The 256,526-nt window shown below is 44.4% G+C and overlaps 2 protein-coding genes and 2 long non-coding RNA genes across 9 annotated transcripts; 2 read left to right on the top strand and 2 right to left on the bottom strand.

The window, feature by feature from the left end:
- The first annotated feature begins 38,037 nt into the window (after nucleotides 1–38,037).
- LOC127912345 (regulator of G-protein signaling 20-like) lies at nucleotides 38,038–171,093 on the top strand. Of its 3 annotated transcripts, none has more exons than XM_052481271.1 (6): nucleotides 38,038–38,231; nucleotides 66,873–66,986; nucleotides 121,927–122,066; nucleotides 133,225–133,293; nucleotides 134,949–135,183; nucleotides 170,701–171,093. In XM_052481271.1, exons 2-6 carry the CDS (start codon nucleotides 66,972–66,974, stop codon nucleotides 170,887–170,889), a joined length of 648 nt encoding a protein of 215 aa, XP_052337231.1. In that variant the 5' UTR covers nucleotides 38,038–38,231; nucleotides 66,873–66,971; the 3' UTR covers nucleotides 170,890–171,093. The 3 variants fall into 3 exon arrangements, with proteins under 3 accessions (XP_052337231.1, XP_052337229.1, XP_052337230.1); XM_052481269.1 differs by having other exon boundaries at nucleotides 133,213–133,293; nucleotides 170,701–170,900; XM_052481270.1 differs by lacking the exon at nucleotides 38,038–38,231 and adding an exon at nucleotides 38,408–38,549 and having other exon boundaries at nucleotides 133,213–133,293; nucleotides 170,701–170,900.
- Nucleotides 171,094–171,586: 493 nt separating this feature from the next.
- LOC127912348 (uncharacterized) lies at nucleotides 171,587–172,504 on the bottom strand. 3 transcript variants are annotated; one of them, XR_008081972.1, is made up of 4 exons: nucleotides 172,334–172,504; nucleotides 172,190–172,243; nucleotides 171,803–171,950; nucleotides 171,587–171,683 (listed from the first exon to the last, which is right to left on the bottom strand). It is a non-coding gene; the product is annotated as an uncharacterized LOC127912348 (long non-coding RNA). The 3 variants fall into 3 exon arrangements; XR_008081970.1 differs by having other exon boundaries at nucleotides 171,634–171,683; nucleotides 171,826–171,950; XR_008081971.1 differs by having other exon boundaries at nucleotides 171,634–171,683; nucleotides 171,826–171,950; nucleotides 172,190–172,218.
- Nucleotides 172,505–185,117: 12,613 nt separating this feature from the next.
- On the bottom strand, nucleotides 185,118–203,684 carry LOC118377519 (transcription elongation factor A protein 2-like). Of its 2 annotated transcripts, none has more exons than XM_052481265.1 (10): nucleotides 203,218–203,684; nucleotides 202,377–202,439; nucleotides 198,444–198,549; nucleotides 197,475–197,571; nucleotides 192,115–192,263; nucleotides 191,805–191,861; nucleotides 191,465–191,658; nucleotides 190,427–190,573; nucleotides 187,690–187,761; nucleotides 185,118–186,493 (listed from the first exon to the last, which is right to left on the bottom strand). In XM_052481265.1, exons 1-10 carry the CDS (start codon nucleotides 203,284–203,286, stop codon nucleotides 186,485–186,487), a joined length of 963 nt encoding a protein of 320 aa, XP_052337225.1. In that variant the 5' UTR covers nucleotides 203,287–203,684; the 3' UTR covers nucleotides 185,118–186,484. The 2 variants fall into 2 exon arrangements, with proteins under 2 accessions (XP_052337225.1, XP_052337226.1); XM_052481266.1 differs by having other exon boundaries at nucleotides 191,504–191,658; nucleotides 203,218–203,680.
- LOC127912349 (uncharacterized) lies at nucleotides 188,239–189,725 on the top strand. Its single transcript, XR_008081973.1, has 3 exons — nucleotides 188,239–188,302; nucleotides 188,367–188,430; nucleotides 189,637–189,725. It is a non-coding gene; the product is annotated as an uncharacterized LOC127912349 (long non-coding RNA).
- Nucleotides 203,685–256,526: the final 52,842 nt, after the last annotated feature.

The raw sequence follows: 256,526 nt of genomic DNA, 5'->3' as shown, positions 1-256,526 counted from the left end.
CTCAATGCTGTTGGTCCAGACTGAAGGACAGGTTCAATATCTCCTCAATGCTGTTGGTCCAGACTGAAGGACAGGTTCAATATCTCCTCAATGCTGTTGGTCCAGACTGAAGGACAGGTTCAATATCTCCTCAATGCTGTTGGTCCAGACTGAAGGACAGGTTCAATATCTCCTCAATGCTGTTGGTCCAGACTGAAGGACAGGTTCAATATCTCCTCAATGCTGTTAGTCCAGACTGAAGGACAGGTTCAATATCTCCTCAATGCTGTTGGTCCAGACTGAAGGACAGGTTCAATATCTCCTCAATGCTGTTGGTCCAGACTGAAGGACAGGTTCAATATCTCCTCAATGCTGTTGGTCCAGACTGAAGGACAGGTTCAATATCTCCTCAATGCTGTTGGTCCAGACTGAAGGACAGGTTCAATATCTCCTCAATGCTGTTGGTCCAGACTGAAGGACAGGTTCAATATCTCCTCAATGCTGTTAGTCCAGACTGAAGGACAGGTTCAATATCTCCTCAATGCTGTTGGTCCAGACTGAAGGACAGGTTCAATATCTCCTCAATGCTGTTGGTCCAGACTGAAGGACAGGTTCAATATATCCTCAATGCTGTTGGTCCAGACTGAAGGACAGGTTCAATATCTCCTCAATGCTGTTGGTCCGGAATGAAGGACAGGTTCAATATCTCCTCAATGCTGTTGGTCCAGACTGAAGGACAGGTTCAATATCTCCTCAATGCTGTTGGTCCAGACTGAAGGACAGGTTCAATATCTCCTCAATGCTGTTGGTCAAGACTGAAGGACAAGTTCAATATCTCCTCAATGCTGTTGGTCCAGACTGAAGGACAGGTTCAATATCTCCTCAATGCTGTTGGTCCAGACTGAAGGACAGGTTCAATATCTCCTCAATGCTGTTGGTCCAGACTGAAGGACAGGTTCAATATCTCCTCAATGCTGTTGGTCCAGACTGAAGGACAGGTTCAATATCTCCTCAATGCTGTTGGTTCAGACTGAAGGACATGTTCAATATCTCCTCAATGCTGTTGGTTCAGACTGAAGGACATGTTCAATATCTCCTCAATGCTGTTGGTTCAGACTGAAGAACAGGTTCAATATCTCCTCAATGCTGTTGGTCCAGACTGAAGGACAAGTTCAATATCTCCTCAATGCTGTTGGTCCAGACTGAAGGACAAGTTCAATATCTCCTCAATGCTGTTGGTCCAGACTGAAGGACAAGTTCAATATCTCCTCAATGCTGTTGGTCCAGACTGAAGGACAGGTTCAATATCTCCTCAATGCTGTTGGTCCAGACTGAAGGACAAGTTCAATATCTCCTCAATGCTGTTGGTCCAGACTGAAGGACAAGTTCAATATCTCCTCAATGCTGTTGGTCCAGACTGAAGGACAGGTTCAATATCTCCTCAATGCTGTTGGTCCCTTTCAGAACTTCTCTATATTTGCATATTTTTGCCTCCGATTGTTGTCAGACCTTCAACCAAAACCTAATTTTAGATAAAGGGAACCTGAGTGAACAAATAACATGAAAATGTAATACGTATTTAATTTAATTAACAAAGTTATTCAACACCCAATGCCCCTGTGTGACGAGTATTTGCCCCTTACACTCAATAAATGGTTGTGCCACCTTTAGCTGGAATGACTCCAACCAACCACTTCCTGTAGTTGTTAATCAGTCCACCTTTAGCTGGAATGACTCCAACCAACCACTTCCTGTAGTTGTTAATCAGTCCACCTTTAGCTGGAATGACTCCAACCAACCACTTCCTGTAGTTGTTAATCAGTCCACCTTTAGCTGGAATGACTCCAACCAACCACTTCCTGTAGTTGTTAATCAGTCCACCTTTAGCTGAAATGACTCCAACCAACCACTTCCTGTAGTTGTTAATCAGTCCACCTTTAGCTGAAATGACTCCAACCAACCACTTCCTGTAGTTGTTGATCAGTCCACCTTTAGCTGCAATGACTCCAACCAACCACTTCCTGTAGTTGTTGATATCTGTGGAGGAATTGTGTTCCACTCTTCCACGCTTAACTACTTTAACTCAGTGACATTAGTAGGTTTTCCACCGTGAATTACTCATTTTAGGTCCTGCCACAACATCGCAATCGGGTTCAGGTCTGGACTTTGAACGGGATTCCGAAACGTAAAATGCGTAGCTTTTTTCAGCCATTCTAATGAAGACTTCCTCGTGTTTTGTCTGTCTGCATGACCCAGCTGTGCTTCAGCTCACAGACGGTTGGCCTGACATTCTCCTGTAGAATTATCTGACACAGAGCAGAATTCATGATTCCTTACTATTAAGGCAAGTTGTCCAGGTCCTGAGGCATCCCCAAACCATCATCCCCAAACCATCATCCCCAAACCATCATCCCCAAACCATCACACTACCACCACCATGCTGACCCCAACCATCACACTACCACCACCATGCTGACCCCAACCATCCCACTACCACCACCACCATGCTGACCCCAACCATCACACTACCACCACCATGCTGACCCCAACCATCACACTACCACCACCATGCTGACCCCAACCATCACACTACCACCACCATGCTGGACCACAAACCATCACACTACCACCACCATGCTGGACCCCAAACCATCACACTACCACCACCATGCTGACCCCAACCATCACACTACCACCACCATGCTGACCCCAACCATCACACTACCACCACCATGCTGACCCCAACCATCACACTACCACCACCATGCTGGACCACAAACCATCACACTACCAACACCATGCTGGACCCCAACCATCACACTACCACCACCATGCTGACCCCAACCATCACACTACCACCACCATGCTGACCCCAACCATCACACTACCACCACCATGCTGACCCCAACCATCACACTACCACCACCATGCTGGACCACAAACCATCACACTACCACCACCATGCTGGACCACAAACCATCACACTACCACCACCATGCTGGACCCCAAACCATCACACTACCACCACCATGCTGGACCCCAAACCATCACACTACCACCACCATGCTGACCCTAAACCATCACACTACTACAACCATGATGACCCCAAACCATCACACTACCACCACCATGCTGACCCCAACCATCACACTACCACCACCATGCTGACCCCAACCATCACACTACCACCACCATGCTGGACCCCAAACCATCACACTACCAACACCACGTTGGACCCCAAACCATCACACTACCACCACCATGCTGACCCCAACCATCACACTACCACCACCACGTTGGACCCCAAACCATCACACTACCACCACCATGCTGACCCCAACCATCACACTACCACCACCATGCTGACCCCAAAACCATCACACTACCACCACCATGCTGACCCCAACCATCACACTACCACCACCATGCTGACCCCAACCATCACACTACCACCACCATGCTGACCCCAACCATCACACTACCACCACCATGCTGACCCCAACCATCACACTACCACCACCATGCTGACCCCAACCATCACACTACCACCACCATGCTGGACCCAACCATCACACTACCACCACCATGCTGGACCCCAAACCATCACACTACCACCACCATGCTGGACCCCAAACCATCACACTACCACCACCACGTTGGACCCCAAACCATCACACTACCACCACCACGTGCTGGACCCCAAACCATCACACTACCACAACCATGATGACCCCAAACCATCACACTACCACCACCATGCTGGACCCCAAACCATCACACTACCACCACCATGCTGACCCCAACCATCACACTACAACAACCATGATGACCCCAACCATCACACTACCACCACCATGCTGGACCCCAAACCAACACACTACCACCACCATGCTGACCCCAAACCATCACACCATACCACCACCATGCTGGACCCCAAAACCATCACAAACCATACCACCACCACCATGCTGGACCCCAAACCATCACACTACCACCACCATGCTGGACCCCAAACCATCACACTACCACCACCATGCTGACCCCAAACCATCACACTACCACCACCATGCTGGACCCCAAACCATCACACTACCACCACCATGCTGGACCCCAAACCATCACACTACCACCACCATGCTGGACCCCAAACCATCACACTACCACCACCATGCTGGACCCCAAACCATCACACTACCAACACCATGCTGGACCCCAAAACCATCACACAACCAACACCATGCTGGAACCCAAACCATCACACTACTACAACCATGATGACCCCAACCATCACACTACCACCACCATGCTGGACCCCAAACCATCACACTACCACCACCATGCTGGACCCCAAACCATCACACTACCAACACCATGCTGGACCCCAAAACCATCACACAACCAACACCATGCTGGACCCCAAACCATCACACTACCACCACCATGCTGACCCCAAACCATCACACTACCACCACCACCATGCTGGACCCCAAACCATCACACTACCACCACCATGCTGGACCCCAAACCATCACACTACCACCACCACGCTGAACCCAAAACCATCACACTACCACCACCATGCTGGACCCCAAACCATCACACTACCACCACCATGCTGACCCCCAAACTCCCACTACCACCACCATGCTGGACCCCAAACCATCACACTACCACCACCATGCTGACCCCAAACCATCACCCTTATACCTCTCTTTTCTTGTTTTATCGGCTGGGAAATGAATCTCCCTCCCTTCACACACACCCTGCCCTCCTGCCTTCCTGCCCGCCTGCCTTCCTGCCCACCTGCCTTTCTGCCTGCCCTCCTGCCTTCCTGCCTGCCCGCCTGCCCTCCTGCCTGCCTGCCCTCCTGCCTTCCTGCCGGCCCGCCTGCCCTCCTGCCTTCCTGCCCACCTGCCTTTCTGCCTGCCCTCCTGCCTCCCACTACCCTGCCTGCCCGCCTGCCCTCCCGCCTTCCTGCCCACCTGCCCGCCTGCCTGCCCGCCTGCCCTCCTGCCTGCCCGCCTGCCCTCCTGCCTCACACTACCACCACCATGCCCACCACCATGCTGGACCCCAAACCATCACACTACCACCACCATGCTGGACCCCAAAACCATCACACTACCCATCACACTACCACCACCATGCCCCTGCCTTCCTGCCCCCCCCATCCTGCCTTCCATGCCTGCCCGCCTGCCCTGCCCCCTCCCACCTGCCTTCCCCTGCCCCCTCCTACCTGCCCCCACCCACCTGCCTGCCTGCCTGCCCTCCTGCCTTCCTGCTCACCTGCCCGCCTGCCCTCCTACCTTCTTGTCCACCCGCCCGCCTGCCTGCCTGCCTGCCCTGCCCTCCTGCCCTCCTGCCCTCCTGCCCACCTGCCCGCCTGCCCTCCTACCTTCTTGCCCACCCACCCGCCTGCCTGCCTGCCCGCCTGCCCTCCTGCCCTCCTGCCCTCCTGCCCACCTGCCCACCTGCCCGCCTGCCCTCCTACCTTCTTGCCCACCCGCCCGCCTGCCTGCCCGCCTGCCCTCCTGCCCTCCTTCCTGCCTGTGTAAATCTCTGTCCGTGGTGGTTGCTGGGTGGTACAGCCAGATGGCTGTGTAAATCTCTGTCCGTGGTGGTTGCTGGGTGGTACAGCCAGATGGCTGTGTAAATCTCTGTCCGTGGTGGTTGCTGGGTGGTACAGCCAGATGGCTGTGTAAATCTCTGTCCGTGGTGGTTGCTGGGTGGTACAGCCAGATGGCTGTGTAAATCTCCGTCCGTGGTGGTTGCTGGGTGGTACAGCCAGATGGCTGTGTAAATCTCTGTCCGTGGTGGTTGCTGGGTGGTACAGCCAGATGGCTGTGTAAATCTCTGTCCGTGGTGGTTGCCGGGTGGTACAGCCAGATGGCTGTGTAAATCTCTGTCCGTGGTGGTTGCCGGGTGTTACAGCCAGATGGCTGTGTAAATCTCTGTCCGTGGTGGTTGCCGGGTGGTACAGCCAGATGGCTGTGTAAATCTCTGTCCGTGGTGGTTGCCGGGTGGTACAGCCAGATGGCTGTGTAAATCTCTGTCCGTGGTGGTTGCTGGTACAGCCAGATGGCTGTGTAAATCTCTGTCCGTGGTGGTTGCCGGGTGGTACAGCCAGATGGCTGTGTAAATCTCTGTCCGTGGTGGTTGCCGGGTGGTACAGCCAGATGGCTGTGTAAATCTCTGTCCGTGGTGGTTGCGTGGTGGTGGGGTGGTACAGCCAGATGGCTGTGTAAATCTCTGTCCGTGGTGGTTGCCGGGTGGTACAGCCAGATGGCTGTGTAAATCTCTGTCCGTGGTGGTTGCCGGGTGGTACAGCCAGATGGCTGTGTAAATCTCTGTCCGTGGTGGTTGCCGGGTGGTACAGCCAGATGGCTGTGTAAATCTCTGTCCGTGGTGGTTGCCGGGTGGTACAGCCAGATGGCTGTGTAAATCTCTGTCCGTGGTGGTTGCCGGGTGGTACAGCCAGATGGCTGTGTAAATCTGTCCGTGGTGGTTGCCGGGTGGTAAAGATGGCTGTGTAAATCTCTGTCCGTGGTGGTTGCCGGGTGGTACAGCCAGATGGCTGTGTAAATCTCTGTCCGTGGTGGTTGCCGGGTGGTACAGCCAGATGGCTGTGTAAATCTCTGTCCGTGGTGGTTGCCGGGTGGTACAGCCAGATGGCTGTGTAAATCTCTGTCCGTGGTGGTTGCCGGGTGGTACAGCCAGATGGCTGTGTAAATCTCTGTCCGTGGTGGTTGCCGGGTGGTACAGCCAGATGGCTGTGTAAATCTCTGTCCGTGGTGGTTGCCGGGTGGTACAGCCAGATGGCTGTGTAAATCTCTGTCCGTGGTGGTTGCCGGGTGGTACAGCCAGATGGCTGTGTAAATCTCTGTCCGTGGTGGTTGCCGGGTGGTACAGCCAGATGGCTGTGTAAATCTCTGTCCGTGGTGCCAGATGGCTGTGTAAATCTCTGTCCGTGGTGGTTGCCGGGTGGTACAGCCAGATGGCTGTGTAAATCTCTGTCCGTGGTGGTTGCAGCCAGGGTGGTACAGCCAGATGGCTGTGTAAATCTCTGTCCGCCAGGTACAGCCAGATGGCTGTGTAAATCTCTGTCTGTGGTGGTTGCCGGGGTGGTACAGCCAGATGGCTGTGTAAATCTCTGTCCGTGGTGGTTGCCGGGTAAATCTCTGTCCGTGGTGGTTGCCGGGTGGTACAGCCAGATGGCTGTGTAAATCTCTGTCCGTGGTGGTTGCCGGGTGGTACAGCCAGATGGCTGTGTACAAATCTCTGTCCGTGGTGGTTGCCGGGTGGTACAGCCAGATGGCTGTGTAAATCTCTGTCCGTGGTGGTTGCCAGGGCTGGTAAATATCTGTCCGTGGTGGTTGCCGGGTGCCAGATGGCTGTGTAAATCTCTGTCCGTGGTGGTTGCCGGGTGGTACAGCCAGATGGCTGTGTAAATCTCTGTCCGTGGTGATTGCCGGGTGGTACAGCCAGATGGCTGTGTAAATCTCTGTCCGTGGTGGTTGCCGGGTGGTACAGCCAGATGGCTGTGTAAATCTCTGTCCGTGGTGGTTGCCGGGTGGTACAGCCAGATGGCTGTGTAAATCTCTGTCCGTGGTGGTTGCCGGGTGGTACAGCCAGATGGCTGTGTAAATCTCTGTCCGTGGTGGTTGCTGGGTGGTACAGCCAGATGGCTGTGTAAATCTCTGTCCGTGGTGGTTGCTGGGTGGTACAGCCAGATGGCTGTGTAAATCTCTGTCCGTGGTGGTTGCTGGGTGGTACAGCCAAATGGCTGTGTAAATCTCTGTCCGTGGTGGTTGCCGGGTGGTACAGCCAGATGGCTGTGTAAATCTCTGTCCGTGGTGGTTGCTGGGTGGTACAGCCAGATGGCTGTGTAAATCTCTGTCCGTGGTGGTTGTCTAAGGCTGTGTGTGTGTGTGTGTGTGTGTGTGTGTGTGTGTGTGTGTGTGTGTGTGTGTGTGTGTGTGTGTGTGTGTGTGTGTGTGTGTGTGTGTGTGTGTGTGTGTGTGTGTGTGTGTGTGTGTGCGCGTGTGGGTGCGTGCCTTGCACCGGGTCCTAGACAGCAGCCGCCATCACTCACAGGTCACCGGGGACAGTGTGGTTGTTCGGTGACATGGCAGCACTAAATATAAGATACATCTCACTCTGGGGATGAGAAAGCAGAGAGGATTGGGGGAGGAGAAGGAGGGAGAGTTAGGAGCCGGGTGAGGAGAGGAGGAGGAGTGGCCGAGAGGTAGAAGAGGGGGAGGAGGAAGAGGAGGAGGAGGAGGAGAAGGGTAGAGGGTGAAAAGAGGAGGAAGAAGGAGGAGGAGGAGGAGAAGGGTAGAGGGAGAAAAGAGGAGGAAGAAGTAAGAGGAGGAGGAGGAGGAGGAGGAGAAGGGTAGAGGGAGAAAAGAGGATGAAGAAGGAAGAGGAGGAGGAGGAGAAGGGTAGAGGGTGAAAAGAGGAGGAAGAAGGAGGAGGAGGAGAAGGGTAGAGGGTGAAAAGAGGAGGAAGAAGGAGGAGGAGGAGAAGGGTAGAGGGAGAAAAGAGGAGGAAGAAGGAAGAGGAGGAGGAGAAGTGTAGAGGGTCAAAAGAGGAGGAAGAAGGAGGAGGAGGAGGAGGAGGAGAAGGGTAGAGGGTGAAAAGAGGAGGAAGAAGGAAGAGGAGGAGGAGGGTAGAGAGTGAAAAGAGGCGGAAGAAGGAGGAGGAGGAGAAGGGTAGAAGGTGAGAAGTGGGTGAGGAAGAGGAGAGGAGGAAGAGGAGAAGCGTAGATGGTGAGAAGAGGAGGAGGAAGGAGGAGGAGGAGAGGGGGAGGAGGAGGAAGGGCGAAGGGTAGAGGGTGAGAAGAGGAGGAGGAAAGAGGAGGAGGAGAGTTAGGAGAGGGAGAGGAGAGTTAGGAGAGGGGGTGGGGAGAGTTAGGAGAGGGGTGAGGAGAGTTAGGAGAGAGGAGGGGTGAAGAGAGTTTGGAGAGGGAGAGAGGAGGGGTGAGGAGAGTTAGGAGAGGGAGAGGAGAGGGGTGAGGAGAGTTAGGAGAGGGGGAGATGAGAGGGGATGAGGAGAGTTAGGAGAGGGAGAGGGGTGAGGAGAGTTAGGAGAGGGAGAGGAGAGGTGTGAGGAGAGTTAGGAGAGGGAGAGGGGTGAGGAGAGATAGGAGGGGGAGATGAGAGGGGGTGAGGAGAGTTAGGTGAGGGGGTGAGGAGAGTTAGGAGAGGCGGGTGAGGAGAGTTAGGAAAGGGGGTGAGGAGAGTTAGGAGAGGGGGAGAGGAGTGAGGAGAGTTAGGAGTGGGAGGGGAGAGTCATTCCTCTTTCTTATTGGTTCCACTGTCTGTGTGTGTGTGTGTGTGTGTGTGTGTGTGTGTGTGTGTGTGTGTGTGTGTGTGTGTGTGTGTGTGTGTGTGTGTGTGTGTGTGTGTGTGTGTGTGTGTGTGTGTGTGTGTGTGTGTGTGTGTGTGTGTGTGTGAATATGTGCCACATGTCAAAGTCACTCTTGACACTGATTGAAACAGGCACGTTTCTGATGGCTACATAGCTTTAGCTCTAGTTAGCTTTAGCACTAGTTAGCGTTAACGCTAGTTAGCTATTGCGCTAGTTAGCGACTACCCTCAAACTGAACACAAAGCTTAAAATGTTTTATCCACGGGTTCATCTGACTCTGTGAAAGTAGATACAATGCCTCAATACCAAAAATCATAAAACATTTATACTTCTTCATCCGAGGAATTAATGACAATTTACCATAGACACTACTCTACTATCATGATTAACTTGATTTCTACCATTTAGTGTTAGCTAGTCATGTTATCCACTACTAGCTAATAATAATAAAAGCTAGTGTTAAACTTTCTAACACTAATAGCTACCAAGGGATGAAAGCCGTTAGCTAGTTATCACAAGGTGTTATAATACACTAGCCAGTTAGCTACAGTAGCTAGCTAGTAAGTTATTCTTAAAAATTGAAAATCAGTCATTTTGTAGTGAAACGCAAAATGGATCTCCCTCCTGCCCCCCTCCCATTGCCACTATCCTACGTACCACCAGTACAGTTAGACATGAGCAGGTCTGATGAGCTACCAGAGTGGGCACAGTCACCAGGAGAGGGCGCCAGTCAACCATCCACCTCAACAACATGGTACCAGGAAGAACCGCCTCCACCATCTGACGAAGCTGCAGAGAGAAGAGGGAGAAACTGCTTGAAGCACTGCTAATAGAGTAAAAGGCGGAAGACCATATATGTATTGTCTTGCTGCGGTTAGAGGATAGGAGGCCTATGAACTAAGAGGCACAGTAGTGCTGCTGTGCTCTTTGAAATAACAAGGTGCAGAAACCACAAGTGGGACTTGAGAGGTGATCAGAAGGACGAGAAAACGGCATCACTTTGACGCTGACTTCTTGAATCTCGAATTCATTTAGACAACCATTTGACATCGGGCTATTTTGAGCCCGAGGTCAAATTACTTTAAAGATTCTAACTTGCTGGATACTAGGGTAAGAGTCCGTTTACCTATCGAACAGTGGACCCTGTGTGCAGTATACGTTTGGACCGAGTGTACCGTTGTGACAAAGTCTTAATTGACAGAGGAACACTGTATCACCGGCCGGGTTGCTTGCCCCAGACACTGCGGTAGATCAACGGCAGAATTACCACTTGCTGAGAACGGTTGGTAAATTGTTTCGATTCGACTCTGTCTCCGACCGACCGACCCAGTGACACGTGTACTGCTGTAAGAATATCTTACCTGATTGAACACAGTACCTTGCCCTGGAATGGCGGTTTCAGGTTATTTGACAATACTATCCAACCTGAGGGCAGGTTAGAGTACTCAGTCTAACTTGAATCTCAAAATTTAGTTGAACCAACGATTCCTCATAGGAGAAGATCGATACATAAACTAAATTCTCAGAACTCTTTGAAACACCGCTCCTGATCTCGTGGGTCTCCCTGTCATCTTTTAAAGGTAGTGAAACGTTGAAATATTATATTTTATTAGAGATAAGTGTTATCATTGTACCAGGCATTTTATAGAGCATTAAGGCATTTGCATGTTTTTGATTAACGCTGTGTGTGACCAAGTAACAAATTGTGTATTTTGAAGTGTGTTTGACTGTAAAAGACAAAAAAAACAGAGTGTTTCCAAAATAAACGGTCGTCTTGTTTTGTCTCGAGTAAAACGCCCTCCCAAGACAGTTAACGGCACGGGAGATAACAACTCTGCCCGCTACCGGGACACTGGAAACGGAGATCAGTACTCCATGACAAAGTGAGTTACCATTAAAAGACAAGGAGGAAGGTGTGTCCAGTAGTGATTCATTAGTAGTGATTCATGGGGCGGCAGCGTAGCCTAGTGGTTAGAGCGTTGGACTAGTAACCGGAAGGTTGTGAGTTCAAACCCCCGAGCTGACAAGGTACAAATCTGTCGTTCTGTCAAATCTGTCGTTCTGCCCCTGAACAGGCAGTTAACCCACTGTTCCCATATGTTCTTAACTGACTTGCCTGGTTAAATAAAGGTAATAAAAATAAATAAAACAATTCAATTGTCTTATCGATCTATCTAAGTTTTATTTTCCAAGCGATACATAGCTGACGGGCAGAGTAGTGAGACTAAGTTGACTAAAGGTCTTCACACTTTAAACTAGATACATCACAGAGGGGAAATACTCAACCTGAGGGAAATCATATAGAGACTGGTAGGAAGAAGGCTTAATAACAACTCAGGCATCCATTAGTGGTGTAAAAGGAGTCTAGAGGATCAACGTGGGGTTCACACATCCCAGCTAGAGCTGGACCGTTGAGAGTGACAAGGCAAAAGACCTCTCTTGGGGTTCACACATCCCAGCTAGAGCTGGACCGTTGAGAGTGACAAGGCAAAAGACCTCTCTTGGGGTTCACACATCCCAGCTAGAGCTGGACCGTTGAGAGTGACAAGGCAAAAGACCTCTCTTGGGGTTCACACATCCCAGCTAGAGCAAGACCGTTGAGAGTGACAAGGCAAAAGACCTCTCTTGGGGTTCACACATCCTAGCTAGAGCTGGACCGTTGAGAGTGACAAGGCAAAAGACCTCTCTTGGGGTTCACACATCCCAGCTAGAGCTGGACCGTTGAGAGTGACAAGGCAAAAGACCTCTCTTGGGGTTCACACATCCCAGCTAGAGCTGGACCGTTGAGAGTGACAAGGCAAAAGACCTCTCTTGGGGTTCACACATCCCAGCTAGAGCTGGAACGTTGAGAGTGACAAGGCAAAAGACCTCTCTTGGGGTTCACACATCCCAGCTAGAGCTGGACCGTTGAGAGTGACAAGGCAAAAGACCTCTCTTGGGGTTCACACATCCCAGCTAGAGCTAGAACGTTGAGAGTGACAAGGCAAAAGACCTCTCTTGGGGTTCACACATCCCAGCTAGAGCAAGACCGTTGAGAGTGACAAGGCAAAAGACCTCTCTTGGGGTTCACACATCCCAGCTAGAGCTGGACCGTTGAGAGTGACAAGGCAAAAGACCTCTCTTGGGGTTCACACATCCCAGCTAGAGCTGGACCGTTGAGAGTGACAAGGCAAAAGATCTCTCTTGGGGTTCACACATCCCAGCTAGAGCTGGACCGTTGAGAGTGACAAGGCAAAAGACCTCTCTTGGGGTTCACACATCCCAGCTAGAGCTGGACCGTTGAGAGCAAGGCAAAAGACCTCTCTGGGGTTCACACATCCCAGCTAGAGCTGGACCGTTGAAGTGACAAAAAAGACCTCTCTTGGGGTTCACACATCCCAGCTAGAGCAAGACCGTTGAGAGTGACAAGGCAAAAGACCTCTCTTGGGGTTCACACATCCCAGCTAGAGCTAGACCGTTGAGAGTGACAAGGCAAAAGACCTCTCTTGGGGTTCACACATCCCAGCTAGAGCAAGACCGTTGAGAGTGACAAGGCAAAAGACCTCTCTTGGGGTTCACACATCCCAGCTAGAGCTGGACCGTTGAGAGTGACAAGGCAAAAGACCTCTCTTGGGGTTCACACATCCCAGCTAGAGCTAGACCGTTGAGAGTGACAAGGCAAAAGACCTCTCTTGGGGTTCACACATCCCAGCTAGAGCTGGACCGTTGAGAGTGACAAGGCAAAAGACCTCTCTTGGGGTTCACACATCCCAGCTAGAGCAAGACCGTTGAGAGTGACAAGGCAAAAGACCTCTCTTGGGGTTGACACATCCCAGCTAGAGCAAGACCGTTGAGAGTGACAAGGCAAAAGACCTCTCTACGTACGCGGACAACGTGTCGATAAAGAAAGAGAGGCAGGGCTACGCGAGCGGTCCTGGTTATACCGAGATAGCCTGAATTATCTATAGTGCCCTGTCCAATCCAGGGAACGGGACGCTAACCACCTCTAGCACCCCGCTGCCGGCTGAAGGTTTCATATCGCAACACTTTTAGTATTCTGACAAAGGATGCCATCTAGCTAGTGTAACAGTATAACTTTAGACCGTCCCCTCGCCCATACCCGGGCGCGAACCAGGGACTCTCTGCACACATCAACAACAGCCACCCACGAAGCATCGTTACCCATCGCTCCACAAAAGCCGCGGCCCTTGCAGAGCAAGGGGAACTACTGCTTCAAGGTCTCAGAGCAAGTGACGTAACCGATTGAAATGCTATTTAGCGCGCACCGCTAACTAAGCTAGCCGTTTCACATCCGTTACACTAGCTAACTTACCAGCTACCTAGCTAGGGTCTGTACCTGAGTTCAAAGGTTAGATACCTAGCAAGCTAGCGTGCTAATCAAAAAATTAGCTATTTTAACAAATTGTTAACTCTTTTTTATTTTTTATTTTTTTATTTCACCTTTATTTAACCAGGTAGGCTAGTTGAGAACAAGTTCTCATTTGCAACTGCGACCTGGCCAAGATAAAGCATAGCAGTGTGAACAGACAACACAGAGTTACACATGGAGTAAACAATTAGCAAGTCAATAACACAGTAGAAAAAAATGGGCAGTCTATATACAATGTGTGCAAAAGGCATGAGGAGGTAGGCGAATAATACAATTTTGCAGATTAACACTGGAGTGATAAATGATCAGATGGGCATGTACAGGTAGAGATATTGGTGTGCAAAAGAGCAGAAAAGTAAATAAATAAAAACAGTATAAAAACAGTATGGGAATGAGGTAGGTGAAAAAGGGTGAGCTATTTACCTATAGACTATGTACAGCTGCAGCGATCGGTTAGCTGCTCGGATAGCTGATGTTTGAAGTTGGAGAGGGAGATAAAAGTCTCCAACTTCAGCGATTTTTGCAATTCGTTCCAGTCACAGGCAGCAGAGTACTGGAACGAAAGGCGGCCAAATGAGGTGTTGGCTTTAGGGATGATCAGTGAGATACACCTGCTGGAGCGCGTGCTACGGATGGGTGTTGCCATCGTGACCAGTGAACTGAGATAAGGCGGAGCTTTACCTAGCATGGACTTGTAGATGACCTGGAGCCAGTGGGTCTGGCGACGAATATGTAGTGAGGGCCAGCCGACTAGAGCATACAAGTCGCAGTGGTGGGTGGTATAAGGTGCTTTAGTGACAAAACGGATGGCACTGTGATAGACTGCATCCAGTTTGCTGAGTAGAGTGTTGGAAGCCATTTTGTAGATGACATCGCCGAAGTCGAGGATCGGTAGGATAGTCAGTTTTACTAGGGTAAGCTTGGCAGCGTGAGTGAAGGAGGCTTTGTTGCGGAATAGAAAGCCGACTCTGGATTTGATTTTTGATTGGAGATGTTTGATGTGAGTCTGGAAGGAGAGTTTGCAGTCTAGCCAGACACCTAGGTACTTATAGATGTCCACATATTCAAGGTTGGAACCATCCAGGGTGGTGATGCTAGTCGGGCATGCGGGTGCAGGCAGCGATCGGTTGAAAAGCATGCATTTGGTTTTACTCGCGTTTAAGAGCAGTTGGAGGCCACGGAAGGAGTGCTGTATGGCATTGAAGCTCGTTTGGAGGTTGGATAGCACAGTGTCCAATGACGGGCCGAAAGTATATAGAATGGTGTCGTCTGCGTAGAGGTGGATCAGGGAATCGCCCGCAGCAAGAGCAACATCATTGATATATACAGAGAAAAGAGTCGGCCCGAGAATTGAACCCTGTGGCACCCCCATAGAGACTGCCAGAGGACCGGACAGCATGCCCTCTGATTTGACACACTGAACTCTGTCTGCAAAGTAATTGGTGAACCAGGCAAGGCAGTCATCCGAAAAACCGAGGCTGTTGAGTCTGCCGATAAGAATTTGGTGATTGACAGAGTCGAAAGCCTTGGCGAGGTCGATGAAGACGGCTGCACAGTACTGTCTTTTATCGATGGCGGTTATGATATCATTTAGTACCTTGAGTGTGGCTGAGGTGCACCCGTGACCGGCTCGGAAACCAGATTGCACAGCGGAGAAGGTACCGTGGGATTCGAGATGGTCAGTGACCTGTTTGTTGACTTGGCTTTCGAAGACCTTAGATAGGCAGGGCAGGATGGATATAGGTCTATAGCAGTTTGGGTCCAGGGTGTCTCCCCCTTTGAAGAGGGGGATGACTGCGGCAGCTTTCCAATCCTTGGGGATCTCAGACGATATGAAAGAGAGGTTGAACAGGCTGGTAATAGGGGTTGCGACAATGGCGGCAGATAGTTTCAGAAATAGCGTGTCCAGATTGTCAAGCCCAGCTGATTTGTACGGGTCCAGGTTTTGCAGCTCTTTCAGAACATCTGCTATCTGGATTTGGGTAAAGGAGAACCTGGAGAGGCTTGGGTGAGGAACTACGGGGGGCGGAGCTGTTGGCCGAGGTTGGAGTAGCCAGGCGGAAGGCATGGCCAGCCGTTGAGAAGTGCTTATTGAAGTTTTCGATAATCATGGATTTATCGGTGGAGACCGTGTTTCCTAGCCTCAGTGCAGTGGGCAGCTGGGAGGAGGTGCTCTTGTTCTCCATGGACTTCACAGTGTCCCAGAACTTTTGGAGTTGGAGCTACAGGATGCAAACTTCTGCCTGAAGAAGCTGGCCTTAGCTTTCCTGACTGACTGCGTGTATTGGTTCCTGACTTCCCTGAACAGTTGCATATCACGGGGGCTATTCGATGCTATTGCAGTCCGCCACAGGATGTTTTTGTGCTGGTCGAGGGCAGTCAGGTCTGGAGTGAACCAAGGGCTGTATCTGTTCTTGGTTCTGCATTTTTTGAACGGAGCATGCTTATCTAAAATGGTGAGGAAGTTACTTTTAAAGAATGACCAGGCATCCTCAACTGACGGGATGAGGTCAATGTCCTTCCAGGATACACGGGCCAGGTCGATTAGAAAGGCCTGCTCACAGAAGTGTTTTAGGGAGCGTTTGACAGTGATGAGGGGTGGTCGTTTGACTGCGGCTCCGTGGCGGATACAGGCGATGAGGCAGTGATCGCTGAGATCCTGGTTGAAGACAGCGGAGGTATATTTGGAGGGCCAGTTGGTCAGGATGACGTCTATGAGGGTGCCCTTGTTTACAGAGTTAGGGTTGTACCTGGTGGGTTTCTTGATGATTTGTGTGAGATTGAGGGCATCTAGCTTAGATTGTAGGACTGCCGGGGTGTTAAGCATATCCCAGTTTAGGTCACCTACAGAACAAACTCTGAAGCTAGATGGGGGGCAATCAATTCACAAATGGTGTCCAGGGCACAGCTGGGAGCTGAGGGGGGTCGGTAGCAGGCGGCAACAGTGATAGACTTATTTCTGGAGAGAGTAATTTTCAAAATTTGTAGTTCAAACTGTTTGGGTATGGACCTGGAAAGTATGACATTACTTTGCAGGCTATCTCTGCAGTAGACTGCGACTCCGCCCCTTTGGCAGTTCTATCTTGACGGAAGATGTTATAGTTGGGTATGGAAATCTCTGAATTTTTGGTGGCCTTCCTGAGCCAGGATTCAGACACGGCAAGGACATCAGGGTTAGCAGAGTGTGCTAAAGCAGTGAGTAAAACAAACTTAGGGAGGAGGCTTCTGATGTTGACATGCATAAAACCAAGACTTTTTCGATCACAGAAGTCAACAAATGAGGGTACCTGGGGGCATGCAGGGCCTGGGTTTACCTCCACATCACCCGCGGAACAGAGAAGGAGTAGTATGAGGGTGCGGCTAAAGGCTATCAAAACTGGTCGCCTAGAGCGTTGGGGGCAGAGGATAAGAGGAGCAGGTTTCTGGGCATGGTAGAATATATTCAGGGCATAATGCGCAGACAGGGGTATGGTGGGGTGCAGGTACAGCGGAGGTAAGCCCAGGCACTGGGTGATGATGAGAGAGGTTGTATCTCTGGACATGCTGGTTGTAATGGGTGAGGTCACCGCATGTGTGGGGGGTGGGACAAAGGAGGTAACAGGGGTATGCAGAGTGGATCTAGGGGCTCCATTGTGAACTAAAACAATGATAACTAACCTGAACAACAGTATACAAGGCATATTGACATTTGGGAGAGACATACAGCGAGGCATACAGTAATCACAGGTGTTGAATTGGGAAAGCTAGCTAAAAACAGTAGGCGAGGCTAATCAGCTAGCACAACAAACAGCAGGTAAAATGGCGTTGACTAGGCAACTGGGCCGACAGATAAACAAACAAGCAGAATGGGGTACCGTGATTAATGGACAGTCCAGCGTGCGTCAGCTATGTAGCCAAGAGATCAGTGTCCAGGGGGCAGCGGTGGATGGGCAGGGAAGCTGGGCTGGCGAGTGTTATCCAGGTTTTTTTTTTTTTAAACTAACAATGACTAAATAGCTTGTAGCTAGTTAGCTGGTTAGCGTCTGGAGGTTCTTGAGTGTGTCATAAAAATAAATAAAAATTAAAAGTGATAGCGAATCCGTATCACAGTGGGTGAGGCAGGTTTCCGGAAGGTATAAACAAATAAAAATCAAAGAGAGATAGAAAGTAAATGGGTTCAGAAGTGTTTGGGATGAGGTGAGTCAGATGGTTAGCAGGCCTGTGCTAACAAGCTAACAGTTCGTAGGCCCGGGCTAGACAAGCTAGCCGTTAGCAGGCCGAATAGCAAGTAGGGAGATAGCGAGGGCTAGAGAGCTAACCTTTGGGGGACGTCGCGATGGGGTGAGTCTGTTTATTCCTCTTCTTGCGGTGACATCGACAGACCGGTCGTGGGCCCGGGTAATTGTAGCCCAGGATTATGCTACAGGAGCTCTAGTGCGCTGGGTGAGCTGGAGACACAGCGTTTCAGAAAGCTCGCGGGCCTTGGCCAGCAGATGGATCTTTGGCGATGTCGCAACGAAAAAGCCTGTTGAAACCACCTCGGACGATTATGTCGGCGGACCAGTCGTGATGGATCGGCGGCGCTCCGTGTCGGCAGTAAAGGGTCCAGGCCAATTGGCAAAAGAGGTATCGTTGGGCCTCTTCGGCTAGTCGGGAGGTGGGCTTAGCTCAAGGCTAACTGTAGCTTGTTTTGGGCCAGAGACGTTGGCCAGGAGTAGCCACTGGAATTGCAGCTAGCTAGTTGCGATGATCCGGTGTAAAGGTTCAGAGCTTGCGGTAGGAATCCGGAGATGTGGTAGAGAAAGAGCAGTCTGATATGCTCTGGGTTGATGTCGCGCTGGTGTTCTAGTTAGCTTAGAAGACCGCTAGCAATGGCTAACTGAGTACGAGCTAGTAGCTAGTTAGCTGGCTAGCTTCTGATGGTGGCTCCGGTTCTAAAGTAAAGTATAGAAAAGGCGGATCCGTACCACATTGGGTGATGCGGGTTGCAGGAGAGTATATTCAGCTCTAGTTTGAAAGTGAGATTAAAATATGTACGAAATATATACAGAAAAAAAACGAAGAAAACTATATTTACACTAGACAGGACGGGACAAGACAAAACATACGTCCGACTGCTACGCCATCTTGGATTTGTCATGTCAATGTTAGCTAGCTAACACTTGCTAGCTAGCGAAGCCAAACACAATCTACTTAGCTAGTTAGCTATATCATGCCAAAGATTACCTCGTCTTAAATCGTTTAGCAGAATGTCTATATATTTAATTACAGACGTGCTAGCTAAGCTAGCTACTCAGCTAGCTGAACAGCGTGCTAAATCATCTAGCAGAACTTCTGTATTCAACATTTCATAGAGAATTTACCATCTCTCCTCTGTCAACATTTTGATATTGTGAACATTTATTTCGCGTTTTTGCACACTTCTCATAGCCATGTCGACACAACATTCCGGGCGCGTTCCAGGTTATTTCTTGTGCATTTCACAGATCTCATAAAGTCGGGGTAAATTTTTCCAAAATCCAAAGAACCAATAATATGGTTTGAGATGAATCTTTAATTCCTGGAATAAATAAATGATTCAATTTTACCATTATTTAACTAGGCAAGTCAGTTAAGAACAAATTCTTACTTTTTTTTTACTCAGCCTAGGAACAGTGGGTTAACCGATTGTTCAGGGGCAGAATGACAGATTTGTATCTTGTCAGCTCGGGGGTTTGAACTTGCAACATTTCGGTTACTAGTCCAACACTCTAACCACTAGGCTATGCTGCCACCCCTGCATTGTCAGGGTTTTAAACGTGGGGCATGATGCAATCATGGGAATTTACCTTTGGTCTGAGAACCAACCATTTCTGTTCCTGGGACAGAGCAACATTGCATCACTCCCAAAAGTGAGAGAAATAACTATTGTTTAACTGAAAATAAGAATGCATGATGATAAATAAAGGGTTTCAATATCATACGCATGTGTAAATGCATTTAGACATTTAACATTTACATTTAAGTCATTTAGCGGACGCTCTTATCCAGAGCGACTTACAAATTGGTCCATTCACCTTATGACATCCAGTGGAACAGTCACTTTACAATAGTGCATCTAAATCTTAAAGGGGGGGTGAGAAGGATTACTTATCCTATCCTAGGTATTCCTTGAAGAGGCGAAACTATTAATAGCTGGAGGTAAATAGTGGCTCACTATTCGACAAGCACTGACTGGCTATCGCACTATTTATGTTTTGTTTTAACCCATTAATGGTTTATAACGCATTAAACAATAATTATAATTATAATTAACCCTTTATAACCCCTTTATAACCCCCTTTATAACCCCTTTATAACCCCCTTTATAACCCCTTTATTAACCCCTTTATAACCCCTTTATAACCCCTTTATAACCCCCTTTATTAACCCCTTTATAACCCCTTTATAACCCCTTTATAACCCCTTTATTAACCCCTTTATAACCCCTTTATAACCCCTTTATAACCCCCTTTATAACCCCCTTTATTAACCCCTTTATAACCCCCTTTATAACCCCCTTTATTAACCCCTTTATAACCCCCTTTATTAACCCATTTATTAACCCCTTTATAACCCCTTTATAACCCCTTTATAACCCCCTTTATAACCCCCTTTATTAACCCCTTTATAACCCCACCACAAGGAGTCGCTAGAGCTCGATAAGTCAAGTAAAGCACCACCTTATGGGACTCTCAATCACAGCTGGATGTGATTCAGCCTGGATTCAAACCGGGGACTGTAGTGATGCCTCTTGCACTGAAATGCAGTGCCTTAGACCGCTGTGATACAGCCTGGAATCAAACCGGGGACTGTAGTGATGCCTCTTGCACTGACATGCAGTGCCTTAGACCGCTGTGATACAGCCTGGAATCAAACCGGGGACTGTAGTGATGCCTCTTGCACTGAAATGCAGTGCCTAAGACCGCTGTAATACAGCCTGGAATCAAACCGGGGACTGTAGTGATGCCTCTTGCACTGAAATGCTGTGCCACTCCGGGAGAGTCCTATGTCTAATTATTTTACATTCCAAAAATATAACATAAACACATAGAACAAAAAAAAGTGCTATCTAGAACCTAAATGGTTCTTCGCCTGTCCCCGTAGGAGAACCCTTTAAAGAACCCTATGGGCGCTGGTCAAAAGTAGTGAACTATATATAGGAAATAAAGTGCCCTGCATTGATTGGCATTAAACCGGGTCTTAACGTCTCTGTGTTCTTGGAGACTGAGTTGAGTTTCTTCTTCTTGTCATTTTTATCTGAGCTGCTGCTAACACATCACCTGATTGGGACAGGGAGGCTGCCAACACATCACCTGATTGGACAGGGAGGCTGCCAACACATCACCTGATTGGACAGGGAGGCTGCCAAGACATCACCTGATTGGACAGGGAGGCTGCCAAGACATCACCTGATTGGGACAGGGAGGCTGCCAAGACATCACCTGATTGGGACAGGGAGGCTGCCAACACATCACCTGATTGGACAGGGAGGCTGCCAACACATCACCTGATTGGGACAGGGAGGCTGCCAACACATCACCTGATTGGACAGGGAGGCTGCCAACATATCACCTGATTGGGACAGGGAGGCTGCCAACACATCACCTGATTGGACAGGGAGGCTGCCAACACATCACCGGATTGGGACAGGGAGGCTGCCAAGACATCACCGGAACAGGGAGGCTGCCAACACATCACCTGATTGGACAGGGAGGCTGCCAACATATCACCTGATTGGGACAGGGAGGCTGCCAACACATCACCTGATTGGACAGGAGGCTGCCAACACATCACCTGAACAGGAGGCTGCCAACACATCACCAGAACCCTATGCCAACACATCACCGGATTGGGACAGGAGGCTGCCAACACATCACCTGATTGGGACAGGGAGGCTGCCAACACATCACCTGATTGGGACAGGGAGGCTGCAAACACATCACCTGATTGGACAGGGAGGCTGCCAACACATCACCTGATTGGGACAGGGAGGCTGCCAACACATCACCAGATTGGGACAGGGAGGCTGCCAACACATCACCTGATTGGGACAGGGAGGCTGCCAACACATCACCAGATTGGGACAGGGAGGCTGCCAACACATCACCTGATTGGGACAGGGAGGCTGCCAACACATCACCAGATTGGGACAGGGAGGCTGCCAACACATCACCAGATTGGGACAGGGAGGCTGCCAACACATCACCTGATTGGGACAGGGAGGCTGCCAACACATCACCTGATTGGGACAGGGAGGCTGCCAACACATCACCTGATTGGACAGGGAGGCTGCCAAGACATCACCGGATTGGACAGGGAGGCTGCCAACACATCACTGGATTGGACAGGGAGGCTGCCAACACATCACCTGATTGGACAGGGAGGCTGCCAACACATCACCTGATTGGACAGGGAGGCTGCCAACACATCACCTGATTGGACAGGGAGGCTGCCAACACATCACCTGATTGGACAGGGAGGCTGCCAACACATCACCGGATTGGGACAGGGAGGCTGCCAACACATCACCTGATTGGGACAGGGAGGCTGCCAACACATCACCTGATTGGACAGGGAGGCTGCCAACACATCACCTGATTGGGACAGGGAGGCTGCCAACACATCACCTGATTGGGACAGGGAGGCTGCCAACACATCACCTGATTGGACAGGGAGGCTGCCAACACATCACCTGATTGGGACAGGGAGGCTGCCAACACATCACCTGATTGGACAGGGAGGCTGCCAACACATCACCAGATTGGGACAGGGAGGCTGCCAACACATCACCTGATTGGGACAGGGAGGCTGCCAACACATCACCGGATTGGGACAGGGAGGCGGCAAACACATCACCTGATTGGGACAGGGAGGCGGCAAACACATCACCTGATTGGGACAGGGAGGCTGCCAACACATCACCTGATTGGGACAGGGAGGCTGCTAACACATCACTGGATTGGGACAGGGAGGCGGCAAACACATCACCTGATTGGGACAGGGAGGCGGCAAACACATCACCTGATTGGGACAGGGAGGCTGCCAACACATCACCGGATTGGGACAGGGAGGCGGCAAACACACGTTGCACTTTAGATGATCCATATTGGATGACCTGGACAGCGCCAGATAAAATTGACCTTTTGGGGAAGGAAGATACAGTATCGAGGAAGACCATCAATCATTATCTGTGCTTCTCCTCTGTGTGTGTGTGTGTGCGTGTGTGCATGTGTGTGTGTGTGCGTGCGCGCGTGTGTGTGTGCGTGCGCGTGTGTGTGTGTGTGTGTGTGTGTGTGTGTGTGTGTGTGTGTGTGTGTGTGTGTGTGTGTGTGTGTGTGTGTGTGTGTGTGGCATTCTCATGAATCATTCCTTTGCTGCAGCAAGCCAGCTGAGGCTTCATTATGGCTTGGCCAATCAATGGAGCCCAACCACACTATAATTGGTAGTTATTGGATTTAATTTGGACCAATTGAGAGCTTGTTAAACTCTGGATTAACAGACAGACAGTCGGTAACGATCCAACAGACCACAGTCTAATACAGGGACCTGGTGAACACAACACAGCCAAAAGCAGAAACGGACTCGCTATAGGGTACTTTAGGCAAATGCCAAATGGGTCGGTCCATCTTCAGCCCCGTGGGCTGGGTTTGCGCAGAATTATCAGTATTTGGATTGAGGCCTTGAGTTAAAATGTGGGTGTTTAGGCGCCCTCAATTAAAAATATGGGCCGGTATGTTAAAAATGCCTGGGTCAATATCTAGTCTCAATCCCTCCCTGGCTGGAAGAGTGAAGGACCAACAGGCACTCTGGTCTGTCTCCCTTTGTCCTAAACAGACTTCACATCGCTGTGCTGTGTTTCCCTGCTTCCTATTGCAACTTGAAGAACCTTATGCATGACTGCAGGCCCAGTGTTGCCCTTCTCCTTAATGCCATCACTTAAAACAGTTGTATTCTCGTACACAGTACAGTAATAACATTAGTATAGTACAGTAATAACATCAGTATAGTATAGTAATAACATTAGTATAGTACAGTAATAACATTAGTATAGTACAGTAATAACATTAGTATAGTACAGTAATAACATTAGTATAGTATAGTAGTAACATTAGTACAGTAATAACATTAGTATAGTACAGTAGTAACATTAGTATAGTAATAACATTAGTATAGTACAGTAGTAACATTAGTATAGTAATAACATTAGTGTAGTAATAACATTAGTATAGTACAGTAGTAGCATTAGTATAGTAATAACATTAGTATAGTACAGTAGTAACATTAGTATAGTAATAACATTAGTATAGTACAGTAATAACATTAGTATAGTACATTAATAACATTAGTATAGTACAGTAGTAACATTAGTATAGTACAGTAATAACATTAGTATAGTACAGTAATAACATTAGTATAGTACAGTAATAACATTAGTATAGTATAGTAATAACATTAGTATAGTATAGTAGTAATATTAGTATAGTAATAACATTAGTATAGTACAGTAATAACATAAGTATAGTACAGTAATATCATTAGTATAGTATAGTAATATCATTAGTATAGTACGGTAGTAACATTAGTATAGTAATAACATTAGTATAGTAATAACATTCGTATGGTAATAACATAAGTATAGTAGAGTAATGACATTAGTATAGTATAGTAATAACATTAGTATAGTACAGTAATAACATTAGTATAGTACAGTAATAACATTAGTATAGTATAGTAATAACATTAGTATAGTACAGTAATAACATTAGTATAGTAATAACATTAGTATAGTAGAGTAATGACATTAGTATAGTATAGTAATAACATTAGTATAGTACAGTAATAACATTAGTATAGTACATTAATAACATTAGTATAGTATAGTAATAACATTAGTATAGTAGAATAACACCATTAGTATAGTAATAACATTAGTATAGTATAGTCATAACATTAGTATAGTAATAACATGAGTATGGTACAGTAATAACATTAGTATAGTATAGTAATAACATTAGTATAGTACAGTAATAACATTAGTATAGTAGAGTAATAACATTAGTATAGTAGAGTAATGACATTAGTATAGTATAGTAATAACATTAGTATAGTACAGTAATAACATTAGTATAGTATAGTAATAACATTAGTATAGTACAGTAATAACATTAGTATAGTAATAACATTAGTATAGTAGAGTAATGACATTAGTATAGTATAGTAATGACATTAGTATAGTACAGTAATAACATTAGTATAGTACAGTAATAACATTAGTATAGTAAAGTAGTAATATTAGTATAGTAATAACATTAGTATAGTACAGTAATAACATAAGTATAGTACAGTAATATCATTAGTATAGTACGGTAGTAACATTAGTATAGTAATAACATTAGTATAGTAATAACATTCGTATGGTAATAACATAAGTATAGTAATAACATTAGTATAGTACAGTAATAACATTAGTATAGTACAGTAATATCATTAGTATAGTACGGTAGTAACATTAGTATAGTAATAACATTAGTATAGTAATAACATTCGTATGGTAATAACATAAGTATAGTAGAGTAATGACATTAGTATAGTATAGTAATAACATTAGTATAGTACAGTAATAACATTAGTATAGTACAGTAATAACATTAGTATAGTATAGTAATAACATTAGTATAGTACAGTAATAACATTAGTATAGTAATAACATTAGTATAGTAGAGTAATGACATTAGTATAGTATAGTAATAACATTAGTATAGTACAGTAATAACATTAGTATAGTACAGTAATAACATTAGTATAGTACAGTAATAACATTAGTATAGTACAGTAATAACATTAGTATAGTATAGTAATAACATTAGTATAGTAATAACATTCGTATGGTAATAACATTAGTATAGTAGAGTAATGACATTAGTATAGTATAGTAATAACATTAGTATAGTACAGTAATAACATTAGTATAGTAATAACATTAGTATAGTAGAGTAATGACATTAGTATAGTATAGTAATAACATTAGTATAGTACAGTAATAACATTAGTATAGTACATTAATAACATTAGTATAGTATAGTAATAACATTAGTATAGTAGAATAACACCATTAGTATAGTAATAACATTAGTATAGTATAGTCGTAACATTAGTATAGTAATAACATGAGTATGGTACAGTAATAACATTAGTATAGTATAGTAATAACATTAGTATAGTACAGTAATAACATTAGTATAGTAGAGTAATAACATTAGTATAGTAGAGTAATGACATTAGTATAGTATAGTAATAACATTAGTATAGTACAGTAATAACATTAGTATAGTATAGTAATAGCATTAGTATAGTACAGTAATAACATTAGTATAGTAATAACATTAGTATAGTAGAGTAATGACATTAGTATAGTATAGTAATAACATTAGTATAGTACAGTAATAACATTAGTATAGTACATTAATAACATTAGTATAGTATAGTAATAACATTAGTATAGTAGAATAACACCATTAGTATAGTAATAACATTAGTATAGTATAGTCGTAACATTAGTATAGTAATAACATGAGTATGGTACAGTTATAACATTAGTATAGTATATAAATAACATTAGTGTAGTATAGTAATAACATTAGTATAGTACAGTAATAAAATTAGTATAGTACAGTAATAACATTAGTATAGTAATAACATTAGTATAGTATAGTAATAACATTAGTATAGTACAGTAATAACATAAGTATAGTATAGTAATAACATTAGTATAGTACAGTAATAAAATTAGTATAGTTCAGTAATAACATTAGTATAGTAGAGTAATAACATTAGTATAGTACAGTAATAACATTAGTATAGTACAGTAGTAACATTAGTATGGTACAGTAATAACATTACTATAGTACAGTAATAACATTAGTACAGTAATAACATTAGTATAGTACTGTAATAACATTAGTATAGTACAGTAATACCATTAGTATAGTATAGTAATAACATTAGCAGTATATTAGTAACATTAGTATAGTATAGTAATAACATTAGTATAGTACAGTAATAACATTAGTATAGTAGAGTAATAACACCAGTATAGTATAGTAACAACATCAGCAGTATAGTAGTAACACCAATATAGTATAGTAATAGCATTGGTATAGTACAGTAATAACATTAGTATAGTAATAGCATTAGTATAGTACAGTAATAACATTAGTATAGTATAGTAGTAACATTAGTATAGTATAGTAATAGCATTGGTATAGTATAGTAATAGCATTGGTATAGTACAGTAATGACATTAGTATAGTACAGTAATAACATTAGTATAGTATAGTAATAGCATTAGTATAGTATAGTAATAGCATTAGTATAGTATAGTAGTAACATTAGTAGTATAGTAATAACATTAGTATAGTACAGTAATAACATTAGCATAGTATAGTAATAACATCAGCAGTATAGTATAGTAATAACATTAGTAGTATAGTAGTAACATCAGCATAGTATAGTAATAACATCAGCAGTATAGTAGTAACGTCAGTATAGTATATTAGCATCATTAGTATAGTATAGTAGTAACATTAGTATAGTATATTAGTACCATTAGTATAGTACAGTAATAACATCAGTATAGTACAGTAATAACATTAGTATAGTAATAACATTGCTATAGTAGAGTAATAACAATAGTATAGTACAGTAATAACATTAGTATAGTACAGGAATAACAATAGTATAGTACAGTAATAACACCAGTATAGTATAGTAACAACATCAGCAGTATAGTAGTAACGTCAATATAGTATAGTAATAACATTAGTATAGTACAGTAATAGCATTAGTATAGTACAGTAATAACATTAGTATAGTACAGTAATAACATTACTATAGTAGAATAATAACAATAGTATAGTACATTAATAACAATAGTATAGTATAGTAATAACATTAGTATAGTACAGTAATAACATTAGTATAGTACATTAATAACAATAGTATAGTATAGTAATAACATTAGTATAGTACCGTAATAACATTAGTAGTATAGTGATAACATCAGTATAGTATAGTAATAACATCAGCAGTATAGTAGTAACATCAGTATAGTATAGTAATAACATTAGTATAGTATAGTAATAACATTAGTAGTATAGTGATGACATTAGTATAGTACAGTAATAACATCAGCAGTATAGTAGTAACATCAGTATAGTATAGTAATACCATTAGTAGTATAGTAGTAACATCAGTATAGTATAGTAATACCATTAGTAGTATAGTAGTAACATCAGTATAGTATAGTAATAACATCAGCAGTATAGTAGTAACGTCAGTATAGTATATTAGCATCATTAGTATAGTATAGTAGTAACATTAGTATAGTATATTAGTACCATTAGTATAGTCCAGTGGTAACACCAGTATAATACAGTAAAAACATTAGTAGTATAGTAGTAACATTAGTGTAGTACAGTACCAAGATTCGTAGTATAGTAGTAACATTAGTAGTATAGTAGTAACATCAGTATAGTATCGCGATAACATTAGTAGTATAGTAGTAACATTAGTATAGTACAGTAGTAACATTCGTAGTATATTAGTACCATTAGTATAGTATCGTAATAACATTAGTATGGCAGAGTAGTAACATTAACAGTATAGTAGTAACATTGGTGGTATAGTAGTACCATTAGTACCATTAATATAGGATAGTAGTAACATTAGTAGTATAGTAGTAACATTAGTAGTATAGTAGTAACATTAGCATAGTATATTAGTACCATTGGTATAGTATAGCAGTAACATAAATAGTCTAGTCTAGTGGTAACATTAGTATCGTACAGTAGTAACATTAGTAGTATAGTGTATGGAGACAGAAGGAGGCGTGTGTGTGTGTGTGTGTGTGTGTGTGTGTGTGTGTGTGTGTGTGTGTGCGTGTGTGCGTATGTGCGTGTGTGTGTGTGTGTATGTGTGTGTGTGCGTATGTGTGTATGTGTGTGTATGTGTATGTGTGTGTGTGTGTGTGTGTGTGTGTGTGTGTGTGTGTGTGTGTGTGTGTGTGTGTGTGTGTGTGTGTGTGTGTGTGTGTGTGTGTGTGTGTGTGTGTGTGTGTGTGTGTGTGTGTGTGTGTGTGTGTGTGTGTGTGTGTGTGTGTGTGCGTGTGTGTGTGTGTGTATAGGCAGGCAGAGGAAAAAGGTTGGCTGCCGGGGGAGAGAACGGAGGTGTTTAAATATGAATGCTCACTTCAGAGGGCCCAGCAGTAGAGCGAAACTGAGGAGTTGAGGCTGGCCACATTGATGGTATGAGTTAGCACCTCTGCTGCTCATGCTAATGCTACACAGTACTCTAGAGACTCTTCCATCCCCCCAGCTTTACACCTTCCCCAGCCTCCCTGCCTCCTCCCAGCCTCCTCCCTGCACCCTTCCTGCCTCCTCCCACCCTCCTCCCAGCCTCCTCCCTGCACCCTTCCTGCCTCCTCCCAGCCTCCTCCCTGCACCCTTCCTGCCTCCTCCCACCCTCCTCCCTGCCATCTCCCTGCTTCCTTCCTGCTTTTCCCTGCCTCCTCCCAGTCTTTTCCCAGCCTCCTCCCAGCCTCCATTCTGCCTCCTCCCTGAACCCTTCCTGCCTCCTCCCACCCTCCTCCCTGCCTCCTTCCTGCCATCTCCCAGCTTGCTCCCAGCCTCCATTCTGCCTCCTCCCTGAACCCTTCCTGCCTCCTCCCACCCTGCTCCCTGCCTCCTCCCTGCCTCCTCCTTGCCTCCTCCCACCCTTCTCCCACCCTCCTCCCTGCCATCGCCCTGCACCCTTCCTGCCTCCTCCCTGCCTCCTCCCTGCCTCCTTCCAGCCTCCTCCCTGCCTCCTCTCAGCCTCCTCCCTGCCTCCTCTCAGCCTCCTCCCTGCCTCCTCTCAGCCTCCTCTAAGCCTCCACCCTGCCTCCTCCCACCCTCCTCCCTGCCTCCTCCTTGCCTCCTCATTGCCTCCTCTCAGCCTCCTTCCTGCCTCCTCCCTGCCTCCTTCCAGCCTCCTCCCTGCCTCCTCTCAGCCTCCTTCCTGCCTTCTCCCACCCTCCTCCCACCCTCCTACCTGCCTCCTCTCAGCCTCCTGCCAGCCTCCTCCCAGCCTCCCAGTCTCCTCGGCTCTAAGGCCCTTGGATCCTACCACAACCAGGTGTTCTCAGGTGTGCATGTGTGTGCGCGTGTGTGTGCGTGCTTGCGTGTGTGTGTGTGTGCACGCGCGTGTGCGTGTGCATGCGTATGTGTGTATTTGTGTGTGAGTGTCCCAGAACAGTAAAAACATTAGTATAGTGTAGTAATACCATTAGTAGTATAGTAATAACATTAGTAGTATAGTAATAACATTAGTAGTATAGTAATAACATTACCAGTATAGTAATAACATTAGTATAGTATAATAATAACATTAGTATAGTATAGTAATAACATTAGTATAGTACAGTAATAACATTAGTATAGCACAGTAATAACATTAGTATAGTATAGTAATAACATTAGTATAGTACAGTAATAACATTAGTATAGCACAGTAATAACATTAGTATAGTATAGTAGTAACATTAGTATGGTACAGTAATAACATTAGTATAGTACAGTAATAACATTAGTATAGTACAGTAATAACATTAGTAGTACAGTAATAACATTAGTATAGTATAGTAATAACATTAGTATAGTAATAACATTAGCATAGTACAGTAATAACATTAGTATAGTACAGTAATAACATTAGTATGGTACAGTAATAACATTAGTATAGTACAGTAATAACATTAGTATAGTATAGTAATAGCATTAGTATGGTACAGTAATAACATTAGTATAGTACAGTAATAACATTAGTATAGCACAGTAATAACATTAGTATAGCACAGTAATAACATTAGTATAGTATAGTAATAACATTAGTATGGTACAGTAATAACATTAGTATAGCACAGTAATAACATTAGTATAGCACAGTAATAACATTAGTATAGTATAGTAATAACATTAGTATGGTACAGTAATAACATTAGTATAGTACAGTAATAACATTAGTATAGTACAGTAATAACATTAGTATAGTACAGTAATAACATTAGTAGTATTAGGGGTAACGCTCAATGCCCAATTAGGGGTAACGCTCCTTGCCCAATTAGGGGTAACGCTCCTTGCCCAATTAGGGGTAACGCTCCTTGCCCAATTAGGGGTAACGCTCCTTGCCCAATTAAGGGTAACGCTCCTTTCCCAATTGGGGGTAACGCTCCTTGCCCCCTCCAGCTACGGGTGCACCTCTCTAACCGCCGACCACTTGAGTACTAATCAAATCAAATCAAATTGTATTAGTCACAACACATGTTTAGCAGATGCTAAATGTTTAGCAGATGCTAGCAGATGCTACTGCGGTGTAGAGACATGCTGGTGTTCCTGCTGGTGTATCTGCTGGTGTTCCTGCTGGTGTTCCTGCTGGTGTTCCTGCTGGTGTTCCTGCTGGTGTTCCTGCTGGTGTATCTGCTGGTGTATCTGCTGGTGTTCCTGCTGGTGTATCTGCTGGTGTTCCTGCTGGTGTTCCTGCTGGTGTATCTGCTGGTGTTCCTGCTGGTGTTCCTGCTGGTGTATCTGCTGGTGTATCTGCTGGTGTTCCTGCTGGTGTTCCTGCTGGTGTTCTGCTGGTGTTCCTGCTGGTGTTCTGCTGGTGTTCCTGCTGGTGTATCTGCTGGTGTTCCTGCTGGTGTTCCTGCTGGTGTTCCTGCTGGTGTTCCTGCTGGTGTTCCTGCTGGTGTTTCTGCTGGTGTATCTGCTGGTGTTCCTGCTGGTGTTCCTGCTGGTGTTCCTGCTGGTGTTCCTGCTGGTGTATCTGCTGGTGTTTCTGCTGGTGTATCTGCTGGTGTGTTCCTGCTGGTGTTCCTGCTGGTGTTCCTGCTGGTGTTTCTGCTGGTGTATCTGCTGGTGTTTCTGCTGGTGTATCTGCTGGTGTATCTGCTGGTGTTCCTGCTGGTGTTCCTGCTGGTGTTTCTGCTGGTGTTCCTGCTGGTATATCTGCTGGTGTTCCTGCTGGTGTTTCTGCTGGTGTATCTGCTGGTGTTTCTGCTGGTGTATCTGCTGGTGTTCCTGCTGGTGTTTCTGCTGGTGTTTCTGCTGGTGTTCCTGCTGGTGTTCCTGCTGGTGTATCTGCTGGTGTTCCTGCTGGTGTTCCTGCTGGTGTTCCTGCTGGTGTTTCTGCTGGTGTATCTGCTGGTGTTTCTGCTGGTGTTCCTGCTGGTGTTCCTGCTGGTGTTTCTGCTGGTGTTCCTGCTGATGTATCTGCTGGTGTTTCTGCTGGTGTTTCTGCTGGTGTATCTGCTGGTGTTTCTGCTGGTGTTCCTGCTGGTGTCCCTGCTGGTGTATCTGCTGGTGTTCCTGCTGGTATATCTGCTGGTGTTCCTGCTGGTGTTTCTGCTGGTGTATCTGCTGGTGTTTCTGCTGGTGTTCCTGCTGGTGTTCCTGCTGGTGTATCTGCTGGTGTTCCTGCTGGTGTTCCTGCTGGTGTTCCTACTGGTGTATCTGCTGGTGTTCCTGCTGGTATATCTGCTGGTGTTCCTGCTGGTGTTTCTGCTGGTGTATCTGCTGGTGTTTCTGCTGGTGTATCTGCTGGTGTTCCTGCTGGTGTATCTGCTGGTGTTCCTGCTGGTGTATCTGCTGGTGTTCCTGCTGGTGTATCTGCTGGTGTTCTGCTGGTGTTCCTGCTGGTGTATCTGCTGGTGTTCCTGCTGGTGTATCTGCTGGTGTTCCTGCTGGTGTTCCTGTGGTGTTCCTGCTGGTGTATCTGCTGGTGTTCCTGCTGGTGTTCCTGCTGGTGTTCTGCTGGTGTATCTGCTGGTGTTCCTGCTGGTGTTCCTGCTGGTGTTCCTGCTGGTGTATCTGCTGGTGTTCCTGCTGGTGTTCCTGTTGGTGTTCCTGCTGGTGTATCTGCTGGTGTTCCTGCTGGTGTTCCTGCTGGTGTTCATGCTGGTGTATCTGCTGGGGTTTCGAGCTCCGACTAGTAAATACTCCTCCTTTACACACAGACACACAGAAAGACAGACACACACACAGACACACAGGCACACACACACACACAGACTCACAGACACACAGACACACAGAGAGACAGACACACAGAGAGACACACAAACAGACACACAGAAAGACAGACACACACACAGACACACAGGCGCACACACACACACAGACTCACAGACACACAGACACACAGGCACACACACAGACACACAAACAGACACACACACACACACAGACACACACACACACACAGACACACACAGACACACAGACACAGACACAGACACACATACTAAGTCCTGCAATTGCATCGTGAGTGAATTGAGGTGAATTGATTAACCCTGGGACTGTTTGCCTGGTTACTCTGACATGTGTATCTATCTACCGGACACCTGTGTCTGACACGGTGACACATTGGCTGGTGTGTTTGTGCGTATTTGTGTGTGATTGTGTGTGATTGTGTGTTTGTGTGTGTTTGCATGTGTGTGTGACTGTTTGGTTATCTCGGGGGGAGGCCAGAATCAACAGGAAGTCATTGATCTCCGGGCGGATGTACACGGGTGATGAAAGGTTCTGATTGGATCGCTCCGCGTGTGTGTGCGTGCGTGTGTGTGTGTGTGTGTGTGTGTGTGTGTGTGTGTGCGTGCGTGTGTGTGTGTGTGTGTGTGTGTGTGTGTGTGTGTGAAGTGCATGTGTGATGGAGACATCATATAGCTCGGAGGTAGTGTGAATATGTGGCTCTGATGGAGACATCAATCTCTGGAAGCTCTGGAAGCTCTGGAATCTCTGGTCTCTGGAAGCTAATCTCTGGAATCTCTGGAAGCTCTGGAAGCTCTGGAAGCTCTGGAATCTCTGGAATCTCTGGAAGCTCTGGAAGCTCTGGAAGTTCTGGAATCTCAGGAAGCTCTGGAAGTTCTGCAAGCACTGGAATCTCTGGAAGCTCTGGAAGCTCTGGAAGTTCTGGAATCTCTGGAAGCTCTGGAAGTTCTGCAAGCACTGGAATCTCTGGAAGCTCTGGAAGCTCTAGAAGTTCTGGAAGTTCTGCAAGCTCTGGAAGCTCTGGAGGTTCTGGAAGCTCTGGAGGTTCTGGAAGCTCTGGAGGTTCTGGAAGCTCTGGAAGCTCTGGAAGCTCTGGTAGCTCTGGAAGCTCTGGAAGCTCTGGAGCTTCTGGAAGCTCTGGTAGCTCTAGAAGCTCTGGAAGCTCTGGAAGCAGACCCAGGAGTCTTAATAACACAGCCTTACATTTCTAAAATCAAATCAAATCAACGTTTATTGGTCACATATTTGCAGATGTTATCGCAGATGTTGCTAAATGCTTATGTTTCTAGCTCCAACATTGCAGTAATGCGGGGGGGGAACAGCGGGGGAAACAGGCCGTGGCTCAGGTGGCTGAGGTCCTTGATGATCTTCTTGGCCTTCCTGTGTCTGTACTGTAGGGTACAGGAAATGTTTCCCCGGTGATGCGTTGGGCAGCCACACCACCCTCTGGAGAGCCCTGAAGTTACGGGCGGTGCAGTTGCTATACCAGGCAATACAGGTGATACACCCTGTCTAAATCTGTACGACAGGATGCTCTCAATGGTGTATCTCCAGGAGTTCATGAGGGTTTTAGGTGCCAAGCAAAATGTACTCAGCCTACTTAGGTTGAAGAGGTGCTGTTTGTGTGAATGGACCATTTCAGCTGTTGACCATCTCCACTTTGACCCCGGTCAAAGATGGGGGCATTCTCTCTCTGCTGTCTCCTGTAGTCCACGATCAGCTCCTTAATTTTGTTGATGTTGAGGGAGAGGTTATTTTCCCGGCACCACTCCACCAGGGATCTCACCTCCTCCCTGCAGGCTGTGTCATCGTTGTTAGTAATCAGGTCTATCTCTATGGGGTCTTCAGCCAACTTGATGGTTGAGTTGGAGACATGTGTGGCTTCGCAGTCATGGGTGAACAGGGAATATATAAGGGGACTAAACACGCACGCCTGAGGGAACCCTGTGTTGAAGATCAGTGAGGCGTAGGTGTTGCTGCCTACCATCACCACATGAGGTCCACAGTGATGTGCTTTGGCACTATGGTGTTGAAGGCTGTACTGTAGTCAATGGGTAGCATTCTTACATAGGTATTTTTTTCCCAGGTGGGATAATGCAATTACGTCATCCATGGATCTGTTGAGGCGATTTGTGAATTGGGTCAAGGTAGAGGTTACGTGACCCTTAACCAGCCTCTCAAAGCACTTCATAGTCATTTAGTTTTTTATAACTTGAAATAAAATATTAAAAAATGTGTTGTGTGTCAAATCAAAATCAAACATTGTATTTGTCACATGCGCCGAATACAACAGGTATACTGTGAAATGCTGACTTACAAGCCCTTAACCAACAATGCCGTTTTAAGAAAAATAAGAGTTAAGAAAATATTTATGAAATAAACTAAAGTTTAAAAAGACCCATTGACTTTCTCCACATGCTGTTAAATTAATTATTTTTTTTATTTAAAATGTCCTCATCAATCTACACACAATGCCACATAATGACAGAGCAAAAACACATTATTAGAAATGTTAGTATCAGGAATCAAGGTGAGACCCCGATGCAGACTGTCGCAGTAACATTGTTTATTGTAGCAACCGGGGCAGGCAACGACAGGTCAAGGCAGACAGGGGTCGATAATCCAGGGTGAGGCAAAGGTACAGGACGGCAGGCGGACTCAGGGTCAGGGACAGGCAGAGAGGTCAGGCAAGTGGGTACAGGGTCAGGACGGGCAAAGGTCAAGAACCAGGAGGACGAGGAAAGAGAGGTTGGGAAACGATAGGAGCAGGAAAAACACTGGTTAGCTTGAACGAACCAGACGAACTGGCAACAAACAGACAGAGAACAGGTATAAATACATAATATAAATATATCATAATATATATTCCTATAATATAAAACCCATGAAAACCCAGTCAACTGTTATCCATCTCGTCGTTCAGCCACGACTGTGAAACATTAGATATTACCGTTTTTTTATGTTACGTTGGTAGGATGGTCTCAGTCGGAGCTTATCCAGTTTATTATCCAATGATTTCACGTTTGACAAATAGAACAGATGGTAGAGGAGGGTCATCTCACATAAAAAAAAAAAAAAAAATATGCCATTCAGCTGACGCTTTTATCCAAAGCGACTTACAGTCAGTCATGTGTGCATACATTCTACGTATGGGTGGTCCCGGGAATCGAACCCACTACCCTGGCGTTACAAGCGCCATGCTCTACCAACTGAGCCACAGAAGGACCACGTGGCAGCCGGATCTGCGTTCGTTGTATCGCCGTCTCTTCTTCATGCTAATGACGGGGATTTGGGCCTGGTCCGGTATCAGCAGTAAATACTTTGTGTCCGACTCGTTAAAGAAAAAAAATCTTGGTCCAGTTCGAGGTGAGTAATCGCTGTTCTGATGTCAAGAAGCTCTTTTCGGTTAACAGAGACAGTGGCAGAAACATTATCTACGAAATAAGTTACAAATAATAAACACTGAAAATAGCACAATTGGTTAGAAGCCTGTAAAACATCAGGCATCCCCTGTGTGTGTGTGTATGTGTGTGTGTGTGTGTGTGTGTGTGTGTGTGTGTGTGTGTGTGTGTGTGTGTGTGTGTGTGTGTGTGTGTGTGTGCGTGCGTGCGTGCGCGTGTGTGCATGGCTGTGTCTGAATTCAGTCAGAAATAAATAAATAAATATCTATTTTCCCATGCCATTCCAGAGAACTTAAAATGAGTTTCGGTCAGATAAATTCCAACATATGTTATCCCAACATGTTCCCATCCTTTCAAACAACACATAATAGGTTATCTACAGCGTACGAGACAGGACGGTGAAATAAGCATTATGGAATGAGGTTGTCACTTTGAGTTCTTTATGGATTCATCAAAGGATGCCCATGTAGGGACTGGTATCTGGTTGCAGCATGAATGAGCAGACAATGGTTAGGTGACACTTCCCGATCTCAGAGAGCTTTACTGACACCATGTGGACAAACAGCAGATCTCACGATATTAAAAACGTGACTGATTTTTTTTTTTTTTTTTAAGAGGAAACGTTCGTTTTGAATATGATAGAACTACTATTCGAATCCCAGCAACTATTTAAGCGTCATTCAGTGCGCCAAATCCTTATCAATAAATACTGTTCCACTGGATGTCATAAGGTGAATGCACCAATTTGTAAGTCGCTCTGGATAAGAGCGTCTGCTAAATGACTTAAATGTACATTTGTAATTCGCTCTGGATAAGAGCGTCTGCTAAATGACTTAAATGTCAAATGTAAATGTAAATGTAATTAATCTATTTTCTAATTCCACATGCCCACAGGCCTAGTGTTTGGGCCACGTAGTCTGAAAATGATCAAGATAATTTTTGTTAGTTTATTTACATTTTATTGGTATGCAAATGTTCTCCGACAAAAAAAACAGACCAAATATAATGGGCATAAAGAGATATTTTGACATCGCCAGCGGTCGTAACCATATGTTCATTTAGGCTATTGTTGGTGTCTGGCGCCGCTCGCTGGACAGGAACCACGGCAGTAACACAGGCAGATATGGAAGAGAATTACAGCCATTGACAACACGGTTCTTTACGTAATTTAACGTTTATCAGCAGTGACTCGGGGGAAGGAGCCTACCGCGACTGGAAGTATGGAACAGGAAGTGACTTATATGAATTGTATTGTGTGTAGAGAGATAACTTGTTGTTAAAGTTGTGTGAGTGTGAAAACAACAGTTTCTTTTGAATTAAGTAGTTTTTTAAACAATTCATCAATGAGGTTAAGTGGGCTCATTAGGAATAAATAATCAAATCATAGCAGGTCATTTAAAAACTAAGGCAAAGTTACCGTCACTGTTATAGTCTCTAGGTTATAAGAGCTACTCCTGTGGTTACCTTAAGTAAACAAACAATATCATGATGACAATAATGAGTATTATTAGTAGTAGTAGTATTATGTCATTACAATGTTATTTTTGTTGCAATTTTAGTTTACATGTTGATGAAGATGAGGAGGGAAAAAAGAGGATGATAATGGGTGACGTTGACGAAGATGATGATTTACTCAATCAAACGCTACAATATGTTAGTTGACCTCAGTCAATTATCTTCCTGTATGCTTTAATTGTTATGACTTAATAGTGGCACATAAAGAAGTTAAGGTTTATAACAAATGCCAGCTGTACTGAGGAAGATCCGTTCCTTGGTGAACATCTCCGTCTGTCTGTGTAAGGAGCGCCGTACGGCTCCACGCATGCGCCGTGCAGCCTCCGTTCGCGTTGGTAAGGGTGTCGAGCCCAGCTCGCGCTGGAATACGGCAACAGCGAATATATACAGTATTTTTTTTTTTACACATATACATATATATATATATATATATATATATAAAACACATTAAAAGAAACGGATGTGCCTCCGAAAACGAAACGGACACCGTCCACCTGATCATTTTAATGCAAAAAAATTGTAAGTATTATTAAATAACAAGTAAATTGTTTTTGAGTTTGCCAGTCAATGGTGGGTTTTTCCCATTTTGAAAAAAAAGATCGGTGATTCCTAGACTACTGCTGAAGAGAAAAGGGTTTTTTGTCTTGAAGAAATAAACGCTGTAACGCCCCCCTCCAAAAAAAAAAAAAAAACCCTGTAAAACAACATTTAGTATTTGGATCATGTTTTCGACAACACGGAATACAGCTTTCGTGGAAATAGAGTAACGATATGCCTTTCGATAGAATACCCACTGTCCTTCTTCTCATTCGCAACTGACTGAGGAGGAGAGGTTAGGTACGGAAATACTGCTACTACCGCTTGTTTCACTGCTTCATTTCTGTTAGTAGAACGGTCTGCTCTGCTCTGGATCCATAGTAGTACAATATACAATATGGAGATGTCAGTCTGTTCAATTTTGCTCGGCTATGATTTCTCTCTCTCTCTCGGTACCACTGATATGATGTATTTGTCTTCTTTATGACGAGCGTAAACATGTGCACAAGCCCGCTAACAGTAATATTGATAGCAGATCGTTTGAGCAGCCAAGTTGGATGTTTCCTGGGTAGGTTATATATGTAAACCACACAGGAGCGGAAGAAGGAATCCGACGGTGGGATAATATAATAATGTGCCATAATATGCCATTTATAGCAGACGCTTTTATCCAAAGCGACTTACAGTCATGTGTGCATACATTCTACGTATGGGTGGTCCCGGGAATCGAACACACTACCCTGGCGTTACAAGCGCCATGCTCTACCAACTGAGCTACAGAAGGACATATAGTGCAAACGTTTTTTTTTTTTGTATTTGTCACGTTTGTCCAATTTCGTACATTTTGTTGCGTGTGACATCTGTAGGTTCTCCTCGCGCAATATAATAGGCTTATGCGAGAGTGAGGTTTTGTGATTTTGTTCTACGCCAAAAATCGTGATGCTCTTCTCAACCTAGACAAACTTGTAGGCTACATATCGGTGGTTATTCTTATGGGTTATAGTGTCCTTTAGTGTTTGATATGTAGCCTACCGGTAGTGGGAGGGGAGGGGGGTGGGGGGGGGGGTCAGGCAATACATGTTTTATTCTCAAGTCGGGCATCTCGGTCTAGGAAGTGCAAATTGAAAAGATCATCATTGTTGTTCGTTAGGAAGTTTGTTTTGTCAGATATCCTATTGATGGGCCTAGATAACATCTGTGTTGCAGGTAACAGAAATAATAGTATTTTAACCGGTAACAAAAATAATTTAACCCTCATATTAGTCGTTTAGACGCGTGTGAATCATTTATGAGGAGGATATGTGACTGTCTGCCTACACCTTTCCTCCCAAACTCGTCGTGTAGTAAAGCGCGTTCGTGACTCATGCACGAGACGTTCGATTGAATGAATTTGTTGTGAGCGGCGCCGGTGAGCGCGTCCCCGTGGAGCGGAGGAAGGTGAGGGATGCGGGGCACCGGTGTCGCGTGGCGGCGAAGCGCTTTTGAAACATGTTCGTGCGTACCAATCTCCCGAGGACGCGCTTCTGAATATGAGGGGGGGGGGATGCGAACTGCATTTTGGGCACACAGATCAGACCAAACACAAGGATTGCAATGAAAACATCTTTAATAAGTCAGTCAAAGTCCATCTACATGTTCTAGTTTTTTTTTAAATGACAGACATGTCTGATAGGAGTTTGCTACACGTGATTAATAACAGAAATCAAGAGTTACCTAAAGCCTTTTCCGTTATTTTTGACAGATTGCTCTCTCACCGAGGATTCTATTGTAGGTTGGTGAGAAAATAGCAACAGAGAGAGAGAGAGAGAGAGAGAGAGCAGCAGAAACATCTGGCATGAAAGGATATGCTAACATTTAATATATGACATGAACATGGAGGTTATTTTAGGGAAATTGATAGACTCAGATAAGCACAAAAAGCTTATTTCTCTAAAATTGTATGAACGCATTTAATTCCATCCCTGTTAGTGAGCATTTCTCCTTTTGCCAAGATAATCCATCCACCCGGTGGGGCAAGAAGCTGATTAAACAGCATGAACATTACACAGGTGCACCTTGTGCTGGGGACAATAAGTGTGCAGTTTTATCACGCAACACAATGCCACAGATGTCTCAAGTTTTGAGGGAGCGTGCAATTGGCTTGCTGAATTCAGGAATGTCCACCAGAGCTGTTGCCAGAGAATTTAATGTTAATCTCTCTACCATAAGCCGTCATTTTACAAAATTTGGCAGTACGTCCAACCGGCCTCACACCTGTAGACCACATGTAACCACACCATCCCAGGTACTGCAGGCTTCTTCACCTGCAGGATCGTCTGACACCAGCCACCCGGACAGCTGATGAAACTGTCAGAAACCGTCTCGGGGAAGCTAATCTGCGTGCTCGTCATCTTCGCCGGGGTCTCGACCTGACTGCAGTTCGGGCGTCGCAAACCGACTTCAGTGAGAAAACATGCTCACCTTCGATGCTGTTCGCGGATGAATCGTGGTTTCAGCTGTACCGAGCAGATGGCAGACAGGGTGTATACAGAGGGCCCCACGGTGGAGGTGTGGGTGAACCGTTGTGAACAGAGGGCCCCACGGTGGAGGTGTGGGTGAACCGTTGTGAACAGAGGGCCCCACGGTGGAGGTGTGGGTGAGCGGTTGTGAACAGAGGGCCCCACGGTGGAGGTGTGGGTGAACGGTTGTGAACAGAGGGCCCCACGGTGGAGGTGTGGGTGAGCGGTTTGCTGATGTCACCGTTGTGAACAGAGGGCCCCACGGTGGAGGTGTGGGTGAGCGGTTGTGAACAGAGGGCCCCACGGTGGAGGTGTGGGTGAGCGGTTTGCTGATGTCACCGTTGTGAACAGAGGGCCCCACGGTGGAGGTGTGGGTGAACGGTTTGCTGATGTCACCGTTGTGAACAGAGGGCCCCACGGTGGAGGTGTGGGTGAGCGGTTTGCTGATGTCACCGTTGTGAACAGAGGGCCCCACGGTGGAGGTCTGGGTGAACGGTTTGCTGATGTCACCGTTGTGAACAGAGGGCCCCACGGTGGAGGTCTGGGTGAACGGTTTGCTGATGTCACCGTTGTGAACAGAGGGCCCCACGGTGGAGGTGTGGGTGAACGGTTTGCTGATGTCACCGTTGTGAACAGAGGGCCCCACGGTGGAGGTCTGGGTGAACGGTTTGCATGTCGCAATCTGTGCACAATTCCTGGAAGTTGAAAATGTCCCCGTTCTTCCATGGCCTGCATACTAACCAGATATGTCTCCCATTGAGCATGTTTGGGATGCTCTGGATCAACGTGTACGACAGCGTGTTCCAGTTCCCGACAATATCCAGCAACTTCACACAGCCATTGAAGAGGAGTGGAACAACATTCAAACAGGCCACCAATCAACAGCCTGATCAACTCTGTGCCAAGGAGATGTGTCGCCCTGCTTGAGGCAAATGGTCACACCAGATACTGACTGATTTTCTAATCCAAGTCCCAACCCTTTTTAAAGGTACCTGTGTCCAACTGATGCATATCTGTATTCCCAGTCATGTGAAATCCATAGATTAGGGCCTAGTGAATGTACTCCCAGTCATGTGAAATCCATAGATTAGGGCCTAGTGAATGTACTCCCAGTCATGTGAAATCCATAGATTAGGGCCTAGTGAATGTACTCCCAGTCATGTGAAATCCATAGATTAGGGCCTAGTGAATGTACTCCCAGTCATGTGAAATCCATAGATTAGGGCCTAGTGAATGTACTCCCAGTCATGTGAAATCCATAGATTAGGGCCTAGTGAATGTACTCCCAGTCATGTGAAATCCATAGATTAGGGCCTAGTGAATGTACTCCCAGTCATGTGAAATCCATAGATTAGGGCCTAGTGAATGTACTCCCAGTCATGTGAAATCCATAGATTAGGGCCTAGTGAATGTATTCCCAGTCATGTGAAATCCATAGATTAGGGCCTAGTGAATGTACTCCCAGTCATGTGAAATCCATAGATTAGGGCCTAGTGAATGTACTCCCAGTCATGTGAAATCCATAGATTAGGGCCTAGTGAATGTACTCCCAGTCATGTGAAATCCATAGATTAGGGCCTAGTGAATGTATTCCCAGTCATGTGAAATCCATAGATTAGGGCCTAGTGAATGTATTCCCAGTCATGTGAAATCCATAGATTAGGGCCTAGTGAATGTACTCCCAGTCATGTGAAATCCATAGATTAGGGCCTAGTGAATGTACTCCCAGTCATGTGAAATCCATAGATTAGGGCCTAGTGAATGTACTCCCAGTCATGTGAAATCCACAGATTAGGGCCTAGTGAATGTACTCCCAGTCATGTGAAATCCATAGATTAGGGCCTAGTGAATGTATTCCCAGTCATGTGAAATCCATAGATTAGGGCCTAGTGAATGTACTCCCAGTCATGTGAAATCCATAGATTAGGGCCTAGTGAATGTACTCCCAGTCATGTGAAATCCATAGATTAGGGCCTAGTGAATGTACTCCCGGTCATGTGAAATCCATAGATTAGGGCCTAGTGAATGTACTCCCAGTCATGTGAAATCCATAGATTAGGGCCTAGTGAATGTACTCCCGGTCATGTGAAATCCATAGATTAGGGCCTAGTGAATGTACTCCCAGTCATGTGAAATCCATAGATTAGGGCCTAGTGAATGTACTCCCAGTCATGTGAAATCCATAGATTAGGGCCTAGTGAATGTACTCCCAGTCATGTGAAATCCATAGATTAGGGCCTAGTGAATGTACTCCCAGTCATGTGAAATCCATAGATTAGGGCCTAGTGAATGTACTCCCAGTCATGTGAAATCCATAGATTAGGGCCTAGTGAATGTACTCCCAGTCATGTGAAATCCATAGATTAGGGCCTAGTGAATGTACTCCCAGTCATGTGAAATCCATAGATTAGGGCCTAGTGAATGTACTCCCAGTCATGTGAAATCCATAGATTAGGGCCTAGTGAATGTACTCCCAGTCATGTGAAATCCATAGATTAGGGCCTAGTGAATGTACTCCCAGTCATGTGAAATCCATAGATTAGGGCCTAGTGAATGTACTCCCAGTCATGTGAAATCCATAGATTAGGGCCTAGTAAATGTACTCCCAGTCATGTGAAATCCATAGATTAGGGCCTAGTGAATGTACTCCCAGTCATGTGAAATCCATAGATTAGGGCCTAGTGAATGTACTCCCAGTCATGTGAAATCCATAGATTAGGGCCTAGTGAATGTACTCCCAGTCATGTGAAATCCATAGATTAGGGCCTAGTGAATGTACTCCCAGTCATGTGAAATCCATAGATTAGGGCCTAGTGAATGTACTCCCGGTCATGTGAAATCCATAGATTAGGGCCTAGTGAATGTATTCCCAGTCATGTGAAATCCATAGATTAGGGCCTAGTGAATGTACTCCCAGTCATGTGAAATCCATAGATTAGGGCCTAGTGAATGTACTCCCAGTCATGTGAAATCCATAGATTAGGGCCTAGTGAATGTACTCCCAATCATGTGAAATCCATAGATTAGGGCCTAGTGAATGTACTCCCAGTCATGTGAAATCCATAGATTAGGGCCTAGTGAATGTACTCCCAGTCATGTGAAATCCATAGATTAGGGCCTAGTGAATGTACTCCCAGTCATGTGAAATCCATAGATTAGGGCCTAGTGAATGTACTCCCAGTCATGTGAAATCCATAGATTAGGGCCTAGTGAATGTACTCCCAGTCATGTGAAATCCATAGATTAGGGCCTAGTGAATGTATTTCAATGGACTGATTTCCTCGTATGGACTGCAACATGTTGCAGTTGCATGTTCCGTTTCTAGTGTAGATAAAGGCCCAAATGGAACACTATTTCCTATACAGTGCACTACTACCCATAGGGCTCTTGTTAATAGTAGTGTACTATGTAGGGAATACGGTTCTATTTGGGATGTGGAAAAAGTATTTATCTGATACTAAGTGGTGTCGAAAGTATCTTCCACTGACAAAAGGGGACCCTTGGGCAGTGAGAGAAGTGAAAAGCTTAACTATAGACTACTATTACTGCAACAAGATACATCTGGTGTATAGTTTCCTTAGTCCAAGAGAATAGAAGGAGGAGGAAGGCTAGATCCACTAGAGAATAGAAGGAGAAAGGAAGGCTAGATCCACTAGAGAATAGAAGGAGAAAGGAAGGCTAGATCCACTAGAGAATAGAAGGAGAAAGGAAGGCTAGATCCACTAGAGAATAGAAGGAGGGAGGAAGGCTAGACCCACTAGAGAATAGAAGGAGGGAGGAAGGCTAGACCCACTAGAGAATAGAAGGAGGGAGGAAGGCTAGATCCACTAGAGAATAGAAGGAGAAAGGAAGGCTAGATCCACTAGAGAATAGAAGGAGGGAGGAAGGCTAGACCCACTAGAGAATAGAAGGAGAAAGGAAGGCTAGATCCACTAGAGAATAGAAGGAGAAAGGAAGGCTAGATCCACTAGAGAATAGAAGGAGGGAGGAAGGCTAGACCCACTAGAGAATAGAAGGAGGGAGGAAGGCTAGATCCACTAGAGAATAGAATGAGGAGGAAGGCTAGACCCACTAGAGAATAGAAGGAGGGAGGAAGGCTAGATCCACTAGAGAATAGAAGGAGAAAGGAAGGCTAGATCCACTAGAGAATAGAAGGAGAAAGGAAGGCTAGATCCACTAGAGAATAGAAGGAGAAAGGAAGGCTAGATCCACTAGAGAATAGAAGGAGGAAGGAAGGCTAGATCCACTAGAGAATAGAAGGAGAAAGGAAGGAAGGCTAGATCCACTAGAGAATAGAAGGAGAAAGGAAGGCTAGATCCACTAGAGAATAGAAGGAGAAAGGAAGAAAGGCTAGATCCACTAGAGAATAGAAGGAGGAGGAAGGCTAGATCCGCTAGAGAATAGAAGGAGAAAGGAAGGAAGGCTAGATCCACTAGAGAATAGAAGGAGAAAGGAAGGCTAGATCCACTAGAGAATAGGAGAAAGGAAGGCTAGATCCACTAGAGAATAGAAGGAGGAGGAAGGCTAGATCCGCTAGAGAATAGACGGAGAAAGGAAGGAAGGCTAGATCCACTAGAGAATAGAAGGAGGGAGGAAGGCTAGATCCACTAGAGAATAGAAGGAGAAAGGAAGGCTAGATCCACTAGAGAATAGAAGGAGGGAGGAAGGCTAGATCCGCTAGAGAATAGAAGGAGAAAGGAAGGCTAGATCCACTAGAGAATAGAAGGAGGAGGAAGGCTAGATCCACTAGAGAATAGAAGGAGGGAGGAAGGCTAGATCCACTAGAGAATAGAAGGAGAAAGGAAGGCTAGAGGAAGGCCCACCATCTCTACCCTACAGTCAGACTGAGACAGACAGGCACCATCTCTACCCTACAGTCTGACTGAGACAGACAGGCACCATCTCTACCCTACAGTCTGACTGAGACAGACAGGCACCATCTCTACCCTACAGTCTGACTGAGACAGACGGGCACCAAATCTAGACAATAGTATAATAAGGTTTAGACAGAGGCTGAGGATGTGGCCTGACGATAGGAGAACAGAGCAAGATATATTTCTGCAGAGTGACATGAATGAGTCACATACTTCCTCTGGAGGAGGGCGCCCTGTCTCATCATATCCTGTTTCTCTCTTATGTACACTGTACTGACATGGGTATAGGGTACTGACAGAGGTATAGAGGTATAGTGTACTGACAGAGGTATAGGGTACTGACAGAGGTATAGGGTACTGACAGAGGTATAGATGTATAGTGTACTGACAGAGGTATAGTGTACTGACAGAGGTATAGGGTACTGACAGAGGTATAGGGTACTGACAGAGGTATAGAGGTACTGACAGAGGTATAGAGGTATAGTGTACTGACAGAGGTATAGGGTACTGACAGAGGTATAGAGGTACTGACAGAGGTATAGAGGTACTGACAGAGGTATAGAGGTATAGTGTACTGACAGAGGTATAGAGGTATAGTGTACTGACAGAGGTATAGAGGTATAGTGTACTGACAGAGGTATAGAGGTACTGACAGAGGTATAGAGGTATAGTGTACTGACAGAGGTATAGAGGTATAGTGTACTGACAGAGGTATAGGGTACTGACAGAGATATAGGGTACTGACAGAGATATAGTGTACTGACAGAGGTATATGGTACTGACAGAGGTATAGAGGTATAGTGTACTGACAGAGGTATAGAGGTATAGTGTACTGACAGAGGTATAGTGTACTGACAGAGGTATAGTGTACTGACATGGGTATAGTGTACTGACAGAGGTATAGGGTACTGACAGAGGTATAGAGGTACTGACAGAGGTATAGAGGTATAGTGTACTGACAGAGGTATAGGGTACTGACAGAGGTATAGAGGTATAGTGTACTGACAGAGGTATAGGGTACTGACAGAGGTATAGAGGTATAGTGTACTGACAGAGGTATAGAGGTATAGTGTACTGACAGAGGTATAGTGTACTGACAGAGGTATAGTGTACTGACATGGGTATAGTGTACTGACAGAGGTATAGTGTACTGACAGAGGTATAGTGTACTGACAGAGGTATAGTGTACTGACAGAGGTATAGTGTACTGACAGAGGTATAGTGTACTGACAGAGGTATAGGGTACTGACAGAGGTATAGAGGTATAGTGTACTGACAGAGATATAGAGGTATAGTGTACTGACAGAGATATAGTGTACTGACAGAGGTATAGTGTACTGACAGAGGTATAGTGTACTGACAGAGGTATAGTGTACTGACAGAGGTATAGAGGTATAGTGTACTGACAGAGGTATAGTGTACTGACAGAGGTATAGTGTACTGACAGAGGTATAGGGTACTGACAGAGGTATAGTGTACTGACAGAGGTATAGTGTACTGACAGAGGTATAGAGATATAGTGTACTGACAGAGGTATAGTGTACTGACAGAGGTATAGAGGTATAGTGTACTGACAGAGGTATAGTGTACTGACAGAGGTATAGTGTACTGACAGAGGTATAGTGTACTGACAGAGGTATAGTGTACTGACAGAGGTATAGGGTACTGACAGAGGTATAGTGTACTGACAGAGGTATAGTGTACTGACAGAGGTGTAGAGATATAGTGTACTGACAGAGGTATAGTGTACTGACAGAGGTATAGAGGTATAGTGTACTGACAGAGGTATAGTGTACTGACAGAGGTATAGTGTACTGACAGAGGTGTAGAGGTATAGTGTACTGACAGAGGTATAGTGTACTGACAGAGGTATAGTGTACTGACAGAGGTTTAGGGTACTGACAGGGTTCCCCCTTTGCTGCTATAACAGTCTCCAGTCTTCTGGGAAGGCTTTCCACTAGATGTTGGAACATTGCTGCTATAACAGCCTCCACTCTTCTGGGAAGGCTTTCCACTAGATGTTGGAGCATTGCTGCAGGGGGACTTGCTTCCATTCAGCCACAAGAGCATTAGTGAGGTCGGGAACTGATGTTGGGGGCGATTAGGCCTGGCTCGCAGTCGGCGTTTCCATTCATCCCAAAGGTGTTCGATGGGCCAGTCAAGTTCTTCCACAACTATCACGACAAAACCAATTCGGTATGGACCTAGCTTTGTGCACGGGGGGTATTGTCATGCTGAAACAGGAAAGGGCCTTCCCCAGATTGTTGTCACAAAGTTGGAAGCACAGAATCGTCTAGAATGTCATTGTATGCTGTAGCGTTAAGATTTCCCTTCACTGGAACTAAGGGGCCTGAACCATGAAAAACAGCCCCAGACCAATATTCCTCCTCCACCAAACTTTACAGTTGACACTATGCATTGCGGCAGTTAGCGGTCTCCTGTCATCCGCCAAACCCAGATTCGTCCATCGGACTGCCAGATGGTGAAGCGTGATTCATCACTCCAGAAACCCATTTCATGAAGCTCCTGACGATCAGTTCTTGTGCTGACGTGTTGAGGACAAGACCATTTTAACGCGCTTTCAGCACTTGGCCGTCCTATTCTTTGAGCTTAGTAAGTGAGCTTGTGTGGCCTACCACTTCGCGACTGAGCCGTTGTTTCTCCTAGACGTTTTAATCTCACAATAACAGCTCTTACAGTTGACCAGGGTAGATCTAGCAGGGCAGAATATGACACACTGACTTGTTGGAAAGGTGGCATCCTATGACAGTGCCACGTTGAAAGTCACTGAGCTCTTCAGTACGGACCATTCTACTGCCAATGTTTGTCTGTGGAGATTGCATGGCGGTGTACTTTATTTTGATACACCTGTCAGCAACTGGTGTGGCTGAAATAGCCTGAATCCACTCATTTGAAGGGGTGTCCACTTTTACGTGAGGCTTCTCTTCGGTCGTTACATCATCCATTGTTTAGAGCACTAAATAAAACCTTTGATCACCAAAATGATGTCATCAAACGATAGAATGATCAATTAATCATATTTGCATATTTAATGTGTTTGAATATTAAATAAACTGTCAGCTTTTATAATGGCCGAAAGAAACGTTTAGGTTTCCTAACACACATCAAATCAAATCATTCTATCAAGATGCTGAATTAAATAAATCATATTTCTCCAATCCTATTCCAGAGACATCATTATAACATTGTGGTGTATAATTTTACTGCGAGGAGTTACTATTACTGTAGGCTAGGAGTTACTATTACTGTAGGCTAGCTGTTACTATTACTGTAGGCTAGGAGTTACTATTACTGTAGGCTAGGAGTTACTATTACTGTAGGCTAGGAGTTACTATTACTGTAGGCTAGGAGTTACTATTACTGTAGGCTAGGAGTTACTATTACTGTAGGCTAGGAGTTACTATTACTGTAGGCTAGCTGTTACTATTACTGTAGGCTAGGAGTTACTATTACTGTAGGCTAGGAGTTACTATTACTGTAGGCTAGGAGTTACTATTACTGTAGGCTAGGAGTTACTATTACTGTAGGCTAGGAGTTACTATTACTGTAGGCTAGGAGTTACTATTACTGTAGGCTAGGAGTTACTATTACTGTAGGCTAGGAGTTACTATTACTGTAGGCTAGGAGTTACTATTACTGTAGGCTAGCTGTTACTATTACTGTAGGCTAGGAGTTACTATTACTGTAGGCTAGGAGTTACTATTACTGTAGGCTAGGATTTACTATTACTGTAGGCTAGGAGTTACTATTACTGTAGGCTAGGTGTTACTATTACTGTATGCTAGGAGTTACTATTACTGTAGGCTAGCTGTTACTATTACTGTAGGCTAGGAGTTACTATTACTGTAGGCTAGGAGTTACTATTACTGTAGGCTAGCTGTTACTATTACTGTATGCTAGGAGTTACTATTACTGTGTACTGACAGAGGTACAGGGTAGAGATGGTGCCTGTCTGTCTCAGTCTGACTGCAGGGTAGAGATGGTGACTGTCTGTCTCAGTCTGACTGTAGGGTAGAGATGGTGCCTGTCTGTCTCAGTCTGACTGTAGGGTAGAGATGGTGCCTGTCTGTCTCAGTCTGACTGTAGGGTAGAGATGGTGCCTGTCTGTCTCAGTCTGACTGTAAGGGTAGAGATGGTGCCTGTCTGTCTCAGTCAGTCTGACTGACTCTCTTCCTCCATCTGTCTGCCACTAGTCCTCTTTTTTGGGGGGTTCCCCTTTCCCTCTCTCCCTCTCCTGTTTTTTGGTTTCTTAAAGGGGAAGAAGGGACATAGAGCAGAGTCCTGCACGGGTCCTGTTGATCTTTAGCCTCACCCGCCACATCAGGTCTGAGCCCTTTAGCCTCACCCGCCACATCAGGTCTGAGCCCTTTAACCTCACCCGCCACATCAGGTCTGAGCCCTTTAGCCTCACCCGTCACATCAGGTCCGAGCCCTTTAACCTCACCCGCCACATCAGGTCTGAGCCCTTTAACCTCACCCGCCACATCAGGTCTGAGCCCTTTAACCTCACCCGTCACATCAGGTCCGAGCCCTTTAACCTCACCCGCCACATCAGGTCTGAGCCCTTTAACCTCACCCGCCACATCAGGTCTGAGCCCTTTAACCTCACCCGCCACATCAGGTCTGAGCCCTTTAACCTCACCCGCCACATCAGGTCTGAGCCCTTTAACCTCACCCGCCACATCAGGTCTGAGCCCTTTAGCCTCACCCGCCACATCAGGTCTGAGCCCTTTAACCTCACCCGCCACATCAGGTCTGAGCCCTTTAACCTCACCCGCCACATCAGGTCTGAGCCCTTTAACCTCACCCGCCACATCAGGTCTGCCTGGAAGGCAGGTAGTTTGCCACCGGTGATGCGTTGTGCAGACCGCACCACCCTCTGGAGATTGCGGTTGTGGCCGGTGCAGTTCGCCGTACCAGATGGCGATACAGCCCAACAGGATGCTCTCAATTGTGCATATGTAAAAGTTTGTGAGGGTTTTAGGTGACAAGCCAAATTTCTTCAGCCTCCAGAGGTTAAAGAGGCGCTGTTGCGCCTTATTCACCACACTGTCTGTGTGGGTAGACCATTTCACGAACTGAAAGGTTCCTGGTTAAAATCCCCGAACTGACTAAGTAAAAAATCTGTCAATGTGCCCTTGAGCCAGGCACTGAACCCTAATTGCTACTGTAAGTAACTCTGGATAATAATGTCTGCTAAATGGTCAAATGGAATGGAGAACTATAGGCTTATTTTCACAATGCAACACGGTACATTGACAACTCAAATCACAAACTACCAGCCGCACAGATTGAAAATTGATATGGTCTGCGTATGGATTAAATGAACGAAATGCAATAATTAACGGAATTATTGTAAACAGATACCTGCTTGCACTTTTACAGGCTGTGTATCCATTCTACCGGGTTGTTGTTTTCCTTGTCCACAATGACTCCAAAATCCTTCCAAACTGGGGATTTCTACAGCCTAGTGGTTAGAGTGTAGAGGCGGCAGGTAGCCTAGTGGTTAGAGTGTAGAGGCGGCAGGTAGCCTAGTGGTTAGAGAGTAGAGGTGGCAGGTAGCCTAGTGGTTAGAGTGTAGAGGCGGCAGGTAGCCTAGTGGTTAGAGTGTAGAGGCAGGTAGTCTAGTGGTTAGAGTGTAGAAGTGGCAGGTAGCCTAGTGGTTAGAGTGTAGAGGCGGCAGGTAGCCTAGTGGTTAGAGTGTAGAGGCGGCAGGTAGCCTAGTGGTTAGAGTGTAGAGGCGGCAGGTAGCCTAGTGGTTAGAGTGTAGAGGTGGCAGGTAGCCTAGTGGTTAGAGTGTAGAGGAGGCAGGTAGCCTAGTGGTTAGAGTGTAGAGGTGGCAGGTAGCCTAGTGGTTAGAGTGTAGAGGTGGCAGGTAGCATAGTGGTTAGAGTGTAGAGGTGGCTGGTAGCCTAGTGGTTAGAGTGTAGAGGTGGCAGGTAGCATAGTGGTTAGAGTGTAGAGGAGGCAGGTAGCATAGTGGTTAGAGTGTAGAGGAGGCAGGTAGCCTAGTGGTTAGAGTGTAGGGGAGGCAGGTAGTCTAGTGGTTAGAGTGTAGGGGAGGCAGGTAGTCTAGTGGTTAGAGTGTAAAGGTGGTAGGGTAGCCTAGTGATTAGAGTGTAGAGGAGGCAGGTAGCCTAGTGGTTAGAGTGTAGAGGTGGCAGGTAGTCTAGTGGTTAGAGTGTAGAGGCGGCAGGTAGCTTAGTGGTTAGAGTGTAGAGGCGGCAGGTAGCCTAGTGGTTAGAGTGTAAAGGTGGCAGGTAGCCTAGTGGTTAGAGTGTAGAGGCGGCAGGTAGCCTAGTGGTTAGAGAGTAGAGGCGGCAAGGTAGCCTAGTGGTTAGAGTGTAGAGGCTGCAGGGTAGCCTAGTGGTTAGAGTGTAGAGGTGGCAGGTAGCCTAGTGGTTAGAGTGTAGAGGAGGCAGGTAGCCTAGTGGTTAGAGTGTAGAGGTGGCAGGTAGCCTAGTGGATAGAGTGTAGGGGCGGCAGGTAGCCTAGTGGTTAGAGTGTAGAGGTGGCAGGTAGCCTAGTGGTTAGAGTGTAGAGGCTGCAGGGTAGCCTAGTGGTTAGAGTGTAGAGGAGGCAGGGTAGCCTAGTGGTTAGAGTGTAGAGGCGGCAGGTAGCCTAGTGGTTAGAGTGTAGAGGTGGCAGGTAGCCTTGTGGTTAGAGTGTAGAGGAGGCAGGTAGCCTAGTGGTTAGAGTGTAGAGGCGGCAGGTAGCGTAGTGGTTAGAGTGTAGAGGAGGCAGGTAGCCTAGTGGTTAGAGTGTAGAGGAGGCAGGTACCGTAGTGGTTAGAGTGTAGAGTTGGCTGGTAGCCTAGTGGTTAGAGTGTAGAGGCGGCAGGTAGCCTAGTGGTTAGAGTGTAGAGGTGGCAGGTAGCCTAGTGGTTAGAGTGTAGAGGCGGCAGGGTAGCCTAGTGGTTAGAGTGTAGAGGCGGCAGGGTAGCCTAGTGGTTAGAGTGTAGAGGTGGTAGGGTAGCCTAGTGGTTAGAGTGTAGAGGTGGCAGGTAGCCTAGTGGTTAGAGTGTAGAGGAGGTAGGTAGCCTAGTAGTTAGAGTGTAGAGGTGGCAGGTAGCCTAGTGGTTAGAGTGTAGAGGTGGCAGGGTAGCCTAGTGGTTAGAGTGTAGAGGCGGCAGGGTAGCCTAGTGGTTAGAGTGTAGAGGTGGTAGGGTAGCCTAGTGGTTAGAGTGTAGAGGTGGCAGGTAGCCTAGTGGTTAGAGTGTAGAGGAGGTAGGTAGCCTAGTGGTTAGAGTGTAGAGGAGGCAGGGTAGCCTAGTGGTTAGAGTGTAGAGGTGGCAGGGTAGTCTAGTGGTTAGAGTGTAGAGGCGGCAGGGTAGCCTAGTGGTTAGAGTGTAGAGGTGGTAGGGTAGCCTAGTGGTTAGAGTGTAGAGGCGGCAGGGTAGCCTAGTGGTTAGAGTGTAGAGGTGGCAGGGTAGCCTAGTGGTTAGAGTGTAGAGGTGGCAGGTAGCCTAGTGGTTAGAGTGTAGAGGTGGCAGGGTAGCCTAGTGGTTAGAGTGTAGAGGTGGCAGGTAGCCTAGTGGTTAGAGTGTAGAGGCGGCAGGTAGCCTAGTGGTTAGAGTGTAGAGGTGGCAGGGTAGCCTAGTGGTTAGAGTGTAGAGGTGGCAGGGTAGCCTAGTGGTTAGAGTGTAGAGGTGGCAGGTAGCCTAGTGGTTAGAGTGTAGAGGCGGCAGGTAGCCTAGTGGTTAGAGTGTAGAGGTGGCAGGTAGTCTAGTGGTTAGAGTGTAGAGGTGGCAGGTAGCCTAGTGGTTAGAGTGTAGAGGTGGCAGGTAGTCTAGTGGTTAGAGTGTAGAGGTGGCAGGTAGCCTAGTGGTTAGAGTGTAGAGGTGGCAGGTAGTCTAGTGGTTAGAGTGTAGAGGTGGCAGGTAGCCTAGTGGTTAGAGTGTAGAGGAGGCAGGTAGCCTAGTGGTTAGAGTGTAGAGGTGGCAGGTAGCCTAGTGGTTAGAGTGTAGAGGTGGCAGGTAGCCTAGTGGTTAGAGTGTAGAGGAGGCAGGTAGCCTAGTGGTTAGAGTGTAGAGGTGGCAGGTAGCCTAGTGGTTAGAGTGTAGAGGTGGCAGGTAGCCTAGTGGTTAGAGTGTAGAGGTGACAGGTAGCCTAGTGGTTAGAGTGTAGAGGTGGCAGGTAGCCTAGTGGTTAGAGTGTAGAGGTGGTAGGGTAGCCTAGTGGTTAGAGTGTAGAGGTGGTAGGGTAGCCTAGTGGTTAGAGTGTAGAGGCGGCAGGTAGCCTAGTGGTTAGAGTGTAGAGGAGGCAGGTAGCCTAGTGGTTAGAGTGTAGGGGAGGCAGGTAGTCTAGTGGTTAGAGTGTAGAGGCGGCAGGTAGCCTAGTGGTTAGAGTGTAGAGGCGGCAGGTAGCCTAGTGGTTAGAGTGAAGAGGAGGCAGGTAGCCTAGTGGTTAGAGTGTAGAGGAGGCAGGTAGCGTAGTGGTTAGAGTGTAGAGGAGGCAGGTAGCCTAGTGGTTAGAGTGTAGAGGAGGCAGGTACCGTAGTGGTTAGAGTGTAGAGTTGGCTGGTAGCCTAGTGGTTAGAGTGTAGAGGCGGCAGGTAGCCTAGTGGTTAGAGTGTAGAGGTGGCAGGTAGCCTAGTGGTTAGAGTGTAGAGGCGGCAGGTAGCCTAGTGGTTAGAGTGTAGAGGTGGCAGGTAGCCTAGTGGTTAGAGTGTAGAGGTGGCAGGTAGCCTAGTGGTTAGAGTGTAGAGGCGGCAGGTAGCCTAGTGGTTAGAGTGTAGAGGCGGCAGGTAGCCTAGTGGTTAGAGTGTAGAGGTGGCAGGTAGCCTAGAGGTTAGAGTGTAGAGGTGGCAGGTAGCCAAGTGGTCAAATCAAATCCAATTTTATTTGTCACATACACATGGTTAGCAGATGTTAATGCGAGTGTAGCGAAATGCTTGTGCTTCTAGTTCCGACAATGCAGTAATAACCAACAAGTAATCTAGCTAACAATTCCAAAACTACTACCTTATAGACACAAGTGTAAGGGGATAAAGAATATGTACATAAAGATATATGAATGAGTGATGGTACAGAGCGGCATAGGCAAGATACAGTAGATGGTATTGAGTGCAGTATATACATATGAGATGAGTATGTAAACAAAGTGGCATAGTTAAAGTGGCTAGTGATACATGTATTACATAAAGATGCAGTAGATGATAGAGTACAGTATATACGTATACATATGAGATGAATAATGTAGGGTATGTAAACATTATATTAGGTAGCATTGTTTAAAGTGGCTAGTGATATATTTTACATCAATTCCCAGCGTTGGGCCAATAACCGAAAGGTTGCTAAATTGAATCCCCGAGCTGATGAGGTAAAGATCTGTCGTTCTGCCCCTGAACAAGGCAGTTAACCCACTCTGTTCCTAGGCCGTCATTGTAAATAAGAATTTGTTCTTAACTTGCCTAGTTAAATAAAAAGGTTCAAATTTAAAAAAAACTTCCCTGGTCCACTCTCTCGCTGCGTGGCTGGTAGCCTAGGCCATGTCTGCCTCAGTGCTCCCATAGCCAGTGTTCTCCATAGGAACATGAAGTAGCCAGCCAGGCTCACCCGGGCCGGGCCAGCGACTATGAGGAAATAACAACCTATTAGCATTTAGTAGTCAGCTGTTGTACAAGATGATATGAATAATTCTGACTGAACCGGGGCCTTTAAAAGAATCCTGTAAGAGTCTGCTGACTTCCACAGGCTTCAAGTTTCCTTTTAAAGGGGCATTTTCTCAGCTATCTGTAATACAGGTATGGTTGAAGACGGAAGCAGGTGTTTAACATGGGCTTTGCTACACAAACAAAGCAGCAGTTGACTAGTCCATTGTCAACACTTTGATTGAATCAGTAGACATATAGCAATGTCTTTGAAAATACCACACAAGATCCACTGGATCCACTGGCCTGATACATGTTATACTGGATCCTCTGGCCCGACGCATGTTATACTGGATCCACTGGCCTGATTACATGTTATACTGGATCCTCTGGCCCGACGCATGTTATACTGGATCCTCTGGCCCGACACATGTTATACTGGATCCTCTGGCCTGACACATGTTATACTGGATCCTCTGGCCCGACGCATGTTATACTGGATCCTCTGGCCTTACGCATGTTATACTGGATCCACTGGCCTGACACATGTTATACTGGATCCTCTGGCCCGACGCATGTTATACTGGATCCTCTGGCCTTACGCATGTTATACTGGATCCTCTGGCCCGACACATGTTATATTGGATCCTCTGGCCTAACACACGTTATATTGGATCCTCTGACCCGATACATGTTATACTGGATCCTCTGGCCTTACGCATGTTATACTGGATCCTCTGGCCTTACGCATGTTATACTGGATCCTCTGGCCTTACGCATGTTATACTGGATCCACTGGCCTGACACATGTTATACTGGATCCTCTGGCCCGACGCATGTTATACTGGATCCTCTGGCCTTACGCATGTTATACTGGATCCTCTGGCCCGACACATGTTATATTGGATCCTCTGGCCTAACACACGTTATATTGGATCCTCTGACCCGACACATGTTATATTGGATCCACTGGCCTGACACATGTTATACTGGATCCTCTGGCCTAACACACGTTATATTGAATCCTCTGGCCCGACACATGTTATATTGGATCCACTGGCCCGACACATGTTAATGCTGGATCCTCTGGCCTAACACACGTTATATTGGATCCTCTGGCCCGACGCATGTTATACTGGATCCTCTGGCCTGACACACGTTATACTGGAGCCTCTGGCCTCACACATGTTAATGCTGGATCCTCTGGCCCGACACACGTTATATTGGATCCACTGGTACGACACACGTTATATTGGATCCACTGGTACGACACACGTTATATTGGATCCACTGGTACGACACACGCCAAGATGGCGTAGCAGTCGTACGTATGTTTTGTCTTGTCCCGTCCTGTCTAGTGTAAATATAGTTTTCTTCGTTTATTTTTCTGTATATATTTCGTACATATTTTAATCTCACTCTCAAACTAGAGCTGAATATACTCTCCTGCAACCCGCATCACCCAATGTGGTACGGATCCGCCTTTTCTATACTTTACATTAGATCCGGAGCCACCATCAGAAGCTAGCCAGCAACTAGCTACTAGCTCGTACTCAGTTAGCCATTGCTAGCGGTCTTCTAAGCTAACTAGAACACCAGCGCGACATCAACCCAGAGCATATCAGACTGCTCTTTCTCTACCACATCTCCGGATTCCTACCGCAAGCTCTGAACCTTTACACCGGATCATCGCAACTAGCTAGCTGCAATTCCGAGTGGCTACTCCTGGCCAACGTCTCTGGCCCAAAACAAGCTACAGTTAGCCTTGAGCTAAGCCCATCTCCCGACTAGCCGAAGAGGCCCAACGATACCTCTTTTGCCAATTGGCCTGGACCCTTTACTGCCGACACGGAGCGCCGCCGATCCATCACGACTGGTCCGCCGACATAATCGTCCGAGGTGGTTTCAACAGGCTTTTTCGTTGCGACATCGCCAAAGACCCATCTGCTGGCCAAGGCCCGCGAGCTTTCTGAAACGCTGTGTCTCCAGCTCACCAGAGCTCCTGTAGCATAATCCTGGGCTACAATTACCCGGGCCCACGACCGGTCTGTCAATGCCACCGCAAGAAGAGGAATAAACAGACTCACCCCATCGCGACGTCCCCCAAAGGTTAGCTCTCTAGCCCTCGCTATCTCCCTACTTGCTATTCGGCCTGCTAACGGCTAGCTTGTCTAGCCCGGGCCTACGAACTGTTAGCTTGTTAGCACAGGCCTGCTAACCATCTGACTCACCTCATCCCAAACACTTCTGAACCCATTTACTTTCTCTCTCTTTGATTTTTATTTGTTTATACCTTCCGGAAACCTGCCTCACCCACTGTGATACGGATTCGCTATCACTTTTCATTTTGATTTATTTTTATGACACACTCAAGAACCTCCAGACGCTAACCAGCTAACTAGCTACAAGCTATTTAGTCATTGTTAGTTTAAAAAAAAAAAAAAAAAAAAAAAAAAAAAAAAAAAAAAAACCTGGATAACACTCGCCAGCCCAGCTTCCCTGCCCATCCACCGCTGCCCCCTGGACACTGATTTCTTGGCTACATAGCTGACGCACGCTGGACTGTCCATTAATCACGGTACCCCATTCTGCTTGTTTGTTTATCTGTCGGCCCAGTTGCCTAGTCAACGCCATTTTACCTGCTGTTTGTTGTGCTAGCTGATTAGCCTCGCCTACTGTTTTTAGCTAGCTTTCCCAATTCAACACCTGTGATTACTGTATGCCTCGCTGTATGTCTCTCCCAAATGTCAATATGCCTTGTATACTGTTGTTCAGGTTAGTTATCATTGTTTTAGTTCACAATGGAGCCCCTAGATCCACTCTGCATACCCCTGTTACCTCCTTTGTCCCACCCCCCACACATGCGGTGACCTCACCCATTACAACCAGCATGTCCAGAGATACAACCTCTCTCATCATCACCCAGTGCCTGGGCTTACCTCCGCTGTACCCGCACCCCACCATACCCCTGTCTGCGCATTATGCCCTGAATATATTCTACCATGCCCAGAAACCTGCTCCTCTTATCCTCTGCCCCCAACGCTCTAGGCGACCAGTTTTGATAGCCTTTAGCCGCACCCTCATACTACTCCTTCTCTGTTCCGCGGGTGATGTGGAGGTAAACCCAGGCACCCTCATTTGTTGACTTCTGTGATCGAAAAAGTCTTGGTTTTATGCATGTCAACATCAGAAGCCTCCTCCCTAAGTTTGTTTTACTCACTGCTTTAGCACACTCTGCTAACCCTGATGTCCTTGCCGTGTCTGAATCCTGGCTCAGGAAGGCCACCAAAAATTCAGAGATTTCCATACCCAACTATAACATCTTCCGTCAAGATAGAACTGCCAAAGGGGGCGGAGTCGCAGTCTACTGCAGAGATAGCCTGCAAAGTAATGTCATACTTTCCAGGTCCATACCCAAACAGTTTGAACTACTAATTTTGAAAATTACTCTCTCCAGAAACAAGTCTATCACTGTTGCCGCCTGCTACCGACCCCGTCAGCTCCCAGCTGCGCCCTGGACACCATTTGTGAATTGATCGCCCCTCATCTAGCTTCAGAGTTTGTTCTGTTAGGTGACCTAAACTGGGATATGCTTAACACCCCGGCAGTCCTACAATCTAAGCTAGATGCCCTCAATCTCACTCAAATCATCAAGGAACCCACCAGGTACAACCCTAACTCTGTAAACAAGGGCACCCTCATAGACGTCATCCTGACCAACTGGCCCTCCAAATATACCTCCGCTGTCTTCAACCAGGATCTCAGCGATCACTGCCTCATCGCCTGTATCCGCCACGGAGCCGCAGTCAAACGACCACCCCTCATCACTGTCAAACGCTCCCTAAAACACTTCTGTGAGCAGGCCTTTCTAATCGACCTGGCCCGTGTATCCTGGAAGGACATTGACCTCATCCCGTCAGTTGAGGATGCCTGGTCATTCTTTAAAAGTAACTTCCTCACCATTTTAGATAAGCATGCTCCGTTCAAAAAATGCAGAACCAAGAACAGATACAGCCCTTGGTTCACTCCAGACCTGACTGCCCTCGACCAGCACAAAAACATCCTGTGGCGGACTGCAATAGCATCGAATAGCCCCGTGATATGCAACTGTTCAGGAAGTCAGGAACCAATACACGCAGTCAGTCAGGAAAGCTAAGGCCAGCTTCTTCAGGCAGAAGTTTGCATCCTGTAACTCCAACTCCAAAAAGTTCTGGGACACTGTGAAGTCCATGGAGAACAAGAGCACCTCCTCCCAGCTGCCCACTGCACTGAGGCTAGGAAACACGGTCTCCACCGATAAATCCATGATTATCGAAAACTTCAATAAGCACTTCTCAACGGCTGGCCATGCCTTCCGCCTGGCTACTCCAACCTCGGCCAACAGCTCCGCCCCCCCGTAGTTCCTCACCCAAGCCTCTCCAGGTTCTCCTTTACCCAAATCCAGATAGCAGATGTTCTGAAAGAGCTGCAAAACCTGGACCCGTACAAATCAGCTGGGCTTGATAATCTGGACCCGCTATTTCTGAAACTATCTGCCGCCATTGTCGCAACCCCTATTACCAGCCTGTTCAACCTCTCTTTCATATCGTCTGAGATCCCCAAGGATTGGAAAGCTGCCGCAGTCATCCCCCTCTTCAAGGGGGAGACACCCTGGACCCAAACTGCTATAGACCTATATCCATCCTGCCCTGCCTATCTAAGGTCTTTGAAAGCCAAGTCAACAAACAGGTCACTGACCATCTCGAATCCCACCGTACCTTCTCCGCTGTGCAATCTGGTTTCCGAGCCGGTCACGGGTGCACCTCAGCCACACTCAAGGTACTAAATGATATCATAACCGCCATCGATAAAAGACAGTACTGTGCAGCCGTCTTCATCGACCTCGCCAAGGCTTTCGACTCTGTCAATCACCAAATTCTTATCGGCAGACTCAACAGCCTCGGTTTTTCGGATGACTGCCTTGCCTGGTTCACCAATTACTTTGCAGACAGAGTTCAGTGTGTCAAATCGGAGGGCATGCTGTCCGGTCCTCTGGCAGTCTCTATGGGGTGCCACAGGGTTCAATTCTCGGGCCGACTCTTTTCTCTGTATATATCAATGATGTTGCTCTTGCTGCGGGCGATTCCCTGATCCACCTCTACGCAGACGACACCATTCTATATACTTTCGGCCCGTCATTGGACACTGTGCTATCCAACCTCCAAACGAGCTTCAATGCCATACAGCACTCCTTCCGTGGCCTCCAACTGCTCCTAAACGCGAGTAAAACCAAATGCATGCTTTTCAACCGATCGCTGCCTGCACCCGCATGCCCGACTAGCATCACCACCCTGGATGGTTCCAACCTTGAATATGTGGACATCTATAAGTACCTAGGTGTCTGGCTAGACTGCAAACTCTCCTTCCAGACTCATCAAACATCTCCAATCAAAAATCAAATCCAGAGTCGGCTTTCTATTCCGCAACAAAGCCTCCTTCACTCACGCTGCCAAGCTTACCCTAGTAAAACTGACTATCCTACCGATCCTCGACTTCGGCGATGTCATCTACAAAATGGCTTCCAACACTCTACTCAGCAAACTGGATGCAGTCTATCACAGTGCCATCCGTTTTGTCACTAAAGCACCTTATACCACCCACCACTGCGACTTGTATGCTCTAGTCGGCTGGCCCTCACTACATATTCGTCGCCAGACCCACTGGCTCCAGGTCATCTACAAGTCCATGCTAGGTAAAGCTCCGCCTTATCTCAGTTCACTGGTCACGATGGCAACACCCATCCGTAGCACGCGCTCCAGCAGGTGTATCTCACTGATCATCCCTAAAGCCAACACCTCATTTGGCCGCCTTTCGTTCCAGTACTCTGCTGCCTGTGACTGGAACGAATTGCAAAAATCGCTGAAGTTGGAGACTTTTATCTCCCTAACCAACTTCAAACATCAGCTATCCGAGCAGCTAACCGATCGCTGCAGCTGTACATAGTCTATTGGTAAATAGCTCACCCTTTTTCACCTACCTCATTCCCATACTGTTTTTATACTGTTTTTATTTATTTACTTTTCTGCTCTTTTGCACACCAATATCTCTACCTGTACATGCCCATCTGATCATTTATCACCAGTGTTAATCTGCAAAATTGTATTATTCGCCTACCTCCTCATGCCTTTTGCACACATTGTATATAGACTGCCCATTTTTTTCTACTGTGTTATTGACTTGCTAAATTGTTTACTCCATGTGTAACTCTGTGTTGTCTGTTCACACTGCTATGCTTTATCTTGGCCAGGTCGCAGTTGCAAATGAGAACTTGTTCTCAACTAGCCTACCTGGTTAAATAAAGGTGAAATAAAAAAAAATAAAAAAATTGGATCCACTGGTACGACACACGTTATATTGGATCCACTGGTACGACACATGTTATACTGGATCCTCTGGCCCGACACACGTTATATTGGATCCACTGGTACGACACACGTTATATTGGATCCACTGGTACGACACACGTTATATTGGATCCACTGGTACGACACACGTTATATTGGATCCACTGGTACGACACATGTTATACTGGATCCACTGGCCCGACACATGTTAATGCTGGATCCTCTGGCCCGACACATGTTAATGCTGGATCCTCTGGCCCGACACATGTTATATTGGATCCACTGGCCCGACCCATGTTATATTGGATCCTCTGGCCTGACACATGTTAATGCTGGTTCCTCTGGCCTTACGCATGTTATACTGGATCCTCTGGCCCGACGAATGTTATACTGGATCCTCTGGCCTGACACACGTTAATGTTGGATCCTCTGGCCTTACGCCTGTTATACTGGATCCTCTGGCCCAACGCATGTTATACTGGATCCTCTGGCCTTACGCATGTTATACTGGATCCTCTGGCCCAACGCATGTTATACTGGATCCTCTGGCCCGACACATGTTAATGCTGGATCCTCTGGCCCGACACATGTTAATGCTGGATCCTCTGGCCCGACACATGTTATTCTGGATCCTCTGGCCCGACACATGTTATACTGTATCCACTGGCCCGACACATGTTATATTGGATCCACTGGCCCGACGCATGTTATACTGGATCCTCTGGCCCAACGCATGTTATACTGGATCCTCTGGCCCGACACATGTTAATGCTGGATCCTCTGGCCCGACACATGTTAATGCTGGATCCTCTGGCCCGACACATGTTATATTGGATCCACTGACCCGACACATGTTAATGCTGGACCCGAGCAAGGTCCGACATCGTTAATGTTGGTCCTTGCACACGAAAGAAAAAAAAACTGAATATGCCAGAAAACAATAAGCCAAGTGGATTTTGACTTTTGATCGTCGCCACATTTATATGGGACGTATAAATTCACTCACATTTATGAGACGTCATGCTCTCTCCCTCCGTGTAAAGAAATCCAACTGCAACCACAACACAAACAACACACGCACACTACACACACCCAGGGAAGCGAGAGGCAGGACAGACAGCAGACTGTCAAACCAGCAGTGTTTCCTCCTGTCATCGCTCACTTTGTGACTGACAAACGCCTGTCCTCCTATCAATATATCGCTAGAAGATGCATATTGTTCATTCTAGCGGAAGGAAGGCTCAGCTATTTTTTTTAATTTTTTTATCTGACTAGGCTGAGAAGTTGCCTGGTTAATTTTAAGTGGAAAAAGGAGTCTGTGATCAGCTATTCAGGCGACACCTCGTAGCCGAATGCACTGTTTCCCAAACTAGGGGTCCCGACCCCATGAGGGGTCACCTGATTCTGAAAATGAGGTCAGGAGAGAAAATCTCAACTACAATTTTTTTATTTTTTTATGGGGTTGATTGAAATAACCAGGATTACGTCAGTAACCTCAGGTAGTCTCTCGATACGGTTGTATTAAACAAAGCAGATTCTGTTTTCTTCCTACAAATGTGCCTCTTATCTTTTGAACTGTGTGAACTATAAAATATTATGACCCCCATCACTGAATGATAAAGACTCTCAGGAGACGTGTTTCCCTCTGAATTACCCACAAGGCGCACAACAGTCATTAGAACAGAGTGGACAAAACCAGGCACTAAATCAGACTGGGAGAAAAGTAACATAATCAATTAAGATTGAAATACTGTCAAAAGTACTGTCAGACTGATTAATAATAGACTTTCATAGCCCCAATTTAAAAAAAGTCAACATTGGCCTTTGATTAAATCTCATTTTTGTATCAAAATGGTGGTCGGGGCCGAATGTTATTTGCAACACAATTCAACACAGCAAGCTCCTGTGTTTGTAAAAAAAGTAAAAAATATTACCTTGATTTTAAAACATATCCGACTGCGAACCGACCCGCGGGTTAGAATAATTTTTTTCATTCCACCCACTAGCTGATATTTTTTGATGGGTCAACCGACCCGATGTCGGACTCTAGCTTAGAATTATTATTTTTTAAATGAAAACTATAGCTGACAAGTTGAATGTGATAAGAAAAAAAATCCCACTTATGAATAATTAATGATAATGCTTTTTACATATTCATTGATGGAAATACCTAATGACCGTTAGTTATGCTTATCAATCTATAGGATAATTTGCATAATTCAGTGGAATTAAATTGACGCATGTTTATTTACACTCGCGAAGCATCAGTTACCTATCGCTCGACAAAAGCCGCGATTCTTGCTGAGCAAAGAGAAACAACCACTTCAAGTCTCAGAGCGAGTGACGTCACTGATTGAAACGCCACACCCCTGCTAACTAGCTAGCCATTTCACACCGGTTACAGCAGCGCTAACTAGCTAGCCATTTCACACCGGTTACAGCAGCGCTAACTAGCTGCTAACTAGCTAGCCATTTCACACCGGTTACAGCAGCGCTAACTAGCTAGCCATTTCACACCGGTTACAGCAGCGCTAACTAGCTAGCCATTTCACACCGGTTACAGCAGCGCTAACTAGCTAGCCATTTCACACCGGTTACAGCAGCGCTAACTAGCTAGCCATTTCACACCGGTTACACTCCGCTAACTAGCTAGCCATTTCACACTGGTTACAGCAGCGCTAACTAGCTAGCCATTTCACTCCGGTTACAGCAGCGCTAACTAGCTAGCCATTTCACACCGGTTACAGCAGCGCTAACTAGCTAGCCATTTCACACCGGTTACAGCAGCGCTAACTAGCTAGCCATTTCACACCGGTTACACTCCGCTAACTAGCTAGCCATTTCACTCCGGTTACAGCAGCGCTAACTAGCTAGCCATTTCACTCCGGTTACAGCAGCGCTAACTAGCTAGCCATTTCACACCGGTTACACTTGCTTCAAAGTCAAATCCGACCGTAGAAACGTGGAGGCAATTATTTTATAAAACTTCCATATGCCATTAGAACCATTAGCCTATTGTCTTATAAAGACTTCCATATGCCATTAGAACCAGTAGCCTATTGTCTTATAAAGACTTCCATATGCCATTAGAACCAGTAGCCTATTGTCTTATAAAGACTTCCATATGCCATTAGAACCAGTAGCCTATTGTCTTATAAAGACTTCCATATGCCATTAGAACCAGTAGCCTATTGTCTTATAAAGACTTCCATATGCCATTAGAACCAGTAGCCTATTGTCTTATAAAGACTTCCATATGCCATTAGAACCAGTAGCCTATGTCCTTCATGTTCTATTGGTTTTCAACTTTCTTTCATTGTCCAGAAGCTAAAGGCATAATCCTAGTCATATTAGCATCCTATGCTAGTTGTTGCATTTTTAGTCCCCCCCCCCCCCACCGCGAACCCTGTTTGAAACAGAGGCAGGCTAGCAGAGGCAAATTGGAGTGGGTCTAGGGTTTCTGGGATGATGCTGTTGATGTGAGCCATGGCCAGCCTTTCAAAGCATTTCATGGCTACAGACGTGAGTGTTACGGGTCGGTAGTCATTTAGGCAGGTTACTTTAGAGTTCTTGGGCACAGGGACTATGGTGGTCTGCTTGAAACATGTTGGTATTACAAACTCGGACAGGAACAGGTTAAAAATGTCAGTGAAGACACTTGCCAGTTGGTCAGCGCATGCTCGCAGTACACATCCTCCCTGCAGCCTTGTGAATGTTGACCTGTTTAAAGGTCTTACTCAATTACCCCAACCCTCTAGCCCAACCCTCTAACCCAACCCTCTAACCCAACCCTCTAACCCAGCCCTCTAACCCAACCCTCTAGCCCAACCCCCTAACCCTCCAACCCTCTAACCCAACCCTCTAACCTAACCCTCTAACCCAGCCCTCCAACCCCTAACCCAACCCTCTAACCCAACCCTCCAACCCTCTAACCCAACCCTCTAACCCAACCCTCTAGCCCAACCCCTAACCCTCCAACCCTCTAACCCAACCCTCTAACCTAACCCTCTAACCCAACCCTCCACCCCTCTAACCCAACCCTCTAACCCAATCCCCTAACCCAACCCGCCACCCCTCAACCTCCCCAATCTAACCCAACCCCTTAACCCAACCCCCTAACCCAACCCTCCACCCCTCTAGCCCAACCCTCTAACCTAACCCTCCAACCCTCTAACCTAACCCTCTAACCCAACCCTCTAACCCTCTAACCCACCCCCTAACCCTCTAACCCTCTAACCTAACCCTCTAACCCAACCCTCTAACCCAACCCCCTAACCCTCTAACCCAACTCCCTAACCCTCTAACCCAACCCTCTAACCCAACCCCTAACCCTCTAACCCAACCCCCTAACCCTCTAACCCAACTCCCTAACCCTCTAACCCAACCCTCTAACCCTCTAACCCAACCCTCTAACCCTCTAACCCAACCCCCTAACCCTCTAACCCAACCCCCTAACCCTCTAACCCAACCCCCTAACCCTCTAACTCAACCCCATAACCCAACCCTCCAACCCTCTAACCTAACCCTCTAACCCAACCCCCTAACCCTCTAACCCACCCCCTAACCCTCTAACCCTCTAACCTAACCCTCTAACCCAACCCTCTAACCCAACCCCCTAGCCCTCTAACCCAACCCCCTAACCCTCTAACCCAACCCCCTAACCCTCTAACCCTCTAACCTAACCCTCTAACCCAACCCTCTAACCCAACCCCCTAACCCTCTAACCCAACTCCCTAACCCTCTAACCCAACCCTCTAACCCTCTAACCCAACCCCCTAACCCAACCCCCTAACCCTCTAACCCAACCCCTAACCCTCTAACCCAACCCCCTAACCCTCTAACCCAACCCCTAACCCTCTAACCCAACCCCTAACCCTCTAACCCAACCCCCTAACCCTCTAACCCAACCCCCTAACCCTCTAACCCAACCCCCTAACCCTCTAACCCAACCCCCTAACCCTCTAACCCAACCCCCTAACCCAACCCTCTTATAAACGTGGCTGTTTATAAGACAGTTATATGCAGTATAAACGTGGCTGTTTATAAGACAGTTATATGCAGTATAAACATGGCTCATCCCTCTTATCCTCTTATCCATGTTTTCCTTTTTCTCTCTCTTCCTCTGTTTACGTGTGTGTGTGTGTGTGTGTGTGTGTGTGTGTGTGTGTGTGTGTGTGTGTGTGTGTGTGTGTGTGTGTGTGTGTGTGTGTGTGTGTGCGTGCGTGCGTGTGTGTGTGCATCTGTCTGCACTTGAAGGAGAGGTCCGTGGCCAAAGAGGGGATGACATGCATGTTCCCAGGCTGTTAACATCGCTGAGGATTAGAAGACCAATAGGCTGCCAAGAGCTGTCAAGCCATGATGGACATACTGGTAACTTAACCTCAATTCCATCCTCCCTCTCTCTCTCTCTCTCTCTCTCTCTCTCTCTCTCTCTCTCTCTCTCTCTCTCTCTCTCTCTCTCTCTCTCTCTCTCTCTCTCTCTCTCTCTCTCTCTCTCTCTCTCTCTCTCTCTCTCTCTCTCTCTCTCTCTCTCTTTGTGTGCCTCTGTCTTTCTCTCTCTCTCTCTCTCTCTCTCTCTCTCTCTCTCTCTCTCTCTCTCTCTCTCTCTCTCTCTCTCTCTCTCTCTCTCTCTCTCTCTGTCTCTCTCTCTCTCTCTCTCTCTCTCTCTCTCTTCTCTCTCTTTGTGTGCCTCTGTCTTTCTCTCAGTGTTGTGCTGTTCTCTGAGTGTTGTATCTACTGTTGTGCTTGGTGTACCAACTTTACAGAAGTGATGACCGGTGTAACACCATGATGTTCATGTCAGGGTTAGTTCTGCTGTTTGTTCACCGGCAATTGCTAATAACCGTCTGACTTTTACGTGATATAGTGAAAATCTGAGAACCGCACCCAACCCTAACCCGGAAATGCACTATAGGCTACAGTTAAATGTTTTGTTAGTTGTTAAATTTTTATTTAACTAGGCATGTCAGTTAAGAATGAATTATTATTTTGAATGAACCCGGATGACCAATTGTGCGCCGACCTATGGGACTTCCAACTCACGGCCAGGGGACTCCCAATCACAGCCAGGGGACTCCCAATCACAGCCAGGGGACTCCCAATCACGGCCAGGGGACTCCCAATCACAGCCAGGGGACTCCCAATCACAGCCAGGGGACTCCCAATCACAGCCAGGGGACTCCCAATCACGGCCAGGGGACTCCCAATCACGGCCAGGGGACTCCCAATCACGGCCAGGGGACTCCCAATCACGGCCAGGGGACTCCCAATCACGGCCAGGGGACTCCCAATCACAGCCAGGGGACTCCCAATCACGGCCAGGGGACTCCCAATCACGGCCAGGGGACTCCCAATCACGGCCAGGGGACTCCCAATCACGGCCAGGGGACTCCCAATCACGGCCAGGGGACTCCCAATCACGGCCAGGGGACTCCCAATCACGGCCAGGGGACTCCCAATCACGGCCAGGGGACTCCCAATCACGGCCAGGGGACTTCCAATCACAGCCAGGGGACTCCCAATCACAGCCAGGGGACTCCCAATCACGGCCAGGGGACTCCCAATCACAGCCAGGGGACTCCCAATCACAGCCAGGGGACTCCCAATCACGGCCAGGGGACTCCCAATCACGGCCAGGGGACTCCCAATCACGGCCAGGGGACTCCCAATCACAGCCAGGGGACTCCCAATCACAGCCAGGGGACTCCCAATCACGGCCAGGGGACTCCCAATCACAGCCAGGGGACTCCCAATCACAGCCAGGGGACTCCCAATCACGGCCAGGGGACTCCCAATCACGGCCAGGGGACTCCCAATCACAGCCAGGGGACTCCCAATCACGGCCAGGGGACTCCCAATCACAGCCAGGGGACTCCCAATCACGGCCAGTTGTGATGCAGCCTGATACAGAATACAGAACCATTTTTTTTTGACAGGGGGTCCAGGATTTTGTTTTGCCTCATTTAGATATGTTTCTGCATATACTTTTCCACATTTCTGTAGGCTATTTGTTAGTCAACTTGTCTATAATTAGATCCATGCAGCTTCTCTTCTGTCACTATATGTTGCCCTAGAAGACGAAACAAACCATTGCTCAACAGAATAATGTCATAAACGGATAGAATGAATGATGTCATAAACGGATAGAATGAATGATGTCATAAACGGATAGAATGAATGATGTCATAAACGGATAGAATGAATGATGTCATAAATGTGTTTCTGATAACATTTCAGTTCAGGTTCGATGCATATTTTATGTGGTTGAAGTACTATCTGCCTTCATTATGTTTTCATGACGAAGACGGCACCTCTACAGATCGTATCTAACTGCACGTTGCATTCTCTCCAAGATACGTAAAACAAATACATCATATGTCTCCATTCCTGTTCCCATGTCCAAATTTAGCCTACATTTAGTGTATAATTGTACTGCAATAAATACTTTATGCAGGAGTTATTATTAGTTATTATTAATTAATAAAGGCTATTAGCCCTATTCGCACGGGACTAGTATTACTGGAGAACTTTGGTTATGCATTTATTACCTCAGAATGTCCGTTATTCCAGAGGACGATTCGGACGGCTAAAGTTTATTTTTTCAAAACTGCCCCCTGTACTTCCTTATATATATTTTTGTTTAAATGTGTATAAATTGACAGTTATGACGGAAGCCTGGAGTTGTTTTTCTAGGTATGAAGATATTTCAGCCTGTCCTGAAGATAACAGGCTACGCTGATAACTCGAGCTTGGTTCAGAAGTTTCTAAACCATACCAAACCATCTTTTGGTATAGTGTCGCCGTAATATCTGAATTGAAGACGTGTGATCATAATCATTAGGATATATTTTGGGCGATCCGCAGTACGTCCTAAATGGCCCTCAGCCTTCAGGTGTGTTAGCTAAACAATTCACTTGAACTTGAGTTGCATTTTAAGGCCATGGATGAGAAAGTGAACTTGTTCCAAACGTGCTGTTGCTTTGCCATCTGTTAACAGCGAGGGTTGCATTAAATTGGCGCAATATTTTTTTTTTAATTATACATTTGGCGATGTTCAATTAATTCGCAAAAAAAAAAAAAACGAATTAAAAAAAGCATTCACGGTGAACATGTAGACCCTCTATATATATAGGCTATGAGCAGAACTTCGTTCAATTTATCGAATCAGTTATAGTTATCTTGCTCAAACAGCGAGCAACACCTGTCAAACTCAAGACATTTCTCTCAAAACACATGGATGTTGATTCGCACGGGACTATTATTATCAGAGGACTTTGGAGTTCACCCCAAAAAAAACAGTAGGTTATTCTGGCGAGTCAATGTCCAGATTTCAGTTTCCATTTAACCCATCTAAACAGCCTGCTACACATCCCTTGACATCCCATATAGGCCTATATGAAGTCCCGTCTTGTGACTGTCGAATTTGTATAGAGCCTCACAATCAAACATAACATAGCTGGCATCGTCCTTTCTTACCTTTTCACCAAACATTACCTCTCTGTTCCTCCATTCTACTTATTTTCAACCTTTGCAGTTTTTTTTTTGTCTTATTGAATGAAACTCCGCTAATGTCATTTTTGTGCCTCGGTGGATTGATGTGAACTTTTTCTCTGCCCGTTCCCAAAATCATGTTTGGTCTGATTGGATGTGTTGCCCATTTGGCAGGCGTACAGCCTGACGTTTAGGCGTTTCTGTAATACCAGAAACACGAATACAATGAAACAAAAACCTCAATGTAGCCTATATAAATTGCGCAATAATTATACATTTATGGATTTTTTAAAAAGGTATTCTTTCTCTTTATTCAACCCATCCTTCAGCCAAACAATATTTAATGACCCTAAAGTCATCTACCCCGCGGATATAACCATGGGGACTGCGGGTTATGAGTTAACCCGCGCACCACTAGTGTGTGTGTTTGTGGAGCACAATAGTTATTCCCAAATTCCGTTTTCTCCGTTTTCTTTTTCAGTAGTTTCTGTTTTTCTTCAGGTTTCTGCTCTTCAAAATCACACTTTCTTTCTCAAAACAACAACATTGGGTGTTCTAAGTAGACAACTATGCCTAATTAAACCACATCAGAAGGCCACTTTTTGAGGTCTGGGAAAAATAAAAATAAAAAATGATAATTTTGGGGTGTATTAGAGATCTTCACGGATCTACCCTAACCTACCTGAGATCTGACCCGGATGTTGTAGTTTACCCTCCCAGACCATATCACGGTCGGTGGCAACGGGCCTCGGATCTGTGTAAAAATGTGTGAAATACCGACCGGATACGAAATTGTATTTGAAGAGTTTAGTTCCTTAACTTACACGCAAATTGCTCACATTTACATTTTATACACGAACATGGTTGTCATCAAACATCAAATAAATGTGTCAATATAATTCTATGACAAAACAGTATATTTGCTTTATGTAAACCGTCACTGCGGACGTGACGGGTGAAATTGGCAATAGGCCTACTTGTTGCGCGAGAGGAGGACGACGTAGTAGAAAAGAATGATAGGCTATTTTAAAACGAGTTTCTGGAACATTGAATCGTTCTAACCGGATATGAAGAAGAAACTGAATGAAAGAGTGTGCAGGGTAAAACAACTACCAGTCAAATCGTCTCCTTGGACCTCATTTATGCTCGTGGGGTACGGATGGGGAAAAGGTTCAAGATCTGAACTATTTCATGTCATTGTTTTATTTATTATTTATATTTATTTATTCAATGTACTACTTTTTTTAAAGGTATTTAGTTAATATTTGTTTAGACTTGGACTATTTAGTTAGCCTATTTTGCTATTTTACAATTGGCTCATTCATCCCCCTCCTCTCCCCTGTAACTATTCCCCAGGTCGTTGCTGCAAATGAGAACGTGTTCTCAGTCAATTTACCTGGTAAAATAACGGTAACAAATAAATATATTTGTGTATTTTCTATATTTAAAAAATAACCGTTTATTAATTAACTAATGTTTAATGACTCGGGCCAAGTGACTCATTCATACGCTAATTTCATGGCTTTCGTTCAAAAATAAATAAGTTATACTGCAGAGTCACCGACACATTCTTTCTGATCGTCTTTAATGAACGGCCTAATATTTTTGACCAAAGTTTCTGCTCATGTTGTGTGTTTCTGCGTGTGCCGTAGTCTGATAGCCGTAGGTTTATCTGCAGAAATATTGTAACCAAATGCCGAAAGGCTGACGAAATATTGATTGTGTAAGGCATGGATAGGTATAAACAATATCAGGACAATTTCTCTCTTCAATTAGGAATCTTTAATTAACAATCTGAACGGTAGGCCTACACAACCGTTGTGTGGATGACTTGTCTGTCAATCCACATCCAAAACCAATCTCAAGATGTATAGGCTAATTTCTGTTGACCTAAATGATATATCTACATTTAATTTAGAACAAAAAAAGAGTAGGCTATTATGAGTTTAGACTGAGTTTAGACTTGAATAATAGACTTGAATAATAGAAAATAGACTTTAACACTGTCTGACATACAGCACTCGCTGACTATCTACCATCCTGACATCACCGCATAAAAATTATAATCTCTAAATCTAACAAAGTGTGCTTAAAGAGAAACACAATGAACAGATCTCTAAAATCCTCAAAATATTAAACGTCTAATTATAGTGTTGTCATAGACGGAACTATTCACCGTTCTCTGTCAGGCACTCGATTATCATCCTATTATAGTGTTGTCATAGACAGAACTATTCACCGTTCTCTGTCAGGCACTCGATTATCATCCTATTATAGTGTTGTCATAGACGGAACTATTCACTGCTGTCTGTCAGGCACTCGATTATCATCCTATTATAGTGTTGCCATAGACGGAACTATTCACTGCTCTCTGTCAGGCACTCGATTATCATCCTATTATAGTGTTGTCATAGACGGAACTATTCACTGCTCTCTGTCAGGCACTCGATTATCATCCTATTATAGTGTTGTCATAGACGGAACTATTCACTGCTCTCTGCCTGGCACTCGATTATCATCCTACTCAAATATTTGGTCACCAGAATATAATGAAAAGATTTCTGAAGACTTCATAATGTTCTCTATCTAACTATATGGATGTCATTATGAAAATACTAAGACCGCAAATCACTCATGTTAGATACAACAGAAAATGCACATTTCAAATCAAAATCAGCAATGTTTCAGATCCATTTGGGTCAGACACAGACCTGACCGCAAGTTTGGTTCCGATTCTCTCTCTCAACTCAGACATGTTCTGGGTTGGATCTGGTACATCTCTCAACTCAGACATGTTCTGGGTTGGATCTGGTACACCTCTCAACTCAGACATGTTCTGGGTTGGATCTGGTACACCTCTCAACTCGGACATGTTCTGGGTTGGATCTGGTACACCTCTCAACTCGGACATGTTCTGGGTTGGATCTGGTACATCTCTCAACTCAGACATGTTCTGGGTTGGATCTGGTACACCTCTCAACTCAGACATGTTCTGGGTTGGATCTGGTACATCTCTCAACTCAGACATGTTCTGGGTTGGATCTGGTACATCTCTCAACTCAGACATGTTCTGGGTTGGATCTGGTACATCTCTCAACTCAGACATGTTCTGGGTTGGATCTGGTACACCTTTCAACTCAGACATGTTCTGGGTTGGATCTGGTACACCTCTCAACTCGGACATGTTCTGGGTTGGATCTGGTACACCTCTCAACTCGGACATGTTCTGGGTTGGATCTGGTACATCTCTCAACTCAGACATGTTCTGGGTTGGATCTGGTACATCTCTCAACTCAGACATGTTCTGGGTTGGATCTGGTACACCTCTCAACTCAGACATGTTCTGGGTTGGATCTGGTACATCTCTCAACTCAGACATGTTCTGGGTTGGATCTGGTACATCTCTCAACTCAGACATGTTCTGGGTTGGATCTGGTACATCTCTCAACTCAGACATGTTCTGGGTTGGATCTGGTACACCTCTCAACTCGGACATGTTCTGGGTTGGATCTGGTACACCTCTCAACTCGGACATGTTCTGGGTTGGATCTGGTACATCTCTCAACTCAGACATGTTCTGGGTTGGATCTGGTACACCTCTCAACTCAGACATGTTCTGGGTTGAATCTGGTACACCTCTCAACTCAGACATGTTCTGGGTTGGATCTGGTACACCTCTCAACTCGGACATGTTCTGGGTTGGATCTGGTACATCTCTCAACTCAGACATGTTCTGGGTTGGATCTGGTACACCTCTCAACTCAGACATGTTCTGGGTTGGATCTGGTACATCTCTCAACTCAGACATGTTCTGGGTTGGATCTGGTACACCTCGAATCCGAATCGGATCGGATATTGATGAGTAGTGAGTGATCCCGGAGTGCTTTATGAGTAGTGAGTGATCCCGGAATGCTTAATGAGTAGTGAGTGATCCTAGGGTGCTTTATGAGTAGTGAGTGATCCCAGGGTGCTTTATGAGTAGTGAGTGATCTCAGGGTGCTTTATGAGTAGTGAGTGATCCCAGGGTGCTTTATGAGTAGTGAGTGATCCCAGGGTGCTTTATGAGTAGTGAGTGATCTCAGGGTGCTTTATGAGTAGTGAGTGATCCTAAGGTGCTTTATGAGTAGTGAGTGATCCCGGAGTGCTTAATGAGTAGTGAGTGATTCTAGGGTGCTTTATGAGTAGTGAGTGATCCCAGGGTGCTTTATGAGTAGTGAGTGATCCCAGGGTGCTTTATGAGTAGTGAGTGATCCCAGGGTGCTTTATGAGTAGTGAGTGATCCCAGGGTGCTCTATGAGTAGTGAGTAGTGATCTCAGGGTGCTCTATGAGTAGTGAGTAGTGATCCCAGGGTGCTCTATGAGTAGTGAGTAGTGATCCCAGGGTGCTTTATGAGTAGTGAGTGATCCCAGGGTGCTTTGTGAGTAGTGATCCCAGGGTGCTTTATGAGTAGTGAGTGATCCCGGAGTGCTTTATGAGTAGTGAGTGATCCCAGGGTGCTTTATGAGTAGTGAGTGATCTCAGGGTGCTTAATGAGTAGTGAGTGATCCCGGAGTGCTTAATGAGTAGTGAGTGATCCCAGGGTGCTCTATGAGTAGTGAGTGATCCCAGAGTGCTTTATGAGTAGTGAGTGATCCCAGGGTGCTTTATGAGTAGTGAGTGATCTCAGGGTGCTTTATGAGTAGTGAGTGATCCCAGGGTGCTTTATGAGTAGTGAGTGATCCCGGGGTGCTTTATGAGTAGTGAGTAGTGATCCCAGGGTGCTTTAGGAGTGGTGGGTAGTGATCCCAGGGTGCTTTATGAGTAGTGAGTAGTGATCCCAGGGTGCTTTATGAGTAGTGAGTAGTGATCCCAGGGTGCTTTATGAGTAGTTAGTGATCCCGGGGTGCTTTATGAGTAGTGAGTAGTGATCCCAGGGTGCTTTAGGAGTAGTGGGTAGTGATCCCAGGGTGCTTTAGGAGTAGTGGGTAGTGATCCCAGGGTGCTTTATGAGTAGTGCGTAGTGATCCCAGGGTGATTTATGAGTAGTGAGTAGTGATCCCAGGGTGCTTTATGAGTAGTGAGTGATCCCGGGGTGCTTTATGAGTAGTGAGTAGTGATCCCAGGGTGCTTTAGGAGTAGTGGGTAGTGATCCCAGGGTGCTTTAGGAGTAGTGGGTAGTGATCCCAGGGTGCTTTATGAGTAGTGAGTAGTGATCCCAGGGTGCTTTATGAGTAGTGAGTGATCCCGGGGTGCTTTATGAGTAGTGAGTAGTGATCCCAGGGTGCTTTAGGAGTAGTGGGTAGTGATCCCAGGGTGCTTTAGGAGTAGTGGGTAGTGATCCCAGGGTGCTTTATGAGTAGTGAGTAGTGATCCCAGGGTGCTTTATGAGTAGTGAGTAGTGATCTCAGGGTGCTTTATGAGTAGTGATCCCAGGGTGCTTTATGAGTAGTGAGTAGTGATCCCAGGGTGCTTTATGAGTAGTGAGTAGTGATCCCAGGGTGCTCTATGAGTAGTGAGTAGTGATCCCAGGGTGCTCTAGTGAGTAGTGAGTAGTGATCCCAGGGTGCTTTATGAGGTGCCCAGGGTGCTTTATGAGTAGTGAGTAGTGATCACAGGGTGCTTTATGAGTAGTGAGTAGTGATCCCAGGGTGCTTTATGAGTAGTGAGTAGTGATCCCAGGGTGCTTTATGAGTAGTGAGTAGTGATCCCAGGGTGCTTTATGAGTAGTGAGTAGTGATCCCAGGGTGCTTTATGAGTAGTGAGTAGTGATCCCAGGGTGCTTTATGAGTAGTGAGTAGTGATCACAGGGTGCTTTATCAGTAGTGAGTAGTGATCCCAGGGTGCTTTATGAGTGATCCCAGGGTGCTTTATGAGTAGTGTAGTGATCACAGGGTGCTTTATGAGTAGTGAGTAGTGATCCCAGGGTGCTTTATGAGTAGTGAGTAGTGATCCCAGGGTGCTTTATGAGTAGTGAGTAGTGATCCCAGGGTGCTTTATGAGTAGTGAGTAGTGATCCCAGGGTGCTTTATGAGTAGTGAGTAGTGATCCCAGGGTGCTTTATGAGTAGTGAGTAGTGATCCCAGGGTGCTTTATGAGTAGTGAGTAGTGATCCCAGGGTGCTTTATGAGTAGTGAGTAGTGATCCCAGGGTGCTTTATGAGTAGTGAGTAGTGATCCCAGGGTGCTTTATGAGTAGTGAGTAGTGATCCCAGGGTGCTTTATGAGTAGTGAGTAGTGATCCCAGGGTGCTTTATGAGTAGTGAGTAGTGATCCCAGGGTGCTTTATGAGTAGTGAGTAGTGATCACAGGGTGCTTTATGAGTAGTGTGATCCCAGGGTGCTTTATGATAGTGAGTAGTGATCCCAGGGTGCTTTATGAGTAGTGAGTAGTGATCCCAGGGTGCTTTATGAGTAGTGAGTAGTGATCCCAGGGTGCTTTATGAGTAGTGAGTAGTGATCCCAGGGTGCTTTATGAGTAGTGAGTAGTGATCCCAGGGTGCTTTATGAGTAGTGAGTAGTGAGTGATCCCAGGGTGCTTTATGAGTAGTGAGTAGTGATCCCAGGGTGCTTTATGAGTAGTGAGTAGTGATCCCAGGGTGCTTTATGAGTAGTGAGTAGTGATCCCAGGGTGCTTTATGAGTAGTGAGTAGTGATCACAGGGTGCTTTATGTGTAGTGAGTAGTGATCCCAGGGTGCTTTATGAGTAGTGAGTAGTGATCCCAGGGTGCTTTATGAGTAGTGAGTAGTGATCCCAGGGTGCTTTATGAGTAGTGATCCCAGGGTGCTTTATGAGTAGTGATCCCAGGGTGCTTTATGAGTAGTGAGTAGTGATCCCAGGGTGCTTTATGAGTAGTGAGTAGTGATCCCAGGGTGCTTTATGAGTAGTGAGTAGTGATCCCAGGGTGCTTTATGAGTAGTGAGTAGTGATCCCAGGGTGCTTTATGAGTAGTGGTAGTGATCCCAGGGTGCTTTAGGAGTAGTGGTAGTGATCCCAGGGTGCTTTATGAGTGCTTTAGTGAGTAGTGATCCCAGGGTGCTTTATGAGTAGTGAGTGATCCCAGGGTGCTTTATGAGTAGTGAGTAGTGATCCCAGGGTGCTTTAGGAGTAGTGGGTAGTGATCCCAGGGTGCTTTAGGAGTGAGTATCCCAGTGGGTAGTGATCCCAGGGTGCTTTATGAGTAGTGAGTAGTGATCCCAGGGTGCTTTATGAGTAGTGGTAGTGATCTCCAGGGTGCTTTAGGAGTAGTGAGTAGTGATCCCAGGGTGCTTTATGAGTAGTGAGTAGTGATCCCAGGGTGCTTTATGAGTAGTGAGTAGTGATCCCAGGGTGCTTTATGAGTAGTGAGTAGTGATCCCAGGGTGCTTTACGAGTAGTGAGTAGTGATCACAGGGTGCTTTATGAGTAGTGATCCCAGGGTGCTTTATGATTAGTGAGTAGTGATCCCAGGGTGCTTTATGAGTAGTGAGTAGTGATCCCAGGGTGCTTTATGAGTAGTGAGTAGTGATCCCAGGGTGCTTTATGAGTAGTGAGTAGTGATCACAGGGTGCTTTATGAGTAGTGAGTAGTGATCACAGGGTGCTTTATGAGTAGTGAGTAGTGATCCCAGGGTGCTTTATGAGTAGTGAGTAGTGATCCCAGGGTGCTTTATGAGTAGTGAGTAGTGATCCCAGGGTGCTTTATGAGTAGTGAGTAGTGATCCCAGGGTGCTTTATGAGTAGTGAGTAGTGATCACAGGGTGCTTTATGTGTAGTGAGTAGTGATCCCAGGGTGCTTTATGAGTAGTGAGTAGTGATCCCAGGGTGCTTTATGAGTAGTGAGTAGTGATCCCAGGGTGCTTTATGAGTAGTGAGTAGTGATCCCAGGGTGCTTTATGAGTAGTGAGTAGTGATCCCAGGGTGCTTTATGAGTAGTGAGTAGTGATCCCAGGGTGCTTTATGAGTAGTGAGTGATCCCGGGGTGCTTTATGAGTAGTGAGTAGTGATCCCAGGGTGCTTTAGGAGTAGTGGGTAGTGATCCCAGGGTGCTTTAGGAGTAGTGGGTAGTGATCCCAGGGTGCTTTATGAGTAGTGAGTAGTGATCCCAGGGTGCTTTATGAGTAGTGAGTGATCCCGGGGTGCTTTATGAGTAGTGAGTAGTGATCCCAGGGTGCTTTAGGAGTAGTGGGTAGTGATCCCAGGGTGCTTTAGGAGTAGTGGGTAGTGATCCCAGGGTGCTTTATGAGTAGTGAGTAGTGATCCCAGGGTGCTTTATGAGTAGTGAGTAGTGATCTCAGGGTGCTTTATGAGTAGTGATCCCAGGGTGCTTTATGAGTAGTGAGTAGTGATCCCAGGGTGCTTTATGAGTAGTGAGTAGTGATCCCAGGGTGCTCTATGAGTAGTGAGTAGTGATCCCAGGGTGCTCTATGAGTAGTGAGTAGTGATCCCAGGGTGCTTTAGGAGTAGTGAGTAGTGATCTCAGGGTGCTTTATGAGTAGTGAGTAGTGATCCCAGGGTGCTTTATGAGTAGTGAGTAGTGATCCCAGGGTGCTTTATGAGTAGTGAGTAGTGATCCCAGGGTGCTTTATGAGTAGTGAGTAGTGATCACAGGGTGCTTTATGAGTAGTGAGTAGTGATCCCAGGGTGCTTTATGAGTAGTGAGTAGTGATCCCAGGGTGCTTTATGAGTAGTGAGTAGTGATCACAGGGTGCTTTATGAGTAGTGAGTAGTGATCACAGGGTGCTTTATGAGTAGTGAGTAGTGATCCCAGGGTGCTTTATGAGTAGTGAGTAGTGATCCCAGGGTGCTTTATGAGTAGTGAGTAGTGATCCCAGGGTGCTTTATGAGTAGTGAGTAGTGATCCCAGGGTGCTTTATGAGTAGTGAGTAGTGATCCCAGGGTGCTTTATGAGTAATGAGTAGTGATCACAGGGTGCTTTATGAGTAGTGAGTAGTGATCCCAGGGTGCTTTATGAGTAGTGAGTAGTGATCACAGGGTGCTTTATGAGTAGTGAGTAGTGATCACAGGGTGCTTTATGAGTAGTGAGTAGTGATCCCAGGGTGCTTTATGAGTAGTGAGTAGTGATCCCAGGGTGCTTTATGAGTAGTGAGTAGTGATCCCAGGGTGCTTTATGAGTAGTGAGTAGTGATCCCAGGGTGCTTTATGAGTAGTGAGTAGTGATCCCAGGGTGCTTTATGAGTAGTGAGTAGTGATCACAGGGTGCTTTATCAGTAGTGAGTAGTGATCCCAGGGTGCTTTATGAGTAGTGAGTAGTGATCACAGGGTGCTTTATGAGTAGTGAGTAGTGATCACAGGGTGCTTTATGAGTAGTGAGTAGTGATCCCAGGGTGCTTTATGAGTAGTGAGTAGTGATCCCAGGGTGCTTTATGAGTAGTGAGTAGTGATCCCAGGGTGCTTTATGAGTAGTGAGTAGTGATCCCAGGGTGCTTTATGAGTAGTGAGTAGTGATCACATGGTGCTTTATGTGTAGTGAGTAGTGATCCCAGGGTGCTTTATGAGTAGTGAGTAGTGATCCCAGGGTGCTTTATGAGTAGTGAGTAGTGATCCCAGGGTGCTTTATTAGTAGTGAGTAGTGATCCCAGGGTGCTTTATGAGTAGTGAGTAGTGATCCCAGGGTGCTTTATGAGTAGTGAGTAGTGATCCCAGGGTGCTTTACGAGTAGTGAGTAGTGATCACAGGGTGCTTTATGAGTAGTGATCCCAGGGTGCTTTATGATTAGTGAGTAGTGATCCCAGGGTGCTTTATGAGTAGTGAGTAGTGATCCCAGGGTGCTTTATGAGTAGTGAGTAGTGATCACAGGGTGCTTTATGAGTAGTGAGTAGTGATCACAGGGTGCTTTATGAGTAGTGAGTAGTGATCCCAGGGTGCTTTATGAGTAGTGAGTAGTGATCCCAGGGTGCTTTATGAGTAGTGAGTAGTGATCCCAGGGTGCTTTATGAGTAGTGAGTAGTGATCCCAGGGTGCTTTATGAGTAATGAGTAGTGATCACAGGGTGCTTTATGAGCAGTGAGTAGTGATCCCAGGGTGCTTTATGAGTAGTGAGTAGTGATCACAGGGTGCTTTATGAGTAGTGAGTAGTGATCCCAGGGTGCTTTATGAGTAGTGAGTGATCCCGGGGTGCTTTATGAGTAGTGAGTAGTGATCCCAGGGTGCTTTAGGAGTAGTGGGTAGTGATCCCAGGGTGCTTTAGGAGTAGTGGGTAGTGATCCCAGGGTGCTTTATGAGTAGTGAGTAGTGATCCCAGGGTGCTTTATGAGTAGTGAGTAGTGATCTCAGGGTGCTTTATGAGTAGTGATCCCAGGGTGCTTTATGAGTAGTGAGTAGTGATCCCAGGGTGCTTTACGAGTAGTGAGTAGTGATCACAGGGTGCTTTATGAGTAGTGATCCCAGGGTGCTTTATGATTAGTGAGTAGTGATCCCAGGGTGCTTTATGAGTAGTGAGTAGTGATCCCAGGGTGCTTTATGAGTAGTGAGTAGATCCCAGGGTGCTTTATGAGTAGTGAGTAGTGATCCCAGGGTGCTTTATGAGTAGTGAGTAGTGATCACAGGGTGCTTTATGAGTAGTGAGTAGTGATCCCAGGGTGCTTTATGAGTAGTGAGTAGTGATCCCAGGGTGCTTTATGAGTAGTGAGTAGTGATCCCAGGGTGCTTTATGAGTAGTGAGTAGTGATCCCAGGGTGCTTTATGAGTAGTGAGTAGTGATCCCAGGGTGCTTTATGAGTAGTGAGTAGTGATCCCAGGGTGCTTTATGAGTAGTGAGTAGTGATCCCAGGGTGCTTTATGAGTAGATAGTGATCCCAGGGTGCTTTATGAGTAGTGAGTAGTGATCCCAGGGTGCTTTATGAGTAGTGAGTAGTGATCCCAGGGTGCTTTATGAGTAGTGAGTAGTGATCCCAGGGTGCTTTATGAGTAGTGAGTAGTGATCCCAGGGTGCTTTATGAGTAGTGAGAGTGATCCCAGGGTGCTTTATGAGTAGTGAGTAGTGATCCCAGGGTGCTTTAGGAGTAGTGGGTAGTGATCCCAGGGTGCTTTAGGAGTAGTGGGTAGTGATCCCAGGGTGCTTTATGAGTAGTGAGTAGTGATCCCAGGGTGCTTTATGAGTAGTGAGTGATCCCGGGTGCTTTATGAGTAGTGAGTAGTGATCCCAGGGTGCTTTAGGAGTAGTGGGTAGTGATCCCAGGGTGCTTTAGGAGTAGTGGGTAGTGATCCCAGGGTGCTTTATGAGTAGTGAGTAGTGATCCCAGGGTGCTTTATGAGTAGTGAGTAGTGATCTCAGGGTGCTTTATGAGTAGTGATCCCAGGGTGCTTTATGAGTAGTGAGTAGTGATCCCAGGGTGCTTTATGAGTAGTGAGTAGTGATCCCAGGGTGCTCTATGAGTAGTGAGTAGTGATCCCAGGGTGCTCTATGAGTAGTGAGTAGTGATCCCAGGGTGCTTTAGGAGTAGTGAGTAGTGATCTCAGGGTGCTTTATGAGTAGTGAGTAGTGATCCCAGGGTGCTTTATGAGTAGTGAGTAGTGATCCCAGGGTGCTTTATGAGTAGTGAGTAGTGATCCCAGGGTGCTTTATGAGTAGTGAGTAGTGATCACAGGGTGCTTTATGAGTAGTGAGTAGTGATCCCAGGGTGCTTTATGAGTAGTGAGTAGTGATCCCAGGGTGCTTTATGAGTAGTGAGTAGTGATCACAGGGTGCTTTATGAGTAGTGAGTAGTGATCACAGGGTGCTTTATGAGTAGTGAGTAGTGATCCCAGGGTGCTTTATGAGTAGTGAGTAGTGATCCCAGGGTGCTTTATGAGTAGTGAGTAGTGATCCCAGGGTGCTTTATGAGTAGTGAGTAGTGATCCCAGGGTGCTTTATGAGTAGTGAGTAGTGATCCCAGGGTGCTTTATGAGTAATGAGTAGTGATCACAGGGTGCTTTATGAGTAGTGAGTAGTGATCCCAGGGTGCTTTATGAGTAGTGAGTAGTGATCACAGGGTGGTTTATGAGTAGTGAGTAGTGATCACAGGGTGCTTTATGAGTAGTGAGTAGTGATCCCAGGGTGCTTTATGAGTAGTGATGTAGTGATCCCAGGGTGCTTTATGAGTAGTGAGTAGTGATCCCAGGGTGCTTTATGAGTAGTGAGTAGTGATCCCAGGGTGCTTTATGAGTAGTGAGTAGTGATCCCAGGGTGCTTTATGAGTAGTGAGTAGTGATCACAGGGTGCTTTATCAGTAGTGAGTAGTGATCCCAGGGTGCTTTATGAGTAGTGAGTAGTGATCACAGGGTGCTTTATGAGTAGTGAGTAGTGATCACAGGGTGCTTTATGAGTAGTGAGTAGTGATCCCAGGGTGCTTTATGAGTAGTGAGTAGTGATCCCAGGGTGCTTTATGAGTAGTGAGTAGTGATCCCAGGGTGCTTTATGAGTAGTGAGTAGTGATCCCAGGGTGCTTTATGAGTAGTGAGTAGTGATCACAGGGTGCTTTATGAGTAGTGAGTAGTGATCCCAGGGTGCTTTATGAGTAGTGAGTAGTGATCCCAGGGTGCTTTATGAGTAGTGAGTAGTGATCACAGGGTGCTTTATGAGTAGTGAGTAGTGATCCCAGGGTGCTTTATGAGTAGTGAGTAGTGATCCCAGGGTGCTTTATGAGTAGTGAGTAGTGATCCCAGGGTGCTTTATTAGTAGTGAGTAGTGATCCCAGGGTGCTTTATGAGTAGTGAGTAGTGATCCCAGGGTGCTTTATGAGTAGTGAGTAGTGATCCCAGGGTGCTTTACGAGTAGTGAGTAGTGATCACAGGGTGCTTTATGAGTGATCACAGGGTGCTTTATGAGTAGTGAGTAGTGATCCCAGGGTGCTTTATGATTAGTGAGTAGTGATCCCAGGGTGCTTTATGAGTAGTGAGTAGTGATCCCAGGGTGCTTTATGAGTAGTGAGTAGTGATCCCAGGGTGCTTTATGAGTAGTGAGTAGTGATCACAGGGTGCTTTATGAGTAGTGAGTAGTGATCCCAGGGTGCTTTATGAGTAGTGAGTAGTGATCCCAGGGTGCTTTATGAGTAGTGAGTAGTGATCCCAGGGTGCTTTATGAGTAGTGAGTAGTGATCCCAGGGTGCTTTATGAGTAATGAGTAGTGATCCCAGGGTGCTTTATGAGTAGTGAGTAGTGATCCCAGGGTGCTTTATGAGTAGTGAGTAGTGATCACAGGGTGCTTTATGAGTAGTGAGTAGTGATCCCAGGGTGCTTTATGAGTAGTGAGTAGTGATCCCAGGGTGCTTTATGAGTAGTGAGTAGTGATCCCAGGGTGCTTTATGAGTAGTGAGTAGTGATCCCAGGGTGCTTTATGAGTAGTGAGTAGTGATCCCAGGGTGCTCTATGAGTAGTGAGTAGTGATCCCAGGGTGCTTTATGAGTAGTGAGTAGTGATCACAGGGTGCTTTATCAGTAGTGAGTAGTGATCCCAGGGTGCTTTATGAGTAGTGAGTAGTGATCCCAGGGTGCTTTACGAGTAGTGAGTAGTGATCACAGGGTGCTTTATGAGTAGTGATCCCAGGGTGCTTTATGATTAGTGAGTAGTGATCCCAGGGTGCTTTATGAGTAGTGAGTAGTGATCCCAGGGTGCTTTATGAGTAGTGAGTAGTGATCCAGGGTGCTTTATGAGTAGTGAGTAGTGATCACAGGGTGCTTTATGAGTAGTGAGTAGTGATCCCAGGGTGCTTTATGAGTAGTGAGTAGTGATCCCAGGGTGCTTTATGAGTAGTGAGTAGTGATCCCAGGGTGCTTTATGAGTAGTGAGTAGTGATCCCAGGGTGCTTTATGAGTAGTGAGTAGTGATCCCAGGGTGCTTTATGAGTAATGAGTAGTGATCACAGGGTGCTTTATGAGTAGTGAGTAGTGATCCCAGGGTGCTTTATGAGTAGTGAGTAGTGATCACAGGGTGGTTTATGAGTAGTGAGTAGTGATCACAGGGTGCTTTAGTGAGGTGCTTTATGTGTGAGTGCTTTAGAGTAGTAGTGATCCCAGGGTGCTTTATGAGTAGTGAGTAGTGATCCCAGGGTGCTTTATGAGTAGTGAGTAGTGATCCCAGGGTGCTTTATGAGTAGTGAGTAGTGATCCCAGGGTGCTTTATGAGTAGTGAGTAGTGATCCCAGGGTGCTTTATGAGTAGTGAGTAGTGATCCCAGGGTGCTTTATCAGTAGTGAGTAGTGATCCCAGGGTGCTTTATGAGTAGTGAGTAGTGATCCCAGGGTGCTTTATGAGTAGTGAGTAGTAGTGATCCCAGGGTGCTTTATGAGTAGTGAGTAGTGATCCCAGGGTGCTTTATGAGTAGTGAGTAGTGATCCCAGGGTGCTTTATGAGTAGTGAGTAGTGATCCCAGGGTGCTTTATGAGTAGTGAGTAGTGATCCCAGGGTGCTTTATGAGTAGTGAGTAGTGATCACAGGGTGCTTTATGTGTAGTGAGTAGTGATCCCAGGGTGCTTTATGAGTAGTGAGTAGTGATCCCAGGGTGCTTTATGAGTAGTGAGTAGTGATCCCAGGGTGCTTTATTAGTAGTGAGTAGTGATCCCAGGGTGCTTTATGAGTAGTGAGTAGTGATCCCAGGGTGCTTTATGAGTAGTGAGTAGTGATCCCAGGGTGCTTTATGAGTAGTGAGTAGTGATCCCAGGGTGCTTTATGAGTAGTGATCCCAGGGTGCTTTATGATTAGTGAGTAGTGATCCCAGGGTGCTTTATGAGTAGTGAGTAGTGATCCCAGGGTGCTTTATGAGTAGTGAGTAGTGATCACAGGGTGCTTTATGAGTAGTGAGTAGTGATCCCAGGGTGCTTTATGAGTAGTGAGTAGTGATCCCAGGGTGCTTTATGAGTAGTGAGTAGTGATCCCAGGGTGCTTTATGAGTAGTGAGTAGTGATCCCAGGGTGCTTTATGAGTAGTGAGTAGTGATCCCAGGGTGCTTTATGAGTAGTGAGTAGTGATCACAGGGTGCTTTATGAGTAGTGAGTAGTGATCCCAGGGTGCTTTATGAGTAGTGATCCCAGTAGTGATCACAGGGTGCTTTATGAGTAGTGAGTAGTGATCCCAGGGTGCTTTATGAGTAGTGAGTAGTGATCCCAGGGTGCTTTATGAGTAGTGAGTAGTGATCCCAGGGTGCTTTATGAGTAGTGAGTAGTGATCCCAGGGTGCTTTATGAGTAGTGAGTAGTGATCCCAGGGTGCTCTATGAGTAGTGAGTAGTGATCCCAGGGTGCTTTATGAGTAGTGAGTAGTGATCACAGGGTGCTTTATAGTAGTAGTGATCACAGGGTGCTTTATGAGTAGTGATGATCCCAGGGTGCTTTATGAGTAGTGAGTAGTGATCCCAGGGTGCTTTATGAGTAGTGAGTAGTGATCCCAGGGTGCTTTATGAGTAGTGTAGTGATCCCAGGGTGCTTTATGATTAGTGAGTAGTGATCCCAGGGTGCTTTATGAGTAGTGAGTAGTGATCCCAGGGTGCTTTATGAGTAGTGAGTAGTGATCCCAGGGTGCTTTATGAGTAGTGAGTAGTGATCCCAGGGTGCTTTATGAGTAGTGAGTAGTGATCCCAGGGTGCTCTATGAGTAGTGAGTAGTGATCCCAGGGTGCTTTATGAGTAGTGAGTAGTGATCACCAGGGTGCTTTATGTGTAGTGAGTAGTGATCCCAGGGTGCTTTATGAGTAGTGAGTAGTGATCCCAGGGTGCTTTATGAGTAGTGAGTAGTGATCCCCCAGGGTGCTTTATGAGTAGTGAGTAGTGATCCCAGGGTGCTTTATGAGTAGTGATCCCAGGGTGCTTTATGAGTAGTGAGTGTGATCCCAGGGTGCTTTATGAGTAGTGAGTAGTGATCCCAGGGTGCTTTATGAGTAGTGAGTGATCCCGGGGTGCTTTATGAGTAGTGAGTAGTGATCCCAGGGTGCTTTAGGAGTAGTGGGTAGTGATCCCAGGGTGCTTTAGGAGTAGTGGGTAGTGATCCCAGGGTGCTTTATGAGTAGTGAGTAGTGATCCCAGGGTGCTTTATGAGTAGTGAGTGATCCCGGGGTGCTTTATGAGTAGTGAGTAGTGATCCCAGGGTGCTTTAGGAGTAGTGGGTAGTGATCCCAGGGTGCTTTAGGAGTAGTGGGTAGTGATCCCAGGGTGCTTTATGAGTAGTGAGTAGTGATCCCAGGGTGCTTTATGAGTAGTGAGTAGTGATCTCAGGGTGCTTTATGAGTAGTGATCCCAGGGTGCTTTATGAGTAGTGAGTAGTGATCCCAGGGTGCTTTATGAGTAGTGAGTAGTGATCCCAGGGTGCTCTATGAGTAGTGAGTAGTGATCCCAGGGTGCTCTATGAGTAGTGAGTAGTGATCCCAGGGTGCTTTAGGAGTAGTGAGTAGTGATCTCAGGGTGCTTTATGAGTAGTGAGTAGTGATCCCAGGGTGCTTTATGAGTAGTGAGTAGTGATCCCAGGGTGCTTTATGAGTAGTGAGTAGTGATCCCAGGGTGCTTTATGAGTAGTGAGTAGTGATCACAGGGTGCTTTATGAGTAGTGAGTAGTGATCCCAGGGTGCTTTATGAGTAGTGAGTAGTGATCCCAGGGTGCTTTATGAGTAGTGAGTAGTGATCACAGGGTGCTTTATGAGTAGTGAGTAGTGATCACAGGGTGCTTTATGAGTAGTGAGTAGTGATCCCAGGGTGCTTTATGAGTAGTGAGTAGTGATCCCAGGGTGCTTTATGAGTAGTGAGTAGTGATCCCAGGGTGCTTTATGAGTAGTGAGTAGTGATCCCAGGGTGCTTTATGAGTAGTGAGTAGTGATCCCAGGGTGCTTTATGAGTAATGAGTAGTGATCACAGGGTGCTTTATGAGTAGTGAGTAGTGATCCCAGGGTGCTTTATGAGTAGTGAGTAGTGATCACAGGGTGCTTTATGAGTAGTGAGTAGTGATCACAGGGTGCTTTATGAGTAGTGAGTAGTGATCCCAGGGTGCTTTATGAGTAGTGAGTAGTGATCCCAGGGTGCTTTATGAGTAGTGAGTAGTGATCCCAGGGTGCTTTATGAGTAGTGAGTAGTGATCCCAGGGTGCTTTATGAGTAGTGAGTAGTGATCCCAGGGTGCTTTATGAGTAGTGAGTAGTGATCACAGGGTGCTTTATCAGTAGTGAGTAGTGATCCCAGGGTGCTTTATGAGTAGTGAGTAGTGATCACAGGGTGCTTTATGAGTAGTGAGTAGTGATCACAGGGTGCTTTATGAGTAGTGAGTAGTGATCCCAGGGTGCTTTATGAGTAGTGAGTAGTGATCCCAGGGTGCTTTATGAGTAGTGAGTAGTGATCCCAGGGTGCTTTATGAGTAGTGAGTAGTGATCCCAGGGTGCTTTATGAGTAGTGAGTAGTGATCACATGGTGCTTTATGTGTAGTGAGTAGTGATCCCAGGGTGCTTTATGAGTAGTGAGTAGTGATCCCAGGGTGCTTTATGAGTAGTGAGTAGTGATCCCAGGGTGCTTTATTAGTAGTGAGTAGTGATCCCAGGGTGCTTTATGAGTAGTGAGTAGTGATCCCAGGGTGCTTTATGAGTAGTGAGTAGTGATCCCAGGGTGCTTTACGAGTAGTGAGTAGTGATCACAGGGTGCTTTATGAGTAGTGATCCCAGGGTGCTTTATGATTAGTGAGTAGTGATCCCAGGGTGCTTTATGAGTAGTGAGTAGTGATCCCAGGGTGCTTTATGAGTAGTGAGTAGTGATCACAGGGTGCTTTATGAGTAGTGAGTAGTGATCACAGGGTGCTTTATGAGTAGTGAGTAGTGATCCCAGGGTGCTTTATGAGTAGTGAGTAGTGATCCCAGGGTGCTTTATGAGTAGTGAGTAGTGATCCCAGGGTGCTTTATGAGTAGTGAGTAGTGATCCCAGGGTGCTTTATGAGTAATGAGTAGTGATCACAGGGTGCTTTATGAGTAGTGAGTAGTGATCCCAGGGTGCTTTATGAGTAGTGAGTAGTGATCACAGGGTGCTTTATGAGTAGTGAGTAGTGATCCCAGGGTGCTTTATGAGTAGTGAGTAGTGATCCCAGGGTGCTTTATGAGTAGTGAGTAGTGATCCCAGGGTGCTTTATGAGTAGTGAGTAGTGATCCCAGGGTGCTTTATGAGTAGTGAGTAGTGATCCCAGGGTGCTCTATGAGTAGTGAGTAGTGATCCCAGGGTGCTTTATGAGTAGTGAGTAGTGATCCCAGGGTGCTTTATCAGTAGTGAGTAGTGATCCCAGGGTGCTTTATGAGTAGTGAGTAGTGATCCCAGGGTGCTTTACCCAGTAGTGAGTAGTGATCACAGGGTGCTTTATGAGTAGTGATCCCAGGGTGCTTTATGATTAGTGAGTAGTGATCCCAGGGTGCTTTATGAGTAGTGAGTAGTGATCCCAGGGTGCTTTATGAGTAGTGAGTAGTGATCCCAGGGTGCTTTATGAGTAGTGAGTAGTGATCCCAGGGTGCTTTATGAGTAGTGAGTAGTGATCACAGGGTGCTTTATGAGTAGTGAGTAGTGATCCCAGGGTGCTTTATGAGTAGTGAGTAGTGATCCCAGGGTGCTTTATGAGTAGTGAGTAGTGATCCCAGGGTGCTTTATGAGTAGTGAGTAGTGATCCCAGGGTGCTTTATGAGTAGTGAGTAGTGATCACAGGGTGCTTTATGTGTAGTGAGTAGTGATCCCAGGGTGCTTTATGAGTAGTGAGTAGTGATCCCAGGGTGCTTTATGAGTAGTGAGTAGTGATCCCAGGGTGCTTTATGAGTAGTGAGTAGTGATCCCAGGGTGCTTTATGAGTAGTGAGTAGTGATCCCAGGGTGCTTTATGAGTAGTGAGTAGTGATCCCAGGGTGCTTTATGAGTAGTGAGTGATCCCGGGGTGCTTTATGAGTAGTGAGTAGTGATCCCAGGGTGCTTTAGGAGTAGTGGGTAGTGATCCCAGGGTGCTTTAGGAGTAGTGGGTAGTGATCCCAGGGTGCTTTATGAGTAGTGAGTAGTGATCCCAGGGTGCTTTATGAGTAGTGAGTGATCCCGGGGTGCTTTATGAGTAGTGAGTAGTGATCCCAGGGTGCTTTAGGAGTAGTGGGTAGTGATCCCAGGGTGCTTTAGGAGTAGTGGGTAGTGATCCCAGGGTGCTTTATGAGTAGTGAGTAGTGATCCCAGGGTGCTTTATGAGTAGTGAGTAGTGATCTCAGGGTGCTTTATGAGTAGTGATCCCAGGGTGCTTTATGAGTAGTGAGTAGTGATCCCAGGGTGCTTTATGAGTAGTGAGTAGTGATCCCAGGGTGCTCTATGAGTAGTGAGTAGTGATCCCAGGGTGCTCTATGAGTAGTGAGTAGTGATCCCAGGGTGCTTTAGGAGTAGTGAGTAGTGATCTCAGGGTGCTTTATGAGTAGTGAGTAGTGATCCCAGGGTGCTTTATGAGTAGTGAGTAGTGATCCCAGGGTGCTTTATGAGTAGTGAGTAGTGATCCCAGGGTGCTTTATGAGTAGTGAGTAGTGATCACAGGGTGCTTTATGAGTAGTGAGTAGTGATCCCAGGGTGCTTTATGAGTAGTGAGTAGTGATCCCAGGGTGCTTTATGAGTAGTGAGTAGTGATCACAGGGTGCTTTATGAGTAGTGAGTAGTGATCACAGGGTGCTTTATGAGTAGTGAGTAGTGATCCCAGGGTGCTTTATGAGTAGTGAGTAGTGATCCCAGGGTGCTTTATGAGTAGTGAGTAGTGATCCCAGGGTGCTTTATGAGTAGTGAGTAGTGATCCCAGGGTGCTTTATGAGTAGTGAGTAGTGATCCCAGGGTGCTTTATGAGTAATGAGTAGTGATCACAGGGTGCTTTATGAGTAGTGAGTAGTGATCCCAGGGTGCTTTAGGAGTAGTGAGTAGTGATCACAGGGTGCTTTATGAGTAGTGAGTAGTGATCACAGGGTGCTTTATGAGTAGTGAGTAGTGATCCCAGGGTGCTTTATGAGTAGTGAGTAGTGATCCCAGGGTGCTTTATGAGTAGTGAGTAGTGATCCCAGGGTGCTTTATGAGTAGTGAGTAGTGATCCCAGGGTGCTTTATGAGTAGTGAGTAGTGATCCCAGGGTGCTTTATGAGTAGTGAGTAGTGATCACAGGGTGCTTTATCAGTAGTGAGTAGTGATCCCAGGGTGCTTTATGAGTAGTGAGTAGTGATCACAGGGTGCTTTATGAGTAGTGAGTAGTGATCACAGGGTGCTTTATGAGTAGTGAGTAGTGATCCCAGGGTGCTTTATGAGTAGTGAGTAGTGATCCCAGGGTGCTTTATGAGTAGTGAGTAGTGATCCCAGGGTGCTTTATGAGTAGTGAGTAGTGATCCCAGGGTGCTTTATGAGTAGTGAGTAGTGATCACATGGTGCTTTATGTGTAGTGAGTAGTGATCCCAGGGTGCTTTATGAGTAGTGAGTAGTGATCCCAGGGTGCTTTATGAGTAGTGAGTAGTGATCCCAGGGTGCTTTATGAGTAGTGAGTAGTGATCCCAGGGTGCTTTATGAGTAGTGAGTAGTGATCCCAGGGTGCTTTATGAGTAGTGAGTAGTGATCCCAGGGTGCTTTACGAGTAGTGAGTAGTGATCACAGGGTGCTTTATGAGTAGTGATCCCAGGGTGCTTTATGATTAGTGAGTAGTGATCCCAGGGTGCTTTATGAGTAGTGAGTAGTGATCCCAGGGTGCTTTATGAGTAGTGAGTAGTGATCCCAGGTAGTGCTTCACAGGGTGCTTTATGAGTAGTGAGTAGTGATCACAGGGTGCTTTATGAGTAGTGAGTAGTGATCACAGGGTGCTTTATGAGTAGTGAGTAGTGATCCCAGGGTGCTTTATGAGTAGTGAGTAGTGATCCCAGGGTGCTTTATGAGTAGTGAGTAGTGATCCCAGGGTGCTTTATGAGTAGTGAGTAGTGATCCCAGGGTGCTTTATGAGTAGTGAGTAGTGATCACAGGGTGCTTTATGTGTAGTGAGTAGTGATCCCAGGGTGCTTTATGAGTAGTGAGTAGTGATCCCAGGGTGCTTTATGAGTAGTGAGTAGTGATCCCAGGGTGCTTTATGAGTAGTGAGTAGTGATCCCAGGGTGCTTTATGTGTAGTGAGTAGTGATCCCAGGGTGCTTTATGAGTAGTGAGTAGTGATCCCAGGGTGCTTTATGAGTAGTGAGTAGTGATCCCAGGGTGCTTTATGAGTAGTGAGTAGTGATCCCAGGGTGCTTTATGAGTAGTGAGTAGTGATCCCAGGGTGCTTTATGAGTAGTGAGTAGTGATCCCAGGGTGCTTTATGAGTAGTGAGTAGTGATCCCAGGGTGCTTTATGAGTAGTGAGTAGTGATCCCAGGGTGCTTTATGAGTAGTGAGTAGTGATCCCAGGGTGCTTTATGAGTAGTGAGTAGTGATCCCAGGGTGCTTTATGAGTAGTGAGTAGTGATCCCAGGGTGCTTTATGAGTAGTGAGTAGTGATCCCAGGGTGCTTTATGAGTAGTGAGTAGTGATCCCAGGGTGCTTTATGAGTAGTGAGTAGTGATCACAGGGTGCTTTATGTGTAGTGAGTAGTGATCCCAGGGTGCTTTATGAGTAGTGAGTAGTGATCCCAGGGTGCTTTATGAGTAGTGAGTAGTGATCCCAGGGTGCTTTATGAGTAGTGAGTAGTGATCCCAGGGTGCTTTATGAGTAGTGAGTAGTGATCACAGGGTGCTTTATGTGTAGTGAGTAGTGATCCCAGGGTGCTTTATGAGTAGTGAGTAGTGATCCCAGGGTGCTTTATGAGTAGTGAGTAGTGATCCCAGGGTGCTTTATGAGTAGTGAGTAGTGATCCCAGGGTGCTTTATGTGTAGTGAGTAGTGATCCCAGGGTGCTTTATGAGTAGTGAGTAGTGATCCCAGGGTGCTTTATGAGTAGTGAGTAGTGATCCCAGGGTGCTTTATGAGTAGTGAGTAGTGATCCCAGGGTGCTTTATGAGTAGTGAGTAGTGATCCCAGGGTGCTTTATGAGTAGTGAGTAGTGATCCCAGGGTGCTTTATGAGTAGTGAGTAGTGATCCCAGGGTGCTTTATGAGTAGTGAGTAGTGATCCCAGGGTGCTTTATGAGTGAGTAGTGATCCCAGGGTGCTTTATGAGTAGTGAGTAGTGATCCCAGGGTGCTTTATGAGTAGTGAGTAGTGATCACAGGGTGCTTTATGTGTAGTGAGTAGTGATCCCAGGGTGCTTTATGAGTAGTGAGTAGTGATCCCAGGGTGCTTTATGAGTAGTGAGTAGTGATCCCAGGGTGCTTTATGAGTAGTGAGTAGTGATCCCAGGGTGCTTTATGAGTAGTGAGTAGTGATCCCAGGGTGCTTTATGAGTAGTGAGTAGTGATCACAGGGTGCTTTATGTGTAGTGAGTAGTGATCCCAGGGTGCTTTATGAGTAGTGAGTAGTGATCCCAGGGTGCTTTATGAGTAGTGAGTAGTGATCCCAGGGTGCTTTATGAGTAGTGAGTAGTGATCCCAGGGTGCTTTATGAGTAGTGAGTAGTGATCCCAGGGTGCTTTATGAGTAGTGAGTAGTGATCCCAGGGTGCTTTATGAGTAGTGAGTAGTGATCCCAGGGTGCTTTATGAGTAGTGAGTAGTGATCCCAGGGTGCTTTATGAGTAGTGAGTAGTGATCCCAGGGTGCTTTACGAGTAGTGAGTAGTGATCACAGGGTGCTTTATGAGTAGTGATCCCAGGGTGCTTTATGATTAGTGAGTAGTGATCCCAGGGTGCTTTATGAGTAGTGAGTAGTGATCCCAGGGTGCTTTATGAGTAGTGAGTAGTGATCCCAGGGTGCTTTATGAGTAGTGAGTAGTGATCACAGGGTGCTTTATGAGTAGTGAGTAGTGATCACAGGGTGCTTTATGAGTAGTGAGTAGTGATCCCAGGGTGCTTTATGAGTAGTGAGTAGTGATCCCAGGGTGCTTTATGAGTAGTGAGTAGTGATCCCAGGGTGCTTTATGAGTAGTGAGTAGTGATCCCAGGGTGCTTTATGAGTAGTGAGTAGTGATCACAGGGTGCTTTATGTGTAGTGAGTAGTGATCCCAGGGTGCTTTATGAGTAGTGAGTAGTGATCCCAGGGTGCTTTATGAGTAGTGAGTAGTGATCCCAGGGTGCTTTATGAGTAGTGAGTAGTGATCCCAGGGTGCTTTATGTGTAGTGAGTAGTGATCCCAGGGTGCTTTATGAGTAGTCAGTAGTGATCCCAGGGTGCTTTATGAGTAGTGAGTAGTGATCCCAGGGTGCTTTATGAGTAGTGAGTAGTGATCCCAGGGTGCTTTATGAGTAGTGAGTAGTGATCCCAGGGTGCTTTATGAGTAGTGAGTAGTGATCCCAGGGTGCTTTATGAGTAGTGAGTAGTGATCCCAGGGTGCTTTGAGTAGTGAGTGATCCCAGGGTGCTTTATGAGTAGTGAGTAGTGATCCCAGGGTGCTTTATGAGTAGTGAGTAGTGATCCCAGGGTGCTTTATGAGTAGTGAGTAGTGATCACAGGGTGCTTTATGTGTAGTGAGTAGTGATCCCAGGGTGCTTTATGAGTAGTGAGTAGTGATCCCAGGGTGCTTTATGAGTAGTGAGTAGTGATCCCAGGGTGCTTTATGAGTAGTGAGTAGTGATCCCAGGGTGCTTTATGAGTAGTGAGTAGTGATCCCAGGGTGCTTTATGAGTAGTGAGTAGTGATCACAGGGTGCTTTATGTGTAGTGAGTAGTGATCCCAGGGTGCTTTATGAGTAGTGAGTAGTGATCCCAGGGTGCTTTATGAGTAGTGAGTAGTGATCCCAGGGTGCTTTATGAGTAGTGAGTAGTGATCCCAGGGTGCTTTATGAGTAGTGAGTAGTGATCCCAGGGTGCTTTATGAGTAGTGAGTAGTGATCACAGGGTGCTTTATGAGTAGTGAGTCTTTCTCCATTCGGATTGTCTTATACTGTTCAATTCAACCAAAACAAATTTCAGCACCTTTTAAAAATAATTTGGTAGAAAAAGTATCGAATTGTCTGACTCGAGTAAAAGTAAAGATATGTTTAATAGAAAATTACTCAATTTGGGAGTTAACCAGGTAAAAATCTGTCGTTAACCTGTTGTTCCGTCCTTGTAAATTAGAATTTGTTTTTAACTGACTTGCCGAGTTAAAATAAAAAATATATTTTTAACCAAATGTTGCAATTGCAATTGTGATTTAGAGCAAAACTGTTGGTATCGTGGAAATATAATGACTATTCTAATTCTATAGGTGGAATATAATAGTAGGCACTTTGAATACAGTGTTTGCGATGACAACAAATGAAAATGCCAGTGAGGAGTTATTGTGACATGGTAGGAACTAAAGTGTTGATAAGTGTTTCCTAGGGGACCATTAAAGTTTTGGCTTCATTGCATATTTCCTCTCAGCTACATCATGTAGCTAACTCTTGATTTGAAATGTAGCTCTTGTAGCTCTTGATTTGAAAATCAAATCAAGAGTCGGCTTTCTATTCCGCAACAAAGCCTCCTTCACTCACGCCGCCAAGCTTACCCTAGTAAAACTGACTATCCTACCGATCCTCGACTTCGGCGATGTCATCTACAAAATGGCTTCCAACACTCTACTCAGCAAACTGGATGCAGTCTATCACAGTGCCATCCGTTTTGTCACTAAAGCACCTTATACCACCCACCACTGCGACTTGTATGCTCTAGTCGGCTGGCCCTCACTACATATTCGTCGCCAGACCCACTGGCTCCAGGTCATCTACAAGTCCATGCTAGGTAAAGCTCCGCCTTATCTCAGTTCACTGGTCACGATGGCAACACCCATCTGCAGCACGCGCTCCAGCAGGTGTATCTCACTGATCATCCCTAAAGCCAACACCTCATTTGGCCGCCTTTCGTTCCAGTACTCTGCTGCCTGTGACTGGAACGAACTGCAAAAATCGCTGAAGTTGGAGACTTTTATCTCCCTCACCAACTTCAAACATCAGCTATCCGAGCAGCTAACCGATCGCTGCAGCTGTACATAGTCTATTGGTAAATAGCCCACCCATTTTCACCTACCTCATTCCCATACTGTTTTTATACTGTTTTTTTATTTATTTACTTTTCTGCTCTTTTGCACACCAATATCTCTACCTGTACATGACCATCTGATCATTTATCACTCCAGTGTTAATCTGCAAAATTGTATTATTCGCCTACCTCCTCATGCCTTTTGCACACATTGTATATAGACTGCCCATTTTTTTCTACTGTGTTATTGACTTGTTAATTGTTTACTCCATGTGTAACTCTGTGTTGTCTGTTCACACTGCTATGCTTTATCTTGGCCAGGTCGCAGTTGCAAATGAGAACTTGTTCTCAACTAGCCTACCTGGTTAAATAAAGGTGAAATAAAAAATAAAATAAAATAGTCTTGCTTTGCATATTCCTCTTTGGTTAAGAAGATACTGTTGCACAAACATGCTGATTTAGGTCTATAACATCACTGGTATTATCAGGCTGTATTAGCTAGCTACGTTTGCTCTGACTCAGTACATTTATGAGCTAGCTAGCTATTAGCATTAACGGCTAACAATTAGCGTCTCACAAGATTTAGGGCAACAAGCTAAGAGAAGACAAACTAGTTGTTTGCTGATGTTAGAAACATAAGCTAATAGTGTAATTATAGAACGCTAGTAGATTTATATTAAGAAGCAAAGTGAAAACAGAATCGTTGTCATCAACATTGTTGCACGTGCTGCTTTGACCGCGCGGACTGAACACAGTGTCACGTGGTTGAGGAACGTCAACATGCGCTCCTTGAGTGACAGGGGGCGTGGCTAGGTCTGTGTGGAAAGTGGCACGGAGAGAAAGAGCAGAGAGAGATGACTTAAGTAGCGAAGTAAACTATTAAAATTGACATTACACATGACGTATCACAAACCAAACATTAAAATACCGGTATAGACGGTACAGTAAAAACCCAAACCGGTCCCTGCGTCAATACCCATGACCCCTAGTGACCCCGCTCTGATGGTTTCAGATGACAGGGTGAGGTGGGCAGTAGAAGGAAGTAGAAGTGTTGAAGTGAGGGAGGTATGACTGTCTCTTGTTTGAGGACTGATTTACTGGCTGGCTGACTTGCTGAGTCATCAGCTTTCAGACACAACCCCAGGTCTTCAACAGCAGTTTCAACACTTACCTCTCTCTCGTCCCTTCCACCATCTTTCTCTCTCTCCTCCCCTCTCAATCTCTCTCCACCCTTCTACCCTTTCTCTCTCTCCCCCTCTCTCTCCTCCCCTCTACCCTCTCTCTCTTCCCCTCTCCCCTCTGTCTCTCTCTCTCCCCTCGCTTCTCAATTTCTCGCTCCCTATCTCTCTACCCTCACAATCTCTCTCCCTTTCTCGCCTCCCCTCTCAATCTCTCTCCACCCTTCTACCCTTTCTCTCTCTCCCCCTCCCTCTGTCTCTCTCTCTCTCCTCCCCTCTCAATCTCTCTCCACCCTTCTACCCTTTCTCTCTCTCCCCCTCTCAATCTCTCTCCACCCTTCTACCCTTTCTCTCTCTCCCCCTCTCAATCTCTCTCCACCCTTCTACCCTTTCTCTCTCTCCCCTCTCAATCTCTGCTCCTCCCTCTCCCTTTCTCTCTCTCCTCTCTCTCTCTCTCTCTCTCTCTCTCTCCCTCTCTCTCCCTCTCTGTCCTCTCTCTCCTCTCTCTCCTCTCTCTCTCTCTCCCTCTCTCTCTCTCCCCCCTCTCTGTCCTCTCCCCCTCTCTGTCCTCTCCCCCCTCTGTCCTCTCCCCCCTCTCTCCCCTCTCCTCCCCTCTCTCTCTCTCTCCCCCTCTCCTCCCCCTCTCTCTCCCCCCTCCTCCCCTCTCTCTGCCCTCTCTCTCCCCCTCTCTGTCCTCTCCCCCTCTCTGTCCTCCCCCTGCCCTCTCTCTTTCTCTCTGTTTGGAACATGTTGTTGTTAAGAATCAGTTCAAACATGTACAGCAGCACAGCCTGCCTGTCTCTGGCCTTCCCACCCTAACTACACTACACCTCACTACACTACACTACACTACACTACACTACACTACACTACACTACACTACACTACACTACACTACACCTCACTACACTACACTACACCTCACTACACTACACCACACTACACCACACCACACTACACCACACTACACTACACTACACCACACTACACTACACCTCACTACACTACACTACACCTCACTACACTACACCTCACTACACTACACTACACTACACTACACTACACTACACTACACCACACTACTCTACACTACACTACACTACACTACACTACACTATACACTACACTACACCTCACTACACCTCACTACACCACACCACACTACACCACACTACACCACACCACACTACACCACACTACACTACACTACACCACACTACACTACACCTCACTACACTACACTACACCACACTACACTACACCTCACTACACTACACTACACCTCACTACACTACACCTCACTACACTACACCACACTACACTACACTACACTACTCTACACTACACTACACTACACTACACTACACTACACTACACCACACCACACTACACCTCACTACACTACACTACACTACACTACACTACACTACACCACACTACATACACCTCACTACACTACACTACACTACACTACACTACACTACTCTACACTACACTACACTACACTACACTACTCTACACTACTCTACACTACACTACACTACACTACACTACACTACACTACACCACACTACACCTCACTACACTACACTACACTACACTACACTACACTACACTACACTACTCTACACTACACTACACTACACTACACTACACTACACTACTCTACACTACACCTCACTACACTACACTACACTACACTACACTACTCTACACTACACTACACCTCACTACACCACACTACACTACACTACTCTACACTACACTACACTACACTACACTACTCTACACTACACTACACTACACTACTCTACACCTCACTACACCACACTACACCACACCTCACTACACTACACTACACTACACTACATACACCTCACTACACTACACTACACTACACTACACTACACTACACCACACTACATACACCTCACTACACTACACTACACTACACTACACTACACCACACCACACACACCTCACTACACTACACTACACTACTCTACACTACACTACACTACACTACTCTACACTACTCTACACTACACTACACTACACTACACTACTCTACACTACACTACACCACACTACACCTCACTACACTACACTACACTACACTACTCTACACTACTCTACACTACACTACACCTCACTACACCACACTACACTACTCTACACTACACTACACTACACTACACTACTCTACACTACACTACACCACACTACACCTCACTACACCACACTACACTACACTACTCTACACTACTCTACACTACACTACACCTCACTACACCACACTACACTACACTACACTACTCTACACTACACTACACTACACTACTCTACACCTCACTACACCACACTACACCACACCTCACTACACTACACTACACTACACTACATACACCTCACTACACTACACTACACTACACTACACTACACTACACCACACTACATACACCTCACCTCACTACACTACACTACACTACACTACACTACTCTACACTACACTACACTACACTACACTACACTACACTACTCTACACTACTCTACACTACACTACACTACACTACACTACACTACACTACACTACTCTACACTACACTACACCACACTACACCTCACTACACTACACTACACTACACTACTCTACACTACACTACTCTACACTACACCTCACTACACCACACTACACTACACTACACTACACTACACTACACTACACTACACTACTCTACACTACACCTCACTACACTACACTACACTACACCTCACTACACCACACTACACTACACTACTCTACACTACACTACACTACACTACTCTACACTACACTACTCTACACTACTCTACACCACACTACACTACACTACACTACACTACACTACACTACACCACACTACACCACACTACACTACACTACACTACACTACACCACACTACATACACCTCACTACACTACACTACACTACACTACACTACACTACACTACTCTACACTACACTACACTACACTACACTACTCTACACTACTCTACACTACACTACACTACACTACTCTACACTACACTACACCACACTACACCTCACTACACTACACTACACTACACTACTCTACACTACTCTACACTACACCTCACTACACCACACTACACTACACTACTCTACACTACACTACACTACACTACACTACTCTACACTACACCTACACTACACTACACTACACTACACCTCACTACACCACACTACACTACACTACACTACACTACACTACACTACACTACTCTACACTACACTACTCTACACTACTCTACACCTCACTACACCACACTACACTACACTACACTACACTACACTACACTACACTACACTACACTACACTACACTACACTACACTACTCTACACCACACTACACTACACTACACTACACTACTCTACACTACACTACACCACACTACACTACACTACTCTACACTACACTACACTACACCACACTACACTACATACACCTCTCTAGTCTAGTCTAGTCTAGTCTAGTCTAGTCTAGTCTACTCTACTCTACTCTACTCTACTCTAGTCTAGTCTAGTCTAGTCTAGTCTAGTCTACTCTAGTCTAGTCTAGTCTAGTCTAGTCTACTCTAGTCTACTCTACTCTACTCTACTCTACTCTACTCTACTCTAGTCTAGTCTAGTCTAGTCTAGTCTAGTCTAGTCTAGTCTAGTCTAGTCTACTCTAGTCTACTCTAGTCTAGTCTAGTCTACTCTAGTCTACTCTACTCTACTCTACTCTACTCTACTCTAGTCTAGTCTAGTCTACTCTAGTCTACTCTACTCTACTCTACTCTACTCTACTCTACTCTACTCTAGTCTAGTCTAGTCTAGTCTAGTCTAGTCTAGTCTAGTCTACTCTAGTCTAGTCTAGTCTAGTCTAGTCTACTCTAGTCTACTCTAGTCTAGTCTAGTCTACTCTACTCTACTCTACTCTACTCTACTCTAGTCTAGTCTACTCTAGTCTAGTCTACTCTACTCTACTAGCACGTGTCATTTTATGTTGTAGTTGTTGTTAGGTTTTCTATGAAAGAGAAACGTCACATTGCAGCAATGCGTGACTAATTCCATGAGTACCAGACCAGTGCTCCATGTGTAGAACAGGATGCAGGAACAGATCCAGAGTCCCCCCCCCCAGTGTGAGGGCATGAGGCTGGCCCCCCCAGTGTGTGAGGGCATGAGGCTGCCCCCCACACACACACAATCTGAAAAGAAAAGGTGCTATCTAGTACCTCTTTGGCTGTTGCCATTGGATAACCCATTGAAGAACCCTATTTAGTTCCGTGTAGACTGCAGTCCTCTGGAGGGCAAGACTGGTTCTCACTGCACCAAACAGCAGGCCCAGGCAGGGGGAGAGCAGGGGGAGAGCAGGGGAGACACAGAGAGAGAGAAAGAGAGGCAGAGGCAGAGTGCATTCGGAACGTATTCAGACCCCTTGAATTTTTCCACATTTTGTTACTTATTCTAAAATGGATTAAATATGTCTTCTTTTTTGTTTAGCAATCCACACCAGTACCCCATAATGACAAAGCAAAAAAAGGTGTTTAGAATTTTTGCAAAGGTATTCAGACCCTTTACTCAGTACTTTGTTGAAGCACCTTTGGCAGAGATTACAGCCTCAAGTCTTCTTGGGTATGATGCTAAAAGCTTGAGACACCTGTATTTGGGGAGTTTCTCCCATTCTTCTCTGCAGATCCACTCAAGCTCTGTCAGGTTCGATGGGGAGCGTTGCTGCGCAGCTATTTTCAGGTCTCTCCAGAAATGTTAGATCGGGTTTAAGTTCGGGCTCTAGCTTTGCCTTTAAAAGATATTCAGAGACTTGTCCCGAAGCCACTCCTGCGTTGTCTGGGCTGTGTGCTTAGGGTCGTTGTCCTGTTGAAAGGTGAACCTTCGCCCCAGTCTGAGGTCCTGAGCTCTCTGGAACAGATTTTCATCAAGGATCGCTCTGTACTTTGCTCCGTTCATCTTTCCCTTGATCCTGACTAGTCTCCCAGTCCCTGCTGTTGAAAAACATCCCCACAGCATGATGCTGCCACCACCATGCTTCACCGTAGGGATGGTGCCAGGTTTCCTCCAGATGTGATGCTTGGCATTCAGGCCAAAGAGTTCAATCTTGGTTTCATCAGACCAGAGAATCTTGTTTGTCATAGTCTGAGAGTCCTTTAGGTGCCTTTTGGCCAACTCCAAGCGAGCTGTCATGTGCCTTTTACTGAGGAGTGGCTGCCGTCTGGCCACTCTACCATAAAAGCCTGATTGGTGGAGTGCTGCAGAGATGGTTGTCCTTCTAGCAGGTTCTCGTATTTCCACAGAGGAACTCTGGGGGGGCCGTGTGTCAAAAAGTTTGAGAACTTCTGCGGTACGGTAAAGCACATTAGAATACAGTACATTATGGATGTCTATGTTTTGGCCAAATAATCTCTTGGAGAGTTGGCTATGAATCTCAATACTCTAGCTAGGATAAGCCTTTTCCCAGGCAGCCAATCATTCACAACCGTTAGCTAGCCTAGCATAGTAAGACCTTAGCCCTTCAGATCCACAAAGTCTAGCTAGCTTAGCATAGGTGGTAGGCTATTGTAAATCCTAACCCTATCCTGGCTATAGTCTTTGGGTTTCTCCCCACCAGAGACAGAGACGGAACCAGAGACATACTGCAGCCTGGCCTGTCTGCTATCGGCAGGTTTTTAAATCCCTGGTTTCCCTGCTCATGTTTTTCATTTGTTCTGGTGAAACTGGAGCAGAGTTTCAGATCGCTCTCTGTGTGCTAGGCTAGCTGCTAGGCTAGCTACTTGTGTGCGAGGCTAGTTCCCGCACTGTGCTATGACTTGTCAGTGGGTCACGTAAGGGTCAGGGGGCTGGGTTGCCAGATCCTGACCCTAGTATTCCTCCTTTAACATGGGCTGGGTTGCCAGATCCCGACCCTAGTATTCCCCCTTTAACATGGGCTGGGTTGCCAGATCCTGACCCTAGTATTCCCCCTTTAACATGGGCTGGGTTGCCAGATCCCGACCCTAGTATTGCCCCCCCTTTAACATGGGCTGGGTTGCCAGATCCTGACCCTAGTATTCCCCCTTTAACATGGGCTGGGTTGCCAGATCCTGACCCTAGTATTCCCCCTTTAACATGGGCTGGGTTGCCAGATCCTGACCCTAGTATTTTCTCTTTAACAGCATTGAAGGTGGTGGTAATGAGATTAAAGCAGATCAGCTGTGTCTCTGTTTACATTAGAACACACACACACACACACACACACACACACACACACACACACACACACACACACACACACACACACACACACACACACACACACACACACACACACACACACACACACACACACACACACACACACACACACACACAGACCAGAGATGTGATGCTGTTCTGGTGGCTTGGCTTGACCCTTAAAACCTCACACACTGTTAACTGAGCCTCTCGATGAAACATAAATAGACACACACACGCACGAGAGTGCCCCGCACACACAAGTAGTCCAATTTTAGAACAAGATGCCCATTGTAGTTGTACAGTGAGCTAACAAGGCTTCGCTACGGTGTAGGTAGTGATAGGGTGATGGCAGTAACTCTCACCACACACACTGAATCACTACACACACACTGGCCAGAGATCCAAGCACGTGGTGTAAAAGAGGAAGAAGTAGAGATAAAATGAAAAAAAAAATCTCTCTTGTCTCATCTGTCTGCCTCTCTTATAGCTTGGGGTTAGAAGCTGTTGAGGAGCCTTTTGGTCCTAGACTTCGCTCTCCGGTACCGTTTGCAGTGTGGTAGAGGAGAGAAGTCTATGACAATTTTATGGGCTTTCCTCTGACACCGCCTGGTATATAGGTCCTGGATGGCAGGAAGCTTGGCCCCAGTGATGTACTGGGCCGTACGCACTACCCTCTATAGCGCCTTACAGTCAGATGCAGAGCAGTTGCCATACTAGGAGGTGATGCAACTGGTCAGGATGCTCTCGATGGTGCAGCTGTAGAACGTTTTGAGCATCTGGGGACTCATGCCAAATCTTTTCAGTCTCCTGAGGGGGAAAAGGTTTTGTTGTGCCCTATTCATGACTGTCTTGGTGTGTTTGGACCATGATAGTTTGTTGGTGATGTGGACACCAGGGAACTTGAAACTCTCGACCTGCTCCACTACAACCCCGTCAATGTTAATGGGGGCCTGTTCGGCCTACCTTTTCCTGTAGTCCACGATCAGCTCCTTTGTCTTGCTCACGTTGAGGGAAAGGTTGTTGTTCTGGCACCACACTGCCAGTTCTCTGACCTCCTCCCTATACGCCGTCTCATCGTTGTCGGTGATCAGGCCTACGAACTGTTGTGTCGTTAGCAAACTGAATGATGGTGTTGGAGTCGTGCTTGGCCACGCAGTCGTGGATGAACATACTGACCAGCTCATGTTATAGACAGATATAGACAGAAACGTTACATGGCAGGCCAATCCGTAGGTCCAGCCCGTCCATTATCTCAACCAATCATGGCTAGTGGGAAGGTTCCTTACTTTTTCCGGGGCTAAACCAACTAGGCTGGTAATTTAACAACTCTATTCGTATTTTACAGATGGCATAAAGGTTTGTTATTAAGGCACATGAATGTTCACATGTTCCAGAAAGCATTTCTGCTAAAAAACAACGACATTGTGATTAAAAAAAGAAAGTTTTATGGCTCTCCTGTGAAGTAGTGAAACTAGTCACATATACAGTTTACTTCCATTAATGTCTTAAGTAAAAACCTTTGGTGGTGAGTTGATACATTTCCAAGTCTGGAAGGTTAAAACCACGTTCAGACTTAGGAAGATGTACAACTTTCCATTTTATTCTATGAGTTTTGTTTGCCCTTATAAAGTTTGTTACAGCCGAGTATACAAAAAAACCCCAGTAAAACATTTGGGTGGAGTAATTGGTATTACCGAGAATAAATATATCATCTTTGGGAGCCATTCTGAGGAGGTTTATTCTACCTGTAAGATTTTCTGGGAAGATTCTTCCATTTAATTAGATCATATTGTTGGGTTAAGTTATCTTTATATATTTGTTGTTTTGTCATCACTTATTAAGGATCCTATGTATTTAATATTTTTGGGGGGGTCCACTTTAACCTCTCTGGGATCGTTCGGAACGCTAGCGTCCCACTTCGCCAACAGCCAAGTGAAAGTTCAGGGCGCCAAATTGAAAACAACAAATCTCATTATTAAAATTCCTCAACCATACAAGTATTTTACACCATTGTAGAGATACACTTCTCGTTAATCCAACCGCAGTGTCCGATTTCAAAAAGGCTTTCCGGTGAAAGCAGAACATATCATTATGTTAGGTCAGCAACTAGTCACAGAAAGCATTCAGCCATTTTCCAACCAAAGAGAGGTGTCACAAAAAAACAGAAATATAGATAAAATGAATCACTATCCTTTGACAACCTTCATCAGATGACACTCCCAGGACTCAATGTTACACAATACATGTATGTTTTGTTCGATCAAGTTCATATTTATATCCAAAAATCTCAGTTTAAATTGGCCCCATGTTCAGAAATGCCTCCAAAACATCTGGAGAAATTCCAGAGAGCCAGATCAAATAGAAATACTCATCATAAACTTTGATGAAAGATACATGTTTTACATAGAATTAAAGATAAACTTGTTCTTAATGCAACCTGTTGTCCAGATGGGAGAGGACAGTGTGAAGTGCAATTGAGATTCCATCATCTGTGGATCTGTTGGGGCGGTATACAACTTTGAGTTGGACCAAGGTGTCTGGGATGATGGTTTTGATGTGTGTTATGATCAGCCTTTCAAAGCACTGCATAAAGTACAGATGTGAGTGCTACACGGCGATAGTCATTTATGAGTTCTTGGGAACAGAGACAATGGTGGTCAGCTTGAAACATGTTTGGATTACCGACTGGGACAAAGAGCGATCGTGGCGGCCTTATGAGTATTAACCTGTTTAAACATTTTACTCATATCGGCCATGGAGAGAAAGATCATAGAGTCATCCAGAACAATAGGGGCTTTCATGCAGGACTCTGTGTTGTTTTCCTTGAAGCGAGCATAAAAGGTATTTAGCTTGTTTGGCAGTTCTGTATCACTGGGCATCTCATGGCTGGGTTTCCAGCATTTGTAATCTATTATCTTCTGCAAGCCCTTCCACATTCACTTCCTCTCCTGGATTTGTCTCTTTCACCTCTCCATCTTTCTCTTTCTCTCTCAACCCTCCCTTCTCTCCCTACACAATGCTACACTGAGGTGGGGGACAAAAGCATCCCTCGCTCACACTATTGACCTATGTAGCAGAAAATAGACTGTCCAAGACAGAAGGAAAACAAAGAGGCAAATAAAGTGGGTTAGTGGTGGTGGCTGGAGTGGTGGTGGCTGGATTGGTGGTGGCTGTAGTGGTGGCTGGAAATGGTGGTGGCTGTTTAGTGGTGGCTGGATGTGGTGGTGGCTGTCTAGTGGTGGTGGCTGGAGTGGTGGTGGCTGTAGTGGTGGTGGCTGGAGTGGTGGTGGCTGGAGTGGTGGTGGCTGTAGTGGTGGTGGCTGTAGTGGTGGCTGGAGTGGTGGTGGCTGTCCAGTGGTGGCTGGAGTGGTGGTGGCTGGCTGTAGTGGTGGCTGGAGTGGTGGTGGCTGGAGTGGTGGTGGCTGTAGTGGTGGCTGGCTGGAGTGGTGGTGGCTGTAGCTGAGGTGGCTGGAGCCACCTGGATGCCACCTCTAGTGGTGGCTGTAGTGGTGGTGGCTGGAGTGGTGGACCACTAGTGGTGGATGTAGTGGTGGTGGCTGGAGTGGTGGTGGCCACCACCATGGTGGTGGCCTCCACTAGTTGAGGTGGCTGGAGTGGTGGCTGGACTGGTGGTGGGTGTAGTGGTGGTGGCTGGAGTGGTGGTGGCTGTAGTGGTGGTGGCTGGAGTGGTGGTGGCTGTAGTGGTGGTGGCTGGCTGTAGTGGTGGTGGCTGGAGTGGTGGTGGCGGTAATGGTGGTGGCTGGAGTGGTGGTGGCTGGAGTGGTGGTGGCTGTAGTGGTGGCTGGAGTGGTGGTGGCTGGAGTGGTGGTGGCTGTAGTGGTGGTGGCTGTAGTGGTGGTGGCTGTAGTGGTGGCTGGAGTGGTGGTGGCTGTAGTGGTGGTGGCTGTGGTGGTGGTGGCTGTAGTGGTGGTGGCTGTGGTGGTGGTGGATGTAGTAGTGGTGGATGTAGTGGTGGTGGCTGTAGTGGTGGCTGGAGTGGTGGTGGCTGTAGTGGTGGTGGCTGTAGTGGTGGTGGCTGTAGTTGAGGTGGCTGTAGTGGTGGCTGGAGTGGTGGTGGCTGTAGTGGTGGTGGCTGTGGTGGTGGTGGATGTAGTGGTGGCTGGAGTGGTGGCTGGAGTGGTGGTGGCTGTAGTGGTGGTGGCTGTAGTTGAGGTGGCTGTAGTGGTGGTGGCTGTAGTGGTGGCTGGAGTGGTGGTGGCTGTAGTGGTGCTGGCTGTGGTGGTGGTGGATGTAGTGGTGGTGGCTGTAGTTGAGGTGGCTGGAGTGGTGGTGGCTGTAGTGGTGGTGGCTGTGGTGGTGGTGGATGTAGTAGTGGTGGATGTAGTGGTGGTGGCTGTAGTGGTGGCTGGAGTGGTGGTGGCTGTAGTTGAGGTGGCTGTAGTGGTGGTGGCTGTAGTGGTGGCTGGAGCGGTGGCTGTAGTTTGGCTGCAGTGGTGGCTGTAGTGGTGGCTGTACATGGTGGCTGTAGTGGTGGCTGTAGTGGTGGCTGTAGTGGTGGCTGTAGTGGTGGTGGAGTGTAGGTGGCTGGATTGGTGGTGCTGGAGGGAGGTGGCTGTAGTGGTGGCTGTAGTGGTGGTGGCTGGAGTGGTGGTGGCTGTAGTGGTGGTGGCTGGAGTGGTGGCTGGAGCTGTAGTGGTGGCTGTAGTGGTGGTGGCTGTCAGTGGCTGTAGTGGCTGTTGTGGTGGTGGCTGGACTGTGGTGGTGGCTGTAGTGGTGGTGGCTGTAGTGGTGGCATGGATCTGTGGTGGCTGGAGTGGGGTGGCTGTAGTGGTGGTGGCTGGAGTGGAGGTGGCTGTAGTGGTGGTGGCTGTGGTGGTGGTGGCTGTTAGTGGTGGTGGCTGTCAGTGGTGGTGGCTGGGTGGTGGTGGCTGGAGTGGTGGTGGCTGTGGAGTGGTGGTGGCTGGAGTGGTGGTGGCTGGGTGGTGGTGGCTGTAGTGGTGGTGGCTGTAGTGGTGGTGGCTGTGGTGGTGGCTGTAGTGGTGGTGGCTGTAGTGGTGGTGGAAACATGTTGGTGGACTGGGACAAGTGGTGGTGGCTGTAGTGGTGGTGGCTGTTTGGTGGTGGCTGTAGTGGTGGTGGCTGGAGTGGTGGTGGCTGTAGTGGTGGTGGCTGTCAGTGGTGGACTGGCTGGAGTGGTGGTGGCTGTAGTGGTGGTGGCTGTAGTGGTGGTGGCTGTAGTGGTGGGCTGGGTGGTGGTGGCTGGATGGTGGTGGCTGTCCAGTGGTGGTGGCTGTCTCTCTGGCTGTCCCTCTGGTGGTGGCTGGAGTGGTGGTGGCTGTAGTGGTGGTGGCTGAGTGGTGGTGGCTGGAGTGGTGGTGGCTGTAGTGGTGGTGGCTGTACAGTGGTGGCTGGGTTAGTGGTGGTGGCTGGAGTGGTGGTGGCTGTAGTGGTGGTGGCTGGAGTGGTGGTGGCTGTGTGGTGGTGGCTGGCTAGTGGTGGTGGCTGGCTGAGTGGTGGTGGCTGTAGTGGTGGTGGCTGTAGTGGTGGTGGCTGGAGTGGTGGTGGCTGTAGTGGTGGTGGCTGTAGTGGTGGCTGGATTGGTGGTGGCTGGGTGGTGGCTGTAGGTGGCTGTAGTGGTGGCTGGCTGGTGGTGGTGGCTGTAGTGGTGGCTGGCTAGTGGGTGGCTGGTGGTGGCTGTAGTGGTGGCTGGAGTGGTGGTGGCTGGATTGGTGGTGGCTGGAGTGGAGGTGGCTGTAGTGGTGGCTGTAGTGGTGGTGGCTGGAGTGGTGGCTGTAGTGGTGGCTGTAGTGGTGGCTGTAGTGGTGGCTGTAGTGGTGGCTGGAGTGGAGGTGGCTGGAGTGGTGGTGGCTGGAGTGGTGGTGGCTGTAGTGCCTCAGGCCCTCGGGAAGGGAGAGAGGGAGAGAGAGAGCGAATTAGAGGGAATATAATTTAATTCACACAGGACACCAGATAAGACAGGAGAATTACACCAGATTTAACAGACTGAACCTAGCCCCCCAGCACATAGAATATTGCAGCCTAGATACTGGAGACTGAGACAGGGGTGGTTCGGGGGGAACTGTGGCCCCGTCCGACGATACCCCCCAACAGGGCCAAACTGGCAGGATATAACTCCACCCACGTTGCCAAGCACAGCCCCCACACCACTAGAGGGATATTAACAGACCACCAACTTACTACCTTGAGACAAGGCTGAGTATAGCCCACAAAGATCTCCTCCACCACACAAGCCAGAGGGGGCACCAACCCAGACAGGAAGATCACGTCAGTGACTCAACCCACTCAAGTGATGCACCCCTCCTAGGGACGGCATGGAAGAGCACCAGTAAGCCAGTGACTCATCCCCTGTAATAGGTTCAGAGGCAGAGAATCCCAGTGCAGAGAGGGGAGCCGGCCAGGAAGAGTTCGTCACTCCAGTGCCTTGCCGTTCACCTTCACATCCCTGGTGGCTGTAGTGGTGGCTGTAGTGGTGGCTGTAGTGGTGGCTGGAGTGGTGGTGGCTGTAGTGGTGGTGGGTGTAGTGGTGGTGGCTGTAGTGGTGGCTGGGAGTGGTGGTGGCTGGAGTGGTGGGTGTAGTGGTGGTGGCTGTAGTGGTGGCTGTAGTGGTGGCTGTAGTGGTGGCTGGAGTGGTGGTGGCTGTAGTGGTGGGTGTAGTGGTGGTGGCTGTAGTGGTGGCTGGAGTGGTGGTGGCTGGAGTGGTGGTGGCTGTAGTGGTGGCTGTAGTGGTGGCTGTAGTGGTGGCTGTAGTGGTGGTGGCTGTAGTGGTGGCTGTAGTGGTGGCTGGAGTGGTGGTGGCTGTAGTGGTGGGTGGTGGTGGTGGCTGGAGTGGTGGTGGCTGGAGTGGTGGCTGTAGTGTTGGCTATAGTGGTGGTGGCTGTAGTGGAGGTGGCTGTAGTGGTGGTGGCTGGAGTGGTGGCTGTAGTGGTGGCTATAGTGGTGGTGGCTGTAGTGGTGGCTGTAGTGGTGGCTGTAGTGGTGGCTATAGTGGTGGTGGCTGGAGTGGTGGTGGCTGTAGTGGTGGTGGCTGGAGTGGTGGCTGTAGTGGTGGCTATAGTGGTGGTGGCTGGAGTGGTGGTGGCTGTAGTGGTGGCTGTAGTGGTGGCTGTAGTGGTGGTGGCTGGAGTGGTGGTGGCTGTGGTGGTGGTGGCTGTAGTGGTGGCTGTAGTGGTGGTGGCTGGAGTGGTGGTGGCTGTAGTGGTGGCTGTAGTGGTGGCTGTAGTGGAGGTGGCTGTAGTGGTGGCTGTAGTGGTGGCTGTAGTGGTGGTGGCTGGTGTGGTGGTGGCTGTAGTGGTGGCTGTAGTGGTGGTGGCTGGAGTGGTGGTGGCTGTAGCCATCAGGGAAAGTGTTATCAAACTGAACGTGGGTCTGAAATTACACCCTATTCCTTATATACTGCCCTACTTTTGAACAGGGCTCCATCAGGCTCTGGTCCAAAGTAGTGCACTATGTAGGGGATATAGTGCCATTAGAGGCGTAGGCTGAGAAGGAGAGGAGAGGTCATGGGAGGGAGGATTAAAAATGGGAAAGATTAAAATGGCACCCCGCATTAAGCCCCCTGTCCCCCTGAACAGCTTTGGGACACCTAGAGAGAGACAGAGAGACGACAGATAGAGAAGACAGACAGAGGGAGAGAGAGAGACTGCCCCATTGTCAAACTGCCCCATTGTCAATCTTCCCCATCGTCAGCCCATCAATATGCCCAAACTCTTGTGCTGATGTGCGCTAATGCGATTAGCATGAGGTTGTAAGTAACAAGAACATTTCCCAGGACATAGACATGTCTTATATGGTCAGAAAGCTTAAATTATTGTTAATCTAACTACACTGTCCAATTTACAGTAGCCCCCCCCCCCCATCTAGATGTGTGAAGGGAAGCTAATTATTCATAATTTATGACATTCCAGGGAGTTTTTAAACTTAAATGTTTTGTTATCATATAATTGAAATGTATATATTGACCAATTCGGCACATTTGGGCAGACTTGATACAACATTTTGGATAGTAATGCAATGGTTCATTGGATCAGTATCAAACTTTGCACATACACTGATGCCACTTAGTGGCCAAACTCTAAATTGCACCTAGAGTCTTAAGTGATATAATGGCCTTCCTCTTGCATTTCAAAGATGATGGAACTAATTTTTTACCAGATCTAATGTGTTATATTCTACTACATTCCTTTCACATTTACGTAAACTTCAAGGTGTTTCCTTTCAAACGGTATCAAGAATATGCAGAGCCTTGCTTCAGGTCCTGAGCTACAGACAGTTAGATTTGGGTATATAATTTTAGGCCAAAATTTGGGGGAAAAAGGCTCCAATCCTTAAGAATAAGAAATGCTTTAACTTCTTGAAGGCGACCCATCCCGGATCCGGGGTCGTGACTACGGCTCAAGCTCATTACCATAACGCAAAATGCAAAAAAATATTCTTAGAAATATTTAACATCCACACATTAACAAGTCCAATAGCTCAAATGAAAGATAAACATCTTGTTTATCTACCCAGCAAGTCAGATTTCTAAAATGTTTTACGGCGAAAACATAGCACATATTTATATTAGATCACCACCGAAACAAAAGACAAGAGGCAGCCATTTTGTCCCAGAAAATATAAAATTTAAAAGTCTTCAAAAATCTTCATCAGATGACAGTAATATGACATGTTACACAGTACATTTATGTTTTTTTCAATAATATGCCATTTATATCCATAAATCTCTGTTTACAATGACGACATTTCAAAAAATGCTACTCAAATGTCCGGAGAAATGATGATAGCTCCGACAGATAACGTCAGATAACAAGCAATAAACATGACTAAATATACATGTTCTACATATAGTTACAAAGATACACTTCTTCTTAATGCAACCTCTGTATTACATTTATTTTTAACGTTACAGAATTCGTTCACTGGCTATACAATGAGACGGCGCTCAGATATTAGCAGTATGTCTCTACGTTTGGAGTCCACAGAAATCCAAACTAACCACATAAATATTCTCTTACCTTTGATGTTCTTCGATCAGAAGACGTAGAAGGAGTCATACGTACCCAATACATCGTTTGGTTTCAAGTTGTGTGTCTCTGTATTAGCATATGCTAACAGCTTCAGCTGAAATGCACCCAAAATGACTTCTGGTCCCGCACTCTTGCGCATCAAAACTTCAAAATTACATATTATATGTCGACTAAACTGGTCAAACTATGTGCAGAATCGAGCTTTATGATGTTTTTAACATGTAAAACAATGATCAGCGCGAACAGACAAACCGCCTTCAATTGGTGTTTCTTGGAAAAGACGGTGCCCCAAGTCGGCCGCGCGCAATAGAGTGCATGTATTTGAGAGTGACCCGAACATTTTAGCCCGCCAAAGGACGAGGGCTCGCGAGATTCTCACAATGAACGCGCCATTTGAAAGCAGGCATCGCGCTGAACACATACATACTGTTCCCAGATCGGTAGCTGCCTGGGAAGGGTGGGGGCGATGACGTCAAAGTTGACCCAACTTTTCTCTTGACAAGAGAGAGTTTGGGAGAAAGGCTGCCCTGAGAGTTCTGCTTTACATACAGACATAATTTAAACGGTTTTAGAAACTTTAGAGTGTTTTCTATTCAATAATAATTATTATATGCATATATTAGCAATTTTGGGAAAAAATATTTTCAGTTTACTATGGGCACGCACTTCCTCCAAAGGGGGCAGTATTCAGCCCTAGTCTTAACTGGTTTTAAGGAAGCTCCACACTGACACCTCCCTCCAAAACATGACCTTTTCTTTAGAGGAACGTCCCCTTTGGGTGGTGAGAGGAACGTCCCCTTTTGGTGGTGAGAGAAACGTCCCCTTTGGGTGGTGAGAGGAACACAGGAGTTTGTTCTGCTCTACTCTGTGCTTCTCAGTATCTCTCCTCCTCTTCTCTCCTCTTCTCTCTCTCCTCCTCTCCTCCTCTCCTCTTTTCTCTCCTCTCCTCCTCTCCTCCTATCCTCCTCTCCTCTTTTCTCTCCTCTTCTCTCCTCTTCTCTCCTCTCCTCTCCTCCTCTCCTCTGCTCTTCTCCTCTTCTCTCCTCTTTTCTCTCCTCTCCTCTCCTCCTCTCCTCCTCTCCTCTTTTCTCTCCTCTCCTCCTCTCCTCTGCTCTTCTCCTCTTCTCTCTCTCCTCCTATCCTCCTCTCCTCTTTTCTCTTCTCTCCTCTTCTCTCTCTCCTCTCCTCCTCTCCTCCTTTCTCTCCTCTTCTCTCTCTCCTCCTCTCCTCCTCTCCTCTTTTCTCTCCTCTTCTCTCTCTCCTCCTCTCCTCCTCTCCTCTTTTCTCTCCTCTTCTCTCTCTCCTCCAATCCTCCTCTCCTCTTTTCTCTCCTCTCCTCTCCTCCTCTCCTCCTCTCCTCTTCTCTCCTCTCCTCTTCTCCTTTTCTCTCCTCTCCTCTCCTCCTCTCCTCCTCTCCTCTTCTCTCCTCTCCTCTTCTCCTTTTCTCTCCTCTCCTCTCCTCCTCTCCTCCTTTTCTCTCCTCTCCTCTCCTCCTCTCCTCCTCTCCTCTTCTTTCCTCACCTCTTCTTCTTTTCTCTCCTCTCCTCCTCTCCTCTTCTCTCCTCTCCTCTTCTCCCTTTCTCTCCTCTCCTCTCCTCCTCTCCTCCTCTCCTCTTCTTTCCTCTCCTCTTCTCCTTTTCTCTCCTCTCCTCCTCTCCATCTCTCCTCTCCTCTTCTCCTTTTCTCTCCTCTCCTCTCCTCCTCTCCTCCTCTGCTCTTCTCCTGTTCTCTCCTCTGCTGTCCTTTCCTCCTCTCCTCTGCTCTTCTCCTGTTCTCTCCTCTGCTCTCCTTTGTTCTCCTCTGCTCTCCTCCTCTCTCCTCTTCTCTCCTTTGCGCATCTCTGCTGTCCTCTGCTCTTCTCTCTGCTGTCCTCTGCTCTTCTCTCTGCTGTCCTCTCCTCTCTCCTCTTCTCCTTTCTGCTGTCCTCTGCTCTTCTCTCTGCTGTCCTCTCCTCCTCTGCTCTTCTCTCTGCTGTCCTCTCCTCCTCTCCTCTTCTCTCCTCTCCTCTCCTCTTCTCTCTGCTGTCCTCTCCTCCTCTCCTCTTCTCTCCTCTCCTCTTCTCTCTGCTGTCCTCTCCTCTCCTCTTCTCTCTACTGTCCTCTCCTCCTCTCCTCTTCTCTCTACTGTCCTCTCCTCCTCTCCTCTTCTCTCTACTGTCCTCTCCTTCTCTCCTCTTCTCTCTACTGTCCTCTCCTCCTCTCCTCTTCTCTCTACTGTCCTCTCCTCCTCTTCTCTTCTCTCTACTGTCCTCTCCTCTTCTCTCTACTGTCCTCTCCTCCTCTCCTCTTCTCTCTACTGTCCTCTCCTCTTCTCTCTACTGTCCTCTCCTCCTCCCCTCTTCTCTCTACTGTCCTCTCCTCCTCTCCTCTTCTCTCTACTGTCCTCTCCTCCTCTCCTCTTCTCTCTACTGTCCTCTCCTTCTCTCCTCTTCTCTCTACTGTCCTCTCCTCCTCTCCTCTTCTCTCTACTGTCCTCTCCTCCTCTCCTCTTCTCTCTACTGTCCTCTCCTCTTCTCTCTACTGTCCTCTCCTCCTCTCCTCTTCTCTCTACTGTCCTCTCCTCTTCTCTCTACTGTCCTCTCCTCCTCCCCTCTTCTCTCTACTGTCCTCTCCTCCTCTCCTCTTCTCTCTGCTGTCCTCTCCTCCTCTCCTCTTCTCTCTACTGTCCTCTCCTCCTCTCCTCTTCTCTCCTCTCCTCTCCTCTCCTCTTCTCTCTACTGTCCTCTCCTCCTCTCCTCTTCTCTCCTCTCCTCTTCTCTCTACTGTCCTCTCCTCCTCTCCTCTTCTCTCTACTGTCCTCTCCTCCTCTCCTCTTCTCTCTACTGTCCTCTCCTCCTCTCCTCTTCTCTCTACTGTCCTCTCCTCCTCTCCTCTTGTTCTATCCTCTGCTCTCCTTTGTTCTCCTCCGCTCTCCTCCTCTCTCCTCCTCTCTCCTCCTATCTCATCTTCTCTTTCTTTCTCTCTCTCTCAATTCAATTCAATGGCTTTATTGGCATGGGACACATGTGTTAACATTGCCAAAGCAAGTGAGGTAGATAATATATAAAGTGAATATATAAAGTGAAATAAACAATACAAATTAACAGTAAACATTACACATACATAAGTTTCAAAACAATAAAGACATTACAAATGTCATATTATATATATACATTGTTTTAACAATGTACAAATGGTAAAGGACACAAGATAAAATAAAAAACCATAAATATGGGTTGTATTTACAATGGTGTGTGTCTTCACTGGTTGCCCTTTTCTCGTGGCAACAGGTCACAGATCAAATCAAATCAAATCAAATCAAATTTATTTATATAGCCCTTCGTACATCAGCTGATATCTCAAAGTGCTGTACAGAAACCCAGCCTAAAACCCCAAACAGCAAACAATGCAGGTGTAAAAGCACGGTGGCTAGGAAAAACTCCTAGAAAGGCCAAAACCTAGGAAGAAACCTAGAGAGGAACCGGGCTATGTGGGGTGGCCAGTCCTCTTCTGGCTGTGCCGGGTAGAGATTATAACAGAACATGACCAAGATGTTCAAATGTTCATAAATGACCAGCATGGTCGAATAATAATAAGGCAGAACAGTTGAAACTGGAGCAGCAGCACAGTCAGGTGGACTGGGGACAGCAAGGAGCCTTCATGTCAGGTAGTCCTGGGGCACGGTCCTAGGGCTCAGGTCAGTTGAAACTGGAGCAGGAGCATGGCCAGGTGGACTGGGGACAGCAAGGAGTCCTCATGTCAGGTAGTCCTGGGACATGGTCCTAGGGCTCAGGTCCTCCGAGAGAGAGAAAGAAAGAGAGAAGGAGAGAATTAGAGAACGCACACTTAGATTCACACAGGACACCGAATAGGACAGGAGAAGTACTCCAGATATAACAAACTGACCCTAGCCCCCGACACATAAACTACTGCAGCATAAATACTGGAGGCTGAGACAGGAGGGGTCAGGAGACACTGTGGCCCCATCCGAGGACACCCCGGACAGGGCCAAACAGGAAGGATATAACCCCACCCACTTTGCCAAAGCACATCCCCACACCACTAGAGGGATATCTTCAACCACCAACTTACCATCCTGAGACAAGGCCGAGTATAGCCCACAAAGATCTCCGCCACGGTACAACCCAAGGGGGCAACCCAGCCAGGCCGACCACAACAGTGAATCAACCCACCCAGGTGACGCACCCCCAGGGACGGCACGAGAGAGCCCCAGCAAGCCAGTGACTCAGCCCCGTAACAGGGTTAGAGGCAGAGAATCCCAGTGGAAAGAGGGGAACCGGCCAGGCAGAGACAGCAAGGGCGGTTCGTTGCTCCAGAGCCTTTCCGTTCACCTTCCCACTCCTGGGCCAGACTACACTCAATCATATGACCCACTGAAGAGATGAGTCTTCAGTAAAGACTTAAAGGTTGAGACCGAGTTTGCGTCTCTGACATGGGTAGGCAGACCGTTCCATAAAAATGGAGCTCTATAGGAGAAAGCCCTGCCTCCAGCTGTTTGCTTAGAAATTCTAGGGACAATTAGGAGGCCTGCGTCTTGTGACCGTAGCGTACGTGTAGGTATGTACTCAGAGAGGTAGGTAGGAGCAAGCCCATGTAATGCTTTGTAGGTTAGCAGTAAAACCTTGAAATCAGCCCTTGCTTTGACAGGAAGCCAGTGTAGAGAGGCTAGCACTGGAGTAATATGATCAAATTTTTTTGGTTCTAGTCAGGATTCTAGCAGCCGTATTTAGATCTTGCTGCTGTGATGGCACACTGTGGAATTTCACCCAGTAGATATGGGAGTTTTTCAAAATTGGATTTGTTTTCTAATTCTTTGTGGGTCTGTGTAATCTGAGGGAAATATGTCTCTCTAATATGGTCATACATTGGGCAGGAGTTTAGGAAGTGCAGCTCAGTTTCCACCTCATTTTGTGGGCAGTGAGCACATAGCCTGTCTTCACTTGAGAGCCATGTCTGCCAACGGCGGCCTTTCTCAATAGCAAGGCTATGCTCACTGAGTCTGTACATAGTCAAAGCTTTCCTTAATTTTGGGTCAGTCACAGTGGTCAGGTATTCTGCCACTGTGTACTCTCTGTGTAGGGCCAAATAGCATTCTAGTTAGCTCTGTTTTTTTGTTAATTCTTTCCAATGTGTCAAGTAATTATCTTTTTGTTTTCTCATGATTTGGTTGGGTCTAATTGTGCTGCTGTCCTGGGGCTCTGTAGGGTGTGTTTGTGTTTGTGAACAGAGCCCCAGGACCAGCTTGCTTAGGGGACTCTTCTCCAGGTCCGTCTCTCTGTAGGTGATGGCTTTGTTGTGGAAGGTTTGGGAATCGCTTCCTTTTAAGTGGTTATAGAATTTAAAATCTATTTTCTGGATTTTGATAATTATTATTATATTATTATTATTATATGCCATTTAGCGGACGCTTTTAACCAAAGCGACTTACAGTCATGTGTGCATACATTCTACGTATGGGTGGTCCCGGGAATCGAACCCACTACCCTGGCGTTACAAGCGCCATGCTCTACCAACTGAGCTACAGAAGGACCCAATTAGTGGGTATCGGCCTAATTCTGCTCTGCATGCATTATTTTTTACTCTCTCTCTCTCTCTCTCTCTCTCTCTCTCTCTCTCTCTCTCTCTCTCTCTCTCTCTCTCTCTCTCTCTCTCTCTCTCTCTCTCTCTCTCTCTCTCTCTCTCTCTCTCTCTCTCTCTCTCTCTCTCTCTCTCTCTCTCTCTCTCTCTCTCTCTCTCTCTCTCTCTCTCTCTCTCTCTCTCTCTCTCTCTCTCTCTCTCTCTCTCTCTCTCTCTCTCTCTCTCTCTCTCTCTCTCTCTCTCTCTCTCTCTCTCTCTCTCATACTGTATAATATCCAGACACTTAGTGACAGTGACCCTCTATTCCTGACCAGCTGGGACAAAAGGCAGGTGTTTTTAGTCTTGTTACTTTGGTCCCAGCTCTATGCAGGTCATTCACTAGGTCCCCCCGTGTGGTTCTGGGATTTTTGCTCACCGTTCTTGTGATCATTTTGACCCCACGGGATGAGATCTTGCGTGGAGCCCCAGATCGAGGGAGATTATCAGTGGTCTTGTATGTCTTCCATTTCCTAATAATTGCTCCCACAGTTGATTTCTTCAAACCAAGCTGCTTACCTTTTGCAGATTCAGTCTTCCCAGCCTGGTGCAGGTCTACAATTTTGTTTCTGGTGTCCTTTGACAGCTCTTTGGTCTTGGCCATAGTGGAGTTTGGAGTGTGACTGTTTGAGGTTGTGGACAGGTGTCTTTTATACTGATAACAAGTTCAAACAGGTGCCATTAATACAGGTAACGAGTGGAGGACAGAGGAGCCTCGTAAAGAAGAAGTTACAGGTCTGTGAGAGCCAGAATTCTTGCTTGTTTGTAGGTGACCAAATACTTATTTTCCACCATCATTTGCAAATAAATAAATTAAAAAGCCTACAATGTGATTTTTTGGAGAAAAAAATCTAATTTTGTCTGTCATAGTTGAAGTGTACCTATGATGAAAATTACACGCCTCTCTCATCTTTTTAAGTGGGAGAACTTGCACAATTGGTGGCTGACTAAATACTTTTTTGCCCCACTGTATGTACAGTGCCTTGCGAAAGTATTCGCCCCCCTTGAACTTTGATACCTTTTGCAACATTTCAGGCTTCAAACATAAAGATATAAAACTGTATTTTTTTGTGAAGAATCAACAACAAGTGGGACACAATCATGAAGTGGAACGACATTTATTGGATATTTCAAACTTTTTTAACAAATCAAAAACTGAAAAATTGGGCGTGCAAAATTATTCAGCCCCCTTAAGTTAATACTTTGTAGCGACAACTTTTGCTGCGATTACAGCTGTAAGTCGCTTGGGGTATGTCTCTATCAGTTTTGCACATCGAGAGCCTGAAATGTTTTCCCATTCCTCCTTGCAAAACAGCTCGAGCTCAGTGAGGTTGGATGGAGAGCATTTGTGAACAGCAGTTTTCAGTTCTTTCCACAGATTCTCGATTGGATTCAGGTCTGGACTTTGACTTGGCCATTCTAACACCTGGATATGTTTATTTTTGAACCATTCCATTGTAGATTTTGCTTTATGTTTTGGATCATTGTCTTGTTGGAAGACAAATCTCCGTCCCAGTCTCAGGTCTTTTGCAGACTCCATCAGGTTTTCTTCCAGAATGGTCCTGTATTTGGCTCCACCCATCTTCCTATCAATTTTAACCATCTTCCCTGTCCCTGCTGAAGAAAAGCAGGCCCAAACCATGATGCTGCCACCACCATGTTTGACAGTGGGGATGGTGTGTTCAGGGTGATGAGCTGTGTTGCTTTTACGCCAAACATAACGTTTTGCATTGTTGCCAAAAAGTTCAATTTTGGTTTCATCTGACCAGAGCACCTTCTTCCACATGTTTGGTGTGTCTCCCAGGTGGCTTGTGGCAAACTTTAAACGACACTTTTTATGGATATCTTTAAGAAATGGCTTTCTTCTTGCCACTCTTCCATAAAGGCCAGATTTGTGCAATATACGACTGATTGTTGTCCTATGGACAGAGTCTCCCACCTCAGCTGTAGATCTCTGCAGTTCATCCAGAGTGATCATGGGCCTCTTGGCTGCATCTTTGATCAGTCTTCTCCTTGTATGAGCTGAAAGTTTAGAGGGACGGCCAGGTCTTGGTAGATTTGCAGTGGTCTGATACTCCTTCCATTTCAATATTATCGCTTGCACAGTGCTCCTTGGGATGTTTAAAGCTTGGGAAATCTTTTGTATCCAAATCCGGCTTTAAACTTTTTCACAACAGTATCTCGGACCTGCCTGGTGTGTTCCTTGTTCTTCATGATGCTCTCTGCGCTTTTAACGGACCTCTGAGACTATCACAGTGCAGGTGCATTTATACAGAGACTTGATTACACACAGGTGGATTGTATTTATCATCATTAGTCATTTAGGTCAACATTGGATCATTCAGAGATCCTCACTGAACTTCTGGAGAGAGTTTGCTGCACTGAAAGTAAAGGGGCTGAATAATTTTGCACGCCCAATTTTTCAGTTTTTGAGTTGTTAAAAAAGTTTGAAATATCCAATAAATGTCGTTCCACTTCATGATTGTGTCCCACTTGTTGTTGATTCTTCACAAAAAAATACAGTTTTATATCTTTATGTTTGAGGCCTGAAATGTGGCAAAAGGTCGCAAAGTTCAAGGGGGCCGAATACTTTCGCAAGGCACTGTATATATATATATAATATATCAACTAATTGGCGAGGGAACAGGATCAGTCAGCACCCTACTAGAATCTGAAGTCAAATGTCTACTGTTTACTGATGATAATAATAATAATAATAATAATAATAATAATATATAATAATAATAATAATAATAATAATAATAATAATAATATAATGATCTGGTGCTTCTGTCACCAACCAAGGAGGGCCTACAGCAGCACCTAGATCTTCTGCACAGATTCTATCAGACCTGGGCCCTGAGAGTAAATCTCAGTAAGACCAAAATAATGGTGTTCCAAAAAAGGTCCAGTCGCCAGGACCACAAATACAAATTCCATCTAGACACCGTTGCCCTTGAGCACACAAAAAACTATACATACCTCGACCTAAACATCAGAGCCACAGGGAACTTCCAAAAAGCTGTGAACGATCTGAGAGACAAGGCAAGAACGGCCTTCTTTGCCATCAAAAGGAACATAAAATTTGACATACCAATTAGGATCTGACAAAAAATACTTGAATCAGTTGTAGAACCCATTGGCCTTTTATGGTTGTGAGGTCTGGGGTCCGCTCACCAACCAAGAATTCACAAAATGGGACAAACACCAAATAGAGACCCTACATGCAGGATTCAGTGGCAGAATACCTGACCACTGTGACTGACCCAAAATTAAGGAAAGCTTTGACTATGTACAGACTCAGTGAGCATAGCCTTGCTACTGAGAAAGGCTGCCGTAGGCAGACATGGCTCTCAAGAGAAGACAGGCTATGTGCTCACTGCCCACAAAATGAGGTGGAAACTGACCTGCATTTCCTAACCTCCTGCCAAATTTATGACCATATTAGAGAGACATATTTCCCTCAGATTAGGGTGAGAGAGAGGTGGAAGGAGAGAGGGAGAGAGATGTGGAAGGAGAGAGGGAGAGAGATGTGGAAGGAGAGAGGGAGAGAGAGGTGGAAGGAGAGAGGGAGAGAGAGGTGGAAGGAGAGAGGGAGAGAGATGTGGAAGGAGAGAGGGAGAGAGATGTGGAAGGAGAGAGGGAGAGAGAGGAGGAAGGAAAGAGGGAGAGAGAGGAGGAAGGAGAGAGGGAGAGAGAGAGAGATGTGGAAGGAGAGAGGGAGAGAGAGGAGGAAGGAGAGAGGGAGAGAGAGGAGGAAGGAGAGAGGGAGAGAGGGAGATGTGGAAGGAGAGAGGGAGAGAGGAGGAAGGAGAGAGGGAGAGAGAGAGGTGGAAGGAGAGAGGGAGAGAGAGGAGGAAGGAGAGAGGGAGAGAGAGGAGGAAGGAGAGAGGGAGAGAGGGAGAGAGAGAGAGGTGGAAGGAGAGAGGGAGAGAGAGGAGGAAGAAGAGAGGGAGAGAGAGAGGTGGAAGGAGAGAGGGAGAGAGAGAGGTGGAAGGAGAGAGGGAGAGAGAGGAGGAAGGAGAGAGGGAGAGAGAGAGGTGGAAGGAGAGAGGGAGAGAGATGTGGAAGGAGAGAGGGAGAGAGATGTGGAAGGAGAGAGGGAGAGAGAGGTGGAAGGAGAGAGGGAGAGAGGTGGAAGGAGAGAGGGAGAGAGATGTGGAAGGAGAGAGGGAGAGAGAGGAGGAAGGAAAGAGGGAGAGAGAGGAGGAAGGAGAGAGGGAGAGAGAGAGAGATGTGGAAGGAGAGAGGGAGAGAGAGGAGGAAGGAGAGAGGGAGAGAGAGGAGGAAGGAGAGAGGGAGAGAGAGGAGGAAGGAGAGAGGGAGAGAGAGAGGAGGAAGGAGAGAGGGAGAGAGAGGAGGAAGGAGAGAGGGAGAGAGAGAGATGTGGAAGGAGAGAGGGAGAGAGAGGAGGAAGGAGAGAGGGAGAGAGAGAGGAGGAAGGAGAGGGAGAGAGAGGAGGAAGGAGAGAGGGAGAGAGAGGAGGAAGGAGAGAGGGAGAGAGAGAGGTGGAAGGAGAGAGGGAGAGAGAGGAGGAAGGAGAGAGGGAGAGAGAGGAGGAAGGAGAGAGGGAGAGAGAGGAGGAAGGAGAGAGGGAGAGAAAGGTGGAAGGAGAGAGGGAGAGAGAACCTTGTGTGTGTTTATTCACGTTGGTGTGCGTGTACATATCGGATATCTGTATGCATACACCCCTGTGTGTGGGTGTGTTCCATTCATAAGTGTGTGTGCTAATCTCTCTCTCTCTCTCTCTCTCTCTCTCTCTCTCTCTGTCTCTCTGTCTCTCTCTCTCTCTCTCTCTCTCTCTCTCTCTCTCTCAGTACACAGGCCCTGTCCCGGCAGACGGAGGGTCTCCAATGACTGTCAGCGAGATGTCGCCCAGCCGGGCTCAACGGCAGACCAACACTCAGAGACCTAACACATGCTGCTTCTGCTGGTGTTGCTGCTGTAGCTGCTCATGGTAGGTCCCCCTACACTCACAGCAACACCCCTACACTCACAGCACCCCCTACACTCACAGCACCCCCTACACTCACAGCACCCCCCCCTACACTCACAGTGTCCCTGTCCCCCCTACACTCAGTGTCCCTGTCCCCCCTACACTCAGTGTCCCTGTCCCCCCCCTACACTCAGTGTCCATGTCCCCCCGACACTCACAGTGTCCCTGTCTCCCCCCTACACTCACAGTGTCCCTGTCCCCCCCCTACACTCACAGTGTCCCTGTCCCCCCTACACTCACAGTGTCCATGTCCCCCCGACACTCACATTGTCCCTGTCCCCCCTACACTCACATTGTCCCTGTCCCCCCCTACACTCACAGTGTCCCTGTCCCCCCTACACTCACAGTGTCCCTGTCCCCCCTACACTCACAGTGTCCCTGTCCCCCCTACACTCACAGTGTCCCTGTCCCCCCCTACACTCACAGTGTCCCTGTCCCCCCCCTACACTCACAGTGTCCCTGTCCCCCCTACACTCACAGTGTCCCTGTCCCCCCTACACTCACAGTGTCCCTGTCCCCCCCCTACACTCACAGTGTCCCTGTCCCCCCCCTACACTCACAGTGTCCCTGTCCCCCCCCTACACTCACAGTGTCCCTGTCCCCCCCCTACACTCACAGTGTCCCTGTCTCCCCTCTCTACCTCTGTATCACCTGCTCTGTTCTGCTTCCTGTTCTCTATCCGGATGTACAGTTGAAGTCGGAGGTTTACATACACCTTAGCCAATCCATTTAAACTCAGTTTTTCCTTATTCCTGTTATTTAATCCTAGTAAAAATCCCCGTCTCAGGTCAGTTCGAATCACCACTTCATTTTAAGAATGTGAAATGTCAGAATAATAGTAGAGAGAATGATTTATTTCAGCTTTTATTTCATTCATCACATTCCCAGTGGGTCAGAAGTTTAAATACACTCAATTAGTATTTGGTAGCATTGCCTTTAAATTATTTAACTTGGGTCAAATGTTTCGGGTAGTCTTCCACAAGTGTTCCACAATAAGTTGGGTGAGTTTTGGCCCATTCCTCCTGACAGAGCCGGTGTAACTGAATCAGGTTTGTAGGCCTCCTTGCTCGCACATGCTTTTTAAGTTCTGCCCACACATTTTCTATAGGATTGAAGTCAGGGCTTTCTGATGGCCACTCCAATACCTTGACTTTGTTGTCCTTAAGTCATTTTTCCACAACTTTGGAAGTATGCTTGGGGTCATTGTCCATTTGGAAGACCCATTTACGACCAAGCTTTCACTTCGTGACTGATGTCTTTAGATGTTGATTCAATATATCCACACAATTTTCATTCCTCATGATGCCATCTATTTTGTGAAGTGCACCACTCCCTCCTGCAGCAAAGCACCTTCACAACATGATGCTGACACCCACGTGTGTCAGTACTATTATTGTTTCATCAGACCAGAGGACATTTCTCCAAAAAGTACGGTCTTTGTCCCCATGTGCAGTTGCAAAAAGTAGTCTGGCTTTTTTATGGCGGTTTTGGAGCAGTGGCTTCTTCCTTGCTGAGCGGCCTTTCAGGTTATGTCGATATAGGACTTGTTTTACTGTGGATTTAGATAATTTTGTACCTGTTTCATACAGCATCTTCACAAGGTCCTTTGCTGTTGTTCTGGAATTGATTTGTACTTTTCACACCAAAGTACGTTCATCTCTAGGAGACAGAACGTGTCTCCTTCCTGAGCGGTATGATGGCTGCGTGGTCCCATGGTGTTTATACTTGCGGACTATTGTTTGTACAGATAAATGTGGTACCTTCAGGTGTTTGGAAATTGCTCCCAAGGATGAATCAGACTTGTGGAGGTCTACAATTTTTTTTCTGAGGTTTTGGCTGATTTCTTTTGATTTTCCCATGATGTCAAGCAAAGAGGCACTGAGTTTGAATGTAGGCCTTGAAATACATCCACAGGTGCACCTCCAATTGACTCAACAGATGTCGATCAGCCTATCAGAGGCTTCTAAATACATTACATACATTTCTAGAATTTTCCAAGCTATTTAAAGGCACAGTCAATTTAGTGTATGTAAACTTCTGACGCACTGGAATTGTAATACAGTGAATTATAAGTGAAATAATCTGTCTGTAAACAATTGTTGGAAAAATTACTTGTGTCATGCACAAAGTAGATGTCCTAACCGACTTGCCAAAACTATAGTTTGTTTAACAAGAAATGTGTGGAGTGGTTGAAAAACTAGTTTTAATGACTCCAACCTAAGTGTATGTAAACTTCCGACTTCAACTGTATGTTAGAGTAAATAAATAAATGGATGTTGGTTATGTCGGCTTCTTCTAACCCATTGCTTTCCACTGCAGATAGTAATAGGTTATATACAGTACCAGTCAAAGGTTTGGACACCTACTCATTCAAGAGGTTTTCTTTATTTTTACTACTTTCTACATTGTAGAATAATAGTGAAGACATCAACACTATTAAATAACACATATGGAATCATGTAGCAAAAAAAGTGTTAAAAAAATCAAAATATATTTTAGATTCTTCAAAGTTGCCACCCTTTGCCTTGATGACAGCTTTGCACACTCTTGGCATTCTCTCAACCAGCTTCATGAGGTAGTCATCTGGAATACATTTCAATTAACAGGTGTGCCTTGTTAAATGTTAATTTGTGGAATTTCTTTCCTTCTTAATGCATTTGAGCCAATCAGTTGTGTTGTGACAAGGTAGGGGTGGTATACAGAAGATAGCCCTATTTGGTAAAACACCAAGTCCATATTATGGCAAGAACAGCTCAAATAATCAAAGAGAAATGTCAGTCCATCATTACTTTAAGACATGAAGGTCAGTCAATCCTTAAAATGTCAAGAACTTTGAAAGTTTCTTCAAGTGCAGTCGCAAAAACCATCAAGCGCTATGATGAAACTGACTCTCACGAGGACCTCCACAGGAAAGGAAGACCCAGAGTTAGAAGATAAGTTCATTACCAGCCTCAGATTGTAGCTCAAATAAATGCTTCACAGAGTTCAAGTAACAGACACATCTCAACATGAACTGTTCAGAGGACACTGCGTGAATCAGGTTGAATTGCTGCAAATAAACCAAATTAAATCAAACTTGCCATGAAATGCTTACTTTCAAGCCCTTTACCAACAACGCAGTTGAAGAAAGAGTTAAGAAAATATTTTCCAAATAAACTGAAGTAAAAAATAATAATAAATAAATAATAAAAATGAACACAATAAAATAACAATAATGAGGCTATTTACAGTACCGAGTCAATGTGCGTGGTTACAGGTTAGTTGTGGTAATTTCCTCATTTAGGTAGGGGTAAAGTGACTATGCAAAGATAAACAGTGAGTAGTAGCAGTGTAGAAAATGAGGGGGGTCAATGTTAATAGCCTGGGTAGCCATTTGTTTAATTGTTTAATTGTTCAGAAATCTTATGGCTTGGGGGTAGAAGGAGGAGTGGGCCAAAATCCCCGCTGCAGTGTGTGCAAACCTGGTCAAGAACTACAGGAAACGTATGATCTCTGTAATTGCAAACAAAGGTTTCTGTACCAAATATTAAGTTCTGCTTTTCTGATGTATTAAATACTTATGTCATGCAATAAAATGCTAATCATACAATTTTCTGGATTTTTGTTTTAGATTCTGTCTCTCACAGTCGAAGTGTACCTATGATAAAAAATTACAGACCTCTACATGCTTTGTTAGTAGGAAAACCTGCAAAATCCGCAGTGTATCAAATACATGTTCTCCCCACTGTAGGTCCTGGATGGCAGGAAGCTTGGCCCCAGTGATGTACTGGGTCGTACACACTACTCTCTGTTGCGCCTTACGGTCAGATGCCAATCAGTTGCCGTACCAGGCGGTGATGCAACCGGCCAGGATGCTCTCGATGGTGCAGCTGTATAACTTTCTGAGAATCTGGGGACCCATACCAAATCTTTTCAATCTCCTAAAGGGGGAAAGGGTGTTGCCGTGCCTTCTTCACGACTGTCTTGGTGTTGACCCTCTCCACTACAGCCCGTTGATGTTAATGGAGGCCTGTTCGGCCCGCCTTTTTCTGTAGTCCACAATCAGCTCCTTTGTCTTGCTCACATTGAGGGAAAGGTTGTTGTCCTGGCACCACACTGCCAGGTCTCTGACCTACTCCGTATAGGCTGTCGCATCGTTGTCGGTGATCAGGCCTACCACTGTTATGTCGTCAGCAAACTTAATGAGTCCTTACCACCTGGGGGCGGCCTGTCAGGAAGTCCAGGATCCAGTTGCAGAGGGAGGTGTTTAAGTCCCGTGTCTTTAGCTTAGTGTTGAGCTTTGTGGGCACTACGGTGTTGAACACTGGACCTATTTGGGCGGTAAAGCAAATTGGAGTGGGTCTAGGGTGTCAGGTAGCGTGGAGGTGATATGGTCCTTGACTAGTCTCCTAAAGCACTTCGGGGCGGGGCGGTAGTCGTTTAGCTCAGTTACCGTAGCTTTCTTGGGAACAGGGACAATGGTGGCCCTCTTGAAGCATGTGGGAACAACAGACTGGGATAAGGATTGATTGAATATGTCCGTAAACACACCAGCCAGCTGGTCTGCGCATGCTCTGAGGACAAGGCTGGGGATGCCGTCTAGGCCTGCAGCCTTGCGAGGGTTAACACGATTAAATGTTTTCCTCACCTTGGCTGCAGTGAAGGAGAGTCCGCATGTTTTGGTTGAGGGCCATGTCAGTGGCACTGTGTTGTCCTCAAAGCGGGCAAAAAAAGTGGTTTAGTCTGCCTGGGAGCAAGACATCCTGGTCCATGACAGGGCTGGTTTTCTTTTTGTAATCTGGTGCTTCCTGCTTTAATATTTGCTTGTAAGCAGTAATCTACACTGTTTGTATTTGGTCGTGTTTCCAGTCACCTTGCCCCGGTTAAAAGCAGTGGTTTCGCGCTTTCAGTTTCACGCGAATGCTGCCATCAATCCACGGTTTCTGGTTTGGGAATGTTTTAACCGTTGCTATGGGAACGACATCATAAATGCACTTTCTAATGAACTCGCTCACCGAATCAGCGTATTCGTCAATGTTGTTGTTGGACTCAATGCGGAACATATCCCAGTCCACGTGATCGAAGCAGTCTTGGAGTGTGGAATCAGATTGGTCGGACCAGCGTTGAACAGACCTGAGCGCGGGAGCATCTTGTTTTAGTTTCCCTCCGAAAGGAGAGCGGGGGAGGGCCTTATATGCGTCGCGGAACTTAGAATAGCAATGATCCAAGGTTTTACCAGCCCTGGTTGCGCAATCGATATGCTGATACAATTTAGGGAGTCTTGTTTTCAGATTAGCCTTGTTAAAATCCCCAGCAACAATGAATGCAGCATTCCCTTTGTAGTCTGTAATCGAGTTGCCTGTTTGATGGGGCGTTTTAGGACATAGCTGGATTTCTTATACGCTTACGGATTAGTGTCCCGCTCCTTGAAAGTGGCAGCTCTAGCCTTTAGCTCGATGCGGATGTTGCCTGTAATCTATGGCTTCTGGTTGGGATATATGTGTATGGTCACTGTGGGGACATCATCGATGCACTTATTGAAGAAGCCGATGACTGAGGTGGTATACTCCTCAATGTCATTGGATAAATCCCTGACCCTATTCCAGTCTGTGCTAGCAAAACAATCCTGTAGCGTAGCATCCGCATCATCAGACCACTTCCGTATTGAGAGAGTCATTGGTGCTTCCTGCTTTAATATTTGCTTGTAAGCAGGAATCAGGTGGACAGAATTATGGTCAGATTTGCCAAATGGAGGGCGAGGGAGAGCTTTGTATGCATCTCTGTGTGTGGAGTACAGGGGATCTAGAGTTTTTTCCCCTCTAGTTGAACATGTTACATGCTGGTAGAAATGAGGTAAAGCGGATTTAAGTTTACCTGCATTAAAGTCCTCAGGCCATTAGGAGCATTTTCTTGTTTGCTTATGGCCTTATACAGCTGGTTGAGTGCGTTCCTAGTATCAGCATCGGTTTGTGATGGTAAATAGACGGCTACGAATAATATAGATGAGAACTCTCTTGGTAGATAGTGTGGTCTACAGATTATCATGAGATACTCTACCTCAGGCGAGCAATACCCCGAGACTTCTTTAATAGTAGACATCGCGCACCAGCTGTTATTGACAAATAGACACACACCCCCACCCTTCGTCTTACCAGACGTAGCTGCTCTGTCCTGCCGATGCAAGGAAAATCCCGCCAGCTCTATATTATCCATGTTGTCGTTCAGCCACGACTCGGTTTTAAATAACAATAATAATTATTTAATAATAATATAAGATAGGATAAGATAAGATCATTCATTTTTTTTCCCCCCGTTGGTAGGATCGTCTTGATCGTATATCATCCATTTTGTTTTTGAACGTTGGCCAATAGAACAGATGGTAGTGGAAGTTTATTCACTCGCCTACAAATTCTCAGAATTCCCGCCCCCCTTTTCTGTCTTTTCTTCACGCAATGGACGGGGGATTTGGGCCCGTTCCAGAGATAGCAGGATACACTTTGCATCGGACTCATTAAATAAAAAATCTTGGTCGAGTTCGAGGTAAGTAATCGCTGTTCTGATGTACAGAAGTTATTTTCGGTAGCAGCAACGAAAAAACTTGCAAAATAGGACATTTGGTAAGGAGCCTGTAAAACGGCAGCCATCTTACTCTCAAGGTCACCAATAATAAGAAGAGACTTGCTTGGGCCAACGAAAAACGAGCAATGGACATTAGACCGGTGGAAATCTGTCCTTTGGTCTGATAAATCCACATTTGAGATTTTTGGTTCCAACAGCTGTGTCTTTGTGAGACACAGATTAGGTGAACGGATGATCTCCTTCCCACCATGAAGCATGGAGGAGGAGGTGTGATGGTGTGGGGGTGCGTTGCTGGTGACACTGTTAGTGATTTATTTAGAATTCAAGGCACACTTAACCAGAATTGCTACCAAAGCATTCTGCAGTGATACGCCATCCCATCTGGTTTGTGCTTAGTGGGTCTATCATTTGTTTTTCAAAAGGACATTGACCCAACACACCTCCAGGCTGTGTAAGGGCTATTTGACCAAGAAGGAGAGTGATGGAGTGCTGCATCAGATGACCTGGCTTCCACAATCACCCAACCTCAACCCAATTGAGATGGTTTGGGATGAGTTGGACTGCAGAGTGAAGGAAAAGCAGCCAGCAAGTGCTCAGCATATGTAGGAACTCCTTAAAGACTGTTGGAAAATAATTCCAGGTGAAGCTGGTTGAGAGAATGTCAAGAGTGTGCAAAACTGTCATCAAGGCAAAGGGTGGCTACTAAAATATATTTTGATTCGTTTAACACTTTTGTTTGGTTACTACATGATTTCATATGTGTTATTTCATAGATTTGATGTCTTCACCATTATTCTACAATGTAGAAAATAGTAAAAACTGGTACTGTTGGTTATATACAGTGCCTTGAGAAAGTATTCAGCCCCCTTGAACTTTGCGACCTTTTGCCACATTTCAGGCTTCAAACATAAAGATATAAAACTGTATTTTTTTGTGAAGAATCAACGACATTTATTGGATATTTCAAACTTTTTTAACAAATCAAAAACTGAAAAATTGGGCGTGCAAAATTATTCAGCCCCTTTACTTTCAGTGCAGCAAACTCTCTCCAGAAGTTCAGTGAGGATCTCTGAATGATCCAATGTTGACCTAAATGACTAATGATGATAAATACAATCCACCTGTGTGTAATCAAGTCTCCGTATAAATGCACCTGCACTGTGATAGTCTCAGAGGTCCGTTAAAAGCGCAGAGAGCATCATGAAGAACGAGGAACACACCAGGCAGCTCCGAGATACTGTTGTGAAGAAGTTTAAAGCCGGATTTGGATAAAAAAAAGACTTCCCAAGCTTTAAACATCCCAAGGAGCACTGTGCAAGCGATAATATTGAAATGGAAGGAGTATCAGACCACTGCAAATCTACCAAGACCTGGCCGTCCCTCTAAACTTTCAGCTCATACAAGGAGAAGACTGATCAGAGATGCAGCCAAGAGGCCCATGATCACTCTGGATGAACTGCAGAGATCTACAGCTGAGGTGGGAGACTCTGTCCATAGGACAACAATCAGTCGTATATTGCACAAATCTGGCCTTTATGGAAGAGTGGCAAGAATAAAGCCATTTCTTAAAGATATCCATAAAAAGTGCCACAAGCCACCTGGGAGACACACCAAACATGTGGAAGAAGGTGCTCTGGTCAGATGAAACCAAAATGTAACTTTTTGGCAACAATGCAAAACGTTATGTTTGGCGTAAAAGCAACACAGCTCATCAACCTGAACACATCATCCCCACTGTCAAACATGGTGGTGGCAGCATCTTGGTTTGGGCCTGCTTTTCTTCAGCAGGGACAGGGAAGATGGTTAAAATTGATGGGAAGATGGATGGAGCCAAATACAGGACCATTCTGGAAGAAAACCTGATGGAGTCTGCAAAAGACCTGAGACTGGGACGGAGATTTGTCTTCCAACAAGACAATGATCCAAAACATAAAGCAAAATCTACAATGGAATGGTTCAAAAATAAACATATCCAGGTGTTAGAATGGCCAAGTCAAAGTCCAGACCTGAATCCAATCGAGAATCTGTGGAAAGAACTGAAAACTGCTGTTCACAAATGCTCTCTATCCAACCTCACTGAGCTCGAGCTGTTTTGCAAGGAGGAATGGGAAAACATTTCAGGCTCTCGATGTGCAAAACTGATAGAGACATACCCCAAGCGACTTACAGCTGTAATCGCAGCAAAAGGTGGTGCTACAAAGTATTAACTTAAGGGGGCTGAATAATTTTGCACGCCCAATTTTTCAGTTTTTGATTTGTTAAAAAAGTTTGAAATATCCAATAAATGTCGTTCCACTTCATGATTGTGTCCCACTTGTTGTTGATTCTTCACAAAAAAATACAGTTTTATATCTTTATGTTTGAAGCCTGAAATGTGGCAAAAGGTCGCAAAGTTCAAGGGGGCCGAATACTTTCGCAAGGCACTGTATGTTATGTACCGTATTTACATTCAAAACCAAAGTCTGTCAGATTTAAAAATCGGACTTGGAAATATGGAAATATAGATTAGCCAAATGATTCTACTGGAGCGTAACCCAAAAACGAAGGACTAATTAGCCTAATCTGTTGTTTATGATTTGGTTGTCATGGACGACTGATCGGGCTCGTTGAGTTGAAAAATAAATGCTGCTTTCCGAATGGCATGCTTTAAGCACTACTGAAAAGTGCTTTTTGCATGTGAAACATGAATGCTTTATGGGCACAAGGTGAGACCCTAATGCAGACACAGGAGGCAGATGGTTGAGCTCTGATATTTATTATACCAAAACTGGGGAGGTAAAAGGCAGGTCGGGGACAGGCGAGAGTTCATAAACCAGGTCAGAGTCCAAACAGTACCAGGGGATAGGCAGGCTTGAGGTCAGGACAGGCAGAGTGGTCAGGCAGGCGGGTTCGGCGCCAGGACAGGCAAGGGTCAAAACCAGGAGGGCTAGGAAAAAATCAGAGACTGGGATCTAGGAAAAAACACTGGTTTACTTGGCAATACAAGACGAACTGGCACAGAGAGGCAGGACACACAGGGATAAATACACTGGCACAGAGAGACAGGAAACACAGGGATAAATACACTGGTACAGAGAGACAGGAAACACAGGGATAAATACACTGGCTCAGAGAGACAGGAAACACAGGGATAAATACACTGGCTCGGAGAGACAGGAAACACAGGGATAAATACACTGGCACAGAGAGACAGGAAACACAGGGATAAATACACTGGCACAGAGAGACAGGAAACACAGGGATAAATACACTGGCTCAGAGAGACAGGAAACACAGGGATAAATACACTGGCTCAGAGAGACAGGAAACACAGGGATAAATACACTGGCACAGAGAGACAGGAAACACAGGGATAAATACACTGGGGACTAATGGGGAGAACAAGATGAACTGGCACAGAGAGACACCTTTGGTAGTCACACCTCTGGTAGTCACACCTCTGGTAGTCACACCTTTGGCAGTCACACCTCTGGTAGTCACACCTTTGGTAGTCACACCTCTGGTAGTCACACCTTTGGCAGTCACACCTCTGGCAGTCACACCTCTGGTAGTCACACCTTTGGCAGTCACACCTCTGGTAGTCACACCTTTGGCAGTCACACCTTTGGCAGTCACACCTTTGGTAGTCACACCTTTGGTGTCACACCTTTGTAGTCATGTAGTTTCACCTCTGGCAGTTTCACCTGGCAGTCACCTCTGGTAGTCACACCTTTGGCAGTCACACCTTTGGTAGTCACACCTTTGGCAGTCACACCTTTGGCAGTCACACCTTTGGTAGTCACACCTTTGGTAGTCACACCTTTGGCAGTCACACCTTTGGTAGTCACACCTTTGGCAGTCACACCTCTGGTAGTCACACCTTTGGCAGTCATACCTTTGGCAGTCACACCTTTGGCAGTCACACCTCTGGTAGTCACACCTCTGGTAGTCACACCTTTGGCAGATCTAGCTTGGACTGTAGTTTACTAAAAGCCTAATCCCGCTCTTTCCACGCGATCCATCAAACGCATTTCGTGTGTCATCGTAGTGCTGTCTGCCTTGTGGTGTCATGAAGAAAACCGAAAGGTGTCAAAGATCACTGAAAGATATAGCAAACAACCTTTCTGAATATTAAAGTAATCCTAGAAGTAATAATCTAGTTTTTCCAAAATATCTGTAATCTGATTACAATATATTACATTTAATCCATTACTCCCCAACCCTGTGTGAGTGAATGAGTGAGTGAGTGAGTGAGTGAGTGGACGAGTGAGTGAGTGAGTGAGTGAGTGAGTGAGTGAGTGAGTGAGTGGACGAGTGAGTGAGTGGACGAGTGGACGAGTGAGTGGACGAGTGAGTGAGTGAGTGAGTGAGTGAGTGAGTGAGTGAGTGAGTGAGTGAGTGGACGAGTGAGTGAGTGGACGAGTGGACGAGTGAGTGGACGAGTGAGTGAGTGAGTGAGTGAGTGAGTGAGTGAGTGAGTGAGTGAGTGAGTGAGTGAGTGAGTGAGTGAGTGGGCGAGCGTCTGTGTGTCTATGTGAAAGTGCTGTGATGTAGTTTCACCACCTTGCAGTTTCACTGTTAGGAATGAAGAGGACAGAAGGAGGAAATCCCTGGAGACGCATCTGGAGACCATATCAAACTGTGAACCTAGGTGAGACCCCTAACCCCTAACCCCTAACCCCTACACCCTAACCCCTACACCCTAACCCCTACACCCTAACCCCTACACCCTAACCCCTACACCCTAACCCCTAAACCCTAACCCCTACACCCTAACCCCTGACCCCTACACCCTAACCCCTACACCCTAACCCCTAACCCTGACCCCTACACCCTAACCCCTACACCCTAACCCCTACACCCTAACCCCTAACCCCTACACCCTAACCCCTACACCCTAACCCCTACACCCTAACCCCTGACCCCTACACCCTAACCCCTACACCTAACCCCTAACCCCTACACCCTAACCCCTACACCCTAACCCCTGACCCCCTACACCCTAACCCCGACACCCCTAACCCCTAACCCCTACACCCTAACCTCTACACCCTAACCTCTACACCCTACACCCTGACCGCTACACCCTAACCACTGCAACCTAACCCCTACACCCTAACCTCTACACCCTAAAGGGTCATCTCACTCTCTCTCTCCCAGCACCAAGCCAACATTAGAGGAGAATAGTGTCTGGTCCCAGTCATTTAACCTCTCTCTCTCTCTCTCAGCACCAAACCAACATTAGAGGAGAATAGTGTCTGGTCCCAGTCATTTAACCTCTCTCTCTCTCTCTCTCAGCACCAAACCACCATTAGAGGAGAATAGTGTCTGGTCCCAGTCATTTAACCTCTCTCTCTCTCTCTCTCTCTCTCTCTCAGCACCAAACCACCATTAGAGGAGAATAGTGTCTGGTCCCAGTCATTTAACCTCTCTCTCTCTCTCTCTCTCTCTCTCTCTCTCTCAGCACCAAACCACCATTAGAGGAGAATAGTGTCTGGTCCCAGTCATTTAACCTCTCTCTCTCTCTCTCTCAGCACCAAACCACCATTAGAGGAGAATAGTGTCTGGTCCCAGTCATTTAACCTCTCTCTCTCTCAGCACCAAACCAACATTAGAGGAGAATAGTGTCTGGTCCCAGTCATTTAACCTCTCTTTCTTTCTCTCTCTCTCTCTCTCTCTCTCTCAGCACCAAACCACCATTAGAGGAGAATAGTGTCTGGTCCCAGTCATTTAACCTCTCTCTCTCTCAGCACCAAACCACCATTAGAGGAGAATAGTGTCTGGTCCCAGTCATTTAACCTCTCTCTCTCTCAGCACCAAACCACCATTAGAGGAGAATAGTGTCTGGTCCCAGTCATTTAACCTCTCTCTCTCTCAGCACCAAACCAACATTAGAGGAGAATAGTGTCTGGTCCCAGTCATTTAACCTCTCTCAGCACCAAACCACCATTAGAGGAGAATAGTGTCTGGTCCCAGTCATTTAACCTCTCTCTCTCTCTCTCTCTCTCTCTCTCTCTCTCTCTCTCTCTCTCTCTCTCTCTCTCTCTCTCTCTCTCTCTCTCTCTCTCTCTCTCTCTCTCTCTCTCTCTCTCTCTCTCTCTCTCTCTCTCTCTCTCTCTCTCTCTCTCTCTCTCTCTCTCTCTCTCTCTCTCTCTCTCTCTCTCTCTCTCTCTCTCTCTCTCTCTCTCTCTCTCTCTCTCTCTCTCTCTCTCTCTCTCTCTCTCTCTCTCTCTCTCTCTCTCTCTCTCTCTCTCTCTCTCTCTCTCTCTCTCTCTCTCTCTCTCTCTCTCTCTCTCTCTCTCTCAGCACCAAACCAACATTAGAGGAGATTAGCGTCTGGTCCCAGTCGTTCGACAAGCTGATGAAGAATCCTGCAGGTCGGAACGTGTTCAGGGAGTTCTTAAGGACTGAGTACAGCGAGGAGAACATGTTGTTCTGGCTGGCCTGTGAAGACCTCAAACAGGAGATGAACAAGAACACAGTGGAGGAGAAGGCACGCATGATCTACGAGGACTACATCTCTGTCCTGTCTCCCAAAGAGGTATGAGTACTTCCTGTTTCTCTCCCCCTTCCTCACCCCATCTTCTCTGTCCTCCCTCTCTCCTTTTCTCTCTATACTCCTGTCCTCTCTATACTCCTGTCCTATTGTCTTTGTCCTCCCCTCATCCTGAAGAAGTTGAGACTGCAGCTCCTCTCTCTCTCTCTCTCTCTCTCTCTCTCTCTCTCTCTCTCTCTCTCTCTCTCTCTCTCTCTCTCTCTCTCTCTCTCTCTCTCTCTCTCTCTCTCTCTCTCTCTCTCTCTCTCTCTCTTACGGGAGTTGTAGAGATGAGACAAGACTGTAACTACGAATTGGATACCAAATTGGTGAGAAAAAAATATATAAATTAATATTTATTTTTAGCCAGAGCCAAATTTTATGTTCCCTTTAATGGTATAGAAGGCCCTTCTTGCCTTGTCTCTCAGATCGTTCACAGCTTTGTGGAAGTTACCTGTGGCGCTGATGTTTAGGCCGAGATATGTATAGTTTTTTGTGTGCTCTAGGGCAACGGTGTCTAGGTAGAATTGATATTTGTGGTCCTGGCAACTGGACCTTATTTGGAACACCATTATTTTTGTCTTACTGAGATTTACTGTTAGGGCCCAGGTCTGACAAAACCTGTGCAGAAGATCTAGGTGCTGCTGTAGGCCCTCCTTGGTTGGTGACAGAAGCACCAGACATTTAACTTTAGATTCGAGTAGGGTGAGGTCAGGTGCTGCAGACTGTTCTTGTGCCCTTGCCAATTTGTTGATATACAGATAAATTTGGAAGTTTACAATCACTTAGTTTGGAGTCATTAAAACTAGTTTTTCAACCACTCCACACATTTCTTGTTAACTAACTATAGTTTTGGGAAGTCGGTTAGGACATCTACTTTGTGCATGACACAAGTAATTCTTCCAACAATTGTTTACAGACGGATTATTTCACTTATAATTCACTGTATCACAATTCCAGTGGGTCAGAAGTTTACATACACTAAGTTGACTGTGCCTTTAAACAGCTTGGAAAATTCCATAAAATTATGTCATGGCTTTAGAAGCTTCTGATAGGCGAATTGACATCATTTGAGTCAATTGGAGGTGCACCTGTGGATGTATTTCAAGGCCTACTTCCAAACTCAGAGCCTCTTTGATTGACATCATAGGAAAATAAAAAGAAATCAGCCAAGACCTCAGGGAAAAAAACTGTAGACCTCCACAGTTCTGGTTCATCCTTGGGAGCAATTTCCAAAAGCCTGAAGGTACCGCGTTCATCTGTACAAACAATAGTACGCAAGTATAAACACCATGGGACCACGCAGCCGTCATAACGCTCAGGTAGGAGACGTGTTCTGTCTCCTAGAGATGAACGTACTTTGGTGCGAAAAGTGCAAATCAATCCCAGAACAACAGTACAACTTGTGAAGATACTGGAGGAAACAGGTACAGAAGTATCTATATCCACAGTAAAACAAGTCCTATATCGACATAACCTGAAATGCCGCTCAGCAGGGAAGAAACCACAGCTCAAAACCGCCATAAAAAAACACACTAAGGTTTGCAACTGCACATGGGGAAAAAGATTGTACTTTTTGGAGAAATGTCCTCTGGTCCGATGAAACAATAATAGTACTGTTTGACCATAATGAACACCATCCCAACTGTGAAGCACAGGGGTGGCAGCATCATGTTGTGGGGGTGTTTTGCTGCAGGATGAACTGGTGCACATTATGTGGATATATTGAAGCAACATCTCAAGACATCAGTCAGGAAGTTAAAGCTTGGTCATAAATGGGTCTTCCAAATGGACAATGACCCCAAGCATACTTCCAAAGTTGTGGCAAAATGGCTTAAGGACAACAAAGTCAAGGTATTGGAGTGGCCATCACAAAGCCCTGACCTCAATCCTATAGAAAATGTGTGGGCAGAACTGAAAAAGTGTGTTCTAGCAAGGATGCCTACAAACCTGACTCAGTTACATCAGCTCTGTCAGGAGGAATGGGCCAAAATTCACCCAACTTATTGTGGGAAGCTTGTGGAAGGCTACCCGAAATGTTTGACCCAAGTTAAACCATTTAAAGGCAATGCTACCAAATACTAATTGAGTGTATTTAAACTCCTTACCCACTGGGAATGTGACGAAAGAAATCACATCTGAAATAAATCATTCTCTCTACTATTATTCTGACATTTCAGTCTTAAAATAAAGTGGTGATCCTAACTGACCTAAGACAGGATTAAATGTCAGGAATTGTGAAAAACTGAGTTGAAATGTATTTGGCTAAGGTGTATGTAAACTTCCGACTTCACTGTATATGTTGAAGAGGGTGGGGCTTAAGCTGCTACCCTGTCTCACCCCACAGCCCTGTGGAAAGAAATGTTTTTTTGCCAATTCATGCCTCACACTTGTTGTTTGTGTACATAGATTTTATAGTGTTGTAAGTTTTTCCCCCAACACCACTTTCCATCAATTTATATTGTAGACCCTCATGCCAAATTCAGTCAAAAGCTTTTTTGAAATCAGCGAAGCAGGACCACATGCACCACACCTAATGTTGCTCTACCATTCGTCTGTCGACCATTTGGCGCCCTGTGTTTTAGGGGCCACCCACTGGTGGACATCTGACTGACAACATTTTTGCAGATTCTCCACTCGGTTTTCAAATTATAGCCAGTATTGTTCAGAAGTGCAAAGCACTTAGTGTGTCCGTTAGTTTCCTGGTCTGTCTCTAAATCGTGTGGAGCCATACAGGGCAATGCAGGCCAGCTATAAATCTTTACCCCAGTCTACCCTCCTCTACTATCCTCTACCCTCCTCTACTATCCTCTAATATCCTCTGCCCTCCTCTACCCTCCTCTACTATCCTCTACCCTACTCTAATATCCTCTACTATCCTCTACTATCCTCTACCCTCCTCTACCCTCCTCTACTATCCTCTACTCTCCTCTACTCTCCTCTACCCTCCTCTAATATCCTCTAATGTCCTCTACTATCCTCTACTCTCCTCTACTATCCTCTACCCTCCTCTAATATCCTCTAATATCTTCTACTATCCTCTACTATCCTATACCCTCCTCTAATATCCTCTACTATCCTATACCCTCCTCTAATATCCTCTACTATCCTCTACCCTCCGCTAATATCCTCTAATATATTCTAATATCCTCTACTATCCTCTACCCTCCTCTAATATCCTCCACTATCCTTTAACCTCCTCTCTATCCTCTGCCCTCTTTCTCTAAATCTCTAAATCCTCTCCCTCTCTTCTACCCTCTGCCCTCCTCTAATATCCTCTACCCTCCTCTACTATCCTCTACCCTACTCTAATATCATCTACTATCCTCCTCTACTATCCTCTACCCTACGCTAATATCGTCTACCCTCCTCTACTATCCTCTACCCTACTCTAATATCGTTTACCCTCCTCTACTATCCTCTACCCTCCTCTACTATCCTCTACTATCCTTTGCCCTCCTCTTCTACCCTCTGCCCTACTCTTAAATCCTCTGCCCTCCTCTTCTACCCTCTGCCCTCCTCTAATATCGTCTACCCTCCTCTACTATCCTCTACCCTACTCTAATATTGTCTACCCTCCTCTACTATCCTCTACCCTACGCTAATATCGTCTACCCTCCTCTACTATCCTCTACCCTACTCTGATATCGTTTACCCTCCTCTACTATCCTCTACCCTCCTCTACTATCCTCTACTATCCTCTACCCCCCTCTGCCGTCCTCTACTATCCTCTACTATCCTCTACTCCCCTCTGCCGTCCTCTACTATCCTCTACCCTCCTCTACTATCCTCTACTATCCTCTACTATCCTCTACCCTCCTCTGCCTTCCTCTACTATCCTCTACTATCCTCTACTATCCTCTACCCCCCTCTGCCATCCTCTACTATCCTCTACCCTCCTCTACTATCCTCTACTATCCTCTACTATCCTCTACCCTCCTCTACTATCCTCTACCCCCCTCTGCCGTCCTCTACTATCCTCTACCCTCCTCTACTATCCTCTACCCTCCTCTACCCCCCCTCTGCCATCCTCTACTATCCTCTACTATCCTCTACTATCCTCTACCCTCCTCTACTATCCTCTACTATCCTCTACCCTCCTCTACTATCCTCTACTATCCTCTACTATCCTCTACCCCCCTCTGCCGTCCTCTACTATCCTCTACCCTCCTCTACTATCCTCTACCCTCCTCTACCCCCCTCTGCCGTCCTCTACTATCCTCTACTATCCTCTACTATCCTCTACCCTCCTCTACTATCCTCTACTATCCTCTATCTATCCTCTACCCTCCTCTACTATCCTCCTACTATCCTCTACTATTACTCCTCTACTATCCTCTACCCTCCTCTACTATCCTCTACTATCCTCTGCTCCCCTCCTACTATCCTCTACTATCTCCCTCCTCTACCCTCCTCTACTATCCTCTACCCTCCTCTACTATCCTCTACCCTCCTCTACTATCCTCTACCCTCCTCTACTATCCTCTACTATCATCTGCTACCCTCTCCTCTACTATCCTCTACCCTCCTCTACTATCCTCTACCCTCCTCCTCTACTATCCTCTACCCTCCTCTACTCTACTATCCTCTACCCTCCTCTACTATCCTCTTCTACCCTCCTCCTCTACTATCCTCTACTCCTCCTCTACTATCCTCTCTACCCTCCTCTACTATCCTCTACCCTCCTCTACTATCCTCTACTATCATCTGCCCTCCTCTACTATCCTCTACCCTCCTCTACTATCCTCTACCCTCCTCTACTATCCTCTACCCTCCTCTACTATCCTCTACCCTCCTCTACTATCCTCTGCCCTCCTCTACTATCCTCTACTATCCTCTGCCCTCCTCTACTATCCTCTACCCTCCTCTACCCTCCTCTACTCTCCTCTACTATCCTCTGCCCTCCATACTATCCTCTACCCTCCTCTACTATCCTCTGCCCTCCTCTACTATCCTCTACCCTCCTCTACTCTCCTCTACTATCCTCTGCCCTCCCTACTATTCTCTACCCTCCTCTACTATCCTCTGCCCTCCTCTACTATCCTCTACCCTCCTCTACTATCCTCTACTATCCTCTACTATCCTCTACCCCCCTCTGCCGTCCTCTACTATCCTCTACCCTCCTCTACTATCCTCTACCCTCCTCTACCCCCCTCTACCGTCCTCTACTATCCTCTACTATCCTCTACTATCCTCTACCCTCCTCTACTATCCTCTACTATCCTCTACTATCCTCTACCCTCCTCTACTATCCTCTACTATCCTCTACCCTCCTCTACTATCCTCTACCCTCCTCTACTATCCTCTACTATCCTCTACCCTCCTCTACTATCCTCTACTATCCTCTACCCTCCTCTACTATCCTCTACCCTCCTCTACTATCCTCTACCCTCCTCTACTATCCTCTACCCTCCTCTACTATCCTCTACTATCCATCTGCCCTCCTCTACTATCCTCTACCCTCCTCTACTATCCTCTACCCTCCTCTACTATCCTCTACCCTCCTCTACTATCCTCTACCCTCCTCTACTATCCTCTACCCTCCTCTACTATCCTCTACCCTCCTCTACTATCCTCTACCCTCTCTCTACTATCTGCTATCCTCTCCCCTCCTCTACTATCTCTATCTCTACCCTCCTCTACTATCCTCTACTATCATCTGCTATCCTCCTCTACTATCCTCTACCCTCCTCTACTATCCTCTACCCTCCTCCTCTACTATCCTCTACCCTCCTCTACTATCCTCTACCCTCCTCTACTCCTCTGCCCTCCTCTACTATCCTCTACTATCCTCTACCCTCCTCTACTATCCTCTACCCTCCTCTACTATCCTCTACTCTCCTCTACTATCCTCTGCCCTCCCTCTACTATCCTCTACCTCTCCTCTACTATCCTCTGCCCTCCTCTACTATCCTCTACCCTCCTCTACTCTCTCCTCTACTATCCTCTGCCCTCCCTACTATCTCTGCTATCCTCTATCTCTACTATCCTCTGCTGCCTCCTCTACTATCCTCTACCCTCCTCTACTCTCCTCTACTATCCTCTACCCTCCTCTACTATCCTCTACCCTCCTCTACTATCCTCTACCCTCCTCTACTATCCTCTACTATCCTCTACCCTCCTCTGCCCTCCTCTGCCCTCCTCTACTATCCTCTACCCTCCTCTACTATCCTCTACTATCCTCTACCCTCCTCTACTATCCTCTGCCCTCCTCTACTATCCTCTACTATCCTCTACTCTCCTCTACTATCCTCTACCCTCCTCTACTATCCTCTACTATCCTCTACCCTCCTCTGCCCTCCTCTACCCTCCTCTGCCCTCCTCTATCCTCCTCTACTATCCTCTACCCTCCTCTACTATCCTCTGCCCTCCTCTACTATCCTCTACCCTCCTCTACTATCCTCTACTCTCCTCTACCCTCCTCTAATATCCTCTACCCTCCTCTACTATCCTCTACTATCCTCTACCCTCCTCTGCCCTCCTCTATCCTCCTCTACTATCCTCTACCCTCCTCTGCCCTCCTCTACTATCCTCTACTATCCTCTACCCTCCTCTACTATCCTCTACCCACCTCTACTATCCTCTACCCTCCTCTACTATCCTCTACCCTCCTCTGCCCTCCTCTACTATCCTCTACTATTCTCTACCCTCCTCTACTATCCTCTACCCTCCTCTACTATCCTCTACCCTCCTCTACCCTCCTCTACTATCCTCTACCCTCCTCTACTAACCTCTACCCTCCGCTGCCCTCCCCTACTATCCTCTACTATCCTCTACCCTCCTCTGCCCTCCTCTACTATCCTCTACCCTCCTCTACTATCCTCTACTATCCTCTACTATCCCCTACCCTCCTCTGCCCTCCTCTACTATCCTCTACCCTCCTCTACTATCCTCTACTATCCTCTACCCTCCTCTGCCCTCTTCTACCCTCCTCTGCCCTCCTCTACTATCCTCTACCCTCCTCTACTATCCTCTACTATCCTCTACTATCCACTACCCTCCTCTACTATCCTCTACCCTCCTCTACTATCCTCTACCCTCCTCTACTATCCTCTACCCTCCTCTACTATCCTCTACCCTCCTCTACTATCCTCTACCCTCCTCTACTATCCTCTACCCTCCTCTACTATCCACTACCCTCCTCTACTATCCTCTACCCTCCTCTACTATCCTCTACCCTCCTCTACTATCCTCTACTATCCTCTACCCTCCTCTACTATCCTCTACCCTCCTCTGCCCTCCTCTACTATCCTCTACCCTCCTCTACTATCCTATACTATCCTCTGCCCTCCTCTGCCCTCCTATACTATCCTCTACCCTCCTCTACTATCCTATACTATCCTCTACCCTCCTCTACTATCTTTTTAATAATTTAGTGGCTTTTAATTGGCGTGTGTGTATTTTCTTTATTCAAATAGTTAAATAAGGGTAAAATAAATAATACAAATCACGTATCTTATTTATCCAACACAACTAATCACACGTGATTGCTCCTCAACTTGTTGACGCTGGATTAAAACAGGTACTTTTAAAAAGACTCATCGTTGCTCAACAATTCTAAAATGCAATCGCTTGTTAAAAACTGTTTTGCATCAGAAAGTGCTTTGAATGTTTTTTTTTTCTCAACTGGTAATAGAAGGAGCACTTCCCCGTTCACCATTCAAGTCCAAACGGCTGGTGCCTCGTCACTCACCACTTTACAATGTGAGCTGGAGGCAGTATACATTTAGAAAACAGACTTAACTGTTCGAAACCGGTATTTTTTTTATTTCATATTATTAGACACGTCTTACCTTGCTTCAAAGTAGCCTCTTGGCAAAATTCAACCATGGAAACATGGAGGCAATTATCTTTATAAAAACTTCAATAGGCGGGGAAACCTTACAATTTAAGAAATGAGCGCATGGAACTCATAGCCTGTAGGCCAATGCAGCAGCAAGCATTGAACTTCCATTACACTGGTATAGAGAGACAGGAAACACAGGGATAAATACACTGGTACAGAGAGACAGGAAACACAGGGATAAATACACTGGCACAGCGAGACCGGAAACACAGGGATAAATACACTGGTACAGAGAGACAGGAAACACAGGGATAAATACACTGGTACAGAGAGACAGGAAACACAGGGATAAATACACTGGCTCAAACACACAGGGATAAATACACTGGTACAGAGAGACCGGAAACACAGGGATAAATACACTGGTACAGAGAGACAGGAACACAGGGAAACACAGGGATAAATACACTGGTACAGAGACCGGAGATAAATACCTGGAAACACACAGGGATAAATACACTGGTACAGAGAGACCGGAAACACAGGGATAAATACACTGGTACAGAGAGACAGGAAACACAGGGATAAATACACTGGTACAGAGAGACAGGAAACACAGGGATAAATACACTGGTACAGAGAGACAGGAAACACAGGGATAAATACACTGGTACAGAGAGACAGGAAACACAGGGATAAATACACTGGTACAGAGAGACAGGAAACACAGGGATAAATACACTGGTACAGAGAGACAGGAAACACAGGGATAAATACACTGGTACAGAGAGACCGGAAACACAGGGATAAATACACTGGTACAGAGAGACAGGAAACACAGGGATAAATACACTGGTACAGCGAGACAGGAAACACAGGGATAAATACACTGGTACAGAGAGACAGGAAACACAGGGATAAATACATTGGTACAGAGAGACAGGAAACACAGGGATAAATACACTGGTACAGAGAGACAGGAAACACAGGGATAAATACACTGGTACAGCGAGACCGGAAACACAGGGATAAATACACTGGTACAGAGAGACAGGAAACACAGGGATAAATACACTGGCTCAGAGAGACAGGAAACACAGGGATAAATACACTGGTACAGAGAGACAGGAAACACAGGGATAAATACACTGGCACAGAGAGACAGGAAACACAGGGATAAATACACTGGTACAGAGAGACAGGAAACACAGGGATAAATACACTGGTACAGAGAGACAGGAAACACAGGGATAAATACACTGGTACAGAGAGACAGGAAACACGGGGATAAATACACTGGTACAGAGAGACAGGAAACAAAGGGATAAATACACTGGTACAGAGAGACAGGAAACACAGGGATAAATACACTGGTACAGAGAGACAGGAAACACAGGGATAAATACACTGGTACAGAGAGACAGGAAACACAGGGATAAATACACTGGTACAGCGAGACCATAATCACCATAATGTTAAGATACATCACCATAATGTTCTGTTAAGATACATCACCATAATGTTCTGTTAAGATACATCACCATAATGTTCTGTTAAGATACATCACCATAATGTTAAGATACATCACCATAATGTTAAGATACATCACTATAATGTTAAGATACATCACCATAATGTTCTGTTAAGATACATCACCATAATGTTCTGTTAAGATACATCACCATAATGTTCTGTTAAGATACATCACCATAATGTTAAGATACATCACCATAATGTTAAGATACATCACCATAATGTTCTGTTAAGATACATCACCATAATGTTCTGTTAAGATACATCACCATAATGTTCTGTTAAGATACATCACCATAATGTTAAGATACATCACCATAATGTTCTGTTAAGATACATCAACATAATTTTCTGTTAGATTCATCACCATAATGCTCTGTTAAGATACATCACCATAATGTTAAGATACATCACCATAATGTTCTGTTAAGATACATCAACATAATGTTCTGTTAAGATACATCACCATAATGTTCTGTTAAGATACATCACCATAATGTTAAGATACATCACCATAATGTTAAGATACATCACTATAATGTTAAGATACATCACCATAATGTTCTGTTAAGATACATCACCATAATGTTAAGATACACCACCATAATGTTAAGATACATCACTATAATGTTAAGATACATCACCATAATGTTCTGTTAAGATACATCACCATAATGTTCTGTTAGATACATCACCATAATGTTAAGATTCATCACCATAATGTTAAGATTCATCACCATAATGTTAAGATACATCACCATAATGTTCTGTTAAGATACATCACCATAATGTTCTGTTAAGATACATCACCATAATGTTCTGTTAAGATACATCACCATAATGTTCTGTTAAGATTCATCACCATAATGTTCTGTTAAGATAAATCACCATAATGTTAAGATACATCACACCATAATGTTCTGTTAAGATACATCACCATAATGTTAAGATACATCACCATGATGTTCTGTTAAGATACATCACCATAATGTTCTGTTAAGATACATCACCATAATGTTCTGTTAAGATACATCACTATAATGTTCTGTTAAAATTCATCACCATAATGTTCTGTTAGATACATCACCATAATGTTAAGATACATCATCATAATGTTCTGTTAAGATACATCACCATAATGTTCTGTTAAGATACATCACCATAATGTTAAGATACATCACCATAATGTTCTGTTAGATACATCACCATAATGTTAAGATACATCACCATAATGTTCTGTTAAGATACATCACCATAATGTTAAGATACATCACTATAATGTTAAGATACATCACCATAATGTTAAGATACATCACCATAATGTTCTGTTAAGATATATCACCATAATGTTAAGATACATCATCATAATGTTCTGTTAAGATACATCACCATAATGTTCTGTTAAGATACATCACCATAATGTTAAGATACATCACCGTAATGTTAAGATACATCACTATAATGTTAAGATACATCACCATAATGTTCTGTTAAGATACATCACCATAATGTTAAGATACATCACCATAATGTTAAGATACATCACTATAATGTCAAGATACATCACCATAATGTTAAGATACATCACCATAATGTTAAGATACATCACCATAATGTTAAGATACATCACCATAATGTTAAGATACATCACCATAATGTTAAGATACATCACTATAATGTCAAGATACATCACCATAATGTTAAGATACATCACCATAATGTTAAGATACATCACCATAATGTTAAGATACATCACCATAATGTTAAGATTCATCACCATAATGTTCTGTTAAGATACATCACCATAATGTTCTGTTAAGATACATCAAAATAATGTTAAGATACATCACTATAATGTTAAGATACATCACCATAATGTTCTGTTAAAATTCATCACCATAATGTTCTGTTAGATACATCACCATAATGTTAAGATACATCATCATAATGTTCTGTTAAGATACATCACCATAATGTTCTGTTAAGATACATCACCATAATGTTAAGATACATCACCATAATTTTCTGTTAGATACATCACCATAATGTTCTGTTAAGATACATCACCATAATGTTAAGATACATCACCATAATGTTAAGATACATCACCATAATGTTCTGTTAAGATACATCACCATAATGTTAAGATACATCACCATAATGTTCTGTTAAGATAAATCACCATAATGTTAAGATACATCACACCATAATGTTCTGTTAAGATACATCACCATAATGTTAAGATACATCACACCATAATGTTCTGTTAAGATACATCACCATAATGTTAAGATACATCACCATGATGTTCTGTTAAGATACATCACCATAATGTTCTGTTAAGATACATCACCATAATGTTCTGTTAAGATACATCACTATAATGTTAAGATACATCACCATGATGTTCTGTTAAGATACATCACCATAATGTTAAGATACATCACTATAATGTCAAGATACATCACCATAATGTTAAGATACATCACCATAATGTTAAGATACATCACCATAATGTTAAGATACATCACCATAATGTTAATATTCATCACCATAATGTTCTGTTAAGATACATCACCATAATGTTCTGTTAAGATACATCAAAATAATGTTAAGATACATCACTATAATGTTAAGATACATCACCATAATGTTCTGTTAAAATTCATCACCATAATGTTCTGTTAGATACATCACCATAATGTTAAGATACATCATCATAATGTTCTGTTAAGATACATCACCATAATGTTCTGTTAAGATACATCACCATAATGTTAAGATACATCACCATAATTTTCTGTTAGATACATCACCATAATGTTCTGTTAAGATACATCACCATAATGTTAAGATACATCACCATAATGTTAAGATACATCACCATAATGTTCTGTTAAGATACATCACCATAATGTTAAGATACATCACCATAATGTTCTGTTAAGATAAATCACCATAATGTTAAGATACATCACACCATAATGTTCTGTTAAGATACATCACCATAATGTTAAGATACATCACACCATAATGTTCTGTTAAGATACATCACCATAATGTTAAGATACATCACCATGATGTTCTGTTAAGATACATCACCATAATGTTCTGTTAAGATACATCACCATAATGTTCTGTTAAGATACATCACTATAATGTTAAGATACATCACCATGATGTTCTGTTAAGATACATCACCATAATGTTAAGATACATCACCATAATGTTAAGATACATCACTATAATGTCAAGATACATCACCATAATGTTCTGTTAAGATACATCACCATAATGTTCTGTTAAGATACATCACCATAATGTTAAGATACATCACCATAATGTTCTGTTAAGATACATCACCATAATGTTCTGTTAAGATACATCACCATAATGTTCTGTTAAGATACATCACCATAATGTTAAGATACATCACCATAATGTTCTGTTAAGATACATCACCATAATGTTCTGTTAGATACATCACCATAATGTTAAGATTCATCACCATAATGTTCTGTTAAGATACATCACCATAATGTTCTGTTAGATACATCACCATAATGTTAAGATTCATCACCATAATGTTCTGTTAAGATACATCACCATAATGTTCTGTTAGATACATCACCATGATGTTAAGATTCATCACCATAATGTTCTGTTAAGATACATCACCATAATGTTCTGTTAAGATACATCACCATAATGTTCTGTTAAGATTCATCACCATAATGTTCTGTTAGATACATCACCATCATGTACATGTTAAGATAAATGACCATAATGTTCTGCTAAGATACATCACACCATAATGTTCTGTTAAGATACATCACCATAATGTTCTGTTAAGATACATCACCATAATGTTCTGTTAAGATACATCACCATAATGTTCTGTTAAGATACATCACCAAAATGTTATGTTAAGATACATCACTATAATGTTAAGATACATCACCATAATGTTCTGTTAAGATACATCACCATAATGTTCTGTTAAAATTCATCACCATAATGTTCTGTTAGATACATCACCATAATGTTAAGATACATCATCATAATGTTCTGTTAAGATACATCACCATAATGTTCTGTTAAGATACATCACCATAATGTTCTGTTAAGATACATCACCATAATGTTCTGTTAAGATACATCACTATAATGTTCTGTTAAAATTCATCACCATAATGTTCTGTTAGATACATCACCATAATGTTAAGATACATCATCATAATGTTCTGTTAAGATACATCACCATAATGTTCTGTTAAGATACATCACCATAATGTTAAGATACATCACCATAATGTTCTGTTAAGATACATCAGCATAATGTTAAGATACATCACCATAATGTTCTGTTAAGATACATCACCATAATGTTAAGATACATCACCATAATGTTCTGTTAAGATACATCACCATAATGTTAAGATACATCACCATAATGTTCTGTTAAGATATATCACCATAATGTTAAGATACATCATCATAATGTTCTGTTAAGATACATCACCATAATGTTCTGTTAAGATACATCACCATAATGTTAAGATACATCACCGTAATGTTAAGATACATCACTATAATGTTAAGATACATCACCATAATGTTAAGATACATCACCATAATGTTAAGATACATCACTATAATGTCAAGATACATCACCATAATGTTAAGATACATCACCATAATGTTAAGATACATCACCATAATGTTAAGATACATCACCATAATGTCAAGATACATCACCATAATGTTAAGATACATCACCATAATGTTAAGATACATCACCATAATGTTAAGATACATCACCATAATGTTAAGATTCATCACCATAATGTTCTGTTAAGATACATCACCATAATGTTCTGTTAAGATACATCACCATAATGTTAAGATACATCACCATAATGTTCTGTTAAAATTCATCACCATAATGTTCTGTTAGATACATCACCATAATGTTAAGATACATCATCATAATGTTCTGTTAAGATACATCACCATAATGTTCTGTTAAGATACATCACCATAATGTTAAGATACATCACCATAATTTTCTGTTAGATACATCACCATAATGTTCTGTTAAGATACATCACCATAATGTTAAGATACATCACCATAATGTTAAGATACATCACCATAATGTTCTGTTAAGATACATCACCATAATGTTAAGATACATCACCATAATGTTCTGTTAAGATAAATCACCATAATGTTAAGATACATCACACCATAATGTTCTGTTAAGATACATCACCATAATGTTAAGATACATCACACCATAATGTTCTGTTAAGATACATCACCATAATGTTAAGATACATCACCATGATGTTCTGTTAAGATACATCACCATAATGTTCTGTTAAGATACATCACCATAATGTTCTGTTAAGATACATCACTATAATGTTAAGATACATCACCATGATGTTCTGTTAAGATACATCACCATAATGTTAAGATACATCACCATAATGTTAAGATACATCACTATAATGTCAAGATACATCACCATAATGTTCTGTTAGATGCATCACCATAATGTTCTGTTAAGATACATCACCATAATGTTAAGATACATCACCATAATGTTCTGTTAAGATACATCACCATAATGTTCTGTTAAGATACATCACCATAATGTTCTGTTACGATACATCACCATAATGTTAAGATACATCACCATAATGTTCTGTTAAGATACATCACCATAATGTTCTGTTAGATACATCACCATAATGTTAAGATTCATCACCATAATGTTCTGTTAAGATACATCACCATAATGTTCTGTTAGATACATCACCATAATGTTAAGATTCATCACCATAATGTTCTGTTAAGATACATCACCATAATGTTCTGTTAAGATACATCACCATAATGTTCTGTTAGATACATCACCATGATGTTAAGATTCATCACCATAATGTTCTGTTAAGATACATCACCATAATGTTCTGTTAAGATACATCACCATAATGTTCTGTTAAGATACATCACCATAATGTTCTGTTAAGATTCATCACCATAATGTTCTGTTAAGATAAATCACCATAATGTTCTGCTAAGATACATCACCATGATGTTCTGTTAAGATACATCACCATAATGTTAAGATACATCACCATAATGTTCTGTTAAGATACATCACCATAATGTTCTGTTAAGATACATCACCATAATGTTCTGTTAAGATACATCACCAAAATGTTATGTTAAGATACATCACTATAATGTTAAGATACATCACCATAATGTTCTGTTAAGATACATCACCATAATGTTCTGTTAAAATTCATCACCATAATGTTCTGTTAGATACATCACCATAATGTTAAGATACATCATCATAATGTTCTGTTAAGATACATCACCATAATGTTCTGTTAAGATACATCACTATAATGTTCTGTTAAAATTCATCACCATAATGTTCTGTTAGATACATCACCATAATGTTAAGATACATCACCATAATGTTCTGTTAAGATACATCACCATAATGTTAAGATACATCACTATAATGTTAAGATACATCACCATAATGTTAAGATACATCACCATAATGTTAAGATACATCACCATAATGTTAAGATACATCACCATAATGTTAAGATACATCACCATAATGTTAAGATACATCACCATAATGTTAAGATACATCACCATAATGTTAAGATACATCACCATAATGTTAAGATACATCACCATAATGTTAAGATTCATCACCATAATGTTAAGATACATCACCATAATGTTCTGTTAAGATACATCACCATAATGTTAAGATACATCACTATAATGTTAAGATACATCACTATAATGTTCTGTTAAAATTCATCACCATAATGTTCTGCTAAGATACATCACCATAATGTTAAGATACATCATCATAATGTTCTGTTAAGATACATTACCATAATGTTCTGTTAAGATACATCACCATAATGTTCTGATAAGATACATCACCATAATGTTCTGATAAGATACATCACCATAATGTTAAGATACATCACCATAATGTTCTGTTAAGATACATCACCATAATGTTCTGTTAAGATACATCACCATAATGTTCTGTTAGATACATCACCATAATGTTCTGTTAGATACATCACCATAATGTTCTGTTAAGATACATCACCATAATGTTCTGTTAAGATACATCACCATAATGTTCTGTTAAGATACATCACCATAATGTTCTGTTAGATACATCACCATAATGTTCTGTTAGATACATCACCATAATGTTCTGTTAAGATACATCACCATAATGTTAAGATACATCACCATAATGTTAAGATACATCACCATAATGTTAAGATACATCACCATAATGTTAAGATACATCACCATAATGTTAAGATACATCACCATAATGTTCTGTTAAGATACATCACCATAATGTTAAGATACATCACCATAATGTTCTGTTAAGATACATTACCATAATGTTCTGTTAAGATACATCACCATAATGTTCTGTTAGATACATCACCATAATGTTATGTTAAGATACATCACCATAATGTTCTGTTAAGATACATCACCATAATGTTAAGATACATCACCATAATGTTCTGTTAAGATACATCACCATAATGTTCTGTTAAGATACATCACTATAATGTTCTGTTAAAATTCATCACCATAATGTTCTGTTAGATACATCACCATAATGTTAAGATACATCATCATAATGTTCTGTTAAGATACATTACCATAATGTTCTGTTAAGATACATCACTATAATGTTAAGATACATCACCATAATGTTCTGTTAAGATACATCACCATAATGTTCTGTTAAGATACATCACCATAATGTTCTGTTAAGATACATCACTATAATGTTCTGTTAAAATTCATCACCATGATGTTCTGTTAGATACATCACCATAATGTTAAGATACATCATCATAATGTTCTGTTAAGATACATTACCATAATGTTCTGTTAAGATACATCACCATAATGTTAAGATACATCACTATAATGTTAAGATACATCACCATAATGTTCTGTTAAGATACATCACCATAATGTTAAGATACATCACCATAATGTTCTGTTAAGATACATCACCATAATGTTAAGATACATCACTATAATGTTAAGATACATCACCATAATGTTAAGATACATCACTATAATGTTCTGTTAAAATTCATCACCATAATGTTCTGTTAGATACATCACCATAATGTTAAGATACATCATCATAATGTTCTGTTAAGATACATCACCATAATGTTCTGTTAAGATACATCACTATAATGTTAAGATACATCACCATAATGTTCTGTTAAGATACATCACCATAATGTTCTGTTAAGATACATCACCATAATGTTCTGTTAAGATACATCACCATAATGTTCTGTTAAGATACATCACCATAATGTTCTGTTAAGATACATCACCATAATGTTAAGATACATCACCATAATGTTAAGATACATTACCATAATGTTCTGTTAAGATACATCACCATAATGTTAAGATACATCACTATAATGTTAAGATACATCACCATAATGTTCTGTTAAGATACATCACCATAATGTTAAGATACATCACTATAATGTTAAGATACATCACCATAATGTTCTGATAAGATACATCACCATAATGTTAAGATACATCACCATAATGTTCTGTTAAGATACATCACCATAATGTTCTGTTAAGATACATCACCATAATGTTCTGTTAAGATACATCACCATAATGTTAAGATACATCACCATAATGTTCTGTTAAGATACATCACCATAATGTTAAGATACATCACCATAATGTTAAGATACATCACCATAATGTTAAGATACATCACCATAATGTTCTGTTAAGATACATCACCATAATGTTCTGTTAAGATACATCACCATAATGTTCTGTTAAGATTCATCACCATAATGTTAAGATACATCACCATAATGTTAAGATACATCACCATAATGTTCTGTTAAGATACATCACCATAATGTTCTGTTAGATACATCACCATAATGTTCAGATACATCACCATAATGTTAAGATACATCACCATAATGTTCTGTTAAGATACATCACCATAATGTTAAGATACATCACCATAATGTTCTGTTAAGATACATCACCATAATGTTAAGATACATCACCATAATGTTCTGTTAGATACATCACCATAATGTTCTGTTAAGATACATCACCATAATGTTCTGTTAAGATACATCACCATAATGTAAAGATATATCACCATAATGTTCTGATAAGATACATCACCATAATGTTCTGTTAAGATAAATCACCATAATGTTCTGATAAGATATATCACCATAATGTTCTGTTAGATACATCACCATAATGTTAAGATACATCACCATAATGTTCTGTTAAGATACATCACCATAATGTTCTGTTAAGATACATCACCATAATGTTCTGTTAAGATACATCACCATAATGTTCTGTTAAGATACATCACCATAATGTTCTGTTAAGATACATCACCATAATGTTAAGATACATCACCATAATGTTAAGATACATCACCATAATGTTCTGTTAGATACATCACCATAATGTTCTGTTAAGATACATCACCATAATGTTCTGATAAGATACATCACCATAATGTTAAGATACATCACCATAATGTAAAGATATATCACCATAATGTTCTGATAAGATACATCACCATAATGTTCTGTTAAGATATATCACCATAATGTTCTGATAAGATATATCACCATAATGTTCTGTTAGATACATCACCATAATGTTAAGATACATCACCATAATGTTCTGTTAAGATACATCACCATAATGTTCTGTTAAGATACATCACCATAATGTTCTGTTAAGATACATCACCATAATGTTCTGTTAAGATACATCACCATAATGTTCTGTTAAGATTCATCACCATAATGTTCTGTTAAGATAAATCACCATAATGTTCTGATAAGATACATCACCATAATGTTCTGTTAAGATAAATCACCATAATGTTAAGATAGATACATCACCATAATGTTCTGTTAAGATACATCACCATAATGTTCTGTTAAGATACATCACCATAATGTTCTGTTAAGATACATCACTATAATGTTCTGTTAAGATACATCACCATAATGTTCTGTTAAGATAAATCACCATAATGTTCTGTTAGATACATCACCATAATGTTCTGTTAGATACATCACCATAATGTTAAGATACATCACCATAATGTTAAGATACATCACCATAATGTTCTGTTAAGATACATCACCATAATGTTCTGTTAAGATACATCACCATAATATTAAGATACATCACCATAATGTTCTGATAAGATACATCACCATAATGTTAAGATACATCACCATAATGTTCTGTTAAGATACATCACCATAATGTTAAGATACATCACCATAATGTTCTGTTAGATACATCACCATAATGTTCTGTTAAGATACATCACCATAATGTTCTGTTAAGATACATCACCATAATGTTCTGTTAAGATACATCACTATAATGTTAAGATACATCACCATAATGTTCTGTTAAGATACATCACCATAATGTTATGTTAGATACATCACCATAATGTTCTGTTAAGATACATCACCATAATGTTCTGTTAAGATACATCACCATAATGTTAAGATACATCACCATAATGTTCTGTTAAGATACATCACCATAATGTTCTGTTAAGATACATCACCATAATGTTCTGTTAAGATACATCACCATAATGTTCTGTTAAGATTCATCACCATAATGTTCTGTTAAGATACATCACCATAATGTTCTGTTAAGATTCATCACCATAATGTTCTGTTAAGATAAATCACCATAATGTTCTGATAAGATACATCACCATAATGTTCTGTTAAGATAAATCACCATAATGTTAAGATAGATACATCACCATAATGTTCTGTTAGATACATCACCATAATGTTAAGATACATCACCATAATGTTCTGTTAAGATACATCACTATAATGTTAAGATACATCACCATAATGTTCTGTTAAGATACATCACCATAATGTTCTGTTAAGATACATCACCATAATGTTCTGTTAAGATACATCACCATAATGTTAAGATACATCACCATAATGTTCTGTTAGATACATCACCATCATGTACATGTTAAGATACATCACCATAATGTTCTGTTAGATACATCACCATAATGTTCTGTTAAGATACATCACCATAATGTTAAGATACATCACCATAATGTTCTGTTAGATACATCACCATCATGTACATGTTAAGATACATCACCATAATGTTCTGTTAAGATACATCACCATAATGTTCTGTTAAGATACATCACTATAATGTTCTGTTAAGATACATCACCATAATGTTCTGTTAAGATACATCACCATAATGTTCTGTTAAGATACATCACTATAATGTTCTGTTAAGATACATCACCATAATGTTCTGTTAAGATACATCACCATAATGTTCTGTTAGATACATCACCATAATGTTAAGATACATCACCATAATGTTAAGATGCATCACCATAATGTTCTGTTAAGATACATCACCATAATGTTAAGATACATCACCATAATGTTCTGTTAAGATACATCACCATAATGTTAAGATACATCACCATAATGTTCTGTTAGATACATCACCATAATGTTCTGTTAAGATACATCACCATAATGTTAAGATACATCACCATAATGTTAAGATTCATCACCATAATGTTCTGTTAAGATACATCACCATAATGTTCTGTTAAGATACATCACCATAATGTTAAGATACATCACCATAATGTTCTGTTAAGATACATCACCATAATGTTAAGATACATCACCATAATGTTAAGATTCATCACCATAATGTTCTGTTAAGATACATCACCATAATGTTCTGTTAAGATACATCACCATAATGTTCTGTTAAGATTCATCACCATAATGTTCTGTTAAGATAAATCACCATAATGTTCTGCTAAGATACATCACACCATAATGTTCTGTTAAGATACATCACCATAATGTTAAGATTCATCACCATAATGTTCTGTTAAGATACATCACCATAATGTTCTGCTAAGATACATCACCATAATGTTCTGTTAAGATACATCACTATAATGTTCTGTTAAAATTCATCACCATAATGTTCTGCTAGATACATCACCATAATGTTCTGTTAAGATACATCACTATAATGTTCTGTTAAAATTCATCACCATAATGTTCTGTTAGATACATCACCATAATGTTAAGATACATCACCATAATGTTAAGATACATCACCATAATGTTAAGATACATCACCATAATGTTCTGTTAAGATACATCACCATAATGTTCTGTTAAGATACATCACCATAATTTTCTGTTAGATACATCACCATAATGTTCTGTTAGATACATCACCATAATGTTCTGTTAAGATTCATCACCATAATGTTCTGTTAAGATAAATCACCATAATGTTCTGATAAGATACATCACCATAATGTTCTGTTAAGATAAATCACCATAATGTTAAGATAGATACATCACCATAATGTTCTGTTAGATACATCACCATAATGTTAAGATACATCACCATAATGTTCTGTTAAGATACATCACCATAATGTTCTGTTAAGATACATCACCATAATGTTCTGTTAAGATACATCACTATAATGTTCTGTTAAGATACATCACCATAATGTTCTGTTAAGATACATCACCATAATGTTCTGTTAAGATACATCACCATAATGTTCTGTTAGATACATCACCATAATGTTCTGTTAGATACATCACCATAATGTTCTGTTAGATACATCACCATAATGTTCTGTTAAGATACATCACCATAATGTTCTGTTAAGATACATCACCATAATATTAAGATACATCACCATAATGTTCTGATAAGATACATCACCATAATGTTAAGATACATCACCATAATGTTCTGTTAAGATACATCACCATAATGTTCTGTTAGATACATCACCATAATGTTCTGTTAAGATACATCACCATAATGTTCTGTTAAGATACATCACCATAATGTTAAGATACATCACCATAATGTTCTGTTAAGATACATCACCATAATGTTCTGTTAAGATACATCACCATAATATTAAGATACATCACCATAATGTTCTGATAAGATACATCACCATAATGTTAAGATACATCACCATAATGTTCTGTTAAGATACATCACCATAATGTTAAGATACATCACCATAATGTTCTGTTAGATACATCACCATAATGTTCTGTTAAGATACATCACCATAATGTTCTGTTAAGATACATCACCATAATGTTCTGTTAAGATACATCACCATAATGTTAAGATACATCACCATAATGTTCTGATAAGATACATCACCATAATGTTATGTTAGATACATCACCATAATGTTCTGTTAAGATACATCACCATAATGTTCTGTTAAGATACATCACCATAATGTTCTGTTAAGATACATCACCATAATGTTAAGATACATCACCATAATGTTCTGTTAAGATACATCACCATAATGTTCTGTTAAGATACATCACCATAATGTTCTGTTAAGATACATCACCATAATGTTCTGTTAGATACATCACCATAATGTTCTGTTAAGATTCATCACCATAATGTTCTGTTAAGATAAATCACCATAATGTTCTGATAAGATACATCACCATAATGTTCTGTTAAGATAAATCACCATAATGTTAAGATAAGATACATCACCATAATGTTCTGTTAGATACATCACCATAATGTTAAGATACATCACCATAATGTTCTGTTAAGATACATCACCATAATGTTCTGTTAAGATACATCACCATAATGTTCTGTTAAGATTCATCACCATAATGTTCTGTTAAGATAAATCACCATAATGTTAAGATACATCACCATAATGTTCTGTTAGATACATCACCATCATGTACATGTTAAGATACATGACCATAATGTTCTGTTAAGATACATCACCATAATGTTCTGTTAAGATACATCACCATAATGTTAAGATACATCACCATAATGTTCTGTTAGATACATCACCATCATGTACATGTTAAGATAAATGACCATAATGTTCTGCTAAGATACATCACACCATAATGTTCTGTTAAGATACATCACCATAATGTTCTGTTAAGATACATCACCATAATGTTCTGTTAAGATACATCACCATAATGTTCTGTTAAGATACATCACCATAATGTTAAGATACATCACCATAATGTTCTGTTAAGATACATCACCATAATGTTCTGTTAAGATACATCACCATAATGTTAAGATACATCACCATAATGTTCTGTTAGATACATCACCATAATGTACATGTTAAGATACATCACCATAATGTTCTGTTAAGATTCATCACCATAATGTTCTGTTAAGATAAATCACCATAATGTTAAGATACATCACCATAATGTTCTGTTAGATACATCACCATCATGTACATGTTAAGATAAATGACCATAATGTTCTGCTAAGATACATCACACCATAATGTTCTGTTAAGATACATCACCATAATGTTCTGTTAAGATACATCACCATAATGTTCTGTTAAGATACATCACCATAATGTTCTGTTAAGATACATCACCATAATGTTAAGATACATCACCATAATGTTCTGTTAAGATACATCACCATAATGTTCTGTTAAGATACATCACCATAATGTTAAGATACATCACCATAATGTTAAGATACATCACCATAATGTTCTGTTAAGATACATCACCATAATGTTAAGATACATCACCATAATGTTCTGTTAAGATACATCACCATAATGTTAAGATACATCACCATAATGTTCTGTTAGATACATCACCATAATGTTCTGTTCACCATAATGATACATCACCATAATGTTCTGTTAGATACATCACCATAATGTTCTGTTAAGATACATCACCATAATGTTCTGTTAAGATACATCACCATAATGTTAAGATACATCACCATAATGTTCTGATACATCACCATAATGTTAAGATACATCACCATAATGTTCTGTTAGATACATCACCATAATGTTCTGTTAAGATACATCACCATAATGTTCTGTTAAGATACATCACCATAATGTTCTGTTAAGATTCATCACCATAATGTTCTGTTAAGATAAATCACCATAATGTTCTGCTAAGATACATCACCATAATGTTATGTTAAGATACATCACCATAATGTTCTGTTAAGATTCATCACCATAATGTTAAGATACATCACCATAATGTTAAGATACATCACCATAATGTTCTGTTAAGATACATCACCATAATGTTCTGTTAAGATACATCACCATCATTTTCTGTTAGATACATCACCATAATGTTATGTTAAGATACATCACCATAATGTTATGTTAAGATACATCACCATCATTTTCTGTTAGATACATCACCATAATGTTAAGATACATCACCATAATGTTAAGATACATCACCATAATGTTAAGATACATCACCATAATGTTCTGTTAAGATACATCACCATAATGTTCTGTTAAGATACATCACCATCATTTTCTGTTAGATACATCACCATAATGTTATGTTAAGATACATCACCATAATGTTCTGTTAAGATTCATCACCATAATGTTAAGATACATCACCATAATGTTAAGATACATCACCATAATGTTCTGTTAAGATACATCACCATAATGTTCTGTTAAGATACATCACCATCATTTTCTGTTAAGATACATCACCATAATGTAAAGATATATCACCATAATGTTCTGATAGATACATCACCATAATGTTCTGTTAAGATAAATCACCATAATGTTCTGATAAGATATATCACCATAATGTTCTGTTAGATACATCACCATAATGTTAAGATACATCACCATAATGTTCTGTTACATCACCATAATGTTCTGTTAGATACATCACCATAATTTTCTGTTAGATACATCACCATAATGTTCTGTTAGATACATCACCATAATGTTAAGATACATCACCATAATGTTCTGTTAAGATACATCACCATAATGTTAAGATACATCACCATAATGTTCTGATAAGATACATCACCATAATGTTCTGTTAGATACATCACCATAATGTTCTGTTAAGATACATCACCATAATGTTCTGTTAAGATACATCACCATAATGTAAAGATATATCACCATAATGTTCTGATAAGATACATCACCATAATGTTCTGTTAGATACATCACCATAATGTTAAGATACATCACCATAATGTTCTGTTAGATACATCACCATAATGTTAAGATACATCACCATAATGTTCTGTTAAGATACATCACCATAATGTTCTGTTAAGATACATCACCATAATGTTCTGTTAAGATACATCACCATAATGTTCTGTTAAGATACATCACCATAATGTTCTGTTAAGATACATCACCATAATGTTCATCACCATAATGTTCTGTTAAGATACATCACCATAATGTTCTGTTAGATACATCACCATAATGTTCTGTTAGATACATCACCATAATGTTCTGTTAAGATACATCACCATAATGTTAAGATACATCACCATAATGTAAAGATATATCACCATAATGTTCTGATAAGATACATCACCATAATGTTCTGTTAAGATACATCACCATAATGTTCTGAAAGATATATCACCATAATGTTCTGTTAAGATACATCACCATAATGTTAAGATTCACCATAATGTTCTGTTAAGATACATCACCATAATGTTCTGATAAGATACATCACCATAATGTTCTGATAAGATACATCACCATAATGTTAAGATACATCACCATAATGTTCTGTTAAGATACATCACCATAATGTTCTGTTAAGATACATCACCATAATGTTCTGTTAAGATTCATCACCATAATGTTCTGTTAAGATAAATCACCATAATGTTAAGATACATCACCATAATGTTCTGTTAGATACATCACCATCATGTACATGTTAAGATAAATGACCATAATGTTCTGCTAAGATACATCACACCATAATGTTCTGTTAAGATACATCACCATAATGTTCTGTTAAGATACATCACCATAATGTTCTGTTAAGATACATCACCATAATGTTCTGTTAAGATACATCACCATAATGTTCTGTTAAGATACATCACCATAATGTTCTGTTAGATACATCACCATAATGTTCTGTTAGATACATCACCATAATGTTCTGTTAGATACATCACCATAATGTTAAGATACATCACCATAATGTTCTGTTAAGATACATCACCATAATGTTCTGTTAAGATACATCACCATAATATTAAGATACATCACCATAATGTTCTGATAAGATACATCACCATAATGTTAAGATACATCACCATAATGTTCTGTTAAGATACATCACCATAATGTTAAGATACATCACCATAATGTTCTGTTAGATACATCACCATAATTTTCTGTTAAGATACATCACCATAATGTTCTGTTAAGATACATCACCATAATGTTCTGTTAAGATACATCACCATAATGTTCTGATAAGATACATCACCATAATGTTCTGTTAGATACATCACCATAATGTTAAGATACATCACCATAATGTTCTGTTAAGATACATCACCATAATGTTCTGTTAAGATACATCACCATAATGTTCTGTTAAGATACATCACCATAATGTTCTGTTAAGATACATCACCATAATGTTCTGTTAAGATACATCACCATAATGTTCTGTTGAGATACATCACCATAATGTTCTGTTAAGATACATCACCATAATGTTCTGTTAGATACATCACCATAATGTTCTGTTAAGATTCATCACCATAATGTTCTGTTAAGATAAATCACCATAATGTTCTGATAAGATACATCACCATAATGTTCTGTTAAGATAAATCACCATAATGTTAAGATACATCACCATAATGTTAAGATACATCACCATAATGTTCTGTTAAGATACATCACTATAATGTTAAGATACATCACCATAATGTTCTGTTAAGATACATCACCATAATGTTCTGTTAAGATACATCACCATAATGTTCTGTTAAGATACATCACCATAATGTTAAGATACATCACCATAATGTTCTGTTAGATACATCACCATCATGTACATGTTAAGATACATCACCATAATGTTCTGTTAGATACATCACCATAATGTTCTGTTAAGATACATCACCATAATGTTAAGATACATCACCATAATGTTCTGTTAGATACATCACCATCATGTACATGTTAAGATACATCACCATAATGTTCTGTTAAGATACATCACCATAATGTTCTGTTAAGATACATCACTATAATGTTCTGTTAAGATACATCACCATAATGTTCTGTTAAGATACATCACCATAATGTTCTGTTAGATACATCACCATAATGTTAAGATACATCACCATAATGTTAAGATGCATCACCATAATGTTCTGTTAAGATACATCACCATAATGTTAAGATACATCACCATAATGTTAAGATACATCACCATAATGTTAAGATACATCACCATAATGTTCTGTTAAGATACATCACCATAATGTTCTGTTATACATCACCATAATGTTCTGTTAAGATACATCACCATAATGTTAAGATACATCACCATAATGTTCTGTTAAGATACATCACCATAATGTTCTGTTAAGATACATCACCATAATGTTCTGTTAAGATACATCACCATAATGTTCTGTTAAGATACATCACCATAATGTTCTGTTAAGATACATCACCATAATGTTAAGATACATCACCATAATGTTCTGTTAAGATACATCACCATAATGTTAAGATACATCACCATAATGTTCTGTTAGATACATCACCATAATGTTCTGTTAAGATACATCACCATAATGTTCTGTTAAGATACATCACCATAATGTTCTGTTAAGATACATCACCATAATGTTCTGTTAAGATAAATCACCATAATGTTCTGCTAAGATACATCACACATAATGTTCTGTTAAGATACATCACCATAATGTTAAGATTCATCACCATAATGTTCTGTTAAGATACATCACCATAATGTTAAGATACATCACCATAATGTTCTGTTAAGATACATCACCATAATGTTCTGTTAAGATACATCACCATAATGTTCTGTAAGATACATCACCATAATGTTCTGTTAAGATACATCACTATAATGTTCTGTTAAGATACATCACCATAATGTTCTGTTAGATACATCACCATAATGTTAAGATACATCACCATAATGTTAAGATACATCACCATAATGTTAAGATACATCACCATAATGTTCTGTTAAGATACATCACCATAATGTTAAGATACATCACCATAATGTTCTGTTAGATACATCACCATAATGTTAAGATACATCACCATAATGTTAAGATTCATCACCATAATGTTCTGTTAAGATACATCACCATAATGTTCTGTTAAGATACATCACCATAATGTTCTTAAGATACATCACCATAATGTTCTGTTAAGATAAATCACCATAATGTTCTGTTAAGATACATCACCATAATGTTCTGTTAAGATACATCACCATAATGTTAAGATTCATCACCATAATGTTCTGTTAAGATACATCACCATAATGTTAAGATACATCACCATAATGTTCTGTTAAGATTCATCACCATAATGTTCTGTTAAGATACATCACCATAATGTTCTGCTAAGATACATCACCATAATGTTCTGTTAAGATACATCACTATAATGTTCTGTTAAAATTCATCACCATAATGTTCTGTTAGATACATCACCATAATGTTAAGATACATCATCATAATGTTCTGTTAAGATACATCACCATAATGTTAAGATACATCACCATAATATTAAGATACATCACCATAATGTTAAGATACATCACCATAATGTTATACATCACCATAATGTTAAGATACATCACCATAATGTTCTGTTAAGATACATCACCATAATGTTCTGTTAAGATACATCACCATAATGTTCTGTTAAGATACATCACCATAATGTTCTGTTAAGATACATCACCATAATGTTAAGATACATCACCATAATGTTCTGTTAAGATACATCACTATAATGTTAAGATACATCACCATAATGTTAAGATACATCACCATAATGTTAAGATACATCACCATAATGTTAAGATACATCACCATAATGTTCTGTTAAGATACATCACCATAATGTTCTGTTAAGATACATCACCATAATGTTCTGTTAAGATACATCACACCATAATGTTCTGTTAAGATACATCACCATAATGTTAAGATACATCACTATAATGTTAAGATACATCACCATAATGTTCTGTTAAGATACATCACCATAATGTTCTGTTAAGATACATCACTATAATGTTAAGATACATCACCATAATGTTCTGTTAAGACACATCACCATAATGTTCTGTTAAGATACATCACCATAATGTTCTGTTAAGATACATCACCATAATGTTCTGTTAAGATACATCACCATAATGTTCTGTTAAGATACATCACTATAATGTTAAGATACATCACCATAATGTTCTGTTAAGATACATCACTATAATGTTAAGATACATCACCATAATGTTCTGTTAAGATACATCACCATAATGTTAAGATACATCACCATAATGTTCTGTTAAGATACATCACCATAATGTTCTGTTAAGATACATCACTATAATGTTAAGATACATCACCATAATGTTCTGTTAAGATACATCACTATAATGTTAAGATACATCACCATAATGTTCTGTTAAGATACATCACCATAATGTTAAGATACATCACCATAATGTTCTGTTAAGATACATCACTATAATGTTAAGATACATCACCATAATGTTCTGTTAAGATACATCACCATAATGTTCTGTTAAGATACATCACTATAATGTTCTGTTAAGATACATCACCATAATGTTCTGTTAAGATACATCACTATAATGTTAAGATACATCACCATAATGTTCTGTTAAGATACATCACCATAATGTTCTGTTAAGATACATCACTATAATGTTAAGATACATCACCATAATGTTCTGTTAAGATACATCACCATAATGTTCTGTTAAGATACATCACTATAATGTTCTGTTAAGATACATCACCATAATGTTCTGTTAAGATACATCACCATAATGTTCTGTTAAGATACATCACTATAATGTTCTGTTAAAATTCTTCACCATAATGTTCTGTTAAGATACATCACCATAATGTTCTGTTAAGATACATCACCATAATGTTCTGTTAAGATACATCACCATAATGTTAAGATACATCACCATAATGTTCTGTTAGATACATCACCATAATGTTCTGTTAAGATACATCACCATAATGTTCTGTTAAGATACATCACCATAATGTTCTGTTAAGATACATCACCATAATGTTCTGTTAAGATACATCACCATAATGTTCTGTTAAGATACATCACCATAATGTTCTGTTAAGATACATCACCATAATGTTCTGTTAAGATACATCACCATAATGTTAAGATTCATCACCATAATGTTAAGATACATCACTATAATGTTCTGTTAAGATACATCACCATAATGTTCTGTTAAGATACATCACCATAATGTTCTGTTAAGATACATCACCATAATGTTAAGATTCATCACCATAATGTTAAGATACATCACCATAATGTTCTGTTAAGATACATCACCATAATGTTCTGTTAAGATACATCACCATAATGTTAAGATACATCACCATAATGTTAAGATACATCACCATAATGATAAGATACATCACCATAATGCTCTGTTAAGATACATCACCATAATGTTCTGTTAAGATACATCACTATAATGTTAAGATACATCACCATAATGTTAAGATACATCACCATAATGTTCTGTTAAGATACATCACCATAATGTTAAGATACATCACCATAATGTTAAGATACATCACCATAATGTTCTGTTAAGATACATCACCATAATGTTAAGATACATCACCATAATGTTAAGATACATCACCATAATGTTAAGATACATCACCATAATGTTAAGATACATCACCATAATGTTCTGTTAGATACATCACCATAATGTTCTGTTAGATACATCACCATAATGTTCTGTTAAGATACATCACCATAATGTTCTGTTAAGATACATCACCATAATGTTCTGTTAAGATACATCACCATAATGTTCTGTTAAGATACATCACCATAATGTTCTGTTAAGATACATCACCATAATGTTCTGTTAAGATACATCACCATAATGTTCTGTTAAGATACATCACCATAATGTTCTGTTAAGATACATCACCATAATGTTCTGTTAAGATACATCACCATAATGTTCTGTTAAGATACATCACCATAATGTTAAGATACATCACCATAATGTTAAGATACATCACCATAATGTTAAGATACATCACCATAATGTTAAGATACATCACCATAATGTTAAGATACATCACTATAATGTTAAGATACATCACCATAATGTTCTGTTAAGATACATCACTATAATGTTAAGATACATCACCATAATGTTCTGTTAAGATACATCACTATAATGTTAAGATACATCACCATAATGTTCTGTTAAGATACATCACTATAATGTTAAGATACATCACCATAATGTTCTGTTAAGATACATCACTATAATGTTAAGATACATCACCATAATGTTCTGTTAAGATACATCACCATAATGTTAAGATACATCACCATAATGTTCTGTTAAGATACATCACCATAATGTTCTGTTAAGATACATCACCATAATGTTCTGTTAAGATACATCACCATAATGTTCTGTTAAGATACATCACCATAATGTTCTGTTAAGATACATCACCATAATGTTCTGTTAGATACATCACCATAATGTTCTGTTAAGATACATCACCATAATGTTAAGATACATCACCATAATGTTCTGTTAGATACATCACCATAATGTTCTGTTAAGATACATCACCATAATGTTCTGTTAAGATACATCACCATAATGTTAAGATACATCACCATAATGTTAAGATTAATCACCATAATGTCAAGATTCATCACCATAATGTTAAGATACATCACCATAATGTTCTGTTAAGATACATCACACCATAATGTTCTGTTAAGATACATCACCATAATGTTAAGATACATCACTATAATGTTAAGATACATCACCATAATGTTCTGTTAAGATACATCACCATAATGTTCTGTTAAGATACATCACCATAATGTTAAGATACATCACCATAGTGTTAAGATACATCACTATAATGTTAAGATACATCACCATAATGTTCTGTTAAGATACATCACCATAATGTTAAGATACATCACCATGATGTTCTGTTAAGATACATCACCATAATGTTCTGTTAAGATACATCACCATAATGTTAAGATACATCACCATAATGTTAAGATACATCACCATAATGTTCTGTTAAGATACATCACCATAATGTTAAGATACATCACCATAATGTTCTGTTAAGATACATCACCATAATGTTCTGGTAAGATACATCACCATAATGTCATCTAGTCTGTCTGCCTCCTCAGTGAGAGACCACTCATCTAGTTTGTCTGCCTCCTCAGTGAGAGACCATTCATCTAGTCTGTCTGCCTCCCCAGTGAGAGACCATTCATCTAGTCTGTCTGCCTCCCCAGTGAGAGACCACTCACCTAGTCCGTCTGCCTCCCCAGTGAGAGACCACTCACCTAGTCCGTCTGCCTCCCCAGTGAGAGACCACTCATCTAGTTTGTCTGCCTCCCCAGTGAGAGACCACTCATCTAGTCCGTCTGCCTCCCCAGTGAGAGACCACTCACCTAGTCCGTCTGCCTCCCCAGTGAGAGACCACTCATCTAGTTTGTCTGCCTCCCCAGTGAGAGACCACTCACCTAGTCCGTCTGCCTCCCCAGTGAGAGACCACTCACCTAGTCCGTCTGCCTCCCCAGTGAGAGACCACTCATCTAGTTTGTCTGCCTCCCCAGTGAGAGACCACTCATCTAGTCCGTCTGCCTCCTCAGTGAGAGACCACTCATCTCGTCTGTCTGCCTCCTCAGTGAGACCACTCATCTCGTCTGTCTGCCTCCTCAGTGAGAGACCACTCATCTAGTCTGTCTGCCTCCCCAGTGAGAGACCACTCACCTAGTCTGTCTGCCTCCCCAGTGAGAGACCACTCACCTAGTCTGTCTGCCTCCTCAGTGAGAGACCACTCACCTAGTCTGTCTGCCTCCTCAGTGAGAGACCACTCATCTAGTCTGTCTGCCTCCTCAGTGAGAGACCACTCATCTAGTCTGTCTGCCTCCTCAGTGAGACCACTCAACTAGTCTGTCAGCCTCCTCAGTGAGAGACCACTCATCTAGTATGTCTGCCTCCTCAGTGAGAGACCACTCATCTAGTTTGTCTGCCTCCCCAGTGAGAGACCACTCACCTAGTATGTCTGCCTCCTCAGTGAGACCACTCATCTAGTCTGTCTGCCTCCTCAGTGAGAGACCACTCATCTAGTTTGTCTGCCTCCCCAGTGAGAGACCACTCACCTAGTATGTCTGCCTCCTCAGTGAGAGACCACTCATCTAGTCTGTCTGCCTCCTCAGTGAGAGACCAGTCACCTAGTTTGTCTGCCTCCCCAGTGAGAGACCACTCACCTAGTATGTCTGCCTCCTCAGTGAGAGACCACTCATCTAGTTTGTCTGCCTCCCCAGTGAGAGACCACTCACCTAGTTTGTCTGCCTCCCCAGTGTGAGACCACTCACCTAGTTTGTCTGCCTCCCCAGTGAGAGACCACTCACCAAGTTTGTCTGCCTCCCCAGTGAGAGACCACTCACCTAGTATGTCTGCCTCCTCAGTGAGAGACCACTCACCTAGTCTGTCTGCCTCCCCAGTGAGAGACCACTCATCTCGTCTGTCTCGTCCTCAGTGAGACCACTCATCTAGTCTGTCTGCCTCCTCAGTGAGAGACCACTCATCAGTCTGTCTGCCTCCCCAGTGTGAGACCACTCATCTAGTCTGTCTGCCTCCTCAGTGAGAGACCACTCATCTAGTCTGTCTGCCTCCTCAGTGAGAGACCACTCATCAGTCTGTCTGCCTCCCCAGTGTGAGACCACTCATCTAGTCTGTCTGCCTCCTCAGTGAGAGACCACTCATCTAGTTTGTCTGCCTCCTCAGTGAGAGACCACTCATCTAGTTTGTCTGCCTCCTCAGTGAGAGACCACTCATCTAGTCTGTCTGCCTCCTCAGTGAGACCACTCATCTAGTCTGTCTGCCTCCTCAGTGAGACCACTCATCTAGTCTGTCTGCCTCCTCAGTGAGACCACTCATCTAGTCTGTCTGCCTCCTCAGTGAGACCACTCATCTAGTCTGTCTCGTCCTCAGTGAGAGACCACTCATCTAGTCTGTCTGCCTCCTCAGTGAGAGACCACTCATCTAGTCTGTCTGCCTCCTCAGTGAGACCACTCATCTATTCTGTCTCGTCCTCAGTGAGAGACCACTCATCTAGTCTGTCTGCCTCCTCAGTGAGAGACCACTCATCTAGTCTGTCTGCCTCCTCAGTGAGAGACCACTCATCTAGTCTGTCTGCCTCCTCAGTGAGACCACTCATCTAGTCTGTCTCGTCCTCAGTGAGAGACCACTCATCTAGTCTGTCTGCCTCCTCAGTGAGACCACTCATCTAGTCTGTCTCGTCCTCAGTGAGAGACCACTCATCTAGTCTGTCTGCCTCCTCAGTGAGACCACTCATCTAGTCTGTCTGCATCCTCAGTGAGAGACCACTCATCTAGTCTGTCTCGTCCTGGGGGGGAAGGTACTATTGTATTGGTTATAGACGCTATGCTTCCTTTATCCCTCTAATATCTAACTATAATATCTAATATCTAACTATAGAAACTCACTGGGTTGGAAATCCATTAGAAATTCACTGTGATGTGGTGATGCTCTTTCCTTTCTTCTCTGGTATTTTGAGTGTTTTTTGACATTTTGTTTATTGAGAGTCAATGGCTAATCTCTGTCCTCCATCCTCTCTGTCCTTCATTCTGTCTGTCTATCTCTCTGTCTATCTCTCTGTCTGTCTCTCTGTCTGTCTCTCTGTCTGTCTCTCTGTCTGTCTCTCTGTCTGTCTCTCTTTCTGTCTCTCTGTCTGTCTCTCTGTCTGTCTCTCTGTCTGTCTCTCTCTCTCTCTCTCTCTCTCTCTCTCAGGTGAGTCTGGACTCCCGGGTGAGAGAGGTGATTAACAGGAAGATACAGGAGCCTACGCCCTACACCTTTGAGGACGCCCAGCTTCAGATCTATACCTTAATGCACAGAGACTCCTATCCTCGCTTCCTCAACTCGTCTCTCTACAGATCACTGGTTCACCCAGGCTCCCGCACCTCCTCAGAGTCCTAGCTTCACCCAGGCTCCTGCACCTCCTCAGAGTCCTAGCTTCACCCAGGCTCCCACACCTCCTCAGAGTCCTAGGCTCACCCAGGCTCCCACACCTCCTCAGAGTCCTAGGCTCACCCAGGCTCCCACACCTCCTCAGAGTCCTAGCTTCACCCAGGCTCCTGCACCTCCTCAGTCCTAGCTTCACCCAGGCTCCCACACCTCCTCAGAGTCCTAGCTTCACCCAGGCTCCTGCACCTCCTCAGAGTCCTAGCTTCACCCAGGCTCCTGCACCTCCTCAGAGTCCTAGCTTCACCCAGGCTCCCACACCCCCTCAGAGTCCTAGGCTCACCCAGGCTCCCACACCTCCTCAGAGTCCTAGCTTCACCCAGGCTCCCACACCTCCACAGTCATAGGTTCACAACATTTCACTCACACTCCTCTCTCTCCCTGTCACATTCTTGATCTCTCTCTCTCCCTCTGCTCTGCCCCGCTGTCTCAGTCTCGCTCTCCCTTCATCCTCACTCTCTCATGCTCTTTCACTCCTCTCTCTCTCTCTACTCTCCCCCTCTGCTCTTCCTCGCTGTCTCTTTCACTCCTCTCTCTCTGTCTCTCTCCATCCACCCCATGTCTCTCTCCATCCACTCTCCCTCTGTCTCTCTCCATCCACCCCCCTCTGTCTCTCTCCATCCACTCCCCCTCTGTCTCTCTCCATCCACCCTCCCTCTGTCTCTCTCCATCCACCCCCCTCTGTCTCTCTCCATCCACCCCCCTCTGTCTCTCTCCATCCACCCTCCCTCTGTCTCTCTCCATCCACCCTCCCTCTGTCTCTCTCCATCCACCCCCCTCTGTCTCTCTCCATCCACCCCCTCTGTCTCTCTCCATCCACCCCCCTCTGTCTCTCTCCATCCACCCCCCTCTGTCTCTCTCCATCCACCCCCTCTGTCTCTCTCCATCCACCCCCCTCTGTCTCTCTCCATCCACCCTCCCTCTGTCTCTCTCCATCCACCCTCCCTCTGTCTCTCTCCATCCACCCTCCCTCTGTCTCTCTCCATCCACTCCCCCTCTGTCTCTCTCCATCCACTCTAAAGGAGAAAATATTTCCCTCTGTGGATTTTTCTCCATTGTTGTAGGAATTTTCTCTGAATCTCTTTGGTTGCCATCCACCCAGTCCCTTTGTCTTTGTCCATCCACCTCCCATGTCTGGATTTCCATCCACCACCCTCCCTCTGTCTCTCTCCATCCACTCCCCTCTGTCTCTCTCCATCCACCCAAGTCCCTCTGTCTCTCTCCATCCACCCTCCCTCTGTCTCTCTCCATCCACTCCCCTCTGTCTCTCTCCATCCACCCTCCCTCTGTCTCTCTCCATCCACCCTCCCTCTGTTATCTCTTTTCCATCCACAAATCCCTTTTTTTTGTCTTTATATAAACATCCACCCTCCCTCTGTCTCTCTCCATCCACTCCCACTTCTGTCTCTCTCCATCCACCCTCCCTCTGTCTCTCTCCATCCACTCCCCCTCTGTCTCTCTCCATCCACCCTCCCTCTGTCTCTCTCCATCCACTCCCCCTCTGTCTCTCTCCATTGCACAACCACTAAAGGAGAAAATATTTCTCCTTTTGTGGATTTTTCTAATGATTGTTGTAGGAATTTTCTGTAGAATGTTTTTGGTTGCCAATTCCTTTCACAGTTGTTTTTTTTTTGTTTTTGTTTTTTACGATGACATCACTTCGTCATTCCATATATGGATTTCCTGACTGCACAGACACCCACAAATGCTACCCTATTCCCTGTATAGTGCACTACCCACATAGGGCTCTGGTCAAAAATAGTGCACTATATAGGTAAAAGGGTTCCGTTTGACAAGCCAAGTTAACTGGAAGACACAGGGTTTTTTTTTTCCACAGGAGGAGGTGACACTGACCCTGTCCCAAATGATACCCTATTCCCTACGTAGTGCACTACTTTTGACCAGGGACCATAGGACTCCGGTCAAAAGTAGTGCACTATATGGAGACTATGGTGCCATTTGGGACACATTTATTTCCGTTGTATTTAAATGCTTGTGGTGACAGCTGCTTCAGCATCAACTACTGGTTATTTGGTTTTCATACAACAAATCTGCTTTTTTTTGTTTTATATAAACTGTATATATTTTACTTTCTCCTGACAAATGTCCTAATTTTGGAAGAGCGCTCAGATAAGAGAAACTCGGCAATAAGACACTGGAGTGAGTCAGACTACTTTCCAACGTTTACACAACGTTCACACAACGTTAAAGACAACGTCCCCCCCCCCTTTTTGCCGGACTGCCTGGACACTGCTGCTCTAATCCGATTCTGACTTTTGAACTCTCACCTTTGACCTGGCCACTGTCTCCCTCACCTCACTGCTATGATTGGCATTGGGTTGAGCTGTGGTTTGGTCGATCAGTCAGGGAGGAGAGGGGCTTAGAGACTTTCCATCCCAGGTGGGGGGGGACAAGAAAAATATGTTTAAAAAAAAAGACAAATAAAAATGCTATTGAATTGTTAGCTGCTTTATGGGAAATGGAGTTTGAGGAGAACAGATGTCTGTAGTTAGACAGAAGATGATGCCTAGGTCTTAACTTGACTTATTGTCAGTCAAAATGCTTTAAAGTTAGTATTATTAATGTTATTTATTTAAACATTTTTTGTTCAACTGTGATAATGATTTTACTGTACCTATATAAAGAAAAACCCAGAGACCATCAACACAAACCATCAGAAAAGTGCTTTATGTGACATGCTATTCCATAAAGATAGGCTGTTTAGACACTATTCCATAAAGATAGGCTGTTTAGACACTATTCCATAAAGATAGGCTGTTTAGACACTATTCCATAAAGATAGGCTGTTTCCACACTATTCCATAAAGATAGGCTGTTTAGACACTATTCCATAAAGATAGGCTGTTTAGACACTATTCCATAAAGATAGGCTGTTTCCACACTATTCCATAAAGATAGGCTGTTTCCACACTATTCCATAAAGATAGGCTGTTTCCACACTATTCCATAAAGATAGGCTGTTTAGACACTATTCCATAAAGATAGGCTGTTTCCACACTATTCCATAAAGATAGGCTGTTTAGACACTATTCCATAAAGATAGGCTGTTTAGACACTATTCCATAAAGATAGGCTGTTTAGACACTATTCCATAAAGATAGGCTGTTTCCACACTATTCCATAAAGATAGGCTGTTTCCACACTATTCCATAAAGATAGGCTGTTTAGACACTATTCCATAAAGATAGGCTGTTTCCACACTATTCCATAAAGATAGGCTGTTTCCACACTATTCCATAAAGATAGGCTGTTTCCACACTATTCCATAAAGATAGGCTGTTTAGACACTATTCCATAAAGATAGGCTGTTTCCACACTATTCCATAAAGATAGGCTGTTTCCACACTATTCCATAAAGATAGGCTGTTTCCACACTATTCCATAAAGATAGGCTGTTTAGACACTATTCCATAAAGATAGGCTGTTTCCACACTATTCCATAAAGATAGGCTGTTTCCACACTATTCCATAAAGATAGGCTGTTTCCACACTATTCCATAAAGATAGGCTGTTTAGACACTATTCCATAAAGATAGGCTGTTTCCACACTATTCCATAAAGATAGGCTGTTTCCACACTATTCCATAAAGATAGGCTGTTTAGACACTATTCCATAAAGATAGGCTGTTTCCACACTATTCCATAAAGATAGGCTGTTTAGACACTATTCCATAAAGATAGGCTGTTTCCACACTATTCCATAAAGATGGGCTGTTTCCAGTTTAAAAGGCCTTGCCATTCTGGCACCACCTGTAGGTGGTATATGGTACTCACTCACATACTCTCATTTTATTTAATTAGGCAAGTCAATTAAGAACCAATTCTTATTTACAATGACAGCAATGACATGGGAACAGTGGGTTAACTGCCTTGTTCAAGGGGCAGAACTACAGATTTTTGACCCTGTCAGCTACGGGATTCGATCCAGCAACCTTCTGATTACTAGTCCAACACTCTAACCACTAGGCTACCTGCTGGTTACTAGTCCAACACTCTAACCACTAGGCTACCTGCTGGTTACTAGTCCAACACTCTAACCACTAGGCTACCTGCTGGTTACTAGTCCAACACTCTAACCACTAGGCTACCTAAAGTTGGTTACTAGTCCAACACTCCAAACACTAGGCTACCTGCTGGTTACTAGTCCAACACTCTAACCACTAGGCTACCTGCTGGTTACTAGTCCAACACTCTAACCACTAGGCTACCTGTTGGTTACTAGTCCAACACTCTAACCACTAGGCTACCTGTTGGTTACTAGTCCAACACTCCAAACACTAGGCTACTTGCTGGTTACTAGTCCAACACTCTAACCACTAGTCTACCTGCTGGTTACTGGCCAACGCTCTAACCACTAGGCTACCTGCTGGTTACTAGTCCAACACTCTAACCACTAGGCTACCTGTTGGTTACTAGTCCAACACTCTAACCACTAGGCTACCTGTTGGTTACTAGTCCAACACTCGAAACACTAGGCTACTTGCTGGTTACTAGTCCAACACTCTAACCACTAGTCTACCTGCTGGTTACTGGCCAACGCTCTAACCACTAGGCTACCTGCTGGTTACTAGTCCAACACTCTAACCACTAGGCTACCTGTTGGTTACTAGTCCAACACTCTAACCACTAGGCTACCTGTTGGTTACTAGTCCAACACTCGAAACACTAGGCTACTTGCTGGTTACTAGTCCAACACTCTAACCACTAGTCTACCTGCTGGTTACTGGCCAACGCTCTAACCACTAGGCTACCTGTTGGTTACTAGTCCAACACTCTAACCACTAGGCTACCTGCTGGTTACTAGTCCAACACTCTAACCACTAGGCTACCTGCTGGTTACTAGTCCAACACTCTAACCACTAGTCTACCTGCTGGTTACTGGCCAACGCTCTAACCACTAGGCTACCTGTTGGTTACTAGTCCAACACTCTAACCACTAGGCTACCTGCTGGTTACTAGTCCAACACTCTAACCACTAGGCTACCTGTTGGTTACTAGTCCAACACTCTAACCACTAGGCTACCTGTTGGTTACTAGTCCAACACTCTAACACTAGGCTACTTGCTGGTTACTAGTCCAACACTCTAACCACTAGTCTACCTGCTGGTTACTAGTCCAACACTCTAACCACTAGGCTACCTGTTGGTTTTACTAGTCCAACACTCTAACCACTAGGCTACCTGCTGGTTACTAGTCCAACACTCTAACCACTAGGCTACCTGTTGGTTACTAGTCCAACACTCTAACCACTAGGCTACTTGCTGGTTACTAGTCCAACACTCTAACCACTAGGCTACCTGCTGGTTACTGGTCCAACACTCTAACCACTCACTAATACTGGTCCTTCTTACTAGTCCAACACTCTAACCACTAGGCTACCTGCTGGTTACTAGTCCAACACTCTAACCACTAGGCTACCTGCCGCCCCTGTTACGGTGGCTCCCTGTGTTTACACAGTCCCACTAATAAACACAACTCACTAATACTGTCAGAAAGAGCTATGTAGTCGACACAGAAGTAAATCAACAGGGGTCAATTATCAAAACTGTGTGTGCACGCATACAGGGGTGTTGTGTGTGTGTGCTAGCGTGTGTGTGTGTGTGTGTGTGTGTGTGTGTGTGTGTGTGTGTGTGTGTGTGTGTGTGCTAGCGTGTGTGTGTGTGTGTGTGTGCGCTAGCGTGTGTGTGTGTGTGCTAGCGTGTGTGTGTGTGCGCTAGCGTGTGTGTGTGTGTGTGTGCGCTGCGTGTGTGTGCTAGCATGTGTGTGTGTGTGTATGCTAGCGTGTGTGTGTGTGTGTGCTAGTGTGTGTGTGTGTGTGTGTGCTAGCGTGTGTGTGTGTGTGTGCTAGCGTGTGTGTAGACACCATGGCAACATCATGCCAACATTTACTCCAGACCATATCAGCTCTATGGTGAGATAAGGGAAGGCAGGTAGCCTAGGGGTTAGAGCGTTGAACTTGTAACCGAAAGGTTGCTAGATTGAATCCCCGAGCTGATGAGGTAAAAATATGTTGTTCTGCCCCTGAACAAGGCAGTTAACCCACTGTTCCCTGTAAAGGCTGTCATTGTAAATAAGAATGTGTTCTTTAACTGACTTGCCTAGTTAAATGAAAAGGTAACAGACATTTAATTTACACTGTTCCTGGTGCTTCTGAGTAACATTCTGTAAACTGAACTGGGAAGTGGCCCAGCTTCAGTTGGAGTTGTCACTGTCTGGTCCCCTTCACACTGTCTGGTCCCCTTCCTGTCCCTTCACACTGTCTGGTCCCCTTCCTGTCCCTTCACACTGTCTGGTCCCCTTCCTGTCCCTTCACACTGTCTGGTCCCCTTCCTGTCCCTTCACACTGTCTGGTCCCCTTCCTGTCCCTTCACACTGTCTGGTCCCCTTCCTGTCCCTTCACACTGTCTGGTCCCCTTCACACTGTCTGGTCCCCTTCCTGTCCCTTCACACTGTCTGGTCCCCTTCCTGTCCCTTCACACTCTCTGGTCCCCTTCACACTGTCTGGTCCCCTTCCTGTCCCTTCACACTGTCTGGTCCCCTTCCTGTCCCTTCACACTGTCTGGTCCCCTTCCTGTCCCTTCACACTGTCTGGTCCCCTTCCTGTCCCTTCACACTGTCTGGTCCCCTTCCTGTCCCTTCACACTGTCTGGTCCCCTTCCTGTCCCTTCACACTGTCTGGTCCCCTTCCTGTCCCTTCACACTGTCTGGTCCCCTTCCTGTCCCTTCACACTGTCTGGTCCCCTTCCTGTCCCTTCACACTGTCTGGTCCCCTTCCTGTCCCTTCACACTGTCTGGTCCCCTTCCTGTCCCTTCACACTGTCTGGTCCCCTTCCTGTCCCTTCACACTGTCTGGTCCCCTTCACACTGTCTGGTCCCCTTCCTGTCCCTTCACACTCTCTGGTCCCCTTCACACTGTCTGGTCCCCTTCCTGTCCCTTCACACTGTCTGGTCCCCTTCCTGTCCCTTCACACTGTCTGGTCCCTTGACTCTCTCAGCCACTCTTAATGTAGTCAATACTGTAGAGTGTCCAACACACAGATTTAGCCTTGTCCTGGACTAAAACGAATGCGGAATATAAACTCTCTATCACCTTTTAGTGAAGGGCTAGACTTGTTCCATGTTCAGAAAACCAACCGTAGAGGTTTATTCATAATGGCCTTTATTTCCAGACAGGGTTTCCGTCAGACCACACATTGCATTGTTCCTCAAAAAACTACAAAATGTTTGTAAGTACAAATGGAACAGTACATATTTATACATAATGTGTACAGTTTTCAGACCTCTTCCCCTTTTCCACATTTTCTTACGTTACAGCCTTATACTAAAATTGATTACAATTCATATTCCTCATAAATGTACACACAACACCCCACAATGACTTAGCTAACATAGGTTTTTAGAAATGTTTGCAAATGTTTAAAAACATTTATAAAAAAAAAATACAAAACAGAAATACCTAATTTACATAAGTATTCAGATCCTTTACTATGAGACTCGATATTGAGCTCAGGTGCATCTTGTTTCCATTGATCATCCTTGAGATGTTTCTACAACATGATTAGAGTCCACCTGTGGTAAATTAAATTGATTGGACATGATTTGGAAATGTACACACCTGTCTATATAAGGTAGAGCATGGCGCTTGTAACGCCAGGGTAGTGGGGTTCGATCCCCGGGACCACCCATACGTAGAATGTATGCACACATGACTGTAAGTCGCTTTGGATAAAAGCGTCTGCTAAATGGCATATATTATTATTATTATATATTATTGACAGTGTATGTCAGAGCAAAAACCAAGACATGAGGTCGAAGGACTTGTCAGTAGAGTTTCGAGACAGGATTGTGTCGAGGCACAGATCTAGGGAAGGCTACCAAAACATTTCTGCAGCATTGAAGGTCCCCAAGAACACAGTGGCCTCCATCATTCCTAAATCAAAGAAGTTTGGAACCACCAAGACTCTTCCTAGTGTTGTGGTTAAACTCAAATATACTAATTGATAAAAACATAAAATAAAAATAAAATTAAAAAAAGTATAATCTTTGTAAATTATATCATAAATAGGACTTGTGAAGTTATGTCACACATCCAGCTAACAAAAACTACAACCAACTAATTGCAAAAATGGAAGAGGCAAGTGGAAGGGGGGTGTTTATATATATGGGGGATACAACCTTACCAGCTTTGCACATTTTCCTGCAAAGAGAATCATTAGATCATTTATTTTGGTACTGTCCATATGTAGCTTGTTTTTGGTCACAGGTCCAGGAATGACTGAGGAATTGCAACATTGACCTGGATCTAACTCTACAGATAACAATAAGTGGGTGATTTGAAAAGTCATAGTCAATCTATCAATAATAATAATAATATTTTTTAGCAAAACATTTCATCTTTAATTTACAATCTGTAGAAACTATGAGAATAGAAAGGTTCAGTACTTCTTGTTAAACAGCACATTTGAAACGTATGTCAAATAGAAATGGACGGTGTTGAGATACAGTGAGAGGAAAAAGTATTTGATCCCCTGCTGATTTTGTACGTTTTCCCACTGACGAAGACATGATCCGTCTATAATTTTAATCGTAGATTTATTTGAACAGTGAGAGACAGAATAACAACAGAAAAATCCAGAAAAACGCATGTCAAAAATGTTATAAATTGATTTGCATTTTAATGAGGGAAATAAGTATTTGACCCCTTAGATTATGTGAGAAGCTGTTGGGCTTAACACATCTATAAACACACACACAGGGGACAGGATATCCATGAGGACATCAAAGATGCTGACAAAAATGGGGGAGAGATCTGAAGTCAGTGTTCTCCATCACCACAGATGGAGGTCCAGACATGACAGGAAGGGGACTACCTGCACGTTTGAAAGAGGAGCACCTGACATCAATCTGTCCTGTGTGTCGGTCTGGGAAAAGAGTATTCTGAGGTCATGACAACGATGATGAAACTGGTCCATTTTTTTTTACCTACAGTAGTAGGTAATTAAAACTAGCATTGGCCTCGGTCAGAAAGCCTCGTAGCAGCCTGCTACGAGGCTTTCAGACCGAGACCACTGCTAGTTTTAATGACCTACTACTGTACGACAATGTCAGATGGCTCAGCAAAGGGTTTGGGACATTCAGGACAAAAGAGTCACAAGGCAACTCCAGTCTTCTGAGTTTTTGGAAGATGAGGAGAAGATGGAAACAGTTGGATTTTTTTGACAGACATTACATCACATCTTAAATCAACTGAACGTTAAGCTGCAGGGACGGGAGACCAGTGATACAATAACAGCAGTCTGGGCTTCCCAGAAGACATCGGGAGCTTTTCAAGCATAATCTCCAGAGAGAACTTGTCCACTTCCCAGATCTTCTGGTTCAAAGCAGGGAGACAAAGATGTTCATTACATCCAGAAGCTGATGAATAACGTCAAGGCTCGCTTTGATGACATCACGGTTGGAAGAGAACTGCTGCTGCTCAGAAACCCTTTTTTGGTCACAAATATGTGACCCCCCAAAAAAGGAGAAGAAGACGCAAAACAGATGTTCAGATGGGTCGATGTTGCATCACTGCAGATGGACTTGATTGAGCTGCAAGAAAATGTGGCTTTGAAGGAGCAGGTTGGTGAAAGATGATGCCTGCAGCTGATGTCCCTGTTCTCAAGAAACTGGGCACTACGTTTGGACACACCTACTCATTCAAGGTAATTAATTTTTTTTTTTTTTTACTATTTTCTACATTGTAGAATAATAGTGAAGACATCACAACTATGAAATAACATGGAATCATGTAGTAACCCAAAAAAAGTGTTAAACAAATCAAAATATATTTTATATTTGCATTGATGACAGCGTTGCACACTCTTGGCATTCTCTCAACCAGCTTTATGATGTAGTCACCTGGAATGCATTTCAATTAACAGGTGAGCCTTGTTAAAAGATCATTTGTGGAATTTCTTTCCTTCTTAATGTATTTGAACCAATCAGTTTTGTTGTGACAAGGTAGGGGTGGTATACAGAAGATTTGGTAAAAGACCATAAAGTCAATTTTATGGCAAGAACAGCTCAAATAAGCAAAGAGAGACGACAGTCCATCATTACTTTAAGACATGAAGGTCAGTCAATACAGAAAATGTCAAGAACTTTGAACGTTTCTTCAAGTGCAGTCGCAAAAACCATTAAGCACTATGATGAAACTGTCTCTCATGAGGAACGCCACAGGAAAGGAAGACCCAGAGTTACCTCTGCTGCAGAAGATAAGTTTAAGAAGATAAATCTAATTGCACCTTAGATTGCAGCACAAATAAATTATTCACAGAGTTCAAGTAAAATACACATGTCAACATCAACTGTTCAAATCAACAATTATTGGTCACGTTTTTAGCAGATGTTATTGCAGGTGTAGCGAAATGCTTGTGCTTCTCGCTCCAACAGTGCAGTAGTATCTAACAATTAATATCTAACAATTTCACAACATATACCCAACACACAAATCTAAGTAAAGGAATTAGGAATATATAATATATGGACGAGCAATGACAGAGCAGCATATACTAAGATACAGTAGATAATACAATATGAGATGAGTAATGCAAGATATGTAAACATTATTAAAGTGACTAGTGTTCCATTTATTAAAGTGGCCAGTGATTTAAAGTCTGTATGTTGTCAGCAGCCTCTATGTGTTAGTGATGGCTGTTTAACAGTCTGATGGCCTTGAGATAGAAGCTGTTTTTCAGTCTCTCGGTCCCAGCTTTGATGCACCTGTACTGACCTCGCCTTCTGGATGATAGCGGGGTGAACAGGCAGTGGCTCGGGTGGTTGTTGTCCTTGATTATCTTTATGGCCTTCCTGTGACATCAGATGGTGTAGATGACCTGGAGGGCAGGTAGTTTGCTCCTGCTCCTTGAACACTGTTTCCCCATGCTTTGTTCAATGAACCATGAACAATTAATGAACATGCACCTGTGGAACGGTCTTTAAGACACTAACAGCTGACAGACGGAAGGCAATTAAGGTCACAGTTATGAAAACGTAGGGCACTAAAGAGGCCTTTCTACTGACTCTGAAAAACACAAAAAGAAAGATGCCCGGGGTCCCTGCTCATCTGCGTGTCTTGGGCATGCTGCAAGGAGGCATGAGGACAGCGGATGTGGCCAGGGCAATAAATTGCAATGTCCGTACTGTGAGATGCATAACAACTGCCCAAGTTACACCAGGAACACATAATCCCTCCATCAGTACTCAGACTGTCCGCAAGAGGCTGAGAGAGGCTGGATTGAGGGCTTGTAGCCCTGTTGCAAGGCAGGTCCTCACCAGACACCACTGGCAACAACGTCACCTATGGGCACAAACCCACCGTCGCCGGATCAGACAGGACTGGCAAAGAGTGATGGTCTGGGGCGGTGTGTCACAGCATCATCGGACTGAGCTTGTTGTCATTGCAGACAATCTCAACGCTGTGCGTTACAGGGAAGACATCCTCCTCCCTCATGTGGTACCCTTCCTGCAGACTCAAATACCAACAACAGTGTGTGAAAACCTTGTGAAGACTTACAGAAAACGTTTGACCTCTGTCATTGCCAACAAAGGGTACATAACAAAGTACTGAGAAACTTTTGTTATTGACCAAATACTTATTTTCCACCATAATTTGCAAATAAATTCATAAAAAATCCTACAATGTGACTTTCTGGATTTTTTCTCTCTCATTTTGTCTGTCATAGTTGAAGTGTACCTGTGATGAAAATTATAGGCCTCTCTCATCTTTTTAAGTGGGAGAACTTGCACAATGGGTGGCTGATCTGATCCCACTCTGCATTCACAGGTATGGAAATAACCTGCTAGTGTTGAAATAAGCAGAGCTCCACAGACACCACAGAGCTCCACAAACACCACAGAGCTCCAGACACCACAGAGCTCCACAAACACCACAGAGCTCCAGACACCACAGAGCTCCACAAACACCACAGAGCTCCAGACACCACAGAGCTCCACAAACACCACAGAGCTCCACAAACACCACAGAGCTTCACAAACACCACAGAGCTTCACAAACACCACAGAGCTTCACAAACACCACAGAGCTTCACAAACACCACTGAGCTCCACAAACACCACAGAGCTCCACAAACACCACAGAGCTCCACAGACATCAGAGCTCCACAAACACCACAGAGCTCCACAGACACAGAGCTCCACAAACACCACAGAGCTCCACAGACATCAGAGATCCACAGACACCACAGAGCTTCACAAACACCACAGAGCTCCACAGACACAGAGCTCCACAAACACCACAGAGCTCCACAGACACCAGCAGAGCTCACACACAGAGCTCAGACACCACAGAGCAGGACACCACAGAGCTCCAGACACCACAGAGCTCCACAAACACCGAGCTCCACAACTGCACATTGTAGCAAAACAAAGAGTGAAAGATCCACAGACACCACAGAGCTTTCTTATTGGACAGAGTCTACAGACACAGAGCCACAGACTCCCAGACAACACAGAGCTTCACCATCTCCACAGACACAGAGCTGGTCAAACACCACAGGCTTCACAGACATCAGTGAACCCAGAGCTTCAAACACCACAGAGCTTCACAAACATCGAGAACCCGGCTCCACAAACACCACGGGCTCCACATCACCACAGAGAACCCGAGCTCCACAGGCTCCACAAACACCACAGAGCTCCAACACCACAGAGCTCCACAGACACCAGCATCACATCTTGAACCCGGAATCGGTTCATTACTGCACATCAAAACAAATGTGCAAAGTGAACCCGGACAAGTCTAGATATTAGGCCACCTTTTTCATCGTGAACCAGTCGGTTTCTACATCGTGAACCCGGGTCGGTTTCCTACATCGTGAACCCGGGTCGGTTTCCTACATCGTGAACCCGGGTCCGTTTCCTACATCTTGAACCCGGGTCGGTTTCCTACATCGTGAACCCGGGTCCGTTTCCTACATCTTGAACCCGGGTCGATTTCCTACATCGTGAACCCGGGTCGGTTTCCTACATCGTGAACCCGGGTCGGTTTCCTACATCGTGAACCCGGGTCGATTTCCTACATCATGAACCCGGGTCGGTTTCCTACATCTTGAACCCGGGTCTCGGCTGAGGAGAGATGGCTCTGTACCGTTACATTACGGTAAGGACTACCTCATCATGATCTCTACAGCATTTAGTCATTTATAGATGTCCATTACAGTTAGTTTTCATCAATGATGAGGTCAACAGAAGACTTTTAGGAGAACCTAGTAAGTGTCATGGAACGGAGCTGAGAAGTAAGCGTAGCCTAGTGGTTAGAGTGTAGAGGCGGCAGGGTAGCCTAGTGGTTAGAGCGTTGGACTAGTAACCGGAAGGTTGCGAGTTCAAACCCCCGAGCTGACAAGGTACAAATCTGTCGTTCTGCCCCTGAACAAGGCAGTTAAACCCACTGTTCCCAGGCCGTCATTGAAAATAAGAATGTGTTCTTAACTGACTTGCCTGTTTTTTTACCTTTATTTTACTAGGCAAGTCAGTTAAGAACAAATTCTTATTTTCAATGACGGCCGAGGAACTGTGGGTTAACTGCCTGTTCAGGGGCAGAACAACAGATTTCGTACCTTGTCAGCTCGGGGATTTGAACTTGCAACCTTTCGGTTACTAGTCCAATGCTCTAACCACTAGGCTACCCTGCCGCTTAAATAAAGGTAAAATAAATAAGGCAGGTGTATTGGCTAGCGGTTTGTTCCTCTTTGTGGGTTTTCTTCTTCTCCTCCACAGCAAACTTTCAGTTGATCCAGTGGGACGTGATGGGAAATGTACATACACTTTTGGAAAGTATCTCTCTAGTCCTCCCAAATAGTTTACATGGAGGGTGTGTTCTCAGCCATTAAGAAGTCAAATGAAATTGCCCCCCCCCACAGAAAACATTGTCATGACGATAGAACTTTAAAATGAGTCTTTCACCTGTTGTGCATAAGGGGGGGGTGTGTTCAGCAGGACAAGTTGTAGAACAAACATGTTTTACAACAAGGAACAACAAGGAATCATAGTCTGCTCTATTCATGACATCTGTATTTGTAACATTAAAAACAATGGTTGGCTAGTGAACTGATCGTGTTGATAAGCCCAGTGCTAACGAGAACTCACCACGACCCCTCCCCCAGTCTCTTTCCACACTCCTTACATCCGTTTTTAATTCAAATTTTACACAAGTTACCATTGGGAGGACAAAATGTTGACAATACAAAATAAATCACTTGCATGACAAAACTTTTCAAACCAGTCGATAGTTTGTCAGGAGGCTCTTTTACTCCAGTAGTCTGAACTACAGTTTATAATTGTTTTAACAGAAAGGAGAGGAAAAAGTAGCAAACTCTATTTGGATATCAGGCTCCTTCTCTAGTACTCCGCTAACCTTTTAGTAAAGGTCAAGCAGAGAAGGAAAAGAGGAGAAACTGTCCTCCTCAAACCTTTCTCATTCTATCATCTTCTAGCAGATCCTCCTGTTTCTCTCATTTGTTTATGGAAGAACCAAAACAGAACTAAGAATCTGTGTATTTTATTCATACAGTACCAGTCAAAAAAAATGGAACACTCCTACTTCTCATTCAAGGGTTTTTAACCAAATTAACAAGGCACACCTGTTAATTGAAATGCATTCCAGGTGAGTAGCTCATGAAGCTGGTTGAGAGAATGCCAAGAGTGTGCAAAAGCTGTCATCAAGGCAACGGGTGGCTACTTTGAAGAATAAAAAAAAATAAAAAAAACTATTTTGATTCATTTTGAACACTTTATTTTTTTTTGGTTACTACATGATTCCATATTCGTCAATTTCAGAGTTTTGAGTGGTACTGAATATGTAAGAGTGTAGATTCAGAATACAGTGAAACAACGGTGTGTTCTATATACAGCAATTATGTATCCAAATGTTACCCCATTCCCTTTATAGTGCACTACAGGGAATAGGGTGGCATTTGGGACTTATGCTAAGAGTGTATACACACACTCAATACAGCAAGTGTATAAAACTAACAGTAAAATGATCATTTGTGGCACAGAGGGGCAAAGAAAGTCACCCCCCCCCAAAAAAAAAATTAAGATATTTTTTTTATTTTTTAGTAAGAGAGAGCTTCAACTAATGAACAGCAAACCAAAATGTTGTTTTAAGAGCAAGTGTCCAACTTCGGCCTGGTCCCAGAACAGTTTGTGCTCTTGCCAACCTGTTGTTGTCAAACCAAACATGACATTCCATAAGAGGTTGAGGCAAGTGAACAGAACCAGAAAAGGCACCCAGGGCTAGTGTGATTTAATATATATTTAAAAAAAAAAAGGATATTAAATCAAAAATGGCAAAAATATTTTCTACAGATTTATGAGTTAAATGTAAAAAAAAAAATCAAATAAAGTATTAAAAAAAGAATTTAAAAAAGCACAAAAAAAAAACAGTCTGCAGTTGTAACAAAATTTAGGTCCAGGTTTATTTCTTCATCCAGGTCAGCTCTTCTACTAGCAAATCCAGAATATCTTCTCCTCAACAGAACTGGGGAGGAGGGAGACAAGGTGGTAAAGATTTTACTTGCAATGATCATGGCATGTGGTTGATTTACTTTAGTTCAATACACTGATTGCAAGTCACTCCGAGTAAAGAGTGTCTGTTAAAACAACTAAAATACATAACAACAAACGTGTCTGGTAGGTGTGTTGAATTATATTGCATGTGAGAGAATGTATAACATCATTGGAAGAAGTCGGCATGGTTACCACCACAGTAGCACCAGTAAAGTCAGCAGTGCTTGACAATGTCTGCTGCCATCTTGTGGTGACACCGTGGTACTGCAGGAGTACTGAGCAGCCAAGCCATAAAAAGCACCATGTTCCCTTACCTTCTTCTAGCCCGTATTTACATCTCACAACCAAGTCAGGGTTAGGAAACCTCTGATCAGGCAAACCACTGGTCTCTACCCTTATAAACATGGCTGTAGATCTGACAGGACTGGACAAGTGGGAAGCACTATGGTGCAATTCTCCACCTCACCAAATCAAAAAGGTGAACCAGCATACTACTTACACCGTTCAAATAATTTAAGATCTACAGAAGTACATAGAAGCTGCTAGGGAGCGGGGCCCACCCAAGCTGCTAGGGAGCGGGGCCCACCCAAGCTGCTAGGGAGCGGGGCCCACCCAAGCTGCTAGGGAGCGGGGCCCACCCAAGCTGCTAGGGAGCGGGGCCCACCCAAGCTGCTAGGGAGCGGGGCCCACCCAAGCTGCTAGGGAGCGGGGCCCACCCAAGCTGCTAGGGAGCGGGGCCCACCCAAGCTGCTAGGGAGCGGGGCCCACCCAAGTTACTATGGCGCGGGCCCACCCATACTAGGGAGGGTGGCATCAAACCTGAGCTCGCGGTAGTCTAATACAGTTGCTAACTATTTTCTTTGATATTCAAATGAAGCATAGATAAAAACGAATTATCGCAGGACAGTGATCTGGGTACACAACCTAAGTACATAGAATTATCCCAGGAATGTACCAGACAGTGATCTGGGTACACAACCTAAGTACATAGAATTATCCCAGGAATGTACCAGACAGTGATCTGGGTACACAACCTAAGTACATAGAATTATCCCAGGAATGTACCAGACAGTGATCTGGGTACACAACCTAAGTACATAGAATTATCCCAGGAATGTACCAGACAGTGATCTGGGTACACAACCTAAGTACATAGTACAAACCTACCTTCCAGCGGTTTCCACAGCCGTTGCACAGTACAAAGGTGGTCATGGGCTCATCAGCACTGCGCGTCTGCACCTACAACACACAGGGAGAGACAGCATGTACAGTTGAAGTCAGAAGTTTACATACACCTTGGCCAAATACATTTAAACTCAGTTTTTCACAATTACTGACATTTAATCCTAGTAAAAATTCCCTGTCTTAGGTCAGATCGAATCACCACCTGTGTAGAGGTCCAGTTCACTATGTCAGTACCTGTGTGTAGGTGCAGTTCACTATGTCAGTACCTGTGTGTAGGTGCAGTTCACTATGTCAGTACCTGTGTGTAGGTGTAGTTCACTATGTCAGTACCTGTGTGTAGGTGCAGTTCACTATATCGGTACCTGTGTGTAGGTGCAGTTCACTATGTCAGTACCTGTGTGTAGGTGCAGTTCACTATGTCAGTACCTGTGTGTAGGTGCAGTTCACCATGTCAGTACCTGTGTGTAGGTGCAGTTCACCATGTCAGTACCTGTGTGTAGGTGCAGTTCACCATGTCAGTACCTGTGTTAGGTCCAGTTCACTATGTCGGTACCTGTGTGTAGGTGCAGTTCACTATGTCAGTACCTGTGTGTAGGTCCAGTTCACTATGTCGGTACCTGTGTGTAGGTCCAGTTCACTATGTCGGTACCTGTGTGTAGGTCCAGTTCACTATGTCAGTACCTGTGTGTAGGTGCAGTTCACTATGTCAGTACCTGTGTGTAGGTCCAGTTCACTATGTCGGTACCTGTGTGTAGGTGCAGTTCACCATGTCAGTACCTGTGTGTAGGTGCAGTTCACCATGTCAGTACCTGTGTGTAGGTGCAGTTCACCATGTCAGTACCTGTGTGTAGGTCCAGTTCACTATGTACGGACCTGTTAGGTGCAGTTCACTATGTCAGTACCTGTGTGTAGGTCAGTTCACTATGTCGGTACCTGTGTGTAGGTCCAGTTCACTATGTCGGTACCTGTGTGTAGGTCAGTTCACTATGTCAGTACCTGTGTGTAGGTGCAGTTCACTATGTCAGTACCTGTGTGTAGGTCCAGTTCACTATGTCGGTACCTGTGTGTAGGTCCAGTTCACTATGTCGGTACCTGTGTGTAGGTGCAGTTCACTATGTCAGTACCTGTGTGTAGGTCCAGTTCACTATGTCGGTACCTGTGTGTAGTTCCAGTTCACTATGTCGGTACCTGTGTGTAGGTGCAGTTCACTATGTCAGTACCTGTGTGTAGGTGCAGTTCACTATGTCAGTACCTGTGTGTAGGTCAGTTCACTATGTCAGTACCTGTGTGTAGGTCCAGTTCACTATGTCAGTACCTGTGTGTAGGTGCAGTTCACTATGTCAGTACCTGTGTGTAGGTGCAGTTCACTATGTCAGTACCTGTGTGTAGTTCAGTTCACTATGTCAGTACCTGTGTGTAGGTCCAGTTCACTATGTCAGTACCTGTGTGTAGGTCCAGTTCACTATGTCAGTACCTGTGTGGTGCAGTTCACTATGTCAGTACCTGTGTGTAGGTGCAGTTCACTATGTCAGTACCTGTGTGTAGGTGCAGTTCACTATGTCAGTACCTGTGTGTAGGTGCAGTTCACTATGTCAGTACCTGTGTGTAGGTGCAGTTCACTATGTCAGTACCTGTGTGTAGGTGCAGTTCACTATGTCAGTACCTGTGTGTAGGTGCAGTTCACTATGTCAGTACCTGTGTGTAGGTGCAGTTCACTATGTCAGTACCTGTGTGTAGGTGCAGTTCACTATGTCAGTACCTGTGTGTAGGTGCAGTTCACTATGTCAGTACCTGTGTGTAGGTCCAGTTCACTATGTCAGTACCTGTGTGTAGGTCCAGTTCACTATGTCGGTACCTGTGTGTAGGTCCAGTTCACTATGTCAGTACCTGTGTGTAGGTGCAGTTCACCATGTCAGTACCTGTGTGTAGGTGCAGTTCACCATGTCAGTACCTGTGTGTAGGTGCAGTTCACCATGTCAGTACCTGTGTGTAGGTCCAGTTCACTATGTCGGTACCTGTGTGTAGGTGCAGTTCACTATGTCAGTACCTGTGTGTAGGTCCAGTTCACTATGTCAGTACCTGTGTGTAGGTCCAGTTCACTATGTCAGCCACCTGTGTGTAGGTCCAGTTCACTATGTCAGTACCTGTGTGTAGGTGCAGTTCACTATGTCAGTACCTGTGTGTAGGTCCAGTTCACTATGTCGGTACCTGTGTGTAGGTCCAGTTCACTATGTCGGTACCTGTGTGTAGGTGCAGTTCACTATGTCAGTACCTGTGTGTAGGTCCAGTTCACTATGTCGGTACCTGTGTGTAGTTCCAGTTCACTATGTCGGTACCTGTGTGTAGGTGCAGTTCACTATGTCAGTACCTGTGTGTAGGTCCAGTTCACTATGTCAGTACCTGTGTGTAGGTCAGTTCACTATGTCAGTACCTGTGTGTAGGTCCAGTTCACTATGTCAGTACCTGTGTGTAGGTGCAGTTCACTATGTCAGTACCTGTGTGTAGGTGCAGTTCACCATGTCAGTACCTGTGTGTAGGTGCAGTTCACTATGTCAGTACCTGTGTGTAGGTGCAGTTCACTATGTCAGTACCTGTGTGTAGGTGCAGTTCACCATGTCAGTACCTGTGTGTAGGTGCAGTTCACTATGTCAGTACCTGTGTGTAGGTGCAGTTCACTATGTCAGTACCTGTGTGTAGGTGCAGTTCACTATGTCGGTACCTGTGTGTAGGTGCAGTTCTTGCCCCTGCATTTGCCACATTGAAACATGTCCGTCTCGGTCCCGCCCACTTTAGACAGCTGGTGCTCTCTGATGGCGTCCTTGGTCAAAGCCTTCCTCATCTCTTTCAGCTCCGCGCTCGCCATCTCCTGATTGGTACACAGAGAGTTGTCAGATGTGAAGCACAAACATGCTATTTTTTTAACCTTGGGACATATTTCAACTGTATGGAGTTCACGGTCCAAACATGAACCCCCCCCCATCGTACCTCAGCAGCCATGGTAGCGATGCCTCCCCCCTATCGTTCCTCAGCAGCCATACTAGCGATGCCCCCCTCCATCGTACCTCAGCAGCCATGCTAGCGATGCCCCCCTCCATCGTACCTCAGCAGCCATGCTAGCGATGCCCCCCCCTCCATCGTACCTCAGCAGCCATGCTAGCGATCGCCCCGTACCTCGCCCCCCCCGTACCTCAGCAGCCATGTTAGCGATGCCTCCCCATCCATCGTACCTCAGCAGCCATGCTAGCGATGCCCCTCCCCCCTCATACCTCAGCAGCCATGCCCCTCCCCCCCCATACCTCAGCAGCCATGCTAGCGACCCCCCCCCTCGTACCTCAGCAGCCATGCTAGCGATCCCCCCCGTACCTCAGCAGCCATGCTAGCGATGCCCCCCGTACCTCAGCAGCCATACTAGCGATCCCCCCCCCCCATCGTACCTCAGCAGCCATGCTAGCGATGCCCCCGCTCGTACCTCAGCAGCCATGCTAGCGATGCCCCCCATGCCGTGCCTCAGCAGCCATGCTAGCGATGCCCCCCCGCAGCCGTGCCTCAGCAGCCATGCTAGCGATGCCCCCGTACCTCAGCAGCCATGCTAGCGATACCCCCCTCTTACCTCAGCAGCCATGCTAGTGATACGCCCCCATACCTCAGCCTCAGCCCATGCTAGCGATGCCCCCCCCTCCTCAGCAGCCATGCTAGCGATGCCCCTCCCCCCTCGTACCTCAGCAGCCATGCTAGCGATGCCCCCCCCCCCCCGTACCTCAGCAGCCATGCTAGCGATACGCCACCCCCCCCGTACCTCAGCAGCCATGCTAGCGATACGGTCAGCAGAGATGTTTCCAGCGAGGACGTTGCGTCGGAGGTCCGGGTTCTTCTGGTCCTTCAGGTTAGAGATACGGCTCCTCAGTCTGGACTTGTACTTCTGGTCTGTCGACTTAAACTCCTGGTAGATACGTGAAGCAGGGAGAGTGAAGGAGAACGACGCTGCGCACACACACACACACACCTATAAAGATAATCCAGAAACCTTGATTACCACACGTCTGTCTGGTCCCCATCAGCAGACACAGACGGCGACAAGCGGACCGGCGAAAGGATATAGTCCTCAATCTGAGCAGCCAAGTTGTCCGTGTCTGCTCCAATGGTCTTGTGGTCATCTGACATACGAAAACAGAGTGGTCATTCGTTTAAAAAAAAAAAAAAAAATGTAAACTAAAATTACACATCCAAATAATGTACTTTAAAAAAAAAAAAAAATGTCCCTCCAGCCACCCCATATCTTAGATCCCTCCTTGTGATTGGGCTCCGTCTCACCCAGAGATGTATAATACTAGAGTTGCTGAAGTCATCAACCTATACAGCTGTAGAATGTGCCGATAATGGCGGCCATCTTTGTAGGGTCTGTCTCACCGTCGGTCTGCAGGGCAGCCACCAGCAGCTCTCGGCACTTGGTGCGTACGCTGTCAGTGGTGACGGGGGCTTGGGGGAAGGAGGTGAACTTTGGAGAGGTGGGGGTCGTAGGGGTGGTGGGGGTCGTAGGGGGCTCAGGCAGTTTCTTGCTGGGGTAGACGAGAAGAAAAATGTATGAATGGGTGTCGGAGCTGTGTGCTAGTTGTTTAAAAACAGACAGATCGGTACCTTCAGCTTGTCAACACTACTATTACACCCCCCCCCCCCTCCTAGCTACTGTTGCATCAACATGTTTTTGACCAGTTTAGAATACAGGGTTAGTCCAAGCGGTTTTCACTTTTACATAAAAATAAGAAAATTATGGGGTGGATTAGATATTATATTGCAGATAGCTTCCATCAACGTAAAAGGTCTGCATCATTTCCAATCTATATCTATATCCACACACACACATATATATATATATACACATACATATATATACACACACATATATATATACACACATATACATACACATATATATACACACATATATATTTTTTTTTTTTGTGGGGGGTTAAATATATGTATATATACATAAATATATTTTTTAAATATTTTTAATATATTTTCCCTGCAAACCCTAACTTATTCCCACCAGCTCTTTGTTAAGTGTTGCAGTCATTTCAGTCGTTGTAGTAGCTGACGTGTATAGTGTTGAGTCATCAGTATACAGAGACACACTGGATTTAGTCATTAGTGTTGTTAGTTAAGATTTTAAAAACGGGCCTAGACAGCTGCCCTGGGGGGAATAATGACAATTACAACAATACTATAACACAAAATATAATAAAATCTATTTAGTCTCAAATAAATAATGAAACATGCTCAATTTGGTTTAAATAATGCAAAAGTGAAAGTAAAAGAAAGTAAAAGTGTAAAAAGTGTAAAAGGAGAAAGTAAAAGTGCAATATGTGCCACGTAAAAAAGCTAATATTTATGTTCCTTGCTCAGAACAAATGAAAGCTGGTGGTTCAATATTCCCAGTTCTTCAATTTTCCCCAGTTAACCTCTTAAGTAGACCCCCTACTTCTTAGAACATTCTGTTAAAAATCGCGCAACATTTCAGCGCCCTGCTACTCATGCCAGGAATATAGTATATGCATATGATTCGTATGTGTGGATAGAAAACACTCAGACGTTTATAAAACTGGTTAAATCACGGCTGTGACTATAACAGAACGTGCGTTTCATCGAAAAGCGCAGGAAAATCTGATCACTGAAAATGGGAAAATATATCCATGCGCCACTTGAACCCATTGTTGAATGTGAACCACATTAAATGGGGCAGAGGTTGCAATACCTACAGCTTCCACACGATGTCAACAGTCTTGTCATTTGCCTAGGATTTGTTTCTTGGTCAAACGGACACGAGGCAGCGCATTTCTTCCGGTCTCCGACCGGATATTTTGGTTGAGATTTACCCGGACATTATTTCCAGACGTACAGCTATAAAATATACATCGCCTCGTGATCAATTTGATCGCTTATTAACGTTTACTAATACCTAAAGTTTCATTACAAAAGTATTTCGAAGTGTTTTGTGAAAGTTTATCGTCAACTTTTTTAATTTAAAAAAATGACGTTACGTCCTTGATCACACAGTCTTCATAGATCGATATCTAGGCTATATATGGACCGATTTAATCTGAAAAAAAAGACCCAATAGTGATTATGGGACATCTAGGAGTGCCAACAAAGAAGATGGTCAAAGGTAATGAATGTTTTATATTTTATTTGTGCGTTTTGTGTAGCGCCGACTATGCTAATTATTTTGTTTACGTCCCCTGCGGGTCTTTTGAGGTGTTACATGCCATCAGATAATAGCTTCCCATGCTTTCGCCGAAAAGCATTTTAAAAATCTGACTTGTTGGCTGGATTCACAACGAGTGTAGCTTTAATTCAGTACCCTGAATGTGTATTTTAATGAACGTTTGAGTTTTAACGAGTGCTTTTAGCATTTAGCGTAGCGCATTTGCATTTCCAGATGTCTAGATGGGACGCCTGCGTGTCGGGTAGGAGTAAGGGGTTAAGAAGTTTTAGTTTGTAGTTATTATAGGAATTATGACGTGTCGACTATCTCTATACCATTTGTATTTCATATACCTTTGACTATTGGATGTTCTAATACACTAACTTGTTGATGCTACCCATCCCGGCAGCGGGATTAATTGTCATCAGCAACCGCTGAAAAGCATAGCGCCACAGTCAAATAATATTACTAAAAAATATTCATGAAATCACGAGTGCAATATAGGAAAACACAGCTTAGCCTTTTGTTAATCCACCCGTCTCAGATTTTGAAATTATGCTTTACAACGAAAGCAATCCAAGCGTTTGTGTAAGTTTATCGATAGCATAGCATTATGTACATTAAGCATTAAGTAGCTAGGCCAGGAAAATCAGAAAAAGCTTTGATGATCTTCGAATGTTTTCACTCACGAGACTCCCAGGTACACAACAAATGTTCCTTTTGTTCCATAAAGATGTATTTTTATACCCAAAATACAGACGTTTGTCGCGTTATGTTCAGAAATCCACAGGAAAGAGCGGTCACGACAAGAGGTATATTATAAATATTCCAAATATCCAACATGTCGACAAACGTTTTTTTATAATCAATCTTCATGTTTTTAAAATATATATTCGATAATATAATCAACAGAGTGTGTAGGTTTTTCAGTAACAGCGAGAGGAACATTGGCGGCTTTACTCAGTTGTGCGCAAACTCACTCTGAGAGCCCCCACCTATCCACTTACGCAATGTGATCCTTCACGCTCATTTTTCAAAATAAAAGCCTGAAACTATGTCTAAAGACTTGACAGCTTAGGGAAGCCATAGAAAAATGAATCTGGTTGATATCCCTTTAAATGGAGGATAGGCATGCATAGGAACACAGAGGTTTCAAAGCAAGAGGCACTTCCTGACTGGATTTTCCTCAGGCTTTCACCTGCAATATCAGTTCTGTTATACTCACAGACAATATTTTTACAGTTTTGGAAACTTTAGAGTGTTTTCTATCCTAATCTGACAATTATATGCATATTCTAGTTTCTGGGGCTGAGAAATAGGCAGTTTAAAATTGGTACGTTTTTTTTAGACAGAAACGAAAGTACTGCCCCTGACAAGCAAAAGGTTAACTTCTTGGTGACTGGGGGGCAGCAATATTGAGTAGCTTGGATGAATAAGGTGCCCAGAGTAAACTGCCTGCTACTCTGTCCCAGATGCTAATATATGTATATTATTCATGGTATTGGATAGAGAACACTCAGAAGTTTCTAAAACTGTTTAAATTATGTATGCGAGTATAATAGAACTCATATGGCAGGCGAAAACCTGGAGAAAAATCCAACCAGGAAGTGGGAAATCTAAGGTTTGTAGTTTTTCAACTCTTGGCCATTCCAATATACAGTGTAAATGGGGTCATATTGCACTTCCTAAGGCTTCCACTAGATGTCAGTCTTTAGAACTTTGTTTCAGGCTTCTACTATGAAGGGGTTAGCTCTCGTTCCATTGCTATTCTACAATGGAATTCTCCGGTTGGAACATTATTGAACATTTATGATAAAAACATCCTAAAGATTGATTCTATACTTAGTTTGACAAGATTCTACGACCTGTAATATAACTTTTTCAAACTTTTCGTCTGACGTTCGGCTGGACCGGCGTTTGGATTTGTTTACCAACCGCTATAACAAAAGAAGCTATTTGGACATAAATGAACTTTATCGAACAATCAAACATTTATTGTGGAACTGGGATTCCTGGGAGTGCATTCTGATGAAGATCAAAGGTAAGTGAATATTTATAATGCTATTTCTGACTATTGTTGACTACACAATAAGGCGGATATCGCTTTGGCTGCTTTGTTGTCTGAGCGCTGTACTCAGATTATTGCATGGTTTGCTTTTTCCGTTTACATTTTTTTTTTTATCTGACACAGCGGTCACATTAAGGAGAAGTATATCTCCAATTCCATGTATAACTTGTATTTTATTCAACATTTATGAGTATTTCTGTAAATTGATGTGGCTCTCTGCAATATCACCGCATGTTTTAGAACTACTGAACGTAGCACGCCAATGTAAAATTAGTTTATATAAATTTGCACTTTATTGAACAAAACATACATGCATTGTATAACATGAAGTCATATGAGTGTCATCTGATGAAGATCTTCAAAGGTTAGTGATTCATTCTCTCTCTATTTTAATTACGGGTTTTCTGTTTTGAATTTGGTGCCCTGCAATTTCACTGTCTGTTGTCGTGGTGGGACGCTAGCAGAGGTTTATATGGTCAAAATCGGAAACTATAATTGAGAGAAAAAAACGTATTCTTTCAGTGAAATATGGATTTGTTCCGAATTTTATTGAACGGGTGGCAACCCTAAGTCTAAATAATGCTGTAACCTTCAATGTTCTCATAATTATGTAAAGTTCTGGCTAATTAGTTCACAACGAGCCAGGCAGCACAAAACTGTTGCATATACCCTGACTCTGCGTGCAATGAATGCAAGAGAAGTGACGCAATTTCCCTAGTTAATATTGACTGCTAACATTAATTTATTTTAATTAAATATGCAGGTTTAAAAAATATATATACACTTCTGTACACTGATTTTAAGAAAGGCATTGATGTTTATGGTTAGGTACGTTCATGCAACGATTGTGCTTTTGAAAAAGCAACAGGAAATAGAAATCGAGTGGGATACCTCTGCGCCCACAGGGGCTAACCGCGGCACGGGCTGTTTGTGGAAAACCCTGCCAGTTTGATACGGATCACTACCAGCTAGGCTAGTAGCTAGCTTAGAAAACCAACTTCAAACGTTTTAATCTGGCAGGATCCCGTGAGATAGTAGAGGTCACAGTAACTCAGGCTAACCGCGTTGCGGGATCCAAATTGAAACGTACATAAAAAAAAAATCTAACTTTGCAAGGAAACGCCGTCACAACTTGGCCAAAAAACAAACTGAGGTCCCTCGTTCAGCGTTCAACATATGTTACGCTTTGATGGAGAGATGTAGCCCTTGTGCTCATCTGTCAAGTCATATTTGATGTGTGAGTGAGTGAGTGAGTGAGTGAGTGAGTGAGTGAGTGAGTGAGTGAGTGAGTGAGTGAAAACCATGTCTTTTGGGCTCAAGATAGATTACGCATCACCCAAGACTAGTTCATTGAACTGCCTCTGCTACATGGACTACACATTAGCCTGCTGAGCTAAACACTTGGGCATTAGTTCAGGGAGCTCACACAAGTCTTCAGAGGTCAGACAAGGTTATTCACTGAACCACCTCTGGTATAGGGCTGACACGACGTCTCACCTCTGGTCGCTGGATCCAGGACTGTCCTTGGACGTTGATGACCTCAGCGGAGAGCCCTCCCTCCTCTTCTCCTCCGCAGCCTTTCCCTCAGCACCATCTGTAGAGAGAACATATAAGCGGTATGAACAAGACAGCGGTACGAGGCAGAGCTGCAGGTCAGACAAGACAGCGGTACGAGGCAGAGCTGCAGGTCAGACAAGACAGCGGTACGAGGCAGAGCTGCAGGTCAGACAAGACAGCGGTACGAGGCAGAGCTGCAGGTCAAACAAGACAGCTGTACGAGGCAGAGCTGCAGGTCAGACAAGACAGCGGTACGAGGCAGAGCTGCAGGTCAGACAAGACAGCGGTACGAGGCAGAGCTGCAGGTCAGACAAGACAGCGGTACGAGGCAGAGCTCCAGGTCAGATAAGACAGCGGTACGAGGCAGAGCTGCAGGTCAGACAAGACAGCGGTACGAGGCAGAGCTGCAGGTCAGACAAGACAGCTGTACGAGGCAGAGCTGCAGGTCAGACAAGACAGCGGTACGAGGCAGAGCTGCAGGTCAGACAAGACAGCGGTACGAGGCAGAGCTGCAGGTCAGACAAGACAGCGGTACGAAGCAGAGCTGCAGGTCAGACAAGACAGCGGTACGAGGCAGAGCTCCAGGTCAGATAAGACAGCGGTACGAGGCAGAGCTGCAGGTCAGACAAGACAGCGGTACGAGGCAGAGCTGCAGGTCAGACAAGACAGCGGTACGAGGCAGAGCTGCAGGTCAGACAAGACAGCGGTACTAGGCAGAGCTGCAGGTCAGACAAGACAGCGGTACGAGGCAGAGCTGCATGTCAGACAAGACAGCGGTACGAGGCAGAGCTGCAGGTCAGACAAGACAGCGGTACTAGGCAGAGCTGCAGGTCAGACAAGACAGCGGTACGAGGCAGAGCTGCAGGTCAGACAAGACAGCGGTATGAGGCAGACCTGTAGCAGACATACCCAGTAGTTTCTTCCAGGACTTGATGAGTGACTTGGCCAGAGTCTGGACCTCTTCCTCTGAACTCTGCTTCCTCACCGCGTTCACCGACATGCCGATCCTGGTGGACTAACAGACAGCATATTAGCTTTAATCATTACGTTCAGCGATTGTTTGGGAAGTTATATCTCATTTACTGCATTTTCACATTACATATTAAAAAACAATTTGGAAAACAAACAAAAAAATAATACAATAAATACTTTTTTTTTTAAAGACCCCAACCATTAATGATCACCATCGGGTTTACAGGGCCGTGGAACGCCCATTAATGATCACCATCGGGTTTACAGGGCCGTGGAACGCCCATTAATGATCACCATCGGGTTTACAGGGCCGTGGAACGCCCATTAATGATCACTATCGGGTTTAAAGGGCCGTGGAACGCCCATTAATGATCACTATCGGGTTTACAGGGCAGTGGAACGCCCATTAAATGATCACTATCGGGTTTACAGGGCCGTGGAACGCCCATTAATGATCACTATCGGGTTTACAGGGCCGCGGAATGCCCATTAATGATCACTATCGGGTTTACAGGGCCGCGGAACGCCCATTAATGATCACTATCGGGTTTAGAGGGCCGTGGAACGCCCATTAATGATCACTATCGGGTTTACAGGGCTGTGGAACGCCCATTAATGATCACTATCGGGTTTACAGGGCTGTGGAACGCCCATTAATGATCACTATGGCTGCGGAACGCCCATTAATGATCACTATCGGGTTTACAGGGCTGCGGAACGCCCATTAATGATCACTATCGGGTTTACAGGGCTGCGGAACGCCCATTAATGATCACTATCGGGTTTACAGGGCCGTGGAACGCCCATTAATGATCACTATCGGGTTTACAGTGCCGTGGAACGCCCATTAATGATCACTATCGGGTTTACAGGGCCGTGGAACGCCCATTAATGATCACTATCGGGTCTACAGTGCCGTGGAACGCCCATTAATGATCACTATGGGGTTTACAGGGCTGTGGAATGCCCATTAATGATCACTATCGGGTTTAAAGGGCTGTGGAACGCCCATTAATGATCACTATCGGGTTTACAGGGCTGTGGAACGCCCATTAATGATCACTATGGCTGTGGAACGCCCATTAATGATCACTATCGGGTTTAAAGGGCTGTGGAACGCCCATTAATGATCACTATCGGGTTTAAAGGGCTGTGGAACGCCCATTAATGATCACTATCGGGTTTACAGTGCTGTGTGAAATAGATGTATAATTATTATAGATATTATTAAACACTACCAAGTCACAACAAGGCCAACTTCAAACGCTGACATTCATAGGCGGAGAGCGAATTCAGTTTTTGGGAAGCACTTTTTTTCCACAATAAAATTGCTGCTTTAAAAAATTAAAATACGGGTTGTATCTAGTTTCAAGTTTCATTAGTCGTATGGAATAAGCACGTTATACATCGTCCAATCAAAATGCTTAGTCGTACCGGATAAGCACATTACACATCGTCCAATCAAAATGCTTAGCCGTACGGGATAAGCACGTTATACATCGTCCAATCAAAATGCTTAGCCGTACGGGATAAGCACGTTATACATCGCCCAATGAAATGCTTCCTTGCAGGTTCCTTCTGGACAATGCTAAGAAAATTAATTCTACTGACACATTTACTTTTCTTATATTATTTCTTATTGTTGCATCAGTATAATAAAGGAAGGTACAATTTATAGCCTAATATTTACACATGTTTTAGGGAAGGTGGGGATGAGGAGGGGGGGGCAGTGTATAAACTGATCAGTATAATAAGAGTCTGGTAGCAGCAGTTGTGATGTGAGTGTGTGTGTGGGTGGATGGATATGTGCCAAGTTGTGGGAGGGATTTTTTTATTTTTTATTTATCAAAGCAGGTGTTCAGTCCAGTTCAAGTGTTCAGCAGTCTGATGATTTGAAGACAGAGACGGTCTCTGAGCCCGTTGGTATCGGACCAACAAATTAGTAGCCTGCTGACCCTGACAAACAGAGATCAATGAAAACCACCTCGTCTTAAATGCAACCCTCTAATTTATGGAAAAAGGGGATGCAAATTGTACAATATGATATCCATCTAACCTGGAGGAGGAAATGACTTCCCCAACAACAACATATATATATAAATATATATACACAACACACACACACATATATATTTCCAGTGATCCAAAAACACTGAATATGTTCACTCACCAGGGATATTTATTTATTTGACCTTTATTTAACTAGGCAAGTCAGTTAAGAACAAATTCTTATTTTCAATGACGGCCTGGGAACAGTGGGTTAACTGCCTCGGTCAGGGACAGAACGACAGATTTGTACCTTGTCAGCTCGGGGGAGTTGAACTTGCAACCTTTTGGTTAACTAGCCCAACGCTCTAACCACTAGGCTACCCTGCCGCCTCTACACTCTAACCACTAGGCTACCCTGTCGCCTCTACACTCTAACCACTAGGCTACCCTGTCGCCTCTACACTCTAACCACTAGGCTACCCTGTCGCCTCTACACTCTAACCACTAGGCTACCCTGTCGCCTCTACACTCTAACCACTAGGCTACCCTGTCGCCTCTACACTCTAACCACTAGGCTACCCTGTCGCCTCTACACTCTAACCACTAGGCTACCCTGTCGCCTCTACACTCTAACCACTAGGCTACCCTGTCGCCTCTACACTCTAACCACTAGGCTACCTGTCGCCTCTACACTCTAACCACTAGGCTACCTGTCGCCTCTACACTCTAACCACTAGGCTACCCTATCGCCTCTACACTCTAACCACTAGGCTACCCTGTCGCCTCTACACTCTAACCACTAGGCTACCCTATCGCCTCTACACTCTAACCACTAGGCTACCCTGTCGCCTCTACACTCTAACCACTAGGCTACCCTGTCGCCTCTACACTCTAACCACTAGGCTACCCTGTCGCCTCTACACTCTAACCACTAGGCTACCCTGTCGCCTCTACACTCTAACCACTAGGCTACCCTGTCGCCTCTACACTCTAACCACTAGGCTACCCTGTCGCCTCTACACTCTAACCACTAGGCTACCCTGTCGCCTCTACACTCTAACCACTACGCTACCCTGTCGCCCCCGATATGGCCGATGCTCTCAGCTGGTGTCAATTCAGAGTTGAACATTAAAGAGAGATCGACTAGTCTTTTCTTCATCTTCTCAGCAATAGCCGTTTGCGTTTTTATTTATCTTTTTGACTGTTTTTCCTATGGTTGTATTTTGGAAAACAGGACTAGACCTGTTGAACTGCTTTTCACCGACAGCAGCAACTCAATCAGTAGGCTATTTGCAACTCACTGCTCAAATTTCACACTTAAATCAATCCACAGATTTAAAATTTAAAATAAAGAATAGTCAATGGTCTTCTGTGGCCAAATCATTCTCTCCGGTGTGGTATTTACAACTATTTTATTTCTGTATAGGCCTATACAGGGCAATTATATAGTTTCTTTTGGCACATTTAATTACATTTTCTGCGGAGGAAGCTTATTTTCCCCCTTGCCCATTGGATGCGCCGCCTATACCGACACCGACGAGCTCAGACGCCGACATCAAGTTCAAAGCAAAAACGGCCTAAAACGGCCGACCCGGGAAAAGCAAACTGCCTTCCAAACATCACGCCGCATGGTCCTAAAGCCAGCCTATGTTAAGTGAACAGCCATTGCATTTTATTTATTTTTTTTAAAGGGGAGGGTTGGAATAACTGAATGTACTTTTTTTTGTAGCCTACTTTACATCTCGAGCTGTGGTCTGACCCGCCCCAACTGACAACGATCCTGGACTGACACATTGTATAGACATTATAATTGTAGAAACTATGGTCAATACTATACTATTTTCCTCAGGTGGTACAGACAGAGAGGCCTACAGGGTCTACCTGTAGAGTCTCCAGAGACATCTTCATGCTCTTCAGTTCCCTCAGCAGATATATGGCACCATCCTGTGAAGAAAGGAGACGTCTAAAATTATTGACACCTGTTGATGTGAATGGATGCTGTATACAAATCTATTTTTAGTTACCAAACATCATGCATGTGTTAATTATTCCAACAAAATAATAGTGGGCTAGAATCTAGATGATAAGACACGTCAAAACTGGATTGTGTTGGCCTATGGTGATATGGGAAAGAATGTGGGGCACAGCAGAGGCCTTAATGGTCAATTGTAATGGCTGGTCACCCGTGTGGCATATGGATTTAGGGAGTTTTATCTCCAGGTTAAATATTTCGGTTCCGCCTCCGGGCAAGGGTCAACAGAAGAGGTGGAAATGTCGACAAAATGTAATTATCTACGCTGAAGTTGAACCTACACAGATCTCAAAACGATCCCAGTTGATAAACCTGAGTAACCATGCTTGGACTTAACTAGGAGAACGGAGGGGAGGAACCAGCTTTTCGATGGCGTGGACACCCGTTCATAACAAAAACACAGCGTGAATGCAACAATGTTTCAATGTGTTGCCATTACAACCTGCGCTGACACATAAAGTAGTAGTGAAGGGCAACAATTCACTTTTCACGTCAAGTCGACAGCGCAGTCAACCAAGTTATTATTATTATTTGTTGTTGTTTGTTTTAAAGTGCAGAACCCCTGAAAAACAAATAGCCAACATTTCTGTAGCTTGCCAGAATGTTCGATGTCTACAAAGAGGCATCACACGAACACCACTGCTCTGCCAAGCCTACCTGACTTCTGCCACCGAGCAAACTCAAACTTACCGTGTTTTTCTTGTGCACCATTTTGTCCAGCGTTTTAGCAATGCGTTCGACCTCCTGCTCTTTCGCCATTTTGACTTGTATTTGTTTTTTTTGCAGCTGCTCTTCTCTCACCGCTACGGATGAACCTCCATTTATGTTGAAAAACCTCGTCTCTTTCCCTTCCCCTACTGTGTCCCCAACGCATCCACTTCTTTCCCTTACGGCGCAAGTGTGGCTTTGCTTTTTCTGTTAAAAGGCGAGAGAGGTTGGGATTTGTAGTTTGTGGACTACAGAAAATCTGCTGTTTGACGCTTGTTAATTTCTCGAATCTTTCACCCAACCTCACCAAATGCTGTCCAAACGTGTGCAAACATCTGTCTAATCGCGTTATATTAGTTGGATAGTTGTGATTTGTTTTTAATAAACAGCATGAAACTGTAATCCGTTGAACTCACCTCCCTGACCTCGATAAATAACACCTTTCATCAGCCAGTAGGTGTCGCTGTTTCCATTCTTTTGGGGTTTAACTAGAGGCGGGCCAACCTTAAAATAGTAGGTTGAAAAAAGAAACGTCTAGTGGATTATTTTCCAACGACATTAAGTAGTACAGTATGAAGATAGACTGAAACGGATTTTCCAATAATACAAATAAATCGCCGATCGCGCTTGTAGATGACGTCATTGTGACGTTGGATAGCTAAACACCTCATCCGGTATAACTGCGCATGTGCATGCCGTCAAATCAAAGGCATTCATTCCTTCGATATAAAGTAGTTTTTTTTTCATGAATATAAAAACGTGTCAATTTTGTTACTTTCACGAGGTCTGAGTAATACAATGTTTAAATTCGTATGATATTGGCTCGAATCTAGGTTGTGCCTTTAGATGTAAGAAGGAAAAAAAATCTACTTAATAAAAGAATAATCTTTTCACTTGTCTCATTGACTGGTTTGGCAATATTGCCTCTGGATTTCAAAACTCTGCCATTTCTTTCTTTTTGGGGGGGCCTGGCGAGAGGAAAAAAACTGTCGAGGGAGGTTATCATCTGCACTGTTCATCCAATCCTGTAAACGTGCAAAAATAGATCAAATGGAGTTTCGCCAGGCTTCGCCTCTTCCTCTCTGATGTCACCTTTGTTAACCCAGAGAGGAAGAGGCGAAGCGAGAGGATTTACTCCGTCCAAAATTTTGTCCGAGTGAGACAAGCCCGTTTGTTTGTAAGGAGGTCTATGAGAGAGTGTCGCAATACGTCAGGCTTATGTGATCAAATATAAGTTTTGTAATGTTTAGGCTGTTACAAATGTAATATATAATATATAAGTGGATGAACGCGGTATTCCGGCAACTTTGAGAAAAACGATTTAGTTGTGGTTTTTGTGCACATATACTGCCCTCTCATTGGCTAGAATGGCATTCTCGCATTCCTTCAATCATTGAGGACGTGTATTTCCATTGTCAATCAGTATATCTTGTAAATATAATAAATCATCTGTGGTTAACGTCCGAAAGTGTAAGAGGCGTCATTGTCTCTTTCAATTTCCCCTGAAAACCGGATGTACATTTTATAGATTATATTGACCATATTCTCTAGTGGCCGTTTTAACAATGAAAAGAAATGTCTTCAAAAATGGAAGACAGCAGAGAGGAGATCAGGTGGGACCATTCTAGCCAATGAGAGGGCAGATATGGGTGTGGGGCGCAACGGTGTCCACTAGTTACCACAGCCACAAAGTCGCTCTATAGCTTTAAAAAAAATCATGAACATAAACATGGTTTTTAGTCTTAATTTCAGGTTATTATTAGGCATACAGTTAGCAGTGTGATTAAGGCTAAATGTATATTTATATAAATTGTAGGAAAGGGGGGTGGGGGGTTGACTTTGTGGCTGTGGTAACTAGGGACGATCAGGCACAACTCCCGAAAAAAATGTTTTTTTTCTCAAAGTTACCGAGATGTCACGTGTCCTAATTATAACAGTACACTCAATCATTACAGCACTTATATTCATTACAGCACTTAGACACGTCAAATAATCCACACGTTGAAAATAAGTCATTACAGGCATTGTTAACCAATTTCGACACTCATGACCTCCATATCAAAACTTCTTTAAAAAAGAATAGAAAAAACGTTCAGTGCATCAGCTGGTACAACGCTTCCAGTGTGAAGTACAGATTGAGGTTTCGCTCACCTAATATAAACTCAGCAAAAAAAGAAACCTCCCCTTTTTCAGGACCCTGTCTTTCAAAGATCATTCGTAAAAATCCAAATAACTTCACAGATCTTCATTGTAAAGGGTTTAAACACTGTTTCCCATGCTTGTTCAATAAACCATAAACAATTAATGTACATGCACCTGTGGAACGGTCTTTAAGACACTAACAGCTTACAGACGGTAGGCAATTAAGGTCACAGTTATGAAAAATTAGGACACTGAAGAGGCCTTTCTACTGACTCTGAAAAACACCAAAAGAAAGATGCCCGGGGTCCCTGCTCATCTGCGTGAACGTGCCTTAGGCATGCTGCAAGGAGGCATGAGGACTGCAGATGTGGCCAGAGAAATAAATTGCAATGTCCGTACAGTGATACGCCTAAGACAGCACTACAGGGAGACAGGATGGACAGCTGATCGTCCTCGCAGTGGCAGACCATATGTAACAACACCTGCACAGGATCGGTACAGCTGAACAGCACACCTGCGGGACAGGTACAGGATGGCAACAACAACTGCCCGGGTTACACCAGGAACACACAATCCCTCCATCAGTGGTCAGACTGTCTGCAATAGGCTGAGAGAGGCTGGACTGAGTGCTTGTAGACCTGTTGTAAGGCAGGTCCTCACCAGACATCACCGGCAACAATGTTGCCTATGGGCACAAATCAACCGCCGAAGGACCAGACAGGACTGGCAAAACGTGCTCTTCACTGACAAGTCACGGTTTTGTCTCACCAGGGGTGACGGTCGGATTGGCGTTTATCGTCGAAGGAATGAGCGTAACACCGAGGCCTGTACTCTGAAGCGTGATCGATTTGGAGGTGGAGGGTCTGTCGTGGTCTGGGGCGTTGTGTCACAGCATCGTCAGACTGAGCTTGTTGTTATTGCAGGCAATCTCAACACTGTGCGTTTCAGGGAAGACATCCTCATCGCTCATGTGGTACCCTTCCTGCAGGCTCATCCTGACATGACCCTCCAGCCTGACAATGCCACCAGCCATACTGCTCGTTCTGTGTGTGATTTCCTGCAAGACAGGAATGTCAGTATATTTATACTGTATATATATGGTAAGCTGAATAAATTTTCATCTACCAAGAGAATTCTCATCCACAATTATCGCGGCTGTCTACATCCCTACACAAGCTAACACCACTTTGGCACCCATTGAACTGCGTGGGGCTCAAAAACAAATCATATCCAATTGTATTTGTATGGAAAGTTAATGACTGGTAATGACAGTAACATAACGAGGAAGGAATGACTAGTTATAGCTTCCAATCAGAGGTCAGAAAGTCAGTGGACTAAGGAAGTATATTTATCTATGAATGCTAAACTAAGGAAGTATATTTATCTATGAATGCTAAACTAAGGAAGTATATTTATCTATGAATGCTAAACTAAGGAAGTATATTTATCTATGAATGCTAAACTAAGGAAGTATATTTATCTATGAATGCTAAACTAAGGAAGTATATTTATCTATGAATGCTAAACTAAGGAAGTATATTTATCTATGAATGCTAAACTAAGGAAGTATATGTATCTATGAATGCCAAACTAAGGAAGTATATTTATCTATGAATGCTAAACTAAGGAAGTATATTTATCTATGAATGCCAAACTAAGGAAGTATATTTATCCATGAATGCCAAACTAAGGAAGTATATTTATCTATGAATGCTAAACTAAGGAAGTATATTTATCTATGAATGCTAAACTAAGGAAGTATATTTATCTATGAATGCTAAACTAAGGAAGTATATTTATCTATGAATGCTAAATTAAGGAAGTATATTTATCTATGAATGCTAAATTAAGGAAGTATATTTATCTATGAATGCTAAACTAAGGAAGTATATTTATCTATGAATGCTAAACTAAGGAAGTATATATATCTATGAATGCTAAACTAAGGAAGTATATTTATCTATGAATGCTAAACTAAGGAAGTATATTTATCTATGAATGCTAAACTAAGGAAGTATATTTATCTATGAATGCTAAACTAAGGAAGTATATTTATCTATGAATGCTAAACTAACGGAGTATATTCATCTATGAATGCTAAACTAAGGAAGTATATTTATCTATGAATGCTAAATTAAGGAAGTATATTTATCTATGAATGCTAAACTAAGGAAGTATATTTATCTATGAATGCTAAACTAAGGAAGTATATTTATCTATGAATGCTAAACTAAGGAAGTATATTTATCTATGAATGCTAAACTAAGGAAGTATATTTATCTATGAATGCTAAATTAAGGAAGTATATTTATCTATGAATGCCAAACTAAGGAAGTATATTTATCTATGAATGCTAAACTAAGGAAGTATATTTATCTATGAATGCTAAACTAAGGAAGTATATTTATCTATGAATGCTAAACTAAGGAAGTATATTTATCTATGAATGCTAAACTAAGGAAGTATATTTATCTATGAATGCCAAACTAAGGAAGTATATTTATCTATGAATGCTAAACTAAGGAAGTATATTTATCTATGAATGCCAAACTAAGGAAGTATATTTATCTATGAATGCTAAACTAAGGAAGTATATTTATCTATGAATGCTAAACTAAGGAAGTATATTTATCTATGAATGCCAAACTAAGGAAGTATATTTATCTATGAATGCTAAACTAAGGAAGTATATTTATCTATGAATGCCAAACTAAGGAAGTATATTTATCCATGAATGCCAAACTAAGGAAGTATATTTATCTATGAATGCTAAACTAAGGAAGTATATTTATCTATGAATGCTAAACTAAGGAAGTATATTTATCTATGAATGCTAAATTAAGGAAGTATATTTATCTATGAATGCTAAATTAAGGAAGTATATTTATCTATGAATGCTAAACTAAGGAAGTATATTTATCTATGAATGCTAAACTAAGGAAGTATATTTATCTATGAATGCTAAATTAAGGAAGTATATTTATCTATGAATGCTAAATTAAGGAAGTATATTTATCTATGAATGCTAAACTAAGGAAGTATATTTATCCATGAATGCCAAACTAAGGAAGTATATTTATCTATGAATGCTAAACTAAGGAAGTATATTTATCTATGAATGCTAAACTAAGGAAGTATATTTATCTATGAATGCTAAATTAAGGAAGTATATTTATCTATGAATGCTAAATTAAGGAAGTATATTTATCTATGAATGCTAAACTAAGGAAGTATATTTATCTATGAATGCTAAACTAAGGAAGTATATTTATCTATGAATGCTAAACTAAGGAAGCATGTGGGGCCCAAAAACAAACCAAATCCAATTTTGTCACATGCTTCGTAAACAACGTGTGGAGACTAACAGTGAAATACAACTTGCTGGTCTTTCCCAACAATGCAGAGAGAAAAAAAAGAGAAATAGAAGAAAAAAATAGAAAAATAATAAGTCAGCAGAGGAGGAAGTAATTAATTGTTCTACTTGAGGAAAAGTAACGATACGTTAATAGAAAATGACTCAAGTAAAAGTGAAAGTCACCCAGTAAAATACTACTTGAGTAAAAGTCACCCAGTAAAATACTACTTGAGTAAAAGTCACCCAGTAAAATACTACTTGAGTAAAAGTCACCCAGTAAAATACTACTTGAGTAAAAGTCACCCAGTAAAATACTACTTGAGTAAAAGTCACCCAGTAAAATACTACTTGAGTAAAAGTCACCCAGTAAAATACTACTTGAGTAAAAGTCACCCAGTAAAATACTACTTGAGTAAAAGTCACCCAGTAAAATACTACTTGAGTAAAAGTCACCCAGTATAAAATACTACTTGAGTAAAAGTCACCCAGTAAAATACTACTTGAGTAAAAGTCTAAAAGTATCAGATTTTTAAATATACTTAAGAACAGTGGTGGAAAAAAGTACTCAATTGTGAGTAAAAAGTACAACATAAAAGTAAATGCATTATGTCAAATACCTGATATTTAGCAGACGGCACAATTTCCTTTATATTACATATATTTTTTATATTTTTATATTTGTTTACAGTCCAACACTCAGACATAATTTACAAAGGAAACATTTATGTTTAGTGAATCCACCAGCACCAGATCAGAGACAGTAGGGACGACCAGAGACGTTCTGATAAAGTCCATGAATTTGGCCATTTCCCTGTCTTGCTAAGCATTCAAAATGTAACGAGTACTTTAGGGTGTCAGGGAAAATATACTGAGTAAAAAGTACATTATTTTCTTTAGAAATGTAGTGAAGTCAAAGTTGTCAAATATAAATAGTAAAGTATAGATACCCACAAAAAACGACTGAAGTAGTACTTAAAATGATTTTTACTTAAGAACTTTAAACCACTGCAAGTCAGTAAGACGAAGGAGCTGATAACAGGAGAAAGGGAGACGAGGGAATTACAACCCCATCCAAGCTGTAGTGGAACAGGTTGAAGAGCTTCAACTTCCTTTGCACCCACATACACACCCGCACAGTCACGACGAGCACTCTACAGAGCCTTTTCCCTCTCAGGAGGCTGAAAAGATTTGGCATTTGGTTCCTTCACAAGTTCTACAGCTGCACCATCGAGAGCATTTAGACTGGCTGTATCACCGCTTGGTATGGCAAATGCACCGCCCTCGACCGCAAAGAACTAAAGAGCAGTGGGGGAAGAAGTACCCAATTGTCATACTCAAATCAAATGTTATTTGTAACATACGCCAAGGTATAAGACAGTAGTTTTGGAATTGTTAGTTAGATTACTTGTTGGTTATCACTGCATTGTCGGAACTAGAAGCACAAGCATTTCGCATTTCACTCAATACCATCTACTGTATCTTGCCTATGCCGCTCTGTACCATCACTCATTCATATATCTTTATGTACATATTCTTTATCCCCCTTACACTTGTGTCTATAAGACAGTAGTTTTGGAATTGTTAGCTAGATTACTTGTTGGTTATCACTGCATTGTCGGAACTAGAAGCACAAGCATTTCGCTACACTCGCATTAACATCTACTAACCATGTGTATGAGGACCATTAACATCTACTAACCATGTGTATGAGGACCATTAACATCTACTAACCATGTGTATGAGGACCATTAACATCTACTAACCATGTGTATGAGGACCATTAACATCTACTAACCATGTGTATGAGGACCATTAACATCTACTAACCATGTGTATGAGGACCATTAACATCTACTAACCATGTGTATGAGGACCATTAACATCTACTAACCATGTGTATGAGGACCATTAACATCTACTAACCATGTGTATGAGGACCATTAACATCTGCTAACCATGTGTATGAGGACCATTAACATCTGCTAACCATGTGTATGAGGACCATTAACATCTACTAACCATGTGTATGAGGACCATTAACATCTACTAACCATGTGTATGAGGACCATTAACATCTGCTAACCATGTGTATGAGGACCATTAACATCTACTAACCATGTGTATGAGGACCATTAACATCTACTAACCATGTGTATGAGGACCATTAACATCTACTAACCATGTGTATGAGGACCATTAACATCTACTAACCATGTGTATGAGGACCATTAACATCTACTAACCATGTGTATGAGGACCATTAACATCTACTAACCATGTGTATGAGGACCATTAACATCTACTAACCATGTGTATGAGGACCATTAACATCTACTAACCATGTGTATGAGGACCATTAACATCTACTAACCATGTGTATGAGGACCATTAACATCTACTAACCATGTGTATGAGGACCATTAACATCTACTAACCATGTGTATGAGGACCATTAACATCTACTAACCATTAACATCTACTGTATGAGGACCATTAACATCTACTAACCATGTGTATGAGGACCATTAACATCTACTAACCATGTGTATGAGGACCATTAACATCTACTAACCATGTGTATGAGGACCATTAACATCTACTAACCATGTGTATGAGGACCATTAACATCTACTAACCATGTGTATGAGGACCATTAACATCTACTAACCATGTGTATGAGGACCATTAACATCTACTAACCATGTGTATGAGGACCATTAACATCTACTAACCATGTGTATGAGGACCATTAACATCTACTAACCATGTGTATGAGGACCATTAACATCTACTAACCATGTGTATGAGGACCATTAACATCTACTAACCATGTGTATGAGGACCATTAACATCTACTAACCATGTGTATGAGGACCATTAACATCTACTAACCATGTGTATGAGGACCATTAACATCTACTAACCATGTGTATGAGGACCATTAACATCTACTAACCATGTGTATGAGGACCATTAACATCTACTAACCATGTGTATGAGGACCATTAACATCTACTAACCATGTGTATGAGGACCATTAACATCTACTAACCATGTGTATGAGGACCATTAACATCTACTAACCATGTGTATGAGGACCATTAACATCTACTAACCATGTGTATGAGGACCATTAACATCTACTAACCATGTGTATGAGGACCATTAACATCTACTAACCATGTGTATGAGGACCATTAACATCTACTAACCATGTGTATGAGGACCATTAACATCTACTAACCATGTGTATGAGGACCATTAACATCTACTAACCATGTGTATGAGGACCATTAACATCTACTAACCATGTGTATGAGGACCATTAACATCTACTAACCATGTGTATGAGGACCATTAACATCTGCTAACCATGTGTATGAGGACCATTAACATCTACTAACCATGTGTATGAGGACCATTAACATCTACTAACCATGTGTATGAGGACCATTAACATCTACTAACCATGTGTATGAGGACCATTAACATCTACTAACCATGTGTATGAGGACCATTAACATCTACTAACCATGTGTATGAGGACCATTAACATCTGCTAACCATGTGTATGAGGACCATTAACATCTACTAACCATGTGTATGAGGACCATTAACATCTACTAACCATGTGTATGAGGACCATTAACATCTACTAACCATGTGTATGAGGACCATTAACATCTACTAACCATGTGTATGAGGACCATTAACATCTACTAACCATGTGTATGAGGACCATTAACATCTACTAACCATGTGTATGAGGACCATTAACATCTACTAACCATGTGTATGAGGACCATTAACATCTACTAACCATGTGTATGAGGACCATTAACATCTACTAACCATGTGTATGAGGACCATTAACATCTACTAACCATGTGTATGAGGACCATTAACATCTACTAACCATGTGTATGAGGACCATTAACATCTACTAACCATGTGTATGAGGACCATTAACATCTACTAACCATGTGTATGAGGACCATTAACATCTACTAACCATGTGAGGACCATTAACATCTGAGGACCATTAACATCTGCTAACCATGTGTATGAGGACCATTAACATCTGCTAACCATGTGTATGAGGACCATTAACATCTACTAACCATGTGTATGAGGACCATTAACATCTACTAACCATGTGTATGAGGACCATTAACATCTACTAACCATGTGTATGAGGACCATTAACATCTATCTGCTAACCATGTGTATGAGGACCATTAACATCTGCTAACCATGTGTATGAGGACCATTAACATCTGCTAACCATGTGTATGAGGACCATTAACATCTACTAACCATGTGTATGAGGACCATTAACATCTACTAACCATGTGTATGAGGACCATTAACATCTACTAACCATGTGTATGAGGACCATTAACATCTACTAACCATGTGTATGAGGACCATTAACATCTACTAACCATGTGTATGAGGACCATTAACATCTACTAACCATGTGTATGAGGACCATTAACATCTACTAACCATGTGTATGAGGACCATTAACATCTACTAACCATGTGTATGAGGACCATTAACATCTACTAACCATGTGTATGAGGACCATTAACATCTACTAACCATGTGTATGAGGACCATTAACATCTACTAACCATGTGTATGAGGACCATTAACATCTGCTAACCATGTGTATGAGGACCATTAACATCTACTAACCATGTGTATGAGGACCATTAACATCTACTAACCATGTGTATGAGGACCATTAACATCTACTAACCATGTGTATGAGGACCATTAACATCTACTAACCATGTGTATGAGGACCATTAACATCTACTAACCATGTGTATCTACTAACCATGAGAGACCATTAACATCTACTAACCATGTGTATGAGGACCATTAACATCTACTAACCATGTGTATGAGGACCATTAACATCTGCTAACCATGTGTATGAGGACCATTAACATCTACTAACCATGTGTATGAGGACCATTAACATCTACTAACCATGTGTATGAGGACCATTAACATCTACTAACCATGTGTATGAGGACCATTAACATCTACTAACCATGTGTATGAGGACCATTAACATCTACTAACCATGTGTATGAGGACCATTAACATCTACTAACCATGTGTATGAGGACCATTAACATCTACTAACCATGTGTATGAGGACCATTAACATCTACTAACCATGTGTATGAGACCATTAACATCTACTAACCATGTGTATGAGGACCATTAACATCTACTAACCATGTGTATGAGGACCATTAACATCTACTAACCATGTGTATGAGGACCATTAACATCTACTAACCATGTGTATGAGGACCATTAACATCTACTAACCATGTGTATGAGGACCATTAACATCTACTAACCATGTGTATGAGGACCATTAACATCTACTAACCATGTGTAATGAGGACCATTAACATCTACTAACCATGTGTATGAGGACCATTAACATCTATAACCATGTGTATGAGGACCATTAACATCTAACCATGTGTATGAGGACCATTAACATCTGCTAACCATGTGTATGAGGACCATTAACATCTACTAACCATGTGTATGAGGACCATTAACATCTACTAACCATGTGTATGAGGACCATTAACATCTACTAACCATGTGTATGAGGACCATTAACATCTACTAACCATGTGTATGACCATTAACATCTACTAACCATGTGTATGAGGACCATTAACATCTACTAACCATGATGAGGACCATTAACATCTACTAACCATGTGTATGAGGACCATTAACATCTACTAACCATGTGTATGAGGACCATTAACATCTACTAACCATGTGTATGAGGACCATTAACATCTACTAACCATGTGTATGAGGACCATTAACATCTACTAACCATGTGTATGAGGACCATTAACATCTACTAACCATGTGTATGAGGACCATTAACATCTACTAACCATGTGTATGAGGACCATTAACATCTGCTAACCATGTGTATGAGGACCATTAACATCTGCTAACCATGTGTAAACCATGTGTAAAGTGTGTATGAGGACCATTAGATAATCTAAACATGTGTATGAGGACCATTAACATCTACTAACCATGTGTATGAGGACCATTAACATCTACTAACCATGTGTATGAGGACCATTAACATCTACTAACCATGTGTATGAGGACCATTAACATCTACTAACCATGTGTATGTGACAAATAAACATTTGATTTGATTTGCAGGTGTAGGACCTTTCTGTGAAATGCTTTACTTTACTTAATAACCAACGATGCAGTTTTAGGAGAACAGAGTTAAGAAAATATTTTCTAAATAAACTAAAGTCAATTTTTTTTTTTTTTTTTTAAGTCAAAAATAAAATAACAATAATGAGGCTATATACAGGAAATACTAGTACCAAGTCAATGTACAGAGATACAGGTTAGTCGAGGTAATTTGTACATGTAGGTAGGGGTAGAGTGATTATGCATAGATAATAAACAGAGAGTAGCAGCAGTGTACATGTAGGTAGGGGTAGAGTGATTATGTATAGATAATAAACAGAGAGTAGCAGCAGTGTACATGTAGGTAGGGGTAGAGTGATTATGCATAGATAATAAACAGAGAGTAGCAGCAGTGTACATGTAGGTAGGGGTAAAGTGATTATGCATAGATAATAAACAGAGAGTACATGTAGGTAGGGGTAGAGTGATTATGCATAGATAATAAACAGAGATTAGCAGCAGTGTACATGTAGGTAGGGGTAGAGTGATTATGCATAGATAATAAACAGAGAGTAGTAGCAGTGTACATGTAGGTAGGGGTAGAGTGATTATGCATAGATAATAAACAGAGAGTAGCAGCAGTGTACATGTAGGTAGGGGTAGAGTGATTATGCATAGATAATAAACAGAGAGTAGCAGCAGTGTACATGTAGGTAGGGGTAGAGTGATTATGCATAGATAATAAACAGAGAGTACATGTAGGTAGGGGTAGAGTGATTATGCATAGATAATAAACAGAGAATAGCAGCAGTGTACATGTAGGTAGGGGTAGAGTGATTATGCATAGATAATAAACAGAGAGTAGCAGCAGTGTACATGTAGGTAGGGGTAGAGTGATTATGCATAGATAATAAACAGAGAGTAGCAGCAGTGTACATGTAGGTAGGGGTAGAGTGATTATGCATAGATAATAAACAGAGAGTAGCAGCAGTGTACATGTAGGTAGGGGTAGAGTGATTATGCATAGATAATAAACAGAGAGTACATGTAGGTAGGGGTAGAGTGATTATGCATAGATAATAAACAGAGAATAGCAGCAGTGTACATGTAGGTAGGGGTAGAGTGATTATGCATAGATAATAAACAGAGAATAGCAGCAGTGTACATGTAGGTAGGGGTAGAGTGATTATGCATAGATAATAAACAGAGAGTAGCAGCAGTGTACATGTAGGTAGGGTAGAGTGATTATGCATAGATAATAAACAGAGAGTAGCAGCAGTGTACATGTAGGTAGGGGTAGAGTGATTATGCATAGATAATAAACAGAGAGTAGCAGCAGTGTACATGTAGGTAGGGGTAGAGTGATTATGCATAGATAATAAACAGAGAGTAGCAGCAGTGTACATGTAGGTAGGGGTAGAGTGATTATGCATAGATAATAAACAGAGAGTAGCAGCAGTGTACATGTAGGTAGGGGTAGAGTGATTATGCATAGATAATAAACAGAGAGTAGCAGCAGTGTACATGTAGGTAGGGGTAGAGTGATTATACATAGATAATAAACAGAGAGTAGCAGCAGTGTACATGTAGGTAGGGGTAGAGTGATTATGCATAGATAATAAACAGAGAGTAGCAGCAGTGTACATGTAGGTAGGGGTAGAGTGATTATGCATAGATAATAAACAGAGAGTAGCAGCAGTGTACATGTAGGTAGGGGTAGAGTGATTATGCATAGATAATAAACAGAGAATAGCAGCAGTGTACATGTAGGTAGGGGTAGAGTGATTATGCATAGATAATAAACAGAGAGTAGTAGCAGTGTACATGTAGGTAGGGGTAGAGTGATTATGCATAGATAATAAACAGAGAATAGTAGCAGTGTACATGTAGGTAGGGGTAGAGTGATTATGCATAGATAATAAACAGAGAGTAGCAGCAGTGTACATGTAGGTAGGGGTAGAGTGATTATGCATAGATAATAAACAGAGAGTAGCAGCAGTGTACATGTAGGTAGGGGTAGAGTGATTATGCATAGATAATAAACAGAGAGTACATGTAGGTAGGGGTAGAGTGATTATCCATAGATAATAAACAGAGAGTAGTAGCAGTGTACATGTAGGTAGGGGTAGAGTGATTATGCATAGATAATAAACAGAGAATAGCAGCAGTGTACATGTAGGTAGGGGTAGAGTGATTATGCATAGATAATAAACAGAGAGTAGCAGCAGTGTACATGTAGGTAGGGGTAGAGTGATTATGCATAGATAATAAACAGAGAGTAGCAGCAGTGTACATGTAGGTAGGGGTAGAGTGATTATGCATAGATAATAAACAGAGAGTAGTAGCAGTGTACATGTAGGTAGGGGTAGAGTGATTATGCATAGATAATAAACAGAGAGTAGCAGCAGTGTACATGTAGGTAGGGGTAGCGTGATTATGCATAGATAATAAACAGAGAGTAGCAGCAGTGTACATGTAGGTAGGGGTAGAGTGATTATGCATAGATAATAAACAGAGAGTAGCAGCAGTGTACATGTAGGTAGGGGGTAGAGTGATTATGCATAGATAATAAACAGAGAATAGCAGCAGTGTACATGTAGGTTTGGGTAGCGTGATTATGCATAGATAATAAACAGAGAGTAGCAGCAGTGTACATGTAGGTAGGGGTAGAGTGATTATGCATAGATAATAAACAGAGAGTAGCAGCAGTGTACATGTAGGTAGGGGTAGAGTGATTATGCATAGATAATAAACAGAGAATAGCAGCAGTGTACATGTAGGTAGGGGTAGAGTGATTATGCATAGATAATAAACAGAGAGTAGCAGCAGTGTACATGTAGGTAGGGGTAGAGTGATTATGCATAGATAATAAACAGAGAGTAGCAGCAGTGTACATGTAGGTAGGGGTAGAGTGATTATGCATAGATAATAAACAGAGAGTAGTAGCAGTGTACATGTAGGTAGGGGTAGAGTGATTATGCATAGATAATAAACAGAGAGTAGCAGCAGTGTACATGTAGGTAGGGGTAGAGTGATTATGCATAGATAATAAACAGAGAGTAGCAGCAGTGTACATGTAGGTAGGGGTAGAGTGATTATGCATAGATAATAAACAGAGAGTAGCAGCAGTGTACATGTAGGTAGGGGTAGCGTGATTATGCATAGATAATAAACAGTGAGTAGCAGCAGTGTACATGTAGGTTTGGGTAGAGTGATTATGCATAGATAATAAACAGAGAGTAGCAGCAGTGTACATGTAGGTAGGGGTAGAGTGATTATGCATAGATAATAAACAGAGAGTAGCAGCAGTGTACATGTAGGTAGGGGTAGAGTGATTATGCATAGATAATAAACAGAGAGTAGCAGCAGTGTACATGTAGGTAGGGGTAGAGTGATTATGCATAGATAATAAACAGAGAGTACATGTACATGTAGGTAGGGGTAGAGTGATTATGCATAGATAATAAACAGAGAGTAGTAGCAGTGTACATGTAGGTAGGGGTAGAGTGATTATGCATAGATAATAAACAGAGAATAGCAGCAGTGTACATGTAGGTAGGGGTAGAGTGATTATGCATAGATAATAAACAGAGAGTAGCAGCAGTGTACATGTAGGTAGGGGTAGAGTGATTATGCATAGATAATAAACAGAGAGTAGCAGCAGTGTACATGTAGGTAGAGTTAGTGTGATTATGCATAGATAATAAACAGAGAGTAGCAGCAGTGTACATGTAGGTAGGGGGTAGAGTGATTATGCATAGATAATAAACAGAGAGTAGCAGCAGTGTACATGTAGGTAGGGGTAGAGTGATTATGCATAGATAATAAACAGAGAGTAGCAGCAGTGTACATGTAGGTAGGGGTAGAGTGATTATGCATAGATAATAAACAGAGAGTAGCAGCAGTGTACATGTAGGTAGGGGTAGAGTGATTATGCATAGATAATAAACAGAGAGTAGCAGCAGTGTACATGTAGGTAGGGGTAGAGTGATTATGCATAGATAATAAACAGAGAGTAGCAGCAGTGTACATGTAGGTAGGGGTAGAGTGATTATGCATAGATAATAAACAGAGAGTAGCAGCAGTGTACATGTAGGTAGGGGTAGAGTGATTATGCATAGATAATAAACAGAGAGTAGCAGCAGTGTACATGTAGGTAGGGGTAGAGTGATTATGCATAGATAATAAACAGTGAGTAGCAGCAGTGTACATGTAGGTAGGGGTAGAGTGATTATGCATAGATAATAAACAGAGAGTAGCAGCAGTGTACATGTAGGTAGGGGTAGAGTGATTATGCATAGATAATAAACAGAGAGTAGCAGCAGTGTACATGTAGGTAGGGGTAGAGTGATTATGCATAGATAATAAACAGAGAGTAGCAGCAGTGTACATGTAGGTAGGGGTAGAGTGATTATGCATAGATAATAAACAGAGAGTACATGTAGGTAGGGGTAGAGTGATTATCCATAGATAATAAACAGAGAGTAGTAGCAGTGTACATGTAGGTAGGGGTAGAGTGATTATGCATAGATAATAAACAGAGAATAGCAGCAGTGTACATGTAGGTAGGGGTAGAGTGATTATGCATAGATAATAAACAGAGAGTAGCAGCAGTGTACATGTAGGTAGGGGTAGAGTGATTATGCATAGATAATAAACAGAGAGTAGCAGCAGTGTACATGTAGGTAGGGGTAGAGTGATTATGCATAGATAATAAACAGAGAGTAGCAGCAGTGTACATGTAGGTAGGGGTAGAGTGATTATGCATAGATAATAAACAGAGAGTAGCAGCAGTGTACATGTAGGTAGGGGTAGCGTGATTATGCATAGATAATAAACAGAGAGTAGCAGCAGTGTACATGTAGGTAGGGGTAGAGTGATTATGCATAGATAATAAACAGAGAGTAGCAGCAGTGTACATGTAGGTAGGGGTAGAGTGATTATGCATAGATAATAAACAGAGAGTAGCAGCAGTGTACATGTAGGTAGGGGTAGAGTGACTATACATAGATAATAAACAGAGAGTAGCAGCAGTGTACATGTAGGTAGGGGTAGAGTGATTATGCATAGATAATAAACAGAGAGTAGCAGCAGTGTACATGTAGGTAGGGGTAGAGTGACTATGCATAGATAATAAACAGAGAGTAGCAGCAGTGTAAAAACAAAAGGGGGTCAATGTAAATAGTCCGGGTGGCCAATTGATGAATTGTTCAGCAGTCTTATGGCTACAGACGTGAGTGCAACGGCACAGTAGTCATTTAGGCAGTTTACCTGAGATTTCTTGGCACAGGGTCTATGGTGGTCTGCTTAAAACATGCAGACTCGGTCAGGGAGAGGTTGAAAATGTAAGTGAAGACATTTTCCAGTTGGTCATTTTATTTATTAATATTTTTTTTATTTGACCTTTATTTAACTTGGCAAGTCAGTTAAGAACAAATTCTTATTTTCAATGATGGCCTAGGAACACTGCAAGGTTTAGTGGCAGAACGACAGATTTTTACCTTGTCAGCTCGGAGATTTGATCAAGCAACCATTCGGTTACATGCCAAATGCTCTAACCACTAGGCTACCTGCTGCCCCAAATGCTTGGAGTACACTTATGAATGTTGACCTGTTTGAAGGTCTTGCTCACATCGGCTACGGAGAGTGTGATCACACAGTTGTCTGGAACAGTTGGTGCTCTCATGCATGCTTCAGTGTTGCTTGCCTCGAAGCGAGCACAAAAGGCATTTAGCCCGTCTGGTAGGCTCGTTTCACATTTCACTGGGCAGCTCACGGCTGGGTTTCCCTACATAGACAGTAATAGTTTGCGAGCCCTGCCACATCCGACGAGCATCAGAGCCCGTGTAGTTGGATTCAATCTTAGACCTGTATTGACAGGAATCAGGAGGATAGACTTATGATCAGATTTTCCAAATGGAGGGAGAGGGAGAGCTTTAAGTACGTGTCTCTGTGTATGGAGTAAAGGTGGTCTAGAGTTTTTTTCTCCCTCTGGTTGCACATGTGACATGCTGGTAGAAATGAGATAAAATGGATTTAAATTTGACTGGATTAAATTCCCCGGCCACTAGGAGCGCCGCTTCTGGATGAGAATTGTATTGCTTAGGGCCTCATACAGATGATTGAGTGCGGTCTTAGAGCCAGCGGCGGTTTGTGGTGATAAATATACAGCTACGAAAAAATACAGAATAAAAATCTGAAATTTATTTAAGTTTTTATTTCTATCATCACATTCCCAGAGGGTCAGAAGTTTACATACACTCAATTAGTATTTGGTAGCATTGCCTTTAAATTATTTAACTTTGGTCAAACGTTTCTGGTAGCCTTCCTCAAGCTTCCCACAAAAAAAGTTTGTTGAATTTTGTCCCATTCCTCATTACAGAGCCGGTGTAACTGAGTCAAGTTTGTAGGCCTCCTTGCTCGCACACTCTTTTTCAGTTCTGCCCACAAATTTTCTATTGGATTGAGGTCAGGGCTTTGTGATGGCCACTCCAATACCTTGACTTTGTTGTCCTTAAGCCATTTTGCCACAACTTAGGAAGTATGCTTGGGGTCATTGTCCATTTGGAAGACCCATTTACAACCAAGCTTTCACTTCCTGACTGATGCCTTGAGATGTTGCTTCAATATATCCACATCATTTTAATTCCTCATGATTCCATCTATTTTGTGAAGTGCACCAGTCCCTCCTGCAGTAAAACACCCTCACAACATGATGCTGCCATCCCCGTGCTTCACGGTTGGGATGGTATTCTTCGGCATGCAAGCCTCCCCTTTTTTCCTCCAAACATAACGATGGTCATTATAGTCTAACAGATATATTTTTGTTTCATCAGACCAGAAGACATCTCTCCAAAAATTCGATCTTTGTCCCCATGTGTATTTGCAAACCTTAGTCTGGCTTTTTAAGAATGTTTTGGAGCAGTGGCTTCTTCCTTGCTGAACAGCCTTTCAGGTTATGTCGATATAGGACTCGTTTTACTGTGGATATAGATGCTTTTGTACCTGTTTCCTCCAGAATCTTCACAAGGTCCTTTGGTGCTGTTCTGGGATTGATTTGCACTTTTCGCACCAAAGTACGTTCATCTCTAGGAGACAGAACGCGTCTCCTTCCTGAGCGGTATGACGGCTGCGAAATCAAAGTTTATGTGTCACATTTGCAGAATACAACAGGTATTCTTCAACCTTACAGTGAAATGCTTACTTACAGGCTCTAACCAATGGTGCGGTGTGTGTGTGTGTGTGTGTGTGTGTGTGTGTGTGTGTGTGTGTGTGTGTGTGTGTGTGTGTGTGTGTGTGTGTGTGTGTGTGTGTGTGTGTGTGTGTGTAGGTAAGTAAAGAAATAAAACAACAGTAAAAAGACATTTGGAACATTAGCAAGGCTATATACAGGCACCGGTTAGTCAAGATTGTTGAGGTAGTATGTACATGTAGGAATGATTGGAATGGTTAATGTGACTGTATGATGGCTGTGTGATCTCATGGTGTTTATACGTGCGTACTATATTTTGTACAGATGAACGTGGTATCTTCAGGCGTGTGAAAATTGTTCCCAAGGATGAACCAGACTTGTGGAGGTCTACAATTTTTTTATTTTGGTTTTCCCATGATGTCAAGCACATAGGCACTGAGTTTGAAGGTAGGCCTTGAAATACATCCACAGCTACACCTCCAATTGACGTCAATTAGCCTATCAGAAGCTTCTTCAGCCATGACATCATTTTCTGGAATTTTCCAAGCTGTTTAAGGGCGCAGTCAACTTAATGTATGTAAACTACTGACCCACTGGAATTGTGATACAGTGAAATAATCTGTCTGTAAACAATTGTTGGAAAAACGACTTGTGTCATGCACAAAGTAGATGTCCTAACCGATTTGCCAAAACTATAGTTTGTGGAGTGTTTGAAAAACTAGTTTTAATGACTCCAACCTCCAAACTTCTTACTTCAACTATACTTTTACTTTGTACTTTTCCTCAAGTTTGACAATTAATTACTTCCTCCTCTGCTGACTTATTATTTTTCTATTTTTTTCTTCTATTTCTCTTTTTTTTCTCTCTGCATTGTTGGGAAAGACCAGCAAGTTGTATTTCACTGTTAGTCTCCACACGTTGTTTACGAAGCATGTGACAAAATTGGATTTGGTTTGTTTTTGGGCCCCACATGCTTCCTTAGTTTAGCATACATAGATAAATATACTTCCTTAGTCCACTGACTTTCTGACCTCTGATTGGAAGCTATAACTAGTCATTCCTTCCTCGTTATGTTACTGTCATTACCAGTCATTAACTTCCCATGAAGATTGGAATGATATCCAGGAAGAAGCCAATGTTGACTCAGAGACTCTTTTGTAGTGCAACTCAACTAAAACCTGGACGCAACATAAAAAAAACGTGTTTTGTCTGATGTGTCTCCTGGCCTCTGGTCTGCTGTGTCTCCTGGCCTGTGGTCTGATGTGTCTCCTGGCCTGTGGTCTGATGTGTCTCCTGGCCTGTGGTCTGCTGTGTCTCCTGGCCTGTGGTCTGATGTGTCTCCTGGCCTGTGGTCTGATGTGTCTCCTGGCCTGTGGTCAGATGTGTCTCCTGGCCTGTGGTCTGCTGTGTCTCCTGGCCTGTGGTCAGATGTGTCTCCTGGCCTGTGGTCAGATGTGTCTCCTGGCCTGTGGTCTGCTGTGTCTCCTGGCCTGTGGTCAGATGTGTCTCCTGGCCTGTGGTCTGATGTGTCTCCTGGCCTGTGGTCTGCTGTGTCTCCTGGCCTGTGGTCTGATGTGTCTCCTGGCCTGTGGTCTGCTGTGTCTCCTGGCCTGTGGTCTGATGTGTCTCCTGTGCTGGCCTGTGGGTCTCTGTGTCTCCTGGCCTGTGGTCTGATGTGTCTCCTGGCCTGTGGTCTGCAGTGTCTCCTGGCCTGTGGTCTGATGTGTCTCCTGGCCTGTGGTCTGCTGTGTCTCCTGGCCTGTGGTCTGATGTGTCTCCTGGCCTGTGGTCTGATGTGTCTCCTGGCCTGTGGTCTGATGTGTCTCTTGGCCTGTGGTCAGATGTGTCTCCTGGCCTGTGGTCTGATGTGTCTCCTGGCCTGTGGTCTGCTGTGTCTCCTGGCCTGTGGTCTGATGTGTCTCCTGGCCTGTGGTCTGCTGTGTCTCCTGGCCTGTGGTCTGATGTGTCTCCTGGCCTGTGGTCTGATGTGTCTCCTGGCCTGTGGTCAGATGTGTCTCCTGGCCTGTGGTCTGATGTGTTTCCTGGCCTGTGGTCTGATGTGTCTCCTGGCCTGTGGTCTGATGGCCTGTGGTCTGCTGTGTCTCCTGGCCTGTGGTCTGCTGTGTCTCCTGGCCTGTGGTCTGATGTGTCTCCTGGCCTGTGGTCTGCTGTGTCTCCTGGCCTGTGGTCTGCTGTGTCTCCTGGCCTGTGGTCTGCTGTGTCTCCTGGCCTGTGGTCTGCTGTGTCTCCTGGCCTGTGGTCTGATGACTCCAATTTGCTTACCGCCCAAATAGGTCCACAGACGATGCAATCTCAACCACACTGCACACTGCCCTAACCCACCAGGACAAGAGGAATACCTATGTGTGAATGCTGTTCATCGACTACAGCTCGGCATTCAACACCATAGTACCCTCCAAGCTCGTCATCAAGCTCGAGACCCTGGATCTCGACCCCGCCCTGTGCAACTGGGTACTGGACTTCCTGACGGGCCGCCCCCCAGGTGGTGAGGGTAGGCAACAACATCTCCTCCCCGCTGATCCTCAACACGGGGGCCCCACAAGGGTGCGTTCTGATCCCTCTCCTGTACTCCCTGTTCACCCACGACTGCGTGGCCACGCACGCCTCCAACTCAATCATCAAGTTTGCGGACGACACAACAGTGGTAGGCTTGATTACCAACAACGACGAGACGGCCTACAGGGAGGAGGTGAGGGCCCTCGGAGTGTGGTGTCAGGAAAATAACCTCACACTCAACGTCAACAAAACTAAGGAGATGATTGTGGACTTCAGGAAACAGCAGAGGGAACACCCCCCTATCCACATCGGTGGAACAGTAGTGGAGAGGGTAGCAAGTTTTAAGTTCCTCGGCATACACATCACAGACAAACTGAATTGGTCCACTCACACTGACAGCGTCGTGAAGAAGGTGCAGCAGCGCCTCTTCAACCTCAGGAGGCTGAAGAAATTCGGCTTGTCACCAAAAGCACTCACAAACTTCTACAGATGCACAATCGAGAGCATCCTGGCGGGCTGTATCACCGCCTGGTACGGCAACTGCTCCGCCCTCAACCGTAAGGCTCTCCAGAGGGTAGTGAGGTCTGCACAACGCATCACCGGGGGCAAACTACCTGCCCTCCAGGACACCTACACCACCCGATGTTACAGGAAGGCCATAAAGATCATCAAGGACATCAACCACCCGAACCACTGCCTGTTCACCCCGCTATCATCCAGAAGGCGAGGTCAGTACAGGTGCATCAAAGCTGGGACCGAGAGACTGAAAAGCAGCTTCTATCTCAAGGCCATCAGACTGTTAAACAGCCACCACTAACATTGAGTGGCTGCTGCCAACACACTGTCATTGACACTGACCCAACTCCAGCCACTTTAATAATGGGAATTGATGGGAAATGATGTAAATATATCACTAGCCACTTTAAACAATGCTACCTTATATAATGTTACATACCCTACATTATTCATCTCATATGCATACGTATATACTGTACTCTACATCATCGACTGCATCCTTATGTAATACATGTATCACTAGCCACTTTAACTATGCCACTTTGTTTACTTTGTCTACATACTCATCTCATATGTATATACTGTACTCGATACCATCTACTGTATGCTGCTCTGTACCATCACTCATTCATATATCCTTATGTACATATTCTTTATCCCCTTACACTGTGTATAAGACAGTAGTTTTGGAATTGTTAGTTAGATTACTTGTTGGTTATCACTGCATTGTCGGAACTAGAAGAACAAGCATTTCCCTACACTCGCATTAACATCTGCTAACCATGTGTATGTGACAAATAAAACTTGATTTGATTTGATCTGATGTGTCTCCTGGCCTGTGGTCTGATGTGTCTCCTGGCCTGTGGTCTGATGTGTCTCCTGGCCTGTGGTCTGATGTGTCTCCTGGCCTGTGGTCTGATGTGTCTCCTGGCCTGTGGTCTGATGTGTCTCCTGGCCTGTGGTCTGCTGTGTCTCCTGGCCTGTGGTCTGATGTGTCTCCTGGCCTGTGGTCTGATGTGTCTCCTGGCCTGTGGTCGGATGTGTCTCCTGGCCTGTGGTCTGCTGTGTCTCCTGGCCTGTGGTCAGATGTGTCTCCTGGCCTGTGGTCTGCTGTGTCTCCTGGCCTGTGGTCTGATGTGTTTCCTGGCCTGTGGTCTGATGTGTCTCCTGGCCTGTGGTCTGATGTGTCTCCTGGCCTGTGGTCTGCTGTGTCTCCTGGCCTGTGGTCTGATGTGTGTGTCTCCTGGCCTGTGGTCTGCTGTGTCTCCTGGCCTGTGGTCTGCTGTGTGTGTCTCCTGGCCTGTGGTCTGATGTGTCTCCTGGCCTGTGGTCTGATGTGTCTCCTGGCCTGTGGTCTGATGTGTCTCCTGGCCTGTGGTCTGATGTGTCTCCTGGCCTGTGGTCTGATGTGTCTCCTGGCCTGTGGTCTGATGTGGTCTGATGTGTCTCCTGGCCTGTGGTCTGCTGGCCTGTGGTCTGATGTGTCTCCTGGCCTGTGGTCTGATGTGGTCTGATGTGTCTCCTGGCCTGTGGTCTGCTGGCCTGTGGTCTGATGTGTCTCCTGGCCTGTGGTCTCCTGGCCTGTGGTCTGATGTGTCTCCTGGCCTGTGGTCTGATGTGGTCTGATGTGTCTCCTGGCCTGTGGTCTGCTGGCCTGTGGTCTGATGTGTCTCCTGGCCTGTGGTCAGCTTCTTTTTTTTTTTTTGTAACTGTGTGTGTAAACTTCCGACTTCAACTGTACATATTCTTATTCCATCCTTTTACTTAGATTTGTGTGTACAAGGTAGTTGTCTTGGAATTGTTAGATTAGATGTTTGATATTGCTGCGCTGTCGAAAACTAGAAGCACAAGCATTTCGCTACACTCGCATTAACATCTGCTAACCATGTGTACGTGACCAATACCATCTGCTAACCATGTGACCAATACCATCTGCTAACCATGTGAGCAATACCATCTGCTAAACATGTGACCAATAACATCTGCTAACCATGTGACCAATACCATCTGCTAACCATGTGACCAATACCATCTGCTAACCATGTGACCAATAACATCTGCTAACCATGTGTACGTGACCAATAACATCTGCTAACCATGTGACCAATACCATCTGCTAACCATGTGACCAATACTATCTGCTAACCATGTGACCAATACCATCTGCTAACCATGTGACCAATACCATCTGCTAACCATGTGACCAATACCATCTGCTAACCATGTGACCAATACCATCTGCTAACCATGTGACCAATACCATCTGCTAACCATGTGACCAATACATCTGCTAACCATGTGACCAATACCATCTGCTAACCATGTGACCAATACCATCTGCTAACCATGTGACCAATACCATCTGCTAACCATGTGACCAATACCATCTGCTAACCATCTGCTAACCATGTGACCAATACCATCTGCTAACCATGTGACCAATACCATCTGCTAACCATGTGACCACCTCAAGCTGAACCTCGGCAAGACGGAGCTGCTCTTCCTCCCGGGGAAGGACTGCCCGTTCCATGATCTCGCCATCACGGTTGACAACTCCATTGTGTCCTCCTCCCAGAGCGCTAAGAACCTTGGCGTGATCCTGGACAACACCCTGTCGTTCTCAACTAACATCAAGGCGGTGGCCCGTTCCTGTAGGTTCATGCTCTACAACATCCGCAGAGTACGACCCTGCCTCACACAGGAAGCGGCGCAGGTCCTAATCCAGGCACTTGTCATCTCCCGTCTGGATTACTGCAACTCGCTGTTGGCTGGGCTCCATGCCTGTGCCATTAAACCCCTACAACTCATCCAGAACGCCACAGCCCGTCTGGTGTTCAACCTTCCCAAGTTCTCTCACGTCACCCCGCTCCTCCGCTCTCTCCACTGGCTTCCAGTTGAAGCTCGCATCCGCTACAAGACCATGGTGCTTGCCTACGGAGCTGTGAGGGGAATGGCACCTCAGTACCTCCAGGCTCTGATCAGGCCCTACACCCAAACAAGGGCACTGCGTTCATCCACCTCTGGCCTGCTCGCCTCCCTACCACTGAGGAAGTACAGTTCCCGCTCAGCCCAGTCAAAACTGTTCGCTGCTCTGGCCCCCCAATGGTGGAACAAACTCCCTCACGACGCCAGGACAGCGGAGTCAATCACCACCTTCCGGAGACACCTGAAACCCCACCTCTTTAAGGAATACCTAGGATAGGATAAGTAATCCTTCTCACCCCCCCCCCCCTTTTAAGATTTAGATGCACTATTGTAAAGTGACTGTTCCACTGGATGTCATAAGGTGAATGCACCAATTTGTAAGTCGCTCTGGATAAGAGCGTCTGCTAAATGACTTAAATGTAAATGTAAATGTAAATGCTAACCATATGACCAATACCATCTGCTTACCATGTGACCAATACCATCTGCTTACCATGTGACCCATACCATCTGCTAACCATGTGACTAATACCATCTGCTAACCATGTGACCAATACCATCTGCTAACCATGTGACCAATACCATCTGCTAACCATGTGACCAATACCATCTGCTAACCATGTGACCAATACCATCTGCTAACCATGTGACCAATACCATCTGCTAACCATGTGACCAATACCATCTGCTAACCATGTGACCAATACCATCTGCTAACCATGTGACCAATACCATCTGCTAACCATGTGACCAATACCATCTGCTTACCATGTGACCCATACCATCTGCTAACCATGTGACCAATACCATCTGCTAACCATGTGACCAATACCATGTGCTAACCATGTGACCAATACCATCTGCTAACCATGTGACCAATACCATCTGCTAACCATGTGACCAATACCATCTGCTAACCATGTGACCAATAACATCTGATTTGATTTGATAACAGGGATTTGAACACATTTCTGGATTATGTTCATTTTATTAAACACTTGACATGTTGTGTTGATATTTCTGTTATATTTGTGCGCGTGTGTGTGTCTGCTATTGACATTTGTCCATAGAATCAATGACCAAAAAAAACAAACATATTTTTGACATCCAGTATGTACTCTGACCTTTCATTCAGCACCAGAAATACATGTCATGCCAACGTCTTTTCAACATCATTTCGTTTCCTGTGATAGGATAGGCTGTCGGAATGGGCATGGTGGGGGGTGTGTGGGTCTCTAATCACATGGAATGGTATGAGGTGTGTGTGTGTGTGTGTGTGTGTGTATACTTTGTAAGGAAACTCCACCTCTCCCGAGTGGAAGTCCCTCTCTGCCACTGTTCAGGCTACTCACACACACACACATTGGGAGGAAGCTCTCCCATGATGCCAGTGAGATAATGTATTTTAGACTGGTATGAGGTGTCTCTGGCTCCCCTCTCAGTTAGGGGGAGTGGTGAGCTCTACAGCAGATTCTCACAACTCAATCGCTGGTTGAAAACTGTTTTCTGCCCCTCCCAAAAGATAGAATTTGTAGATAATTGGCCCTCTTTCTGGGACTCACCCACAAACAGGACCAAGCCTGACCTGCTGAGGAGTGACGGACTCCATCCTAGCTGGAGGGGTGCTCTCATCTTATCTACCAACATAGACAGGGCTCTAACTCCTCTAGCGCCACAATGAGATAGGGTGTAGGCCAGGCAGCAGGCTGTTAGCCAGCCTGCCATCTTAGTGGAGTCTGCCATTAGCACAGTCAGTGTAGTCAGCTCAGCTATCACCATTGAGACCGTGTCTGTGCCTTGACCTGGGTTGGGCAAAACTAAACATGGCGGTGTTCACTTTAGCAATCTCACTGGAATAAAGACCACCTCCATTCCTGTCATTACTGAAAGAGATCATGATACCTCACATCTCAAAATAGGGCTACTTAATGTTAGATCCCTTACTTCCAAGGCAGTTGTAGTCAATGAACTAATCACTGGTCATAATCTTGATGTGATTGGCCTGACTGAAACTTGGCTTAAGACTGATGAATTTACTGTGTTAAATGAGGCCTCACCTCCTGGTTACACTAGTGACCATATCCCCCGTGCATCCCGCAAAGGCGGAGCTGTTGCTAACATTTACGATAGAAAATGTCAATTTATTATAATCTAAAGTTATAGTAGGCCTGTAGTAGCTAATAGACCGTAGGCTAAAGTTATAGTAGGCCTGTAGTAGCTAATACACTTTAGGCTAAAGTTATAGTAGGCCTGTAGTAGCTAATAGACCGTAGGCTAAAGTTATAGTAGGCCTGTAGTAGCTAATAGACCGTAGACTAAAGTTATAGTAGGCCTGTAGTAGCTAATACACTTTAGGCTAAAGTTATAGTAGGCCTGTAGCAGCTAATACACTTTAGGCTAAAGTTATAGTAGGCCTGTAGTAGCTAATACACTTTAGGCTAAAGTTATAGTAGGCCTGTAGTAGCTAATAGACCGTAGGCTAAAGTTATAGTAGGCCTGTAGTAGCTAATAGACCGTAGACTAAAGTTATAGTAGGCCTGTAGTAGCTAATACACTGTAGGCTAAAGTTATAGTAGGCCTGTAGTAGCTAATACACTGTAGGCTAAAGTTATAGTAGGCCTGTAGTAGCTAATACACTGTAGGCTAAAGTTATAGTAGGCCTGTAGTAGCTAATACACTGTAGGCTAAAGTTATAGCAGTCCTATAGTAGCTAATACGCCATAGGCTAAAGTTGGGGCGGCAGATAGCCTAGTGGTTAGAGCGTTGGACTAGTAACGTTGGACTAGTAACCGCAAGATTGAATCCCTGAGCTGACCAGGTAAAAATCTGTCATTCTGCCCCTGAACAAGGCAGTTGGCACTGTTCCTAGACCAGTTAACCCACTGTTCCTAGACCAGTTAACCCACTGTTCCTAGACCAGTTAACCCACTGTTCCTAGACCAGTTAATCCACTGTTCCTAGACCAGTTAACCCACTGTTCCTAGACCAGTTAACCCACTGTTCCTAGACCAGTTAACCCACTGTTCCTAGACCAGTTAACCCACTGTTCCTAGACCAGTTAACCCACTGTTCCTAGACCAGTTAATCCACCGTTCCTAGACCAGTTAACCCACTGTTCCTAGACCAGTTAACCCACTGTTCCTAGACCAGTTAACCCACTGTTCCTAGACCAGTTAACCCACTGTTCCTAGACCAGTTAATCCACCGTTCCTAGACCAGTTAACCCACTGTTCCCATGTAGGTCGTTATTGTAAATAAGACATTTGTTCTTAATTGACTTGCCTTGTTAAAAAAAAGTAAAAAATAAATACAAGCCCTATAGCAGACTAAATTGTAATACATTTATCTAAATGTATTGGACTCCAACAAACGATCTGGTCGATCAATTGTTATGTGAACAGTTATTGGAATGTTGACATTTTTTATTATGCCAACTTTTACTGTGGGGCATTTAAACATGTCACAGAGTGCTTGGGAATAATTATAAGCAGTCCTTTCAGACTGTCTCCAATGGCAGTTACTGTATTCCACCACAAGATGGAAGTGTTTTCAGATTTTTCATTACAAATGATTACTGTTTATTTTCGTGTGACAATTTCAAACACATACACGCACTGATCCACACGGTATTACATGCGATTAGAAAGGTTCAGAAGTTTGGACGTGGGTACACAGACCCACGAGACACTGCGGCTTCGTGATGAGTTCATCTTTTTTTTGTGGCCACCACCCTCATCAAAGTTGCCCTTGATTACATGAAGTGATTTCGTTGTTGTTGTGCTTAACCTTCAGAGTAGGCTATTGTAAAAGACAGTGTGGTTTATAGAATATGATAAAGTGTTGATACTCATTAAAATGCAAATCAATTTATAAAAAAATTTTGACATTCGTTTTTCTGTTTTTTTTCTTTTATCGTTATTCTGTCTCTCACTGTTCAAATAAACTTACCATTAAAATTATAGACTGGTCATTTCTTTGTCAGTGGGCAAACGTACAAAATCAGCAGGGGATCAAATACTCCCCCCCCCCTCACTGTATGAGGACAGATTTTACACTGAGAATGAACAAAGCTCTCTGTCTCAAAAAAAGACAGTCAGGGCGGATAAATTGAAATCAGACCAGTCTTTCTTTTTCTTTCTTCTTTAGAGAGCGTTCATGTTTCACTCTCACAGAACACATTCGATGTCCGCAGCCCCCTCTCATAAAACCAAAACAAAATATAAGGGAGCTTGAAGATTTTTTTTTTTTAGGGATAGAGGGCTTAACTGTATCCCAAAAGAAATGAAAACATGTTTCGAACTGAACTCATTCACATAGACATACAAAGTGTATGGTGCTGTAGATTAGTATGCCATACAGCGTGTCCCGCACAACCAGGTCTCCAGTACTGCCATCATGGGCCAGTATCATCGTGAAGTATCTGATGACAAAGTGTTCTATTTAGTCATTGATTTAGTTGTCTAAAATAGTTTCTGTTTTAAGGTACGTAGTGGTGGTTTCTCACCTAAATCAGCGGTTTTGAGAAGCTCTAAGCCTGTTTTCACCATTCCTGCTTTTACTGACAAGGATCTGCACAGTTCTCTCTAATCTAACCTGCTCTCTAATCCCTGATACAGTGGAAACAGTTCTCTTTCTCTCTCTCTTTCCCGTTCTCTAATCCCTGATACAGTGGAAACAGTTCTCTTTCTCTCTCTCTTTCCCGTTCTCTAATCCCTGATACAGTGGAAACAGTTCTCTTTCTCTCTCTCTTTCCCGTTCTCTAATCCCTGATACAGTGGAAACAGTTCTCTTTCTCTCTCTCTTTCCCGTTCTCTAATCCCTGATACAGTGGAAACAGTTCTCTTTCTCTCTCTCTTTCCCGTTCTCTAATCCCTGATACAGTGGAAACAGTTCTCTTTCTCTCTCTCTTTCCCGTTCTCTAATCCCTGATAGAGTGGAAACAGTTATCTCTCTCTCTTTGCTGCTCTCTAATTCATGATACAGTGGAAACAGTGCGGTAGATTAAAATGTAAGCACAGAACAGTACAGTAAATGGACTCAGCTGAGATTTTACATGAATTATTCAAAAGGGACTGGGAGACATCCAAGATGATTTGAGAAACAAAGAGACATTATCCTCCCTGCCTCTCCTCTGTCTAGAGTCAACTCTGTCTGAGAAGAGGAGAGCATGATTCCTAACACATGTACTGGTACACACACACACACACTGGTACACACACACACACACACACACACACACACACACACACACACACACACACACACACACACACACACACACACACACACACACACACACACACACACACACACACACACACACACACACACACACACACACACACACACACACACACACACACAGGTAAAAAAAAAAAAAAGCTGACCACAGGCCAGGACACACATCAGACCACAGGCCAGGAGACATAGCAGACCACAGGCCAGGAGACACAGCAGACCACAGGCCAGGAGACACATCAGACCACAGGCCAGGAGACACAGCAGACCACAGGCCAGGAGACACATCAGACCACAGTCCAGGAGACACTGCAGACCACAGGCCAGGAGACACATCAGACCACAGGCCAGGAGACACATCAGACCACAGGCCAGGAGACACATCAGACCACAGGCCAGGAGACACAGCAGACCACAGGCCAGGAGACACAGCAGACCACAGGCCAGGAGACACATCTGACCACAGGCCAGGAGACACATCAGACCACAGGCCAGGAGACACAGCAGACCACAGGCCAGCAGACCACAGGCCAGGAGACACAGCAGACCATAGGCCAGGAGACACATCAGACCACAGGCCAGGAGACACATCAGACCACAGGCCAGGAGACACATCTGACCACAGGCCAGGAGACACATCAGACCACAGGCCAGGAGACACATCAGACCACAGGCCAGGAGACACACATCAGACCACAGGCCAGGAGACACATCAGACCACAGGCCAGGAGACACATCAGACCACAGGCCAGGAGACACATCAGACCACAGGCCAGGAGACACATCAGACCACAGGCCAGGAGACACATCTGACCACAGGCCAGGAGACACAGCAGACCACAGGCCAGGAGACACATCAGACCACAGGCCAGGAGACACAGCAGACCACAGGCCAGGAGACACAGCAGACCACAGGCCAGGAGACACATCAGACCACAGGCCAGGAGACACATCTGACCACAGGCCAGGAGACACAGCAGACCACAGGCCAGGAGACACATCAGACCACAGGCCAGGAGACACATCAGACCACAGGCCAGGAGTCACATCAGACCACAGGCCAGGAGACACATCAGACCACAGGCCAGGAGACACAACAGACCACAGGCCAGGAGACACATCAGACCACAGGCCAGGAGACACATCAGACCACAGGCCAGGAGACACATCAGACCACAGGCCAGGAGACACATCAGACCACAGGCCAGGAGACACATCAGACCACAGGCCAGGAGTCACATCAGACCACAGGCCAGGAGACACATCAGACCACAGGCCAGGAGACACATCAGACCACAGGCCAGGAGACACAGCAGACCAAAGGCCAGGAGACACATCAGACCACAGGCCAGGAGACACATCAGACCACAGGCCAGGAGACACATCTGACCACAGGCCAGGAGACACTGCAGACCACAGGCCAGGAGACACATCAGACCACAGGCCAGGAGACACTGCAGACCACAGGCCAGGAGACACATCAGACCACAGGCCAGGAGACACATCAGACCACAGGCCAGGAGACACATCAGACCACAGGCCAGGAGACACATCAGACCACAGGCCAGGAGACACATCAGACCACAGGCCAGGAGACACAGCAGACCACAGGCCAGGAGACACATCAGACCACAGGCCAGGAGACACAGCAGACCACAGGCCAGGAGACACAGCAGACCACAGGCCAGGAGACACATCTGACCACAGGCCAGGAGACACAGCAGACCACAGGCCAGCAGACCACAGGCCAGGAGACACAGCAGACCACAGGCCAGGAGACACAGCAGACCACAGGCCAGGAGACACATCAGACCACAGGCCAGGAGACACATCAGACCACAGGCCAGGAGACACAGCAGACCAGAGGCCAGGAAACACATCAGACAAAACATGTTTTTTTTTATGTTGCGTCCAGGTTTTAGTTGAGTTGCACTACAAAAGAGTCTCTGAGTCAACATTGGCTACTTCCTGGATATCATTCCAATCTTTCCTAATAGTTCATGGGAAGTTAATGACTGGTAATGACAGTAACATAACGAGGAAGGAATGACTAGTTATAGCTTCCAATCAGAGGTCAGAAAGTCAGTGGACTAAGGAAGTATATTTATCCATGAATGCTAAACTAGGGAAGTATATTTATCTATGAATGCCAAACTAAGGAAGTATATTTATCTATGAATGCCAAACTAAGGAAGTATATTTATCTATGAATGCTAAACTAAGGACGTATATTTATCTATGAATGCTAAACTAAGGAAGTATATTTATCTATGAATGCTAAACTAAGGAAGTATATTTATCTATGAATGCCAAACTAAGGTAGTATATTTATCTATGAATGCTAAACTAAGGAATTATATTTATCTATGAATGCTAAACTAAGGTAGTATATTTATCTATGAATGCCAAACTAAGGAAGTATATTTATCTATGAATGCTAAACTAAGGAAGTATATTTATCTATGAATGCCAAACTAAGGAAGTATATTTATCTATGAATGCCAAACTAAGGAAGTATATTTATCTATGAATGCTAAACTAAGGAAGTATATTTATCTATGAATGCTAAATTAAGGAAGTATATTTATCTATGAATGCTAAACTAAGGAAGTATATTTATCTATGAATGCTAAACTAAGGAAGTATACAGTGCCTTGCAAAAGTATTCACCCCCTTGGTGTTTTTCCTATTTTGTTGCATTACAACCTGTAATTTAAATGGATGTTTTATTTGGATTTCATGTAATGGACATAAACAAAATAGTCCAAATTGGTGAAGCGAAACGATAAAAAATTACTCCTTTCTAAAAACTCAAAAAAATATTCAAACGACAAGTGGTGCGTGTATTCACCCCCTTTACGATGAAGCCTCTAAATTAGATCTGGTGCAACCAATTACCTTTCAGAAGTCACATAATTGAACGAGTGGAAATACAAAGTTGATATGGACCTTTTTAGGACACGAAAAATTATTTTATCTAACAAAACGACACTTCATGTTATCTTTGGGACACTTCGGATGATAAAATCAGAGCAAGATTTCAGAATGTAAGTACACATTTCACCTTCAGAGGTGAATTTATTAAACCTATCGCGGTGAAAAAAGTGTTTTGTTGTTAGGAGCTCTCCTTAAACAATAGCATGGCATTTTTTCTCAGTAATAGCTACTGTAATAGCTACTGTTATATTAACAAGAACTTAAGCTTTCAGCCCGATATAAGACAATTATATGTACCAACATTTTTTGTTTCTTTAAAATCTGCAATGGTGACAAAAGCCGCTGAATGATTTACAACTGTCCTGTTGACGGGACGCCGATCCCTAACTTCATCAGAGAGGCAACAAAGAGACGAGTATCTGTCCATAGGACCACTTTAAGCCGTACACTCCACAGAGCTGAGCTTTATAGAAGAGTGGTCAGAATAAAAGCCATTGATTAAAGAAAAACATAAGCAAACACGTTTGGTGTTCGTCATAAAGGCACATGGGAGACTCCCCAAACATATGGAAGAAGGTACTTTCGTTAAATGAGACTAAAATTTTGCTTTTTTCGCCATCAAAGAAATTGCTATGTCTGGTGCAAATCCCAACACCTCTCATCACCCCAAGAGCACCATCCCCACAGTGAAGCACGGTGGTGGCAGCATCATCCTGTGGGGATGTTTCTTCATCAGCAGGGACTGAGAAACTGGTCAGAATTGAGGGCGCTAAATACAGGGAAATTCTTGAGGGAATCCTTTTTCAGTCTTCCAAAGATTTGAGACTGCGGCGGAGGTTCACCTTCCAGCAGGACAATGACCCTAAGCATACTGATAAAGCAACACTTGAGTGGTTTAAGGGGAAACATTTAAATGTCTTGGAATGGCCTTGTCACAACTTCTGCCGAAGTCGGTCCCTCTCCTTGTTCGGGTGGCGTTCGGCAGTCGCCGTCACCAACCTTCTAGCCATCGCCGATCCACTTTTCATTTTCCATTGGTTTTGTCTTGTCTTCCATCACACCTGGTTCCATATCCATCAATTACATGTTGTGTATTTAACCCTCTGTTCCCCCCCATGTCCTTGTCTGTAATTGTTTGTTGTCAGTGCTTGTGCACGTTATGTTCTGGTGAGCGTCGGGTTCCCATGTATTTTATTGTTCTGTATCCGGTGGGTTTTGATAATTGAACTTAGTCGTTGGAAACACAGGGTCGCTCTCCTGCGTCTGACTTCTCTGTCGCCAGTACGCACCCCTGACAGGTCTAGTCAAAGCCCAGACCTCAATCGAATTGAGAATCTGTGGTATGACCTAAAGATTGCTGTACACCAGCAGAACCCATACAACTAGGATCTGGAGCAGTTTTGCCTTGAAGAATGGGCAAAAATCCCAGTGGCTAGATGTGCCAAGCTTATAGAGACACACCACAGGAAACTTGCAGCTGTAATTGCTGCAAAAGGTGGCTCTACAAAGTATTGACTTTGGGGAAGTGAATAGTTATGCACGCTCAAGTTCTGTTTTTTTTGTCTTATTTCTTGTTTGATTCTCAATATAAAACATTTTGCATCTTCAAAGTGGGAGGCATGCTGTGTAAATCATATGATACAACCCCCCCCAAAAATCAATTTTAATTCTAGGTTGTAAGGTAAGAAAATAAGAAAAATGCCAAGGGGGGTGAATATTTTCGCAAGCCACTGTATATATCCACCGCACCTCAGACTGATCCTCTCCTATGTAGCTGGCTACCCTGCCGCCAGAAAGCCTCTCCTCTAGCCTTGGTCGATCAGTGTCACGCCCCATATCCTCATCTTCTAAATGTCTTGAGTAATTGTAAAAGAAAACCAATTGCACGCTAGAAAATATCAAAGTGTTTTGGACATTCAAGTTTCAAATACAGTATACCCAGTCCATTAAATGCTTATGTGCAGGTTCCTTTTAATTTAATTATTTTTATTTGACCTTTATTTAACCAGGCAACTAATTAAGAACACATTCTTATTTTCAATGACGGCCTGGGAACAGTGGGTTAACTGCCTGTTCAGGGGCAGAACGACAGATTTGTACCTAGTCAGCTCGGGGGATTGAACTCACAACCTTCTGGTTACTAGTCCAACGCTCTAACCACTAGGCTACCCTGCCACCTCTACACTCTAACCACTAGGCTACGCTGCCACCTCTACACTCTAACCACTAGGCTACCCTTCTCGACAATGCAACAACAATTAGAAAAAATAAAAGATAAGAATACAAACATTACGACTTCGGTCAAAATATGAATTTCTTCAGCCTCCTTAGGAACTAGAGGTACCACAATGCCAGTTCACTTACCTCCTCCCTGGATCATCGTTGTTGGTTATCAGGCCTACAGCCGTGGTGTCGTCAGAAAACTTGATGATGGAGTTGGTGTTGTTGAGTTGTTACTGCCAGAACCAGTATCTGGAACAAGACACACTGCTGTGAGAGCACAGGGTTTTCACTTGATATACTGTTGGACACAGTCCTCAACTCTCTTCCTACAACATTAATCTCCCTTTATCGAATTTCTCACACTTTTCTTTGTTTAGCTCCACAGCACATCATTCTCTCACTCCTTTCTTCACTCACCTTTCTCCTCAGCAGTCTCAGAACATGTTCCCTAACTCCTCTTCTCTCCTCTCCTCTCCTCTTCCCTTCCCTTCACTATCCCTCTCTCAAACCTTGACCTGGCTCAGCTGGGGACTGCAGCACTTCCTCCTTGGCCAGAGCACTTCCGGACCACCCCGCTAGCTGTCCTCCAGGCTCCACCCCGCTAGCTGTCCTCCAGGCTCCACCCCGCTAGCTGGTCTCCAGGCTCCACCCCGCTAGCTGTCCTCCAGGCTCCACCCCGCTAGCTGGTCTCTAGGCTCCACCCCGCTAGCTGGTCTCCAGGCCCCACACCGCAAGCTGGTCTCGAGGCTCCACCCGGCTAGCTGGTCTCCAGTTTCCACCCAGCTAGCGGGTCTCCAGAATCCACTCCGCTAGCTGGTCTCCAGGCTCCACCCCGCTAGCTGTCCTCCAGGCTCCACCCCGCTAGCTGGTCTCCAGAATCCACCCCGCTAGCTGGTCTCCAGGCTCCACCCCGCTAGCTGGTCTCCAGGCTCCACCCCGCTAGCTGGTCTCCAGGCTCCACCCCGTTAGCTGGTCTCCAGGCTCCACCTCGCTAGCTGTCCTCCAGGCTCCACCCCGCTAGCTGGTCTCCAGGCTCCACCCAGCTAGCTGGTCTCAAGGCTCCACCATGCTAGCTGGTCTCCAGGCTCCACCCCGCTAGCTGGTCTCCAGGCTCCACCCAGCTAGTTGTTCTCCAGGCTCCACCCCGCTAGCTGGTCTCCAGGCTCCACCCCGCTAGCTGGTCTCCAGGCTCCACCCCGCTAGCTGTCCTCCAGGCTCCACCCTGCTAGCTGGTCTCCAGAATCCACCCCGCTAGCTGGTCTCCAGGCTCCACCCCGCTAGCTGGTCTCCAGGCTCCACCCTGTTAGCTGGTCTCCAGGCTCCACCCCGTTAGCTGGTCTCCAGGCTCCACCCCGTTAGCTGGTCTCCAGGCTCCACCCCGCTAGCTGGTCTCCAGGCTCCACCCTGCTAGCTGGTCTCCAGGCTCCACCCTGCTAGCTGGTCTTCAGGCTCCACCCCGCTAGCTGGTCTCCAGGCTCCACCCCGCTAGCTGGTCTCCAGGCTCCACCCCGCTAGCTGGTCTCCAGGCTCCACCCCGCTAGCTGGTCTCCAGGCTCCACCCTGCTAGCTGGTCTTCAGGCTCCACCCCGCTAGCTGGTCTCCAGGCTCCACCCCGCTAGCTGGTCTCCAGGCTCCACCCCGCTAGCTGGTCTCCAGGCTCCACCCCGCTAGCTGGTCTCCAGGCTCCACCCCGCTAGCTGGTCTCCAGGCTCCACCCCGCTAGCTGGTCTCCAGGCTCCACCCCGTTAGCTGGTCTCCAGGCTCCACCCCGCTAGCTGGTCTCCAGGCTCCAACCCGCTAGCTGGTCTCCAGGCTCCACCCCGCTAGCTGGTCTCCAGGCTCCACCCCATTAGCTGGTCTCCAGGCTCCACCCCACTAGCTGGTCTCCAGGCTCCACCCCGCTAGCTGGTCTCCAGGCTCCACCCTGCTAGCTGGTCTCCAGGCTCCACCCCGTTAGCTGGTCTCCAGGCTCCACCCTGCTATGTTGATGTAAGATGATGTTGAATACAAGGGGCAGTTATTTACATCTTGACATGCTGTAAAATATATAGCCATTTTCTTTTTTACAGTTCCACTTTTTCATCACTCCTTACCTTAATTACTATCACACACCCGTCAACTGTGTTCATTGGCTACATTCATTTCACTGTTTGTCTACATAACCTGGTTCAAGCATTTACCATGTAATCCTTAATTAAGAAGGGTTGGTTGCTTTACCATTAAATATTTTGGAGTGTGTAATTTGTGTGAGACTTCCTTTCTTTTCATAGTTTACTCTTCGTATTAGTCAGCACCTCTATAAAACATGTTTAGATCTGGGTCAGTTTATGCCTTTTAATCATTTTAAGTATATTTTTTACACAGGCTTTACAGCTTATAAACACTTTGTACTTCTTTCTTTTTTTTTTTTACATAAACCAGGCCCTGTTGTTACCTCATATCGCAAAGACAATGCCTTGCATTACACCTGGGAAGAAAACATTTACATTTTCACCAACTTGCCATAGAATCAACCTACCCCATGTTCATAGGATCAACCTACCCCATGTTCATAGGCTCATATTACCCCATGTCCATAGGCTCAACCTACCCCATGTCCATAGAATCAACCTACCCCATGTTCATAGGCTCAACCTACCCCATGTTCATAGGCTCAACCTACCCCATGTCCATAGAATCAACCTACCCCATGTCTATTGGCTTAACCTACCCCATGTCCATTGGCTCAACCTACCCCATGTCCATTGGCTCATATTACCCCATGTCCATAGAATCAACCTACCCCATGTCCATTGGCTCAACCTACCCCATGTCCATTGGCTCAACCTACCCCATGTCCATTGGCTCATATTACCCCATGTCCATAGAATCAACCTACCCCATGTCCATTGGCTCAACCTACCCCATGTCCATTGGCTCAACCTACCCCATGTCCATTGGCTCAACCTACCCCATGTCCATTGGCTCAACCTACCCCATGTCCATTGGCTCAACCTACCCCATGTCCATTGGCTCAACCTACCCCATGTCCATAGAATCAACCTACCCCATGTCCATTGGCTCATCTTACCCCATGTCCATTGGCTCAACCTACCCCATGTCCATAGAATCAACTTACCCCATGTCCGTAGGCTCAACCTACCCCATGTCCATAGAATCAACCTACCCCATGTCCATAGAATCAACCTACCCCATGTCCATAGAATCAACCTACCCCATGTCCATAGAATCAACCTACCCCATGTCCATTGGCTCATATTACCCCATGTCCATAGGCTCAACCTACCCCATGTCCATAGAATCAACCTACCCCATGTCCATAGGCTCATCTTACCCCAAGGCATTCATTTGACTATTTTAGCCCACACAGCTACAAGGATGCATGTTCATGCTTGGTTTAGGACCTCATACTGTAGCTTATAGAGACCCCAACTGATTCATAGAACAATCTTGAAATGATCTACTTTGGTTCATGAAAGCTCTAACACAATACATTTATTTGACTTGGTGAAAATCTGTTTTTTTGGGACTTAAACTTGCTTACCACTTTTTCCATGTGGTTTCTTCCTTCACACACTCCATGAAATAATGACCTCTTCCTAAATATTTTGTCAAATGTAATACTTTTGTTTCCTAGAAAGAACCCTACTCTCCCCTACAGGTAACATAAAAAAAGGTTCTCTCTCCCGAGAATTGTTAGCTGGGTTTATCAGGGACGTTTCAGCACTTCTGCTTCCTGATGATCTTGCTAGCGTAGTGTTAAGTCTGTTTTATTTAGACTAGTATAGAGCAGTGTACCAGAAAAAAAACTTGAAATACATATTTCTTTCAGAATGCCTCATTGTTCTAGACTGGTGCCATGTCATTGTTGTCTAGTGCGCTGTGGGTGTGTGTGTGTTTGCGTGTGTGTGTCTGTGTGTATAGGACGGAGTGCTGAAAGGCCTGGCGGTCACACAGCAGACACAATGGCATTTTAATCTCATCCATGTAAAGTGAAAATCATCCTCCCACCTCCCAGTCTCCTTTCTTCAGCCTCCCATCCCTCCCAGTCTCCTTTCTTCAGCCTCCCATCCCTCCCAGTCTCCTTTCTTCAGCCTCCCATCCCTCCCAGTCTCCTTTCTTCAGCCTCCCATCCCTCCCAGTCTCCTTTCTTCAGCCTCCCATCCCTCCCAGTCTCCTAACTTCAGCCTCCCATCCCTCCCAGTCTCCTTTCTTCAGCCTCCCATCCCCCCCAGTCTCCTTTCTTCAGCCTCCCATCCCTCCCAGTCTCCTATCTTCAGCCTCCAGTCACTCCCAGTCTCCTTTCTTCAGCCTCCCATCCCTCCCAGTCTCCTACTTCAGCCTCCCATCCCTCCCAGTCTCCTTTCTTCAGCCTCCCATCCCTCCCAGTCTCCTTTCTTCAGCCTCCCATCCCTCCCAGTCTCCTTTCTTCAGCCTCCCATCCCTCCCAGTCTCCTTTCTTCAGCCTCCCACCCCCCCAGTCTCCTTTCTTCAGCCTCCCATCCCTCCCAGTCTCCTATCTTGAGCCTCCCATCCCTCCCAGTCTCCTTTCTTCAGCCTCCCATCCCTCCCAGTCTCCTTTCTTCAGCCTCCCATCCCTCCCAGTCTCCTATCTTCAGCCTCCCATCCCTCCCAGTCTCCTTTCTTCAGCCTCCCATCCCTCCCAGTCTCCTATCTTCAGCCTCCCATCCCTCCCAGTCTCCTTTCTTCAGCCTCCCATCCCTCCCAGTCTCCTTTCTTCAGCCTCCCATCCCTCCCAGTCTCCTTTCTTCAGCTTCCCATCCCTCCCAGTCTCCTGTCTTCAGCCTCCCATCCCTCCCAGTCTCCTATCTTCAGCCTCCCATCCCTCCCAGTCTCCTTTCGTCAGCCTCCCACATCCCAGTCTCCTTTCTTCAGCCTCCCATCCCTCCCAGTCTCCTTTCTTCAGCCTCCCATCCCCCCAGTCTCCTATCTTCAGCCTCCCATCCCTCCCAGTCTCCTTTCTTCAGCCTCCCATCCCACCCAGTCTCCTTTCTTCAGCCTCCCATCCCTCCCAGTCTCCTATCTTCAGCCTCCCATCCCTCCCAGTCTCCTTTCTTCAGCCTCCCATCCCCCCAGTCTCCTATCTTCAGCCTCCCACCTCCCAGTCTCCTTTCTTCAGCCTCCCATCCCTCCCAGTCTCCTTTCTTCAGCCTCCCACCCCCCCCAGTCTCCTATCTTCATTCTCCCACTCCACCCAGTCTCCTTTCTTCATCCTCCCATCCCCCCCAGTCTCCTATCTTCATTCTCCCACCATCCCACTCTCCTATCTTCAGCCTCCCACTCCACCAGTCTCCTATCTTCAGCCTCCCACTCCCCCCAGTCTCCTATCTTCAGCCTCCCACCATCCCAGTCTCCTATCTTCAGCCTCCCACTCCACCAGTCTCATATCTTCAGCCTCCCACTCCCCCCAGTCTCCTATCTTCAGCCTCCCACCATCCCAGTCTCGTATCTTCAGCCTCCCACCATCCCAGTCTCCTATCTTCAGCCTCCCACCATCCCAGTCTCCTATCTTCATTCTCCCACCATCCCAGTCTACTATCTTCAGCCTACCACTCCTCCCAGTCTCCTATCTTCAGCCTCCCACTCCACCCAGTCTCCTATCTTCAGCCTCCTACCATCCCAGTCTCCTATCTTCAGCCTCCCACCATCCCAGTCTCCTATCTTCAGCCTCCCACCATCCCAGTCTTCTATCTTCAGCCTCCCACCATCCCAGTCTCCTATCTTCAGCCTCCCACTCCACCCAGTCTCCTTTCTTCAGCCTCCCACCATCCCAGTCTCCTTTCTTCAGCCTCCCTCTGTGGCAGGCTGAGACCCCCCCATTCCCTCCACCGTCCCCAGAGACAGGACCAGCTCAGCAACAGTCTGGGCCTAACCCTGTCCGGGGGTGTCATCGGATGGGGCCACAGTGTTGCTCCTGACCCCTCCTGTCTCAGCCTCCAGTATTTATGCTGCAGTAGTTTATGTGTCGGGGGGCTAGGGTCAGTTTGTTATGTCTGGAGTACTTCTCCTGTCCTCTCCGGTGTCCTGTGTGAATTGAAGTATGCTCTCTTTAATTCTCTCTTTCTCTCTCTTGGAGGACCTGAGCCCTAGGACCATGCCTCAGGACTACCTGACATGATGACTTCTTGCTGTCCCCAGTCCACCTGGCCGTGCTGCTGCTCCAGTTTCAACTGTTCTGCCTGTGATTATTATTATTTGACCATGCTGGTCATTTATGAACATTTGAACATCTTGGGCATGTTCTGTTATAATCTCCACCCGGCACAGCCAGAAGAGGACTGGCCACCCCACATAGCCTGGTTCCTCTCTAGGTTTCTTCCTAGGTTTTGGCCTTTCTAGGAAGTTTTTCCTAGCCGCCGTGCTTCTACACCTGCATTGCTTGCTGTTTGGGGTTTTAGGCTGCGTTTCTGTACAGCACTTTGAGATATCAGCTGATGTACGAAGGGCTATATAAATACATTTGATTTGATTTGATTTAACCATGTGGGCACTATTGCTGCCTCTCTCCCATCGCGTGACCGAATTCACTTAAGTTGGAGTTTAGGACATGTGTACATTGGTTTGCTGGTGTGTGGGGTATGTGCACATTGTCTGGCTGGTGTGTGTGTGTGTGTGTGGTGTGTATTTTATTTGTGTGTGTATAGGAGTGGCTGTTTCTATAACAGTATTTGTGTCACTCACTGTGTGTGTATCATTCAATAAGCTGACTGAAGTTTTCCAAAAAGCACCTGGATGGTCACCAAGACTCTCGGAAGAATGTTCTATAGACAGATGATTCAAAAGTACAAAAGAACTTCTTGGACGACATGGGTCCCATTATTGGCGAAAACCAAACACTGCTTTCCACAGTAAGAACCTTATCCCAACGGTCAAGCATGGTGGTGGTAGTGTGATGGTTTGGGGTCCAGCATGGTGGTGGTAGTGTGATGGTTTGGGGTCAGCATGGTGGTGGTGGTAGTGTGATGGTTTGGGGTCCAGCATGGTGGTGGTAGTGTGATGGTTTGGGGTCCAGCATGGTGGTGGTAGTGTGATGGTTTGGGGTCCAGCATGGTGGTGGTAGTGTGATGGTTTGGGGTCAGCGTGGTGGTGGTAGTGTAATGGTTTGGGGTCAGCATGGTGGTGGTAGTGTGATGGTTTGGGGTCAGCATGGTGGTGGTAGTGTGATGGTTTGGGGTCATGATGGTGGTGGTAGTGTGATGGTTTGGGGTCCAGCATGGTGGTGGTAGTGTGATGGTTTGGGGTCCAGCATGGTGGTGGTAGTGTGATGGTTTGGGGTCCAGCATGGTGGTGGTAGTGTGATGGTTTGGGGTCCAGCATGGTGGTGGTAGTGTGATGGTTTGGGGGCAGCATGGTGGTGGTAGTGTGATGGTTTGGGGTCAGCATGGTGGTGGTAGTGTGATGGTTTGGGGTCAGCATGGTGGTGGTAGTGTGATGGTTTGGGGTCCAGCATGGTGGTGGTAGTGTGATGGTTTGGGGTCCAACATGGTGGTGGTAGTGTGATGGTTTGGGGTCCAGCATGGTGGTGGTAGTGTGATGGTTTGGGGTCCAGTATGGTGGTGGTACTGTGATGGTTTGGGGTCCAGCATGGTGGTGGTAGTGTGATGGTTTGGGGTCCAGCATGGTGTTGGTAGTGTGATGGTTTGGGGTCAGCATGGTGGTGGTAGTGTGATGGCTTGGGGTCCAGCATGGTGGTGGTAGTGTGATGGTTTGGGGTCAACATGGTGGTGGTAGTGTGATGGTTTGGGGTCAGCATGGTGGTGGTAGTGTGATGGTTTGGGGTCAGCATGGTGGTGGTAGTGTGATGGTTTGGGGTCCAGCATGGTGGTGGTAGTGTGATGGTTTGGGGTCCAGCATGGTGGTGGTAGTGTAATGGTTTGGGGTCAGCATGGTGGTGGTAGTGTGATGGTTTGGGGTCCAGCATGGTGGTGGTAGTGTGATGGTTTGGGGTCAGCATGGTGGTGGTAGTGTGATGGTTTGGGGTCAGCATGGTGGTGGTAGTGTGATGGTTTGGGGTCAGCATGGTGGTGGTAGTGTGATGGTTTGGGGTCCAGCATGGTGGTGGTAGTGTGATGGTTTGGGGTCCAGCATGGTGGTGGTAGTGTGATGGTTTGGGGTCCAGCATGGTGGTGGTAGTGTGATGGTTTGGGGTCCAGCATGGTGGTGGTAGTGTGATGGTTTGGGGGCAGCATGGTGGTGGTAGTGTGATGGTTTGGGGTCAGCATGGTGGTGGTAGTGTGATGGTTTGGGGTCCAGCATGGTGGTGGTAGTGTGATGGTTTGGGGTCCAACATGGTGGTGGTAGTGTGATGGTTTGGGGTCCAGCATGGTGGTGGTAGTGTGATGGTTTGGGGTCCAACATGGTGGTGGTAGTGTGATGGTTTGGGGTCCAGCATGGTGGTGGTAGTGTGATGGTTTGGGGTAAAGCATGGTGGTGGTAGTGTGATGGTTTGGGGTCCAGCATGGTGGTGGTAGTGTGATGGTTTGGGGTCCAGCATGGTGGTGGTAGTGTGATGTTTTGGGGTCAGCATGGTGGTGGTAGTGTGATGGTTTGGGGTCAGCATGGTGATGGTAGTGTGATGGTTTGGGGTCCAACGTGGTGGTGGTAGTGTGATGGTTTGGGGATGCTTTGCTGCCTCAGGACCTGGACGACTTGCCTTAATAGAAGGAATCATGAATTTTGCTCTGTATCAGATAATTCTACAGGAGAATGACAGGCCCGACCGTCTGTGAGCTGAAGCACAGCTGGGTCCTGCAGCAAGACAATGATCCAAAACACACAATCAAGTCTACCAGAAAATGGCTAAAAAATCTAAAGTGTTGGAATGGCCTAGTCAAAGTCCAGATCTAATCCCAATTGAGATGTTGTTGCAGGACTTGAAACGAGCAGTTGATGCTTGAAAACCCTCAAATGTCGCTGAGTTAAAGTAGTTCTGCATAGAAGAGTGGGTCAAAATTCCTCCACAGCGACGTGAGAGACTGATCAACAACTACAGGAAGTGGTTGGTTGGTCAATAACTACAGGAAGTGTTTGGTTGGAGTCATTGCAGCTAAAGGTGGCACAACCAGTTATAGAGTGTAAGGGGGCAAATACTTTTTCACTGAGCGGTTTCCTTCCTCTCTGGGAGCTGAGTTAGGAAGGACGCCTCTATCTTTGCAGTGACTGGTTGTATTGATACATCATCTGTCACTCCCTGGCCATAGAGAGGTTTTTATTCTCTATTTTGGTTCGGCCAGGGTGTGACTGGGGTGGGCATTCTAGTTTCTTTATTTCTATGTTTTCTATGTCTTTGTGTTTGGCCGGGTGTGGTTCTCAATCAGAGGCACCGTTGTCTACACCACCGTGACCGTGAAAATGTACGCTCACCACGCTGCACCTTGGTCCTCTTCTCTGTCACGGCCGTTAAAAGAAGAGGACCAAGGTGCAGCGCGGTGAGCGTACATTTTCTCTTTATTTGGAAAAATGACGCAGAACAAAACAATAAACACTACAAAAACAAACCGTGAAGCTAAAGGCTATGTACCCTAAACAAAGTCAACTTCCCACAAAGATAGGTGGAAAAAAGGGCTACCTAAGTATGGTTCTCAATCAGGTTTATTTAGTAAATATTTTCTTAACTATTTCTTGAACAACATTGTTGGTCAATAAAATAACAATGACGAGGCTAGATTCAGGGGGTACCGGTACCAAGTCAATTTTCAGGGATACAGGGTAATTGATTTAATTTGTTCATGTAGGTAGGGGTAAAGTTAATACGCATATATAATAAACAGCCAGTAGCAGCAGTGTAAAAACAAAGGGAAGGGTGTCAATGTAAATAGTCCGGTGGCCGTTTGATTAATTGTTCAGCATTCTTATAGCTTGGAGGGTAGAAGCTGTTAAAGAGCCTTGTGGACCTAGATGTGGTGCTCCGGTACCTCTTGCTGTGCAGTAGCAGAGAGAACAGTCTACGACTTGGGTGACTGGAGTCGTTGACCATTTTTTGGGGGGCCTTCCTCTGTCACCACCTAGTATAGAGGTCCCGGATGGCAGGAAGCTTGGCCCCAGTGATGTACTGGGCCGTACGCATTACCCTCTGTAGCACCTAACTCTCAGATGTTGAGCAGATAACATACCAGGTGGTGATGCAACCAGTCAGGATGCTCTCGATGGTGTTACTGAATAACCTTTTGAGTATCTGGGGACCCATGCCAAATCTTTTCAGGGGGAAAAGGTGTTGTCGTGCCGTTTTTGGTGTGTTTGAACCATGATAGTTTGTTGGTGATGTGGACACGAAGGAACATCGGCCATATTGTTGCGGCAGGGTAGCCTAGTGGTTAGAGTGTTGGACTAGTAAACAAAAGGTTGCAAGTTCAAATCCCCCAGCTTACAAGGTACAAATCTGTCGTTCTGTCCCTGAACAGGCAGTTAACCCACTGTTCCTAGGCCGTCATTGAAAATAAGAATTTGTTCTTAACTGACTTGCCTAGTTAAATAAAGGTAATAAAAAAAATAGTTTGTTGGTGATGTGGACATGAAGGAACTTGAAACTCTTGACCTGTTCCACTACAGCCCTGTTGTGTTAATGGGGGTGTGTTCAACCCTACCTTTCCTGTCGTCCACGATTATCTCCTTTGTCTTGCTCACATTGAGGGAGAGTTTGTTATTCTGGCACCACACTGCCAGGTCTCTGACCTCCTCCCTATAGGCTGTCTCATCGTTGTCAGTGATCAGGCCTTGCTGACGACACCGTTGTGTCGCCAGCAAACTTAATGATGGTGTTGGAGTCATGTTTGGCCACACAGTCGTGGGTGAACAGGGAGTACAGGCTACCGACATGAGTGCTACGGGGCGGTAATCATTTAGGCAGGTTACCTTCCCTTCCCTGGGCACAGGGACTATGGTTGGTCTGTTTGAAACATGTAGGTATTACAGACTCAGTCAGGGAGAGAGGTTGAAAACGTCAGTGAAGACACTTGCCAGTTGGTCCTGGTAATCTGTCTGGCCCCGCGGCTATGTGAATATTGACCTGTATAAAGGTCCTGTTCACATCGGTTACAAAGACTGTGATCACACAGTTGTCTGGAACAGCTGGTGCTCTCATGCTATCAAAGGGCTTTCCAAGAGTCCAATCTGTAGAGTAGAGAGAGAAAAGGGGGGAAAGGTATTTATGGGGGTCATAAACCTCATCCAACAGGGCAACCTCATGACACCAATGTGTTCTTAGGTTTATTACTGGTGATGGTTCTAGAACTCACCGTTGTTCCCTTGGGTTGATTACTGGTGATGGTTCTAGAACTCACCGTTGTTCCCTTAGGTTGATTACTTGTGATGGTTCTAGAACTCACCGTTGTTCCCTTAGGTTGATTACTGCTGATGGTTCTAGAACTCACCGTTGTTCCCTTAGGTTGATTACTGGTGATGGTTCTAGAACTCACCGTTGTTCCCTTAGGTTGATTACTGATGATGGTTCTAGAACTCACCGTTGTTCCCTTAGGTTTATTACTGCTGATGGTTCTAGAACTCACCGTTGTTCCCTTAGGTTTATTACTGGTGATGGTTCTAGAACTCACCGTTGTTCCCTTAGGTTTATTACTGGTGATGGTTCTAGAACTCACCGTTGTTCCCTTGGGTTTATTACTGGTGATGGTTCTAGAACTCACCGTTGTTCCCTTAGGTTTATTACTGGTGATGGTTCTAGAACTCACCGTTGTTCCCTTAGGTTTATTACTGGTGATGGTTCTAGAACTCACCGTTGTTCCCTTAGGTTTATTACTGGTGATGGTTCTAGAACTCACCGTTGTTCCCTTGGGTTGATTACTGGTGATGGTTCTAGAACTCACCGTTGTTCCCTTAGGTTTATTACTGGTGATGGTTCTAGAACTCACCGTTGTTCCCTTAGGTTGATTACTGGTGATGGTTCTAGAACTCACCGTTGTTCCCTTGGGTTGATTACTGGTGATGGTTCTAGAACTCACCGTTGTTCCCTTAGGTTGATTACTGGTGATGGTTCTAGAACTCACCGTTGTTCCCTTAGGTTTACATTACATTACATTACATTTAAGTCATTTAGCAGACGCTCTTATCCAGAGCGACTTACAAATGGGTGCATTCACCTTATGACATCCAGTGGAACAGTCACTTTACAATAGTGCATCTAAATCTTAAAAGGGGGGTGAGAAGGATTACTTATCCTATCCTAGGTATTCCTTAAAGAGGTGGGGTTTCAGGTGTCTCCGGAAGGTGGTGATTGACTCCGCTGTCCTGGCGTCGTTATTACTGGTGATGGTTCTAGAACTCCCGATTGGGCCCTTAGGTTGATTACTGGTGATGATTCTAGAACTCCCGATTGGGCCCTTAGGTTGATTACTGGTGATGATTCTAGAACTCCCGATTGGGCCCTTAGGTTGATTACTGGTGATGATTCTAGAACTCCCGATTGGGCCCTTAGGTTGATTACTGGTGATGGTTCTAGAACTCCCGATTTGGCCCTTAGGTTGATTACTACATACTGTCTCTATGTTAAGGGCTTTCCAAGAGTCCATTCGGTAGAATAGAGAGAAAAGGGGGAAAGGTATTTATGGGGGTGATAAACCTCACCCAACAGGGCAACCTCATGACAATGGGGACGTTGCAACAACATCGGTGTCCAGTTTTCTGTGAGATAGGAGCAAATTCCATCAATATCCTACAAAACATACAGAGAACATGGTTGCTATCTTCTAAAAATACAAGATATTTATGATCGAGCCACGTTAAATGAGAACGTTAATATGTCATAATGACATTCACATATATTGCTAAGAATGTAAACGTAGGCTGACTCCTCTAAAGAGTCTCAGGCCATCAGCACCAATGACAAACACCAAAACCACTGTCTCGATACAGAACATCTCCAGGGAATGTGCTTATTAGGCCCTGTCCAGAGGAAACCCTATCCCCTCCTCTCCAGTATAGTTAGGCCCTGTCCAGAGGAAACCCTATCCCCTCCTCCCCAGTATAGTTAGGCCCTGTCCAGAGGAAACCCTATCCCCTCCTCTCCAGTATAGTTAGGCCCTGTCCAGAGGAAACCCTATCCCCTCCTCCCCAGTATAGTTAGGCCCTGTCCAGAGGAAACCCTATCCCCTCCTCCCCAGTATAGTTAGGCCCTGTCCAGAGGAAACCCTATCCCCTCCTCCCCAGTATAGTTAGGCCCTGTCCAGAGGAAACCCTATCCCCTCCTCCCCAGTATAGTTAGGCCCTGTCCAGAGGAAACCCTATCCCCTCCTCCCCTGTATAGTTTGGCCCTGTCCAGAGGAAACCCTATCCCCTCCTCCCCAGTATAGTTAGGCCCTGTCCAGAGGAAACCCTATCCCCTCCTCCCCAGTATAGTTAGGCCCTGTCCAGAGGAAACCCTATCCCCTCCTCCCCAGTATAGTTAGGCCCTGTCCAGAGGAAACCCTATCCCCTCCTCCACAGTATAGTTAGGCCCTGTCCAGAGGAAACCCTATCCCCTCCTCCCCAGTATAGTTCGGCCCTGTCCAGAGGAAACCCTATCCCCTCCTCCCCAGTATAGTTAGGCCCTGTCCAGAGGAAACCCTATCCCCTCCTCCTCAGTATAGTTAGGCCCTGTCCAGAGGAAACCCTATCCCCTCCTCCTCAGTATAGTTAGGCCCTGTCCAGAGGAAACCCTATCCCCTCCTCCCCAGTATAGTTAGGCCCTGTCCAGAGGAAACCCTATCCCCTCCTCCCCAGTATAGTTCGGCCCTGTCCAGAGGAAACCCTATCCCCTCCTCCCCAGTATAGTTAGGCCCTGTCCAGAGGAAACCCTATGCCCTCCTCCCCAGTATAGTTCGGCCCTGTCCAGAGGAAACCCTATCCCCTCCTCTCCAGTATAGTTAGGCCCTGTCCAGAGGAAACCCTATCCCCTCCTCCCCAGTATAGTTAGGCCCTGTCCAGAGGAAACCCTATCCCCTCCTCCCCAGTATAGTTAGGCCCTGTCCAGAGGAAACCCTATCCCCTCCTCCTCAGTATAGTTAGGCCCTGTCCAGAGGAAACCCTATCCCATCCTCTCCAGTATAGTTAGGCCCTGTCCAGAGGAAACCCTATCCCCTCCTCCTCAGTATAGTTAGGCCCTGTCCAGAGGAAACCCTATCCCCTCCTCCTCAGTATAGTTCGGCCCTGTCCAGAGGAAACCCTATGCCCTCCTCCCCAGTATAGTTAGGCCCTGTCCAGAGGAAACCCTATCCCCTCCTCCTCAGTATAGTTAGGCCCTGTCCAGAGGAAACCCTATCCCATCCTCTCCAGTATAGTTAGGCCCTGTCCAGAGGAAACCCTATCCCCTCCTCCCTAGTATAGTTAGGCCCTGTCCAGAGGAAACCCTATCCCCTCCTCCCCAGTATAGTTAGGCCCTGTCCAGAGGAAACCCTATCCCCTCCTCTCCAGTATAGTTAGGCCCTGTCCAGAGGAAACCCTATCCCCTCCTCCCCAGTATAGTTAGGCCCTGTCCAGAGGAAACCCAATCCCCTCCTCCCCAGTATAGTTAGGCCCTGTCCAGAGGAAACCCTATCCCCTCCTCCCCAGTATAGTTAGGCCCTGTCCAGAGGAAACCCTATCCCCTCCTCCCCAGTATAGTTAGGCCCTGTCCAGAGGAAACCCTATCCCCTCCTCCACAGTATAGTTAGGCCCTGTCCAGAGGAAACCCTATCCCCTCCTCCCCAGTATAGTTAGGCCCTGTCCAGAGGAAACCCTATCCCCTCCTCCCCAGTATAGTTAGGCCCTGTCCAGAGGAAACCCTATCCCCTCCTCCCCAGTATAGTTAGGCCCTGTCCAGAGGAAACCCTATCCCCTCCTCTCCAGTATAGTTAGGCCCTGTCCAGAGGAAACCCTATCCCCTCCTCCCCAGTATAGTTAGGCCCTGTCCAGAGGAAACCCTATCCCCTCCTCCCCAGTATAGTTAGGCCCCGTCCAGAGGAAACACTATCCCCTCCTCCTCAGTATAGTTCGGCCCTGTCCAGAGGAAACCCTATCCCCTCCTCCTCAGTATAGTTAGGCCCTGTCCAGAGGAAACCCTATCCCCTCCTCCTCAGTATAGTTAGGCCCTGTCCAGAGGAAACCCTATCCCCTCCTCCCCAGTATAGTTAGGCCCTGTCCAGAGGAAACCCTATCCCCTCCTCCCCAGTATAGTTCGGCCCTGTCCAGAGGAAACCCTATCCCCTCCTCCTCAGTATAGTTCGGCCCTGTCCAGAGGAAACCCTATGCCCTCCTCCCCAGTATAGTTAGGCCCTGTCCAGAGGAAACCCTATCCCCTCCTCCTCAGTATAGTTAGGCCCTGTCCAGAGGAAACCCTATCCCATCCTCTCCAGTATAGTTAGGCCCTGTCCAGAGGAAACCCTATCCCCTCCTCCTCAGTATAGTTAGGCCCTGTCCAGAGGAAACCCTATCCCCTCCTCCTCAGTATAGTTCGGCCCTGTCCAGAGGAAACCCTATGCCCTCCTCCCCAGTATAGTTAGGCCCTGTCCAGAGGAAACCCTATCCCCTCCTCCTCAGTATAGTTAGGCCCTGTCCAGAGGAAACCCTATCCCATCCTCTCCAGTATAGTTAGGCCCTGTCCAGAGGAAACCCTATCCCCTCCTCCCTAGTATAGTTAGGCCCTGTCCAGAGGAAACCCTATCCCCTCCTCCCCAGTATAGTTAGGCCCTGTCCAGAGGAAACCCTATCCCCTCCTCTCCAGTATAGTTAGGCCCTGTCCAGAGGAAACCCTATCCCCTCCTCCCCAGTATAGTTAGGCCCTGTCCAGAGGAAACCCAATCCCCTCCTCCCCAGTATAGTTAGGCCCTGTCCAGAGGAAACCCTATCCCCTCCTCCCCAGTATAGTTAGGCCCTGTCCAGAGGAAACCCTATCCCCTCCTCCCCAGTATAGTTAGGCCCTGTCCAGAGGAAACCCTATCCCCTCCTCCACAGTATAGTTAGGCCCTGTCCAGAGGAAACCCTATCCCCTCCTCCCCAGTATAGTTAGGCCCTGTCCAGAGGAAACCCTATCCCCTCCTCCCCAGTATAGTTAGGCCCTGTCCAGAGGAAACCCTATCCCCTCCTCCCCAGTATAGTTAGGCCCTGTCCAGAGGAAACCCTATCCCCTCCTCTCCAGTATAGTTAGGCCCTGTCCAGAGGAAACCCTATCCCCTCCTCCCCAGTATAGTTAGGCCCTGTCCAGAGGAAACCCTATCCCCTCCTCCCCAGTATAGTTAGGCCCCGTCCAGAGGAAACACTATCCCCTCCTCCTCAGTATAGTTCGGCCCTGTCCAGAGGAAACCCTATGCCCTCCTCCCCAGTATAGTTAGGCCCTGTCCAGAGGAAACCCTATCCCCTCCTCCACAGTATAGTTAGGCCCTGTCCAGAGGAAACCCTATCCCCTCCTCCCCAGTATAGTTAGGCCCTGTCCAGAGGAAACCCTATCCCCTCCTCCCCAGTATAGTTAGGCCCTGTCCAGAGGAAACACTATCCCCTCCTCCCCAGTATAGTTAGGCCCTGTCCAGAGGAAACCCTATCCCCTCCTCTCCAGTATAGTTAGGCCCTGTCCAGAATAACCCCTTGCCCCTCCTCCCCAGTATAGTTAGGCCCTGTCCAGAGGAAACCCTATCCCCTCCTCCCCAGTATAGTTAGGCCCTGTCCAGAGGAAACCCTATCCCCTCCTCCCTAGTATAGTTAGGCCCTGTCCAGAGGAAACCCTATCCCCTCCTCCCCAGTATAGTTAGGCCCTGTCCAGAGGAAACCCTATCCCCTCCTCTCCAGTATAGTTAGGCCCCGTCCAGAAGAAACCCTTGCCCCTCCTCCCCAGTATAGTTAGGCCCCGTCCAGAAGAAACCCTTGCCCCTCCTCCCCAGTATAGTTAGGCCCTGTCCAGAACAACCCCTAGCCCCTCCTCTCCAGTATAGTTAGGCCCTGTCCAGAATAACCCCTAGCCCCTCCTCTCCAGTATAGTTAGGCCCTGTCCAGAACAACCCCTAGCCCCTCCTCTCCAGTATAGTTAGGCCCTGTCCTGAATAACCCCTAGCCCCTCCTCTCCAGTATAGTTAGGCCCTGTCCAGAATAACCCCTAGCCCCTCCTCCCCAGTATAGTTAGGCCCTGTCCAGAACAACCCCTAGCCCCTCCTCTCCAGTATAGTTAGGCCCTGTCCAGAATAACCCCTAGCCCCTCCTCTCCAGTATAGTTAGGCCCTGTCCAGAACAACCCCTAGCCCCTCCTCTCCAGTATAGTTAGGCCCTGTCCTGAAGACACCCTAACCCCTCCTCTCCAGTATAGTTAGGCCCTGTCCAGAACAACCCCTAGCCCCTCCTCTCCAGTATAGTTAGGCCCTGTCCTGAAGACACCCTAACCCCTCCCTCCTAGGCACTTATGGAATTCTGAAACATCTTGATAGGTGTAAGAAACAAGCTGAATGCACATTTGAAGAAAATCTCATCTCTTTTTAAAAGTACACTCAAGAAAATATTGTATTGATCATAGTGATTCAGGAGAATCATTTAAACAGGTCAATGGTGTAGCGTGAAGAACGTAGTACCGGGATGGTCGCGGTGGGGTAGCGGGAAGAACGGAGTACCGGGATGGTCACGGTGGTGTAGCGGGAAGAACGGAGTACCGGGATGGTCGCGGTGGGGTAGCGGGAAGAACGGAGTACCGGGATGGTCACGGTGGTGTAGCGGGAAGAACGGGGTACTGGGATGGTCACGGTGGTGTAGCGGGAAGAACGTAGTACCGGGATGGTCGTGGTGGTGTAGCGGGAAGAACGGTGTATGTGTGTGTAAGGTGTATATATGGTCAGTAGTGTGATGGTGTTTATTAATTAGTGTGTGTAAGGTGTGTATATATGGTCAGTAGTGTGATGGTGTTTATTAATTAGTGTGTGTGAGGTGTATATATGGTCAGTAGTGTGATGGTGTTTATTAATTAGTGTGTGTAAGGTGTGTATATATGGTCAGTAGTGTGATGGTGTTTATTAATTAGTGTGTGTCAGGTGTGTATATGGTCAGAAGTGTGATGGTGTTTATTAATTAGTG

This window comes from Oncorhynchus keta, chromosome 27, assembly GCF_023373465.1.
Source record: "Oncorhynchus keta strain PuntledgeMale-10-30-2019 chromosome 27, Oket_V2, whole genome shotgun sequence".
Lineage (NCBI taxonomy): Eukaryota > Metazoa > Chordata > Actinopteri > Salmoniformes > Salmonidae > Oncorhynchus > Oncorhynchus keta.
The sequence above is the reverse complement of the archived record's forward strand: the minus strand, read 5'-3'. Positions and strand labels throughout refer to the sequence as shown.

Coding starts and splice junctions, on each gene's coding strand:
- LOC127912345 (XM_052481269.1), top strand. Junction 122,067..133,212: donor TGCTGCTGTAGCTGCTCATG/GTAGGTCCCCCT, acceptor ACCACCTTGCAG/TTTCACTGTTAGGAATGAAG. Junction 135,184..170,700: donor CTGTCCTGTCTCCCAAAGAG/GTATGAGTACTT, acceptor TCTCTCTCTCAG/GTGAGTCTGGACTCCCGGGT.
- LOC118377519 (XM_052481265.1), bottom strand. CDS start 203,286: ATGGCGAAAGAGCAGGAGGTCGAACGCATTGCTAAAACGCTGGACAAA. Junction 197,572..198,443: donor GTCCTGGAAGAAACTACTGG/GTATGTCTGCTA, acceptor TTCTCTCTACAG/ATGGTGCTGAGGGAAAGGCT. Junction 190,574..191,464: donor TCGCTAGCATGGCTGCTGAG/GTACGGGGGGGG, acceptor TGTACCAATCAG/GAGATGGCGAGCGCGGAGCT.